At 37.5% G+C, this 257,963-nt stretch overlaps 5 protein-coding genes across 7 annotated transcripts; 1 reads left to right on the plus strand and 4 right to left on the minus strand.

The window, feature by feature from the left end:
• Positions 1 to 2,571: 2,571 nt before the first annotated feature.
• On the plus strand, positions 2,572 to 44,081 carry LOC134530825 (prostatic acid phosphatase-like). Its single transcript, XM_063366069.1, has 8 exons — positions 2,572 to 2,754; positions 3,543 to 3,638; positions 15,663 to 15,899; positions 20,895 to 21,065; positions 36,609 to 36,735; positions 39,239 to 39,450; positions 40,363 to 40,543; positions 43,809 to 44,081. The coding sequence occupies exons 1-8, from the start codon at positions 2,647 to 2,649 to the stop codon at positions 43,847 to 43,849; spliced, it is 1,173 nt and encodes a 390-aa protein (XP_063222139.1). The 5' UTR covers positions 2,572 to 2,646; the 3' UTR covers positions 43,850 to 44,081.
• On the minus strand, positions 13,578 to 15,607 carry LOC134529985 (dynein heavy chain-like; the record flags this gene model as incomplete). Its single annotated transcript, XM_063364511.1, has 2 exons — positions 13,578 to 15,453; positions 15,495 to 15,607. Coding segments are annotated over 2 exons (1,989 nt in total), but the record flags the coding sequence as incomplete, so codon positions are not given.
• Positions 44,082 to 46,476: 2,395 nt separating the features above from the next.
• Positions 46,477 to 139,836, minus strand: LOC134530826 (anoctamin-8). Its single transcript, XM_063366070.1, has 17 exons — positions 139,516 to 139,836; positions 129,259 to 129,344; positions 122,315 to 122,475; positions 119,417 to 119,652; positions 115,867 to 115,983; positions 111,340 to 111,446; positions 107,212 to 107,397; positions 104,271 to 104,423; positions 102,046 to 102,181; positions 98,440 to 98,495; positions 81,756 to 81,830; positions 75,637 to 75,882; positions 70,615 to 70,812; positions 60,045 to 60,176; positions 55,666 to 55,847; positions 53,597 to 53,879; positions 46,477 to 48,357 (listed from the first exon to the last, which is right to left on the minus strand). The coding sequence occupies exons 1-17, from the start codon at positions 139,619 to 139,621 to the stop codon at positions 47,773 to 47,775; spliced, it is 3,045 nt and encodes a 1,014-aa protein (XP_063222140.1). The 5' UTR covers positions 139,622 to 139,836; the 3' UTR covers positions 46,477 to 47,772.
• A 7,820-nt stretch (positions 139,837 to 147,656) lies between these two features.
• LOC134531308 (uncharacterized) lies at positions 147,657 to 149,959 on the minus strand. The gene is made up of 2 exons (XM_063367002.1): positions 149,535 to 149,959; positions 147,657 to 147,856 (listed from the first exon to the last, which is right to left on the minus strand). The coding sequence occupies exons 1-2, from the start codon at positions 149,957 to 149,959 to the stop codon at positions 147,733 to 147,735; spliced, it is 549 nt and encodes a 182-aa protein (XP_063223072.1). The 3' UTR covers positions 147,657 to 147,732.
• Positions 149,960 to 175,278: 25,319 nt separating this feature from the next.
• LOC134530827 (MICAL-like protein 1) lies at positions 175,279 to 246,555 on the minus strand. Of its 3 annotated transcripts, XM_063366073.1 has the most exons (13): positions 246,388 to 246,549; positions 242,875 to 243,010; positions 239,759 to 239,917; positions 233,287 to 233,477; positions 227,828 to 227,919; positions 211,267 to 212,780; positions 206,447 to 206,672; positions 204,214 to 204,358; positions 192,895 to 193,161; positions 186,937 to 187,039; positions 180,625 to 180,863; positions 178,284 to 178,490; positions 175,279 to 177,572 (listed from the first exon to the last, which is right to left on the minus strand). In XM_063366073.1, exons 3-13 carry the CDS (start codon positions 239,908 to 239,910, stop codon positions 177,544 to 177,546), a joined length of 3,165 nt encoding a protein of 1,054 aa, XP_063222143.1. In that variant the 5' UTR covers positions 239,911 to 239,917; positions 242,875 to 243,010; positions 246,388 to 246,549; the 3' UTR covers positions 175,279 to 177,543. The 3 variants fall into 3 exon arrangements, with proteins under 3 accessions (XP_063222143.1, XP_063222142.1, XP_063222144.1); XM_063366072.1 differs by lacking the exon at positions 242,875 to 243,010 and having other exon boundaries at positions 246,388 to 246,555; XM_063366074.1 differs by lacking the exons at positions 233,287 to 233,477; positions 239,759 to 239,917; positions 242,875 to 243,010; positions 246,388 to 246,549 and adding an exon at positions 229,835 to 233,234.
• Between the last annotated feature and the right edge of the window lie 11,408 nt (positions 246,556 to 257,963).

The following is a 257,963-nucleotide window of genomic DNA, read 5'->3' on the forward strand; positions in this document are numbered from 1 at the left end:
AAAGTATGACATGTGGCTGGACTCTATATAAAAAGTCATATATGTTCGATGACAAAGTGAAGAAGTGTGCATTCAAGACATCGGCTGCAGTAATTTACAGTTCTGACGTCGTGAAGCAGACTGTTAAACATGGTGTCCAGAAACTCTGTCAAGAAGAGGAGGACTATGTCAGTAAAGGTTTGGGCTGGTCTCTGTCTAGTATAAACCGATTGGAGCTAAGAATTATACATTTCACGGGTATGTAGACCTAAATGTTTATAAGATTGCTAACCTTCGCAGGGTGATCTTATAGTAGAATATAAATTAAGTAATAAATATTATGTTTGTAAAAGAAATTGCTGTGTTTTATTCCTCGAACCTGCCACGATTAAGCTAAATTTTAGTTATATTACATTAATTTTATATCGTCCAGGTATCGAACCAGGTTTCGAACCAGGTTTCGAATCAATCATTACTTTAATGAGTTAATTTTTGTATGAATTTTGGATTTTTCCCGAATCGCTAGCTAAATAATAATTACACGATTCCAAGATGGTGCCCAAATATCCCGATGGTGGACACCTCAGTAATAATAAATTATTACTGCACTCTAACGGGTTAGAATAAAACTAGCATGATGGTAATGCACTCTATAAGACGAGTACACACACAAGATGGTGTCCTCCAGCAGACGAAAACAAGATGGTGGCAATGTCCTCTAGCAGGTGGTAGCTACTGGTAGCATGTACTGAACACAAAATGTCGAATCCATTATGGTCGTCAAGTTCAAGGTTAAATTTCAAGACCAAGTTCAAATTTCAAGGTCAATGTCAAAGTTCAAGGTCAATATACCAATATACCAAAAGTCGAGGTCAAAGGTATGGTGAACAGAAAATAATACTAACATGGCATCAGCACACTCTAGCAGACGAAAACAAGATGGTGGCCTCCAGCAGACGAAGGCAAGATGTCGGACATGACATTATACCAGCTGACGATATATATCTTGTTATTGGTGGTGAGAGGTCAGTCTAGGCGGCTTCCGTGGAGGTAGGTTCTGTCGTCTTTTATTTTTTGCTCTTACCGGTTTAGAACCAAGGATGGGAATCGATCTAATCAATCAGTATTCTAATAAGTTATTTTTTGATGAATTTTGAACTTTTATTCATTAAAATCGGATAGTAAATAGAGATTTTCAAGATGGCGCCCTTAACGATAGTGATACAGTGGTGACATAATTCAAAAAGTCGGGTGTGCCATAAAACGTTTTTATAACTTTTTATTGAGAATTTTCTAAATACATTAATTAATTACTGGTGAACTGTCGCTGGAAATCGAACCGAGGACCGAAATCGTTTAAATAACTAAATATTTGAAGTAGGCAATTTTTTTAATAATTTTTGGAATTTTTCCCGAATTTCTAGCATTGAAATTATGGATTTTCAAAATGGCGGTCGTAACGAAACATGCAACGGTTTTTAAAGATTTTTTATTAAAAAATTATTTATTTATTTTATAAATTTCAAAACTTTTTTCATTAAAATCGGATAATAAATAAATATTTCCAAGATGGCGAACATGACATCATACTCTCTGATGATAAATATATATATATATATATATATATATATATATATATATATATATATATACCTTGACATAAGTGGTGGGAGGTCAGTCTGCCAACGGCTTCCGTGGAGGAAGGATCGTTCTTTTTTTTTTTCTACCTAACCGGGTTTGAACCGAGGACTCCGAGCTCCATGGCGTAAGTGTACATTTAATTTTAAAAATAATTTTTATTAACTTTTTATTATTCAATTCGATTATTTTTATGTTTTTTAAAAAAATTCCCAATTTTCTAACATAAAAACTACGGATTTTCAAGATGACGGCCGTAACGAAAATTGCAACGGTGATGTAATAATTCAAAATGGCCGTCATGGTATCCTAATTCCTAGAAATGGCTTATCGAAGGCTTTAGAAATGGATGCTTCAGCCGTTTTTAGGAATTTGGGTTCTTTGTAAGGCAAAAAGTAATTTGAGGTTTTCGAAATCCTAATTTTTGAATTGTGGAATTTTTTGAGAAATTTTGGTGGGATTTTTTTTTTCCAAAAAAAAATGGAACTTTTGGTGATTTTCGGCGATTTTTAACTAATTTTGGCGTTTTTTGGCTAAAATTGGCTAATTTTGAAGGTCACAATCCAAGATGGCGGTTGGCACCATAGGCACCATCCCAGAACCCAGTGCCAGGAGCCCCCAAAACATACTACTACTGTTCCTTGTCGATGAATTTAGTTTTTGGCCAACTTGATAGGGTGCCGGCGCAGGGTTAAGACACTCGTTTCCCTCATTCCTATTTCTATGATTCATGAACTCCAAAAATTATTCCAGGCAAATTACCGATTTATTCCCAAGTATCATTGAACTGCGACGTTGAATGTATCCGCCTCTAACTACCACACTGTGAAATAAAAGTAAAACCAAAAGAAAAGACGCTGTCAGTAGAAACCAGGATTACAATGGGGAAACGTAATTACGGAGACGCAGCAAAAAATCGAGGCGCGGCATTGTTCGCGTAAATGGCGCGCGATACGGAGCACCCGCCACCGACGGACATCTGCGGTCGTGCCGACACAAGCGTGTGTCCGGGGACAGGCAGTCGCAGAGATGAGCGTCGAGAGGCTGGTGCCCGCGGTCCTGGTGCTCTCTGCAGTCGCGTGCTCTATGGCGCACGACGAGCTCGCCTTCCTCGGCACGCTGCAGCTGGCCCACGTGGTGAGTCCTGCAAGACATAGAGTAGGCGTCACACAGACAGAAATTATAGTGGACAATAAAAACATCGTGGTCATCTGTCGAAAGATTGTTGTTAACTGCCACACATAGAGTAGGCATTACATATAGAATAGTTTCAGTCTGCAAGATAAAGATTGTGGTTAACTGTCACACATAGAGTAGGCATTACATATAGAATAGTTTCAGTCTGCAAGATAAAGATTGTGGTTAACTGTCACACATAGAACAGGCATCACACACAGAGTAATCACAGTTGACGAGATATATATTGTGCTTACCTTGTCACACATAGAGTAGGCATTAACCTGAAAGTAATTGTATTTGACAAGATAAAGATTGTAGTTATATTGTTATACATAGAGTAGGCACTACACAGACAGCACTTGTAGTTTACAGGACCAATATTTGTAGTTATCTTGTCCTAACAGATTATGCATAGCACAGATAGGAATAGTAGTCGAAAATATAATAATTTTGGTTATCTTGTCACACATAGCATCACAAAGACAGCCATTTAAGTTGAAAATAAATATTTTGATGATATTGTTACAAATAAAGTAAAAATTACACAGGTAGCATTTCCAATTAACCAAATTTTGATTATGTTTACCTTGTCCCACACAGAGAATGGATCACAAAATAAATACACGGCGTTTTCACACACCTTGACAGCGAAATTCCACTCTTTATGAAAATTTAGAAGTAACTGCCAGCGAGGTGTATTACTTGAAGAGGTACAGGCCAAACAAATGCCGCTCTGCTGTGCGCAGGTGTTCCGACACGGTGCCAGGTCGCCGGTCGTCTCCTACCCCAGCGACACCCTCACCGAGGACCAGTGGGGAGTCAAGTGGGGCCAGCTGTCCCAGGTGAGTCCAGCGGCAGAGCCGAGCACGTAGTGTGCGCTTTTGTACACGCGCGTCGACACGTCACACGTCCGAGAACTTTGCAAGACGACAGTTCGAAGTGAAACTGCTTTGCTGAGGGGGTTACAATTTTTTGAGCGTTACGAAAATTCTGATCGCATGAGGAGAATAGTTAGGTACGTGGTTGGGGACCCGGGATAGCAGAAGAGTGCGTCAGCGGCGATGCCCCTCCAACGCTTGCACAAGCGATCGAATGGGAAGACAGAAAAAAAAAGGGGGGGGAGATATGTACGTAGCGGAGCATGCTATATGCCAGTTGTAACGGCCGGAAGGGGAGGCGGCAGGGGAGAGGGTAGAAATGACGCAGCAGTGATGCTACGGAAGTCTCGTAACGCTGCTTGTGTTTCTTTATTTCTTCGTCACGACTAACGATTGTCGCTGCTATAAATCTTTTATTTGATTTGAAATATCTTCAGTTTATTTATTAGCTTGGTAAAGAGTTATTGATTTGTGCCATTAGTTTTAGCCTATATGTGTCATTTATTTTTATGTGGATAGTGTAATTTATTTTTAGTTTGTGAACACTGTGATTTGAAATGTCTAAAGGACTTGCAGACTAATAAGATAGACTTTATAAGTGCAATTAGTGTTCGAATTAAGTGTTTTTTTTTTTCATTTCAATTACCTGGAAATCGTGATTAAACATCATCCATAATAATAATAATAATACAGAAGCAGATAAGAGGTTTTATCAAAGGCAACGTGAGAATAAACCGTCAAAAGTAGCGCCAAAAAATGCCAATGAACGGATGCGATAGTACAGAGCGCGGTTAAAGGCATTTTTTCATTTAAAATAGTACTCGCATCCTTACTATTATCAATTATTAAGTATCTCTTAATGATTAAAAAATTCTAATAATTTATATTTCTACCTAATAAGAAAGAAGTTTCACTTATGTTGCGCGTAGATTCCACGCACAATTTTTTTTTAATTTTATTATTATAATTATCATTTCCGTCAGTTTCAATACACAAGTTTTATCACACAGCGGTATTGGACACGTCAAAACATCAGATATTTGTTACAAATACCAATGGGGCAATGGCAATACTAGTGGCACATAAAGGTTAAATAGTAACGGAATTAAAATATAGCCTTCACAAAACAAAAATTATTATGCACCGATAAAGGTAAAAAGTAATACAGTTATTATAGCTATTTTACAAGAAGTGTGTTCCCGATTAATGCATAAGTTTGCGTGCTTTATTTTTGGAATTCATCGTTTGAATAGCCTTTCAAAAGAAAATTTAAGATGTGAATCATCAGTGTTAAAAGTTATTGATACATATATATTGTAAATTAATTCGCGTGCTGGCCACTTCTACTGCTGACCAAGCCAGGTGGTGCAATGAGCCGGCCTACGTAGCGCTGCTGGTTGAAAGTCAACTCTATGTGCGAGGGGTAATGGGTTTGAGTCTCGTCTAAATTGGTCAGAAAAATGTCAAAGCCAGTGAAACATTCAGTACAAACTGTCAAATTGTCACTAATATATCAGTAAATTGAGGTTGGTTCGCTAGTTGGGGAGGAAAATTACCAATGAATAAGGCTTTTTGTAGAAATAACTTTAAAAATAAATATGTTAGAACGTTTTACTCGCAGTCAGATTTGAATCCTGGTCTAGCCATCCAAATATATTTATGTGTAAACATCTTAGCTCTCGGTATACGGCATTTGGTAGAAGTCATTTCGTGAAAATGGAAAAGAATTCGATGAACAGAAATGTGTCACAAAGATGGCGGACCCACGTGTAGCAACATTAACCCTTATGTCACTTTCGAAAATATTAGGGGACATACCAAACGTATTGGTGTGCCAAAGGAACTTTATGATAGTGAAACTACCCTGGAATATATTGGTAAACTAAAAGAGTCATACAAAATATTAATCCCAGATTTTTAAATATCTAAGGAAAATGGCATTACACCGTAGTTAATGTATAGTCTCTTTCCTAGACCCTATTTGTTCTGATAGCGCAATGATATAACGTACGATTGACAAACTCAATGTGTAATTTTTGACGTGGTTCAAACCTCGTAACTGAAAAAACCTTTCTTACTATTTTAATAACAAATTAATGTATTATACAAATTGAGTCTTAAGCCTATATATATATAAATTTTATTTGTTTACCTCATTGCTATAATATTATTAAATACACAGGTCAGTCCATTTGATTTATTATTTCATACTAGGCAGTACTACATCATTTATTTTTACATAAAATTAAATTAATTACGTTTATTAGGAAATAAATGTCAATGACTTTGCATAGTCATTAAAAAACTTTATAATAGTACAACTATATTTAATACGTTTTTATAGTTTATAGTCATCTAACATGTACGGAAATTTTATAGCATTACCTGTTTTAATGAATGTTAACAACATGGGCAGTATTTTAATCAAATTCCTGGTCGAATATCAAGTCTAAATCCGGGGTTTAGTAACTTTTTTAAGTATTATTTTCTATCACAGCAGCCTATTCTAATAGTTTAAAATTTCGTGCTTTTTCGTGCTGCTATCAGCGCGTGAATGTGGCAATCAACGTTGACGACTGAGTCAGCGAATTCCAGTGGTGGGTGGAGTAAGTATGTACTTGAAAAGCGAATATTTATCACGCTCGGTATTAAACAGCTCAACGCATTGCCATGTGGTTTTTCTAAGGCCGGGTACATAACCTACGCAAGAAACGCAATAACGCAAGTAACGCAAATTATAAGTTTATTTGCAACATGAGAACATGTGAATTTGCTCGTTACTGGGGTTAGATGTTTGCACATCACTGACGAGTACTGAAAGACTCACTCACAATATTTTTTTCCCCCGTGGTTTCTCTAAATATTTGCAATCAAACATGGTACATGCCTTCATATTTTTCCTGCAAATTTTTCGTTCGTTAGTTCGTCTCGCTATTGCTTAGGCGCAAGTTGCCTTGATTAATTAAATAAATGGTTATATTTCTGCCTTGCTCTCACCTCTTCACAGTCCCTCTTTGTCAATGAAGTTACGCGATATGGCCATATCCGTTGAAATTATACGATATCAGCGGGTCGCCGCTTGGAATGGCTGCATATCTCAGTCCACTCTTTGTGCGTGACTATTTACTATAGAAGGAACTCATTTCCTCACACGTTTGGAGATCTCGCACATGAAAATTTGTAAGTATTACTTTAATACGTAAAATCAACTTAATTTCGTACAGAATATGCACTTTAGAGTTCGGAAAGAACGTCCAATGAGTTCACCTTGATATATCAGAGAACAAATTTTGCGATAAGCGATACTAAAAGCAATGACTTCGTTGGATGTTACAGCAAAAGAAACTAGGTAGTTTTTAACAAAAAGTCATTAGTCTCAACCTTTTTTTTTTCTTTTCAGTCTTCAATTACTCTTAGGAGTAATACCAAACACTTTCGTCTAAAAATATTTTTGATACGACCAGATTACTGAAAGGGGTGGAAAAAACAAGGGCCGGAGTAATAACTCCCTTAGTAGGCACACAATCGAATCAATTCAAATAGTTTGTAAATCTAATTAATTTTAGTTAAAACTTTTGTCTGAAACAATTTTTATAAGACAAACCATTGCTGAAAGGGTTTGAACAAACAAAGGTAAAATGGAAAAATAATCATATTTTTCGTACCATGTACATTATTAAATTCGTTTTTATTTACTGTTAAACCTTAAAATATTATCTACAACTTCCATATGAAATAATTTTTATACAACCATTACTGCACTGGGTTAATATAACAAGGATGGAAAGACAAAAATAATCTTTACTTTTTTAGTAGGAACACTATCAATTCCGTTATAATTTATTGTAAAAAAATTCTAAATATTAACTAAAACTTTTGGCTGAAACACTTTTTGATGAAACGAACTATTAACATAAAACAGAGGTTGAAATAAAAAAATCATACTTCTTTACTGCTTAATTCCTTTCAATATATTTCAAACCATCTTAATATTGTCTTAAACCTTGGTCCAAAACTTTTTTATACGACTATGTATTAGTGCAACGGATAAAATAGTATTTGAAGATTAAAAAACTGTTATTACTGCCCTAGTAGGCATAGTATGGAATTCATTCTAAGCTATTCAATGCTGGATGCATTGAGTTAAAAACATTCGGAACATTTTCGCTGCATTGAATATGAGAAAATGTTTTATCAGTCATTTTGGAACATTGGGCAACATATGGGATTGAATGTACATTAAGTTCTTAAATTGTTCCAGAAGTTTATACAAGTCTCCAGGATATTTCCAGAAGAAATATATATTTCGAAATCTACTTACGCCTGTAGGCTATGCCAAAAGTGATTTTTTTCATTATGTTGCTTACGCTTGTTTTACTCTGTGCCATGTAATCTTGCCTCGAGTTAGTCATTTCTAAAAAGAATAACCAGTGGTACTCATTTTCTGTCATTTTTCAAAGCATCGCGTGATGTTTCTTTACAAAATATTGAAATCACATAAAGTTTTTTACAAACATAATTGACAAAACAATATTGAAAGAAGATATAGACCATTGCTCCTATTTTGTGAACTGTCAATTTTGATACAATGTAAATGACACAGATAATATATTTATATCTAATCAAATCACTCTCAGCTGTTGGATGCAAATACTACATTATAAAAGTGTAAATCTACAGATTCAGTGATAGTTAATGTTTACATTGTTCGATGTGTAATTCTAAAAAAAACTCACATATAGTTTGTATATTCTTACACATTCCTTGTGTAATTTTACACCAAATGTAGGTTTATAATTTATAAATTAAATAAAAGTTTCTTCTGATAGTTTTACACCCACAATGTCCTTCTAAAATTACATTTATATTAAGTAAAATAACACATTGTGTGGTGAATACACCAACACAACATGTTTTGTGAAAATTTACACAAACAGAGCGTATTTAAAAACTATCAACAAGTGTTAATCCAATGAATTTTATTCCGGTGTGCCTGTCAGACAACATTCTTGTGTAATTTTCCCATCACATTATGTAATTTTACACCTAATAGAGATACTATTCTTAAAAACAAAGATAAGAAATATGAAATGCAGTATAAATCAACGACTCTTCTAATGGTTTTATATCCAAAATTTTATATTAAAATTACGTTAAAATGAAGTGAAATAATACTTTATGTTGTGATAATAATACATCAACCTGTTGTAGTTTTACACAAGCAGTAGGTCTATGCATTTTAAACACTATTAACAAGTGTAAATTTACTCACTTGTATCCCCATGTGCCTGCACTGTAAAAAGTTTTTTGTTACCTTCGAAGTAAGTATATTTTGACACGTAATTATGGTTAAGTTATGAATACTCATTTGGTGTAATTTTATAGGCAGTGTAGCCAAGACTGTAAAATATAATACAAACCATAACTTAAAAAACATTGACTTTCTGTATTTTAAGTGTAGGTGTGAAATTATAACTTTGTTGTTATGTACAAAAAATATATATAAAATATATTTACACGGGCCTTTGTTAAAAATTAATTGCAATATAGTTGTTTCATTACATTTTTATCGTGAAAAATACATAATAGTTAGTGCTAAATTGCAACTCCTGAATTAAAATCAAATGACACTGACCCTAGTGAAAAATTACTTTGATATAAGATGTAGTAGCTGAGCATGTGACGCTAGCGCCCCTGGCAGCTGATTATGTAGATTAAAATATTGTTAATTGAACAAAAGTGATTAAAAAATCAGCAGTCAACAAACAACCCCCCCCCCCCCCCCCTTCCTTCGCCAAGGAACAAATGGATTCTTAGGGACCTATCCATAATTTAGACAAATATTCTTAGTTTATTCTTAGTTTACATTTTTTCAGTGTATGTAACTTAATTATATTTTCTTGATGTTGCCCACAAAACAGCGTTGTTGGCAGCATAGAGAAGGTATGCGGGTTGTATGATATAAACTGTAGTAAAGACCGCAGGTTTTCGCGGCCATTTCTGGACTTGCTTGGCTTCTGGGTTGCAGTCGCGTCGAAGGCGAAGATATCACCGACGTTTCAGTCAACGCTGCAGTCGCCATCATCTAGAAGCAGTAGTAGGTAACTGCTCCCTGATGATGGCGACTGCAACGTCTACCGAAACGCCGGTGATATCTTCGCCTTCGACGCGACTGCAACACAGAAGCCAAGTAACTCCTAATATCATATGTTTTTTTATTAAATTTAGGTTTGATTAATCGTGCCTCTTATTTATGTATGGTACCGGCCAGAAGTCTTAGAGTTATGATTAGGAGCGTGAGAGGTAAGTGCACTATAGAAAAATTTGTGGAGTACAATATGTATCTGTGGGTGGCGTTACTCTATACGAGTTCAAGTTTCGAGTTTCTTACTTTTTTGTAATGAAAATAGTGCTTAGCGCAAGCGTAGTAAAATCAAACAAATGACTCGCAGTAAATAATGGAGTTTAATTAGCAATGACGAAAGAGAAATAATGGAAGAAATCAAAACAAAAAAATTTCATACATGCACAAAATGGTTGATTGTATTTTTTTTGGGGGGATTATTAGCATACAGTTATGGAACTGAATCATTGATATCGCATTATTTTTTTTCTTTAAAGAAGCAGTTGCCATTTAGCATAAATTGTAAAAATTAGACTGAGAGAAATAGGACTGGTATGTTTGTTGGTTTGAAGAAAAGTCGGACTTTGAATGAAGTTCACAAAACGGGATTGGAGGTCGAAATTTTACACAGAAGTAAGCATGGAGAACCACAATGAAGATTTTTTATGGAAATGTTACAACAAACGGTGACTGCTTAAAATCGAGGGGAGTTGCCTGCGATGAAACTATGTATGAATATCTTTTGAGTAGAACTCATTGAAGCTCACTGAACAAAAGAGAAGTTTTCCGGGTTATAATTTTTTTTTATAAATACCCGTTGCGTTGTCTTTGCAATTGTATACTTTTTTTAACAATTGATGTGCAACGGAGCCGTGCCGAATCGTATTGCTTCATCCGCTGTTCCGCTTCAACCAGCCGATCCAGCAACTCGTGTGAGCAGAAAATTGGGTCACAGCTCGCAAGACTTCTGGCCCGCACTATACTTTTGCTGTTTCCGCATACATACCTCCTTAAAAGACCCTTTAGGCTCAATTATCCTTAAAAAGTTCATCTGAAAGTATATCAGCCCATTTTTGAGGTGTAAACATCTTAGCTCTCGGTATGCGGCATTTGGTAGGAGTAATTTCGTTAATGAAACAGAATTAGATTGGAACTGAAATGTGTAAACAAAGTGCTGCCATCCGTGGAAGTCTGAGAAATCTCAAACAAATTCGCAGACCCGCGTGTTCATCCGTTTGTATTGATTTTGTAAACAACACAGAATTTACACGTATTAAAAAATAAAACTTTTTATTAGTACAATTATCATTGAATTCATTAAGTTATAATTTACAATCATAAAAATAAATAATGACAACTTTAATAATATGGTAAATTGCTGGAATTGCAATTTTGACTAACATTGAGTTAACAGTGAAATGTAGAGATAGTGAAGCGTCCGTCATATTGTGGACATACAGCAAATTGTAAGCCTTCATATATTCGACACCATGTTAATAGAATATTTTCGTGATGAAATTTTTTCTGTTAAATCTTAAATTTTCAATCAGCTCAATAAGGTTACGGTTTGTTTGAAGAAAGTATTAACAGACTGATTACTGCCTTTTATGCAAAAACAAATAATCACATATATATATATATATATATATATATATATATAAATACTTAATGTGTTTTAAACTGTTTCAGGTTGTGTTTTCAAATGTATTTCTTGGACTGCAACTATTTATTTTGAAAAAATACTTCAAAGATAGCGCCACGTTTAAAATTATTTATATAACCAAAAAAATGTAAATATCTTTGACGCCATGGTTGTTCCAACACAATTTTCCTGGTTTATAAATTATAGGTATTTTTAAGTTGCGATTCTATATTGTTATGACTATTCAAGTTTTTGTAAATGTATTCTAGGATAGTTTCACTTCCATAAAGGTTACTTTAGCACACCAATACACTTAGTACATCCTTCGATGTTCGCGAAAGTATATATACGGGTGCATGTTGTCACATTCGGGTCCACAATCTTCACGACTTCGACTTGTGACTATAGCAGTTTCTGCACGCATGCGCATTGGACTTTCAACCTGTAAACTTTCCGTAGTGTAATGCGCGCTTATTTAATTGCATTTATGGTGCTTACTAAAATTTCACACTCGACGAGCAAAGAAGTATAATTAAAAACACAGGCAGTGATTATTCCGGTATAGGAGGAAATGTCATAGGTTCAGCGTTGAGGCATTTACAAGCGACGCGTTTGGTACTCCTGTTGTTCGGCTAGCCCTGAGAAATCAAGAGTATCTTCTTGTTAAACAGATTTATAGTAAGGTTTTAAAAAAGGAAAACATTTACCGTTTTTTCCCTAAAATGAATTATTTTGGTATACTTATCATGCTCAGCATTTTTTTATAGCATTCTGCGTAAAATTTCGTGCCGAAGTTACTTCTTGTAAGCTTATTTGCAATGTGAGAACACATGAATTTAACCGTTACCGAGATTAGATGTTGACACATAAGAGGCGAGTACTGAAAGACTATCTGACTTTTCTTTTGTTTATTCGAATAGTTCGAGAATTCTTACAGAATCGCTGATTCAGCCTTACGTGAAAGGACGAGTCCCTTGCATCTTTTTTATGCATCCTGATGCCTTTGAAGGAACTGTGGTGTTCTATTTTAGGAAAAAAGTCGAAATAGTCTGTTGCTTAGACAACTGCTGTCTATGTCCTTTTGTGTTTATTATTGATGTGAAATTATAAAATTTAACGTTCTGAATTAAACATTACAGGAAAAATGACCGTGAAACATTTGTGAACACAAAAAAAAAGATTGCCGAAAAAGCATAAATTTTTCTAGTACATTAGGTTTATTTAGCTTCTAAGGAATTTTGATATCCTCTCACGGCCAGTTCTCACCTAATGCCGCCTTGAAGTTTAAGGATGTTTGGTTAAGGGGGCAACCTGGACCACCAAATGACGTGCAAAGCTCCGGGCATCAACTTGCCATTTGCAAACCGTACATGATTTCTTGAAAGTGGCTGATTACGAATATCATTTAAGTGTCATTGCACGTGCCCATACAAGTTTCGTTTCATGGTTTTCTCTTAAACATTTTTTTTTTAACTGTGAAAAATGCTGATGCGGGTGTTTTGTCCAACGATATTAGGTATGAAACATTCTAAACCTAGTATTGTAAGTGGCATAGAGAATTTCAAAATGAAATAATAGCCTATAGGGTCACCTTTAAAATTCCCATGTAGGTGTGCGTTACCGACGCCAGCCAGGCAGCCCGGTGAATGATGAAGAACAAATTCTTACTACAGAAGAGTCCCGCGGCAACCTCCGATAAGCAAAATCTCTGCTAGTCTAGAGGTGTAATTCTTCAAGGCACTGGTGGATTCATAGAGGAGGGGAGGGTCATAGCAGCATGCCTCTCTCTTTTCACCCCCCCCCCCCCCTCCCAACGCCGCAGGAACATTGATAATTTTCATATTTTCCCCTGATTCGTAATTATAGTTTACCAAACTTACTAAAGTATTATAATACTGCAGTGATATAGATAATAGGACGTTTTTTGAACCATAAATAAAATTTACTAAATATTAAATTTCCAAATGTACTAAAATAGTATTAAAAAATTTAATTTGGCCCTACCTTATTCATCATTTAGTCTCCACCCTTGCTTCAAGAAGATGAATTTTTTTTCAACTTTTCACGTCATTCTAGGATTCGCCCAAAGAGTAAATTACAAGTTTGAGATTATTTTGCTTTCGGTTTTCTGCAACGGTTAGGTGTTGAAAAGAGCTTGCCGGCCAGGGCGCTCGGATGGTTCGGAAGCCGGTGTGGTGGAAAGTGTGGACGGTGTGGTGGACGGTGTGGACGGTGTGGTGGAGGGTGTGGACGGTGTGGTGGAGGGTGTGGACGGTGTGGTGGAGGGTGTGGACGGTGTGGTGGAGGGTGTTGACGCTGTGGTGGAGGGTGTTGACGCTGTGGTGGAGGGTGTGAACGGTTTGGTGGAGGGTGTGGACGGTGTGGTGGAGGGTTTTGACGCTGTTGTGGAGCGTGTTGACGCTGTGTTGTAGGGTGTTGACGCTGTGGTGGAGGGTGTGGACGGTGTGGTGGAGGGTGTGGACGGTGTGGTGGACGGTGTGGTGGATGGTGTGGACGGTGTGGTGGAGGGTGTTGACGCTGTGGTGGATGGTGTTGACGCTGTGGTGGAGGGTGTGGACGGTGTGGTGGAGGGTGTGGACGGTGTGGTGGAGAGTGTGGACGGTGTGGTGGAGGGTGTGGACGGTGTGGTGGAGGGTGTGGACAGTGTGGTGGAGAGGGTGGACGGTGTGGTGTAGGGTGTGGACGGTGTGGTGGAGGGTGTGGACGGTGTGGTGGAGGGTGTGAACGGTGTGGTGGAGGGTGCGACGGTGTGGTGGAGGGTGTGGACGGTGTGGTGGAGGGTGTTGACGCTGTGGTGTAGAGTGTGGACAGTGTGGTGGAGGGTGTTGACGGTGTGGTGGAGGGTGTTGACGCTGTGGTGGAGGGTGTGTACGGTGTGGTGGAGGGTGTGGACGGTGTGGTGGAGAGTGTGGACGGTGTGGTGGAGGGTGTGGACGGTGTGGTGGAGGGTGTGGTGGACGGTGTGGTGGAGGGTGTTGACGCTGTGGTGGAGGGTGTTGACGCTGTGGTGTAGGGTGTGGACGGTGTGGTGGAGGGTGTTGACGGTGTGGTGGAGGGTGTGGACGGTGTGGTGGAGGGTGTGGACGGTGTGGTGGAGGGTGTTGACGCTGTGGTGTAGAGTGTGGACGGTGTGGTGGAGGGTGCTGACGGTGTGGTGGAGGGTGTTGACGCTGTGGTGGAGGGTGTGTACGGTGTGGTGGAGGGTGTGGACGGTGTGGTGGAGGGTGTTGACGCTGTGGTGGAGGGTGTGGACGGTGTGGTGGAGAGTGTTGACGGTGTGGTGGAGGGTGTTGACGCTGTGGTGGAGGGTGTGGACGGTGTGGTGGAGGGTGTGGACGGTGTGGTGGAGAGTGTGGACGGTGTGGTGGAGGGTGTTGACGGTGTGGTGGAGGGTGTTGACGCTGTGGTGGAAGGTGTGTACGGTGTGGTGGAGGGTGTGGACGGTGTGGTGGAGGGTGTTGACGCTGTGGTGGAGGGTGTGGACGGTGTGGTGGATGGTGTGGACGGTGTGGTGGGGAGTGTGGACGGTGTGGTGGAGGGTGTTGACGGTGTGGTGGAGGGTGTTGACGCTGTGGTGGAGGGTGTGGACGGTGTGGTGGAGGGTGTGGACGGTGTGGTGGAGTGTGTTGACGGTGTGGTGGAGGGTGTTGACGCTGTGGTGGAGGGTGTGGACGGTGTGGTGGAGGGTGTGAACGGTGTGGTGGAGGGTGTGGACGGTGTGGTGGAGGGTGTGAACGGTGTGGTGGAGGGTGTGGACGGTGTGGTGGAGGGTTTTGACGCTGTGGTGGAGGGTGTTGACGCTGTGGTGTAGGGTGTGGACGGTGTGGTGGAGGGTGTTGACGGTGTGGTGGAGGGTGTTGACGCTGTGGTGGAGGGTTTGGACGGTTTGGTGGAGGGTGTGGACGGTGTGGTGGAGAGTGTGGACGGTGTGGTGGAGGGTGTGGACGGTGTGGTGGAGGGTGTGGTGGACGGTGTGGTGGAGGGTGTTGACGCTGTGGTGGAGGGTGTTGACGGTGTGGTGGAGGGTGTGGACGGTGTGGTGGAGGGTGTGGACGGTGTGGTGGAGAGTGTGGACGGTGTGGTGGAGTGTGTGGACGGTGTGGTGGAGGGTGTGGTGGACGGTGTGGTGGAGGGTGTTGATGCTGTGGTGGAGGGTGTTTACGGTGTGGTGGAGGGTGTAGACGGTGTGGTTGCCGACCAGCTGGGCGAGGAGCAGCAGCTGGAGCTGGGCGCCTACCTGCGGAGGCGCTACGCCAACTTCCTGCCCGCCAAGCACAGCAGCGAGGACGTGCTGGTGAGGAGCTGCGACGTGGACCGCGCGCTCGTCAGCTCGGCGATCCTCGCGCGCGGCCTGTACCCGCCGCCGCCGGACCGGCAGCTCAGCGCCGTCTACTGGCAGAGCGTCCCCGTGCACGCGGTGCCCGAGGAGGGCGACCAGGTGCGTCTCGCCAGCTTCCACGCCAGGCAACCTCTCCCCGACGGCTATTTATTACTTACATATCAACAATACCTACTTTGAATAGAATGTTTTTACCGATAGCAAGGCTCCGTGCTGGCCCCATGCTGTTGAAACTGGCATGGCATTGTCGTGCCACTTCCCTCCAAGCTTCACTCCTTTTGATTTTATCTCTGTATTCCCTTCACCTCGTATCCCATATCGCAGGACTTCTATGAACTGCTCCACGTTGAAACCGACAGTTTGAATACCCTCGGCGACTGGTGGGAAGGCCGAATGTTGTTGAGTCTTCTCGTGGGGATGAGAAAACGAGAGGCACAGGAGCCTATTGGTCACCCGCCAGAGCCAACACCGACGGTGTTTCCAGAGCGGACGAGTTGACACCGCCCGTTCGACTAGTGGAATCAACTAGTCGCCTCGTCTGAAAGGGATATTAGATGATTCCACTCTGGCTTTGCATTGCCTTCCGTGTGATAAAGGGGAAAGAGACATATCAAACACCCAGACCTGAACCCGGGGAGAAGGTTTGAAAAATCCCCTCCTATGCTGGGAATCGAACCCGGACCACCTGGCTCGCCAGCCTGACGCGCTAGCCACTAAACCAATTGCACAAATTCAGGCGCCTGACTCGAAGCCAATGAATCTTAGGATTCTCATCCCCACTATTTCAGGGGTGAACAGAGCAGCTGAATTGCATCGCTCAGTTCAATATTTAAAAGATAATTATTTCTGGAAACTATTTACTATTGAAATTTTATTTTTGTGGTTAGTTTAAGGATTTTCGCCAACATAGTGCGATTACAACAGAGACATATACGTATGGTTTATAAAGCAAGCATGCTTATTTGATTACTTTTCTGCGACAGTCATGCTAAGAGGCAAATATGCTGTTGAGTCTCTTGCAATTGAGTGGGGCAGGGTGGTCATGCATGCATTACAACACGGATGTTGTGTGAATTTTCCGCAATGTTTTGGGTGTTGCAATATTGCGATGGTGCTGTATAAAGTTAATTCGACTACGTCACAGCATGTCATCTCCTGATAGTTGTATCTTCGTGGAGATTGCATTATCGTTGCCAGTTTAAGGATTGCTGCCAAAGTAACACAGTTACATTAGACAAGATATATGTGTATGTTTTGTATAGTAATCATGCCCATTTGATTATTGTTGCTCAGCACTTTTAAATGCTAAGAGGCATTATTCTGCTAAACCTTTGAGTGGGAGGCTTAGTAAAGCATAAACTATTTTCAGGCTATTTAAGCATGCATTTTACAAATAAAAGAGTTTTGAATTGCAGTTTAAAACAATTGGCCACTAAAAGTTCATGCGTATTATTTTACTAACTGATTTACCTATGTTTCGGTACGAGAGTCTAAAGACATAACACACTTGCACTTCTCATTATACATGCCCCTCCCCATGGATACGCCACTGACTGCAGTAAAGAAAGTAATAAAATTTAAATGTAAAATACGTCGCAAATTAAATTTCATAGTTGTAATAAACACGATGACGAAAACCTGCAAATAGTTCAAATGATCTAACTAATTACTTTATTTGTTACAATGTTTAGCCAACTTATTATTTGCACAGGATATCCAAAGGTATAAATATTGCAAAACAATAAAAATAAAATAAAATATATGGAAATAAGGTAGGTACACTTGAACTACACTTGAACTACACTGAAGAATCGAAGTACCAAATTTCGCGATTCTATGCCTGATACTGTTCACAGTGATGAAATCCACATCGATTTTTTTTTCCTAACCTAACTAAAAACTAAGTATATATGTAGGTGGGGTCCGAGTTAGGGGGGGACCTAGGTGCGTCTCAGGCCGAAGCCTATACGCCTGGTCATGCAGGGAGCAGCCTTGCAGGGAAGGGTCGCATGCATCGTGTGCTAGGAGAGGATTGGCCAGTCATGGCAGCTCTTGGCGCCTTGACTGACTCCACTATCCTAAAACTACATAGCTTAAAACTATGCTAAGTTGAGCCTATGTAAAATCTGCATAGACACAGGGAAAACCCTCGGCACAGACATGCGGGATTCAAGGGCATGCGTTAATAGCCTAGGAGTGTACAGTACACAGAGGATGCTATGGATGCAGAGCTGGACAGAGTAGTTAAGAGTCTACCATGTCGGGGGTTTGGAACTTGGACGCGTAGTCCGCTTTAATTTTTTAATCCATTGTTGGATTCATGACCAGGGGCGCTCGCGCCCTGGCGGTGAGTGGCTGCACTGGCCACTCACTCCGCTGCCTGTCAGCACCTAGAACCTGAGAAGAAAGAAAACTTACACTCGACACTTGATTAATTACTTTCTATGATACGCACAGCTCACTTCGAGGCGTGAGCGCACATTTTTTTTTGACGTGACGTCTAATAAATCGATGAAAGCCGGCTGCACGCACGAAAAAGTGTCCCGTTGCGCACATTGTCCCGTTACGCTGTGTCCCGTTACGCTCATTGTACACTTGCGCTGCATCTATCTTTCTTCCACTCAATTGGAACAACCATCGATTTGACTTTTTCGAGGCACATTAAACTTGAAACACTCCCATTCATTTCCTAATTTTCCTATCATCGTCCTATCCTTAACAGAATAACATAGATTGGAAGAAGTTAAATAGCAAACATGTATAAAAGTTATAGTTATAATAATCTGTTCGTTAAAGTAATAAACATATTTGAATTAATGAGAGCAAATAAAAGTAAATTTATCAATTAAATTGTAGATTTCATTTCACTCCTTCTTTGTATCCATACAAAATAGTGACAATTAAATAAAAATGATTCAATTTTATTCATAAAAGTATGCAATCATTTCATCAATGTTTTGTTATGACGTTGTCACGTTAAACTATCGTCCGTAAACCGACTGTACAGACAACCAAATTTTTTTTTTTTTTTGAGATTAGATGTAATCTATACTAATATTATAACGCTGAAGAGTTTGTTTGTTTGTTTGAACGTGCTAATCTCAGGAACCACTGGTCCGATTTGAAAAATTATTTCGGTGTTGGATAGTACATTTATCGAGGAAGGCTATAGGCTATATTATATTATCAATAACATTAGGGATCCTTACTAAAAGTCCAATTTAGAATCAAATGCGTTCGAGGGGGTTAGATGCAACATGCAGTACAGTACGAAGTGTGTGTTGACAATGACGCAGGCGCTAGAAGTTTATTTCCTATTGCCTATTAACATTGTTGCCACGCACTACATGCCTTATCATTCTTAATTTTCCCATACAAGTAAAAAACACCCGTGTGATATTAACAACAAAGCAATCAGTACCCTCATAAGAGTTCAATTAGTCTTTAAATACTTTTTATTACTTTAAATCGCAAACCTAAACTATTGTTTTTTTTTCCTCTCTCTGTGTTTAATTTGATTTTTTTTCTTTTACTAGAATTATTTTTATTATTTTTAATTAATTTTCATTTTTCGGAACATCAATAATTTTCCTCTCCCGTTACAATTCTGACAAGGACTTGTGTGTGTGTGTGTGTGTGTGTGTGTGTGTGTGTGTGTGTGTGTGTATATATATATATATATATATATATATATATATATATATATAAAAGCGAAATACCACTCACTGACTCACTCATCACGAGATCTCTAAAACTATACACCCGATTGACTTGAAATTTAGCATAGTTACTCATTTTGTGATGTAGACGCTCACTAAGAACGGATTCTGCAGAAATCCGATCCCAAGGGGAGTTTCGGGGGCGTAATATATCAAAATTTCCAGTTTTTGGTAGGAAATCACCATGGCAACGGCTGTTGCTTTGTTGATGCTTCATTCGTCTCTATGGCAACGACTATTTCATTGTTAGTGCAGTCCTCATCACCGTTGATATTTTGCAGGTACTTTAAATATCAAAAATTGCCCTTTTTTTCAAGTGTATATATTTTACAGACTTGAAACTTCACAGTAATGTTCCTTATGTTACGCAGGATGACATTTTCCGAAAATTATTTCCCATGGGTGGTTAAAACCAGGCAACAGTGGGTACTTTGTCTGCATGAGAACAGGATTTTGCATTGTTCATGCCTTCTGCGTCTCCATGGCAACGGGCATCGCGCAGCAGTGGCGTACCCACAAGGAGGGGCATGTATAATGAGCGGCGCAAGTGATCTGCCTGTAGACTGCCGTAGCGAAGTACGGGTACATCAGTTGTACGTTGCGTGCACGAGTCGGGAAACGATCAGTGCTATTCATTTTCTCTCCGGTACATTATACAGCATTGTAATAAATTTTCACTGAATTTTTTTTATTTACCATTACTGTAAATGGGAGATGTGGCTTAATTTTTTTTCCATTAGTATAGCCGTGCGAAGCCGGGTCGGGCAGCTAGTATATTATACTACAACTGAATTTATTATTTTGGTATTTTTGTTTTGTATTTTTGTTTTTTTATAATTTTATAACTTTATTCCTTAAGACTATTACTTTGTAACTAGGGCTTAGATACTAATATACATTACTCAAATTGCTACTATAATGATAATAGTTATAGAGGAACTGTCGGCGTATGGAAGTCACAGGCAAATGGGTAAACAAGCATTCATTCTTAATTTATAAGATTTTTTTTTTTGCCTTTCAGAAACAGAAATCCACAACCACGAACCGAACAGTTCCGAAGTTTATCGAAGTAAAATGTTAGGTTAAGATAGATCAAGTTTGGTCAGTATAATGAATAATTGTTTTTTTTTTTCGGGAGGGTAGGTTAGGTTGCTTTTTTTTTCACGAGCGATCGGCAAACTTTGAAGAACTTCGGAACTGTTCGGGTGTGGCTTTCATCCCTGTGAACTATAATAGGCTTCCCCTCTAGGCTTGCCGTATCTTCGCTACGCGAACCACAGACAGACAAACTCTCTTATTTGTTGTCATCATAGACAGATACGGGTGGTGACACTTCCCAGTCTAAGTTTCCAAGACATGAATGCTTGTGTTGCAGTTGCTCCCGGTTTTCGCTTCTTCGTGCCCCGCCTTCCAACTGGAGGTGGAACGAGTGAACCGCTCCCTCGAGTACCAGTGCTTCAAGAACCGCACCTCGTACTTGGAGGAGTTCTCCACCAGAGCGAGCGGAGCGACGGCCATGGTGCTCCACGACAGCCTCAAGAGCAAGGTTCTCGCGTCCTTCCCTCGCCTCACCTCGTGTCCGGCCCGGCCGAGACGTGTCGAGAACCCAACAGTCTGTGTCACGATATTGCTTGCGTAGTGAGTCTGGATAGGACGGACAAACATCGCTTGCAGGTCCGTAACGATAAAATAAGTTTGAAAAACTCTATACGACTCAAGGCTGGTACTCGTCTTTGAATTTGGGGCTGAACACCATTTCATTGAAAAAAATGGACAAAGTATTTGAGATGGGATACTGAGCGTCTAGATTATGTTTAATTTGTGCCGTTAATTAGTAATTTCGACACGATATATTTTAAATTTTTATTATGATTTTAAATTTTTTTGTGTGGAAATTTTATTTGCTCTACTATAGTGTGATTTTACTTTGTTAGTCTGGTGTACTCCTCTGAGTTAAACTTTGTCTCAGTGCTCTGAAGCCCCTTTCCCATCGGCGTATCGGATATTTTGCTGGCCTAATCCCTGACTGGCAGACAGCTTACCATTTCCCCCGCCTTCAGTCACGCCTCAAGCCTGTAATATCATTTCTCTTCGTGACCCTAACTGCATAGACAAGCCTGTAGCTTGCAGGCGACCAGTTCTCAGAGACGAGCTGAGATTGGCCTTTTTCATCACGTATTAGTGTTAAGTTCGCTCCTCTGCAGCCACGACGGGACGTAGATTCCCAGCAGCGTTGCATTTTACCCTCACCCCCACCCCTTCTCAGTTCCAAGTAAGACCAATGACCGGTCGTAACCCCCTGGGCAACAGTGACCGTCCTCAAGGTCTCCTCGCAAAAAACGAGTGCGCCAAAACTGATCGCAAGCGCTACCTAGCGACCAAGTCGCGAACTTCTCCGCTAGCCTACCCTCTAGGGCGCCAGAGAGCAGCACCTGCTTTCCCTTGAGTTATATGGACGCCGTGGGCGAGTCGATTGTTTTCAACTCAGACCCCTCCGACAGAGTTCTCTACTGTCGCCTAGTGATGCCAACTTCAAAACTCCTGCCAGAGTTTTTTTTCCGCCCGCATTCGGGCAAGTTCGGAATCTTTCGGCGGCCCAGACCCCCTCCACCTGTAAGAGCCGGCGCCCCTTTTTAATTACGAGATGCGGTTTGCCGCGACACAGATCAGCGCGCGTCACGTTTGCAGACAGATCTCCGGCGAGCTCAGAAGACTCTGGAAGACTTCATCCGACCGCTAGCGACTATGTAATCGTCCTAAATAAGGGATGCTATCCCTCAACTAAATTCAAGTAGATTAGTCTGTCTGCATAGTGTTAGTAATTTTTTTGTTTTGAAATTTTCCCTTTTAATTTTTTTAACTATGAAGAAATCATCCGCGCCCAGCCGCGCAAATCGCGAGCTACGGACCATGGCTGACTCCGCGATGGCAGCTTGAAGGCAACTCCCCTGTTTTGGTGAGTGATAATTCGCGACCTCCCCTACCTCCCCTTAGATTTTTTCGGGCATTTCTTGCCCCATGTACTGTCTGTATTCAAGTCCTAATCAGTCTTGATTTGGCTTGTTACAGTCAGGGGTTCGACCTCCCAGCGATGCACATATTCAGCTAGATTCGAGATCCAGCAACTACTGGTGGACGAATTGTCCATCAGTATGTTTTTCGGCAGTCCAAGATCCACCCATTAGAAGAAGCAGCTTCCTTCCATTCTACAGTTCGGCATTTTTAACTCTACACCTGGAAGACTCGGGTGATATGGTTTCTATTTCTATTTCCCCCCTTTTTAAAGACAAACCAGCGATAAGTGACTATCCACTTAATCCACTGATATGGTAAACTAATCAGCGACAAATTTAATGTAGTAGAACATTGCAAGTTGTAATAATGTATCAATACAATGTACTTTGTTTTAAATAATCGCGGGCCGGCCCCTTTTCGTTTTTCTTTTGTTTTTTTTTTTTAAATCTTTGAAACTTGTTAAAACCTTTTGTATGTAAAGTAATGGAAACAAGATAATTCATCAGGGCAAATAAAACAGGGAAACTATAGATCAAGATAATCGTGTAGTTTTTATTTATTGATTTTAACGATCCACCAACTTCCTCCTTGCTTGTTACAGGAAGTTCCTAAATTTTGTTTGTTCCCCACCTCGTGCCGCCTCTGGTAAATCAATTTATTTAACTTATTTTTTTTATCCAGCAAGTTTCCAAGGCTCTTTTTAATTAATTCAAAATAATTTAATTTTGAGGCACGAGGGGTGTAACAACTTGGTAGCAGAGCGTGGTTTCCGGTTTTATATGCATACCTGAATAATATAAGCAAAAAAAAAATTTAAATTAATTTTTTTTGATGATAGCAATTTTGTAATAATATTGTAAACTCATCGCTGGTACACCCTGTAGTTATATTGAGTTAAAATTTTAAAATTTATCTTGAGTTAAATTTCCGTGTGGACTTAGGCTAGCGCGTAGTGCGCGAGACGTCCTTCAGCCAGCCAGCTGTCCTCTCTCCACCGCGCGTCCCCGGACGTGCTGTTGACAAGGCCGTAGACATCCCCTCCTCCCCTGCACCCCGGGCGACCGGCGGTGTTATCATATCTCGTTCGTGTCTGAGGCTCGCGCGGACACACACACACACACACACACCTTGTTCCCGCAAGTCCCGGAGGTCGCTTACCTCTGAGAGAGACGCCAACAGACGTACCAACTCATTCGTCTGCCGGCAGCAATAGTTAGTTTTTTTATTAGTGTTATGTACTGTCAGCTCGGTTGGTAAGGCTGAGAGTGTGGTGTTGTCTATGGTTCGTCAGTCAACAGTAGCATCATGGCTGATAGCTCGTCAGATAACCTGTGTAACATGTAATGTAACCAATGTATCATGTAATGCAGACACAGTGCGTGTAACGGGTACATAAAAGTGGCGACGAGGAATTCCGGATCGGTTCGTGCGCGTGAAGTGGTGTGCGGGCGATGATGGCGGCGATTGGGGTTATGGGAGAGTTTGTGCCGGGTCGGGACACGTGGAAGAGTTACCGCGAAAGGGTGCAGTTTTATTTTATAGCTAATAAAATTGAAAACGACGAAGCAAAACGCGCTGTATTTTTCACTGTCTGCGGGGCGGAACTCTACAACTTAATTTCATCATTGTTAGCTCCACAGGCTACCGATGAGATACCCATCGCCGAGGTATTCAGCAAGCTGTCCGCACATTTCGAACCGAAACCCAGCGAGATTGTTGAGACATAAAAATTTTTGAAACGTGACCAGCTAGCGGATGAAACGATAGCAGTCTATCTGGCGGAACTCCGGCGATTGAGCACGCATTGTAACTTCCCCAATTTGGAGAGGATGTTGAGAGACAGACTGGTGTGTGGTGTGCGGGATAGATCGGTTCAGCACGCGTTGCTGTCTAAGGATCCACTGAGCTTCAAAGATGCAGTGGATATTGCTATGGCGGCTGAGGCAACAGGGAAGAACATATTGGACTTACGTGGAAAAGGTGACGAGATAAGTACAACGCGTGTTGACGAACATCCGGTGCATGCGGTGGCAGGCAGAAGCCATACCGGCAGACGTCCGGCTGGTATTCAGGCAAACATGGACACGGGAATACGTAAACAAATGATGGGCCCCCAGGAGAACAAACGGAAACAACAGTGTTGGCGATGTACAGGGAATCATGTTGCGGAAGAGTGTCGGCATGTGACAACTGTGTGCCGGTTTTGTTCCAAACAGGGCCACATAGAGAAAGCCTGTATTACAAAACAAAAACAAGGTAGGCCTGTTGGTGGGGCCCGACAGGGAAATGTGGGGAATAAGTCTAACTCTGGACTTACTCACATGTTGTCAGATACAGTAAGGGAGCAAGAGGGAGAACAAAATGAAGCAATGTACAGTTTGAATAACCTGCGTGCGTTGAAAAGTAAGGCACCCTTTGTCATGGATGTTGGGTTGGATGGCAACAAACACTGCATGGAAATAGATACAGGTGCAAGCTTTTCTGTTATTAGTGAGGAAACATACAAGGCCCTGTGGCCCGAACAGCCACCATTGGACATGTGTAACATCGCATTGCGTACGTGGTCCCAGGAACAGTTGCGAGTTAAGGGAGTTAAAACAGTCTTGGTAAAAACAAGGGGACATGAGGCAGTACTGCTTCCGGTGTTAGTGGCGGCTGGGAAAGGGCCGAGTTTGATGGGGAAGAACTGGTTGGAGCCCCTTGGGATTTCTGTGGAGGGCGTTTTCATGGTAGAGAGTTGCAAGGAACCTAGTGTTGTGCAGAAGAGTCAATGGGTGGAGGAACTGGTAGCCAAGTATCCAAAGGTATTTGACAGCAGTTGTTTAGGACAGTACAAAGGTCCACCGGTATCCCTCGTGCTTAAAGAGGGAGCCACACCAGTATTTAGGAAATGCAGACCAGTGCCGTTTGCAATAAGGGACAAGGTAGGGGATGCAATCGACAAGCTGGTGATGCGAGGAGCTTACGAGGCAGTGCCGTATTCATCGTGGGCGACACCTGTCGTGCCTATTATGAAATCGGATGGGTCCATTCGCATATGTGCTGACTACAAGGGCACAATCAATCCAGCATGTAAGACAGAGTGTTATCCGTTGCCGACCATCAACGAAGCTCTGGCATCGCTGGCAGGGGGGAAATATTTCACGAAGCTGGACTTGGAGGATGCCTACATGCAGGTTGGAGTCGACGAGGGAACGGCAGATTTGTTGACTGTCAATACCATCAAGGGACTTTTCAAGGTCCGCCGATTACAGTTTGGAGTGAGCAGTGGCCCTGCCGTGTTCCAGAGGCTCATGGAAACACTCTTAGCAGGTATAGAAGGAGTGGTAGTGCTACTGGACGATGTGTTAATAGCGGGCCCAAATGAAGAAGAGCACTGGACACGTGTAGCGGAGGTAGTGGCAAGGATAGACAAGGCTGGGTTACGGTTGAAGAAGTCCAAGTGTGTTTTTGCATCCGCAGTGGTGAATTTTCTAGGTTATAGGATAGATGCGGAAGGGATACATCCCACACACGACAAAGTGGAAGCAATCCGTAGGGTACCAGTGCCCCAAAACAAGAAGGACCTGCAGTCTTTTTTGGGCTTGCTCAATTTCTATGAGAGGTTCTTGAAAGATAAAGCTAGTGTGTTGGAGCCTCTACACCGACTGCTTGATGGAAACGCTGCCTGGAAATGGGAGACACAGCATGCAGCTGCATTTACCAAGGCCAAGGAATTGCTACAAACAGACTGTGTGCTGGTCCATTATGACACCACAAGACCTCTGGTGCTAACATGCGATGCCTCAGAGTATGGTGTGGGTGCAGTGTTGGCACACGTCATGGACGATGGTGAAGAGAGACCGGTGGCGTTTGGGTCGCGGACACTGCAAAAATGTGAGCGGAACTATGCGCAGATCGACAAGGAAGCCCTCGCAGTGATATTTGGGGTGACTAAATTTCATCAATATTTGGCAGGCCGATCATTTACAGTGGTGACGGACCACAAGCCACTATTACGACTTTTGGATCCCAAGCGCCCAACCCCGGACATACTGTCACCTCGCATGTTACGGTGGAGTCTGTTGCTGGGCATGTATGACTACACCATCATGCATAAGCCAGGGGTTCGGATTGGACATGCAGACTCCTTGAGCAGGTTGCCACAGCCGACATCACCTAGGGAAGTTCCGGCAGTGGCAGATATCCTGATGTTTGAAGCAATGCCGGACGCCCCCTTGGACGCCCAGTCCATGGCACGATGCGTGAGCGAGGATCCAGTGTTGAAGAGGGTGAAGCATTTTGTGTTGCATGGATGGCCACAAGAACTACCAAGTGAGGAGATTCGACCCTATTGGAACCGCCGGTTAGAACTGTCAGTCTACCGTGATTGTGTGCTGTGGGGAACTCGGGTGGTAGTTCCGCAGCAGCTGCGAAGTAGCCTCCTAGGAATGTTACATGCATCACATGATGGAATGGTGCGCTCAAAGGCCATAGCTCGAAGCTACATCTGGTGGCCAAAACTGGACGAAGACATTGAGGAGATTGTAAGCCATTGCCAGATATGTCAGGCTGAACGCAGGGCACCAGCAAAGACCCAGGTGCCATGGAGCACGCCCCAGAGACCATGGTCCCGTCTGCATGTTGATTTTGCGGGGCCCTTCCAAGGGAAAATATTTCTGGTTGTCATTGATGCCTTATCGAAATGGCCAGAGGTACGGTTGGTGCCGTCAATGTCATCTGCTGTAGTGGTGCAGGAGCTGAGGAGTATTTTTAGTAACCATGGTATTCCGGACGTTGTGGTGTCTGATAATGGGACTGCCTTTGCTTCAAGTGAAATGAAGACCTTTCTAGAGAAGAATGAAGTCATCTACAAGTATACGCCCCCATACCACCCAGCCAGTAATGGACAAGCCGAGCGAACGGTGCAAACTGTCAAGGACAAGTTGAAGAGGTTGAAAGCAGGCGACTGGAATACGAGATTACACAGACTGCTCTTTTCGTTGCGCACAACTCCCAGTACGGTCACGCAGAAGACGCCTGCCGAACTCTTGATGGGTCGGAAGCTGCAGACGGTTTTCGACAAGCTGCACCCGCGATCGCTGTCGGGTGCGGGAAAAGGGTTAGTGGAGGACGGGTGTGGTGGAAAAATAAGACAGTTTAGTGAAAAGGACCCAGTGTTAATACGCAACTATGGAGCTGGACCCAAGTGGGTCCCTGGAGTGGTGGCACGTAAGGAGGGTCCAGTTACATACCAAGTTCAGGCTGAAGGTCACATGGCACGGAGACATGTTGATCAGATGGTGCGACGCAATATCGCTACACGACTCCAGGGAAGCTCGAGGTTACCGGTGGGAGGAGCATCTGGGACGCAGCCCCGAGAGCAGGAAGAATCGCTCCAGCAAGCTGTCCATCGGGGGATAGCAGAGCTTCAGCAGCAACCACAAAGGCCTCCAAGCAGTACAGCGACACAACCAGGATCATCTGGTACGAGGATGAGTGGCAGCGAGATGCCCCTTCAGCGAGCGGCCGGTTCCCTAGTGTTGGGGGACTCCGAGCTACCATTTTTGGGGTTTCCTAGTGACTGCGGTTCGGCAGCTGCAGTCAATCATGTTCGTCCAGGGCAGCAAACATCTGAGGAGCTTGCTGGAACCTTGGAGTTCTCACTGCAGGAGACCCAGGGACAGCCCCAGGAGCTGAGTAACTTGCCAACGAGGGTGAGGGAGCGATCCACACGAGTCAAGAAAACACCAAGAAACTTGAGTGACTACGTTCTCCATTGTGTATAACAATATGTACAAGTGCTTAGGGTAAAAAATCACTTGGAGGGAAGGACTGTTATGTACTGTCAGCTCGGTTGGTAAGGCTGAGAGTGTGGTGTTGTCTATGGTTCGTCAGTCAACAGTAGCATCATGGCTGATAGCTCGTCAGATAACCTGTGTAACATGTAATGTAACCAATGTATCGTGTAATGCAGACACAGTGCGTGTAACGGGTACATAAAAATTAGCTAATCGTGTGTTTAGAAGTTAAATATTTAAAAAAAAAAAAAAACTTTTGTATTCTGGGCACATACTTCCGACCCGTCGGAGCAACTACGATATTATCAAGCTAAGTTAAATTAAGAGAGTCTTGTGTAGAATTTAAGATACTTTAATTGTTAATTTTTACATACGTAAGTTCAGTCTTTAGCAAACTGATTAACGTAAATAGTTTTAATTTTTTTTAATTTTTTTTACTCTGTAATACTTCTCTAATGCCTTTTGAATTTTCATGAATTTTGTCCGGCGATATTTTTGTCTAGTGAATTTTTGATAACATTCAATTTTTTTTAATAAATAATAATAATCTGTAAAGTAAGCAAGAATAATTTTTTGTAGTAATTTTTTTAACTGACTTTTGATTTAACAAAGTTTATATTTTTTATTTTCCTTGTACGTAAATGTGATGTACAGCGACGTATATAGAGTCTGAGCACAGAAGCTGTCACATGTAGTCATTTTTTATTTTATCTTTTGCATTCTACCCCTAAAGTCGTATTTGTTCTACACCCTTAATGATCGCATTGTTTATTTAAGTAAGAGCTACGTGACTTCCAGACGGCAAACTGGTTTCTTTTATATGTGTTTTCAAAAGTAGGACTTAGGTCAAGCTAGCCACAGTGCAGCACAAAAATCAGTCCTCTGAGCCAACGAGCCAAGACTGGGTCCTCTGGGTGAAAAATCCCATGACCACTGGAGTGAACCCTGGGTCAAATCCCAGCACTCTACTTTGGACGACCTGTCCAAACCTCCCTTACTGGCAGTGTGAAATCTATCAGCAGTCATGGAAGGTCGAACCGCTCAATAATAATTCACCCCCTTTTTTAGACTTTTTTAATACATTTTTATTGCGATTTATATATATTTAAATAATTTAAATTTGAGTGCGAAGAGTAGTTAATTTATTTTTTTGCAGAAATCTTTTAAAAATAGATATTCAATTAATTATATTAAAAACATCAGAGTTGTTGAGGCTGAATCCCCTAAAAGCAAAATATACAAGGCAGTCATCACTCTATAAGATTAAATATTTAAAACGTACATTATATTTCTGACTCATTAAATTAACTTTAATTAGAGGTATAATCAAAGCTATTATTAATTATATTCCTAAATTCATTCAGAGTATTTTTACCTTTTCAAATTTATTAATGTGGTTGATCGTTTTGGGTCTCGAACCCAGTCTAGCTTGGGGAGAAAAAAAAACCTCGTAGGTCTCTCTGCTCCGGCCTGTTGGTCTGATCAACCATCAGTGCACGGACATACGGAGCCTACGTAGCTAAGATCCTTAGATTCCGGGACCGAGGCGTTGCTTCGCTTTTAGCAAGCATCAAGTCTTATCCATAGCCTGATTGAGCAGGGCTAAGTCCCAATGCCTTCGGCTTCTTGTGGAAAGATGTTTTGTACAGGGGTTTTAATTCCCATTCTAGTTTTAAGTTACAAGGAGTGTATAGTCTCCATTTTATACTGAGTGCAAGGACGCAGGTACCCTTTTCGCCTCAGTGGCCTTATGGCCTCCCTCACAGTGCCCAATAGATGGAATCTACAACTTGTCCAATCATCGTGATCAACCACGTCTAAATTCACGTCATTAATTTAGTACCTACTAAAGTTTATAATATAAACAGTATTTCAAGTTCACAGAGCCATGTTTTAAATCATGATACCCTACGAGGTCCAAATACCTCGGAAGACTGACTTTAAAAGTGACAGCGCCACGCGCGCGCGATAAAAGTTAGTAGTAGGATACAGGCGAACCAGGTTACTCGCTTAACTAGAAGTGTTTTTTTTTTTTTATGCTCCGCATTCAAGCGGCGGAGTATGTGCCGTTAATTAGTAATTTCGACACGATATATTTTAAATTTTTATTATGATTTTAAATTTTTTTGTGTGGAAATTTTATTTGCTCTACTATAGTGTGATTTTACTTTGTTAGTCTGGTGTACTCCTCTGAGTTAAACTTTGTCTCAGTGCTCTGAAGCCCCTTTCCCATCGGCGTATCGGATATTTTGCTGGCCTAATCCCTGACTGGCAGACAGCTTACCATTTCCCCCGCCTTCAGTCACGCCTCAAGCCTGTAATATCATTTCTCTTCGTGACCCTAACTGCATAGACAAGCCTGTAGCTTGCAGGCGACCAGTTCTCAGAGACGAGCTGAGATTGGCCTTTTTCATCACGTATTAGTGTTAAGTTCGCTCCTCTGCAGCCACGACGGGACGTAGATTCCCAGCAGCATTGCATTTTACCCTCACCCCCCCCCCCCCCCTTCTCAGTTCCAAGTAAGACCAATGACCGGTCGTAACCCCCTGGGCAACAGTGACCGTCCTCAAGGTCTCCTCGCAAAAAACGAGTGCGCCAAAACTGATCGCAAGCGCTACCTAGCGACCAAGTCGCGAACTTCTCCGCTAGCCTACCCTCTAGGGCGCCAGAGAGCAGCACCTGCTTTCCCTTGAGTTATATGGACGCCGTGGGCGAGTCGATTGTTTTCAACTCAGACCCCTCCGACAGAGTTCTCTACTGTCGCCTAGTGATGCCAACTTCAAAACTCCTGCCAGAGTTTTTTTTTCCGCCCGCATTCGGGCAAGTTCGGAATCTTTCGGCGGCCCAGACCCCCTCCACCTGTAAGAGCCGGCGCCCCTTTTTAATTACGAGACGCGGTTTGCCGCGACACAGATCAGCGCGCGTCACGTTTGCAGACAGATCTCCGGCGAGCTCAGAAGACTCTGGAAGACTTCATCCGACCGCTAGCGACTATGTAATCGTCCTAAATAAGGGATGCTATCCCTCAACTAAATTCAAGTAGATTAGTCTGTCTGCATAGTGTTAGTAATTTTTTTGTTTTGAAATTTTCCCTTTTAATTTTTTTAACTATGAAGAAATCATCCGCGCCCAGCCGCGCAAATCGCGAGCTACGGACCATGGCTGACTCCGCGATGGCAGCTTGAAGGCAACTCCCCTGTTTTGGTGAGTGATAATTCGCGACCTCCCCTACCTCCCCTTAGATTTTTCCGGGCATTTCTTGCCCCATGTACTGTCTGTATTCAAGTCCTAATCAGTCTTGATTTGGCTTGTTACAGTCAGGGGTTCGACCTCCCAGCGATGCACATATTCAGCTAGATTCCAGATCCAGCAACTACTGGTGGACGAATTGTCCATCAGTATGTTTTTCGGCAGTCCGAGATCCACCCATTAGAAGAAGCAGCTTCCTTCCATTCTACAGTTCGGCATTTTTAACTCCACACCTGGAAGACTCGGGTGATATGGTTTCTATTTCTGTTTCCCCCCTTTTTAAAGACAAACCAGCGATAAGTGACTATCCACTTAATCCACTGATATGGTAAACTAATCAGCGACAAATTTAATGTAGTAGAACATTGCAAGTTGTAATAATGTATCAATACAATGTACTTTGTTTTAAATAATCGCGGGCCGGCCCCTTTTCGTTTTTCTTTTTTTTTTTTTTTTTTAAATCTTTGAAACTTGTTAAAACCTTTTGTATGTAAAGTAATGGAAACAAGATAATTCATCAGGGCAAATAAAACAGGGAAACTATAGATCAAGATAATCGTGTAGTTTTTATTTATTAATTTTAACGATCCACCAACTTCCTCCTTGCTTGTTACAGGAAGTTCCTAAATTTTGTTTGTTCCCCACCTCGTGCCGCCTCTGGTAAATCAATTTATTTAACTTATTTTTTTTATCCAGCAAGTTTCCAAGGCTCTTTTTAATTAATTCAAAATAATTTAATTTTGAGGCACGAGGGATGTAACAAATTGAACGAAGTTCTACAACCACCGCGAATTTTATCTCTGCAGCAAAATTATTTCTTTGAAATGATTCGGGGGTAACGCATTTATTTTTCCACGAATTTTTATGGCTTGTTACTACACACAACTATTTATATGAGTAGTATGTAAATGGTGGAGCTGGGACAGGCTTCAGCTGTGGAGCCAGTGGAGCCAACCACCATCTTGGATTGTGAAGTCACGGCGGCCATCTTGTATGACCTTGACCTTTGACATTGAGCTTTGACCTTGAACTTTGACATTCAAAATTAGCCAAAATTTACCCAAAACCGTTAAAATTTTCATTTTTTGAAGGAAAAAATCCTCAAAAAATTCAACAATTCAAAAATTATGATTTCGAAAACCTCATAATACTTTTTGCCTTAGAAAGAATACAAATTCCTAAAAGATGCTTAAGCATTCATGTCTAAAGCCTCCGATAAGCCTCTGACGTCATCTAGGATTGTGACCGCCATCTTGGATTATGACATCACCATTGCAATTTGCGTTACGGCCGCCATCTTTAAAATCCGTAATTTTTATGTTAGAAGATCGGGAAAAAATAGACAAATTCATAAAAAATAACAAAATTTTAATAAAAATTTTATTTTAAAAATTTTAATGTACACTTATGCCGTGGAGCTCGGAGTCCTCGGTTCAAACCCGGCGAGATAAAAAAAATGAGGTCAAAGTCAAATTTCAAGGTCAAGGTCAAATTTCAAGGTCAAAGTCAAATTTCGAGGTCAAAGCCAAAGTTCAAGGTCTTGGTCAAATTTCCAGGTCAAAGGTCAAATTTCAATGTCAAGGTCAAAGGTATGGTGTACAGAAAATTACACTAACATGGCATCAGCACACTCTAGCAGACGAAAACAAGCTGGTGGCCTCCAGCAGACGAAGACAAGATAGCGGACATGATGTCATACCAGCTGACGCTATATACCTTGTTATTGGTGGTGGTAGATCAGTTGGAGGTGGCTTCAGTAGAGGAAGGATCTGTCTTTTTTTATTTTTTGCTCTTACCAGTTTTGAACCCAGGACGGGAATCGGTCTGATTAATAAGTAAATTAATAAGTTATTTTTTTGGTGAATTTTGAACTATTTTTCATTAAAATCGGATAATAAATAAAGATTTCCAGGATGGCGCCCGTAACGGTAATTGATACAAGTGGTGACATAATTTAACATGTCGGGTGTGTTGTAAGACGATTATATTACTTTTATTGAAATTTTTTTTAATATATTAATAAATTACTGGTTTACTCTCGCCAGGAATCGAACCGAGGAGCAAATCGTTTAAGTAACTAAACATTTGAAGTAGGCAATTTTTAAAATATTTTTTGGAATCTTTTCGGAATTTCTAGAATTAAAATTGTGGATTTTCCAGATGGTGGCCGTAACGAAACATGCAACATTAATATAATCCAATATGGCGGCCGTAACGAAAAGTGTAACGATGGCATAGTACTCAACCAAGGTGGTGGGCATAATGAAACATGCAACATTTATATAATCCAAGGTGGTGACCGTAACAATATGTGCAACAGTGGTTTTTAAGTAATATTTTATTAAATTTTAATTAATATATTTTTATAATTTTTAAAATTTTCCCTGGTTTTATAACATAAAAATTACGGATTTTCAAGATGGCGGACATGACATCATACTAGTTGACGATATATTTATCTTAGCATAAGTGGTGGGAGGTCAGTCTGCCGGGAGCTTTGTTGAGGAAGGACCTGACGTCATTTTTATTTTGATCTCGCCGGGTTTAAACCGAGGACTCCAAGCTCCATGGCGTAAGTGTACATTAAAAATTTTTAAAATAATGTTTTAATTAAATTATTTATTATTAAATTCGATTATTCATTTTTTATCAATTTTAATTTTTTTCCCGATTTTCTAACATAAAATTAACGGATTTTCAATATGGTGGCCGTAACGGAAATTGCAACGGTGACGTCATAATCCAATATGGCGGTCATAATCCTAGATGACGTCAAAGGCTTATCGGAGGCTTTAGACATGGATGCTTAAGCATCTTTTAGGAATTTGTATTCTTTCTAAGGCAAAAAGTATTATGAGATTTTCGAAATCCTAATTTTTGATTTGTGGAATTTTTTGAGAATTTTTTTTTTCCAAAAAAAATGGAATTTTTGGCGATTTTTGGGGATTTTGGGTAAATTTTGGCTCATTTTGAAGGTCAAAGTTCAAGGTCAAAGTGACGTCACAATCCAAGATGGCGGTCGGCTCCACTGGCTCCACAGCTGAAGCCTGTCCTAGCTCCGCCATTTGCATACTACTTCGATGAAATAATTTTCCCTCGGCGAGAAAAGTTCACGGTGGTTGTAGAACTTCGTTCATTTTAATTATAATCCTGACGATCGGTGTTCTATTTTAAATACTTTCTCATTATTTACAAACGTTTGTTCATTTCCAACTTCAAAGACGTATACCGGCCTTGGGAAGCACTTTGGACCATAATTATACGTATGTTTTCAACTTATTTTGTCGTGATGAACCTGCAGCCGAAGTTGGTTCGTCACTTTCAGGCTCATCCTGTATTGTGTGGACAGTATTGCTTATACTCAGTGGCGCCGCAGGAGGGGGAATAGGACGGGTTATAATACCCCCTTCCCCTCCTGAAGTAAAGAAAAAAATATGCAACATCTCGTTAAAGGCAGTATGTTTTTTTTGGGTGATACAAGGTGAGATCTTACGACACCTTTGATCACAAACCACAAAGACAGTGTTGCGTGTGGAAAATGATAACGTAACTGTCGAAACCACGCGTTGTTGAAGCAATTTTTTTTAAATATTCAATTTCTCATTTTATTTTTTTTAAATCTCCACCCGAAATAAATTATTGTATCCTCAACTGTTTATACTTGTATGACAATTTGTTTGCATGTCTTCGTCATCTCCATCACACCCCAACATCACCCCCCCCTTCCCCTCCACCCAATTGTCATCCCTTAGGTACCAAATTTCCTTTCGTATTGGTTCGGAACCCAACACTTTAATGTGGTTAAGTTTTCTTTGTTTCTCATAATTAGTTCTACTTAAGGCTAGTTCACAACGCTCATAATCAATTACACTCGACTACACAGTCTTATTTTAATGACATAACTAATCCTTAACTTTAATTCCGAAATACTCAATCTAAAGCTAGCCTTAATGGCTACACTAAATTTTTAAGTTGGTACAATACCTTAGGTCTGAATGAAAATTTCGATGATGTTGTTACCCTGGAAATAAAATCCAAAATATTTGTTTTGTGTGCATGCGATCGCCATATTGGAACGAGTTGACCGATTTCCAATAAAATATGGAATTTATGTTCTCAAAGACTTTGAGACGTCTTTTTTTGTCGTGTATGCGTTTTATAAATCGGAATGTAAATTTTAATAATGGAGTGTAGTTAAAATATGACAGAATTTTAAAAGTTATAACCCGGTTTAGTATACTCGTGTTATATATATATATATGCAACCTGATTATATATATATATATATATAAGTTTGGTAAGGTTTTATGCTTGTGCACCTATAAACAGTTTTTCTTGTTTAAAGATCTCTACGAGTAATAAGTAAGTATATAAAACGTTAACTATATAAAGTCACATCTAATTTGAGAGCAGATAATTTACACAAAGGTTAAACAATTTGAGTAAATTAAAATTAATTTTGTGCAGAAAAAAATCCACAATTTAAACCACGTGATAAATGGCGTGATAACTGTGAGACGGTGAAATTACGAAGAATGGAAAAAAATTACAATGTTAAGGCATTTGGTGAATTGATACAATTGTAATTGCAATAAACGACCATTAGATGGACGAACAGCTTGTGACAATTTCAAAAAGGTGGCACTCACCGGTAACGAACCGACTAGACTCAGGGAGGAGAGGAAGAAAGCTAAGATGGCGGACGTCACCCGACCTAGTACGAAATTTAAATTATTAACGGTGGATTACAAAAACTGTATATTTTTTTTACTTCACATTTACAATACGTAGGTACTCACGTTAAAAACCTGCGGCCGTGTCCAGACACAGATGCGGAATCCATTATTTTTCTATGATAAAAAAATGATTTTCCCACAATTCCAATTATGATAATGAGCTAGTACAATTCAGGTCGTGGGCCTTCTTGGCTAGAGTCGAAAATAATGCTTCATGGCTTCTGGGTCGAAGTCAGGTCCGTCTGGGCGTGCCGTGTGGTTGTCGCCTCCAGGGCCGCGGTACCTTGATGCTTGGCTCCGTGACCGCAGGCCTACCACGGCGAGAAGCTGCCCTTCTGGAGCCGCGGCGTGTTTCCGCAGCCCTTGTCCCAGTACAACGACTGGAACGTGTTCTTCGGCGTGGCCTGCACGGCGCCGCTTCGTCGGATGTTCGTCGGTGAGTGCCCGCGCCCCTGTTCCAGCCCTGCTTCCTGCTTCGACGCAACCCTCCTTCAGTGGTCACTGGCGATGAGGAGAGGAGCACGCAATAAAGACGACTCTCAACTATCTGACAGCAAAAAAAAAAAAAACAGACAGAGAAATTAATAGCCACAACCTCAAAGTGTATAATGCATGATATTAAGTTTAAAAATGAATTTTTACGCAATTGCTAGTTCGCACCGCACGCCATAGAGAAAACCCGAAGAACGGACAATAGAATATGAAAACAAAAAAACACAGACAAAAAGACAAAATCACTCTATGTAAATTATATATATATATATACACATATATATTGCATAGAGAATGTTGTGAACGAAAATAATTTTTTTAGCCAACAATTTAAAACATAGATATTTCTGTTAGTCACAAAGACCGGAAACAACTTTACTTGAGATACTGCTAACTTGACTTTGGCATATACTAGAGTGTGAACCACAGACTGAAGACTGATTTAGACTAAAATTATCTCCCTCTCGCATGACTGCAACATTTTTTTTTACTTAGTTGCCCTCATAACTGTCCAAAAAAGCTTATGCAAAACTAGACCATGAGCGTTTGTTTTAATAAAGGTTCTACAATAAGAAAGACTTATTATTTTGTTGGAATAACTAAACATAAACGTAATATTTTGATGTATGGCATAAATTTAAACACAATATTGATTAAATTTAAAAAAATTAGAACGCGCCAGTTATGAACGCGTTTCTGACAGTCGCATTGGCGGTAAAAAAAAAAAAAACGTTAAATTTTGAAGCCAAGACATTTTTCTTCAACGCAGCTTGCACGAGAGGACTAATAAGCCATCGGATAAGTTAGGCGCACACTGGTCGTGAAAGCAGGCACGAATCGGATTTCATAATTCTCTACACTGCATTAAATGAGACTGCGGTCACTTATCCTCATCGCACGTATCGGACGTCGGCGAGAGAGCAAGAAGAATAAATCCATATAGTCCGTGCGATGCGTATGAATAGACGGCACAGGTGATGGGGTATCCTTTAGGAAATTCCAGGGCTCCGAATGCACGGTGCGTACTACTTTTTTTTTTTTAATAAAACCATTTGCGCGATTCGTGCTGTGCCTGAGTAAACAGTAAACAACTAGGGTGTGGACACGTTCACGGACAGTGTAAGGAGCGAGGTGACGCAGTGGTGAGGCTTTGGAGAGAGTAATAGTACAACCCAGTTTCAACATAAAACTGGGTCCAATGTAACTACCCAGAGTTTATTTCAACACGGACAGGGTAAACAGTATAACTAACTGCTCAAGTAAGTTTGCAACCACTGAAAAATAAAACCTTAAAATATCATTGTTGTGTTTAGTTTTTTTTGTATTTATATCCACTAATGTCAAAAAGATTACAAGTAATTATTTTTATAATGAAATTTAAGCTGTTATGTAGTAATAATATAAATTCAATTCTTAATACTCCATTTCAGCATTCGCATTCCTGAGGATCTTGGTTTGGAACCTCAATCCGGCCATCGTAATTTTTAGTTTTCTAATAGTTTCTCAAAACCACCACAGACAAACGCCGTTTTTTTTTTTTTTTTATTTATTTCTGGACTCCTTTACCTATTCATTCCCCAATGTCCGTAGGCAGTGTTTAGGCACGTTCCCCGATTGTCAACGATACTTTTCAGGGTATATGACCCGTTTAAGGTCACTGGTTTATATTTACGTTCCACGCGGTTAAAATTGACGACTATTTGAGTGGCTGAACTTTCACAACATCAAAATATATCATATTTTTCGCATCGTTAGCTGGCAAAGATGCATTTGTAACGTTTTTGTGTAGTGTGGATGAGGAGAATGAAATGGAATTATACAACTGAAACTTTATAGGCTTGAAGTCAATCGTACTGGCTACTATTTGATATGATTTCATTTCTTCCATTTAAAAATATATATATTTAATTTTACTTGGCCTTTAGAAATCATTTGAATTTTAATGATTTTAAGAGACCAAATAAAATTAAATATTTTTGAAGCAATTTGAAATCATACCACGCACTACCCAGCAGCATTGTATTGTTTCAGTTATTTATTTCGTTTGATTCACCTTATCCATACTGCACAGAAATGTTAAAAATTCAACTTTGCCAGCTAATTATGCGAAAAAGTATGCATTATATATAGAGACCTGCAAAATTCGCGGATTCAATGACCTCCAGGATAGACTCTACTACACTCTACACACTCTACACACTCGGGCTGCTGACTTGTGAGTCGTCTCGACCGAGTGTCTGTGATTCGACACTTCTTTGAGCGAGGACCTCTAATTGGCCCTCATTACTCCAGATTAACAGCGAACCAATAAATTTGCAGCGCTAAGGTATAATTATTTGAATTGTAGCATATCACGAAATGAATCCGCGAATTTTGCAGGTCTCTAATTATATATATATTTGTTGTTGTGGAGGTTGGGCCAGTGAGAGTGTGCCGCCGGCCCGCAGGTCGCCTGGTGCACGAGATCCTGGAGCACACGCAGCTGAAGGCGGAGCGCGCGCTGCGGCCCGACAGGAAGCTGTTCCTGTACGGCGCCCACGACACCAACCTGCTGGCGCTGCTGTCCGTGCTGCGCGCCTGGAACGGCGAGCTTCCGCCCTTCTCGGCCTGCCTCATGGTCGAGCTGCGGCTCAACCAGCGCCAGGAGCACGTCGTCACGGTACTGTCGCACTGCGCGCCTTTCATACAGTGTAGTATTCCACCCAGGGGCCCGCCTGGTCTCGGGCGTGTGGCCATGTTGGAGCGACTCTCGCTGGTGCTTCTACCGCGGTGTCGCCTCCAAGCGCGCGGTCTTCTCGTCGTGAGATTCGGGCTGGACTGTTCGGTGTGCGGGTTCGGGCATATCAAGGACATAAATACTGAATACAACTGTCCCTAAAATTCTGCTTTGTGGGACTCCCGCGCTTCAATTTTTTTCGAATCAGACTATGCCATTTCTGCTGTGTCTCTAAACGATCTATTTGTAGGGGCATGCAGATTTCGCGAAAAGATTTCGAGACTAGATGAAAGTTAAAACACTATAACATCGTCTGTGTTTCGTGATTGGGTGAGTGTCTCCCAGGTACATATCAATTGTAACAACACCAATCATAGTGATTCAGTGCGGAAGTAAACGTGTCCTGAGTGGCTCGGTCAAATAAGGCAACGACTTCTCTTGCAGACGGTCGCCAATCACAAGGAAGAAACCACAGGTGCGGGTATACCTTTTTGCAGCCTAATAGGCGTTCAGATCTTTTCGCAAAAATGCCTGCCCCTATCTATTTGTCTTAAAACCAGGCCAGTTATTTAAAATAACAGTTTGGGAAGCCAGCTTTGCGAAGGGTACTTTCTTGTCATTGGCATCGAGTGACGTACACGTCCGAAAATGGCCAATGCTTACGAATTGGGAGTCACAGCTGAGCCAGCCACCAGAACGTAGTTCGAAAAGAAATAACGCATTCAGAAATCGGCTATTTTGCTTCAGTCCATATGAACGAGGTGAAATAGAGCGGTGTGTACGTGTGCATAACTGGTGGGGGGGGATGGTAGTAGTTTCCCCACGTGTTTGTTCCACGAGCTGGTGTGACCGCAGGTGTCGTACAAGAACGACACGGCGCGGCCTCCTCACGTGCTGAAGCTGCCGGGCTGCCGCTCCATCGCCTGCTCCATCCAGGAGTTCGCCGCCGTCGCGAGCCCCGAGGCGTTCGACGAGAGCGAGTGCGAGGACAGACCCGACCCGCAGCTGCCGCTCGTCTTCCACCTGCCCGCCAGACGTGAGTTCCCGCGCGCTTCCCCTCGCTCGCCCGCGTGCTCCTTACACAACATCTTCATAGTAGCGTGAATTTACCAAAGACCTCACTCTCTATAGAAACGCATTTATCCCTTAGAATATTTTTTCAATAATTTGTATCATTAAAACGAGGGAAATTCTATATAATTAGATTCTACAGTCATGATTACATTCATTCTCCAAAAGTTAAAAAATTATAACACGATTTTTTTTATAAAAATAAAATCATATCTTTACCTACATACACATTAAACTGTACCTTCATTGTCCAATGAAATTTCTGATGTTGGCCTATTCGCATCAAACAAAGAAGGAGAAAAAAAAAACCGAAACCTGATAAGTTCAAAGTGCGGTAATTTTCACGTCGCGATTATACGTATTTTACATATGTATTTTAATATGTGAATACTTAACTTTTTGCATGTTGCATTTTTTTTCTCAAATACTGTCTTAGACAAACTTATATATTTGTTTAATTTACTTTCCCGCGCCGTTAAATTGTTTACCTTATATTTGCGAGCGCTAGTTAAATATGATTTACAGTGATATTCGTAACTATACATCTATATTATTGATTTGACAGGTACTAAGCTTACCTACTTAAATATTAAGTCATAAGAATTTTCTTCACTTAATAGCAAAAATAAAACCATTTTAAAGGTAGTAGCCTTAAAAATTTTACTTTAATTACTAAATGTTTTACTCACGATTTTAAATAAATTCGTAATATAATAGTCGTGTATGGTTTAAATGGTTTTGCAGGTTATATTAGAATTTTTACTGGTTTTCAGAACCTTTAAGACTGATTTATATTTTAATCTAGCATTAACTGCGAAAATAAATTATTAAATGTAGTTTGTAAACAAAATTAAATGTATTTATTGTCATAAAATTCTTAATTTATAATTAAGAAATATGCTATTATTATGTTGTTTTTTAAACTGAATCTCAATTTTCTATGTATGATCTTTAGTAAAAAAAATTTTTGTTTATTTATAAGTGATGTATAAAATTAATCTTACGAAACAGGCTACAAACGAACGGTTAATTTAAAACTGTATACCATACTATTACGTGTACATTCTCCTTAGTTCATGCTATGGTTGAAATATAAATTTGCCTTTAGGTTTATTAAACTCAGTAAATAAACAATAAATTACTAAATAGAAAAAAATATTTTTTTAAATAAATACCGAGAGAAATATTATGAATTAATTTTAATTTATAAGCATCAAATCGAAATAAAAAAAAAAAATAATCATGATACTACGCCGTTAAGTCTACAGAAAAATCACAATAAATGCATCATTTCAAGTGCATATTTTCATTGGAGCAAAGAACTCTGATGTAGAGATCCAACGTACTTTCTATGAAATTCGAAGTTATCTGGAGCTGAAGCTACGAAAAAATTCTTCTTTAATCGACACACATTTTTATCTGAAAAGTTCGTAAAATTATTGTTATTTATAAAAATAATAACATTTCTTTGTATTCAACAAGAATCATAGTGGTGAGTCGCACCTTAAACTAAGATTGGTCGTTTTTAAGTTTATCAATTGGAGTAATACCATTGAATATATTATATATTCAATGGTAATAATACTTTCCTATTTGCAAGCGTTACTAAGAGAGTGTATTAAAAACACGAGCATTAAGGGTTGGAAAGTTATCAGTACTTGTATTTAATTGTTGAGCTTAATATGCTAATATTTTCTTAGTTAACAAACACTTGTGCCTAATATGTATCACCATCTGACACGCAGAATAAATTTAATGTATTGCAAATTATTATAACCTGCCAACTAAATTCACACAATTATTTGTATGCATGGCAGGATGCTTATCATGGTACACCTAACTGGCATTATTTATTGGTAGGGCCATGTGATTTAGGCGAAAAGATATCGACGCTAGCTGAGAGTTAAAACACCGTAGCACCATTTTTGTTTTTGACGTGATAACGTCTTATAAATCGATGAACGCCGGCTGCACGCACGAAAAAGCATGACTTATTGCCACGTTCCGCCTGAGCCGAGCGTGCAAGCGAGAACGCGGAACAAGCGATAGAGAGGCACGATCGGCTTGTGACGCATCTATCTCTCTTCCACTCCATCGGCCGATGCGTCCGAGTAGAAGAGAGACAGCGGCAGCACACAACCTACACGTGAACTGTTTTGACAACTGTTTATAAAGTGAAGTGAAAAGTTAATGTGGTTTCCATTGTTTATTACAACAACAATTGCAGCAAAAAAGGTAATTAATTCTCGCATTTTAAGAATTTGATTAGTGATATAATCTCATACATTTGTTCTTATGACGTTATCACATAAAATTATCGTCCGTAAACCGACTTTACATACAAACTATTTTTTTTATTTGTCAAGTTCTTTCAGGTGCATGTATACTGTCAGCAAACCAATCACAATAATTCTGTGCGGAAGCAAACCCGTCATGAATGGCACTGCCAAATAAGCCAATTACTAGGAAGAAACAACTGGCGCCGGCATAGCTCATTGCAGTCTAATGGGCGTACAGATATTTTTCGCGAAATATGCTTGCCCCTATTTATGGGTAGAGACCGGAAATATTTGCGGATTTATTTCGCGATATGGTAAAATTTAAACAAATATACCTTAAAGCTGCTTTTTATATTAGCTCACTGTTTATTTGGGCGCCTCTGAATCGACCAGAAACCCTCAACCAAAGAAATAACGAATCACAGGCAAAGCATTTGAGACGCAGTTTTTGCCGATTATACAGAGGACTGTGTAGTCTATTCTTAAAGTGATCCAAACCTCGAATATTTTGAGGCCCTATTTATTGGTTAGTGGTAGTTTTACGCGCCCCGAATGACAAGAAACAAGTTGGAAAACACAGCAATTAACTTTAAACAACGATTAGCATTCCGGACAGATAATAAAAAATAAAATCAAATAATACAATACATTTGACGATTTGTGTACAAGAGTGTGGAGTCTAGCCTAGTAACAGAAAATAAACGCGAATTTTTCAGGTCTCTGCACACGATAGAACGTATTCATGCTCTAATTGATATTACTGAGAAACTTACGTAGATTTGAACGAGTAAAGTTTTCAATTTGGGGGGGGGGAATCAAATGAACAATAAACGATATTGGTGACCGTGCAGTACGAAATTAAATTGAAGATTTTAATGTAGACGTTCAAAACGTGCTTGAATTTCAAGTTGTGTAAACTATAGTGGAAATTGTTTTCTATTTGTTCTCTAGATCTTCGTGATGAATGGAAACAGTGCTTCGATGTTAAGTGACACGTTCATCATCGTGCAACCTCGTGTAAGTGTAAGAGAAGATATCATCATTGCAAACTGTAGAAGACTGAATATATTTAAAAAGAAGATTTGTGTTACACAGTTATTTTACAGATCGTGAATAAAAATACCGTTCACAACAAAATAGAGTGCATTACTAATGAGACATTTATTTCTTGTTACGAACATGGTGTACAAAGTTATGAAATAAAACAATATGTTTCTCCACTTACTAGTAGTATTTCTTGATTTTCTCCCAATTTTTATTCCAAAGAAACTTAAAATCTGTCTATGTTCATAAAACGATTCTGTGAATCTATTCAAAAAATTAATCCGAGTTGAATACATTTATTGTTATTATTATTTCTCAGTTTTTTCATCATTACACCTTCTTTGACACTAAATATGAAAGACCGAAAAAATAGTAGAGCGGCATGTCTTTAGAATTAATCATATAATGATAGTTTTAATGAGTCAGGCCTATTGGTCTGTGGTTATAGCTTCTGGCTGGTGAACCCAAGGTGCTTAGTTCTCTGCTCTGCTGAGTCGGAAATCGTTCACACTGGATACTTCCCTTCCCGGGTTCAGGGGTGAGTGTTGTGTTCGTACTGTGGAAGAAAATGACATATCACTGTATAATCATCTCTTGTATTCCCCTCATCACTCCGTGCCCATGGCTCGGGTACAAACAAGCCACCTGGATGATCAAATTAATTGTCATTAATCTTTAAACAATTTCGAGTGAGTATTTTGATAACATTTTAAGTTTTTGCAGAGGTTATTTAAATGATTCTAAAATAATAATATAGAAACAAGGGTTTTGGGCCTGGTAATCGTTTCTATAAAAATTACATATGATTTTTTTTTTCATGGACATGCAATTTAATTTTATCGCCTTATTTAAACGAACCCGTGATAACAGCGCAATTATAAAGTCACTTCACATCATAGTACACACAATATTCTCAATGACAGCTTACTAACTGTTCCATGTGTTGAAGGAAAGGTTTAATGGTACCAAAACACATCACATAACTTTACCACTATTAACAGTTTACATCAGTTATCCACGATCCTAGGCCAAGAATGAGCTGGGAATCATTTTTAAAAAAAACGCATACCTGAGCACACATTTAGTACCATCTACAGAACTTCAGAAAAAAAACATACAATTAAAAATTGTTAAAAATATCCAGTGATGTCTGTTTACGAAGAGCATTTAAAAAACGCTAAGGACATATTAGTACTTCTGTATCTGTATTTCGATTTTAAACTGTATTTTTAGAAGATTGCAAATTATGGAAACGCATGTTTTGATAATAATACTTTTATATGAAAATTCCAGCGAAGATACTTGAAAACACTCATTTCTAGGCCATTAACTATTACGTACGGTTACCACAGAAATCTCATAATTGGCATAAGCACGACGTAAAGACTGTGCGCTAAATCAGAGTCTTGCGATTAGAGGCGATACCGCGCTAGAAGCCCCAGCGAGTGTCATACTTATCATTCCACCTCGCTAACACACACACAACCATGAGTAAGCAGGCACCTTGACGTTAGGCATTTCTCTAAACGTTTGCCATCACATGCTGGGAATATTGTCAAAAAGAGGTTGAAAAAATTAACATCAGTCATATACAACACTAATTTTATTTTGACAACAGAACATGTAACTAAACTGGAAATAGGCACTTCACAAATAATACTAGCATATAACAAAACTAACAAATGTTTTCAACATGTTTGGTAACAACTTTAGCGATTCTGTCAAAAAGCAGCTCGACACTAAAATGGACAGCAAATAACATAGCCACAAAAATATTACGTGATTTAGCTAACTAGTGCGTACGGACAGTGGGACATGGAACTATTTGAGTGTGTTGTTTGGGAAGGCATCGTAGCTCCGGCCACCTCATGGAAACCGAGATACAGCATACACATGACTAAGGCAAATCTGAAAAATGTTCACATGGGATGCAGCAACATTCAACAAATATTAAAGCTATTCCTCAACTCACAAGTGTGACATTTTTAAAATGTGGTCAGAATTTTCTTTGTTTTATAAAGGTCATAAATGCAATACAGCTTCCAAAATTCAGACGTATACAATACACATTTAGACAATTACATAGAATAGTTTTCGAAATTTTTGAGGTTTAAAATTAATACTAGCATAAAATGTGTACGTATCATCAATGACTTTAAAAACCACAACCAGACAGTCACTACACAATAAGTACTTCAATACTTTACCCAAACAGAAATCAATAATGAATAATAATAAAACAGAACAGAAGACTTGGTAGTAAAAGAAAAAGAGGAAAAAATTTCTAGAAGCTGACAGAAAAAATATACTGAAATAACCATAAGGTAGCAAAACAACAAGTGGGGGTGGGAGGTAGAACAGGAACAGAGATAATATGTACATGTATGTTACCACTTTGAAGGAAAAATACCAATTCACTAAAAATATATATATATATATATATATATATATATATATATATATATATATATATATATATATATATATATATATATATATATATATATATATATATATATATATATATATATATATTAAAATTCTACATGTTAACACTAAATAAAAAATGCTACCATGGAAGAGATTACAAAATAATTTAAGAAATTGGTTGAAAAAACAGATAATAAAACAAACATCTAACTAGAGACAGAATAAGAAAGCACCATGTTTAAGATCATGATGACCAGCAGACATTGTATGCTAATAAATGGGTTATAAATTTCCTACGAGTAACATTGATAAAGTGCACACATATAACTACAACAAAAACTGTTTTTGATTATATTAACTGTAGCAAGGAAATAAGATCTTTATATTTCATTATAAAATATCTTGGGGAGATGTAACAGAACATATCTGCATTTTGTAGAAATAAAAGCTATAAGCTATTCGTTGTCCACATATAATATAAAACATAATTCAAAATATATTCTAAGCAATAATAATATTTTTCCAAACCACTATGAATTGTTTAAATTTGTTAGTTTAAAAATATGTAACATAATGTTCTGTTACATTGGAAATAAAATTAGAATAGGTAAAACTGTCACTGTAAAAGGTAAAACTGAGACACAACATCCATACCTCTATTAAAAATAACTTGGGTATTTTCTTTCATCAGCATTCCCTAACTCCTTCAATAAAGCTAGAGAAAGATGCTAATATTGAGTGATGCTATACATAACTGGACTTGCTCTTATTTGTACATTTTGTGAAAAATTTTAAGTTGGTCGGGTACTAACAAGCCTACCTATACCTCTTGATACCTTACCTACCAGCAGGTGTAGAGAGATAGTAGATTTATGTGTGCAAAATCCTTGGTTGTGTTCGTTCCATAAAAAAATCACCAGAAATTTAACTTGAAGCTTTAAAACGTACTACTACAGTACACTTAAACTGTGTAAAAACCAACAAAATATTTTATAAAAACATACAACCACTTCTTAAATGTTATTTTATTATCATTAAAATAGCTTTTAACTAGGCATTACCCATATAGCAATGCAATAAAAATGCCAAAAATTAATTTAAAATGTTTTACAAAACATTTTCTAAACAGTGGTTGGCTTCATGTTTAATCCGACCAATATGCAAGTGCACGAGGCGGCCATCAGAAAGTATTGTAACGAGAACACTACGTATGTGCCTATTACACTATACGCTCCTGATGGCCCTATTCTCAGCCAATCAGCGAGCCTCCTAGCTATAAACAAGCAACCACTGCTTGAACTATTACATACTCTCCAAACAAGAGCTCATACCCCTCCACACCCGTGACAACTGAACACCCACAGACAGTGATCCTAGGCTCGCTACGCTACGGCACTAGCAGAACGACTACGACAGGGGACGGAGGGGGGGACGAGGGGAGCTACAAGTTCGCACCACCGTGCTGCGGGGGTTTCCGGCGCTGCAGCCCCACTGGGGGGCCCCGGGCGACGTCATCCACCGCAATCAGCTTCTCGATGGGGATGCACGATAGCTCACCACCCACGTTCGCCGGCTGCATCCACTTCTCCTTGGCCTTGTTCTCGGCCTCGCGAGCCAACGCGTCGCGAGCCCTCCTCTCCTTCAGCTTCAACGAGAAGATGGCCACGCTGCGGGCACGCTTCATCAGGCTCTGCTTGACGCGCGTCTTCTTGGCGGCCAGCTCGTCGCTCTTCGAGGTGGCGGCCGCCTCGTCCCCCTCCTGGCTGGACACGGTGCGGCTACTGTCCGAGAGTGAGCCCTCCTTCTCGGGCGAGAACCGGAACTTGGGCTTGGCGTGCGAGAGGGAGCCCCAAGGCGGGGCGGAGCGCAGCAGGTCCGAGTCCGAGGACGCGGCCAGGTCCTTGGGGGCCACGATGCAGTCGGTGCTGCGCCTCAGGGTCGGGTCCTCGCGGCCGGCGGCGCCCCCCATCTCGGGCTCGCTCGTCTTGCGGGCACCGTCCAAGCCGAGCCGGCGGACCCAGTCCACCTGCGGCCCACAGCATGCCACACGCACCTCATCACTGCCAGCACAACCCTTACCACCTTGGGCTTGCTAAATAAATAATCAGGCCACTCAAGAGAAACCAAAGGCCCTGGGACAAACAATATTGTCGTGAATCTTCTCATTCCTTAATCTTAATGTACAACCTTTCAAAACCCCCAGTTTTAAAATACATATATCTAAAGACTGTCAAAGTCTGTTAAATGTGGTCCGTGCATATTGCATTACTTGTAAGGTTTCCTATTAATCACAGTACAACAGACTGGAAATATTTTTGTTTTAGTTACACCCGAGCATAAAAAAAAACTCTCAAAACTTAACTGGGCTCCGGGAATTTTGCCCCCCTTCCCCTTTCTCTTGACAGCCTTTTAAATTATCAGTCCCAGTGTTTTCATGTTATCACCTGTTATTAATAAACAAAAACCATTCAACATGTAAATGTCTGAAGGAAATCTCTGATATTTTACATAAGCCGCTTCAGTTGAGACACGATAGCTCCACTTGACCATGAATGTTTACTTAAGCAAAGGTTGTGGTTTTACGAGCCACAAAATAAAAGACTACATTTGGATGCTGCAAACTGTGGAAAATTGTTATAAATTCAAGCTGGAAGGGCTAAGACATTTTTCTGAAGAGAAAGTTTAAAAATATATATCGCATGATCCATAGAAACATATAATTTGACCCTTTCTATAGGTTACCGTAGTCAACACAAAGGAATATCATATTTTCCACTGTTTAATATACTTAACATTTTCATAATTCTTGATGTGTAAACATCTTAGCTCTCGGTATACAGCATTTGGTAGGAGTAATTTTGTGAAAATGGAAAGGAAGTTGATGAACGGAAATGTGATGCAAAGATGGGTGGACCCACGTGTATCAACCTAAAACAGTATCTAGTCACATTCGTAAACATTAGAGTACATACCAAGCACATTGGTGTGCCAAATGAAACTTTATGATAGTGAAAATCTACCCTAGAATATATTTGGTAAACTAAAATAGTCACAGTAAAAAAGTAATCACAAGTTTTAAATTCCTACGAAAACTGGCATTGCAATGATTGTTATAAATATTCTCCTTGCAATATGTAAATGGGCTCGATAGCACAGCAGTAGAGCACGCGGTTGGTAACCTCAAGGGACCTGGTTAAAATATTTAACTAGAAAATGTTTTACTTTTTTAATAATATTATAATAATATATATTAATAATGTTGAATAAGCTCAATAAGTTTAAGGTTTGTTTGTAGTAATTATTTACAAACTGATTTCAGTTGTTTAAGCAAAAACAAATATATAATTTATACTTAGTGTTATAATATTTGTTTTAAAATGTTTCAAGTTACCTAATATTTTAGTAATGTCATAGAAGTAACTTTTCTAATGTGTGCAGAAACTTTATAGGTTTAACTGCTTAGTAAATTTAACAAGTTGGGCAGTATTTTAATTAAATACCTTGTCGAAAATCAGGTCCAAAGCCAGGGTTAAGGTTTTTTCAAGGTTATTTTTTTTTATTACAGGCGTTTTAATAGTTTAATATGTCGTTTATTTCATACTGCCATCTGCGGTTGATGATAGCAAGCAACAATTACATTTCAGGCAGCGAATTATAGCGACAGATGCTGAAAGTAAGAGTGTGATTAACGTCTAGAAATTTTGGTATGTAATTTAAATTACTGATCAATAAACTGTTCGCTTTTAAAGAATTCTGCAGGTTATGTATAAATAAAAATAAGGGAATAATGGGAGCTGGTGTGGTGTTTGCTAGAGCACTGCTTAAGTCTTTGAAGGCGAGGTTCGCTTTGTTTGAAAGAAGTGAACCATATTACACTGCCATGCTAGTAGATCCACGATTCAAGCACATTGTTGTACCCAAGGATGAAAAAATGATGGCAGTTGAGCATTTGAAGTGAAAAGTGGAACAAATTTCACCTTCACAAACAAACAAACCAGGTAAGCTCAAGTGTTGAATTAAAAAATTTTTAAGGCTTCAAATATTGATCAATATTAAATACATATATTATGAGTAACATGTATGTTTCAGGACACTAACTTCAACATTACCTACATTAACGTTAAAAAAAAAAAAAAAAAAAAAACATATTTGTCATACTTACATAATTTTTGAATGCCTACTATATTATTTTTTTAACAATGTGTACAGCTGTTTAAAGTTTGTATATCTACAAAGTGTGTATTTATTGAGGTTGTCAAAATGTTATATTTAAAGCAAATTATATACTCTCTGATTCAGAAAAACCTGAAGCTCAAGAAAATAAATCATCTCTCTGGAATGCTTTCGATGAAATGGCACAACAGGCTGAAAATAATGGCAACCTGGAAGTGTCAGACTATCTTTCTTTGCCTACTATTCCAAGAGTGGATGACCCCTTAAAATGGTGGAAAGAGAAGGGCAGTAGTCTTTACCCCCAATTGTGCAAAATTGCAATGCAGTTTCTCGGGATTCCTGCGACTGAGGCAGCCAGTGAACGAGTGTTCTCAGGAGCTGGGAACATTGTGAGCTGCAAGAGACAATTTTTTGCTACAGAACATGTGCAAGAACTTGTTTTTCTCCATGAAAATAAAAAAAGGATGTAAAAATAGTGTGTTTAATAATTCAAGGTGTTTTCATCATAATTTGTTATTTTTATTGATAAAATTATTATTATTATTACAGGTTATTTTTATTTCTTCTTAGATGATTTCTTGTTGATGCTTATCATCACAATTAACATGTTAGCTACTAGACTTTTACCTAAGTGAGTGAATGTTTATTTATAATTTAGTGTAGGCCTACATAACGTGTGGTGCATGTCAGTTGTGCACAGGCAACTAAATTGTCATTCTATATGATAAACAACAGTTTTATGTACAGAACAATATATTTTGAAAGTGATATCTACAGTAAATCTTGATTATTTAAAAATTTCTCATTCTCGTCTTGTTTCTCGCGAGAAAAATATTTTCTTTCTCGAAAATTTCTCGAGGCCTAAATCTCATTCTTGCACAACCCTAGCTATTATTAACATAGAGGTTTGGAAAAAATTCCAAAAATCATTTTAAAAATTTACCTATAAAGGATTGATTGATTCGATCAATTCCTGCCCTCAGTCTGATCCTTGATCACCACTAAAAAGTACTTAAGGCTCAAAACTAATTATTTATATATTATTTATTAAAATCGCATTGTTTAACGTTTCACATTAAAAGTATAAGTTTTTTAGGTGCAAGAAATTAAACAAAACTTTTAAATATTATTTATTATGTAAATTCTATTCTACAAGAACACTTGCAAAAATTTGCAATCTAATCAGCATTTAGTTCTGGATTGGCTTGAAGTAACTAACTCTAAACTCTAATCTGTTTACTGAAGACAGAGACCAGCAAGATCCTTTCCCTACATGTCTCTTTCTTCCTGACAGTGTTTCTTGATGCTGTTTCACTTCGTTGGAATAATAAATGTCTTGAAAGCACACTCCTTCACTTGGTCTTTGAATGAATATGGTTTATCATATACGCTGTACAACCACAAGTTATATTATAAAGATCCATGCGTTGCTACTGCTGATTTTTATGTTCTGAAAAGTACAAATGTCATTTGACTCACGTAAGGTATTTAAATAATAATCAGTTTTCGCCAAGTGTAAAACCATTATCATTTATCTGTAATGCACCAAGCACAGTCTTAGGTTTAGATACATGACCAAGTAATGATGAGATTGGTTGCTAATCATATGTTTGTGTGCTTGTAAGCACATGAGTCTTCAACCTTAACTGAGAAGTTGAAATGTCCACTGGTAGTTCCACAGTAGGCAAACAAATTTCACCTTTACAGTTAATTGCATGTCTTTTCAAACTGTCAAAATGTGTAAACCATACACAACACTTATCGCAGCGACACTTCATACACGAACAGTTCTTTACGCATTTGTGTATAATAGAAAAGTTGCGATTACGAGACAAAAAATGTTTGCTTTTACTAATAAGCAAACAACTTTGACAGCTGCAAAATGTACAGATGTCAACGAATTCTCTATTAAGAGTATTCTCAGATCAAACAAAAAATTCTAAATATTTTCTCACCATGCAACCATGAATTACCTTCACCTTGCGAAATTACCTTCACGAAGCTCTTAACAACTCAATTACAACAAATATAACTAGCTAATATATATATATATATATATATATATATATATATATATATATATATATATATATATATATATATATATATATATATATATATATATATATATATATATATATATATATATATATATATATATATATATATATATATATATATATATATATATATATGCTAACTATTTTATTCTACCAAAAATATTTTGCACAAAAAATATATTTTGAGTGTCTTATTTTTTAGAAATATTTTAAAATAAGATTTTAACATTGAATCTGTCACACAAATCAATAGAAGTGTTCTGAACCTAATACATTTTTTAATGTTTTTATGTGATTTAGTTAGATTATCACAAATATTTTTTTTATTTACATTGTATAGCAAAGACTTAATTTAGTGAAACTTTTATTAAATTTTATTACACTATAGTATTTATTAAAGTGAAGAATATATAATGGTATTTGTTATCTTTACTCAATCAATTTTCTACCATAAATACCTGAAAATTATTTAATCAAAATTAAAATTTGAATCTGGTTTAAATTAGTCATTGTAGATCACTTGAACAGACTTTATTTAAGTTAGTAGTTGCCAACAAAATGTTTGCAGGATGGCTGATATCCTGCTAGAATGTTATCGTGAAGGGGAATGGTTTGACCAACAGGATGTTTCATCATGCCTTGCAAGAAGAGAGGAAGAAAGACAAGCACTACGCAGGTGATCCTTCACGACATTTAGCAATAACAGTATTCAACTGTCACATTAGGATAAAATGCTAAAAACCACAGGCTCGCTACTGTATACGCTAGGTCTGTTTATTTCAGTAAGTCAACGGGCACTTTACATGTCAGAGTTTATCATCTTTTCATTTGAGATTGAAGCAGCCATATAAATGCAATGTCAAATACGTACCTAAATGTGTTATTTAATGAAGTGCATCTTATAATTGTAGATAAAAATTTTCTTTTAGAGAAAAATGAGTAACAAAAAAGTGCGTTTTAGAATCTATGGCAGCTTAGATTCAAGATAAAATATGGTATGCTCCAATCAGAAAGACGCCACACAAAACTCACGCCATGGGGGCCAATGGTAAGGTGGTAGCCCAGCGACTCTCCTTCCGGGCCCAGCCAGTCACGGGACTTCTTGGCTGCTGCTGCGGCCTTGGCTGCGTTTGCAGTCGGAGTGTTGACCTCCTCGGGTGTGGAGGCCGGCTCCTGGAGGGGTGCTGCCGGGACCAGCTCTGGTACAGGCTCCTCCGGCTGGCCACTGCCACCGCCCTCCCCCACCCCCATGCCTGCCTCCTGCTGCTGTTCTTGCGCCTCTGGTGACCCCTCTTGTGCCGGGGACACCACGAACCTACCCACATAACTCTTTCTACACACAGTTCCACGTTAGTACAAGCACACACACTTTAATCTACTTCTCTGTCGTTTCAAAGAACTTCAAAACATTTACCGTATTTACCCGAAAATAACCCAACTCCGAATATAATGCAAACAGCAACTTTTTCATTATGAGTTTATGAAAATGACTTTATGGAGTATAAATCGCAATTGAAGTACATAGCACTTGAAAATTAATTAAATAAGTAAATTTATTCCATATTTACTAAACACTTTACTGGTGCCATTTTTGTCAGTAGAGTGATTTACATGGCTTTTTTTTGAAACACCAAGCAGCAGTTAGAAAAAAAAAATTGTGTTTTATGACAGTTCTGGTAGTTAAAAAGCAGTAATTCAGAGAGCAAAGAATGCCATGGTTGCCTGGGAGGGTGAAAGAGGAGGGGGAAGGGGTTCTTTCGCCAGCAACCACAGAGACGAGAAGTGGAAGGAACCCTGAAACCAACTCCATTTCTACCCTCTCCCTCATCCACATTCTAAATGTTATACTATCTCATCCGTCATGCCTGTGCAGTGGTTCAGAAAGTCCTGGTCTAAAGTGGCATAAGTGACACAGTTTACAGGCAGAGCATGTAGTTTTTATTTACTCTAAGCTGTTCCCAATGGCAAGGTAGAAGTTTTACGATAATGCAACCCCCACTTTTAGTTTCAACAGTTTTGATCACAATCATACAAGTAAATAGAGTAATTTAATTGTTCCAGAGGTGAAATATGTAGCTAACTCAAAACTGCAAATATTTTGACTTAACACCACTATGTTTGGAACCCCCTCATATAGCACTCTTAAGAAAAATTCCATGCCCGAGGAGATTTTTCAACCTTGGCTCACAGGTATGTATTCCAGTGTCCACACAAATATGTAGAAAAATTCCCTGTCTTTTTCATGACTTTCCATTACCAAAATTACAAATTTCCATGGCTTAGTTTTTTTTAAATCATTTACCTATTTTAAAATTTTCTGAGAGAAACAAAGTTAATTCAGCCTCCACTATCTCTATAGCTGTGCTAGTTCAAAAATTAACATTGCATAAGCCATTTTACAGTGTATGCGACTATGCACTAAAACACTATCCGAAAAAAAAATTGATAAGTGTGAGTGATGGCACACCGGAGTATGACATTTCCTCTTTAATTATTATCACTGAGAAATTTCAACGACTTTTTCACATTTTAAAGTAAATTCCCCGACTTTCCCTGATCAATGTATACTCTCCTGACTTTCCCTTATTTTCCAGAATTTGGAAACCCTGTATTCCCTTCCCTCTCGTGCTCGTGCTCCTCACCACCGTGCTGATGGCCCTTACTATGTGCCAAGCAGTTGGCTGTCTAGAGCAGTGGTTCCCAAACTTTTTTCATCTGGCGACCCACCTTTCCTTATAGGAATACCTCCACGGTCTATCGGTCCATGGTGTAGTAAAAAACATTACTTGTATTGTATCTCTTCCTTATGTTTATATAATTTACCATCAAATATTGCAAATATATGTGCTTTTTTAAGATACCGATTATTGATGAACAATTTGTGTTCTGATTTGAAAATGGTTCACAAAACATAAGCACTTTGTAGCAAAACATTTAACAATGGATATGTGTTTGCACACAATTCGATTTGTTTCGATTTTCCTTATCTTTCCTGATGATTTATTCTATGGTTTCCGATAGTTTTAGGATCGAGTCGCGACCCACCTGTAACCCTTCCGCAACCCACCGTTTGGGAACCGCTGCTCTAGGGGACTGCTCACCTGCCGATGACGACGCCCGCGGAGGAAGGAGCCGGCTCCGGGGGCGGGGAGGTGGCGGTGGAAGACAGCCGGCGGCAAGCCTCCCGGCGGGAGAACTCCACCTTGGCCATCTCAGTGGCCACCCACTCGGGCAGGTCCGGGATGGCGCACGAGATGGCGAAGCGCAGGATCAGCATGATGTGCTGATTGCACACACACACACTTAATGTATTCCAGCACCAATCACCGTTCCTCAGACTACCCTGGATGAACCGATCAATTCACGTTCACCATGTTTCCAAGTATGCACTGTTCAAGGCTCCCAACATCACAAAACATGAGTTTATGTATTTCTCAACACTATTTTTTTTTTGAGACAAGTACTCGGGATATTTCAGTACACAAACAAAGCAAATAATGGTTCTTCTGATAAATGTATCAAGCATGTACTTTTTAACTTTTAGCTTCCATCGTAGTTACTTACTAGAAGTTTTTTTTCTTCTGTTTATTCAAAAAGCTAGGCAATCCTCACAACATAGTTCTAAAGCACAGAAGAAAAAGAAAATACAAGGTGGGCTGTACGTCAAGTTAAAACTGGCAGCAGCATAGCAAATTTGTTAACGTGCTTCTATCAAGTGAAACTGTGAAAATGTTAGTAACATGAAAAATGAAAATATTAAGTTGATTTTGTTATGGTTTGAATCTATGTATATATAAAAAAAAAAACATTTTGGTGGAAACAAATGCAAGCACTGCACTTCTACTCTGGCATTAACACATGTTAAGAGACCATGGTAAATTGCAATAAAACTGAAATAACACTGTAAAGCCTATCAATACATAATATAACACTAAAATACAAGTTAATACACCATTTAGCTCCGAAAAGCAAGTTATATGATGGAATTAAACAGCATTTAACCAAAACTTTATTCAAATCACAAAGAAGGTTATATTTTGAATTTTGGAATTCAAGGAATGTCATTATTTCCAGACTCAATTTTAGTGTATAGATCAAAAAATAATAATTTTATTTGTTTGAATGTGCACTTCTTATTGTACCCTTTTTTTAACTGCAAATGCTCACTAATTTATTTTTATTTGTTCGGACTGTATTTGTTTTAGACAAAATCATTAAAAATTATTTTATCGTAAAACTGCAGTATAAAAACATAACACTATTTTTGTAGAGTAAGTATTGCAAAACATAATTTATAAAAATAAAATAATAACACTGAAATTTTGTTTTAACAATGAAATTGAACTAAAAATGAAACAATAAAATATTGTCTCTACACATGGCACTACTTTACCCAACTTGCTGCCAGCAAACATACACTACCTACTAAGTTTATTTATTTCAATAACAGCACGTGATATTTAAAAGGTTGATTTTCAAAGTTAGTTAGTTGTTTATATGTTTTACAGATAAATTTTAGTTTTCCATTTCCCACACATTAAAACCTATTAAGACTCGTTGGATATTCGCAACAAACTGCTTTATTGAAAAGAACGATTGTCATACATTCTTAAGTTAGTTACAAATTTACTCCTTAGATGACTTAAACAGGTTACTATTATTTTATTTTGATATAATTACTAACAAAACCACAGAAGAAAAATACCATATTAATGTTAGTACGTATTTATTATTATTTTTTATTTTAGTAGTTGGACCTTTAACCTGTTTCAGTCCTTACACAGATGTCTTTCACTCAAAAGATGCTCCTATAGCTTTGCAGCTTTTAGAGTTTTACCAAATAAGTAATCAGGTTATTCTGACTAGAGGAAGAAGTCTGACCAAAAAGCTAGAATTCCCCATGGAGCACCAGATAGAATAAATGCTTCTAGGAGGTGGCAAAAGTGCAGTGGAGCACCAAATACTCACCATGTACCATTGCTTTGCACAGATTAAAGACCTTATGTTACAACAAATAACATGAAGAAATAATAAATAAAGATACGTACTACCCAAATATTAATGGAATATATTGCAGCGTATTAAAATAAATCGTCAAAATGGAGATATCAACATGTATAAACTCTTCAACACAACAGTGTTTGCAACCAAGTTTCCAATTTGATATTTAAAATTTTAATTTTCCCTCATAAAAATTCTCACCATGCTTTAGAGCAATGCTTGGACATGTCGTCATAAATTCTTTTTTTATCCAGAGTTAACAAATATTGTTGGACATCCTCGCAGGTAGTAGTAAAGATAAGTGGTTGTTATTTGCAGCTTCAAATTCCTTTGCAAATTCCTTTGACCTGTGAAGGCTCTAGGACAGGGAAAGACGGCAGATGCAAGGGAGGGTTGTGTGTTTCTGCTTGGACAAATGACTGACACACCAGCACTGCTGTTTATGAAACTGCTGCTTGACTATTTCTAGATGTCAAGCCACAACCACAGAGAAGTGGCGTATAACAGCCAATGAGTAGAGACAAGATTATATGGTTTTATTTCAAGTTTAATTATGCTTTCAAAACATAAGAGTTCTGTGGTATTATTTCTAATTTTAAAAATATATTTTATTTAAGGAAGACAATGCAATATTAAACATACATTATGTAAAAATATTACTTAATACTTTTCCCAACAAAATAGTGTCATTATGATACTAGTACAATTTTAACAAAAATTAATTGAAAATATGTAGTTTTTTTATGTTATATTATTACTATTCATCATCATTATCATTATTATTATTTTTAATATTAATGTGTTTTTTTAATACCATAAACTGTAAGGTAAAAATGACAAAAAAAGAGAGGCATTATCAATTAGGTAATTTAATTATGCTTTACAATACCTGTTTTGTTGTTTACCATGTTGGTTAAAATAATAATATTCATTAGATTTAGGATTTTAATTAAAACAAAGTTAGCAATTTTGTTAAAAATTCTTAAAGTTCAATTTCATTTAACAATATGACCAGCATTTTGGTATAAAATGTTGTAATAACTTCCTTTATAAAATCTTGTTCTTACCAATGAGTCGACAACTGTACACATTTTTCATACAATGTTATCTCTATTGAAAAATTTTTGCCGCCTACTTTTTTTCCCCTTAAAAATTTTGGTTACAGTGAAAGGCTTATGCTGTAAATTTGTGTCATAACGTTTTCATAAATGTTTAATTGTTACCTTTATAACGGTTCGTTATATACAAAAATAAAAAGATGTTGCGCCAATTGTAATTTTTGTTTTATTTTTCCAAAATAGAATGTTGAACAGATGAATCACTTTCCAAATCTTTTTCACTCATTCCATTCGTACCTCCGCCTGTCGAGAAATGCTCGCAGCTCGGGCGATGAAAATTAAAGAAAACAAACGTAGATTGAGTCTTTCAGTAAAATCTTACTGTAAGTAACAGAAATCAGTGCGACCTCAAACAGGGCCGCACAAGCCAAACGCCGACGAAGGTGATCAGAATTTCTAATTTGAATGGCCGAATGAAAATATAAAAACAATTAGGTTAACTTAAAGCTCGACATGACTCTGACCACCAACGTTAAATTTTCTATACCGCAATTCCCCTACATTTTTGGCGAGAAGCCACCGAACGCGCCCTCCTGGTGCAGCGATCGACGGACAACTGATGATGATGAAGTCATGCCACCGTTTTCTCCACGCAGGGAGGAGAAGTCACATGACCTCACCGACCAATCACACGCACGCTTCATTTGCACTACACATCACAAGCCAATAAGAATACACGACATACATTGAAAACAGTTTTCTATCCATAGAGCCAGGGACTTTACATTTTCCTTCTCTTTCCCATACCGTGAGACAGCAATTATCACACAGTTCCCACGACCAGTGGTGAATCCCAGCTTTTATCTCTGTTGGCAGGGAATCACTGTTTCGTTCTCACTCGCACTTACAGTCCTCTTATGCCTCTCTCTTTCTACACATTACCCCAGACACAGTCCCGTGTTCTATAACTATTATGCAACACGTTTATGAAAATTAAGAACAGCAATTATAATACAAATTACTTTACAAAATTAACTTATTTAGAAAAACCCTGAAAAAGTAGGCCAAAACAGGCAAAAATCTAGTACAGCGACTTATTTGTGAATAATTACTTACCTAAAAAATAGTAATGATTGAAAATGTCTGTTAAAATACCAGGGACATTCTTAAAACACATAGCAAGTGCAAATAACATATATTAATATCCATAACATCTGATTATACTGTTTCATAACATATACACCACTCAAAAAACATCGACTTATTAATACTTACATATACAAAAAAGAAGTTTAAAAGAAAAATATTTAGCTAGGAGGGCAGGGGTCTTGCAACGTTACACCTTCCTTTCTCACTACTACGACCAAGATCACAAGTTTATAATGCATTTTAGAATTGTAACACATGCAGAAACCACTCACTTCTAAAGCCACGATGAGAAGAATGGTTTGTGTTGTGGACATTTCCGGGAACATGCGGTGCACCTGCCCAGACAGGCCAATCAGGGCGCAGTTTACCAGCACCGCAATCAGGTTCATCACTTCCATCGCATTCTGGATTCAGGGAGAAAGAAGTACATCAATACTGAGCAATTCAAGATGGCTCAAAGCCAGGAGTTAGTGCAGAAGAAAGTCCAATTTATATAATTGTTTTTTTTAGTAATTTTTTTTTTGCAATTGAATTTCAAAAGAAAATTGACTGTCACACTAAAATTTCAGGGAACAGACTTTTAGAACACCAATGTTTACACATAAATATTTACGAAAAGAATTTGCTTGAGAAAAGGAAACTTAACATTATATATCTTGGTTTATAATTAATTTTTTTAATACTTTGTTCCTAAGTCAATTTTTGATGATTTCATTAAAACAGGTTACAAATACAAATACTATATTAATGTTATTAAATACATGAAACACAAAAGTATACACCCTTGGGTATGGATGGCATCTATAATTCTATAATTTTGGGCATAAAATCTAACATTTTCACCCTAAGGGTTCCACTAGAATATGGATCACACCCTATATCTGTCTCCAGTGGAATAAAAGTGAAGTATTTATGGTCCATATCTCAGCTTATTGCAGAGTTAAATTGCTAAGTTGCGTCACAAAACACCTGTCGAGATAGACACTAATGATTTCTACGGTGCCAATTCACCGACATTTATGATGAGAAAGATAGAACCATAACGACTGCAGCATGGCCACATGCACTCAAACACACATGCACAACCACCCCCTTCCCCTCTTTTTCATTCTCCACTGGTTTATTTTTAGATTTTCCCCTCTTGCCTAACGCCAGCACGGCGGCAGACAGCCATGTCACCTACTGGCGGCAGCAGACAATGTCACTTACTGGCGGCGGCCAGGTAGTCGCTCGACAGGCGGCACACACAACATAACGGCGCATTTCTTGATGCTTTACACGCACTGCCGAAATATTTCAATTAAACAATTTATTCTTACCCGTAATGTATTTATTCAAAAACAAACACACGCTAGTTATTTAAGCACATCTTCAACCATGCAGTGCAATGTGAAGTTTTTAAACCCAAAATTAAAAACTCGCATAACGATCACACTACATGTTATTAAACAAAAAATTGGCATAAAATGTGCTATCCATAAGCGGATAAATACAGTGCTCTGGGTTCGCTCTTTTTTCTTTTATATCCTAGAAGGGAGGGGTCCGGACTTCTCCCCTGGCAACGTTCCTGCTCAAACGGTACAGTCACAATAAGAAGACATTTATTACAAAAGTTATTTTAATCTGAGCTATTAAAGATAAACTGTAACCCTGTTAATTTAAATAATAACATAATTTGCTGACAAACTGTAACACATCTAGAGTAGTTTGATACACGATAGGGTGAGATAACTAGCTACTAATTTGCAAATTCTATGTACTGCGACTAAACATGCTCAATGTAATAATGCTGACTAGCAAACTCAATGCTCAATTTTCTCCAGCAAGTTAAACTGAAGTCTAGGCTAATTTTCTTGATATTCACTTGAAAGTTCAGTCACTGATTTAATTAGTGACACTTCTGTGTGTTAAGTGGTAATTTAAACTTGCAGGCACTAAACAAATAATACAAAAAGTTCAGAGACAATCACAATAATGAACGTAGAACACCACAAACATTAAATATCATAAGGACAAACACATGACAAAAACAACAAAATTAAAAAATTAAAAAAAGAAACAGAAAAATAAACATTATCATTTTTTAAATAATTTTAACTCATTAAATAAAAATAATAAAATATATCCATAAAATAGTTATTTAACTAAACTAAAAATAAGAATTCAAAAAGATTATTCATTGAAATTTTTGATTTTAAAAATGGGTCCAAATCTTTTAACACATTCGGGTCCATGCTCGAGCTCAGCTCGAGCATAGTATTTTAATACAATGAACGGCGCTCGAGCCTCACTCGAGCGCACGTTTTCATGGACTAATATGTGCTTGCTCGAGCGATAAACGGGCTTGGATTGCCGGGCGTTCTTTCCACAGTCGTCGTAGTACTATCGGTTGCCGCTAGATGGCATCTGCTGTACTGTTTTACGTTTGAAGCTACTTCGGGTGTGTTTCATCGTGCCAGGGGAATTACCGCGGTTTCGTTGCAGTAGAAATGGCAAAGAGATCGCGCGAGAGTGACGAATTTTTCGAACATGAAGAATTTTATGCTTCTTCTGGTTCAGAAGCTGATAACTGCAGTTCTGATTCTTTGTATGAACCATCGTCTGAATATTCTGACACATCAGGTTTGTATGCAATTATTCAAAACCTGCCGAATGAGCTTGAAACTTGTTTTACCTATGTATAAAAATTATTATTTTTGTACATATCTTACCCAGGATGTTTTTTTTATTACAGATGAAGATTTTGCAAAAATAAGGAAACAGAAGAGCAGTTTTACACAGAAAACGGGACTTTCACAAGCTCGTCCATCACAGACACTTGATACAGGTACTGATAGTGGTTCGTATTTTTTTCCCTTGTGTATTGTAGATATTTTACATTAGCTCTTGGACCCTTACATGTAAATGTGAATGTCACATTATTATTTTTTAGATGAAGACGATGTTCCGCTAGTCCACATTGCGCAGCTGAGCAATGCGAATAGACAAGACCACTCGGATAAACCTAGCACAAGTAACGTTTCTGGTAAGTTACCCAGCTTTCATAAATATTACATTTTTGTGCCTTTGAATTTCTTTATAAGCTGGTAATCGGGTTTTTTTCACATTTACGTAAAAGTAAAAAAATTACGCAAACAATGTAAAATACATATGATTTTCGTTTCAGATTCCAATACAAGAACACGATTACTAGCAAATGAAAAACCTGGAGTCAATCGCTGGGTATCAATGGACAACCAACCACAGCTGCCTGTTTTTGAGGAAGCATCTGGCATTCTTATCGACATTGATGAAACTTCCGATGAACTTACCCGTTTCTCTAAATTTTTTGGCACAGACGTCATAAAAAATATAAAGACTGAAACAAATCGATATGCAGGTACCATGATTGACAAAATGAAACGAGCAAAAAAATTGAAACCAAATTCAATGTGGCAGCGTTGGACTACGGTCAAGCTTCAAGAAATATATTACTTCTTTGCAGTGATCATTCACATGTGCTTGGTCAGGAAACCCAAGATAACAGATTATTGGTCAAATGACAACATAATGCACACTCCATTTCCTGGGCGTCTCCTTAGCAGAGACAGATTCCGGTCAATATTATTCATGTTACACATAAATGTCAATGCTACTTACGTACCAAGAGGACAAGAAAATCACGACCCTCTACATAAAGTCAGGCCGTTTTTCAATCATTTTGTCCGTCAATGTAAGACCTGTCTTTATCCATCAGAAAACCTGACAATTGATGAAGGAATGTGTCCTTTTCGAGGACGTTTACACTTCCGCATTTATATAAAAAATAAACCTCATAAGTATGGTATAAAGTTATATATTCTTTGTGACACCAATACAGGATATGTCCTAAACTGTGAGGTTTATACTGGTGGTGCTGGAAGTGTGGAAAACTCTATTGAGAGTCTTGTCCGGAGATTGTGTCATGATTATTTTCATAAGGCGCACACAATTTACATGGACAGATTTTATTCAAGTCCTACATTATTCTATAAGTTATGGGATGAAAAAACCCTGGCTGTGGGTACGGTACAAAAAAACCGCAAAGGCTTGCCACCTGAACTGAAATGCAAAGAACTTGCAAGAGGTGAAGCAATTTTTCGCAGGTGCGGTCCTTTGTTGGCTGTAAAGTGGAAGGACACACGTGATGTGTACTGCCTCTCCACAAAGCACTAAGCCACATGCAGTGAAGTCACTGTAAGAGGTAGAGGTGGCTTAGTTGCTAAAACCAAACCCGATGTTGTACTTGACTACAATATAAACAAAACTGGTGTTGATCATGTTGATCAATTACTCAGTTACTACCCCTTTCAAAGAAAATCAATGAAATGGTGGAAAAAAAATTTTTTCCACCTTTTTTTGATGTCAATCATAAATTCATTCATTTTGTTCAAAAAATCCAGGGCTGATGGCAACAAAACAAGTTTGGAAAACTTCATGAGAGCTCTCGGGAACCAGCTGGCTTCATATGGTGCTACCGATACAGACGTTCAATCATCATCATCCTCATCCACAGATCGATTGTCTGCTCGACATTTTCCGAAGAAAATTCCACCAACCGAAAAAAAACTCAACCCTACCAGATACTGTAAAGTATGTTCCGATGTAGGCAAAGCCAACAGTGGAAAATGGCTGAGGAAGGAAACTCGTTGGTGGTGCGAAGACTGTGGCTTTGCTCTGTGCGTGCCAGGGTGCTTCCAAAAGTTCCATACTAAATCAAAATTTTCATAAACATAACCAAATAAAAATTATTTACGTATTCATATATTGGTATTAATTTGGAAATGTGAAATAAATGTTAACTTAACTGGATTTAAATAAAAATCATAGCAATGAATAGTATGAAGTGTGTATGAGAAATTTTTTTATTTATGTAAAACATAGTTTATTATAAAAAAAAATTATCAGTAACTAAAAGAGATAAAATCATGTTTTAAATTGTATTAAAAATTGTAAAATCTAAAGTTTTTTATCATGTAAAAAGTATTTTAAGTACCATATATGTTATTTAAATAAAAAAATATGGAAAACCATAAAAACCCCTAGTATTCAGTGATTTAAACCAGTCATAAGCAACAGACTCGAATGTGTTAAGCAATCATTACATCTATCAGTGATACATTTAGACAACCCATTGTTTCTGAAAGTTGTTCGGAATAATTGTGATGTTGTGTCTTTAAAAACAGTCCAATTTTGTTTAATATTTCTGTGCTGAGATACACATTTGTACAACAACTTATCACAAAAACAGTATCTGCCACTGTTCATCTGAGCTGCAATGTATGTGTATTCAAGGTTTATAGGGTTAGGACATAAATAAATTGCTCTGGATAATCATTTACTTAATGTTTGTTAAAAATGTATTCAAATAACTATTTTTGTATATTTTCAAGTCTATTTGAATCAGTAGTAGTTATTGAGTTCCAGATGACTGAGCTATACTCTAATCTAGACCTTACTAAAGTAAAATAAAGACTAAGCACAGAATCAGGAGATGTAGCCAAATGAGTTAAATATTTTATAAGCCCTAACATTTAATTTGCATTTGCAGCTATAATATCAACATGGTGATGATAGTAAAGTTTTGAATTTAAATAATACCTAGATCATGCATATATTGAGTTTTATGTATCATGTTGTTATTTATTACATAGCTTAAATTTTCCATAACTCATTTCATTATTTTGGCACCATTTAATTACATTATTTATACCTTCTTGCATCAATATGAAATTATTTGGTGTTCTAATAGTTAAGTAGATTTTTAGGTCATCTTCATGGAGTAAAGCTATGATATGCTGAAGTACGTTAACTATGTCAATTATTAAAATTACAAATAAAATGGTAATAAGAGTTCCACCTTGAGGCATTGCATTGAAAGAAGATGAAAAAGTATTTCCAATTTGTACAAGATCTTTCACTTAGATAGCTACGAACCCAATTAGTGTAACAGGCATTCAAATCAAAACTAGTTGATTTATCTACAATTACAGAGTGATTACATATAGGCTGCGTTATCTACATTACTTTAAAATTATTGGAATACTTTGTTAGGTTCATATAGCTACATTAAAATACTGAGAAAATGTTTGAATGGTTAGCTATTGTAAAATTGAATAAAATAGTAATAGGTGAGGTTTAAATAGCTACCTAATAAATTCATGTGTCATATTATTCTTAATGTAGCTATCCCAATCTAACCACTTGTTCTCAGAATTTCACACAATTTTTCATGTACTTACCACACCTAACCTCTCATTAAACTGTGAACTACTGATAAACTAATTTAAGTATTACATTAAATTACGTGTAAAATATGTTGTTAACAAAAAAAAATTAAGTCCCCCAATTGATAGAGGTTAGGCATTCGCCATTTTACTTGATAGTCAAAGATATGAAGATACATGGTATAACACTATCGAGTTTGTGCCAAACAACGATAGTATTGATTGCTGCTGTAGTAGAAAAAACGTAAATTCGAGACATTAATATATTTTCTTTTTTATAGTTTGTTTGCTGTGTCACAAATCTCTGTCATACACAACGACCTGGATCTCTATGTCGTCTGTCATACAGCTAGTCATTCCAAAATGGTGACTTTTCTGTTTTGAAACGTAAATAGCAGAAGAAAAGATTTACATTTTTCGGGCATTGTAATTATGTAAAATTAACTATGCTTAGACAACACTGTGGAAATATAAATATGAGATTACATTGGCATGGTTGCTACAGAAATAGAATCTTAGAATTCCCTGACTTTTCCCTGTTTTCCAGAAATGTAAGAGAAAAATTCCCTGACTTTATTTTGAAGTACATACCGTAAATATTAACGTGCATATGATTAAATGTAATATAAAAATTTCAACATGAGGTAAAATAAATTTTTTTTGTGTTATTTTGACGGCAGAATTGCGAATGTGTTTTTTTCCTTCGACCCATATGGCTGAGTTGAATACTTTTGTAACACAAAGTGCAGTACGCAGAATTTATGTTTTTAGCAGAAGGTTTGATATGCTGAAACTGTGGCTCCTTGAGCCATTTCTCCTTAAAAGTAGTTTTCTTCGACATCTCTAAGCTATTTATTTTTTATTTATTTATTTATTTATTTATTTGTATTCCATTGAGCCTTCTTTTGGTAGAAGCAATAAGTCTATGGAACATGTCATTTACATATTTACAGTTATATGTATACATACAGTTTTACATGACACAGTTTTAAATACACATACATATTTAGTTTTACATACATATAACTTTGAAGTAAAACAAATTGTGATAAAATTTTTCCAGATAATCTGAATTACAAATATAACATTATTTCTTTTATACATACCCATAGACATGATATGTCAAGCAATTTCTTATATTTATTAAGGGGAAAAAAAATTAAGCAGGATTTAGGGTATTAGGATGTTGTTAGGCATTGTAGCTAAACAAGGGAGTCTGGCTGTAACCAGAATGCTTCCCCTCTTTCAGCAGTATACTCCATAAATTCTTTTAAATTGTAAAATGGATTGCATACAAGTGTATTTTTATGGAAGCTTTATATTTGTCTATGTTGCTGATTTCCATTTATTTGTAAGGTAAGCTATTAAATAGTATTCTGCCAATGTGCTCTATTCCTATTTCAAATTGAGTAGTGGTGTGTTGTATGGGTCTCAATTTATTGTAGCCTCGAGTATTCTGATGATGGATATTTTTGTTTCTTTTAAATTTAGTTTGGTGTCTATAGCAAAAAATTAATGTTCTGTATATGAATTCATTTGTAAATGTTAGTATTCCTAATTTTTTAAATTTTTTTCTGCAACTAGATGTTTTTTTTATCTTTAGTTATTATGCGAATGTTTTTTTTTGCAATTTTTGTATACTTCCGTTTAGTTTATTTTTTAAAAAAAAGTACATTTTAATATTTTCAGGTTAGGTTAAAACATTATTGTTTATGAATTCTTAAAAAAAATATATAACTACACAAATACAAAAACTATTACAAATTCACACCTCGCAATATAAAGGGCCTACTTAGAGAATTACAATAGCAGCATCACAACATGCAATACTCTTACAATCTTACAATGTTAACTAACAATTCTGGGGGAATTTTTTTTATTCACAATGTAAGTGTCACGCAACAGAACTCGCGGGTTATAACGGTTGGGACAAAAAGTAATTTAAAAAAATAGGTAGAAAAAATGCAAAAACCTAACCGCACACAAAAGCCACGTGTTTTCGTATCAGTTTGGTAGTTTTCAAAATGAGAATTGGTATTGCCTCTTTATCAAAATGCACTTTATTTTCTTATGATCGCATCAAAAAGTATCTTCACCTGAAACAACGCCTTTCAATTCACGTAATAAGCTTTTAACTCACCTTATACCACGTGAAAATAGCCTTCAAAAAGATAAACGACGCCATGCCCGTTCTGTAGTTCACTGCATGAAACGGAGGAACATAATACAAAGTAGAGGTGGGTCGAAAAGTATGTCGAAAAGTATCAACCTGAAACTTTGTCACTGATATGCGCCTGTATCAGGAACGGCAAACGAGTACACTTGAAAAGTATCAAGTACTTTAGTATCAGTTCAGAATTCGCCTGGAACAACACCACGGCCAATGTGTGCAGAACCCGATCGCAGATGACGGTCACTTGGGCGGAGCTTGTGAAAGGGGAGGGAGCAGGAACGACGAATAAGGGATAAAGAAGGGAAATAATGTAGGGGAGGAAGCGCAGGGGAAGGCGTTGAAGGAGAGGCGCAAAGCGAAATTGTTACGAGTCGTTTGGTTATTGTCCCACATCAAAGTACGCTCAGTGCGCAGTGCGTGCACAGTCTCGTTAAATAATAAAACTAATGAAATTTTAATATTAAAAAGTACATTAATACAAGATATAATATTTATATTTGTGCACCTAACAGCTATGAAAATGCAAATAAATTCTCAGTTGACACTAATAACAGATGTAATCAACATATGGACTTTTTTTTCCGAAAACAATTAGTAACTAGTGTTTTCATACATTAAAAGATTAGGATTTTATCAAAAATTAAAAATAAAAAAAAACAGATACGTATATAAGCATACTATATCAATGTTTACGTTTCAAATGTTTCTTCAGATTAGTCAATGATGATTTATAACTCAGTTTTTGTTTACACAAATTACAATTAGCAAACTCATTATTTTCCATAAAAAAATTCCACACAAATGAAGTCTTTTTCCTGCACTTATCCATTCCTTATATCACTATAAAGATACTAACTACAAAGCATGACAGCCCGCAACAATGTACATGGTGGTAATTAATACACGGCCAGGACGAACTGCAGTGAATGTTGAACTGATTGATACTGGCTGTATCAGGCGGTCATGAGAGTAACAGAGTTAGAGAATTACTGGGAGTGATAAATAATGTATCAGAGACAACGATACCTTTTTACGCTGGTGATGACGGCACGGAGGATGTGTACCCTGTAACGAGAATGCTGATACCTTGTCGCTTCCTGGGAACGCTACTGCTCTGATACAAAAGTATCAGATACTTGTAACTAGGTACATTACTGTATCAGTATCAGGTTGAAACAGATACCGAAAATTGCTGTAACAACCCACCTCTAATACAAAGTCTCAAGGGCAAATTAAAAAGGAGCAAAACACGAACAAATGAAGGCCTGGGTTCGCTAGTGAACAAACGAGTGCCTGGATTGGTCAGAAGTTTTGGTGGGTGGTTGTAACAGCCTATTGCAACGGACAATCGTAGACCAAGTAAAAAAAAAGTTGCAGTTACCGTGTGCCTTAAGCAGCAGCCTTCTAGCGGAGTCGTTCGGTACAGGTACGAGCGCATCAAAACAAAGCTTTGTTTGAATTATACGCAACTTTAATATTTCCAGAATTCATAGAATTTTCCCTGACATTTCCCGGAATTCCCTGACCATTTTAATTTCCCTGACATTTCCCGGTTTTCCCGGTTTTCTAGTCCTGTAGCAACCATGATTGGAAACTGTTTGCAAGATAATGGTACGTGATTTTATGCTCAATGGAATTGTCAAATATGTAACGAGTTATAAAAAAACATAGTCTCTCCCTGTTTAGTATAAAGAACTTGACTTTTGAGTTGAGTCAGGCTTTAGCTACTCGCTCAAATCAGCTCAATTTTTTCAGTCTCGGCCCATCCCTACACAATACTTAAGATAACTAAATTTTTTAGTATTATTTACTAAAAAAATAATACTGTGAACAAAAAAAATTAATTAAAAAGTAAATTATTTTTGCGTGATTAAAAGTTAAATAATTAAGGTTTTTTTATTTATCGCATTATTTTTATTTATCCTTTGACATCATTTTTAAAAACAATGTGCATATGTGGTTGGAAGAGATCTTGGAAGCTATTTGTAAGAATTTGTTAATTATTTTATTATCATTACTGTTAATAAATGAATTTATTAAGAAAGCTCTCTTACAGTTGTTGTTTTTGTTGTTTTTGTTGTTGTTGAGTCACAGATTTTCTCATGAGCTATTAATAAAACTTATTTCCAAGCTTTAAGAGGTCACACAAGTAATCATGATTTTGAACATTTACAATATGTGTTACCACTATAAGATAAAATTAAGTCAATATTTGTTAAGAAAATTTGTGCATTTAACAAAAAATACAAGTGCACTTTCATGATAAATTTACAAGAAAACCCTGAAATAACAGAAGTGACAAAACTAAATAATCAAATAAGCATGCAAGACCAAGCCTTAAGGATGATTTTCCAAATATTAGATACAGCCTGCAGTATGGCTTGACAAAACAGAGGCCCTAGTGCACACGCAGCACGCAGTCACCTGCCAAGTGCCAATGCTGGAAACACGTTGACCAAACGGCCGCTGGAAAATGAAGCACAGTTTGAACGCATCGCTGCGGATCTCTATCAGGTTGTTCACGAGGGCGCAGAAGGCAGCCATGGGGAAGGCGGATGAGAACAACACGACGTAACCCATTTGGATGAATATCTCCAAGTGGTCCTCGAACGTCCCATCATACTGTCACAAACACAACTCATGAAAGTCTTATAATCATAAATAACTAATAAAGTGATTAATAAAATCAAAAAAGCAAAATATCATATTTATTTTTAACAGACGAGAGTAACCATAATCACATAATTTTTCATAAGTACTGGAATGTTCTCTGTACATCTTACTTTTAACCAACCATTAAATAACATCTGCCCATTGAGTAGAAGCCTTTTGAAAAGTTTTTTTCTTTGTAATGTATCATCTATAATAAATCTGCATATGGTGATCAGTAAATAGATGATTTTTACCTTTACTGAACAGTATTTATTTTACTGGATTTTCAAACAAATAAAATACCTGGGATTGAATTTTGCATTACCTATTTTACAATTAAAGGTTTCCATGTGCATGAGAAATAAGGTAAATATTTTGTTAACATAATAATTTTGTTAAGAATATAAGAATATAATCATTAAAAAAATTGCAATTTTATGGAGATTGATGATCATCAGTTCAATAAAGAAATGTCCTCTCGATGTAATAAAAAATATAGTCCATTTGTTAAACTTACAACTATTTCAATTAAAGTTTGTATCATTTTGACTTGTACTTGCTTCAGAAGGTTCCCACTTAAGAATGATTTTTGTAAAGAAGATTGAGAAATATTATCACATAGCAGTTTCCACAAACTTATGTATTATGGAAATGTTATCACACTACTGTATGATTGTTTACTATACTGTCATTAGCTGCTACTGAGAACCAATTCTACACAAGTCCCTCATTATACAACAAACTTAATTAAATCCTATCAGCTGTGTAAAGTACAGAGCACCCAATTTTTAATTGTAAACATTTCTTAACTGCATAATCATTTTTATAACCAGTATCTTTTTATCAATTATACTTGGGTTTCATAGCTCATTTGTGATTTACTTATTCCTCAATATATGTATAGTGTTTGATTTTAACATATTTAAGTATTTTACCTTTATCACTGATAGCAACTTGGGATTAATTGGAAAATATTAAAGACTAATACTATAAAATGTCTGTAATTCAGTATTTTATAGTTTGGCACATTCAGACTCCAAAAAAGCAACTCGCGTTCAGATTTTTTGGGGTGAATTCCTGCTATTGACCTTAGCAGCGAGGTTTGCATTACTTTCCTGCCGGCGTTCGTAGAACGCTCAGAATTTATAGTTATGGTCAGTTTTCATTTCATTACAGTGTTTTCTGTTTTCTTGTGAAATACATTTCCATAATGATTTTTTTTAAATAAGAGATTTGAATTATGGATGCAATATTATATCAGGAACATTTTTAAACAGTAACACTCATTTGTTTATTTATACAGCAACTTATTGCATCTTCTTTTAAATACCATTCTAGTGTATATTAATTGTTCTATGGTATTCCCATTAGAACTACATTAGCGTTAGATAGGGACAAGATTTTATGGTTTTATTTTTAGGTCAATTTCATTTTTAAAAAGAGAGATGTTGTAATTGCTATTATTTTATACATTGTTTCTATCCATACAACTTGCATTTTATTTGAAGATTTGAACATGCGTATAGAACTGAATATCTACAACAGAACTACTCAGAAACATAAATCTACAAATTTTTGTAAGGTTTAAAAAGGTGCCAACATCATTAGCTAATGTAAAAAATGTGTTACCAATAAGAGATGCAAGATCAAATATGTAAAATTAATTTTTTTCCAATCCATTTAGTTCATACATTTTGGTACCAAATCAAGGCTAAATATAATACGTTCAATGGATTTAACATAATTAAGGATAAGACAATAACAGTTTTGTAATTTAAGTTTAGATTTGTCAAATTGGCTAGTTGATTTAATGTTTTTAGTTACATTTCAGTGCTAAGTGGTGTATTATTGCATTCAGTGTTATATGTTATACTGACATGCCTTGCAGTACTGATTAAGTTTTATCATGATGAATAACAATCTTGTCCCTGTTGTTAGATAATCTGGCAAATTTTCTATTCTGGTTTGGCCATAGTCCCGAATGTGCCAGATTAAAGATCTATAACTGTAATTACTAACAGCATAATCTGTGTGAGTAACCCTCAACAAAAGAGATATGCCTCTCGGTTCACCTTGAACAACATAAGCCTCTCTGTTCACCTTGATCAAGGTTTGCCTCTCGGTTCACCTTGAACAAGGTATGCCTCTCGGTCCACCTTGAACAAGGTATGCCTCTCGGTCCACCTTGAACAAGGTATGCCTCTCGGTTTACCTTGAACAAGGTATGCCTCTCGGTCCACCTTGAACAAGGTATGCATCTCTGTTCACCTTGAACAACATAAGCCTCTCAGTTCACCTTCATCAAGCTATGCCTCTCGGTTCACCTTGAACAACATAAGCTTCTCAGTTCACCTTGATCAAGGTATGCCTCTCTGTACACCTTGAACAAAGTATGCCTCTCGGTCCACCTTGAACAAGGTAAGCCTCTCGGTCCACCTTGAACAAGGTATGCCTCTCAGTTCACCTTGAACAACATAAGCCTCTCAGTTCACCTTGATCAAGGTATGCCTCTCGGTCCACCTTGAACAAGGTATGCCTCTCGGTCCACCTTGAACAAGGTATGCCTCTCGGTCCACCTTGAACAAGGTATGCCTCTCGGTCCACCTTGAACAAGGTATGCCTCTCGGTCCACCTTGAACAAGGTATGCCTCTCTGTTCACCTTGAACAAGGTATGCCTCTCGGTTCACCTTGATCAAGGTATGCCTCTCGGTCCACCTTGAACAAGGTATGCCTCTCGGTTTACCTTGAACAAGGTATGCCTCTCGGTCCACCTTGAACAAGGTATGCCTCTCTGTTCACCTTGAACAAGGTATGCCTCTCGGTCCACCTTGAACAAGGTATGCATCTCTGTTCACCTTGAACAACATAAGCCTCTCAGTTCACCTTCATCAAGCTATGCCTCTCGGTTCACCTTGAACAACATAAGCTTCTCAGTTCACCTTGATCAAGGTATGCCTCTCTGTACACCTTGAACAAAGTATGCCTCTCGGTCCACCTTGAACAAGGTAAGCCTCTCGGTCCACCTTGAACAAGGTATGCCTCTCAGTTCACCTTGAACAACATAAGCCTCTCAGTTCACCTTGATCAAGGTATGCCTCTCGGTCCACCTTGAACAAGGTATGCCTCTCGGTCCACCTTGAACAAGGTATGCCTCTCGGTCCACCTTGAACAAGGTATGCCTCTCGGTCCACCTTGAACAAGGTATGCCTCTCGGTCCACCTTGAACATAGGCGTGCGCACGGTAGGTGCCACAGGTGCCTTGGCACCACCATTAGGGTTAACGTTATTTTGTTTTTTACAAGCAGAAATAATACATACTTACAAAAATCCGTATTATTTCCAAAAAAAAAAAAATATATGTTTTACAATCGTGTCGAGTTACAGATATGTGCTCTTAACACTATCAGTATATCAATTATCAATCGAACCAACTATACACACGGAAACAAGCCAGGTACAATTACTTGAGTTGTACACGCGGGCCGCGTAAATACTTCTCCTAGTTATCCTCGAATTACATACTGTTCACTCCACTCGGCAGGCGCACGGAATAATAGCCACCGTCCGCCAGGGTTTATTTTAAAAAATTGAGAGAGTTTAGTTAGTTAAAAGGATAGGCTTACTCGATGACTTATATGCAGTCGCCGACAAAACATTTTTGTTGTATTCCAAAAGTTAAAACTTTTGCCCACTCTTATTTGTGTATTTTTATTATTTTAATATTTTACATATTTGAGGTATGTTACAAAAACTCCCTTGATTTGTTGATTTTAAAACTTAACATTTGAGAATGTTTTTTCTAGCATTTATTTGGCGTCTTCAGAAAACATGTAAGTACGGTTTTTCAAAGCCACCAGCATGAATTCCGTGTAAACAATTTGTACAATTTACTTTATGGCTCAACAAAGCTTAAAACTGTAAATAGTTATAGTAGTTTTCCTGGCGATTAAAACGTTCAAAGCCATAATTTGTCATAAAAAGTGTTAAAATTTTTACATCTGTGTATTTAATGTTTTTGTTCGGAAACACCTTAAATAGCACCATTTTGCGCTTTCAAATCCAAATTTTTCCGGGGGAGGACCCCCGGAACCCCCGCTTTAGGCTCGGGGTCCGTGAATGACAGAGCTGTTGTGTAATCTGGCACCACCACTACAGAAGTCCTGCGCACGCCTATGACCTTGAACAAGGTGTGCCTCTCGGTCCACCTTGAACAAGGTATGCCTCTCGGTCCACCTTGAACAAGGTATGCCTCTCGGTTCACCTTGAACAAGGTATGCATCTCTGTTCACCTTGAACAACATAAGCCTCTCAGTTCACCTTCATCAAGCTATGCCTCTCGGTTCACCTTGAACAACATAAGCTTCTCAGTTCACCTTGATCAAGGTATGCCTCTCTGTCCACCTTGAACAAAGTATGCCTCTCAGTCCACCTTGAACAAGGTATGTCTCTCGGTCCACCTTGAACAAGGTATGCCTCTCGGTCCACCTTGAACAAGGTATGTCTCTCGGTCCACCTTGAACAAGGTATGCCTCTCGGTCCACCTTGAACAAGGTATGTCTCTCGGTCCACCTTGAACAAGGTATGCCTCTCGGTCCACCTTGAACAAGGTATGTCTCTCGGTCCACCTTGAACAAGGTATGCCTCTCGGTCCACCTTGAACAAGGTATGCCTCTCGGTCCACCTTGAACAAGGTATGCCTCTCGGTCCACCTTGAACAAGGTATGCCTCTCGGTCCACCTTGAACAAGGTATGCCTCTCAGTCCACCTTGAACAAGGTATGCATCTCTGTTCACCTTGAACAAGGAGCTCTCCAGCTCAGCCTGGTTGACGATGCGGCTCCCTGCCGGCTTGGGTTCCCCCGCCGAGTGGTCGGCCTCGGGCCCCGCCCCTGGCGGCTCCTTCTTGGCCTCCGAGGGGCTCAGGGCCCCGAACAGGTCGAAGCTGAGCTTGGCCAGACGCAGCTGCTCCGCGACGTACGGCAACGCCGACTCCTTCAGGTTGCCTATCACCTGCCTCACGATCAGCAGCACCGCCAACTGCTGCTCGACAGAACCCGCCGACAACCGTGCGGCCAGGGCCATAGCCAACATTTTGTGAATTTCTTAAGGATAACCACCACACAATTTATTTATGAGTAAGTTTTCTTTTTTAAAGAATTTTAAAAGAATGTTACTGTCACACTAAAATGGCAGGGGATAGCAGATTTTAAGAATTCTAAAGTTTACACATAGAAATTAAAGTAACGATTTTTCTTGTGAAAAGATAACAGAACATTTAATATATTAATTGCTATTTAATTTTTTTAATGCTTGGTTCTTAAGTATCATTAAAAATAGTCATAAATTGATATTTATTAATGTTATTAAATACCATATAAATGTTATTAAATATATGAAACACACTTTATATCTATTACATACAATAACTAATTTGCAACGCAGCATTAGTAATTATAGGCTACTTGCAGAAACACAATTCCTGTATCTTCTCTATATAAGGCTATAATGCGGAGGAAATACGTACATTGTTGTAACCCACTAAGAATCACAATAATCCTAAAAAAGGTCTCTTCTGAAACATATATAGCATAATTGTTATAATTTTCTTATTCAGTCTTTACATGTGTTTTTTTTTTGTTTTAAATCCTGGTAGGGAGGGGTTCAGACCCCGAGGACCTCCCCCTCACAATTCTGGAGGTAACACATTTCACCAACTCTGAGGAAAACAAAAATGTTTATTTTATGCTTCCTGTATGGTTAGTACTTATAACCTACAGTTAAGCCTCTGTTCACTGTCAAATAGGCTAATTTCATTTCCATCTATTAATTTTTATCTAGAACAACCTTTACGGATGCTCCACTATTTAAGCATTGTAGTTTTGGTTTGTGACAAAATATAAACAAATAGAAACTAATACAACATACATATTTTACTATCTAAATAGTCCCATAATAGTCCCTAATTGTTAAGATTAAACTCGTAATCAGAAAGTAAGCCCAGAGAACTTAGGTAGTTAAGCAGTATCTTTGAAAGCTGAAGGTTATTGATTAAGACCCTGAGCCAATCAAAGGAATTGTGCACCCTCCTTACAAAGTAGCATTACGGAGCATGTTAAAAAAACATGGAGATCGTTTGAGGTTTTCAGCACAAAAATATATCTTTAAATGTTCGGTTTTACTATACAAAAGTGTTTCAGGTGTATTTCTGAAAGCCACTAAGGATTAATTGGATGATATAAGAGACTAATAAATAAAAATAATCACAAAAGTACTGACAGTGATAGTGTATGCTTTACTACTCCTAAAGCAATCAATTATATCCACATGGTGAAAGACACAGCCACCTAAACCCCACTACATAACACAAAAGCCAGAATCATTCTTTCAATACTACTACCCATAAGCAAAACTAAAAACTATATTTTTACCAATCCTCATTTACATAACTAACTCTAGCACCTGAAGAAATTCAACTAAAAGTATAATTTAAAAGCCTGCTCTTTGATATTCTTACGTAGCAGTACAAATTTATGTCCCATAGGATTTCCCCCAGCTTAATTAAAATTTGCTGTCTGTTCAAAGCAAAGAACTTAAGGATCCTGCTTACCCGAGCACACACATGGTGTGTACAAATGCAGAAAAAGCAACACAGTTTGAAAACCGCTCAAGATATCCCAATGGTGTCTGTTTATGAAAAGCACTTAAGAATATGCTGAAGGCGGATGAGTATTTCTGTTTCCGGATTCCGTTTTTAAACTGAATTTTTAGAAGCGGGGAAATGGCTTGAAGTTAAAACATGCATTTTCAGAATAATTTTTAGGCATGAAACACCCAGTACAGATTCTTGAAAGCACTCAAGGGACTTGCATTTCACCTTTATCTCCATTTATCCAACATATAATGTTATGGTTATCACTCAAACCATTGACATAGCATATCTCCTCTGCTAATAATATTTGGAAACATTTTTTTTTGTTCATAATTAATTTGTAATCATGTTTCTTATATTTTACATAGGCCTTTCAAGTATTTTGATTGTGCTAAAATAAATATTAATTAATGATTATTAATTTTGGTTAGGTTTTACATACAGTTTGAAGCATTTTCTTTATTTTATTGTTCTATAGTTTTATTCTCGTGCTTTAAAACACAAATTGCATTTGGACAAACTTCAAAGTTCCAGAAGGTTTAAAAAGAAAGGACAGCAATGGGACAATCTGGCACCCTGAAGTAATTTTTTTTGTATCTAAGAAATATGTAGCTGGAAAACCCATCACTTAGGCGCATGACTATGGAGAAACATTCCACAAGGTTCGCTGGGCACTTTTCAGACAACAAATTAGGAAGAACCATGATGGCAGACTTTCAGAGAACCATTTGCAGCAACACACCTTTCCTAAATGGTCATGTATCTGGTTTTGTTTTGTGATTTGCCAGGGTCACCATGGGGTTACCTCCCTTTGTTTCTAACTTTGTAAAGGAAGGTAACTGCAAGTTGCAAGCCAACTGTTGCAGCGTGCCTCATGTCATCAACAACTCATGAACATATCATGAGAACTCCGTGAAGGGACAAAGTAACACCTATTGGTTGGGGCCAGGTCAAAGAGTAACTTTTTTTTTATATATATTTTCGAACTTTTTTCAACTCAAAATTTGACCCCAGACATTGGCATTGACCCAGGGTGACAACCCCACCCCCCACCCTCCCCCAGGGATGATTCCGCAGGATAACGTTCCTAGTTAAGTAATCTTAATTAATGGACTTAATTTTTTTTATATTGAACAACATGAAGCTATGATAAACAACTGGAACTGTGATACTGAGAAATTGTTTTGTCAGAAAGTAACCAGACAATTTTAAGAAATCTATTACTTTGAAAAAATAAAAACTTTTCCAAATAATTAATTTTGATCAGAAGACTAAACTGTGATCGGTACCGTATGTAAATTGTGAATATTTTTTTTTTTGACGTGACAACGTCTAATAAATCGATGAACGCTGGCTGCACGCACGAAAAATTGTCCCACTACGGATGTCCCACTATGGATGTGTCCTGTTTACGCATGCGTGGCATCTCTCTGGTACGTTGCGGACGGCACAGAGAACTCGGTCGGCACGTGGCGGCGTACTCGATGTTATTGTTGTGCACCGCGCCACGGGAGTATATTCGCAAGGAAATGGCGTTCTTACAAGTACGTATTATTTTAATTACTAGTGTAAATCAGTATATTTAAACAGTGTTGTGTGAGTATTGTTTTAACTGTGTAACTCAATATTTATTGCTGGTATGATACTTTTCACGCTTTAGTTTGACATTGGTAATTATTTGTCATGAGTTATTATTTGATTAACTAAATCACACACCGTATTATAGTTATGAGCCCACGAGCGTGTAAATATTTCAAGTCCAACAGAGAATATGGTAGTTAAAAGAAATTCAAACAAATATTGTGTGTGGAATGTTATTAATTTATAACATCTGAAACAATTGTTTCCAATATGGCCTTGTGGCTGTGCGGTTAGCAACGCTGACTACCAATCAATAGATTGACGGTTCAAATCCCGGCGGCTGAAATTTTTTTTTGTACTTGTAAAAATAAAGAATATAATATTTTTAATGCCTAAATGGTTTGGTTGCAAAAAACATATTATGGCTCAGTCTCAGGCCGAAAATGATATTTCATTTTCTTGTGGATCAATCATTTCATCAATGTTTTGTTATGACGTTGTCACAAACTATTGTCCGTAAACAGACTTTACAGACAACCAATTTTTTGTCAAATATTTATTAATTAATTTATATATATTAATACGGGTGGGAAAAACGGGTTTGTAAGGATAGCCCAATTATTGTATACAGTTTTATTTGCTATTAATATTTTCATTACTAATTAAAGCACCACACTTAATATCTGTCCACAAATCACTAAATATCTGTCCAGTCCACAGTTCGCACTCCTTGCTGGAGCTAGGCTCAACAGTGGTTCGCCCCGTGCCTACACACACAGTCTCGCGCCACTTGGTCACACACGCAAGGGCCCGTCTCATCGAGTTGCTCGCAAAGGAGGGTCTCTCGTCTTCCTCGCCGAACTCACACTTCACTCAACTCGCCTGTTGGAACTCTCGGAACTCTTGCGGAGGCCGGCGTCACCGTTTTTTTTTAAGAAAGTAATAACCAAAAGAAGTTTAAAAAAACTCTGTTAATTTTCAAACTAAAAACTTTTCCAAGTAAGTTATTTTGTGTGAGAGATATAATGTCAAAAACACATTAAAGTTATTGCATACAAACATAAAGTACTTGATTTGTTACTATTTAGTGTTGCTTTGCCAGGCCAACCAGGAATTTAACAAATCTCATAGTTGCCCTATGCATGACAAGCAGACTGTACAACAGTTCTGAGCCTTGTGCATAGAGGCTAGACCGCAATAGAAGCAACTGCAAGCATCTAACTTATCATCCCATCTCCCTAAAACACGAACAGACAGCTGACTAGGCAGACCCCTTAAATACAAATCACATTAAGGTAACACTATATATATGTATATACATTCTCTCCCATACATTGTTGTTCTCAATGCTTTCACATTCATTATGGAAATAATGATAAGTTAGATACATGTATATTATAAATATGTTATAAAAAGTTTTTAGCATTGATTAAATTAATTAAGAGCTAACTACTGTTTGAATATCAAGCCAGTATATATAGTTATTCAATTCAGTCCTTTTACCTTTCTCAAAAATGATTATAATAATTAATCTTATTTTCTCATTTCATGAAAAAACCACCAAACTTTACTGAAAATCATGGCCAAGATATGCTGTCTCCTCAATGACAAGAACCTATAAAAAATTTTATGACAGCTAATCTCTGTAATTATAAAACATTTTCTTGTGACCAAAAAAATAAAATACTGTTTGGAGAAACAACCACATTATGTTAACATAACCCCATAACCATTAATATTAGAAGATCAATATTTTTGCAAACTCAAATTTGAATCCAGGTATTAATTATTATGAATAATAATTGCTAACCAACTTCAGTCATCAGCACTCTTAAATCCCTCCTTTGTTTCGTCAGCAGATTCTGTAATATGGCACTGGCGCCAATGGCGGTTGGATTTTTTTCAGGTAGATTCAGGTGCTTATTTACAGTTTACCAGTACAATGTAATATTGGAGACATTTATAAACACAACCGCTTATGTGTATTTTTTCTTGCCATAAAGCAGTTTATTAAAACTTATTTTAAATATCATTGTACTGAATATTAATTGTTCTCTTGTATTCCCATTTAAAATATATTGAAATTTGATAATCCAGCAAAAATTGCTAATCTGCATGGCCATGGTCCATAATGTTCCAAATTAAAAAACCTTAACTGTATTAAGATTTTCTTCATTACTGAGTGACTGTTGTCACCGTAAATTACAGTTTGCCATGTAAAGTCATGCTTCAAACTTTCATTTATATATGGCAGATTAAAATACCGGTACATGTATTGGACGGATATAGTTAGATAAGCATTCAAAAGTATTTAATTAACCGTAAAATTAACATTTAGTCTTCTCTCACTAATAGGCATGTACAATGTAATTACATTGCATCAGTTTCTTCTAGGTAAAATGTTTCAACAACAACTTTATCATATCTTGGAAACCACAAACAACTAAAGGCTCATACAGTCCGAACCGAACATCAGCATCTAACTTCATTATGTGCCACCTCATTGGTCCTTGGAATGGCACATATTGTCTCAGTAGCAAACATGATGATTCTGCATTGTGTATAGACTGTAAAGAAAATAATGACTGAAGGCCATCTTGAAAATTTCCTGCCGTGATATGCGCCCTTCATCACAAACTTTCACTCGTCAAGACGTTTGATTAAAAAAGTACTTGGTACTTACCTCTTTAAGCTTTTCTTGGTCCTGGAGGTAAAAAGCAATGTAGAACAGCGAGAGGAACGAGTTGACAAACTGAAACTGTCACAAGTCTCGAGTCAGACAACTAACAAAAACACACAAGTTCACAGATACCTTACAATCATGCCGAACCACAAGCTGTCTAAAAAATACAGCACAGAAACCACAAAGCTAGGATTCAAAAATATGCTACCAAGAAAAATACAAACTTAAGGGCTACAAATCAATGAAGGGTTCATCATGAAAAAATATGCTTAAAATAAACCCAACTCTAAACATCAAACACAGCAGATAATCACAAAAGCCTGCAAATGCAACAAAATAAGGACCACACAGCTTAATGAAACCATACTCCATGCAAATCAACAGAGCACATTAAGCTGGCAGAAAATATGCATTATGCTTCTACCACAATCCTTGAACTACCTCATTATAAAGAAACCCACAATATCACAAAGCTTAGTAAATTCTTATTACTAATGTGTGAAACAATCTTTTAAAATTGATGTGGTAGGGAGATTCAGCATCAGATATTTATGCGTACTAATGGGCGCCACCATGTGTAGGAGGCACAGACCCGGTGGAGACACTGGACGTGCCGTCGCCCATGTGGAAGCGTTACTCGTATTCCCCTTAGCACAATTACCATTAACTCCAGAACCTGACCCATTCTCAGCATCGGGCATGCTATATTTGTTGCTACAATGGGCTCTTATGGCATCCCACACACTGGTCTGCAGTAACTGGTACGCATGTGGGTAGATGCAGATAAAAACACAAGTAGTATGTATTGAGATTTAATTCACACCACTGCATCAAATGCCTCTCGTACACAATTACAATTAGAAAGTACAACTACAAAAACACCTAACAGCATGACTAGCGGATTAATACTTAATTAATAAAACAGTCAAACCCCGAGGTACGCTCCGAGAAAGGCGAAAGTGATTAGAAAGAATTAAGTGATGGGATGAATAGTTCAGTTAAATATATGAAGTTCTCGGAAGTGCTGAATGCATCTAACATTGGGTGGTGATGAGAAGCGACTGGGGGGAGAGATGGCCACCGAGGTAGCTGAACAGCGCATCTGACACCCAGTTGAAAAACCTGTTAGGTTGTTCACATTCGTACCATTAACATCTTTATGTTAAAAAAAAAATATTACTCTTAAAATTATACATAATTACTCCAGCCTCATAACATGTAGTCAATTACATATTAAAATTACAACTCCAAATTATTAAATATCTAATGGCCTTTGGCATGATCAGATCCATTTCTGCAGAGTTGTAATTAAAATATAATGAACTTATAAAATGTTTTCAGAATCCTGAAATACACATACACTTTGTGAATAAAAATGTTTACAATATTATTTACTATTTATTAAGGGAACGAAGCTCTGGCTCTTGCGGTAGTTTGTGGCATTTGTAGCGTGCTATTCAAACCTGTCACATGCATGGCGCTGGCGGGAAATTTGAATGACATCAGGGCGATAGAGGGTGTTCATGGAAGGAGCAGGGGCCTGAAGCGGGGCAAGGCACATCGGACTTGAAGGACGTTTTCCCGGTCGACGTCAAAGCCTGGTATAGTTGAAAAAAATTCAGAATTTTATGCAGTAGAGAAGCGTAATCATTACCAAGCATTGGTGCTAAAGCACCAACCAAATTTGTACATATTATTTTATCAATTACTATCCATACAATGTTGCTAAGTTTGAGGGTTGTTAATTAATACCAAAAAGAATTTTTCAATAGACTAAGAATGATTTGTATCATACATAAGAGGAATTTGTACTAGTTTTTGAATATAAATGCAGTTATTCTAACGCAAATATTGTCAGTTTGTGAAACATTTTTTCTTTACATAAATGTATTCAAGCTTCAATAAAAAAATCTCAGTTCTGTTTTGCATGGCTGTAAAAACAAAGCACACAAGTATATAATCACTCAAAGTAAGTGTGTAATATTTTACAGAACAAATCAAACATATTAAATGTCACTAGGCAGAATTAGTAAGTAAAACTTGCTAAAAACATAGAATATTATAAATCTTTAAGTACACAGTTTACTAATTGAAACCCTAATAATAAACCAAAATCTATTCTTTGATAAACAAATACTAATTTTATTTTACTGTGTTTCTGGTGGATTGGTTTATGTAACAGTATAGATATAAAAGGAAATGTTTTCACATATTTATGACAAAAATTTATTGCACAAATGAAACTGCAATCCTGTAATTTTCAAGTAATGTTAGAAAATAAAATATTGGCATTGTGAAAATAATCTCTGTAACTTCAACAGACGACTCAACATGTGGCATAACATTGTAATTTTGACGTGACAACGTCTAATAAATCAATGAACGCCAGCTGCACGCACAAAAAAGTGTCCCATTACACACATTGTTCCATTGCGCTGTGTCCCGTTACGCTCACTGTACGCTTGCGCCGCATCTATCTCTCTTCCATTTGACTGTTTATAAAGTGAAGTGAAAAGTTATTGTGGTTTTCATTGCTTATTACAACAACAATTTTGGCAATAAAGGTTAATTATTCTTGCATTTTAAAAATCTGATTACTAGTATAATTTCAAGTATTTATTCTTTTATTATTAAAATTAAAATGATTCAATTTTATTCATAAAGTATGCAATCATTTCATCAACGTTTTGTTATGACGTCACGTTAAACTATCATCCGTAAACCGACTTTACAGACAACCAATTTTTTTTTTGGAGAGAGTTTATGATCCAAAACATGAAAACTACAAAATAATGCACTTGTGTTTTATTGGCATGCACATCCTCCCTCATAACACGTAACACGTAGAAACTTACAATATCTGATGTGCAGAGTACCATGTGTGCCTTGCATCGTGTGCATAGATTGCACAACCAAGAGGCTACAACTTAACTATATTTTATGAATACGGCATAAAATTAATGGTGTAAAGAGGTTATATGACAGTGGTTTAAACTTTTTGAAAACATAAAAAATTATGACTGCAGAACAAAAAAAAATTTTGATAAAGATAAAAGAACCAAAAACAAAATGGCAGACATCATAAAAAAGAATAACAAAGAGAGAACCATGATAATTAAAGGAGTATGCAGTAAATGTGATTTTAACACTGTTTCAAAACAGTTTTCAGAAATAGTTTCCCCATGAAAAACCATTTTATCTAATAGTTATTGGAAACTGGCATAAAATGATTACACCAAATTTTCATCTAGGAGAAAATAAATGGCAACAGTTTGAGGTGAAAAAGTGATATAAGGAATGGGTCAGACTTTTCCCACAGATAAAAATGCAACATTCAAAGTGTTAAAAACCCTGACCAAGCTGGTACCTAAATTGCACTAACAGTTTCATATTTCCATAACCAACACACAAAACTGTACTTAAACTCTTGTTTCATCATATCAATATCAATATTCAGTCTTTTCTAGCACTGAAAACTAGTAGACTTGCCCAGAAACCAGTTAGTACAATATTTTATTAAATAATATTACATAAAACATCTACACTACTTACAAATGTTTCTCATTCTGCTATTAACATGGTAATTCACTAGCTACAACATGGCACAAAATAAATACTTCTTTTATTATTAACAAAACCTGTATTGATCTTATTGTTTCAGCACCGAAACAAATGAACACAAAATTTATTTGCAGCATGTACTGTACCATAATTATGCCTCTAAAAAAATTAAAACAGTCTTAACTGAAATTACACATAAAGATCACATTTCCGATGCTTTGCAATCAATTTGACAGTGGAAAATATTGAAAGTATGCAAAAATAGACTTACTAACACAAAACTCTCATGCAATGTGTTTAAACTGCACCGTATGACTGTAAAGTGTTTCTAATCAAAACAAAGCAATAACACGATTTTCAACACATACTAGCACAAAAGCAAGTAAATAAAGTGGTTACTGTATATGTAGGATATTGGACAGGCCATGTTGCCTTGCCTGCGGGAGGACAGAGCTTTAAACAGGAAAGCTATTATTGGTAAAAATGGCTTGTATTAAAACACTAAAATGTAGCAGGTATTTCGACCCATTTTCCAGCTTTAACAAAAGCACTATGTTAACGAATTACTAATTTGGGATGGATGACATTTAATCTCCCATAGACTTTATACTAGTTGGTCAAAGGTATAGTGATAAATGGCGACGGTACCAACTTGGTCTTCACAATGGCGAATGTGGCGCAGTTTCAAATAATGCCACCAGAAAAGTTCGTTTTCGCACACCATTAGATTGGAATAAGTGGATACATCCATTTGAAAGGTTCCCGCAACACATCAGATATACATGGAAAATCAGAAGAAGCACAAGGTCAACATGTTGCTTTATTACAAGGCACCGGAGGAGGATGATATGCTGGAATTGTTTGCTTTGAAAGATGAGCAAAAAAAAAAAATAAGCAACTTAAAAAGGTAGGTTTGACTCCTTATATGTCAATAAACCCCTTGATTACGAACAAGCAGAGTTTTTTAAAAACAGACAGCAAAAAGGAGAAGGAGCTGATGCATTCATTACTGATGTCTCTAAGCTAGCTGAGACATGCTGACGTCGACCGGGGCTACGCCCTCCCTGAGCCCGATGTGCCTCACGCCGTCGCCGCCCCTCTCCTCCCACCACCACCCTCTATTTCAAACCTCCCGCCCCGTGTGCAGGTGTGTGTGTGTGTGTGTGTGTGAGCCTTGGCCCTGAAGGAGGCAGTAGCTTCAGTGCCACGTTCCCATAAAAACTTAATTAAAATAATAAGTAATTGTAATGTAAACCTTTTATTTTCAATTTTTTTTTTTAAATTCCTAAGTGTTTAAGTTTTAAGTTTTAGTAAGGACGGTGCAGCGCCCCAGGCGGGCAACCCCGGAACTACCCGCAACTACTTTTTTAAAACTTTAACGAATGTTATTAAAAATAAGTTAAATTTGGTAATAAGTTTTTGCTTAATGTTTAAGAGGGTTTTTCATGTTAATATATTACCAGGTGGATACCTGGTAACATTACGATAACTTAACGCTTCCCGGCGGCCATGATGCCCTGGCCTCTGCAGTCAGCTTCCGTTCGCCGCCCGGGGTAGAAGGCCTGCGCGCACCTCGTCGACTTCAATATTTTAGTTTCTCTGATCTGTTAACATCCGTCGCTCCGTAATTATTTTTTAAACCTTTTTTCTTTTCCTCGAGGTCTACCCCGGGAGGATGGCTCTTTAACATAATTATTTAAATCCAGTTGGATATTTTATTTCTTAATACGTAACGAACTTTCGAGGCCAGGCCACGAGGTGACCTGGTCAGCCTTTAAGCCGGTGTAATACTCCTGTTGCCATGTTATTTCAGTGTATCAGTGAATAACTCTTTTCACGTAATTACTTATGTAACATTTTATTTCCTTGTGCCGCTCGACATCAATAAAGAGCTTTCCCTAGACTTCTGTTAGTTTCACTGAGCAGCCGCGTGCGGAATCTTCCGAGTCCCGAGGCGTGTGGAACGCCTTAAGAGCCCACTAGTGCTACTGCGCAAAGGGGGGAGTCGAGCCAAGTCCCCACACGAGTCACTCCACAGTGAGGAGTCTACGGCCGGGTCCACGTGCTCCTACACGTGGTGGCGCCCAAGTTACGCAGTTTCAGTCTATCTGAAAAGCCCCCCCCCCCCCCCACCAACGACAATGCAAACTGCAAAACCTGAAAGGAGAACTTGTCACAACTGTATTGGTTACTGGAATGGCGGACGCCAGATTGCAACAACAACAAGCGGCAATCATCCGAGATTTCCACTGAAGCTGTTCGGAACAGTAAAATGGATTTTCATCGGCAACCGGGAGAAATTGCAAGACAAAATAACAGACCGCAATTCATGAAAACAAAGAGTGGACCTCGTCGTCAACAATCAGGACCAGTAGACAGCAGGTGCAAAAAATGTGGCATTACAACATCTCATCCATGGTTTTAGTACCTGGCAGAGAAGGTCAGGTACCAGAAAAGTGTGATATCATCGGCTTGGACATAAGCGCCAAGGAAGAGCGGCAGTGAAGGAGGAATGTACGAGTGGCCTCGGCAGCAGGTGGATGGCGGTTTCCGTGCACTGCTGCGAAGATATGCAGCCAGCCTGAAAATGGACTCTGCCAACACCATCGTGGCTTATGTGCTCAGCGCGGGGGCCCAGAACATCTGCATTGCAGAACAAGGTAAAAAGAGCCCTACCTGCAGATTGATCACTGAATCCGGCGTATACTTTGTGGTGCAAATTTAACAAGCAAATTTGAGTTTGACAGAATTAGACTTGAACCTGTTAGAGTTTATGCAACAGTTTTGTAATTTACCACGTGTAGCTAAATGTGGCATTTACATTACGTTAAAGAGTGACTCCGTAAAATTTGTACCCAGCTTTTATAGTGCAGTAATTTTTTAACATTCTGTTGGTGTGGTGATAAAGGAATTTCTCTACAAAATTCTACATTTTGTTACCATGGTTGTGAACTTGCTGGGTGTTTAAATTTCTGTAAGTCATGTTTACTTTTAAGCCCGTGCATGAAACATGAGTACAGAACCAGAAAAGTAAAAATGCTTTTTTTTTTGCTATACATTTTCCCTTTACAAATTGGAAATATTGTGCACCTTGTATTACTTTGATTTATTTTCAGTTACCTTTCTGCCTGGCACTCTTTTGGTATTCCTTTTAAGTAGTTGCTTTTGGTTATTTGAGAGAAAAATTTTGGTTAGCTATTTTTCATATATTGCAATTTATTGAGATCAGAGACCAACTGCCGTAAGTGTGCTTTAAGGCTTTTTGTGAAGGAGTCTAAGTCACAATATGTGTTAAGTTGGCAACGAAAAAAGACTCCAGAAACTTTGAGAACAATCATCATAAATGAATCAATTGTATCTAGTTTTTAGTAAATAGTTCTAAGTGATTGTAAATAGTTTTACGTGTTATTTTTATAATTATAATTTATTATAATGGCTATTTAGGCTATGTGGCTATTATATAGGTATTTATTTTAGTGTATTTTTGAATTCTCTTTTTACACGTGGCTTTGGCAGGTACCATTTAGTGACATGTTTGGGCGCGGCGCTAAAACGCACGTGACTGTGTGCTAGCCACCAAAGGGTGTGCATCGTGCGGCACAGGCCAGTTTTCAAGAGCTTGCTAAGGCTGTGAAAGTGTGTGATGCATGTTTTTCGCACATTTGTCTGAAATGGGTGAATTGACTGTTTCAACATTTTCGCTGTTGGGTGCTACGGTGTGATGTGGATGACATCGCCAGTGTGGTTTGCATTAATGCGAGCACGAGCCACTGCTGTTCAGCTGCATGGAATAATGTGGGCTGTGCGAAAGTATTTACACGCCATCTTTGCCTCGGACGTGACAAGTAAGCAAGGCCCCTTACATTACTTAAGTAGGCTCCCAGCCTGAAGATTTTAACAATTTTTTGGAAAATGTGCAAACTGAATAGCGATTCCCAACTGTTGTTTTTGTTGAATTAACATAAGATTCACAGGAGAGAGCAATATTAACAGATGTGGCAATTTAGTAAATTGCTGAAATTGGTTTCATATTTGGCTACGATTTTAAGGAATTGTACCAAAGTTGTTAAACTGTAGAATTTTATGTAAAGCCTGTACAATGTGTCACAAGAGCACGTGTGTTTGAAGCGCCCCATCCCACACGGACTATAAACTGGTATTCTAGGAATAATAGCATTTATGTGAAGCATGGGTTAGTAATATGGTAGAACTTTAGTAGCCATTTAATATGTTTAACTTCTTTTCTCTTTATATATGGTTCTAATTTTTATAGTATTTTAATGCTAATTTAAGGTGTCAGAAAGTTTTACATTTATTATAAGAATTGTATTGGTAATTCTAGTTGGCATATTAATGTATGCAAATAATTTAACTCACGAGTCTGTATTTTGCGGTAATGTATGGAACACCGTTTCTGATTGTAATTTATTTTGATAGTAAAATTGCAGTAAACGTATTTGAGAGTTGTCACTACTATCCCTATCTGGACTCCTATATTTTTAGTACCTCCGATAAAATCTTTAGTTTTTCTTTGGTTTAGTAAATTTATCTTCACCCTTGTTGGAGTGAGAGCACGTCACGGAAAGTTAGCAGAATTAGTGAATAACATGATTTTTTCTTCATGTTTCTGCCACGTACATTGGACGCAGCTCTCAGTGGGGTTCGGGAATTGTGGACACTCGCTCTGGGTAAGGTAAGTGCTCGCAAGGAAAATAGAACACTTGCAGAAATGATGGAACAAGGGGCGAGTACAGCTGTTAATGGATTCCCACATTTACAGGATTGGGAAATCTTAGAATAGAATATGAAATAAGTTTAGAGGAGAGTCATAAGCCCTATGCAATTGCTGCACCAAGACCAGTTGCCTTAGCCCTGAGAGAAAAGCTTAGGAAAAGGGAACTAAGTAAAATGGTTGAAGAAGTGGAAACAACACCCACTGAGAAAAACTAAATATTGATTTGCACCTATGGTGGTGCCAAAAACAAATGGCTGAATTGAATAGGTCTGTATTTCGAGAAGGGCTTCAGCTTCTTGGAGTGGATGAATCATTGTCTCAGAAGTCGGTGTTCACAAAGCTGGATGTACAAAATGATTTTGGCAAGTACCTTTGGTAAATAATAAAGTGCATTCAAAACAACATTTTAATACCATTTGGAAGATTCTATTTCAAACACATGCAATTTGGTATCAATTCAGAGCCACAACACTACCAAAACAGAATGCAAGAAATACTACATGGAATGGAGGGCATTGTCAATCATACAGATGATGTTATTGTCTGTGGAACTACACCAGAAGAACACAATCAGCTGTTAAGAGTTAGTACTCAGAAAGTTACAAGAAGAGGGTGTTACCCTCAATTAATCTAAGTGTCAGTTTAAGTTTAATGTAACATCAGTCAAATTTCTCGGTCAAGTTTTTGGTGAACGGGCAGTGGAACCTGATCTAGACAAAACAAAAGCTTCATAATAATGCTAGACCCTGAAAATGTAGCTAGGCTAAGGCGAATTCTGGGCATAAGAAATTACCTTAGTAAGTTTATCCCTAACTTGTCAGAGAAAATTCATCCACTGAGTTTTTTCTGCAGAAAGGCAATGAATGGATATAGGACAAGGTTCAGAAAAAGGCCATGGAAACATTAAAGCAAGCACTGACACAGCAACCAACACCTGCCCTTGGTAGACATAATGTTCCAGTAAGAATTTAAGCTGATGCATCACCATATGGACTAAGGGCAGTCCTCAAACAGCAACAGGAAAACCAGTGGAAGCCAATTATAAACACCTCAAGAAACTTAAGTTAAACAGAAACTAAATGTATTCCCAAATTGAAAAGGAAGGTGGTGAAAAATTTAAGAAAAATATATTCTCATGGACTATAAACCTATGGTAAATATATTGGAATCTAAACCACTGGGAGAGTTGACAGCCAGGCTGCAAAGGTTACAGAAGTGGTTGATGTGTTTCATATATCAGTACAACATGTATCCAGAAGAGTTCTACATACCAGATGCACTATTTTGGGCTCCTATTGAGAAACCTGGTAATGCGGGTAAAGATATCCAGGGAGAAGCTCTATTTATACAACATGTGATAGCATAATTACCACTTTTTGGATATTCGTTTGGTTTTTTTTTTTTTTTTTTTTATTTTAAAGTTGCCCAAGGCAGAAATGCAGAATGACAGCAACCGATGGAAAATATCCTTTATGGTTTCAGTCACAAGAACTCTATGTGCTGTCCAATGGGAGAACTGACCGTGAACAAAGGGCTGATCATGAAAGGAACTACGGTTTTCATCGCCAGGCTGATATGCTGCAAAAGAATACATGAAGGTCACATGGGAATAGACAAAGACCGGCAACCGTGTAAACGAGTTAGTGTAATGGCCTAACATATTTACTGATGTAAAGCAGCTGGTCAAACACTGTTATCAATGCGTAGAAAGTATGAAGCAAAGAGCCGAAACATTGCAGGTTACACCACTTCCTGATAGACCCTGGCAATTATTGGGAATGGATATCATGGAGTTCAAACATATGCAATATGTAGTAATTCAAGTCAACTTTACTAGGTTTCTAGAAGTAGTGAGTTTAAACAACACATCAGAAGCTATAATGACTAGGAAAAAAAAAAAAAACATTTTTGTCAGACGGCATCCAGGAAATTTTTAGAACAGATGGAATGACTCAGTTTACGTCAAGTGTGAGTTCAAGAAGTTCGCTACAGAGTATAGCTTCAGTATTAGAACATCAAGTTCAAGATTCCCATAGTCAAACAGTGAAGCAGAGAGGGCAGTTAGTTGATGTTGCTAAATGTATTTTGTCAAAGTCATAAGACTGAATGTTGGTCTTCTTTCTTACAGACGCATGCTACCGTGATCAGGCTTTTTGATTGTCAGGTCAGGAAAAAATTACGAGGCAAGGAATATTAAACATGCAATTTCTTAGCTTCTGGGTGTAGACCGTGTCAGGTAATTGTCTTACGACGTCTCGGCAGTCATTGCAGCTGCCATCATCAAGTAGACTAAGTCTGACTGACTGGTGCCGCCGCCGATCCATCATATTGCCATCCGGGGCAGTTAGTGTGTGCGAGAGAAGAAACCGAAGTTTCTATAACTCGCTTAGTGCATTGTAAATCAGGTGCACCCCACACTTTTGTAAAATCACTTGGATCAACGGGCGGGGCGCGTGTCTTGTTGGATAAGTTTGGCACACGGGCCCTGACTGGTGCATAGGATGCAGGTCCTTTTATACCCTGGTGTCTGGGTGGCTGTTTTTTGGTTGGCTGGGCTGGTCGGTTAATGACAGGCTTGCTGGCTCCTGATTGGCTGATGTGGTTAGCTAATGAAAGGGTTCTTGGTGGTTGTTTTCTGGTTGGCTGGGCTGGTCAGCCAATGACAGGCTTGCTGGCTCCGATTGGCTGAGGTGGTTAGCCAATGGAAGGGTTCTAGGTTTGGTGGGCTGGCTGGCCTCTTCTAGTGGAACTGCCTATATTTCCCCCTGGTCTCCAGTTTTCGAGTTATCCACAAACAGATGTGCCCATATTTTGCTAAGCTGGTAGCCATCTTCCCTGTTGATGTTGTTAGGGTGTTTCATAATCTCTATTGCTTCTCTTACTGTTCTCAGGCGATAGTTTGGGATGATAATTATTATGAAGGACCTGTCAAAATCGATGCTGTATTTGGTTTACATGGAATATTCTGCTATGGCTGACTGATGGTTCTCGTATTTGTAGGCTCTGATATGTTTTTTTATTCTGGTTGTAATTCTTCTGCCTGTTTGCCCTATGTATACTTTCCCACACAAGCAAGATACTTTGTATTTTCCTGCCTGTTCTTTCAGCTGGTGTTTTGCCTTTAGCCAATCCCAGAATACTTTCTATCTTGTTGATGGGTTTTGAGATAGTATATATGTCGTACTTTTTGAGCAGTCTAGCCAGTTGTTAGGTTGTGCCTTTGACACAAGGCAAGATTGCTATGTTCTTCGGGAGTTCTTTTTATTTTTCGGACTTTTTGGGTCGGCTTATGATGCTCTGCTGGATTTCGCGGCGTGAGTAACCATTTGCTTCTAGAGCTGCAGTGAGGTGTTTTATTTCTGCTTCCAGGTGTTGTTCTTCACATATCGTTTTGCTCTGTGGGTCAGCGAGGATATGACTTATTTTCTGCGATGGATGGTGATTAGAGGCTGCTTGCAGTAATCTGTCAGTATGAGTAGGATTCCTGTAGACTTTGAGGCCTAGTGTGGAATTCTGTTTCTTGTACACCAGGACATCCAAAAAGGGTAGCTGACCATCCTTTCTGTTTCCATGGAGAACTGTATACTGGGGTGGAGACAGTTGAGGTGGTCTAGGAAAATTATGTAGTCTCTCCATTCCATGGCTCCATATTACAAATGTGTCATCAACATATTTGTACCAGAATGTAGGTTGGTGGGGGGGGGAGGAATTGATTTCTCTCTCTTTAAATTTGGCCATGAAGATATTGGCCAGTAATGGCAAAAGGGGGGAACCCATCGCCATGCCTTCATTTTGTTTCTACACCTTCCCCTGGTATGAGAAGAATGTTGAGGTGGCACAATGCTTAGCAAGCTTGTCAAATTCTCTGCTAGAGTTGTCCTCTCCTAGTTGTTCGAGCAGAGTCTGAAGGGCTTCTTGTACAAGTACTCTGGTGAAGAGGGAAACAACATCAAAACTTACTAGGATGTCTCCAGGTTTGAGCAAGATTTTCTTCAGAAGATCCACAAAATGGGCAGAGTTCTGGATGTGAGAGGCTGGTGTGGGTAAGGCTTGTTGCAACAAATTGTTGAGGTATTTAGCCAGGAGGTGGGTTGGTGAGCCAATAGCACTGACTATTGGTCGAAGAGGCAATTCTGGTTTGTGAATCTTAGGAAGACTATAAATGGCTGGTGTCCCAGGAGCCTTGACTATTAGGCGTTTCTTGGTCTCATTATCGATGGATGACTCTGCTATGAGTTTCTTGGTTGATGACTCGATTTTGTTTACAGGGTTACGACTGACTTGCAAGTAAGCAGCATCAGACAGAAGGTCTGTGATTTTGGCTTTATAATCCTAGGTGTTCATGATGACTGTAGCATTGCCTTTATCAGCTTTCAGGATTTTTACTTCTTTGTTACATCTCAATTCTCTTAGGGCTTTTCTTTCCTCTCTGCTGATTTGAGGAGTTGGTGTTTTGGCCTTGCGTAGGTTTCTGGATGTCTCTGCCCGAATCTCAACATTTGCAATCACAGGTAGGTGGAGGAAAGCTGATTCAATGGCACATACAAAATCCTCAGTTCGAATAGTGGCTGATGAGACTGCGAATTTCATTCCTTTGGCAAGAACAGTTGAACTGGCAGCATCAAGTTATTGGTTTGAGAGGTTAATGACCACTCTGTTGCTGTCTAGGATGGGCTGAAAAGTTTCTTTATGGATGTTGTGGAACTTCTTCTTATGTACCTCAGTTGTTTAGGTTGTGACTGAGACTGCTTGCACTGTAGTAACTCTGTCAATAATGTTCCATATATATGGAGACACTTCATTAGACAGATGCAGGTGTAGGTCCAGAAGGATTTTTGCATTGAAGTCCAAGTCAAAGTGTGTCTGGTGAATCCTCTCTCTCAAAAGAGCTAGGCTCATACGGTGGTAAATGCAACTGACAGCAGTAGATGTGAAGTTCTGCTTGATTCTTGTAAACTTCGGAAGTACTTTGTGGTCACTGCATCTCTTAATGAAAGCCAAAGAACAAAGTAGTTTGGCTTTCTTCTGTCTCAGTCGGTCGAATTTCTTCACTTAGATGGTTACTTCCTCCCCATAGAGGTTGGTTAATAAAGATCGCAAGCTTTCACGGCCATTGTCTGCATTTTCTTGGCTTATGGGTGTAGGCCGTGACAGGTAATTGTCTTGCAATGTTTCGGCAGTCATTGCAGCTGCCATCATCAAATAGACTAATTATGACTGACTGGTGCAGAGGATGCAGGTCCTTTTATACCCTGGTGTCCGGGTGGCTGTTTTCTGGTTGGCTGGGCTGGTCGGCCAATGACAGGCTTCCTGGCTCCTGATTAGCTGGGGTAGTTAGCCAATGGAAGGGTTCTTGGTGGTTGTTTTCCGGTTGGCTGGGCTGGTCGGCCAATGACAGACTTGCTGGCTCCTGATTAGCATGTAGGATAGGTGTATCTTGAATCCTGCCTTTTCTATCATGTGACCTTCTGTTTAGCTTTATGTTCTAGATCTTTGCTCTTGAATTGTGTAAAGGCATCTTCATTTACCATGCCAATAAAATGCAGACAATGGCCGTGAAAGCCTGTGATCTTTATAAATATTAGATGTGCTTGCCTAGCAGGGAAAAGACTGAGCACTGGAAGTTTAACCGAAGATAATCCATTTCATAGATTTCCAGAAGACAGCAAGAGACCAAGCATCAATAAGGACCAGAAGAGATCCCAGGAAACAAGTTATCATAACTTGCAGAGGGAGAACTGTGAAAAGATTTCAGCAAAAAAAACCTATACAGAATAAACTGTAAAGTAGGACAGAGTGACTGCAGTGATGTGTTGTGTTTCAGTATTGTTCAGTGTCATGACATATTGAAGTGAGAGAAGGAGATGTAGTATAGGGATATTGAACAGGCCAGGTTGCTCAATCCGCAGTGAACTAAGCAGTAAACAGAACCACTATGATGTTGGGAAATGGCATGTATTAAACACTACAGCATAGAAATAGAAGGCCAAATTAAAGTAATAGTCAGGATTTCAGAGGAACTGACAATGGAAAAAAAATCTGGTGATTATTATAGGTCATGATAAATACATAGCCTAATTTCAAATCACTTAAGAGATGTCTTGCCTTATTCAAATTTTGTCTGCTCAGATACTTGATTACGTATCATCCTGAAGTTATATTATTGGCCAACTCATACTAAAACTAATACTCTACCTTAATTATAATAAGGTGATAATTACACACAAAATTCTCTTAAGACCTATTTGGAAGGATAAAAACTATTTTTGCTTTCTACTTTTCTAAACTCCTTGGAAAATTGATAATATTGATGTGCATGAAGGTTAAGTGAATGATTGTTTTATAACAATATTGAGAATTACTTCTTGTCTGACAATGCTTAAAAATGTTTTAAAGTAAATGTGTTTAAGAGTTTTAGTGAAAAAGATTAATTATCAACTTTAAATTTACAAATACACTAAAATAGGTAGTTATTTCTGAAAATTATTTAATTCCTCTGAAACAAATACTCTACACATATTAAAATACATAAAAAATTAAACCATGCTTTACAAGAGCAAGAACTCAAGATGCAAACATATTGATAAGCAATTCAACTTATATTATTACTGCTAAATTACAAGGAATTACATATCTACCGAAGCATGAAGGATGCACTTTGAATTCAAGTTGCAAAATATAAAACCATCTAAACTCTTAATTTAATGTTTGCTTGGTGTTAACACCAAATATACTTGTTGCATGCAAAAATTTTTAATTATAATCATGTTTTAATACCTTACCTACAACTATTTAGTTAAAGCTCCAGGTTTATTATTTTGTACTGAAGAGTGCAATTCTGAACTAAAGCCTCTAATTATGTACTTGTACATCTCAGTATAATAAAAATAAAACTACTTGGTATCAAAGTAGGACATTAAGGGCCCGCCTAGTGACATGGTGCAACACTCGCTAGTGCTTCTAGCATGTTATCACCTCTAAGCGCAATGCTGTGGACTGGTGCATATTCTTCTCGTTGTGCATACGGCACATGTGACGTTTGAGTGGTAACGATAACATTATATGGCGGACAAATAAATATGAACGTGTACTGCAAGTCCCTTGAGTGCTTTCAAGAATCTGAACCCGGTGTTTCATTACTCTGAAAAAACAATTTAAAAACAAAACCGAAATCATGACTACTCATCCACCCTCAGCGTATTCTTAAATGCTTTTCGTAAACAGACGCCACTCTAACATCTTGAGCAATTTTCAAATTGTGTGGTTTCTTCTGAAGCTTTGCACAACATGTGTGCCCAGGCTGGCGGGGCCCTTAAGTTATTACTTACAAATCCCAAGTTTAGTGGACGCTCTTTAATACAGCATTCTTAAGTTTGGCACACGCTGTAATATTGAAGCACCCATCAAGCTGCTCGTGTTCAAATTTTTTTGGGTGGATTTTGGCGTTTGTTGACCTTGATCGCAAGAGTCATGCCACTGTGCTGCACCCATTTTTACTTCACTCTGTTTTTATAGTATTTTTCTTGCCATGGAGCAGCTCATTGAAATTTGTTTGGATATAATTTTACTGTGAATTAATTCTTCTTTGGTATTTCTGTTAAAGCTATACTGTCATTTGACAATCCAGCATAAATGCTTATCCAGCACAATAACCAGGAGTGTATGTATACAGAATTTCATTTACAGGAGGAAGGGAAGGATAGAACCACTTTTCCCACTGTTTTCTTTCAAATTATTTCCATTTGTTGGTGGAAATAATATATTTTTAAGATTTCAGGAAGGGGGGAAATCCCCCCTAATCACTCTCCCCCCCCCCCCCCCCCCCAACCATGCATACACCCCTCGGCATGAAAATATATTTTTTTGTAAATACATGTAAAGCAATCTTATGCTGAATCTAAAGTGAAAGGAAATAAGTGTCACTGTAGAAAATTACAAACTTTTTTATACTTAAGTGTGATTGTTTTGTGTGTGTGTGTATAAAAAGAAAAATTTTAACAGTACATAATTTGTTTGTTACTGTTGTAGTTCTCGTTGGTAATACATACTTATGATTTAGCTCTCATTTAAACTTTACAGGTCGGTCTTCATAATTATTGATAATATTTTTATTCTTTGCAAATTTTGTTCTTGTTAGATTAAAGGAATATAAAAATGATGTGCCGTATTAAAGAGCCTTTGCTTACATCTGGAACAATTATAAATTCATCACCAACTCTTGCTCTCACAACTACTGAGGCATGCGCCCTCCGCTGTGCCACAAACACTACGACGGTGACTCGTCTCCCTCCTGCGAAGGGAGATTAAACCTCCAGTGCACGCTATAACTGTGAAGCTACAACAACAACCACAACAACAACAACAGCAGGCAGGCAAGCTGATACAAACCAATGCTACTTTGACGATTAGATGGTTTTCATACTTGGTGTCAAGCCTGTAGTTTTCTGGACGAGACAGGGAGGGAAAAAGAGAAAACAACTGCCTGTAGATAAAAGTGCCAAGAAACATCAACATTGAAAACTGATTTCAAATAACTATTACACACAACCCGTGAGACAGCGTGCACGGCTGATCTGCAAATCGCATACAAAACTGCACTGATGCCTGATTGGTATTTTGAGAATGGTTGATGCATAATTAATTTATTAATATTCCTTTACTTTTCAATTTTCCTGCATACAATCACAGAGAATCTTAAGTTTTATTACTTATGATACTCAGTTTATTACCATAACACAAGGTATTGAGGTATTAATATTAAAAAACTAACGATTACTTGAAACTAAACCTGAAATTTGATTACTTTTAAATGAAAATTTTTTTTCAAAATTTTGTTGCCTAGATTATGGTGATGACTGTTGAAATACATGTAATTCCAAATATAAATAACAAAATTAAATAGCAATTAGCATATCTGAATGGTTAGATTTTTATGATTTTATGTACTTTTTATTATAAACCATGAATAAAATTAAAATATTGTGTATCATCTATCTCAATTTTGCATCTCCATGGTTTCCCTACATCACTCCAAGCGATTTCCAGGATGGTTCTTTAATATTAAGTAATAAACAATTTATTTCCTAATAACTACGATTTGTGTCGAGTGTTTCCACTTACAATCTCCTTTTTGAGATGTAGTCTAAACAAAAAACTTATTTAATGAAATGTTTATTAAATTATTTGAGAACAACTCAATTTGGCACATTATTTGTATTATAACTTTATCTTTAATTTTTTGTAAGTGTTATTGAACTATAATTACTTGAATAAAGATTACGTGTTACTTCTATAAATGTGTTTCGTCATATTTCCATGAAATAAATAAGTAAAAATGTGAAATATATGGGTATTTTTTTACACAAAGTACTCAGAATGATATCACAAAATATAGGGGGAAAATTGGCAACTGTAATGGAACACAGCAGTAGGTGAAAAATCACTAAACCAAAACGCACAAGACCGAAAGTCATTTACCAACTTCTGAAACCTTTTGTAATTAACCCAGTTGCTCTTGCAGTCAATATTTCGTAACTTAAGTTCTGACACCACTACTGTTAAACTGGACTAAAAGGGGATGAGGGAAGAGGGTTGCTGGATAGGGATAAAAGGAGAGGGGATGTAAAGGAGAGGGTGCTGGGTTCATTATATTCACACTTGTTGCCTGCCTATAAGGTTTTTCACTGACCAGTATTTCCAAGGATCTTCCTATTTATTTGTCATCTCTGCATGCTCAGCCCTGTACAAGAAGTGTAATTGCTGTAGACTCTACCCAGGACCTCACTTGTGAGCATCCGCTGCTGAGGCTTGCGACACCTTACAGACTCGACTCTGCTACTTAGTTGCTTCACGTTCACACATTTCTAGTACTCTCAGTAAACTAGCAATACTGCACTGGCCTGACACAGGCTCTCTCAACCCAACCATCTCTCTAGCTTAATGCCATCTCCCTTGAACTCTCTTCAACTCTGCCACGCCGCCAAGCGACATGTCAGCATTCTCAAACACAATGCACGTGTAACAAACAGAATCTTTAGGGCAGTGAGTCTCAGCATGCGGTCTACGTACAAAGACTTGCTGAATCAACAAATGCAAAATGTTGGTGACCACACAGAGTTAAAACTAAATGAATCCTCAAAAATTATAATCCCTTACAGATACTAATTTTTAAGACTTATAAACTCTCCTATTAGTACCATCAAATGCTTACTAATGTTGCCTACAAAATAGGTATTGTCAAACTATAATATTGAATTAAAATGCTATGACTAGATGCTGACATGAAATATTTAGCATAATTTGAACAACATTGGTCTTTACTGCACTTTCTATCTCAGAAAGTGTTAACGGTCTACTGACTAACCATTAGGTAGTAAATCACTAGTAAATAGTGAACAAATAAAAACAAGATAAGAACCACATAAAAACCACTAATTAATGAACATACTGCATACATCTGTTTGTATTATTAGTATTATTACATATTGTTTTAACATTACTATCAATATTTTATAATTTTACTAAAAAATTTTATCACTTCACTTCAATACATACTAGGTTAAGAAACTATGGCATCTTAGGTACGGGAACAGAGTCAATACAAAACTGAATGATCAGGTTATTGAAATAGGAGATAGAATCAGGGAAATAGAAACATCCAGAATACAGTTCTCCTCTTTGGAGTATACTGTTCTAACATGAATACTGCAGATGCCAATTCTCAAAATACACAATTATGCAACAGTAAATACAAAGCAGACAATCAGTTATGTATGTGCCAAGTGAGTTTACGTACTGACAAAGTATTAGGAATGAAACAACATGCTTAATCTAAAGCCTAGTGACACATAAAATCACTGCACACACGCAGATCTAAGTTAACACCACTAAAATTTCAACCTGACAGTATCATTTATGATATGCACAAAATATGTGGGGAAAAAATTTCTACTGGCAATTAAGCTACGAATAAAGAGTTACGTGTAGTTACTTTCACTATCTATGTCTATTTCTAAAATGATTAACACAATAAAAAAACATGGCCCAATTTATGACAAACTATCATCTAAGTGCAACTAAGTTCTTTGTCTTAATAAAACAAATAAGCTGTAAAAAAAAAAAAGTAGAGGTCAGATAGTTTAGAAACCTCTTCTGGTATTAGAAAAATCCAATAATATTACTGTAGCATTAGCAAAATTAGCAATCATACAGCACACATTTTGAACACTATGGGTATAAATGTAACTTCACAATATCTTAATAAATAAATCTAACATAAAATTACTGAGCTCACTTAATATTTCAACAATAGAATTTTTTACAAAAAAAAAGTATTACTGCACATAATTAATTATGGCCTACATCATTAAATTATCTTCCTAATTACATGTGATTTGACCATCATTTTCTCTCACACACTCAATATCACACATTCCTGACCCTCTTTTGGGTCACAAAGGATTCTATTATTTAGTTATGTTTGCTGCACTACTTGTCCAGATTAAGATTTTAATTCATTCCAAAACTTATGTACATACATAATTTTACAACAAACTAACATATTTATTTTGGCTTACTTTATAAAACTTTTCACCCTAAATATGGTAAAAACTATATACAAAATGTGAAATAATCAAAACTTGCCTTCACTTAATTATTTTTGTTAACAGCAGAGATATTTTATTTCTAATTGGTTATTTAAAACTGAAAAATTGTAATGTAGCATTAGGTTTGAAAATGAAATTTAAACTGAAAAAGAAAAAAAGAAAAATGCCATGTTGTTCTATTGTGTAACATGACCATTTGTCACATCAAAATCATATTCGTATAATCAAAAGCTAGGGAACTCAATTTAAATTAACACTTAGCATTGAAAGTACTAGTATATAAAAAATTTAAGGTAGCAGAAAAAATTCTAGCTAGCATTACTTCATTAAATCTATGTTAGTCAAATCAACAACAATATAAAATTTGTGACTAAGCTTTCAAACTTACCTTTGTCGTTGAGCCAACAAGCAACTTTGTAATAAGCTTCATCAAGTATTGTTATGACGACTGCCAAAAGAATTTTTGGTAGGTACGTAAGGTAGAAAGGATAGCCCCTTTCTGCAATTTGTTTGTCCCACCAGGCCTGGAAAGACCAATACATATCTAGAGTAATACAATATAACTTACAAACTCACATTTCACAACAGCAAACAATCATTCAAACTATTTTACTCTCAATACCCTCTTTTACCGCATAATCGTCGCACCTATATTTTAGGGCGTCAAAATTTGGATAAAAAAAAACTTCACGCGTAAACGTCGCATGATGTTTTTGGTCCCGCTAATAGATTCCGAGCGCTTTGTGTGGGTATTTTTTCCATATAAAACAATGTATTTTAAAGTAGAAATCTAATATTTATTAAGATATTACCACTTACTTATTTAATTAATGGAAATATGAAGTTGTCTAATGTGTAAATTTTCTTTTAAAGACTTTTTAAACGTTATAACCTTTATCTGTTCATCTGCGTTGCCGCGGTGTACCGCTTATACAAATGTAGCCAGCGCTAGTTGGCATCATTTATGTTTCGTTATGTCGCTTCCTGTATAGCGCGCACACGTAGTCGAATATCGATATCTCACCGATTGCATGCAATGCGCGCTTTCTGTCGAGTGCCGAGTTAACTACATTTGAGCCCACACTCTTTCGTGGTGTGTACTACGACAATAGTAACATGTTCGTTAAGGCTCGTATTCGGATCACAGATTTTGTTTTTCTATTTAAAGTTGCAGAAAGGTTTTTGTTGCATGACATTAATTTAAATTGTTTAGCATGCTCTTTTATACTTCACTTTTTAAATAAATGTACTTTCCATGAATGGGTGTTGTTTTTATGAATAACTTTACCTAACAATAAATTTTTTTCACATAAACGTCTCACCCCTAATTTTCAAACTTGATTTTAGTATAAAATGTGCAACGATTATGCGATAAAACACAATATTTGTAACTAATAAAAACCAAGGCAGAGAAAAAACTGTTAACAGGGTTTAAAGTATGGACTTCAGCATTTCAGATGTTCAAGATATTTATAATACTAATATCAACATTTACTGGTAATTACTAAGAAATTATTTAAATAGTTGCACAAAAAGCACAAAGTGCTTATATCATTTCCAATTGAAACAAAATTTTCGGTTCAATATATACTATCTTCTATATATATAAAAAAAAGCATAAATGTCAAAGAATTTCCTATATGATGTTAACTACAGCAAAATTATCTCTAAAACACCACAGAATCTACTTAAGCAGCAAAATACCAGTAACATGTTAAACCGACACTTGAAACGTTCCTGATCTGCTTAGTGTAAGATCGTCTCTAAGTCTCTAATACCTTTATTGTTGGCAAGACTTTTGACATGTATACTAAATACATACATACTACAAATCTCATAGATGAATGTTGGACTGTAGCCATTTAAATACAATAGTGTCAGTCCAACAATCATCTAAGAGTCAAAATCCTATTGCAAAATTTTTCGAAAACCAATACAGCAAATAAAAATAACAAATCACATAAATTCAAAATATGCATGTACTCTAAAATGTAAAAAAAAAAAGTATGTACATATCTCCACAGTTAAAAATAGTTATTAGTTTACTTGTTGGGATAAACTCCACTATTTGTGGGTATAGGCATCACTGGAAAGGTGAAGAAAGAAAAGGAGGGGAGAAAGTATAAATAAAGATTTAAAAAAGTTTGGTTTTTCATCACCAATACAATGAACCTTAAAGCTCTGAAGATCTGTCTCACATACATTTTAAGGAATATTTCTAAAATTTTAACTCAATACCTCCCTTACTTTTGTTGTTCTGCCACAAATATTTACAACAGATATTCACTTGGTGTAACATCATTGGTGTAAGAAGTTGTGCAAGGTGGTGATAATTACGAAGACTTGCACACCCTTTTTACATCCATTATATATTACTGTAAGTGAATATCTGTTAATATTTCTGACAGAACAAATGCAAGGGAGGTATCATGTTGAAATTTTATAAATAACCTTTAAATTGAAGTAATGATAAAAAAATAAATAAAATCAACATCACGCAAGAGAGCGAGCCATAAGGTAAAATAAATTACTGATCATGACGAGTACTGTTGATTCTAGTTTCTGAAGCATTGGGAGTCGGAGCGTTCGGAAAACAAAACGAGATGCACAGACCTGCAGCTGGAGGTTGGAGATCATGACGGCGAAGACCACCAGCAGACAGGTGACAATCACGGGCACGCTGACCAGGTAGCGGAACAGGTTCCTCCTCCAGGCCGGGTAGGTGTGTTCCAGGCGCCCCGTCACAGGGCTCACCTCCAGGGTGCCCTGCCCGGCGGCACACCACACTCACTACACCCCATCTCAACACTCTTCTAATCAACCCTTGGGAAAAGCCCAGCGGTCAGGCACATGACTCGCCTTACCAGCCATCCCGATTTTGGTCTTTGATGAACTTACTAAATTGCTCTGGGTAAACTCCTAACAAGAGGCAGTGGTTGATTCTGCCCCTAATATCCCTGCTAGTGATGAGTCAGTACTGGTTCTCGATTAAAAGTTTTTTCGTGCCGAGATTCCAACCCTTCTTTTTGTCTCTTTACACAAGGAGACATTTCAATTAAACATAGACTATGGACAAAAAAAAAGGCTCAATATAATTTTAAAACTTAGGTTTCTTACAAATACATTACTCATGCCAAAACTTTTGCAGCTCTATATCATTTACTCAACTCAATCAACAAATCATGTGTAGTTAATAAACTCTTATTAGACCTCTGTTAACTTGGGAGTTAGTACATCCTTCCACCCATTACAATATATATTGACGTCAACCGGGCCTGCGACCCAGAAGCCTGGTCAGCCTCCGCCACCTTTCCCCCTGTCCAAATTCTCGTACTGGCAACCGCTACGTCACGAGTACGTAGACGTGTGTTTGTGTTTGAATAGCGCACCACGAACTACCTCAAGAGGGTGCTGTAGCGGCAGTGCGACGTCCCCCTAAATTTGTAATAATAATATTGTATAGCTTTTTATTTTTTCTCCATTCATTTGTGTCACCACTGACGGGCGGGAGGGTTTTTGTTTTGTTTATAATATAAGTTTTAGTATGTAAGTTAAATACATTGCCAGGAGGACCTGAGCGAACCAGAACACGAACGAAGTTGACATGTGTATATAATTTAATTAATTAATAACTCTAGGTTAAATAGTAATAGAGCCTTGGGAGAATGTGTATTAATTTAAGGAGTGTTTTTGTATTTATATAAAATTACAAGGCACTTAATCGGAAAGGCGTAACGGTAAACTGGCAAGGCGGGAAGGTGCCATGTTGCTTTGAGGGCGCCCAGCGCTCGGTCAGTTATCCGCCGCCAACGACCGAGGTAAGACGCTGCCTTCCGCACCCGGGGACTTCACTCTTTGTTTACTGACTATTAATTCCGTTTTCTGCTTAATTCTTTCAAATCGCTTTCACGTATCCCCGGGGCCTGCCTCGGTCGGGGCACAGTTTAAGCCACATGCGTGGACCTTAACCCTGCATTCCGATTAGGTGCCTGGGATCTTGGAGACGCACCTCATGAGACTGTGTACGGGAGTACGTGCCAGTATTAAACGTATTAATTCTAATTATCTCCTTGTATTTTTTTTTCACCGACCACGTGGCGACCTATACCTCGTGAGCAGGTGTGTGGGACGCCTGGAGAGCCCACTATTACTTGTTATACCATAAGCGTGCCCGGAGAGCGGGTCAGGTCTGAGTGTACTACGAGCAGGGTCTCCACAAGGAAAAAATATTTTGTACCAACTTAGGCGAGAAAAAAGTACTAGATTAGAAAAAAAAGTACTAAATTATAATTTGTTATGGTTTTTAACAATTTAGGAAGTTATTATGACATTGCAATGCTCAAACTTAAATATCACACCACACACACATACATTCCATAGTTTTTTAAAAATAATTACGCTTAATAATAAAACATATTGGAGTTACAATAATATTATTATATTAAAGAAAAATGTACTAGATCTGTACTAAACCACTAATAAAGTTATAAAAGTACTAGATCTAGTACGAAAGTACTAACTGTGGAGACCCTGACTACGGGAGTTAACCGAGGGTCCAGTCTCGCCTCACACGGGCGACGTCACGCCCTGAGACGGATGATAGCTGGGTCCACGTGCCCTTCCACGTGGTGGCGCCCATTACCAAACAACACCGTAGCGACCCTCTCAAAACTCGAACCCCGACAATATATAATAAATGGGGTCGTAACAACAATGTTTTACTGTAGTTATAAATGCATTTTGTATCAAAGAAAAGTATGGTTTTTACCTGAATATAATGTTAAGATTTTTACCAAAACTGTGAAAATTAAAAGTGAGGGTTGCATTATAATTGCAAACTTGTATCTTGCCATTGGAAACAGCTCAGTTGAAAAACTACACACTCTGCGTATAAACTGTATCACTTATGCCACGCTAGTCCAGGGCTTCCTGAACCTCTACACAGGTGAGAATGCAGGATGAAGGCGAGGGTGGAAATGGAGTTTGTCACTAGGTTCTTTCTGCTTCTCTTCCCCGTAACTGCTGAGGAAGGCATCCCCTCTCCCCTTCTCTTTCACCCACCCAGACGACCACATCACCACGTATCATCACATTCTTTGCTTTCTTAACAGCCTCCTCCTCCCCCCCCCCCCCCCCCCCCCGAAAACTACACCCTTTTTTTACTAGCTGCGGCTTGGTGTTTCAAAAGAGACCATGTAAATCACTCTATTGACGAAAGTGGCCAAAAGGGTCTAGTAATTATAGAATAAATATAATAATTTAAATAATTTTCAAACACTAAGTACTTTAATTGTATTTACAATCCACAAAGTCTTTTTCATAAACTCATAATCAAAAGTTTTGGGTTCGCATTATCTTCAGAGTCGCATTATTTTTGGGTAAATACAGTACATGGTAATATTATTGCATTTAGCATTTAGCACAGAGGCTATGTGGTGTTCTGTGCGTACGGCCGTATAGGGGATAATTCGTAAAGAGACATTTTGAAGTTATCAATTAAGATTATTTTTTTTCATTGAAGAACATATCGTTCGTACATTATGCCCCTGCTCACCGTGAAAAGAGGGCGGGGCTCGACGAGCAGCTCATCGCGCTGGTCCAGGGTGCCCCAGCGGTAGGCCAGCTCCGCACTGCGCCTCTTCCACGCCTCCACGTACACGCTCGCCCACAGCACGTTGAAGAAGGAGAACAGCACGAAGCCCACATCCTCCACCGCCTGGTCCCGACCGCACAGGCCGACCTGCACGCATCGCCACCCGCACACCGACAGCCTTACACTCCCGACGAACTGGAGTTGTTTCACTTGGGCACCACTGCGCGTGGACCATAAACTGCTAGCACTAGAAACTAAATATTTATAGTCAGGAGTGTGCGCAGAATTTCAATGAGAAGGAGGGAGGGAATAGAACCCCTTTGCCACTGTTCGCTCTTTCAAATTCTTTCCTTAGGTGGAAATTATGGTCGTAAATCCCAGGGGTACCTCCTCGCTGAAAGCCTCTTGCGCTTGCCAAATCTTAACTGTGAAATTTAATTCCTCCACCCTCCCCTCGAATCAAACAGAGATAAATATCTTTTTTTAGGATTTCAGAAGTAGAGGGAAGATATCACCCCCATTCCTTCCCCTGTTTACATTTGCTTTGAAGTGTTATGTGTTTGTAACTTAATTAGTTCAGTTTTCACAACTATAACTTAACCTAACCAGTTAGTTTTCTGTTTTCTGTAGGAAATAGGGATGGGGCGACCGAATCCAATATCCGCCGAATCCGCCGAATCCTAGGGATTCTAAGGTTCGGCGGGTCTGATATAGGATTTGTCAAAGGATTCGGTTTTTTACTATTTACGGGGAAAAAATACAGTAAAACTCGCTTACGAGGTCCCGCATGGTAGGTTTTTCCGTATAAAGCGTTTAAATTGCCCGAGGTCTCATTTACGCCATTGAATGTGTGATATAAGGTTTGTTTGACTCGAGGTCTCTCGTGCTCCTTGGGAGTTGAAAGAGTTGGGAGCAAGTTGACCTGAGGGCAAAAAGAGTCAGTAACTTTTAATACACGAAGAAAACGCTATTTGTTGTTGATGGCGGAAAATATAGCAGACATCGTGAGAAATTTGTTTGGAAATGAAGATTCATATGAAGATGAAGTTGTTATTGATTTACCATATATTGGACTACAAATTATGAGAGAGCTTGAAGAAGGTAAAAATATATAAATATTGCTTTTTCACTTTAAACCGCTTGTGGTATGCATAAGCTAACCTGTACTAGGAAACGATTGCAAATCTTGTGATTTTTAAATAAAGGACGCCAAATAAGTTATATTGAAATGTTTTTCCGCTTCAATGTCGTCATCTAATTAAAATATTACCGTCATCACCAAATGTAGCTTTATAACATATTGACTCCATCGTCAAAGTCGCGCCAAAACAACCAGCAGACGACTTGCCCTCCCAACTCTTCCTCGAGAGGAGGAGCATCGAGAGCATGACCTGAGTGACCTGAGAGCAACTTGCCCCCGCGAGTAAAACGACCATCCGCCATACTGCTTCCGGAAAAGGGCGCCCCGAGAGTTGACAGGTCAAAAAGAGACCTCGAGTCAAACAAACTTATTATGTCCGTTAAAATTTTTTCTGAAACTTCCTGTCTCAAATAATGGCCCACGTAAATATGAAGAAAAGACAAATGAACAACAACATACGAAGAAATATGGATGATGTACCATAACTACAGTACAAACCCAATAGTTATTTTAAGATAATTACCATAAAAAGAACTAAAGATTCTTTGTAGAATACCATAATTACTACAGAAGCATGATAGCTACCATATTTGCACTATAGTTACCGTAACAACTGAGATGTATATTTGCCGTGATAGTAATGTATTATTTATTTATGACATATTAAATTAAAGAACATTGTTGGAAAAAAAAAAAAAAGGATTTTAAACTTTGATATGTACGGTTGGCACATGTTGCTAAGAAATAATGCGATCTGAAAGAATGCAGTACTACTACGAAAAGTGAAAATGGTACTTGTGGATTTTTAGGTTATGGCAGTCTCTTTCGTTTTTCAGTAATATCGGCCTAAAATTAACGAGCGTACTGTATCGGAAGTTGGCAGAAATGCCGATTCAACTAAATATTGGCAAAATCGGCTTCTTCAATACAGCTCTACATTTAATGACATGAGTAAACATATTTCAGACTTCGGGATATTGAAAAAGACTTTAATTTCCATGTAGGGTTATTGTGTGTATGTTTTTTTGCAAGTGTAAATTGAATGAAGTAAAATGCTTTTATTTTTATTACTTTCAATTGATTAAACTTTAATGACCAGTTACAGATATTTATGACACTAATTTTGAGGTTAAGCAATTTTACTAAAGCATTCCAGCCAAGCAGGTTGCCAGCGAGAGACGCTTCTCTTTTGCTGGAAACACTATCTCCAATCGTAGAGCTAATTTAACTCCTGAACGTGCAGAACAAATTATTGTTCTGCATGATAGATTAAAGAACAGAATTTAATACTCTGTGACAATCTCTCTCAGAATTGTTGTGCTGAAAAGTGGAAATGTTGAAACATGATTTTTGGTGCTAAGTTTGTTGAAGCTCAGTAAGGACTCCAGAAAAATTGACAAAGATGAAATTTTTCCAAAGATATGTTACATTTACACAAACACATACTTGGTTATGTTAGTTGGATGATATCAGTTACTAATGAACCAATGGAAACAGGTAAGATTCAATGGAAAAAAATGTTATTTTTTTATAGCAGTGCAAAATGTAAACACACTCTGTAAATAGTTACCCAAAATTAATAAGCCCACTTCATTTTAATACTTTATTCAAACATTATACTAAGTTTAAGATAAAAATAATTTCCCAAAAGTGTAACTGTACACAAAAGCTCGAGCTAGGCTCGAAGTAAAATTCTTAGGCTCGCAGACCTCTAGCTTATTTATAGAAAAAATCCTAACCGCTAATCTGTACTAAAACTGAAATTTCTCAAGAAAAAATTTTTGTCTTTATATACACTTATACCAGAAATGTACCAAACTACATGTGATAAAGTCAAGGGACTTTTAGTGCAAGCAGAATACATCTCACTTACATTAGATATGTGGACATCATCTATTAAAAGATTCGGGTTTTGGTTCGAGATTCGGCAATTCCAGTCGAGGATTTGAGTTAAGATTCGGATTCGAGGAAATCAGGATTCGCCCCATCCCTAGTAGGAAAATAACTCAAGTGTTCTGTAGGAGAGTAACTTATTTTTTGTACGTTAAACATACGTTTTAACAATCAAAAACACTTCATTGTTTACATTTAATTTTTTTTAAGTGACATTTTCATACCCTGCAGTTTCATGTAGGCCTTATGGTAAGATATTGATTCGATGAACCAATCTAACATAGTTCAGCATCAATAAATGTTTTCAGGCACCTACTTGTTAGATTTTTGAAATTTTAAAACAAGTTGTCCATGCATTAGTAAACAATTTTAACATTTCATTAACTGTTTAAGATAGGCTACCAAATTAATTTTGTCTTTTGACCGAATCCAATTATAACAAGCGTGGAAGAAGAAGAAGGATTTAAAGATGCCAGAATGTGACTGGCCTTTTTACACAAAAGTACTGGTAATCAGTAAAATTTATGAACATATTCATACTTTTGAGAACAAAAAAAATATGCATCTCTACTACGGAAAAAAAAAGTATTATTATTACATAAAAAAGTTAGGAAAAATTAAGGTGGCAGTTAAAATTTACTTAACATACATCAACTAAAAAATTTCATTTAAAAGCAGTACTAAGAGTAGTAAGTGCTCATTCATAACTGTAGGGCTTAAAGCAAGTACTAGCAAGCAGATCATCACAATTAAAAGTTATGCAACTGGAATTCCAAAAATTAATCATATATAAAAAATTTTAAATTACATTCAACCCAGAAACTATAGTACAACGGTTGAATTATTACACTGTTACTGATTAAGTGTTGATAGTTTTTCTTTGAAATCACTTTAGAAAAAGTTACAGGACTATAATTATAAGCATCCTGACTCAATTATCACATACCTAAGTAGTGTATCATATTTACTATGTATTCTAACATATATATTAATCATCTTCTGCTGGGACAGCAACATAACTAATACAACAGCTGCTCTTACGAAAGACAACATACCCAAAAGACCACACCTACGACAGCAGGAACTATCAGGGCCTTGGTGTAGTGGTCCAGCCACGCGAAGTACATGGCAATCTTCACCCCAAAGTATGCACAGACATCATCTACAGCAAATCAACAACCACACACAAACCATTTCAAAGAAATAATCATCCAGAATTTTAATATATTGCTACTATCAAAACACCTTGCTTGCTTCGAACTACCAGCTAAACATTTGGTTAGCCATAATTAAATTCAAAACAGCTTTAAATACATGCTTTAGTGATAATTTAACTTTTACCATCCAGCCAAAATTTCGATATTGCATACCGCAGAGCCACAATATATCTGTCACTCAAAAACAAACATGTAACTTACTTTTAAAGCTTACGTATTTAGCACTTAAAACTTTTTGATCAACTAAATAGATTATTCATAACATTTGAGAAGGTTTTGCACTGCACTATTACACACAGAGGCTTGAGGCAATAGGACCTCAAGATTATTGTGAGTTCTCACCAATTTGAAACCCAACTAAGTGCTCTTAAGGGGCCAGCTTAGTGTTTGTTAAGCAGGATGATAAGTGCAACATTCGCTGGTGCTTCTGGCACTGTAACGCCTCTAAGCGCAAGACTGTGGACTGGCGTGCAGTCTTTTCCTCGTGTATGGAGCAACTATGAGATATGAATGGTGACATTAACATTATAACTCAGAGAAATGAAGATAAAGGTGTAATGGAAGTTCCTTGAGTGCTTTCAAGAATCTTTACAGGATGTTTCATGCTTAAAAATTATTCTGAAAACGTGTTTTTTAAGCTTTTTTCACTCATAAAAATACAGTTTTAAAATGAAATATGGAAACAGAATATCTCATCTGCCTTCTGAATATTTTAATTTTTTTTCGTGAACAGACCGCACTCCTGTATATAAAGTAGTTTTTTTAAATTGTGTGTTTTTTTCTGGAACATCTGTGCACTAAGTGTGTGCCCAGGTAGACGAACATCGTAAGTGTGAATCATGTTGGGTGTGTTGGATCAATCTCACGACCCTCGCCACATAAGCGAAACAGGTTAGTAATCACGGCCACAGCAGCCACAAAATAATGCACACAAGTGTACCCTATGTTGCTTTCAAAAAATGCCAATATGAAGCCATGAAACAGAAATGTTATTCAGTTAATATTAAAATTTATTTATGTTATTTATGTTAGTAAATCAAAATTTTTTTTTAAATTTATATTAAAGGAAAAAGCTTTTTAAAAAATAAAAGGCCAAGTTACATACACTATTGAAAGTAGTAAAACAGTTCCACATTTTTACTCTAATTTTTGGTTACTTTCTTCCCAAATGTTTAACTAGATCATTAGCCAATTGATAAATACAAAGGTCCAATCTATATAACTTTTGAACCAATACACACATCAAAATCTGTATACTACTTCTAATGCCTAGTATTGACTTAGTGATTCATGTATTTGAAACTTAATATTTAGATTATGTATCATTCTTAAAGAACAATTAAATAAAAACACAACATAGAGAGTTTAATACCTTTCAGGACGTGTTACATTAAACCACAGCTGAACATTAAAACTCAACAACAATAAAAATGTGAGCTAGCACAATCAGATATACTGAGGTAAATGCTTACTATACACAGGTCCCATAATTAAAATTTACAGCTTTTTATGAAATAAGGAATATCAGGATACCAGTGCCATGTGGTCCCAACACAGTTGATAATAACTGCTGCTACATTACGCAGCATTGAGAGGAAGTGATTTTGGATGTTCACCTGGGGTACCTTGATGCATGCTCAAAATTTATCAATTGTGGCCGTGCGTGTCCTGTGGAAGGCCAGTCACCATCCAATCATGGACCATACGTAAATGGATGAGAGATCCATTGAACACCCAGAACAAGGAAGCTGTGTGACAGGTTATGTCATCCAGGAAACATCTGACAATAAGTGCCACATGTGATCGAGCATTATCCTGTTGGTACAGGGCCCCAGGCAAGGCCTAAAGCTAGAGGACACGAGGAGGCTCCAACCCCTCCGAGGGTTGCTGTTCAGCATACCAGCGATACAGACTAATCATGAGAGGAACTGGAACCCTGTACCATTGCCCCAGATGCTGGGCCAGTGCGATGGTGCATCATGCATGTCTTGGCCAGATGTGCGCCACAGTGCTAGACATGGATGCAACCATTGTGGTGCTGCAAGCAATAGCAGGATTTGTCTAAGAACATGATGGCATGCTATTCTACCTCCAAGGACGACATTCCATGCACCTTTGCAGTCGTGGTCCTTGACGCAACATGCTCACTCAGTCTGGCAATGCCGCTAACTCTCGGCAACTTCCACTATACGGAGTGTTCACAAATTATGAGGCATAAATTAAATGGGTGGCAGGGGATGCCAAAACAGGAAATTTTGACGTGACAACGTCTAATAAATCGATGAACGCTGGCTGCACGCATGAAAAAGTGTCCCGTTACACACATTGTCCCGTTTCTCTGTGTCCCGTTACACTCATTTTATATTGCTCTTTGCTAACCTGAACCTCCTAGCATTGCGACCGAGTCCGTGGCGTAATTCTGTTTTCATGCATTTCAATGTAACATTTTCATTGCTCTTTGCTAACCCGTTCCTCCTAGCATTGCTGCAGAGTCCGTGGTGCAAATATATTATTTTTGACTGCATCTTGGTGTTGGGTAAGCCATTTTCCTTCACATCATCCTTGAAACACTCCCATTAGTTTCCTACTTTTCCTATCATCGTCCTATCCTTAACCGAATAACACAGATTGGAAGAAGTTAAATAGCAAACATGTATAAAAGTTATAGTTAAAATAATCTCTTCGTTAAAGTAATAAACATATTTGAATAAATTAATGAGTGCAAATAAAAGTAAATTTATCAATTAAATTGTAGTTTTCATTTCACTCCTTTGTATCCATACAAAATAGTGATAATTCAATAAAAATGATTCAATTTTATTCATAAAAGTATTCAATCATTTCATCAATGTTTTGTTATGACGTCACGTTAAACTATCGTCCGTAAACCGACTTTACAGACAACCCATTTTTTTTAAAGGAACATATGTCCGAAAACTCTACAAAGTTATAAGCACGAAAGGAGCATGCAAATTTGAATTGGCAGGCTTTAGGATACCATTGCACTGGTTACGGGGCCCGTCTAGTTGGAGACAGGGTGATAAATGCAATGCTCGCTGGTGTTTCTAGAATGGCATCGCCTCTAAGCGCAAGACTATGAACTGGAGCGGTCTTTTTGTCGTGCATGGGACGCCTATGAAATTTGGGCGGTAACGGTAACATTATATGGTGGAGAGATGAAGATAAAGGTGTAATGCAAGTACCTTAAGTGTTTTCAAGAATCTGTACCGGTTGTTTTATGTCTAAAAATTACTTTGGAAACTCGCCTTTTAGCCATTTTAAATCTTCTAAAAATACACTTTATAAACTTAATCCAGAAACAAAACTACTTATCAACCCTCAACTTATCAACCCTTTTCGTTAACAGACCCCACTCAGATATCTTGAGTAGTTTTCAAATTGCATGGTTTTTTCTGAAGCTCTGTACACTGTATGTGTGCCCGAGTAGGTGAGGCCCTTAAGAGGGTGTAAGATCGCAGCACATTGATTTTCAAACACTCCACAGAAAGAAGGCGAAAGAGATGTTTAGAGTTAAATGTTTTAAATTTGGCTTGAATCACCCTTCACTGAATGAAACTCCCAGATTCAGACAATAACTGGTTAAGCCTTATAAAGTGGAAAGTGCCCTTGGTAAATACGCACTGCTCCTGCTGCAATGGTGTTCCACCAGCCTGAACACCATTAACATATCGGCCATCTGCGAATGTAATGCCTGCCATGATATTGCCATTTGTCAAATCTGTAGTTGCACCACCGCACTGTAACTGTCAACACTAAGCTAATCCCATAAAGTCAAAACTGAAAATGCACCATGACCAATCATTGACTGTACTTTACACCAGACTGCTGGTTGCTAGTGTATGTGAATAATTTGAACATTCTTGCCTGGCTTATCGCCTCCTTCCCATGGAGCATTTGAATGCCACATGCTGCAATCATGCATCCTCTCATCAGTGGAACAGCTCCCTAAAACCCACCAAATTAAAATAAGCGCTCTTCTGTTCATGCTTGTAACTTTGCAGGGTTTTGTTTCTCGACATATGTTCCTGGACAAAACATCCTTGATTTGCATTCCCTGCGGCCCATTAAATTTATGCCTCACAAATTGTGAACAACCTATACATGTATCAGTGTCACCCATGGCACACATGATGTTCCTTTCGAACAAATCACAAAACTGCCCTACCCCACTCTATGTATTTCCCAAAAGTTGGGTCCTTTCAGTGCATCCTTTTTATTGCAATTTTAATGGCCAGCAGTGTTCTTGTTGCATAAAGCAGGCTAGGAAAAAATTAAAAGTGTCCTCGCGGTGAAGCAAAGCTATAAAAAAAGAACAACTGCCAGGAGTGCGTGCGAGTGGCTCACCCAGAGGCTGCTTCCTGCCAAGGGTCATGACCCAGGACCTCTGCAGGTGCTGCAGCGCTGGCCGGTCGTGGAGGGGGAACACCTGGGCCACCACGCCCGCCGCCAGGCACTTGGGCACTGCAAGCACAGGGTCCCATGGTTCCATGTTCACACAACATCACAGCCATCGAGGGGGAGGGGAATGAGGGGGCGAAATCCTCAGGGCCCGGGGTCCAAGGGGCCCCTGGTTGATTTGATTATTAGGTATTAATGTTTGGGTTTACCTGATAGGAAAAATATCACAAGTGTACTGTAAATATAATTAATAAGAACCATACAAGTAATGTAATATGCACAGATAAAATTTATAATGGAAATATTAACAGTAGGAATGGGCCAATCAATGCCTCAAATACCATAAAAACCATAGTATTCTAGGAAAAATATTTGACGAAAAATAAGAGAAGAAATAAAGTAAATTAAAAAATTAAACACTGATAATCTCTAAAGTTTACTAGGTCAATTTTTTTCTTTATACTGTTACGAACGCAGACAGGACCAAGATGCACGCCAGGTTCGCAGCTGGCTGGCGGCCCCACACGGCCACTGACATCATGCCCTGCGTGCCTGGCTGGATTACAAGGGTCTTCGCTAACTTCCTCCCCTTCCGCTCCCCGTGCACCGTCTCGCCTCGGGCTATTGTCACCTTCAGTGGCCTGGGAATTCCACGCTTACAGAGGCCGTCGTGAGGAGTGGCGTGAATAAGCATCGCTGTTCTGGGTGTTTCGGGCATCGGGTCGGCCCGGAATGACGCGACACGTCACAGCCGCTCTCGTCCCTTCGAGGACACCACGAGTATATAAGCGACGACGCCAGCCTACATGAGAGTTCCCAGAGTTCAGAGAGTTCTGCGAATGAAGGGAATTGCGACATCGGCGAAGAGGGTGAGAGACTTCCTCGAGAGCGGCGCGATGAGGAGCGACGGGAATGTGAGAGTGCGACCGAGTTAAATGAGGCTGTGTGTGTAAGGACAGGCGCGAGATAAGGGGAGAATCACTGTCCAGCCTAGCTCCAGTGAGGAGTGCGAACTATAGAACTTGACAGACATTGAGTTACTTGCCAATAAACATTTTTAAGTGCAAATGATTGGTGATCATACATTTTTAAGTACAATCATTTATTAGTAATGAAAATATAAGTAATTAATAAACTGTAATAAAATATAAATGGGCTATGTATCCCTTACAAACCCAGTTCCCCATATTATAATCGTAACAATACCTATCTTGTTACTCTTCGCCAAGACATAAAATAACAAAATTAATTGATGTTGGAAAATTAATTTGTGAAACTAACATTTAAAGAGTTGAATGTTTTAACACCATAGTAAATATTTTTAATTCCTTGAACATTATTTTACTTCTAACCCTTGACACCTAGATTCGGATTCAAGGGGTATACTAGAAGTGCTCTTTGGGATATGAATTCTAGAAACGAATTGGAGAAAATTGAGAACCGACCCATCACTAGTTAACAGTCTTTAGACTATTTTTAACTGTGATGTTTTAAAAGTTGTAAAATAAATACATACTGAGGGGGCCAGATAAAATAATTTGGCCCTGGGCCCTTGGTTTCTCTGGCTGACCCTGCCCACACCACAGGCTAGGGAAGTGTGAAGGTGGCACAAGAGCTGGCTGGAGTGAAGCCGCTTCCATCTGTTATGCAGGCATTTGTTTTAATCTGTTATCGGCTGTTCTTGTCGGTTTTCATTAACAACTATGGTTTATTCTTTACCTAAGTAAATTTAAACATCATCTTATCAAAACATTATTTTCATCACTACAGTAAATACCTATCCAATAGTCCAGCCCAAAATACAGAGGTGTTATTACTGCTGTCAAGAACAACAGGTACAAAACCAAAACAAAAATGGATGTTACATCCATATGTGAATTAAACTGCTCCCCCGCTCACCCCTTCATCTTTTGGCTTTATCCTCCTCACCCAGAAACAGACCCTATGCTCCATCTGTACGCTTTTCAAACCGCTAGTTTTTTTACCTCCCCATGGTCGGACAAAGTTTTGATTTAAGTCACGCAGCTCATTTAGCCTACAGATACCGCAACATTGTCATCCCAACAGGCTTGTTCTACATAGTAGTAGCAAACAAAACTGCCACTGCAATCTCTTTTGATAGATTTTAGCAGACATAAAAAATTAATTGGTTTTGAACTCATAAAAATTCTAGCCATCACCTTTAAAGTTTTAACTTTAGAAAACCATAATCAAATATTTAAGTAATGCAAAATGAACCAAAAAATATATGTACAGTTAGACAGAAAAGACCTACACAACATTTAACTTTAATATAAATTGGCAACAAACACATTACTTTCTTCACCCAGGAAACATTACAAGCTTTAATAAAAAGTGGCAATGGAATCCATGCCAGGTATAAATATTTAATGCAAATGTTTATTTGTATCATTGTCATTATATCACTTGCAGTGTCTTGCCTTTGTCAGTTACTAACCTTTGAGAAAGAGATTACCAGTCAATTATCTTCAGGTTGGATTTTAATTCTTGGTGATACACATTTTGGCATTTTTATTGATGATTTTATAATTAAGTATTTCAATTTCAAAGCTCCTACCTATATTGCTTAGTAACCAGGTGATAGACATTAAATAAAAAATATAAGTTATTGTAAGTCCAAAATTTTACTGGAATCAGCCCTTTGAAATATATGAAACTCAAACAAAGTTTACCATGATATATTTGTTTGTTAAGAAAAAAAGCATGTTTTTTTTTATTAAATTTATAATTGAAGTATTTTTTTATTTTTTTCTAAATTGCAATACGTAGGTATTTTATGTTTTTTTTTTTTTTTTTAACATTCCAAACATGTGATCCTCCTCACCTGTACAAAGTTGCACTAGAAATCCTATAGCTTTTAAGGGGGCAGCCTGGCTGGGCACACAGGCTCAGAAAGGTCAGGAGCGCACCAAGAGTGACAATGGCTCATGCGTCACCTGCCTCTACGCGCTACACATTAAACTGCCAGGCAGTTTTCACATTGATAACTTGCATCTATGGGACTTTTAATATAATTTTATGATAGAATATTAAAATTAAGACTACCTGCACGTATCTATCCTATTTACTACTGTGTACCAAATTTTTCATGTGGTTGTGAAAACTCATTTTCATCATTATCTTTTTGCTGTCCAAGAATATATGTTAAAAATAACACCATTAAACAAAACTACCATATGAAAATGCAATGGATATTAAAAGCAATTTTTAAATTGACACCTTTAAGAATCTTGAGCAGTTTGTAAATGACATGTTAACATCACTGCGTATTTTATGTAATTATTTTTTAGTTTTATTAAAAGAAAAAAATATTAATTTTAGTCTGTTTGAAATCAATAACAATTTGCTGTTGGGTACAAATAAATAAATGTGTACACCAAAAACATTATTTTAATTTATCAGCTGTTGTAAAACTAAGAGAGAGAGAGAGAGACTGATACAGACATGAGGTACAGGAGACTAAGACACTACTTACCAATGGCTTGACCTTCGATGAGCTTCACTCCGGCCAGCTGGTCTTCAGGGCCAGCACGAAGCGTCTGCAGCAAGTGGAGGACCAGCAACTGTCGCTCCTGGGTGGAGAAGAACTCTCGCTCGTTCTCTATCCCCTCGAAGTACATCTTCTCCTGCTGCACAAACTCCTTCAGGCCGCCGCCGACATCGCGGCACAGCGACTTCGGCAGGTGTACCTCTTCTGCCGCCTTCAGCAGCCTTACACCACAGAATACACACTCACACACAAACACCTATCCACAGCCGGTCCATTTGCAGTGAGCATTCAAACAACTACATTTACTATCTGAACATTACCAATGCCATAAATGTCTCCTTGGTTTTATCTGTCAGAAAATCAATATTGCTACAAAACTTTACAGTCAAATTTTATTGACTTTCAGAAGTTTGGATGATTTTAAGTCTGTCTGAAATCAACACCAATTTGCTTTTCAGTAAAACTAAATTTGCACACCAAAAACATTAATTACTCAGCGGTTTTTGATCATTAAAAGGTAATATAACTAAATTTAAAATATCAAATATGATCTAAATTCTTACGGGGCAGTGGTGTACGCTTCAGTTTCTATAGTATTATTTTGTATTATTTAGATAGAACATTTTATATACTCATAACCCTAATAATTTAACTGACACCCAAATGGATAGGCTTCATGTTTTCACAGGTGATATTATTTCAATATAGCTCCAAAGAAAACCAAACCTTACCCAACATTGCCTGATCATTTTAATGATTTTCCAGACAGTCCCTAGGTTTTTTCACAGTGATTATTTTATAATGGGCTGATTTCTTCCACTTAATTGTAATTCTCTTTATGTATAAAATTATCTTCATAAAGAGAGAAATTGCTACTGTAAAAAAAATGTTATTCTCACTCTAGTTTAATAAGGGGAGGGTCCGAGTCGGGACTCAACAATTTGGCTTAAACTGTGTTGAGTAGAAGCAGGTAGTGCCCCTTTCAACATCCTACAATATCTCGCCTGAGTGGCCCCTAGAAAGCGGGAAAAAGCTCTTTGAAGATTTTAGGGTAAAATTCGAGGGATATTTTTTCATGGATTTTCAAGTCAGTGGCGTAGTGCAGTGGACAAAGCGCATTGTCTGGCAATCTGCCGGCTCGGATTCAATACCCACTGGTAACATTTATTTCCTTTTTCCATTTTAATTTTTTTTTATTTCTCATAATGTATAACTATATAATGCAGAATTTAAATATATTCAAACAGTTAAATTACATAATTTGGTAAGGTTTTGAATAAAATAAACATTTACAAAAATTCTAGTAAGTAATTATCTACACTGCTTTTTTACTTATGATCAGAAGAAACATAAAGTTTTTTTTTCTTCTTCTTCTTCTTCTTCTTCTTCAAAAAAGGATCAAATGGAGATATAATGAAAACAAAACGTTGCCATTAAAGGACAAAGGTTAAAATTGCAAGCCACACTCTATAGTAAATATAATTCAAAAATGTATAATTTAAAACAATTCCTGACTTGATGTAAGTTTTTAGACATACGCCATTGCTTAGCACATGTATGTCTGTAGAAGAAAACTACAAAAAAACACAAATGACAAAAAACACAAATTAAGCAAAAAATTGCTATAGTCAGGATTTAATGCCACACAATACTCCACAACAGGAATATGGTCAACAAACAAAGAAAAAAGTCGCACCTGTGTTTCTGTACCATGTGCGTCTCTGCCTGAGGACGGGAGCAGGTAGCAGTTCCCGAAACGTCGCTTGTTTCTGTTTTAGAAAACAGTTGTGTTTTGTTTTGTCTTTTCGTTTGGTCGTGTTTTGTCTCATTTTGACTGTTGTGCTGAATTTTTTTCGGTTCAATATTTTTGTGCTGTCATCATTTGTGGGGGTTTTTCCGTTTCTGTTTTGTTCTTTTATTTTTTGGAAAACTATTGTGTTTGTTTCGTCTTTTCGTTTTGCTGTGTTTTTGACTCGTTTCAACTGTTGTGCTGAATTTTTTTTGGGTTTGGTATTTTTGTGCTGTCATCATTTGTGGGGGTTTTTTCATTCTTGTTAGTCCATTTTTCTTTGTTTTTTCTTTGTTTGTTGACCATATTCCTGTTGTGGAGTATTGTGTGGCGTTAAATCCTGACTACAGCAATTTTTTGCTTAATTTGTGTTTTTTGGTCATTTGTGTTTTTTTGTAGTTTTCTTCTACAGACATACATGTGCTAAGCAATGGCGTACGTCCAAAAACTTACATCAAGTCATGCACTCCCATTGCACAAATCTCTCAAAGATAATATTAAAACAATTCCTATTTAAATATATTAACTAAATTAAAATAAACTTTACTAAATTATATTTATTTATCTTAAATATATCCATTTAACTGTCTCAATATATTTAAATTCTGTAATTAATAGTTGCAATTTGTGAGAAATTAAAAAAAATTAAAATGAAAAAAGAAAAAAATTCTACCAGTGGGTATTGAATCAGAGCCGGCAGATTGCCAGACAATGCGCTTGACCACTGCACAACGCCACTGACTTGAAAATTCATCAAAAAAATATCCTAAAAAATCTACTTTAAAATATTTTAAGTTCTTTTTCTCGCTTCCTAGGGCCCATATTTTAGAACATTGACAGGGGCACCTACCTGCTTCTACTCACAGTTTAAGCCAAATAGGTGAGCACCTAAGTGGAACCTCCCCTTGTAGGTAACGAAATTTAATTTTAAAAGATTTTAATGGTAGAAAATTGCATTAGAAGTTACCATTTATTCATAAAAACCAATGGATTTTGACTTTTTATTTCCAGACACAGTAAAGGAATTGTTAAGTTCAAAAATTGTAATAAAACCTAGCATGACTAACTGTAACAACCTACAAAATTTGACTCACACATTGAAAGGCGCTGTGAGGTAGAAGCCGTAACTGTCGGAGGAAGCATGGTGCCGGACGTGAACGACCAGGCCTGGGGTGCCTGCCCTCAATCGAGACAGGAGCCACATCAGAGTGATGTCCTGGGCCCCCGGTGGGAACATCAGCACCACATCACATTCCTGGGGACATTGCACACCACCCACTGTGCCCTAGACATGTCTCCTCACTTAACAGTATCAGTCTTCAGATAATTCACGTTACTTGATCAGAACCCCATCCATCACTTGAAAACCCCCTACCCGTTTCTCACCATGATCAACTGCTTCCAGTCTGCATCCCGGTGAGCAAGTAACATGCCTTTATCTTCCTCTGGCACTCCAACATTCCTCCTCGTTCACTGTGTTCCAGTCTTCTCCTCTCTCTTGCATTCCTTTAAAAATCTGCTCTTCCCACCTCCTCCTTCATCCTTCCTTGGGGCCTTACTCTGATGAACTTCCACTACATCATTTTCCTGGTCAGCCTTTCTTTTCCCATTCTCTGGACATATGTTTCTAACTTTCACAAATTATCGAACTTTCCAGTTTTTAAATTTCTTTCACAAATATGGTGCATACACAAAAATTGCTGTAAACAACAGTTTCCCATGGCACCTAGAAAATATGATCAAAACTAGATGTGCAAGTATTACTACCGAGAAAAGTAAAAACTGTTAAAATTCATAATGGTATCTGCTTACGACGATTAGAATCCATGGCCGAGGTACAGCCTACTAACAAGGCTGTAATTAAGATGCTTCCCTCTCTTAACAAAAAATAATTTTGGATGGAACAAATATGACCCTGGCCCACAATGGACAAATTTTCCAATACAACACTAAAACAAACAACTGAATGAACATCTAATCTCGTTAATAAGCAAATTCATGTTTTCCATTGTTGCAAATACACTTATAATATGTAACTTGGACACAAATTTTAACATAGAATTCTTTAAAATAATGCAATGCATGATAAATATAAGCAAATTGTTTTCCAACTACATTTATGAACACGAATCACACATAGTTTCTGTACCAGCCACTAGAAATTGCTGCCACAGCAGCTATATCAACTATACAATCATTCTATTTACAAATCCAAATTGTTAACTATATAATGAAGCAGCTCCGATAAAAGAGAAAAAGACCTTAATAAAAATTTCTAAACCCCGGCTTTGGACCTGATTTTCGACAAGAAATTTTATTAAAATATGTACTGCCCATCTTGTTAAAATTCATTAAACCACATACTATAAAGTTTCCCTTTGTATTTGTGAACTTTGGTTCTCGCCATCCACCACTGATGGCAACAACATGGTTGTTACACATTTCCGTTCCTCGACTTCCATCGCATTTAAGTAATTACTCCCATCAAATGCCGTACATGAGAGCTAAGATGTTACACATCCAAAAAAATCTCCAATAACACCACCACTAGTTGTCGGTAATGTCAGCCTAGGTTTCTACTGGTAAAACAAAAATGTTATTCTTAGACTTGCCCCATACCAAATCCACTGAGAGACTAAAAAAACTTTAGAGCCATTCCATTTCAATTCAGGCAGGAGCGTGTCAGGTCACCATCTCGGATTTGCTTTAAAAAATTACAGCAGTTACAACCAGTGCAGACAAGAAGTATGCCAAAAGGATTTTGTCCCAAAAAATTTTTTCCCCATGTTATAGCCTTTTGAAGTTGGTTCGAAATCAAAAAAGGTGGAAAAAGGGGTGTTATTTAAATGAGCGGCATTTCAAAACTATTATACTGATTTTGTTGATTTTTTTTTATTTTGTACCTATTATAGTGAACTACAGAGTGGAATAGTTCCAATGAGCCCAACGACAATATCTTTAAGGGGGGGAAACTAAAGAATTTGGCAAAAAATTTGAATTTTTTTGAATTTTCAAAAAAAAATTTTTATGTGGAATAATCAATTTTCATAAAACGTAATTCTGGTAATATGTGGACCTATTACAGTAGTTTTACAGGAAAAATTGTTTTTAATTCTATGATGCATGGAATTATTAAAATTTAACTTTAAAATTTTCAAAATTTGACAAAAGTGCCATTTTTGATTGAAAATTACTCAAAAATCCCATATTTTAAAAATCTGAAAATTTGTAACTTTGTAGTCCTCACCTTTAGTAATAGCATGCACTTTGTTGGATAGTGTGTTTTTGCCTGTAAACATTTCTAGAATTTTTTGAAAATGTAATTTTCTTACATTTTCTAAGGTCTGCACACTCAATTAACAAATGTTTTGTTAGTTTCCAAAAAGTGAGATGTAATTTGTAAATTGGGGAAACCTTGGGAATTACAAAAGGAGAGTCTGTGTATACATTATCACATTAACATAATATGCACAATACATATACACACATATAATACATATGCATACTCTTTAACTTGCATGAAAACCAAAATTTCAAAGTAAAATTGAAACGAACAATATGTACCTATAATTAATTATATGTAGACTGCTTACCCTTCCTCAACTATATGTAACATATATTGACAAACTTCCTAAAATATTATTTGGCTGATTAAAGACAGTAGATCTGCTGGATCTTCATCAACTCAGCTTTGTCGAAAGTGTGGAGTCTTGCTGATTGTCCAAGTGGAGTAGGATTGCTTACTGCTAACAAAACATTTTGTAGTGGCACCGGACATTCATCCTTCTTCTTTCCAGATTCCTGTGGCCACTGAAACCCTTTAGCTGGACCATGGGGATGCATAAAAGACACTGTCATGTCGTTCAACTCTTTAGATATACCAGTGATCTGTCCCATCCACCAATTCTGATCGTATACACAAGCAACGAACTGGCCTACTTGGAAATCATTTATTGAATAATGTGTTTTAATCTGGTTAGATTGTACAACTATTTCTATTTTATCTTTAATTGTGCGTCCCATGTATGTATCATTTTTAATCAGCCAGTAATGTTTAGATTGTATTCCAACAACTGGTTTTACAGTAGCCCATTCTTTTTCCTTAGATGACCTATACGTTTGAATTGTTTTACTTTCAAGAGCCAATAGAGTTATCTTTGGTACAAGGTTACCTACTTCAGCAACAAATGAAGCAGAATCTCTAATGGCATTAACACACTCTGCCCGAAGATTGAACTTAGTTGCAAAGTGTTTACACAAACCACCTATTGCATCACATGCACTTTTGCCATGCCCTGTAGCAGAAAAAATCCATTTTTTTTCAACAGTTTGAGTATTTTTACATAGTTCATACAGCTGAAACCTATTTTTGAAATGTCCAGCTGCCCCATCTGTAATGTACACTATTGAACTCAAAAGTTCTAACTGACAAAATTTTGAAATTTCCAGTTTTATAACCTCTAAAGCACAGAGAACGTGAGCAGAGTCGTGAGCTATATCATCAGATACTATAACAAAACTTCTTATTTCCGCACCAAAGTATGCAACACAGGTAAACAGTGAAAGCTGATCAGTTTGCCAGTGGTAAGTTTGGATTTCATCAGGCAATACAACTGACCAGTTCTCAGCAAAATCAAAATGTAAAACAAGAGCATTATTTTGTTGGACAGAACTTCTTGCTTCAGCTATTCCTTCCCTTTCTATTTTCCTAATGTAACTGTGAGGAATAGCTTTTTTAACCCAATGCCTTACATGTTCCAGAAAATTATTTACAGATACAGTTTTTTTTATGAGGTCACCATGTTCCCAAATCGCAAATGTAACTTCTTCCCCTTCATCCAAGCCAAAGTTTTCAACAGTTAATGTTTCTGTGCCAGGACAGTCACCACACTCCTCAAGCCAGCAATCTTCATTCCTTGTTTCGTCACACAAACACTTCAGTAGAAGATAGTCTTCATCAATTTGGTTATTTGTTACTTTTCGAAGAGCTACACAGATAAGTTGCATGTTACTGCAGTAAATACAAGAACACACAGTCTGTTCTGGCTGAATTTTCACCCATCTTGGTCGTAAGGCATAAAACTTTGAAAGACTAATTTCTATAAGAGGATTATCTTTTTTGAATGCTTTGTATGCCTCTTTGATGGACCTTGTCATGAATCTTTTAACCTTTTTTACTTTCTCGCCATTACCATCCTTAATGCAAATAACATATTTTTTGTTTGGACTTTCCCTTGAACAGTCTTTACTATCTTCTAGGTAATATGATAATGCTAGATCTTGTACCTGTGTAGGTAAAGGATGTCCACTATAGGGGTCAGGTTGAGCATAAATTCCCTTATTTTTTATAACTGTGCGACATTTATCAATGAGGTACTTTGACACTGAAGGTAATTTTTCCTTCAATACAGTTTTACTAAATGTTTGTGGTACCAATGTTAGTAGCTGTACTTTTAGTAGCTGTACTTTTCCATTGTAGTTACAAGTATGAAGAGCTGAGTCAATATTCGAAAACCATAGACTACAATTGACACACACAGGCATTTCATCATCAGACTCACTTGAAAGATGCACGTGATATATGTCTTGTAATTTGTTCACAGCAGAAGCTTTTAACTCATCAACTAATTTTATCTTCTTTTTCCTCGCATAACCTTCTCTCCTATCCAATCTCACCTCTGAAGGGGATTTCAATGGTGATACTTCTACATTTAATGTTTTAATGAGACTGCTATTTAAAACACTTACTAGTTCATCCTCCGGAATAAAATTCTCTGATGTGGATGTTTCTTCTGCATCTTCAGCAAGTTCCAGAAATTTCTTTTTATAAAAAGTAACACAGTTGCTACACAAAATATCATTTTTATTTACTGAAACAGATACACCCACAAACTTTTGAATATCATCTGCTAAATCATTCACCTTACACATCCTCACACATTTACTTTTATACACACTTTTTTTGTGCCTTTTAATGTAGTCCACACATTTAATTCTCTCCGTACTATGAAAGTCAGACATGATTTAGTTCACTAGCTGAACATCACCCATGAACACACACAACACAACTGTAACAGCAAAAGTTTGGGAATTCCCTTGTAGTCTTGTAGTTGATTCCCCCTATGGTCACCAGGGATTTCCCTCAAGCTACCAGGGATTCCCCTTACAGCAAGCGCCTGGGAATATTCAGATAGGGACTCCCCCTTCATATTTCCCAAGGTTTCCCCTCATACAAAACCAGTTACAAATTATCACATACTATTTAGATACCAACAAAACATTTATTAATTGAGCATGCACAACATACAAAAGGTAATGACATTACATTTTCAAAAAATTCTAGAAATGTTTACAGGCAAAAACACACTATCCAACAAAGTGCATGCTATTACTAAAGGTGAGGACTACAAAGTTACAAATTTTCAGATTTTTAAAATATGGGATTTTTGAGTAATTTTCAATCAAAAATGGCACTTTTGTCAAATTTTGAAAATTTTAAAGTTAAATTTTAATAATTCCATGCATCATAGAATTAAAAACAATTATTCCTGTAAAACTACTGTAATAGGTCCACATATTACCAGAATTACGTTTTATGAAAATTGATTATTCCACATAAAATTTTTTTTTTTGAAAATTCAAAAAAATTCAAATTTTTTGCCAAATTCTTTAGTTTCCCCCCCTTAAAGATATTGTCGTTGGGCTCATTGGAACTATTCCACTCTGTAGTTCACTATAATAGGTACAAAATAAAAAAAAATCAACAAAATCAGTATAATAGTTTTGAAATGCCGCTCATTTAAAAAACACCCCTTTTTCCACCTTTTTTGATTTCGAACCAACTTCAAAAGGCTATAACATGGGGAAAAAATTTTTTGGGACAAAATCCTTTTGGCATACTTCTTGTCTGCACTGGTTGTAACTGCTGTAATTTTTTAAAGCAAATCTGAGATGGTGACCTGACACATTATCTTGCTAACTGCCTGAATTGAGGTAGAATGGCTCTTTAGCATGCTAGCCACCACACCAATAAAATTACTAAGCAGTTGAACAAATTTTTTGAAACCAATGTTATCCAACAATTACTAGCAAACCAAAGCTTATTTTCCATTATGGAAAAGCTTGGGCTAAGTGACCACCAGACGCGGAGTAGAAAGAGAGTTGAGCAGCCCCTACTGGAGAGGGGCAACTGCTTGTGGAAATCTACCAGTTGTGTTGATGCCTTCAATAATGTTGGATGTTGTAAATGTTGAAAAAAATTGAGAATCTGATACAGAGTTCAGAATCAGATGATTCAGAAAAAAAAAATTTGTAATCTGATATAGTCTGTTAGTTTCAAATAGCAGTAAAGAGTGGCAAAGTCTCGACCTGAAGCGAAGAAACAGCTGTGAAGAATTTTACACCCTTTTTTAACAATCTGACCTCTGAAGCTAGACACAAAACTGCATGTTGCTTGTGCACGGGGGCACGGTTAGTGTGTTTGGCAACGCCACTCCACTACACTAAACAACACTTCCAGTCACCTCCCTCTCTTTTAGAAGCATTGTTCCCATTTAAAAAGCATGAAACTGGGCATTTTGTACCAAAAAGCGTGATGTACACCTGACAGCTGACTGCTAGTGCATGTGGCTAACACTACATCTGGGCTCTGCTCTTCACCTGCTTCTCGTGGAGCATTTTAACACCAACGAGCTGTATTACTGCCAAGTAGGTGTGATATTCAAATTTGCATGCCACTGTTGGCGCCTGTGAATTTGCAGGGGTGTATTTCCACATGTTAGCTCATTTACGAAAAAGAATGCTTTTTAACAAGGTTTGCTTCCCATTACATTTATGCCCGGCAAATTCCGAACATCCTGTTTATATTATATCAGTTCTTCACCACAAAGTCAAGTCCAATTTTTATATGCATTTGTTCTGTTACTAAACAGAAGAAGAAATGAGCAATGAGTACGATTTTTACCAGTATTTATAATTTGACAACGTTAGCATTATTCAGCAATCTGAGGAAACTACTAGGGTGAGGCTGGTCTCGTACCTGTGTAGGGACGGTCTGCATCCACAACCTTCGAGGAGTCATCAAGTGTCCTGTGCATGGGATCTTCCTCCGCAGCAGCAGGAATGCTGCAACAGAAGTGACTTGCCCTCAGTAATAATTCCTTCGCTTGTCGCTGTCAATGGCACCCCCTAGTCCACAGCAGGTACGGTTCTCAGAGAAGCCGGTCTTCGAACAAGTTCACCCCACAATGCATGCGCAAGCATTTGACAGCGCCCAAGTCCACGGTAAACACTCCCACCCCCAATCCCCAGATGTCTGCAGATGCTCTGATTGATGTTCATCCAACAAAGGCAAAAACATTATCCAAAGTATCACAAATGTCAATTACTTCTTAACACACTGAGGGTATATACAGTTGTGAAAAAATAGTTCAAAATGGTATTCAAACTTGTATTTCATATTTAAAAGATTTTCCAAATGTATTTTGCATATATTCACGCAACCATCAGCAACATTCTGTACATATGTCATCTATACTGCAATAACTTTTAATCATACAAATTATTTTCATTTACCACTAACACTTTTACCACTACCTACGTATGTTAGAGCAAACAAAGTGATTTCCCCACTTGTTCCTTGGCAAGGTTATTACATTACTGCATACTACTGTACCGAGTACTACCAAACACGTGTTGTAAAAAAAAGTGCTCACACATATTTCTCATGCACACCAGCATTGCTATAAAATAGTTGTATGGATTCTTTGGGTAAATAAAGACTGTAAAAATCATTTGAATATGTATCAACATAATGTTTATGCAAATCTAATATGGTTATGTTCTTTGTTCACTTTAAAATAAATAAAATGCTTGTACTGTGTAGGTGATGTTTTCAGTAAGTAGGTAAGGGTATAGCATCATAACCCCTTATTAAAGTAGTTATTTTTCACTAATAGGTCAGTAAATTCTGTAAAATTTTAAATAGGTAGGTTGTGGGCCACAGAGAGTACATATGTGTTTAATGTCTTTCAGCTTATGCTTCCAGTACATCACAAATTCAAAAATGTACATATTTTAACCATGAGCATACAGTAATGGTGTTGAATGGTTGATTACATTGCAAATGTTCACCATTAAGGTTACAATATAGGTACACTATCAGGAGCATTGTACAACTAAGTGAACACATTGCCTACATATGCAATGAAACACCTGTTACTAAAATTGCTATAAAACAACTTTAGGAAGTACAGTAGTTGCTGATTACTTAGATCAAAAAGACTCAAAATTTTCTGCATCAAAATTCAAATTTTTTCTTATTTCAAAACAGCAAGCTTGACCCTTGCCATTACCTTATTATGAGTAGCACCTTCTGATGAATAGATCTCATCAAATTAAAAAGCTATTTTATCAGTGGTTCATCAATATGAAAAAAAATCTTGTTAGTAATCGAAACACTTAATTTTTGTATGTAAATTTCTGAGTGCCAGTTTTGAAACAAATAAAATGTATATACTAAGATTTTTTTTCCAAATCAATGGATAATAGACTTTGATATACTGTTACGAATGAGAGCAAGGCCACGACATGCGCAGGTACAGAGCTGGCTGGCGGCTGCCGTAACATGAGATGAGCTGTGCGCACCTTGGTCGCCGCTTTATCTCCCTCCAGCCCTCCGCTCCCCCCCGCGCGGCACTGTTAGTTTGATATCCGAAACCTGCCAGCTGCGGAGTTACGCGAGTCGTCAACAAGTGTTTTCGAGAGATTTCTGCCATCGGGACGGCTCGCGATGACACGACTGGCCCCGGCCGCTCTCGTGAGTTCTGGAATTGCGCCGGGGCCTATATATATGCCCGAGGACGTCAGGGAGAGTCAGTTTGGAGTGTTCAGTCGGAGTTTCCCGCAGCGGAGTTTCCGGGCGATAGTGCCGCGGGTGCGGCAGAGTGGCGAAGTCCTTGGACGAAGGTTCCAGGGCAGGGAGTGAGTGAGTTCAGTGGAGTCGGGAGTTTTCCCGCGGCGGAGATTCCGGGTGATAGAGTCGCGGGCGCGGCGGAGTCAGTGAAGTTCCGAGTGAGGTGTCGAGTGGGATCTCGACGAAGGGTGTGACGGCGGCGGCGGCGGCGGCGGCGGCGGCGGAGTCCCACGGCAGAGACCCACGAGGGGTGCTGCGGCGAGAGTTGCGCCAGAGGTGCGGCCCAGCGAGGTGTGTGGAACAAGTGACTGGGGAATAGACCTTTCTTTAAGTGTAATTAATTATCTGCCATTTTAGAAGATTTTTGTAAGTGACAAAAGTAGTGGAAATAAATAAAACTGTGTGTGATAAAAATCTTTAATTGGGCTATCCTTTACGAACCCGCGGTAAAGCGTAACAATACATAGATATTAAGAATATTGGCTCCATATTAAGTAATGACACAAATCTAGTTAAGATAATAATTATTAACGCACAACTTTTTTACACTCATATTATGAAACTACCAGTTTCAAATATTTTTGACAGAAAAAATGTTAAATTTACATAAATAGCCCTCCCCTTGGTGTGAAATCCAACCTTCAGAAAGAATGGCAAAGCATCTTAAGAAATTAGGTTCATGTTACTTGGGGCATAAAAATATCATATACTACTCCAATGCAAAACAAGCAACCAAAATCAAATACACATTAAAAGTTGAAGTTATATAGCAAAAAAATTTGTTCTATTACATAATAACCTAGCATGAATCTGTCAAGAATGTTGAACAAAATTCATGTTTAGATAAACAGCCAATCTGCCTACATCAGGTAAACTCATTTCATACCCACATTTTCAGAAGCAGTGGGAAAAGCTAAGATGACTGTCTCCTTTCAGCGACTATTGCCACATATTTATAGCATTGGAGTCCTGCCAGAAATAGACTCGGATCAATGCGCTAGGCAGGGTAATTTACTGGTTGGCATGCTATCATGCTAATCATCTTAAAGGGACGGGCAACCAAACATCAATTACCATTCATTTACAGATGTTTATGAATTGATTATGAATTTAATTTATGGGAATACTTATTCTTTATGGCATGGATTATCAATAGCTTTTTTCGCTACCATTTGTGAAACTTCACATCTGTATGTGACCAGACTCTGGCGCAGTAAACACAAAATTTTTACAGGTACATAGACACTAGAGTGAAGTCAATATGTACCCCAACATTTACACTATCAGCATCAAATAACATAAAAGGTTGCATATGACAAATGCTCTTAAAATACATAAATAACAAAAATTTCAGAAAAAATTTTGTTACACACAAACTATATAGCAGTTAAAAACTGTGAATGCATAATTTAGCTGTTAAGTTAAACAAGATAAATGATACAGAGCAAAAAGGAGCCAACAGGATAATCCACGAAGATAAACATTTGGCTTGAAAGTCTGTTAAAATATTTTACTCAACCCTGAGTCAGGGTTGCCCCAGTTTTTTTTAAGGAAGTTGAAAGTGTGAGACTCATTGTGCTCAATGCCACACACATTTTTTAAACTTTATTCGTAGGGTAATATTAAGTGATAAAAGAAAAGAAATTTTAAGTAATTTTATTAAATTACTAATCAACTAATATGTAAAAAAAATTTTAAGTATTAGCTTTTGAGTATTAATATTTTTTTTTTTTAGCTAGATATTAAAAATTACTGCAGAGCAAAAATTAACCCTTTTAAAAAAGCTTCTTCATCGCATTCAGCACATCAAGTTTGAGACATGCCTTCCAATGACTTTAATGCTGAAAGTACGGCATTGGCCACGGACAGCCGAATGAATCCACACTGCAAAATCAACACAATCATTTCCAAAGTCATTCTAATTCTCTCTTGTTTTTTCACGGTAAACTTACTATATCTAAAAGATTGATGGCCAAACTTTACAAAGTATAAAGTTCATCAGAAAAGTAATATTTATAAAACTCTCATGCCTATCCTATTTAATATTATTTCACTGAACATTTGTCACTTGCTTTGAGGCAGTCTGTAGCAGACAATTAAATAGCACTAAGCAATCTTTTGCACAGATTAACTATGGTATTCCTACCTCAAGGTAACCAACCCTCAAACTATCTAAAAAAAAGTGAAGTTTTCAGCACCAATCCAAGTATGTACAACACATGTTACCACATGAACAAAAAAAAATCACCCAAACAGCAAGTCGCAAAAACTTAAATTTCAGTTACAAATTTTGCCTCTAGCTAATTCAACAAGAGACAAGTCACCCAATATTGCCTCCCAGTTCCAAAATGCTGGCCGCCTATTGTTCTTTCTTCCATTACTTTATGAAAGTAAAACATCTATCTCTCAGAGCACAGTTGTCATAAAACAAAAATTTTTATTAATCCAGCACCAGAAAATGACTGATAACATAAATGATTTTCACATCAAAAAATTGCAAGCAAATTAAATAATCACATGATAAAAGTACCCATTAAAAAAATTAAGCAATCAAACAATGGATTGTTATTTGTTGATTGATCAATAAATGATTACCAAAAAAAAATTTCTAATTGATACACCAGGGTCTGTAAATGTTGAAAGACTTTGAATGTCCTTTCACTACTAATAGCTCAATGCGAACAGCCTTGACTAAAGCAGCCTTAAATTAAGGCTTCTCCAGATAAGGATATATCCATATTATTTGCAAACAGCCCAGGACATTATACTTGTCTACCCCTTCATTTAGAAACTCATGAATGAGAATGGATTGCGACTGAAGCTTAAACACTGAAGAATAATTTTCACTGTGGTACATAATACAGACTCTATCCAACATTAATAGCATTTAACTTGTCCATAATCTTTAAAACAATATATCATCATCATCATCATCATCATCATCATCATCATAATCATCATCATCATCATCATCATTGTCGTCGTCATCATTGTTGTTGGTGTTGTTGTTGTTGTTGTTGTTGTTGTTGTTATTGTTGTTGTTATTGTTGTTGTTATTGTTGTTGTTGACAAAGATTTGCTGGATGCTCTAACAAAACCTACACTAAACCACACCAAACATGACTATTCTCAAAAGAAATCACACTAATATTATAAATGTGAAAGTTTGTGTGTGAGTGTGTGTGTTTATTACTCAATTACACCCAAACTGCTGAACAGATTTGGATGAGATTTGGCACACAGTTGGCTCATAACCTGGATTAACACATAGGCCACATATTACTATGAAATTCCATCCCTAATGGAGTGAAAAAGGGGTAAATTTATTTTTATAACAGAAAATCATAGGTCATAGACATACAAACAGTGAGTGTGTGACATTTCTCTATGTCTGCCACACAGTCATATAGTAAGTTCTGACAAATTCCTATTCTTCTCCATGGTGAGACCCGTCTATTTATTGGAGTTCATGGTGGCTAGCGAACTAAAGGTGCTAATAACAGTTTAGTTTTGAACTTCGTCAATACATGGCATTGCCTTGAATTGTAACGCGCTATCATTTGGTGTATTAAAATGTGACTTCTAATCATTTGATGTAGAGGTATATTCTAACCCATGTTCAAAAAACTAAATACCTTCATCCAGGGAAAAAAGAAGGTTCCTGAAGATAGTATTATCACTAATAAAATATCACTCTTAAAATAAAAAATCTCTACATATACATAGAAAACAACAAGTCTCAAAACATTATTTACAGAGATGTATTAAAGTAATTTTTTGTCTAAACACCCCAAAACTATTCAGTCTTTTTACACTGTGTAGAGGCCCCCTGTCTCAAAGTAAAATTAACATCTCTTGAAAATGTGTGAGAAATGTCTTCCCATAAAGCGGTTTTGATAACTGAATTTTTTCAACTGTTTTGTTTTAGCTCTATGGTAAAAACTGCAATACATACAATAGTCAAACTTAGTATAGGCCTAACTATAGTCCAAACTCTAAAGTATAACAAATACATAATAAAATATGGCCAAGTGCGAGTTGGACTCAAGCTAAGCGTTGTTTAGTGTGGTGGTACAAACCCTTGGTGCGCAAATCCAAATCGCACTTGACCGGTTTTTTTTTTGTAAAATTTAACTGTTAAACCTTGGGTGAAAACACGGGGAGTATTTAGTACAACATAATGGTAGGCCTTTAGGGCCTACCTAGATTTATATAACAATTTGCCGAGACAGATCATGTTAACAGTTGAAATATCAGATAGCTTAATAAATAAATTGTATTGTCCTTTTAAAAAAAATTATTTGCTGAAATGTTATAACTTTTTTAGTATGACATAGGAATCTATTTGGCTAAAGTTTACAAACAAACTATTTCTTATGGTTCATAACTTTCCATGTTTTTTAGGTACCAAATAAAATGTTAAGTGGAAAAACATTTGTGGGAGACTAGCAACAAATTATGCTAGCATGAACTAATCATACTGTTATAAATTGCAGAAAGATGTGAATATAACCAATTCAATTATAATTCAAATTTACATACCACAACAGTGAGCTCAAATGGTGGGTAAATTAAACTTAAAATACAATATGGACATAAATTTCCTGAAAATTAGTATGAATTGTTTTCTGGCCTCTCATTATCTGAATATAAAACTAATGTTATCAAAAATTTATGTTGAAGCAGTTCAACTGTAAAATGCTTAGCTGCACATCTCACACTGCGCAGTTTCAAATACTCATAATTCCATGAGCATCCTTGGACCTACTTGACTAAAAATTCACGTAAGTCATTTAAGCATTTAGGCCTAAGGTAATTTGTTACTTAAGGGAGTTACAGTAAAAAAAGATATTTCCGAAAAAATTGTATTTTTCAGCTAAAATTCCTTGGTTGCCCCACAAAATTGCATTTATTAATTTTAATGTTGCCATCCGTTCACAAAAATTCACACTATTTTTAATGTAGTTAACCTACCATAACAAACACTGTCGAAATTATTTTACAGTTTTTTTTTTAAATGTAACTAACCTAATCTAAATAATAATACACATTATTTTACATTGTTTTAAATTCAGCAGAACTAAACTAATTAATCATCCATGCAATTTTACACACAGCTAACTTAACCTAACCAAATGGTAAACTACTGGAAAAATGCTTGAAATACCTCACACAATGGTGTTTTGCAGAAATATTAAGGATTATTGGAGGAACTCAAAATACCATTTTCTGATTAATTTTTTACGGATCAGTCGCGCATATAAAAAATTACCAAAAAATGCCTGGACTAAGGATGAAGTTAGGAGGCACAGTGATGACTTGGATTTCAGAGGACACAGAAGGAATCCCAACACTGCTGACGTCGACCCAGAGGCCACCCTAGCTCCTGCAGGCCGTTATGACGCGTCACCGCCTTCTTCTGTGCGCGGGCGTGTGCGGGAGCCAGTGGTGCCACCTTCAATAAACCAGTGTCCCTCCGACGTAGTTTTTTATGTATATTTTCTTTTCTTTCAGCAGGACATAATTTTTATTGTAAAAACTATAATATCGTCCATCATGTATAATTTAAATTAGAAGGGTATATAACATGTATTTTATTATGCACGGGGTGAACAAGTCGCGGGTTCCCGTCCACGAGGACGTGAGGTGCGGGACGAGACGCGCGCGGGGAGGGGGTCGGCGCGAGGAGAGTCGGCAGTCGTGTCTGGAGAACCGCGGTGCAGAGACGTGACGGCCGCGAGCTCTCGCGAAGACGAGTGAAACGGGTGGGCATAGAGACCTCCGGGCTTAACCAGAGTGACGCGGGGAATAGATCAGCAACAGTCTTCGAGTCGTGTCAGGCAGTTCGGAACTATGGAGATTAGTATGCCAACTATTGCCAAGGGGTCGCCTTATCGTAGATAGTTTAGTTTTTTTTTTATTAGCGTTTCTTAATTTTTTCCTTTCCTCTCGTATGTATGTATATATATATATTTATTCGCTTGTATAGTCGTGCATTGCCTAGGATAAAATAGTACCTTTGTGTCATGGACGAGACCTCGCCATATTAATGGGACAATTCAGAAACTGTGTCCGCAGGTAGTGCTTGCCTGAAGTCGCTATAGGACAGGAAATCAAAGCCTTGCCGGTTTGGGACAAACGCCATCGGTTAGCGCCGCGACGCCGTCACCTACTACTTCCCACATAGGCGGCCGTGTAAGGGGAAATTCTCGTGTAGTCAGGCCTCACCTAAGAACGGTCGTAGGCGGGAACTGCGATAGCCCCGTGCCAGTGCAAATAGTGGCCAATAAAAAGAGTGAGTGCCACGAAACCCTATGTAGTTTCATTATTAGCCGGCTAGATCCTCTTAACTGCCACGCGGCCCGAAACCCACCCCCAACTGAGCTAGCCCAAGAACCTACACAACCAATAAGGGGATCAGCCCGCTCGACGACACTGCTATCCTGATTTTGTTTTTCATTGTTTCCCAAAATCAATCCAGGCAATTTCGGCTGAAATATACTTTACGATACCTGACAAATTTAAATCATAGTCAAAAATTAAAAAAAAGTTAAATTATACAAATGTGGTATCACAAATATGCTAAACCAAGTGGGACTGAAGAATAGAATAAAATACTGTAAATATAAGAACAGTATCATGTTATACACTGGAATAGGTATCGCAAAATAGACTAAACTAGGAATGATTGTAGTATGTAATGTGATACTGTGGAAAACATATATTCTGTAGTAAAATAGGTACTTATAGCTGTAGTAAATAATATAATACCCAAAAGTTAGTTTCATAAATAATCTATTTAGTGAAAATCAAGCATTTGAATGTTCCCAGATCAAAACCCCCAAATTTCTGCATTTGTCTTGTAAGAATGTAGGAATGGTTAAGATCTCATTACCACAATGTTGGTGACATTTCATTGAAATGTGGTGTCTCTCATGACCTCGCTGTTACGAGATGTCAAGACCAAAGTCTCACAACAAAGTTTCAATTGTGACTCATCCTATCATATAGTGGTGGCTGGTGATATTTACTCGTCTCACATATTATTACCCTAAGCCCATTCATAGCAACTTAAATTCATTATTTACTTTAATACTTTTTGAGTGGTACTGACTGGTGGATTTGTGACTGCTTGCGGGTGCGCCCATCTTCATGGCTTGTTTCATATGGTGGTGACCACCTTTGCGTAGTGCAAACCTTCTTGCAGTGTCTGGCCGCATGCAGTGACCATATCTCTTATGTATGTGTCCTTCTGGTTTTGTTTAAGCTTTCTTCCCCATTTTCTGTATGTTGTATTTTAGTTTTTTCTTTCCCACCATTTAAGTGTCACAGCTGTCTGTGTGCATGTCACAAATCCAAAATAAATAAATAAGTCAATAACACAACCATGACAGGTTGTAACAAAATTAAGCATCAGCATTCCCTAAAATGCCTATCATCACCAACAAAGCCCAAGATCATATTGTTGAAACCCAAAACACATTGTCATTTAACCAACACCTGTGATTCTGTATGCATAATCAATTTTGGTTCAACAATACAACTTACCAACAACCACTGATAATAATTTACCACACTCATATATGTTTTTAGTGAATTCAGAAGGCTGTAGCTAATTAGTTAACTAAACTGTTCTGTGAAGCTCATATTGAAATTTAATTTTAAATTACATTTAATGTTCAGCAAAACATTTTTAAAGTTATAATACTAAATTACTTATTAAGATATAATTATTTAATATTCATATAAGTTATGTGGATAAGTGCTAATTGCGATTCCCTCTGTTTATCGACTCTTCATATGGAATGACCACACCCCATTGACTAACATGGCAAGGAATTTCTTATTTAAAAGACTGTTAATTTGTTTACAAAAACTTTTTGAGTGAAAGAAAATAGTGCTTTGCAAATGTAACAGCTTAATTTTTTTTTTTTTTTTTTTTTTTTTTTACACTTTCTGGTCAGATATTTCATTACAATGTGATAGTAAATTAATGTTATGACTATTCATGCTGTACTAAGTTGCACAACCAATTGTTATAAGTTCGATCAAAAAACTGTCTTAAAATAATTATGCAGTTAGTACTAAAAGTTTACTGCCCCCATTTGACTGCCATCTCTAAATGGCCCATTTAACCATTCGTTTGTTTTGCAGTACATTACGACACTTATTTAAATATATTGTTATTCCTTAATTATTTTCGACATATTTCAATACTTCCTATTCTTGCTTATATCGTTAAATCCTAACCTCAAAAGCATTTATGAATTAGCCTTAATTGATTAGTACGTGCTTTGACACGTAACTTGACACACGTTAAAAATATCACAGTTTTGCTGAAGTTTAAATCTATGCTATTTATTCTTAAACTATACTACGTACCACTTTCTAAAGTCTTCTTTGCACATGTCAAAATATGAGAACCAAAATCTGGTTTCTCGTCTGTCTTCTCCGTTTGATCGTTCACATCATCTTCTGTAGCATCCATGATGCAGCTGAAAAATAGACAGCTTTTCTTACTCTAAAAGAACTTACAAATTGTATTCGTTTGTGCTCCTTACAGTCACATCCCCCATTTCATGTTTTCGTTCGTGATCGCAAACGCAGTCGAAACGCACGGGCAATGCACACAGATTTTCTAATTGGACAATGCACGACATCCCTACCAACGAGGAATTTTCTGCGTTGATGGTTGATGCTTGTGATTTTGTTTGTATAATGACAGTAACCGGTACCACCACTTAAAATTTAAACATATTTCCCAAAAATTGTGTGGATTCCACTCAGCTGCAAATTGTAAATAAGAAAATTCTCAACACTTACACGTTACAATACGCAAATATTAATTAGTTTATGTTAAATTTTGACTTTTTTTCATTTGTGGAAATTGGCAACAGTTTTCATCCTTTATGGAAACCCATGGACGTAGAGATGGGTTGGGACAGCAATTTTCGGTATCAGTCCCAACCTGATACTGATACAGTAATGTACCTAGGTACAAGTCTCTGATACTTCTGTATCAGACGGTCCCAGGAGGCAACAAAGCTCCGCGTACGCAGACCGTGCGACCGGAAGGAGAATCTGATACATTATTTATCACGCCCGGTAATTCTCTACCTCTGATACTCTCATGACCGCCTGATACAACCAGTATCAATCAGTTCAACATCACTGCAGTTCGTCCTGGCCGTGTATCACCATGTTGCGGGCTGTCATGCTTTGTAGTTAGTATCATTATAGTGAAATAAGGAATTGATAAGTGCACGAAAAAGACTTCATTTGTGTGGAATTTTTTCACGGAAAATAATGAGTTTGCTAATTGTAATTTGTGTAAACAAAAACTGAGTTATAAATCATCGACTAATCTGAAGAAACATTTGAAACGTAAACATTGATATGCTCACTAATGTACCTATCTGTTTTTTATTTTTTATTTTTGATAAAATCGTGCATTTTTAATGTATAAAAACACTAGTTACTAATTGTTTTCGAAAAAAGAAAGTCCATATGTTGATTACATCTGTTATTAGTGTCAACTGAGAATTTATTTGCATTTTCATAGCTGTTAGGTGCACAAATATAAATATTATATCTTGTATTAATGTACTTTTTAATATTAAATTTTCATTAGTTTTATTATTGAACGAGACGGTGCACGCACTGCGCACTGAGCGTACTTTGAAGTAGGAGAATAAACAAAACGACTTGTAACCAGGGCTGCCACTCTGATATTCATGAAAAACCTAGATAACCTACAAAAAAACCCAGACACATGGGTAAAAAACCCAGATGCGTCTAAAATGCTATCGTTGAAAATGTTTGCGTACTAATTCAAAAATATAAACATAACTGGTTTTAATATAAAACAATTAATTACCTTACAAGACTGAAAACGGTTAAATACAACCAATACAAGAAAATTACACTGCAGCAAAATGGCTGTATAAGTAATTCTTGGACCAGTACATATCATAAAAAAACCTACAAATATATACATGACAAAACAAACACCATCACTGCATCCTTTAAACCAGTATTGTTTTTATAAAACTGCATCATGTACGTTAGTCTTTATTCAGAGTCTGATTCTACAAGATTGGTTTGAAGGTTAATTGTAGCATTCGTTTTGTTCTGCAAGCCTCTTTGAAGAATGTGTCTAATTTAATATTCGACTTAGCTTCTTGAAAACTAGTTTTGTGTTTATATGTATTTTTGTGTGTGAAACACATAGACTTGTTTGCATTTATCAAACAGATACAGTAGCTACTACCTTTATTATTGTTTTAGGTATAAAAATAATTAAAATTATAAAAAACCTAGAATTGTTGGAATTCATTATTTAAAAACCCAGAAACCCAAACACCATTGGAAAAACCCAGATCTGGGTGGAAAAACCCATGAGTGGCAGCCCTGCTTGTAACAATATCGCTTTGCGCCTCTCCTTCAAGGCATCAACGCCTTCCCCTGCGCTTCCTCCCCTACATTCTTTCCCTTCTTTATCCCTTATTCGTCGTTCCTGCTCCCTCCCCTTTCACAAGCTCCGCCCAAGTGACCGTCATCTGCGATCGGGTACTGTATTCATTGGCCGTGGTGTTGTTCCAGCTGAATTCTGAACTGATACTAAAGTCTCTGATACTTTTCAAGTGTACTCGTTTGCCGTTCCTGATACAGGCGCGTATCAGTGCCAAAGTATCAGGTTGATACTTTTCGACCCACCTCTTACCATGGAGTGAAATCCTATTATTATTAATGATTATGATAGCTAAAATGCATTAAATGTTCCTTTTCTGAAATAGTCAAGTACGGGGAAGGAAAATCGGAATTATCCTTAAAAAATACCATTCCCGCCACAAAAAATAATAATAATTTGAAAGTAAACAGTGGTCAAAGTGGTTTTGTTCCCCCCTCCAGACCTCAACTGTAACATTTTCTTTCACAAACTTTCCGCCATATAACTAAGAAGCAGTGCCATGAACTTAGTAAATAATATTCTCTACTTAAAATTCATATAAAATAAACTATAATAGTAAAAATTATATTTAAATTAATTAGTCTTTTTTTCTCACAAATTATAAAACTCTCTGCAAGGAGAAGTAGCATTGCATCGTAGATATTAATGACAGCGACGCCGATAACTTGGAGAACATTAAGGTATAAGTAACTTCAACACCGCCTCTTGTCTTAACAGTATGCACTACTTCAACGTGTGTAAAGTCACCTACATATAGGAGACCTCAATTCTTAAAATGACATACACTTCGGTGAATACTTCGAAAATGACCGATAAAAATTTAACTAACGTTTTCGATGTCAACAATGCGTTGTCTCAGGGCCGGTGCAAGGTAAATTGGCGCCCTAGGCGAAAAACCTTAATACTCAAAAAAAAATTTCCTTGCCTCAAAATACATCACGTAAGCCTAAGATTTAGTCAACAATCAAATGTAAGCAGGCTTGTGTTTTTTTTTTTACTTTTTACTTATTACAAATCATAAACAGGTCACCGTGGACTTTAAATAATTGCTTATATCAATATAAACGTTACAAACTGTTACAAAAATCCATTTTCATCTAGTTTCAATAATCGTTAAACATATTATATCAGCTGTTATGTGTCGTGCTGCGCCGCCCCCAGCTACTTGGCGCCCTAGGCGGTTACCTAGTTCGCCTATATGGATGCGCCGGCCCTGCGTTGTCTGACAACATGAGAAGATAAAATGTGCGAAGAATCCTCTTTGCAAGAAGTTTGGCTGTGAGAAATGTCGCAAGCAATTTGCAAGAAGTTATAAGTTGCGAAAACACTTGAAGACATGCAAAGATCCTGCTGTGTGGCAAAAAGTAAAGAATTTAGCTCAACAACGTTGCATTGATGTGATTACGTATACACCGAGAACTGGTACCATAACAGCAACATCTTCATGTTCGTTGTCGTCTACTAGACATCCTTGCAGCTACTGCGTAATGTCGTAGACACGAAGACACGAGAGGAGTAAATGCGTGCAGAATCCTTCTCGTATGAAGTTTCGCTGCGATAAGAGTTGGAAACTCGTATGCGTACAAGTTTGAGTAGGAAAACAGATGTGTAGCAACCGATTGCATCGCTACCTGGGCATGTATCTAAACTTTGGAATGTGCTAGGCCTATTACAGGTAATAATGGGTTCTACTTAGCGAAATCTGGATTGGTGGAATTTTGAAAGAATACTATATCGAAATACCCTTAGTGAGTCAAAAGACATTTGTTATTTTCCTGGTAATATCAAGCTTGGTAATATCAGCTTCAATATGAAGTAGCAAATCTGAATCTTTAAAAACTAACTCAAAAATAAATGAATATTAGATGTATAATGTAGGTGAGTAAAATATTTTACTGAGCACCAGGTTTAGTAAATGTAACTTTATAAACATTGAGTATACAAGATATTGGTTCTGCACTATTTAATATATTATTATCCAGAATTTTTAGAAAACCATAGCAGATCGCTGAACTAAAATGTGATAAAGAATGCAATGATTTTCAATTGAAAATTATTTTTCAAGTACACTAGTAGTGAGATAATATTATTCACTATTCAAAATTTCATATCAATAGAATCGTTCGTGGGTGGTTCAAGCAGGACTGAAATACATATACCACTCCGAACTGCAACTCTTCGCATTGCTTCAACATTACAGTACAAGTCCGATAATGCGGCAAGTTCGCATATGTTGGATTATAGATAGTGTCGGAAAATCGGGCGGTAACTCCCACGATTGCTATACGCTAAGTTGTAGAGCAAATAATTTCTCAGATGGTCTTTGAAATAAAATGTTATTGTTAGACTTTTTTTAATGTCTTTATAGAATCAGATATTAAATACATTGACTTCATATAATTTCTAAAAATACTGTAGTAACGTTTTTGCTCATCATACACAGAAGTTTTTTCTATATCAGAAATTCTAAATTGTACTTTGAGGAGGATATCATTGTTCATTGATAGAAGACAAAATAGTATAAAAGAGTGAAGCGATTGCTGTATTTATTGATTGGTGATTCTTGTTATGTTAGCCTGCTACAGGTAGACCGTTCCTTACGCCCCAAGTTGTTTTAAGTGTTGTGAACACTTCTAACAAATGATTCTAGCGTGACTTGGTTTGTCATATCCTACACTGTACTAACAGAGACACCGTTGTTGGTATCGATGATATGATAAAAAAATTGTTTTTTGTCTGTAAAGTCGGTTTACGGACGATAGTTTAACGTGACAACGTCATAACAAAACATTGATGAAATGATTGCATACTTTTATGAATAAAATTGAATCATTTTTATTTTAATAATAAAAGAATAAATACTTGAAATTATACTAGTAATCAGATTTTTAAAATGCAATAATAATTAACCTTTATTGCTGAAATTGTTGTTGTAATAAGCAGTGAAAACCACATTAACTTTTCACTTCACTTTATAAACAGTTGACGAAACAGTTCACGTGTAGATGAAAGTTGTGTGTTACCGCTGTCTTTCTTCTCCTCGGACGCATAGGCCAATCGAGTGGAAGAGAGATAGATGCGGCGCAAGCGTACAATGAGCGTAACGGGACACAGCGTAACGGAACAATGTGCGTAACGGGACACAGCGTAACGGAACAATATGCGTAACGGGACACTTTTTCGTGCGTGCAGCCGGCGTTCATCGATTTATTAGACGTTGTCACGTCAAAAAAAAAAATTAAAATATCGAGAAAACTAGGTGTTTCTAGCGCCTCTACGGGATGGCAATCCGGGACGCAAGAGTGAGGCGCGTGATGCCTACACTCCACTTCGCCCCATTTAGCTAGCATCAACTGGGTGGGCGGGTTCACATAGAATGAAGCACGACACGACACGACATTTTGTCTGACGGTTGATTACTTCCATGTATTCATATGGAAGCAATGCACACAGAATCAGACGCTGTAAGATATGATATACCAACAAAAAAAATAATCTGTGATTGAAGACGAATGCTACATACGAACGGCTTATAAAAAACTGTATACCATATGATTTAATGCTTTCAGTGCATACTAGCAATGACAAATTTTACCTTTAAATTCATTTAAAATAACATCAGATTAGACTTATTTAGTAGCAAAAAGTAACTTTCTACAACAGCACGCAGATGGAGAGACATCCGTACGGATCAGCTTGGCGATGCTGAACTCTTCCGTTTACGTCACTCCGTGCGGCCAATAGAAGCCGAGTACTTGGCTGCGGTGGTAGTAGTCTTATAGTTTATGTTCTAATTTTAAGTACAAACATATATGGTTTTCTATTTTGACACTGTGATTTATTTTTATTAGATACGTAAATTCTGCCTAATATTATTATTTTTTCATTAAATTAATATTTCGTAATATTGTAAGGCTCTCTCATTGGTTGAAATTTGTTACGTTTCCGTGTATTGTGGAAGCAGCAGACGCGATGATGAAATGTTCCGTGAGATCCGTCTCTGTTTATGTGATCCGTCTCCGTTTCTGAGCCATTGTAGAATGGGCCTAACAGTCGCGATGCATGCGACATTTTTTACAGTAAATGCCCTGACCTACAGTAACTTAAATTATGTTACGGTTTAATTTATTAATGTACAAGGACCACAAATACTAGTCCAGGTTGGAATTGTCTGCATAAAATTTACAAAAATATTAAAGCAATTAAAAAATAAATATTTGTAAATTAAAATATGACACCTTGATCTAATTCTATGATGGTTCCATAGTTAGTAAATTTTCAGAAATACTATTCTTACTGTGAGGCTTGCCCTGAGATGACTGCAACCTCCAACTGCACCTAGCTACTACAGCGCATCTCATCCTTAGATTGCAGTATGCATTTAAATGGGCATTTACTTTATCTTCCCGATGCACTATTTAAGCTATTAGCGCTGTTCCCTTTTCGGTGTGTTCTATTGCCAGATTCGCTCTAAAGAGTGCAAAGGTTTCCGACACGTCATTGTAATGTAATTAATATTTGTTCAATGTATCGGAAAAATGTTTTTTTTAAGGTAAAATTTGGAATAATAATTGTGGTGTATTTCATCAAGCGCATCAGCTCATGATTTCCATTTTTTTTATTTCTAAGGATATGTTATTGAAAGACGCCATTTTGGTTTCAACCGTTTTTTGTTAACATTTTGTTTATATCATTTAATTTTAAGAAGTTTGGCTCTTTTCGGAAATGAACGTACTTTCATGGAAAACCTTGTTATTAATTGTGACTGACTGTTAAATAGTTACTCTTGTGAAATAATAATTTTGCGTTTGGTATTTAATTTTTTTTTGTCAGAGTGACTACAACTGTAATAATACTATCGATAGACACTATTTTATGTTCTTAGAAAAAAATTAAGAAAAAATAGTATAATTAAAAATAATTTAAAACTTATTCTGATTAACGATGGCATACAAAAAATATTATCATTTTTAACATGCCGGGTGGTATCAATCTGGCAACAGTGCTCGCCAGTTACTCTATACTGCGTGAAACAGACTGTATCATGCATTTCGAAGGGTCACAGAACTGAGAAGTCTCTCGCGCTGGCGTAGAAGAATGTGAGGGTTAGTCAGAAAAAAGAACACGAAAGAAATTCACTCGATTCACACGCGCGCACACTTATTACATGACTATATAAAGCGCATGACCAAATAAGAGATTATTTTATTTTATTTTTTTACTAATGTGAAATTAAAATGGGTAAATACGAGTCCGTCTCTTTCACCAAAGGTTCCGTAAGTAAGCACACATTTTTGTTTTAACTTAACTTGCAAACTTTATCATATGGGAGAATTTTTACAATTTTGTAATTTAACTTGGGTAATATATGGAAGTTTACTTCAATTTCAAATATGGTACTTTGCTCTCACCCTTCCCCATTTACAATCTTAAACAAAACTGCTGAAAAACATCGATTTAGACGAAATATATCGTAATAATTTATCGAAAAACATTTTTTATATTTAATATTCAAGATGTTTCGGACTCTCTAAATTATTATTGTTCCGTTGCCTTAAAATTGTGTTCATAAGCGTGCGTAGAAACTTCTAACTTTGTCTTTAAGGTCCAAAAATACCTAACTAATGACATAGGCAATTGTAAGAAAATAACAATTACACACTCAAATATACTACAAATTAGTTTCTTAAACAAAGAATAATAGAACTTAAAATTTTAAATAGATCAGAATTTGTATATGCATATATACTTAGAGGTATTTCTCTGTTTCTTATACCTACAGAACTGTAGTACTGAACAAACATTTTTCAAACCTTAATGAACTTAAAAAGAGATTACCTACTTAGTTTCATTTACAGATTTAAAGAAAATACAAACTCTATACGTTTAAGATTCGTACTACGTTATGGTGTACGAAGTTTTGAAATTTTTGGGCACACTGTTTAAATAGAATCAAATGCACCTGGTAATAATATAATATTTTTATTATATTATATTCATATAAATAAATATAAATTACAATAAATATCAATAAATATGTATGTACAGTATATACATGTAATGGCACTTTGTTCATGTGGTTAACCCATGTAGAGAGTATCTGCAGGTGTTGGCAAAACTTATGTTTTTCACTGCTTCTTGGCGTTGTTATTCTTCTGCTTCTTCGCGTTATTTTTCTTCCCTTTTTTCACTTTTCGCCGCTTTGTTTTCTGAGCCTTATTTTTCTTCTTGTTGTTAACAGCTTTTTTACCACTGTAACAAAACAAGAACATCGTGAATTGACACAAAGATAAATTATTTATTCAGCTTGACATAACAATTTTCCGAATAAATTCGTAAGAATTTAAGGCACTTTAAATACGGTGACTTAAAACATATGAAAATATGTTTTATAAATATACAACCAGACAGTAACAAATTAAGTTACGAGTGAAAACAACAAAACCGGAATACTATTCTGAGTTAATATTGTTGACCTCTCTGTCAGCTTATCTCGGAACTATTTTCGCTACACATTATACCATTGGATATTCAATTATTATACTGCTTACGTAGCAAAAAGGAATTTTTGTACTATGATAAATACAGGCGTGCAAAAATTCTTGTTTGCAAGAAGGGCACGTGCAAATTTAACGGAAGGTACATGGTTAGGCTACATATAGAAAGAGTGATGGATGAAGAAAAATGTTATTGGGTGGAAATAAAATATTATTATCGCGTATCTAAAATTTATTTTGACTTTGCATAAATACTGCAGTTGTGACTAGTGAAGCAGTAAAAGTAGCAGTATGTAAGGAATATAGTGTGTTTTGTTTTCTATTCAGTTCATTCGTGCTATTTTTACAATTTCTTAATTTTTTACTTTAAGAAGAACTTTATGCAAACAGCCGTGAGAATTACTTGAATAGAGTTGCTTCTATTCTCTTTACTTTGCATAAAAACACTTATTCGTATCCATTTGTCAGCATGAATAAAAAATTTTAAAAGATTCAAAACTGCATGTGATATTCGAACAATAATTCCGCTGACGGCCGATGTATGCGCAACCGTGAATTTAAATTGAACCCTCGCATTATAAACTGACCACAGGAGACTACGCGTAGCTTAAGTTTAAAAAAGATTCTAATTAAAATATGATTCCAAACAATTGGTGATTGACGGCGCACGCTCCAAATCAAGTAATTTGTAATTTTGCAACGGTCACGAGCAGTGGCGGATCCAGGATTTTGGTTTGGGAGGGGCTTGACCCAGCTGAGGCTAGGCTTTATCAAGGCAAACACTAAAACAATAGTGAACCCAGATGCTTTTGGAGGAGGCTTGAGCCCCTTAGCCCCCCCCCCCCCCCCTCTGGATCCGCTACTGGTCACGAGGAGTTGGTACAGGAAACTAAAATGTCGTACACACAGTCCTAAGAGACACTCGTATTCAGACACAGAGTGATATTATGACACGGCTAATTCTGTCTGTTCAATCTTAAGTACTCAATCGTAAAATTGTCTTTAACTTATGGTCAGTAATAAGCTGGGTGGAGGAATGTACCATGCTTATTATTTGTTTGTGCAACACACATAATTGTTCTCAAGTACAGATTATTATATTGCTGCTACTGAAGTTTGGCTACATCTTTCGCCGAACAAAGATGGAAAATTGTTTCTGGAAATCCCTTTGTAACTTCACAACTACTGTTTTGCTTTAATTATACATTAGAAATCGTGTTTGTGCACAGCAACAAAACAAAGATCTAACTGACTGTGATGTAAGATTGGAATACATGAACCGTTTTATTTTGGATCCTAGCAATAATGACTCTGGGTGATAGAGCCTTCGTTGGTTCAGAATATTTCGGAAGGGGTCAAAGCTCGTCTAGACACGTTGCAACAGAGCTGGCTGTGGTTCTTCCTCTGCTCGTGTATCTCAGTAGCGAACTCACCTGGGGCCGGACTGCTTCTTCTTCTTCTTGGCCTTGCTGCCGGCGGCTCCGAGCTCGGCTCGGCACCGGCCCTTGGCGTCCTTCTTCTGGCCGACGGGGCAGCTGCTCACGTGCTCGGGCGTCACCAGGATCTTGTCCGCGCAGAGCGGGCCCGGCGGGAAGCACGGTTTGGCCGAGGTGGGAGCACCGGTAGTTGTGGTCGTCGACGTGGTGGTCGTCGTCGCTGCCGCCGTCGACGAGTTGTCGGCGGGGTCCCGCAGGACGAGCCAGCCTCGGAAGGACACCTCCCTCCAGGTCACCTCCCACACGCCGGAGTCCGGCGGCGCCCGGAGGACGTCGAGCGGCCATCGCAGCGACGCCGAGGACGCCCCGCCGAAGAGGCTCGCGGCCGCCAGCAGCAGCGTCGCCTGGAGACTGGAGCTCATCTTGCGGGTGGGCGCTGAGTCTCGGGATGGAGTCGTGTCCGGGTTTTTATAACTCTCGTCGCGGCGGATGTTCGCTGGAGGGGAGGCGTCCAGGCGCGACGCTTATCGGCCAGGTTCCGCGGATAACGGGCGCCAGGATAGGATTATCTCCTTCCCGTCGGCGGCGCGGCGTGACGGAGGTGAGAACTGACGTCGCCGAATGGGGTTCCTTGTATCTGTCGCGACGGCCTTTTCTGCCCGCCGGCTAAATCCGTCACAAGTGACGCAGCCCTAGTATCTCGGCACACTCCTGCGTTTTACCATCGCCCCGTCTAGGCTTCCAGTTCAAGGACATTGTCCCTTACTCCTCGTTCCTACTCCAAGACTTTCCCATCCTCGCCATTTTTGCCTTGGCGGTGAAAAAATTAATTTTGAAGTAGCAGTTAGACATTCTTCAGAAGTTATTTTAGAGAAGAAATACTTATTTATCTTGTTCATAATTTAAACAAGATGTTAACATAAATTTCGTCCGGATATTTACATCGCTGGTGCATTAACCCCTAGCTAATTCGCCTCAATAACAACAAACTGTCGTCTACATATGTAGGGTAATGATTATCTCGTGGATTCATTTCAATATAGGCTAGACTTGACTGTACATAATAAAAACTTTCAAGTATGCTAATTGGTCGATAACAAGTTCACATCCTTTTACGGATAGCCACCTATTCTCTTTGTTTGTAACAGGCTACAGGGTCTTCAAGAGCACTGTAGTCCAGTCATCAGTGTAAAGCAGATGTATATGTACTTCAAGTCTACTTTGCTACCCAATGAATCCGCGAAAATTTCGCGGGTCTGTCCAGTGGCGGATAGAGGAATTTATTTCGGGAGGGGGATTTCAAATTTAAAAAAAAAAGTATTTTATTACTTGCCAGAGATGTGTAACATCTAAACTCGGTAACGAGCAAATTCGTGTGTTCTCATGTTGCAAATACTCTTATAACAAGAAACTCGGACACGAAATTTAACGTAGAATTCTTTAAAATAATGCTGACGTGATAAATATATACGCCAATTTTGTTTTCAATTACATTTCTGGACGCGAATCACACGTAGTTTTCGCACCCGCCGCGAGAATACGCTGCCGGGGCAGTTACGTTGACTATTGAATCATTTGATTAGCAGACCGAAATTTTAAACTATATATAACAAAACGACTCAGATAAAAGATAAAAATACTTGAAAAAAATACTAAACACTGGCTTTTGATCTGATTTACAACAAGGTGTTTTATATAAACATTGCTATTATTGTTAAAATGCATTAAACAGTTGATATTAAATGTTTCATGTTGTGTTTGTGAACTTCGGTTCGCGCCATCCACCACAGATGACAGCACCGTGGTTACGCATTTCCGTTTTACGTGACTTACATTCCATCCATGAAATTACTCATACCAAATGCCGTGTACCGAGAGCTAAGCTGACACATGTTAAAAAGATATATTATAATAATTTTTGTATTCGGGAAAAAAAAACTTATGTCAACAGCAAGGGATTGGAACAGTTACGTTATGAATCTCAACATGCATCACAGCCTTCCGCCACTGACTCTATCCACATGCCACGCGTCTATTTGGGGAGGGCTGACAATTTTTTTTATAACCTAACTAAAAACTAAGTGTATTGGGAGGGATCTGGATTAAGGAAGACTCTAAATGCGATACAAGATGAAGCCTATAGCGTATAGCCTAATCGTACGGTGTTTCAACCATGCACGAAGAGTAGTATGCATCATGTGCTAGGTAAGGGTTGGCCCCATCTCCCATTCTCGCTTAGCTCTAGTCTAGACTATACAAGTTAGGTTTGGCCCAAGTAAAACCTGCACATACACAGGGAAAACCCTGAGCTTGCTCGTGCGGGGTGTAAGAAGTCATGCAATAAGCAAGCGGGTTGAGCACAACAGAGGCGTAATTTCAGCTCTTTAACTGCGGTGATAAGGCGTACCGGAGGTCTGGAGGTTTGGAATGCCCCCACGTGTAAGAAGAGTTCGGAAGTTCTCCCCCGGGAAATTAAAAAAAAGTTAGCATTACATTGTTAGTTTTTTAAACCTTTTTCAGACTATTTTCACCTCAAATCACATAATAACTTCTAACACTCTCTGTTTACACATAAAGATTCATTGTTAATTACTTTAATTAATATCCAGACAATTTGTAAAGTAGACATCATTTACACACAACTCAATAGTATGCCTATTTTTAATTGATTGAGTGTTCTGACTGATCTTCTATCATGCAAGTAAAAATGAAGTAAATATCATACAAAAAAAAACCAAAGTTTTATTCAGCTTTTACTCAATGCCATCATCACAAGTTATTTTTATACAAAATGAAGTATTCTCTTTTGGCTTTAATTAAAGTCGTCAATTACTTTAGAAATATCTGTATCAACACTCCTTTCGATATGCTGGGGTGGATAACTGTGGGGTGACAACCGCCACCCCTTTGCCACCCCCGAATTACGCCAATGAATTCAGGACAAAGGATGGGTCCAGGAAGAAGACTCGGTGGGAGCAGAAAAGAGACCACCACGCAAGGCTGGGGGAACTTGGACATTGGTGTCCGCTACAGCTTTAGGCCTTACACCACTTAAAACTAGGAGAGATAATGAGCAGACGTATGTTAAATTTAACTAGCCTGACTAATGCCGCCGGCACTGCCCAGTAACAGCATGCCACTCGCTGGTACGAGCAGGGGCGGCTACAGGGAAAGCCAAGCGAACGCCCATGGCCCAGCGCCGGCCCTTGTACAGGTGTGTCCATAAAATAATGTCGCAGTTGCAAATTTTAATAGTAGCAACTGTAAGCGTTGTGGAGTTTTGGTTCAAGGTCACAATTAAAGAGTAACGCAGACCGTTTCAGACAATCGCACGCGCGAGTACTGCTTTGTTGTTTCCTCACTTGCAGCGCCACCTACGCAAAATGGCGATTAGTAGAGGGTGAACCCGTAAACTTTATTTGGCAACAGGGATGGAGCCCCTCTCCATTGGAATCTCTTTGTACGAGAGTGGTTGAACGTCGAAGTCCCTGACCGTTGTATTGGTCGTTAAATGGTCCAGGCGACAGAGCTCTTTTTCGCTGGCCTCCGCGTTCGCCTTACATAACGCCATGTGACTTTTTTTTTTTTTTTTTGGAGCTTTATAAAAAATCGTGTTACGTTTCGCTGCTACCTAATGATTTTCCAGAGTTGAGACACAGAATTGAAAAGGCTATTGCTTCCATTACTCCGGACGTGTTAACCGAATTGTGGAAAGAATTGGGCTTTAGGTTGGATGTGTGCCATATATCTAAAGGTGCACATATTGAACACATGTAAGAAAAACTAGGTTAGTTTACCTTCAATTAGACGTACGATTTGTTGTAAATAGTCTAAATTAAACTGTTATAATATAACATTAAAACATTATTTTATTCTGTATTACCGAAGCATCTGTGATATCAACATGCCTTAAGATAAATGAGCAAAACAGTCGTCAAAATTTACGTAAAACGTTAGCTTAGAAAAGTAGTTTTAAGTTAGTTCCTTTTTTTTTTTCGAAGGAGGGCGTAAGAAATGAGGTTTTTTTTATGGGGCTATTCCATGGACACCCCTCCCTCCCGGGACCATCAAAATATTAGAGCCTCGCAAATTTAAATTGGCCATAGCCCCGCTATTTCGAGGGCCGCCTCAGGGTACGCGCAACTCAACGGTGTGTGTCTGCGGCGGGGCTGTCCGGATGACTGGGCGCACCAGACGTGACGTCAGCTCGAAAGGGCGGGTCGGAACCGCGTGACGCGGCAGAAACACGGGGACCGACAGGAAAGAGTGGCCGTCGCTGTTTCAAGGGAATTCCTGCCGTCTCTTGTTCTCCGTCACCTCAGCCTATGTGCTCGAGGCAGCTCGCCAACGAGTAGGTCGTAGCGGGACGCGGCACAGTGGGCTTCTGTTTGGACACTGCATGACTTGCCCACCTGCTTGCTTAGTGCATACCCGTATTTGCACATCGCGTGAATGATCCCAGGGTTCTCCATGTAGCCATGTGGATTTTACCAGGAACCGCCTGGCTAGATATGTCTACAGTTGGGATAACGAAGTTAAAGACATGGCTAGACAACCCCAAACAAAGCACACGATGCAACGATGCATGCAACCCTTTCTAACATCGATGGAATCCAGCATGATTAGGTCTTCGGCCTGAGACGCATTAGGTCCATTGTTGGGAGCGTGGAAAAGGGGTAGGGGAATATGGGTGATTTATGTATCCCTCCTGAAGTTATGAAAAAAAAAAAAAAAAAAAAGAATTGCGATATCTCGGTAAAGGCCATACGTTATTTTTGATGATGCGAGGTGAGATGTTTTAAACCTGTTATCACTAACAAAAATAAGGCAGTGATGTATGTTACCAATTATGATGAAACTGACCCAACCCCATTGTTGTTGACGTAAGTTTTTTTTAATATAAAAATATTAATTTATTTTTCCTTAAATCACCTCCAGAAAAACTTCCTGCAGCCGCCACTGATTAGATCACTACCTACCTGATCCGGAATCACATACGTCATTACAATGATGATTTAAGTTTAAAATAGGGAAGCCAGTTTTGTGTGATTGCAAATATGAAATTATATTAATAATGCGTGTGCATAAACAGGGCGCAAATCTGTGATAATTTTTTTCTGATTTTTCACTGACAAAAGTTTCAAATTTCCTTCACTTTTTTTAATGATTTAACTATTTTGCAATTTTCTGAAGGAAATAATGAAATTCCAGTCCTCACCATCCCTATAGTTAACCTAGTTCTCACTCCAATTTCTTTATTCAAAATATAACCTTGTTTACGCGATTGTATAGCATGTATGATTTTGTACTTAAAACAACATGTGTGATGGTAGTTTGAAGCATGACATATTCCCCTAAAATTATCATCAGAAGGGAATTTCCATGACTTGCCCAGGATTTCAGATAAAATACCTTGATTTCCCTGACCGATCCCAACTTCCCTGACTTTCCCTCTCATTTTCCCGAATGTGGACACCCTGGTAAACATTTAACCATGGCATACTTGAGTTACGTGCAGAGCGGAGACGGATACCGACCCAGGATCTCGCAAGTAGTGACGTAGCGACCCCGTCCCCCTGGAGCTCGGTCTGCAGGCGTGACGCAACATGGCGGTGACTTTCGCTCGCGGCCAGTGGTTCCGAGAAGCCCCACGGCGGGCCGTCGGCGCCGCACAGAAAGGCCCGTCCATCCCACTCAGCAAGGAAGATAAAATAGTTGCAACTCAATGATTTAACTAACGCTCGTATTTTCTTTGGAAACCAGCAAACTGTGAGGTATTCATAAGCAACCTAACAACCCTGAAATCTCGAAAGTAAAATGTTGCTAGAAATATTCATCACGTATGTTCAAGATTATCTATTTTTCAATACAGTACAACCAAAACACTATGTTAAAATGCTTTTATCTTTTGTATAAAAAAAAATTAAAAACTGCATAGCTGCAAAGTTAAGTTTTGAAAATCATAACCTCAGTTACAATTGGGGGGGGGGGGGGGGGAAATACACGTGAGCGCACGTCTGCACATGTGCACATGGCAGCTATGCATATTTCATTGCTGCCAAGATAATTCAACATTGTCAAGAATTATTACAAATTATAATATTTTGGAACAATACTCAATACGCCACTCCGTCAATACAGCATTCCATAAATTTTCTATTTCTATTTTTTTCTTTATATTTAAAACTTAATTTTTGATGTTGGTGTTTCTCGGTCGCACAGCTTTTTAGTGGCCTTATTCCGCCTATACAGTCGTACGCCGCTGGTCCATCCAGCCCAATATCTCACGCTCCTTGCAGCTCGCAACTTCTGCATGTCACCATACAGCTCCACCTCACCGCAAACAAAGCCTGTAAAAATAATACACTGTCCCTTGCTGTTACCTGACAGCGAGGACGTAATGGTGAAGTTTGAAGGGGGAACGGGAAAAGGAGGGGGGGGGGGGCGATATTCCTCGGGGCCCTTATCTTCAAAGGGAGCACGTTTTGAGTTCCGAAATTATTTTTATGCTTGGACCTAACTTACAATTATATTGCTAACAGAATCCATTGGAAACCTTACAGGTTATGCAATATTTTCAGATCAAGTTTACAGTCCCTTATCGCCTCAGTAACTTTTAATTTGTGGTGTTTTTGAAAGTAGTACATAAATTAACGGTTTCCTCTCGGCGGCCTTGCCCGACAGCCCCGAGCACACGGAAAACGATTTAATTCCATTAAATATGCTTAACATAACCTAAATCTATGGTATTTGTGCAGGGTTTGAGTCAGGTAGGGACCAAAGTGCACTAAGGCCTAATCATGCGGGTTTTCAACCAGGGGGCGGACCCTGTATTTACCATCCTGGTATTGCAGTATGTGTCTAAATCGTTGAGCCACCACCCGCATGATCAGTTTATAATCAGCGTTTAGCAGCGTTATTGGCCCATTTTTGGCGTGCGAACTGGTGCCTGCGAATGTTCTCAGGCGTATACAACTGTGTGTAGTATTCTACAGAAGCACTGGCTGCCGAATGTTGATCTGTACATTTGGCTCCATGCATGTCACATATTTTAGCAATACCTAACTGTTTCACTTCTTCGCCGCGGCGCTCGTGTGCAGTGTTCCTTTCGCGCTCTCGCCGGACTGGCTTCGACGACATTCCACTCCTGCAGACCTTCATCTTCTCCTCGGTAGGGGTGGCTTTATCTGCAGTCTTTCGTGTGTAAACATCTTAGCTCTCCGTGTACGGGCATTTGGTAGGAGTAACTTCGCGAAAATACAACGGAAGTCGAAGAACGGAAATGTGACACAAAGAAAGCGGACACACGTGCAGAAACATAAACCCGTATATAAACACTTTCGTAAACATTAGGGTACATGCCAAACAGATTGGTGTGCCAAATGAAACTTGATTATAGTGAAAATACCCTGGTAAACTGAAATATACATAGTTAAAAGTAATCCCAAGTTTGAAGGAAAAAAAACGTAAGATAACTGGCATTAGAATGTAATAATACCTATTCTTCATCTAAATTCACAACAGGCTGAGTAGCATAGCGGTAGAGCGCGCGCCTGTTAATCACACATGCCGAAGGTTTTTTTAGATTTTTTCCTTCATGTTTATACTTAGCGCCTTGTAAATATTCTTTATATTGTAGGTTTTTTTGTTGATCACGTAAAGCGTCTTGTATTTTGTTTCTACTGACAAAAGAGCACTGTGTGCTGGAGTGCCACTTTCCCAATGTATGTAATGTACATAATGTGATGCAATAAAGACTTTTGAATTGTGAAAAAATTGTTAATCACAAGGGACGTGGTTCAAAACGCATCACCGTAATTTACTCCTTTTTTAAACTTTTTAATAACATTAAAGTATTAAATGATAAAGTTGAATCCACTCTATAAGGTTAAGGTTTGTTTGTAGAAAGAATTTATAGACTGAATATAATTGTTTAAGCAAAAACAAATATACAAACATATACTTAGTGTTATAATATGTGTTTTCAAATGTTTTATGTTAATATGTTTGTAATTCCTTAGAATTATAACTTATAACATGTGTTCAAAATTTATAGTACTAAGTGTTTAGTGAATTTCAACAAGAAAGGAAGTATTTTGTTGAAAATCAGGTCCAAAGCCGGGGTTTTATCGGAGCCTTTTCTAATAGTTCAAAATATCCGGTTGTTTCGTGCTGTGTTTGACGATGACAAGCAATGTTTACGAGTCAGACAGGGAATTCTAGCGGCGGCTGCAGAAAGTACGTAAGTGATCCGCAGCTAGAAATTTTGGTATTTGAAAAGCGAATATTTTATTTATCAGTTTATTTATCACGCTCAGCATTATCTTTAAGAATTATACTTTAAATTGCGTGTCCGAGCTTCGTATTTTAATTTATTTGCAACATGAACAACATGAAAACACATGAATTTACTTGTTACTTGTAAATTTCAGGTAATTTTATAATTGTAAAAATATAAACTAAACGATCTGATTCGTCGACAGTCGCCTATTGCTAAAGAAAGTTCGACAGAATTTAAATTTGGAACGTTCAGTCATGAGCCAGCCAACGTAGTAACGTATGTATGTTGATTTCACTCTCGAAATTTGGAATCTTTTCGTCGAAGAAACTGGAAACTATTTAAGCAATATAAACAGGGACCTTATTTGTCCAGTAATTGATGGTGGATATAAATTTATACGTTGAAATTGAATTACCTTTGGGCTTCGAATCTAATTGAGATAATATTCAACGGAATATCTGCAAACAGTCTACATGACAGTTGGAATATGTCTTTGCTATAGAAATAGAAGATTGGCAAACATTATTATCTAAGGAAATTTAAAATACTTCAGACTGAATTTGTGGCTACGAATTCAAGAATATCTACGAGAATTCGAATGAAGACGTAATCCTGGCTTCGATTCCCAAGTTCCGAAGTGCAAAGACGAACTCATAAATGGTAACTTGAATTCTGCGAGAGGCTGTAACCTGCCTTCGATCGTCAATTCTTCAATGAAGAATAATTGCATTCTTCACGGCTAAGAACACTGCGAGTGAAGTGTGACCCATTGCTACCAACGGCAGACATCATCTAGACGACCACGTTGGGACCTCGTATCAATCAGATGACAGGACGTTCCTGAATAAAGTATAGTATTGGTGTGTAATAGTTCTTCAAAACGGTATGTATTTAATTTGACGACACTCTTTAGTGCTCCCTCTGCTCGCACAGGTCGTTATGGCCGGTCGTCGCCTCCCGGGGCGTGTGCACTTGTAAGTGAACCACTAACGTACATAGTGCGCGAGAGTGCAACGAAGTGCGGCGAGAGGACGGACGCCACCACGGAGTCGATTGTCGCCCGCGCGACAATCGATTAGGTGCGCGGGTCTCTTCTTGGGAAGAGGCCCCTGGTGGCCGAGACCGTTCCGAGTGAGAGCGGTGCCATTGACCCCATCATCGCCGGGACTGGACGTGTTTGTGTGAGTCGTGATATTAAAGTTGCATTCAGTGAAAGAGGTCTCTATTTTTTTTACTATAATAGTGTCCTGGGGGGCTTCAACACCCTGGAGTAATTTTACCAGTGTCTCCGCTAACCGGCTTGCAGCCACAGGTGACGTGACGTCCGAGAGCCCGGAGTCTCCATGCAGTGCTAGCCGGTGCCCACACCATATAATCTCGGCAAGGTGGCTAGGTTTCAAATAGTATAAAAAAAGGGCTACTGGCACAATTATAAGGCTCAGGTGCCAAAGGTGCCGATCGCCATCTTGAATTTTGATGTTGCGGCGGCCATCTTGTATGACCTTGACCTTTTACCTTTAAAATTTGCCGAAGTTCTGCAAAAAAATTGTTAAAAATTGGCCAAAATTTCCTGTTTTAAGGGGGGGGGGGGGGTAAATCCTCCGGAAAAAAAAAATATTTACCTATATATAGGGAAAAATTCCCATTTAGAGGGAAAATTTCCCATTTTAATCCTAAAAATATGCCGTTGGCTTGAAATGTCCTGAAAGCGGCTTAAAAATCATTGAAAATCAAAAATGCAAGCCACTACGCCAGAATCGTGACCACGTCATCGATGTAATTTTCATTACGGCCGCCATCTTGAATCCGCTATCTTGGCACCAAATGCCCTTCTCCCTAAAGTTGCATTTTTCGTTATATATACCATCTTTAAAATCCGTTTATCGGGAAATTTTTCAAAATGTACAAAAAATTATTTAAATACGATTTTAATAAAATTTTAATAAAAATGCAGTCACATCTGAGAGTCCTCGGTTCCAACCCTGTGAGAGAAAAAATAGCGATGGATACGTTCGTACTACACGGAAGCCACCGGCAGACTGACCTCCCATCACTAATGCTAATCATTCGATTAGCGACAAAGATTTTAAACTATATAATGAAACGGCTCCAATGTAAGCGAAAAAGACTTAAAATAAATAAATAAATAAATAAACAAACCCCGGCTTTGGACATGATTATCGACGAGAAATTTTATTATACTGCTCATCTTGTTAAAACTCATTAAAAATTTAATACCTTAACGTTTCCTTTATCTCTATGAACTTGGTTCGCGCCTTCCACTTCAGATGGCAGCACCGTAGTTACACATTTACGTCCCATTCACGAAATTACTTCTACCAAATGCCGTACGCCGAGAGCTAAGATGTTATTCACACATAAAAAAACAAATAGTTTCTGAGAAATGGTTAGAAATGTTATAATTCTCTACAACTTCTTGTTTATATTCTTTCTTTCAACTTCGGAAGGGGAGGCGGCTGCCTTGTCAAAACTCCTGAGCTCCCTTGTGATCAAATGGATTGAAGTAATCGGAGGAACCGTGGCAGCATTCGCTTGAAGCGAGTTCGTGGCACACCTGTTGGTAACTCCGGCAGAGCAGAAGAACGAACCCAGGTGCTCTAGGATGCATTTGAGCACGAACGTACGCAGAATTTTAATTTCTCGTTGGATTGTTGGGGTGGGAAGGGGGAGAAGATATAGAACCACTTTGTTCGCTGCTTGTTTTCAAATTCTTTCTTTTTTTTTGTTGATGGGAATTATTATTGTCTTTAGATTTGGGGGGGGGGGGGGGGGGGGGGGGAGGTAAATATATCCCTCGCCCATCCACCCGCCCTGCGTACGACCTTGATCTTGAGTGCATCGTTCCACCAACGGTCCCGTCTCGCCACATCCAGCCACGCCAGCGCAGCACTCCAGTGCTCCAGAGGCGACCCGGTCCCTGGCGTCTGACGTCACGTCGACGACGGGCGGTCTTGTTTGCTCTGGCCCGCCCGTGCGTACGCGCGCGCGCCCCCTACTCGTGACGTCACGGTCGCAGCGTCACGTATGCGCGCGCAGCTGCCGCTCGGCTGACGTCCACGTCGCTTCCACGTGCACGGCGCTCCTGACCACATCTCACGGCTCGAATCTCACTCCCCACGTTCGTGTTCTGTTTAATTATCGTTACTACCGTCATAGGTGTGCCCAGACATTTCCATTAAGGGGGGGGGGGGGCTGCTAAATTTTTAAATCAGAAGTTGAATTTAGAATGTTAAATAGCCTAAATACATTCACTCATTGACTTGTTTATATTTTTGTGCAGTATCAACGAGATATGTTTACTAGTTAATATTTATATCAGTATAATTTTAACAATCTTGAAAATATGTTTTTTTTTTCAATAGACAATGTTTAAAGAGTACTTACACATTTCCCCCCCCCCCCCCCTCTAATTTCCAATAGCTAGGTACAGATCCACCTTGAAAATGAACTTCTTTTTAGTGAATGCAAACACAGCAATTCAGTTAACAGAACTTTAACAAACTTCTTAAATATTTTTTTTTTGCTTGGCCATTTTAAGAGACCTCATGTTTTAAATAAACTAAGGCGGCTGTATTTCCAGAACGATAACATGTTTAAAAATATTGTTAATTAGCATGCTGAAACACAGTTTGAGTGTCACAGTGCCAGGAATATACGAATATTAACGAACGCATTAGAGAAAATGCCGATCTGAAAGATTACATTAGGGGGGGCCATGGCCCACCTGCCCCCCTGTAGGCACGCCTATGACTACCGTTTCCTGTAAATATATCACGATTATACCCCTTCAGCATTTTGTTGTTTGGTCACAAAAATTGTAACCACATATTTACCAAACCAAATTGCGAGCTGTAAAATGTCACGCAAGTGATCACAATTATATACAGCTACGTGCGTTTTCACCGCTATTAGATGACAAACGTGAGGAAATATAAAAATACAAGATCACACTACCGCGACAAATTAACAAAGAAGCCCTTAAATTATAGTAATGACAAGAAAACAAAAAATCCCTTTCCAACACAGCCTACAGACGTGAGTAGGCTAGATTTAGAAATACCTATTTCTTCTGGAAATGTTCTAGAAACTTGTATCATCTTTAAGAACATAATGTAGCCCACATGACATTATGTTCTTCAAAATAAAAAAATAAAAAATAAAAATCTGTAAAACATTTTTTTATTTTTTATATTCCATGCAGGGAATATGTTTCGTATGTTTCTAACTCAAAATATCCAGCATTTTTAATAGCTTAGGGGTCGTCCATTATTCACGTGATGTTTTTTTTAGCAAATTTTTAACCCCCCCTCCCCCCTAGTGATTTGTGGTGAGGTTTCAGACAAACTCCCCCCCCCCCCCCCCCCCCCCCAATAAATCACGTGTATTTTTTGGTGCAACATATTTTTAAAGATTTTCGGAATATTATCTTTAAATATAGGTATAATCTAATTTAATTCTGGAAAATTAAGCACAGTGATAAAAATGTCCAGACACACATTTAGGTTGCAGGTTTATTCTCACTGGCATAAAAATAATAAAGGAAAGGCTTATATGTGATTTACGCATGTATTCGGCGCCAAAATCACAGTCTTACTAGCGACTGGCAAGCCGAGCCGGGTGGTTCATGTTGCGGCGGGCGGGGATATTGTTGCCTGGCTACGGCGAGTCAAGGTCACGCATCGCTTTTCGGTTTAGTAGAAATCGGGCGAAAAAAAAATACACGTGATATCTCTCTACACCCCCCCCCCCCCTCCCCCCCTTGTGATATTTCGTGATTTTTCCGGACCCCCTCCCCCCCCCCCCTTTCGAGCCTCACGTGATTAATGGACGATCCCTTAGAACGAATGAAATATTATGCCTCAAAACACTATTTTTCATTCATTTCACTAATACGTTGTCGTATGAAAATTTGTTTTGGATCAGGCTGCAAGATAATATTAAAAGGGTTTAAAATAAATTCGAACAAATTTGATACTGAAGTTTCGATTAAAAAAATAAAAAAAACCTGTTTTGACGGTAAAAGTCGTTTCATCAAAAATTGATTTAGCCAAAGGTTTTAGATAATGTTCAGAATTTTTACAATAAATTATAACGGATTTGATAGTGTACCTACTAAAAAAGTTACGATAATTTTTTGTCTTGCAGCCCTTGTTATTTCCACCCCTTGCAGTACATTTAGACAATATATAAAAAGTTTTAAAATAAATAAGAAAGGATTATATAGTGTACATGGTAAATAAGTTTTATTTTTTTATTCCAACCCCTGGTTTTTTCAATCCCTTGGAGTAATGGTTTGTCTTATCAAAAATTGTTTCAGACAAAAGTTGTAGATAGAAATTATAATATTTAAAAACAATTTAAACGGAGTCGATGGTTTGTTTATACTAAAGGGAGATATGTATGAATATTTTATTTCCTCTAACCATTGTTATTTTCCACCCTTTGCTGTATCAAATATTTATTTAACAGAATTTTTTTTTGTATTACTCCTACGAGTATTTTACGTTCAAACAGATGGCATATTTGTCATATTATGGGAGTTATAGAGATTTGTCTGTCTTTCAAAAAAACATTCGACCAAGATTTTCTATTTCTATATTTTATGTATCAGTTTGGAAGTGATTTGTACAAACGTACAGCAGTTATCGTGTTCATAAAAATGTGACACACACACACGTTTGAGTTGACGATAGTTTTGGAGTCTATGGACCATAAAACGAAAAAAGCCATTATCATTCGAGTAGAACACACACACACACACTCACAATCATTCACACACACACACTCCAAATTACACATCAAGCAGCAAGCCAAATCCTCTCACAGGGATCACAACCAATACACAAAAGGTCAAAACAAACAAAACAAAGGCCAAAGACAGGCACTCGGGCCGGCGGCTCGCCATCAGCAATGATGACAGTATCAGTTCCGCGACGCACATGTCGCTGACTGTGTTGTCAGCATTAGCAACTGATCTGAGATAGGAAGTCGCAACACGGTAACGGCTACAATAGATAGTCTTTCTTCGAAATCTACCTAATAAGCAACACGGAGAGTGAGATTGAGTTCCTAAATTATTTTGCATCTAACACTCCGTGATTTTGTAGATTTTTAAAAAATCATAATATAATCACAATAAATTTTAAAAATGGGGTTTTCTTCCAAGCAAGTCCTTAATTAATGGTTTTTGTGAACTTAAAGGCAAATGTTTGTCATTTCTAGCATGTACTGTTAGCATGAAACCATGTGGACATGTGGTTACAGAGTTGGATTAACGTTTCATGTGTAGTCTTCGTCGCAACACACTTAATTTTCAGTACATTATTCACTAAATCAATAAAATAACATGTTTTCATATGTCCACAGAAACACGAGTTTTTCAGGGTTTTTGGGAAAAAACGAATTTTTATTCATTTATGAATGTATACTAACAATGTGTTTTAAGATGAAGGCTACATACGAACGGTTAATCCAATGTACATACATACCACATGATTACATGCTTGTAGTACATGCTAGGACTGACATAAATAATTGCCTTTTAAGTACATGAAAACCGTTAAGTAAGGACTTGTTAAGTAGAAAAACCTTTTATAAACAATTAATTATGGTTATATTATGAAATATTTTTAACTCGTGTGCAAAAACACGAAATATTATTAGTTAAACAATTTAGAACACTACCGCCTTAAGTAAGGATCGATGTGAAAAGTGTGAATTTAACCACCTATGATGTGTCCGTCTCATGTACTGGGATTGCGTACGAATTTTTTAAATCCACATTTGCACGTTATGTTACGTAGCCCACTAATCAGCTCTTGCGGAAGCCGGACTTTCTTTGAAAATAATTTTCTGTATAATGGTATGCTTCCCATGTATCAACTTTTTTTGAGTTCAATGTCTTATCTAGGTGAGATCTTAAGAAACCCTAAACAATAGGTACTTATGTAAGTCAACAGAGTTGTATGAAGGAAAAAAAGGACATCTGAAATCAGGATGGCCTGGTCGTGATTCGATCCCAGGTTTTTCGGTATGTGAGTAGTTGCTACGGCGTCAACCTCCTCCCCCTCTCCTTATCCTAATCCTTTAGTAGCTAGCAGCAATTTATACTTAATCAAAAATGAACTTTAATTGTTAGGCTGGGTTTATAAATTTTGCAGGAAACTCGAGACCAAGGACGCAATACGCAAGAAAACTACGGTTGTTATAAAACGCGTGTCGAAAAACACCACGTACCCTACAACTTGAAACTAAAAAAAAATTATAGAAAATTATTTCGAGATAGAAAAAAAATTACCATGAAAACGTGTGAAATTCTAAATAATTCCATTTTCTTTAGTTGTTTGGTCGTTTTATAATTTTTTCTTTCCTCCCCTACGCTGGTTTAATGAAGTTTCACGTCATTACTCCTTATTTAACGCCAATCCCTACTGATGTTCCACTATTCAATAGAGATCGACACCCTCGAATTGCTTGCGTTTTTGCCATACGTTGCCGATTTATTGATGTTTATGACCCAATATACAAAAAAAAACCTCGTGACGCAACCGCCTAAACGCGCGGTGATTGTAGGCTATTTAACTGCAAAAGATTCAGCTAGCATTAGATACAACGCCTGGTAGTAGGCAATGGGTACTCCTCAACGCCATTACCTTGTGGTAAACAACCGTTCCCGACAGTTACAACTGAAATTTGCCACGTCAGTTGGAGGTCGCTGACCTTACCCGTGTGTTACGTGGCTGTGGAAATCATTCCGAAGTTCACTTGGGAGGAATTCGCCGGAATGCATTCCGGCTGCATTTATGAGAGCTCGCCAAGTGTCCCGACAAGGTTGTAATAGGGCGTACGCCCGTTACGAGCTGTTCATACACCGTTAAAAATGTTTACCTTCAATTTACGAAGGACACTGTTTACAAATTATCCTGAGATCTTCGTAAATTTACGGCTTTCGTCATACAATTATGGACACAGTTCTTCCTTTGAACATGCATCCAAAAGAATATCAAAATAATATTATTGGTATACAGTTGTCCCTCGATAATCCGACAGGTAAGGGACCAGGGACGTGTCGGATTACCGAAAATGTCGGATTATCAAAGATGTTTTTTTTTTTCTCAATGCTTTTGAACACAATGAAGTTAACAAATAGTACCAAACAGTATAAGTACATGTCATTTATTAAAACTAGGCTACGAAATGACGGTATATATAAGTTTTTAAAAGAAATACGGAAAGAAAGTAAAGTGAAATGTACAGTACATATGTAAAAAAAAAGTACATACTACATAAAACATACCTAAACGTTAAAAAAGTCTGTGATTTTCTTCTGCTTCTTCTTACGCAGGCAGTCCGTCATTGCTTGTTCTTGAATCCCTTTTAACATCAAAATGTTTGAAAAATCTAACTCTCTCTCTCCTCGCACCAACGAAGCAAAGTTTTGGTTGCATATAACGCTTCATCACAGCTGATAGTGAAGTTTTTCTCCGGCACTGCCTCCTCGATAACTTCGTCATCTACTGTCGTTACAAATTTCAAGTGCAGCATCCAAAACAGATTCAGAATCATTGGATGCAGAGTTGCATGTTGCAAGATGTTGGTTATTAGGCCAAATATTCTTCCAAGATTTTATCAAGGGTGTGCTTTTTAGTTGCTGCCAAGCAAATGCGACATTCAAAATTGCATCCTTAATGTTGAAGGATTTCAAAATTGTTGCAATGTCATCATTAGGTTGACTGACAACATCCATTAAAAGGCGCTTTTTGTAATGTGTCTTGAGAGTCTTTATGACGTTTTGGTCCATTGGCTGGATCAAAGCGGTCGTGATTTTTGGTAAGTACATTACCTCAATGTACCCATTGGCAGTTTTAACTTTTAATTAATCCTTGTCAGGGTGTCCGGGTGCGTTGTCAAGCAACAGAAGGGCTTTCACTGGTAACTTCTTATTTTTAAAATCTTGCTTAACTTGTGGGACAAAGCTGTGTACCAACTACCAATCATGAAAAACTTCTTTGGTGACCCATGCTCGACTTTGAGCCATGTAGGTTACTGGTAGAGATTCGACCTTTACATTTTTCAACGCATGTGGGTTCTTTTGATTTACCAACAACAAGCAGTTTTAACTTATGAGTTCCTGACGCATTCGCACATACTATCAGGGTGATTCGTTCTTTTTGTAATTTTTTCCTCTTCAGTAACAAATGTTTTTTGTTATTTCTTGGTAAAAAAAACTGGGCTTTTTGTTTTAAACTGTCTCCTGAAATAGGTGCATTCCGGTTCCGTTGCTGTTTGAACCAAATAAAAAGAGCGTCTTCGATATCAGTAAATCGCTAGTTCTAAGAGTTTTTCTGTTCATGGGTTCATCTTCAACAGACTTCATGAATTTTTCAATTTTTTCCATATTTTTCACAATATCGTAGACAGTAGGTCGTCCGATGTCATACACTTTAGATATTGCACTCGGTGTTTCTCCACGGTCTATTCGTTTAATAATTTCCCATTTTTCAGATAAATAAATAAATTAAATGTTTTATGTTTACAGCGCAGTGTAACTTGGGCGGTGGCCCAGTTAGCTGACAGCTACCGCGCGGCAAATAATTCGGCGCGTGACGTCTGCCCCGCCAGTCGAGTATGAATAATACATGGCGTGTGTGACAACGGTAGAGTCGACTACCAGACGAGACTACTCGGAGACGAGCTCCCGCGGACTCGCTCCGAGCCAGCACGATGTGCAACAGGTCGTCATCCCAAGCGTGTGCAGAGGCAGCGGTGTGGTGGACGGCGACGGGCCCTGAGAGCGAGTGTAGGTCTACTCGCTGGGCGGACGGCAGCGAGCCGGAGGCATTGCCCGCGCCCAGGGACGTCGGAACGTTTTCATGAGTGGGGGGGGGGGGGGCGAAAAGATGTATCACAATTACCTCAGTCCTAGAGCGGGGGGCTCCCCCGGAAAAATTTGGAATTTTAAATGCAAAATTGTGCTATTTAATGAGTTTCCGAACCAAAATATTAAATATACCATTCCAAGAATTTGATGACGTAGTATGTATTGACGTCGTACCGACGCTACCTTCAGCCGGTTCTCACCCGATCAGTGACCCTCCCGTTCGGAGCGCGCCCCAGCCACGTCCGGAATGAGTCATGTGAGGGATTCGCCACCTGACCTACGTAACAATTAAAACATAAGATTCTATTTACAAGGATATTTGTCAGTGCCATTAAATGAAATCCAGGATCTCATCAGTGTTAATGCTTGTAAACAACAGTCTTCCATGTGACTATATTTTCAAACAGTTAATTATTAGTGATAGAAATATTAAGCCCTCAGCAAACAGTTTCCAGGTACTAATTTTTAATTAAGTACCTGGAAGGATGTATTATATAAAATTATAACTTTAAGATAAAATAAAGGTGTTGGCGCGCGGCACGGGGGGGGGGGGGGGGATGAGTCCTCCCGCCCCCGCGTGGCGGCCATCTTCGGCAGTCTTCGAACACTCGCGGCCGGGGTGGACGTGTGTCCCGTGAGTAGCTTACATTTTAAGTGCACCGATAAGTCTATGTTCAGTAAGTAAATATATCACAACCTCGCTTTACCGCTGCTCACGTGTCCCCGGACCATTTTTGGCAGAGCCGGGCCTATCCCGACCGCCTTAACAAACACCCCGCGCAACCACGTCACGGGTTAACTCACGGTACTGGCCGCCTCCGGTAACCATACCGACCCGCGAGACTGCCGCGGAGATTAGGGTAGTTTGAGTAACGTAATCATGTAGTGCTATATAGTGATATGTCATAAACGTGTACCAGTGCTGTGTGTCAATCGTGCATAACGGCGCATTATTAAAATAATTCAGTCCAACTCGTGTGTAATTTCAGTGTCACATGTATAGGTATGCAGTCTCCTACACTGCCTCGGGCGCATCCTGTATCCACTCAGTAAGCCAATCACCACCGTAAGCCGACGTACCTAGCGGGGCACGCTGGGGCAGCGAACCCACGAACCTCCTCACGGTCTAGTTCTTCCAAGCTAGCCTGGCGCCCACCGGACAACGAATCTAAAGCTACGCCCTTAGCCCGCTAGGCATTCCCCGTAACTATTCCATAGGGACGGGTGGGGGCAGTATTAAATACTATTCTGACAGTAGATGTAGTACAATTTAACTAAAAAACAATCTAGGAATTTGCAATCATTTTACAGTATATTGACAATCATAAATTTGATTTTCTAATCAATGTGATCAATGAAACGTTTGTAAATACTGGTTGAGAAAAATACTACTAGGACCAAACATTTATTCTGGGAAAATGAGGGGGGTTAAATACTACTCTCCCCCCCCCCATGCATAACATCACGGGGGCGACTCGCCCCTGTCCCCCCCCCCCCCTGTTCAGACGTCCCTGCCCGCCCCACAGCGAGTCATCCACGACGGAGGAGCATCGGGGACCGACGCGACGGTACGGAGGCGGAGCAAGCCATGGACTTGGGTGCCCTGGAGCGTCACCAACGTCATTCACTGCTGCTGCGAGTGCACGAGGAACACAGGGGGACGAGTCGCGAGTCAGGAGCCGAATGAGCTCGGGTATGTCATATATTTTTTAAATAATTCTTTAAAAAGGTTTTTCAGCGAGCTACATTTTGATTTTCAAATAATTTTCTAATGTCTGAACATTAATTACTTATCACTCATACTATAATTTTAAATAAATTAAATATATATTAATGACGATATATTTATGTATGAATTTTAACAGCACATTTTTAATTCTTATAGTAGTTTTAATAAGATTATATTAGTAGTGTGTAAATGCCGGTACTGGCTCTGGCGCTGGCCGGGCCCCCATATTGGATTGTGACGTCACGGCGGCCATCTCGGATGGGTGTTACCTTGACCCCGACGGCCATTTTGGATCCGCCATTTTGGATGACGTCATTTTGTTTTCTCGAACATTCCGGCATTTTATTTTCCGCCATTTTGAATTACGACATCACCGTTGCAATTTCCGTTACGTCCACCATCTTTAAAATCTTTATTTATTATCTGATTTTAATGAAAAAAATTAAATTTATAAAAAAAATTAAATAAAAGAATTCAATTAATAAAATTAAAAAAATAAAATTATAAAAAACATACTTTTCTGACATGGAGCTCGCAGTCCTCGGTTCGAACCCTGTGAGGGCAAAAAAAAAATAGCGACCAATCCTTCCCTCATGGTGGCTGCAGGCAGACTGACCCCCACTAATTTTTTTTTCAAAGTATATATTTTGTCACCTAGTATGACGCCATGTCCGCCATCTTGAAAATCCGTAATTTTTATGTTAGAAAATCAAGAAAAATGAAAAAAATCATTAAAAAATTAATCAATCGAATTAAATAAAAATTTAATAAAGTATTACTTAAAAACCACTGTTGCACTTATCGTTATGGTCGCCATCTTGGATTTTATAAATGTTGCATGTTTCGTTACACCCACCATCTTGGTTGAGTACGATGCCATTGTTACACTTTACATTACGACCGCCATATTGGATCCTGTTAATGTTGCTTGTTTCGTTATGGCTGCCATCTTGAAAATCCATAATTTCAATGCTAGAAATTCCTAAAAAATCACAAAAAAATATTTTAAAAATTGCCTACTTCAAATGTTTAGCTACTTAATTGTTTTCGGTCCTCGGTTCGATTTCCGGCGAGAGTAAACCAGTAATTTATTAATATATTTAAAAAATTCTCAATAAAAAGTAATAAAAATGTCTTACACCACACTCGACATTTTGAATTGTCACCACTGTATCAATTATCATTACGGATGCCATCTTGCAAATCTTTATTTATTACCCGATTTTAATGAAAAAAGTTCTAAATTCATAAAAAAATTAACTTATCAGAATACTGATTTATAGATCGATTCTCATCCTTGGTTCGAAACCGAAAAGAGCCAAAAAATTAAAAACAACAGATCCTTCCTCCACAGAAGCCACCTACAGACTGACCTCCCTCCACCAGTACCAAGGTATATATCAACTGGTATGGCGTCATGTCCGCCATATGGTTTTCGTCTGCTGGATGCCACCATCCTGTTTTCAGCTACTAAGAGCATGCCACCATCATGTTAGTGTAATTTTTACATACTAGAGTTCAGTAATCAATTATTATTACTGAAGTGCCCGCCATCTTGAAATTTGGGCGCCATATTGGAATCGTGTAATTATTTAGCTAGAAATGCGGGAAAAATTCAAAAATTCACCAAAAAAATTTACAATTAATTTACAAATTGATTTGATCAGTTCCTGTCCTTGGTAAAAAAAAACATAACCCGATTCTGCTAGCTTGTGAACTTCTCATTGTTGAGGAAACAGAGTTCTTAGTACAAGCCAGAATTTCTTTTTCAATTTTAAATTTTTTATTAATTAATTTTTATTTATTAAATATTTTTTATTTTATGATAACAAAGAAAAGTGTGATGGTTTTCTCTGTGTGCTCCCGATTATTCTTGTCAATACATTTGCTCCTGATTATTCTTGTGAATATGAAGGTTTTCTCCGTGTGCTCCTGATTATTCCTGTGGTTTCTTCAAGTGCTTCCGTCTATTCTAAGAAACGGCTCTCTGCATGAAGGATTTTTTACCTAATGAGTCATGACATTTTATTTGGAGTTACATTTAATTCGTGAATTTCTGCTAGTAAATCAGCACCTGCAATTACCAGGTGGAATTAAAAAATAAACAACCATTACTCAGTCAAATAATATACCATGAGACATCTGTGAAGCACTAACATGCAAGACGAACTTCCTTCTCCTTGGTGTCTAGCGAAGCCATCCTTCTTTTGCAATCGTTAGTAGTCACACCCATCCAAGATGGCCGCCGTGACGTCACAATCCAAGATGGGGGCCCGGCTCAAGCTCCACGCGCCAGGGCCAGGGCCAGTACTGGCATTTACACACTACTTATATTTTATCGTATTTTTATAGTTCCAATATTTTAATGAAAAATGTACGTTTCTCTGCTGAGAACTCTAGTGGAATAATCACAAACTTATTGATCCTACTCTGCTATGTTCTGTTGTAATTTAGTGAATTCTATTGGATTCAGATGGTTTCTGTTGTTTCACATTACAATCTGTCGTCCACCTGGCATCAGCCCGTGTCCTGGGGAGGACGTGCCAAGCAAGAGTGTCGTACCAGACCAATAAGCGACCAGCGCGAGTGTATGCTCCCTGCCACGACCAGAAGACAGGCTAGCAACGAGCCGAGCGGGGACGGCGATTTGCGGTCCCAGGCCGCGCCGATCAGCCCACGAATAGCGAGTCGCCGCCCAGAAGACACAGCACCACGACGTATAAAGCGAGTGTAAAACTACGATTCAACCCATGGAGTCTGTGGGTGGTTCATTCTCGTCCATCGCATGAAAGCTTGAATAGGAATAATTAACGGAAACAGGTATTTGTGTCAGTGGCAAGTTTGATAACCTGCATGATATCTCTGTTAAGACTGTTTACGTTTTTGGCAAGAAAACCAGAGAATTAATGGTTGGTGTACTAATTCATCATTCAGTGAGTTTCAATGGTAGGTACTTGCCGTGCTGTTTGCTACCTTTTGACAACGTACCGCAGTATGGCTTTTGGCAATTTTTTATGAAAGCCTCTTAATAGTAATTATAATTTGTATTGCTAAGATAGTGTGTTTGAGAGGCTCATTGCAATTTTTATATATTAATTTATGACAATGGGGCCAGCTTAATATGTTGCAAGTACGTTGTAAACTTTACGCCGAGTTATGAATTTAATCCACTGTATATTCTTGTAATAAATTTGTCAGCTAAAATAATGCCGTTGAACTATGTACCCTCTGCTCGTTATTCCCAAAAGTTGGTAATTAATCCAAGGAACCAAAATCGCGTGACCTCTAATGTGCATGAAAGAAACAAGCAACACAAAAATACGTGATTTTTAAATTCCCTTTTTTTCCCCCTAGGACAATCTTATTAGTGAGAAATTCCATGCCGTAAATATTGTGCCTACGTCTGCATGCATAGAATATTGCCTACTTCCAGGTGTATCAATCGCTGGCTGAAACTTTCGCATGTGTTACACATAAAAACCGGTGCGTCGTAGGCAGTTGAAACAACACAAACCTCAATGAAAAGTCACCAAAAGCCCATTTATTTTGTTGAGCCAAATCTTAAAATACTTCATATAAATCTGTTTGCAGCAAAAAATAATTAAAAACAACTCCAAAATGACGGATGAAGCCGCGATCGGGATCAATGGATCAAAGCAGTCAGATAATTCAGCTAAAGGTGCAGCCACACAGCAGCCCTGGAGATGATCATACCCTCTTGGGACTTCCACTTACTCAGCACACTCCTGCCTGCAGCACTGCCACCAGCGTGACAGTTACTGGCAGCAGAACCCACATTCTGCCTTTTCTCCTCCTCAAAATTATTAAGAGACCAATGCACATTTGTCACCTGAAGGATCTGTTATCACTTCGCATTACAGTGGTGAGACAACTGGGGTATGGTGCAGCTCTTAATCTCCTGGGTTGTTCTGGTTACAGGTAACTGGCCTCTCACACTCAGCACCCCCAGTAACTGTCAGCAAAGGTAGAATTAACAATAGCCCATCGTCTCCATCGGTCCACCCGTCAACGCCACATATCTAGCCAAGCAATTTACTATTAGTCTTCATCCGTAAGAAAAAAGAAAAAAAAATCCATGTTTTTCACTCCAAGATTTATATAGATGTATGCTTTTTATGCCGTGTCAATGTACATAAATATTGTATTAGCATTTCCACGGAAATATTCGGAGTCGTGATGAAATTGTTTGGACATGAGTTTTACGAATCAAAAATGGTTCATTTTACTTATTCCCTAAATGCTGTACTGATGCTAGAATTCAAAAGCATGTTGCAATAGCAAAACATTGCATTATTGGTAACATTACATTTACACCAACACAATAAAATTGGACACATGTACAATGTTTCTTGCCATTTCATATGCACCAAACATACAACAGGTTATCAATGATTACACATTCTTTAATCATTACGTATGTTAGACAGAAATATGTTTATTTAAAATTTAAAATTCACTGGGAAAAATTCCCACGAGATAAAAAAAAATACAGAATATTGCACCAGTCTAACCATCTTTCGATATCCAACATTTCAGTAGCCAAGCTCGTAAGGTAATTGAAATGGAAATTAACTGATATGTCTGTTGCATCAGCCATTTTGTTGTGTTGAATGTGATAGCCAAATGATAATAAAAATATTTTACTCATATTATGTTCATTACATTGTGCCGGTTGTGCTATTGTAATTCTAGCAAGCTGCATGGGCTTTGATAATCACCTGTCACAGGAACACACCCGGTGGAGAAAAATTATAACATATATTAATCCTGTATCTCCCCCTACCCCCCTAAATTATGGAAAAATATGTGTTTTCAGTGAAGGCTGTATGTTATTTTGGATGATGCAAAGTGAACTGTCACAATACCTGAAGCTACAAACCACACAAAAAAATGATGCATGTTTAGAATCTCCAAACCTCTTGATCAAAGTTTTTCAAATACACAAATAAATTATCATTTTATTTTTAAATTCTCCCTACAAAAAAAAATTCCTACATCCACCTCTGGTACTCATCAACCTGTAGAACTTGGAAGGAACATGCCTAGTCAAAATTACAATTACAGTTAATTTCACTATTTATTAAATTTATTACAGAAGATAAATATACTTCATGAAATATGTAGTGAATCCAAAAATTTTTTGGGTGGGGCAAGGAAATTGATCTTTTATGCCCAATACTGATGATGATCTACCAATTACTGGGCGTTGTGAGCACAAGCAACACCACGGTGGTGACAGCTGTAATGTCCCTATACTTGCCGAGGCAGGATGATTCTGCTCTGGTTTACCACTGCCTTTCGCAATCAAGGTGAAGGTGACATCACAACACAAGTCCTGAACTGAGGGAGAAGGTTTGAAAAATCCCCTTCCCGGCTGACCAACAGGCATGCTAGCCATTAGACCAAGTGGATGGACATCCCCAATAGTACTAGGTAAAATAAATCAATTTGATATTGGACAAATCTGAATACTTTTTATCACATGACAATCTACTGACAGATTAAAAGGTAATGATTATGCCAGTGCAATAAAGTTACTGGCTCTGAACTGCTCAAATACACATTGTTTTCATGTTATTGGAAATTCATTTGCAAAAATATGAATTTGCATTTGTTAGTGTTTGCACACTCCAATCAGCATATATAAAGTAGGAATCTTGTGTAACCAAATTCACATTTTACAATTCAAAAATTTTGACACACCACTTTTGATACTGGCAAATTCATATGCTTACAAAGAGCCTAAGTTCAATTAAATAGGTGCTTTATAAATATTTAGGACAGGTACAAAATGAAAAATAAAACCCAATTTAATGTTCCAACAGGACTTGCATTATCATAAAATACATCACTTTTATCTAGCAGTATTATGCACAAGAAAAATAAAGGTGCTCAACAACCATCTCTTTGTGCCAACATTGCAAGTCTAGAAACAAAAAATAAAAGTACGTACTGTCTATTTGCTTTTAAAAATCCACAAAATACAATTACCACAATATAACACAAAACAAATCTTCTAAGTGTGAAACATTTAACTATCAGTTGGTTAATGCCACAGCTAATTACATAACTCTAAAGGCACTTCCACCTTCTGTGAATTTTACATTGACAATGTATTCCTCCTGCCTATTAGCAACAATGCAGGATACATAAACGAAAATTAATATTAAATGTCTTTTTTGTATCAGAATAGAAAATTGATGTCACTGAGTAGACAGGATTTCATACTGCCTGCGCCAAACTTCTTGGAAGCCAAAAATTTGCTAAGTCGATAAAGAGCAAGGCCATCATAAACGTCAAATAAAATTAGTTCACCACTAAGAGAATAAATTGGCAGGCAACAAGGGAGGCTAGCTGCCAGAACGTTTGGCAAACAGAACACCAGTAGGATTGTTCCGATAATTACTACGTAGTATTATCATTGACCATAATATCACAGTTATAAGCAGTGACAATGTGTCCAAAAAGCTATCAGAATTACACGTGTTCATATGATCATATCTTTAGATAATTTAGATAATTTATCTTTAGATAATTTATGACAATAGCAAAATGTCATAAATGTGTCCTTTAGAGATCAAAAACTTACCAATCCATCCCAGTAGCCCTAGTTTTAAATTTTTCTGAAAACAGTTTTTGTATTTTTAGTGTTATGTTGCTAATGATAATTTTAGTTTTCTCAGTTATGTTGTTTCCTCAAGAATTAATTTATTAATGATAATGAAAGTTTTGAGTCCTACTGCTATCCTTAATTCATTTTCAGACTTAAGATAAAAGGTTTCATTTTATCTCGAGACAAATTAAGATATTTCTCTTTTAACTGACAAGTCCAGGAAAAATTACATTTACTAGATAAGAAGAATTATGTATTTTAAAAATAAGAAAGTGAGTTTATGGCAATGGCACATGTAAACAGATTTTGAGAATCAGCAGGCCCTTGTAATTAAAACTTGAATGTACAAGTTATAAAATATCCAACATATATTTATTTAAGTAAATACAGTATTTTTTAAGAGCCCAAATAATTTATTCAAGTGTTCATGATTGTACATTCTAGATCGAATGTTTAAGCTAGCTGTGATGTCTGGGATGTGACATGTAAATTATTTTAACAAAGCCAAAGAGTTTAATTTAATTTTTAAAATTATAATAAAAATTGGTATCTTATAACATAAGGGTCTGTTTCAAAAAAATATAACATTTCAATGTTAAAATACATTAGTTTTGTAGTACTAACTACTTATCGGTCTTATTGTTATCTTTAAAAGATTTGTGCAATGGGAGTGCATGACTTGATGTAAGTTTTTGGACATACGCCATTGCTATAGCGTATGTCCAAAAACTTACATCAAGTTATCGGTCTTATTATTATTATTATATTCTTAATTTCATCTCAAACTCAAATACTAATCTCATCTCAGATTTGTCTCAAATTACAGAAAATTCTTATTATAGCACATCTATAATATTTGTGGTATTTGTATGGCAATTCAACTGATAAACCTAGTGAGTAAAAGGCACAATAATAAAAGCTGCCTTTCAAAAATTAATTTCAGACACTACCACTCCATACCACAAAACATAACTATGGTCTACAACAACTTAATGTATACAATCTTTTTTTTTAAAAAAAAAAAAATTAAAAAATGCTTAAGACTAAAAAAATAAGATTAAAAATACAAAATAACAAGTTTCGTAAAAAGAGCATTGTAACCAAATTGAAGAAGTTTTTTAAAATTATTTTACTAAACTCTAAAAAAATTTATTGGCTTCTAGGATAAAAATTAAAAAAACTAATTTTTTTTCCATTTAAAACAAAATTCTTAAGTACAAAATGCAATTACATATAAATTACACATATTAACAAAAATGTGTATGTAAATAAATGTAAAACAGAATTATTTAAAGACAATTAGGGAATTCAGTAACCTAGTCCAAATATAGCACAATAACATGACAAATTATTACACTAAAAGCGCTTTTTAAATAAGCAAACAGTCAAACAGATTTAAATACAAATCAAACAGATATTTTAATTAATTTACCTGTAAGCATCTCCTCAGTTAAATTCAAATCACAGAAGAATCCTCTTTATCATGGATACTGAAAGAGGAATGTAATGCATTTATCAGAATTATTAATACATAACAGAGTGCTTCATGTGTAAAAATATACAGAAAGATAAATAAATAATGGTGTAAAAGGATAAATGAAAAAAAAAATATATATATATTATCAAACTACAAATAATCAACATGAGTACATGTTCACACTTCTTTTCTTTTCATACGTTCAAATTTGCAAAGACAAGATGTTGGGTAAAAATTATTATTCTAACATAAATTTTTTTTTTTATTTAATTCAAAATTCAGCAATGATGCTGAATTTATAAACTGTAGTAATGCAATTACATTATCAGCTCACTATTATTGGCACATAAATTAAACCAAATCACAAGATCTTGATATGTATATATCCACATTTTAAGTACCCTATTATTTTTATACTCTTATCCATAACAATCAATTCTCCCTTTTATGGTATAAAAATATTAAATAAATATTTGCATAAATAACAGCTCCAAAATAAAATAAAAACTGTTTGTGCAAACACAAACCATATTATGTACCAACATGACAAATCCTTCAACTACATATGGGCATATTTCATGACCCTTTTGCACCCATTTTTTGTAGATGGGAAGACGATTGTAGGTCAAACAAAGAAATCTTGTGGAAGCTTAGTTAACTAGCTGATCTATAAAGTATCATGATTGAATCATTGAATATTATCAGTGAAACCATTTCTTCTTACCTTTCTTCTCTTTGTTCTGCCTGGACAGAGACTGCTCTACCTCATCAATGTCTTTGTCTACATCTACCTTCTCTTGAAGTTTCTTCTTGGCAAGCTTCTCCTTAATCTTCTTGTGTTTCTTTTTCTCTTCTTTTCCCTTCTGACCAGAGGACTTGTCTTGCTCCTTGCTGGGGACTAGTACCACTTCTTCCCCAACTTTCTTCTTAGCTGTATAAATTACAATAAAATTAAAATACAGTAAGCCCCATACTAACTAAAGGTTACCTTTTCTGACACATTCAAGACAATATTAAAATAATTCTTGACAATTTGACTACAAAATGTGAAAAATTTCTGTTTATTAACTCAAGTGCATAGTAGTAATTTTTAAGTCACCTGTAAAGAAACATTTGATTTTCTATCAAAGAAATAAAATCTATTAAATAAATATTACTTTACATAATGTTATGATTAGGGCTGGGCCGATCACTAAATTTGCCGATCATTCCGATACTGATCATTTGCGTCGATGACCGGCGCCGATCATTGCCGATCACTGATCAGACAAACTAAGAATTATATAGCTTGTTTGATGTTAATAATAAAAATCTAAAAAAAATTTTTAATGAAAAAGTTACCTTATGATAACTTACAATTTATTTAACACTTCTGACAGAAGACATTTTGTTCATTGGTTTTTAAAAATGAACAATAATATAATGTAAGCTAAGTATTTCCTATTTCTACTATTTCTATACCTTCCCACCTGTAAAATAATGGTTTGGCATGGTTTAAAAATACCCATATGCAAATTAATACAGTAGAACCCTTGTCATACACTTTACAACGGAGGGCACAAAAATGCTGTATGATGCGGGAAAGTATATGAAAAGGGAATGGCGATAAGAAATTTTTTGTTTCAATCTAGCATACCAGCACAGTATCAGATTAAACATAAATAGTACATACATTTGTGTAATTTAATTAATTGCATTATATTAATGAAAGGTATGAATTAATCATTTCATTATATATATATACATACAATAAAACGACCAGAAATGTAAAATACAGTACATAATCAAGTAAAACTGAATGAGAAACAGTGGCCTACAAATAATTATAAAGTCATTATTTCTGGGGGGGGGGGGGGGGGGGGGGACAATTAACCAAGCCTAAATTAGAAATAAAGAAAAAAAATAGGCTATTTATTGGAAAAAAATATCACAAATGTTTGTTTGTTTTTACAAACAACTTTATGCAACAGAACAATTTTCAATAAAATTTTAACTTTAGAAACTTACAATACAAAACAATCAGATTGTAAGGAAACAATAACAAACGTGTATATTAGTTCAAAGATTAATGAATGCACAAAATATGAGATCCATGCCTTGGTAAAGAGCGTGCACCGTTTTCATAATCATTGCTAGTTTGCGCCACTAGTCTCGCTTCGGTGCTGGCCATAGATGCTACTAGCGAAGTGCACTATCCATATCTATGTCGCAGTAAAGTTATTTTCTTACATTTGCAAAGGTAAACAATGGACGTTTTTCAAAATAAAAGCACTTAAAAAAAAAAACATTTGTGAATTTTGGGACTTTCCCGCTTCATAAAACCGTATGAAACGGGAAATTAAATACTTTATTAGTGTATGTTCCGGGAAAATAAACCATTGTAAATATATTACTTTCGGCGGGACCAAAATTAATCGGCGTATGACACGGGAAAATGTATGAAACAGGAACGTATCATTGAGGTTCTACTGTAAATTCGTGTTTTTGTTGATACGTGATTGCAGGCCTACCTTATTTAGTTATTTTGTAAGTAAATTTTAAAAGTACAACTTTGCATTTTTAAGCTTAATTCAGTATTTATTGATTTTGATTTAGTATGTAATGATCGGCGTTTGGTGATCGGTATATAATTTGCAGATCGGTACCGATGCCGATGTGTTAAAATCGGCCGATTATTGTGATCGGTGATCGGCATCGGCCCAGCCCTAGTTATGATCAGTAAAATCTTGACCTGCTACAGAAAAAGCTATAAAAACAATCATACTATGGTTCAAGAAGTTCATTGATTATACTTAGTGTAAAATTATTTCCATAATCAATTAAAAACTCAGTTTTGGAGAGTGCATCAGTGTTTAAAACTATTATAAAATATGTGATCAGCTTTCCAATCTAGTAGTGAGAGGCGAGGATTAAGTTTTTTTTTTTGGAACTTGCGAGCCAGATTCTGAATGGACAGAATTTGTAATTTTTTATATAATCAATACAACTATTAATAACTATTCAATGCATGAAACACGAAACAACACAACACAGTCTAGCAACGAGCCACACGTGAAGCCACCCGCCTGCGAAGATGCCCAGCTGGTGGTGGATGCTGCGGTCCTCCTCGACCTCGCGGCGACGGTCCATCTCCAGGCACTCGACTATCTCGTTGCGTCGCTCCACCACCTCGACCAGGCGCTGGATGAGCTCCTCCTCGCGGGCCTTGTCGCTGTCCGTCTTGGCGTGGTCCGGCCGCTCCAGCAGGCAGCGGATCTGGTACTCCAGGTCAGCGTGCTCCTCCTCCAGGCGCTGCTGCCTGCGACTGGACAGCGCGGCAGCGCGGCGGCTTGCCGACAGTGCTCCTCCACAGCGTGCCACACCCTCTTCTCCTTTCCCACAGCATGATAACTTTTTTTTTTTCATTTTATCATCATTAATTACAGTTAAGGGGCTATCTCTGTAAATTTAAGGTCTGTGCCGTCTAGTTTTCGCGTTACAGAGCGGCGAACATGTTGTTAACATGCCAAGTTGGCATGGCAATACAACCCAGAAAAATAACAAATACATTTAAACACATTAAAAAATTTGTTAATACAAATATGTGATGATTTTTTAAGATTTTTTAACGTTACATCTATTTTTAACTCCAATTTTTTTCTAGCGAGCTGCCGACGACGTAGCCGCACATTGCGACGATCGAGCGACAACTAACTCGCACTGCGCGGTTACCTTACTTTTAAAAAGCTAAAACAAAGGGAGGCAACCACCCAATCACAACACAGAATCTAGCACCTGACTAAATAGGGAAAAATACTGGGGGAATAGAAAAAAAAAATGTTTTTAAAAGTCTGGAACGACACATCACACCTCAAGGCTCGCTCTGATTGGCGTGGGGCAAAACCGTGCCCAGCAAAAGTTCCAGTCTATTGCTGTGCAGTCATGGTTCACGTGCTGGGTTTTCCAACGAAGCACTAATTTAAGGCGTGAAAAACAACTTGTCGGCGACAACGTGTCGCACCAGTGTCTTCATTTCTTTCAAAACCTTCTAGAAAGTTCTCAAATGTTACAATCTTACTACCCAGAATATGCCTTAAAATTTTGACAAAATGTAATTAATACACATGTTAATTGTAAGTGATAAAGTAAACAAATAATAAAACACTACATTCAGCTTTATACAAAACATAACCAAAATTAATAATAATCAGTCACTATTAAAACACAAACAAAATACTTTAAATGCCTCATGCATAATAAAAGAATATTTAATAAAAATAATTATAAAATATTCAAACAACTTTAACATAAAAAATTCTTAGTCAAAGTGTTATTGGTAGTAGGGGGCACGAATTTTGCAATGTTACAATGTTACTCATTGTTCAATCATTCGAAGGCAGAACATTTCCAATGCCTATCAATGCATTGCAGTATGTCTATGTAGCCTACTGACATAATCTGTTTCACTATAACTCAATAATGTGATACTTGCAGAACTACAAAATCAGTCTATGAGCTTTTGATATTTACTACACAAAGTTTATTTATGGTGTATTTCAACAGTGAGTAATATTTATTTTTAAATTTTAACTAATCAATATTCATTGATGAATAATTATTGATTTCCTGAGCTGTTATTTTGAAGTATTTTGAATTTTGTTGGTTCATGTTTATTAATTTATTTCTATTTTAATCAAATTTCTAATACAAACAAAAAAGTTAGGATTCTCAAATATTTGGAAGAAAAAAAAAGCCCAAAAACACCACACTGTTTTATCTTTTTATTAAATTGTATAAGTGATTTTTCTGAGTAATATTATAAATGTGGTCGAAAATAAAATTTAACGAAGTTGATTAACTTTCTAAAACGTGTATAAATTGTAGTTAGAATTGTTTTCATGCTACAGTAGGGGTCTTGAAGATCTTAACATTTTATGGTGTTAATATTTCAACAGTGTTAATTAATCATTATTGATTGATCAATTATTATTTATATCCTAAACAGTTATTTTGAAGTGTGTAATAATTTTGTTAATTTATGTTTATTTAGAAAATTTCTCACTCTCTCTCTGTCACTCTCTCTCTCTGTCACTCTCTCTCTCTCTCTCTGTCACTCTCTCTCTCTGTCACTCTCTCTCTCTCTGTCACTCTCTCTCACACTTTCACTCTCTCTCTCACACTCTCTCACTCTCTCACTCTCTCTCTCACACTCTCACTCTCTCTCTCACACTCTCACTCTCTCTCTCACACTCTCACTCTCTCGTTCTCTCTCTTTTTCTCTCTCTCTCACAGAAAATTATTGGTTATTTATTTTAAAAAATTACCTAAATTAATAATAAGCCTGTAGTGAAACTATGCAGAGGAATAGCATTATTTCGTAGTAAAATTTTTTTATTGTAATAATACAAAATTTTAATTTATATGCATGATTCAAATGACAACTTTCCAGTTCACAAAGTATTTTGGTTAAGTATTTTTACATGTTGATCACTATTGAGTTAAATTTTTTCAATAATAAAGCATCATTCAATAACAAAGAATGTTTCTAAATTATAAAACTGCTGATAAATCGTATTTGAAATAGGTGAATAGATAGACACAGGTGATAAACACTACGTTTTTGTGTTTTTACCATAAATACGGCTCTGTACGTGCTGTGATCTATGGAACGCATTGAACTACTTGTAGCGGACGTCGAGCTTGTAGTAGATGTCTCTCTGCGGCTGCACCAGTGGCGGGTATTGTTTACTGAAGGCACGCAATTAAGGGAAAGCAATATTAGTTTTCCAAAGGTCTTCGCTCGCAGGTGGTGATGTGCAATTTTATTTATTATTGCATGACAAGACCCACATAACTGCTCAGCCCTTCACTTCTTAGCCCATAAATTCAGCACAAACTATGTATATACTGGGAGAAGTTATTCTTCTACGAAAGCTGCAATATTTACAATTTATGTTTTTTTTTTTTTAAGTGTAAAGGTTTGGGTGATATATATAACAAATGTTGATTATATAGGTAATTGTACTTTGTTAGTACAGCGAAATCCCTTATTTACCTTACCGTAATTTACATTTTCCCGTTATTTACACTATATTCTTCAGGTCCCATTTGGTTCCCATTTAGTCCAATACAATACTTTCATGCGAATTACGTCTCAAAAATCGAATCCATCTAGCTATTTACGTCAGGTAACAACCATAGTAGGCCTAAAAATTGTGAAAAACGTAACGTTTATAGTCGGTAATGAACATTTTAAATCGCAAAATATACATATTTTATAACATGAAAGGTTGCTTTTATTTCTAAACATATAATAATTTAAGCCTAGGTGTGTAAAAGTCCGAGTAATTATAGCAGGAGACAATCTAAAATGTACTAGGGAAAAATGTAAACTCACAAATGTATTAACGTACCGGGAATGTCGGGAATATTATGACTTTACGAGGCTGCTTGCAAGTTGTGATACTATATTTATGTCACAACTTAGCCGAAATACTGGTACGAGACATAAACTTCACAAGATAAAATGAGCGGAGTCTTTGTAACTGTTTTATACGTATTTTATAATTTCGGAAATATTGTACAGTTGACACATATTTTTTAAACTAACCATTCATTTCTGGGGATCATAAATAATTCATTATTGGTATCAAGACATCAAGATGAACGTAAACTTGAACATGTCACTGCAACGAGAAAACTGGTGCATATACCAATAAACTGGTATTAGAACTGGACAAAATTGGCACACGGGAGGTGGAGCTTATATTTTTTTCCGCTAAGCTCGCATCCATTGGCTGGCTGCTGATGTCAGGTCATGAGTCTGGGCGGAGCGTTGAGTGAGATACTGCGCATGCGCAGCTCAGAGAAAAGAGAGACAGCAGGCGCGCCGTAACAGCAGCTGATTGAGTACAGTGACCTTTCTCCGCATACAGCACGCTATTGACGGTAAATTTCCAATTTGCGGCCCTTTTTTTACATTTTTTTACTGTGGTGCAATGCGTATGTGTAGGGGTAGTCAAATTTCGTTAATGGCGAAATCGCGAAATTTTAAAAAAATCACTTGCACATGATGTGTAATACAAATAACCTTACTTGGTAGTGATAAGACGTTAATATACTGCATTTCGTTTTAACGAAATTTGCTGTGATGCGCGAAATCCGTGGTTTGTCACGAAATATGACAAAATCACGATATTTGCGCGAAATTAACCTTTTTTATCGTGAAAAATCACGTTGAATCATTCTGGAACCTGCACACAACATTTATTATTCCAAGAGGTTATTATGTGAGACGCCATCTTTGCTTTTGTTTTTCTCTAGCACCCATAGAGTAGAGAGTGGCAATAAACATCATCACTTTAGCTACTGGTGGACAAATCACAGATAGCGTTGGTAGTTACGAGTGTCGAAATGTTCTATGACTTATTTTCACGAGTGCGTGTCTGTCGAGTTTAAGTTCTTTATTTTCGAGTGGATGCAATATGTATATCTTCCGCATTCTATGATCGTTTTCCGTTAAAGTTTTTGTGGCATGTAGATCATATTACCGTGGTCAACTGTGGATAAATGTATAAAATGCCGAAAGTTGTGTTTTCGAAAGAGCTAAAGAATTTGACGACGAAGGATTTTACGGGTTCAGTAAAGAAAAATGCATCATGATGTGCAAGTTCTGTGATGGCAAGTCAACTGGAAAAGAAAAGACACGTGCAAAACACGGAAATAATGCTAGCAATGTTTTTTGGTGGGGACTAGTTTGCAGGAAATATATAATAGCTTATTTTCAGAGATAGTCGAAATGGACTTGAGCCACTAACGTTTCTGATCAGTTTCCGATTTTTTTGACGTGACGTCTAATAAATTCATGAACGCCGGCTACACGCACGAAAAAGTGTCCCGTTATGCACATTGTCCCGTTACGCTCATTGTACGCTTGCGTTGCATCTATCTCTCTTCCACTCGATTGGAACAACCACCGATTTGACTTTTTCCAGGCACATTAAACTTGAAACACTCCCATTCATTTCCTACTTTTCCTATCATCGTCATATCCTTAACAGAATAACACAGATTGGAAGAAGTTAAATAGCAAACATGTATAAAAGTTATAGTTAAAATAATCTCTTCGTTAAAGTAATAAACATATTTGAATTAATGAGTACAAATAAAAGTAAATTTAACAATTAAATTGTAGATTTCATTTCACTCCTTCTTTGTATCCATACAAAATAGTGATAATTCAATAAAAATTATTCAATTTTATTCATAAAAGTATGCAATCATTTCATCAATGTTTTGTTATGACGTCTCATTAAACTATCGTCCGTAAACCAACCTTACAGACAACCAATTTTTTTGTATGTATTCTTGAGAATTTTAATTAAAAATGCAGAGTGCTAAATTTAGATGTACATGTACTTTAAAGATTGTTTTTGATAAATTTTGACCAAATAAAACAATAATTACATCAAAAATATATATGTGTATAAAATTATGACGAAATATTTATTTTTCTAACTAAACAATTTTTTTTTCACCGAAATTTTGCACTGAAATAACTCTTTTTATTCACCGAAATGGGTCTTTTTTATTTACCATTTTTCATTGGCCCTACGTATGTGTAATGTAGCCCGTATTTCTTACTTTTCCCTTTATTTACACTTTCCCGCTTTTTACACTTTTTTACTTTGTCCCCATGAAAAGTGCAAATAAGGGGTTTTGCTGTAACTAAGTTGCTATAAAATGGTTAGAAGTGCAAAACAATCTTTATTACATATATAAATACAAGAATATTTTTGTTAAAACTGTAACTCACTCCAAGTATCAAAATAACCTCTTACAGAATGATTGGAAAAAATTTCAGGAAGTTATAAAAAAGCATTTTAGAATTTTCAAAAAGTTTTTCTGGTTAAGCCTTTCCTTCAGAATTACCAAATATTCTTATGATTCATTTCATGGGTTACAGGATAAAATTTTTTAAAGAAATGAAAAAAAAAAAAAAAAAAAAATTTGGTTTCTAATTTAGTAATTTTTAGAACTAACAAATTTTTTCACAAACTTTTTGCATAGTTTTTGGCTCGTTTTAACATCACTTTTGGTCCATTTTATTTTATGTTTTTTTTTGTGTCCACAAGTGTGTGCGCGCGCGCGTGTAAATATATTATATATATATATATGCATTTAAGTAGAAAATGGTGGTGAAAGTAACAGAAAAACATTAATGGATGAAAATAATAAAATACATTTTGGTCTGCTTTGTTACTGCATTTATAAGATATTTCATTATTCTCTGAAATTTTTCTTGAAGAAATTAAATCAGCAAAAGTACCAAAAATCTATCTATAAAGTGAATTATTTTCCTTAAACTAATTAAGAATATGCATGCCAAGCCAACTTACAGGTACATCAGTTCTGCCTGCCTTCTGAACAACTCGTTCTTTTCGTTGACCAACTCAAACAGTTGCAGAACAAGATCCTCAACATCTGGAATGATATTTGGGTCTGCAACAAGTCACAACAAATTGTCAAGCACATACAAAAAAAAGAGAGAAATTAAGTCAATAAACAACCAAACACTGAAATGGAAGTCGATACACTGCCAAATACCGAAATGGAAGTCAATAACAATGTATAAGTTTAGAGACATGCAAAAGGTGTGTTTATTTTGTGATGAAAAGTGGTGTTATTTTCCCTTAAAATCAGTTTTATTTTTACCTTAAATTGGGTTTATATATATTTTTTTATTTTTTCAATTTCAAGTGTAAGAAATATGAAGAGAACATTGTAATATAATTGCACCATCAATTGAAACATTATAAATTAAAATTACACAAATATAGGTTAAAAAGACACAAGTTTAAGAACTCAGATTCTAAATTAAGTCAACCCAATAATTTCAGAACCAAAGTACTTTGGCACAACATTAAACCCTTTTAAAAAAAAAAAAAAAAAAAAAAAAAAAAAAAAAAAAAACACACACCCACATTGTAGTTAATTTTTCTTGTTTCAAATTAGTTCTCTTGTCAGTGAGAACATTATTGTATTGTGACAAGAAGCGTTCTGAATCAACGTTTGCACACAACACCCGTACTGCTTCCAGGCACTTGTCAGAAAATTCAGGTTGTGAAAGTTTTAAAACTTGAAGTGCGTTCACTACATCCACACTGCTTTCTTCATTTGCTTCTCAACTATCATTTTAACTCTCCAAAACCGGTGATCAGCTCCTGGCGGTCCATTTCTTTCAGAGTAGAAACTTTACACATCTTAGCAAGCAAAATAGGGCTCATGTCTGTAAAAAAAATTTTTTTTTGGATCAGAGACAGTCAGAGTTTCAAAGTCAAATCTGCTTGGATCTGTAGCCATCAAGCTGGTAAGCTTCACCAGAGATTTTGTAGCCACTTGCACTACACTTCTTTTTACAGCAGCTGCTTACGTGGTGTTCATGTGGTCCAACACTTGTTTTGTTTCATCAAAAAAAATGCACTGCTTCATGTTTTCAAAGTTGCGCTGCACCTTGGCAAGTTCACCATGCAAAATATGAGCGTTTGGGTAGATCCAGCCTTCTAGCCTCGTTATTAAATCAACAAGACACTTTCCATGATCTTTCACAACAACCGCCAGGCACTGAATCACACTTATTTCACTGTAACTTAAAGATGACAAGAACAGCACAGCAGCATTTTGGGTAGCCTTCATTTCATCTGACTTGCAAAACTACACAACCAAATGAAAGTAGTCAGCAACCAGTCAAACCAGGAATTCCACCTTGGTATTGGAAACAACTGGCAGTTTTCACCTTTATTCTCTCTTCGTGTTTAGAAACACATTCTTTGTTTTGACAACTACTTCATTGAGATCTTTTTAACTCCTGAGCCCAAATGTTGCCAACCAGACTTAGCTTGTGTGCCCAATATGGCACATGTTGAACAATGTGTGACATTGGCGCTTTCGAGAAAGTGAACACTACCAACAAGAAGTTCAGGACTAGAATCTGTCAAAATCCTAAAAAGCACAAAAAACACGCACCTCCCCATTTTGTCTGTTGTCTCGTCACAAAGAATGCCAATCTGCTTTCCTAGTAACTTTGCCTTGACCTCTTCAAGATGTGAACTAGCAAGCTCAGGAACATATTTTTCTCTAAGGGTTCTTGAGTGTGGTAAATTGCCCGCTTCTTCAATATATGTATCCATCCAACTCCGAGTGTTGGGATCATCAAGATTTTCAGTGGTATATTTGCTTTAACAAAAGCTTCCACCGTGTCTTTCGGCATTTCGTTTGCTGAATCTTTTTTTCTTTTTTGCAGTTTGCAACACAGCTGAGAGAGACATTTGTCTTTTCTTTTCAATATTGTTAGCAGCCAGCCTCTTGTGTTTAACACTTTCCACATTTTTCTGCAGGTGTCCTTTCTATCCCATTGCAGTGTCGACACATTAATGTTCTTTAATCACTCGCATATAACCCACGATCACGAAATTCGCGCTCTCAAAGTTTGGTGGTTGCTTGAGGTTTAGGCATATTTTACACTTTCACACTTCTGCTGAGAAATATGAAGACTTTTCTATCACAAACTACAGTTTTTATAAAATAGCCACTGTATAGGTAAAACATTTTTAAACAAAAATTATAATTCTTAAACAGAAAACGTAATTGTTAAGTTTGTTTACAGTACGAGAACAAAATAAAACAGTTTGCACAGTACATAGTAGATGCAAGATGAACAGTTGTGCATAAATTATAATTTGCTTTGCGACACAAACGCTGTAACGCACAAAATATCCAACAAAATGGCTGTACATTACTTTTTTACTCTGTAAACGTGCCTTCGAGAGTACGTAACGTATTATTGCACGAGTGCAGTTCGCCAAGAACGTGTCGTATCAAATAAATAATAAAACGTTAACATTAGCAAGTGTAGTCTTTACGTTGATGATGTTATCAATGGTGACAACGGCTGTTTATTCACTTTTTTTAAAGTTACCAAATGGCGATATGTGCGGAATTCGTGGTAAACAGACGTATTTCGCAAAAAAATTCGCGGTATCGGAAATGATGTAAAAGTGAGGAAGAAAAAAAGGCTGAATACCTCGGCAAACGAGTAATGGAAACTTTCCTGAAAGCAAATATTCCGCTAAAAAAACTTGAAAATCCGCATCTGAAATATTTCCTGAACGAGTTTGTTGAAGGTGCTGGTGATATTCCTTGTCTAAGAGAACTAAAAGAAAAGCATCTTCCATCAATGCAGCAAGAGAGAGATGATGTAGTAAGAGAAAAGGTGAAAAAGAAACTGTTAGTAATTCTGTGTGATGAAACTATGGACTCAAGAGGAAGCTGTGTATTTGTTGTGCTATTTAAAGTAATTGATAGCAGTGACAAAATTTATACTGTTGTTGGTGATGTCCATACTCTGGAAACAGCCAATGCCAAAAATTGCTCCAGGGCTATTTTGGATTCCCCAAAGAAGTACAATATTGACTTTGACAACGTGTTAGCGCTTGTTTCGGACTCGGCCAGATACATGGCAAAGTGTTTTGACACACTAAAAGACATCATGGCCGACCATGTGCTTATTGTGAAGTGCTGGGCTCACAAGCTCAATTTAGTCGTAAATGAACTTGAAAAAAACCTCCCTGAGCTTCAGAAGGCTCTTGACAAAGTAAAGTCAGCATTTTTAAACACACGCAAGAGAAAACATTTGTTTAAGAAGTTCCTGGATGAAAAGTTTCCAGGTGAGGACATTCCCCCGTTTCCAATGCCAGTGTTGACAAGGTGGTCTTCCTGGTACGACTCCGCTTCCTACCTCGCCGACAATCTTGAGGCCATTGTTGAATTTTTGACCAGTGATGAAATTTCCTGTATCAACAACACTGGAGTAGAGTACTTCTCGACTGCATCAAGGGATGATGTTAAGTGTGTGAAAATCCAGGCAGTTTTTGTAAAAGAAGTGTGTGAGGCTACTGTACACCTTATCAAGATACTGGAAGGGTCATCATATCCTTGCAGTCACACACTCAGTGGTGAAATCCGCAAAATAGAGCAGGTTTTGCAGCTTGCTAAAAGTGGAAACTTTGGGCAGAAAGTAAATGAGCTCTTGATTGCTTGTGAAAAAACGGTCTTCAAAGGGAAAATCACATCTGCCTTGGTGACAGCAGCATCACATGCATCAACAAAACTCCTGTCATTAAAGGCAGGTGGTCCTTCTCAGAAATTTTATCAAAATGTTGCTGTATTTGATCCCTCAGAAATTGTGCTCGAAAGCATCTCTCCCGAACTCGGCAAAAAGTTGAAAAAGCTGTTCTTGCTCTCCAAGCTCTGCGAAGACAATTTACTTCAGGGGTACAAGGAACTGCAGTTCCTTGTGCAAACAAAGTTGAGTGAAAACCAAACTGTTGACATTGTTTCACTCCTTATGGCGGTTTCAGTGAACCATCTTGACTTTGCTCGTGCTCGTCTGTCTGGGTACCATGTGCTAACGTTGACTGTGAAAAGTTTTTTTTCTAACTACAAAAACATTCGAAGTGATAAGCTTCATCGTTTGAAACAAGAAAATGTTGAAATGTTCACTGCAATTTATTTTGAAAGTTAAACTTCGCTGTTTCCTCAGACATAGACATTATGTTAAAGATAAAATATTATTCGCCAAGTGTTTCAGTGAATTACGTTGTTTTTACAAGTATTTGCTAAGGGTTGTCTGTGTATTTTTTAAACTTTTTTTTTTTAGTAATTATTTGCAATAACTGAAATGTTACTGTATTTGCTAAGTTTTCATATGTACAGCGAAACCCCTTATTTACGTTACCGTTATTTACGTTTTCCCGTTATTTGCACTATATTCTTCAGGTCCCGTTTGGTTCCCATATAGTCCAATACAATACTTTCCCGCGAATTACGTCTCAAAAATCGAATCAATCCCGCTATTTACGTCACGTAACAACCATAAACAACCAGAAAATACCGTGGAGCTAGTAGGCAATGAACATTTTAAATAACAAAATATACATATTTTATAACATGAAAAGTTGCTTTTATTTCTAAACATGTAATAATTTAAGCCTAGGCGTGTAAAAGTACGAGTAATTATAGCAGGAGACAATCTAAAATGCACGAGGGAAAAACGTAAACTCATGAATGTACAAACATGGCTGCTTTTAAGTTCTGATACTGTATTTATGTCACAACTTAGCCGAAATACTGGTACGAGACATAAACTTCACAAGATAAAATGAGCGGTGTCTTGGTAACTGTTTTATACGTCTTTTATAATTTGGGAAGTATTGTACAGTTGACGCCATATTTTTTAAACTAACCATTTATTTCTGGGGATCGTAAATAATTAATTATTGGTATCAAGACATCATGATAAACGTAAACTTGAACATGTCACGGCAGCGAGAAAACTGGTGCGTATACCAATAAATTGGTATTAGAACTGGATAAAATTGGTACACGGGAGGTGGAGCTTATATTTTTTTCCGCTAAGCTCGCATCTATTGGTTGGCGGCTGATGGCGTCATGAGTCTGGGCGGAGCATAGAGTGCGCATGCGCCGCCGCGTCGTTACAGCAGCTGACCAAGTACAATGACCTTTCTCCGCGTTTGGCGCGCTATTGACGGTAAATATTCATCAATTTGCGGCCTTTTCTTAAAAATTTTTTTACTGTAAGCAATGTGTATGTAGCCCGTATTTGTTATAAACCCTGCCGGTTGCAACTGTATTTATAATTTGGAGAGGCAAATAATCTCCTTGAACAGCTAAAAAAGCAAGCAGAAGAAAATTTCAAATTTATTTTTTAGGAAGTAATCAGAAAAACATTTTGGCTTTCATTCTTTTTTTATTTTTGTCAAATGTGGTAAATTAATAATTGATTAAATACTAAAGTAAAATTTGTTGTTAGTGTGTTTGTACCTGCATTGTAGTATGTGCTATTAAACAAAAGGAAAAAAATTCTAAATAAGGTAAACTGTACTCCTTTTTATACTTTTCCCTTTATTTACACTTTCCCGCTTTTTACACTTTTTTACTTTGTCCCCATGAAAAGTGCAAATAAGGGGTTTTGCTGTATTATGTTGTTTCCTTAGTTAAAAAAACCACTTCTCCATTTATTAATTCACTTAATTGGAACATCAGAAGGTTAAAATTGTTTATACATCACGAGAAAATTATTGCGGAATCATTAAAACACTTAATATGAAAACACTGATTTTCCCTTCCTGAAAGTACCGCTTTCTGGGTTTGAAAATACTGCTTTATGCCACTGGAAAGTACCGAAAAATTCCCTATATATTGAATACTCAGTGCCCTCTTCTTTAAAATACGATTCTACACTATGTCTTGTCAGTCAGGATGGGACGAGGACCGACCTGCGACATCGACAGAGGGTAGGGGGTCGGGGTCCTGGTCCTGGTTGTTGTCTAGGAGGGCGCGGATGGTCTGCTCCAGTTTCACGCCCTGCCGCTCCAACCCCAGCTGCTGCACCTCGATGTCTTCCAGCTCCTGCCGCACCTCCTTCATGGGCATGGCGCGGATCTGCCGTCGCTGGGGCACCGGTCGCGGCGGGGCAGGGCCCTTCTTGCGCTTCCACTGCCCCGCCACGCTCTTGTTGGGCGCCACCACCGGCCTGGCCTCCTCTGCAACCAGCAGGCAGCCGTGAGCTTTCCTAGGGACGCCTCCAGTACAGCTACGATAGAACTCTACGTACTTATACGGCATCGTTGTGCTGTCATCATAGCAGGCTTCAAACTAATGTATTTTTCAGCGCATGTGATCAGCTAATGAATGAACTAAGGCTAAACGTCTCTTTAACATCAGGTCTGAAACTAACGGGAATAAAAATTGGGATTGTCTCAATGGAAGGAAATTCACTCATAAAATGTATTTGAATATTGCATATCACAAGTGGATAAGCAAAGTTGTGCTACTCTTACCCCAAGACCACATAGCCTCACATCTACTATGACACAGAAAATTTATTTTTCAATTGCCATTAACAAAAAACTGATCTTGTTTTACATGCATGCTGTCTTGTATACTGATGAACTACATTATACACTATTAGACAATAATTACGTGTCAATAAATTAAATGAGTTTTGGCCAGAGTTGGGAGTAAACATTCACCGATTCATTTTCTTCTCCACAGAAGCTTCATGCCTTGGCAATCAAGTGCACATACACTAAGAATAATTTTGAGTCTCTAAAAATTAATGTATATACATACCCAAAAATACTACAGTTAAAACACTCAAAAACAAAAAATCAATTAAATTGACGTCTGCCCGCCCTTCCTATATTAAATATCACGTTACTTTACGTCATAAACCCAAAACAAGTTTTAATAAGTTCAGAAGCAATTCAGGGAAAAAGGTATTTCGGCAGTAGGCCTACTCACGTAATATGCGGCGACGAATTTGTGCGACGTCGTAGGTTATAAACAAAGCGACGAACAATAGAATAATTCATTAAAGCAACCAACCATTTTCGCCCTTTATTTTTTACGTCGCTATTGTCATAGGATAGGTGACAGAATCAGTGTGTGTTGGGCTCCACTCTTCTGTGGTGTGATTGGCCACTCGTAGTGGAACCACTTTTCTGTAGTGGTACTACTGCTGCTATGCTAAATACACAGATAGCGGGTAGTATTGTTAAGTAACAACAATATATACTTGTCATTTACTTACTGAAGTTTAAATAATAAATAATTTATCCATGGATGGTTATGGCTCTGGCGAAACTAAATATATTCTTTAATTAATTTTAAAAAAATTCAAATATGGGCGCCACCCTTATGCACTACGTAAATTACTTAATAGTTTAGAGATCATGTAGTATTACACACAAGGGAAATATTAAATATTCTCTCACTATAAATAAAAAAAACCTTCACAAGATATGGAAATAAACAACAAACCAATTAAAATTATAAAGGACACACACACATGCACTGTAAAATAACGACATATAGACTTACGATTAATATAAATATTCTTTAATCAAATAAAAGTATGTTTTGTCTCTAATCAATCCAGTGGTATGTTGTTTTATATTTGATAAAATTACAGGAGTTAGGTTGCACACATGGTAACATGAAACAAAAGTTCATATGGTCCAAAATAAAAAAATGTTTTGTTGCAAATCTCGATTAATAATAAATTATTTACGTGAGAAAATAATATTTATTTAAAATGTTCGTTATTAAAATTAGTTTTTATTTACCGCGGCTGAAACTCATTGAATATTTGCGGTAGAGCATCTCGAGACATCTGTCTCAGTTCACCTCTGGGTGATCGAACAAAAGTCAAGTATGTAAAACAGGATGCGTGATTGTTTTAATAAAAAATGTTTATCTCCATATGATTTTATAATAGCTCAACAATGAAACGTAATATTTGAAAGTCCGTCGGCAAAAATCACGATGTATGTATGTAGTGAACATTCAAATTAGCATGGCATCATGAGTCGCTGGTTACTCACGGTAAAACACACCTCAGTACACGTCATTTAGGACGTGCCCTAGTCAAATAACATATACTTAAGATGTAAACGACGTTTCAAAACATCCTGATCGTCGGATGACCTATCCAGCTATTCATCTTCATTAGTTTTTAAGGGAATTTCAACCCGGCCTATGCAGCCATCATCGCCGTTAATTTCAGACTCTTTTTCGTTAATTCTGTAGTGACGCTTATCTTAAGTAACCACGTCGCTGATTGGCTGAATCACTAAGATTGTTGACTTAATTACACGTTCAAAATCACTCACAGACAATTAACAAAACAAATTAATACATCACAATTCCTTAAATTTAAAATAGGATTTTACAACAATGGAAAATCTCTTATGTAATTATTAAATAAAAAGTTCAATTTGCCGTTTTAGGTCCAATGTTCCCTAGAGGGGTCTTGTTAATTGAGCTTCGGCGTCACTTATATTACACCATAGAGAATGGTAGTTGCAGATACGTCCAAAGACGTGAACACAGAACAAAAACATAAAATGTCAATAAATAATAATAATTAAAAAGTGTTATTTAAGTAAAAGAAAACACTTTCTGTGCGTATGACAGTCATGTTTCAGCACAGAATTGCCGCCCTTGATAAGCATAATGTGTTGCAGTTTTCAAATTTTTAAACAAGACACGATGTGCTTTTCAGTTGAACACTCGCTGCTCGAGTTAAATAAAAAAGTTAGTTGCCAAGCAACGACTCGCGCAACACCCCAAAACGATGAAAGAAAGAGGGGGAATAAAAAAACTTTGGCGCGAGAAAGGACACCTGTCCCGCACCCCTCTCCTGATTCGTGGACTAGCACCTCAGTACGCGGCACTCCGTCACAGAGTTCAGACCTGCGCTGGTCTTCGGTGTATTTTCGCGGGAAAACTTGCAATCTTGTTGAAGTTCTCAGCATCATCAGTCCTGGAAATAAGTTGGGTTGCAGTGGCACTCGGAGGATAATACTTACAGTAAGTATTCGTCGCAATCACAAGGGAAATGTGTGAGAAAAATGTACATGTGGCATAACAATGGAACTTTATCCAGGTCATCACTGTAGCAGTGGATCGGCCTCCATCCGTGGTGCTGGCAGCATCCTGTGGAAGGCGAACCTGGGACCATACATCACCGGGTGGTGATTCAGCTGCCCTTGGACATCCCTGCCGACCAAATCAGCGCGAGACGTCGGCTGACGTCACAGGCGCGCGGCGGCGACGAAATAGCAGGCGGGATCACAGCCACCTGCTCCTGCTGGGGTAGTGTCTCGGCGCGACACCTGCCGCCCTGGTACTGGCCCAGTGCGTGACGCGACGGAGCACCGCGGCGCCAGCGCATCGTTCGCAGCACACGTCATTGTTAGGTACACTTCCGAAGGAATTCGCGTCTCTGTTCGCTCCTATTGTTGAGTGTAATCACTACACTCACTTAACTTAAACCTCTCATTCGTAAATCAAAGTTTATCAATTATAACATGTGTGATCGTGCACTTGCAAGCACGAGTGTCTGCAGGCCTATCAACTTCTTATCTTGCTGCTATCATACCACTGGATTAATAAAGATACTAAAATATTAATGCGTAAATGTAAACAAAATCATTTAGATAGATCTCGGTTTGTAACCTAATAACAAGAACAATATATTAGCTTAATTAACAATAAGCTCATTAACCATGAATAACATATCTCTTGAAAGTTTTAAATTCAAGTTACCATAACTTTGCAGTAATTAACTAGAAAAATTAATACATTTCTCATATTGTAAAAATGTGATTTTCACAATGTTCAATTGCATGCAGCCTAAACCTAGTGCTGCCTGTATGTTTCACAATACCATTACACATATCAACTTCATGTAATCTTACATCTACATTTCATTAACAATTCATAAAAAAAATTACAATTCACAATTTCATATCATAACATTTACATTACATTTATGTACAATGTTACAGGCTGTTATTATGATAGCCTGATTTTAATAACATTTTAAAAGAGTTTTTTTTTTAAATTCTTTAAACAAAATTTGTTTTTAGCTAAACAAAGTAACTTTTAGCTAGGTAACAAGACTGTGTGAAAGAAATCACACCATATGTTCTTTTTCTTGCTTAATGTTCATTCGCCTCCTTTTCTTACAGGAACAGACGAATTCTCTTGTATTTTTTTTTTCTTTTCTTATCTTATAACAGTCGTCTCGGCGAGTGAGTAACTTGAACATTTTTTTATCTGACTGGTGGTTTCCAATTGCACTCTGGCGACTATCGGAGCAGATCAGCTGTTCAGTGCTCTTTCATTTCATTTTCATTTTCACGGTGTTTTATCGACCCGCAGCGGGCTTCGCTGGGTCGGAAATTCACGTTCATTTTTCACAATTATATTCCTTACAGGAATTGAGCATTGTAATGTATCTGAGGCTCCTAGCCTCAGTGTAAATAGCAACATGCTATATTATCAATTGTAAACACAACATCATATGTTTCGCAGGATAGCTTGCAACAGCTCCTGTTAAGTAGTACATTTTTCATTTTCTATTTTCTCAGAGCTGAATTTATATTTTGAAAATAATTTATATTTTCTTGAATTTCCGATTTTTGCTTGGAGGAATGTTTATCTTGAAGTTGATTTATCTTGAGGCTTGTGGACACTCACTGCAAGAGCGTGTTATCTCGCGACATAGGATTCTACACAGTGTTTTTCAGGTCAGCCTATACCAAGATTTTTTTTTTTTTCTTCAAAGAAACTAAAATACATAAACAAACTTCGAAAAATCGAGTGATTCATATAATGAAAATTTATAAATTTTCTGTATAGGGTCCTTTTCAAAATAAAACTTCATATAGATGTTTTCTGCAAATTTTCTTGTTATCATTTCATAGCAGATCAGCATACCCCCTTTTTTTTTTTTTCTTTTAACCACAAACATAGGAATAACACCTAATTAAATTCAACACTACTAACAGATTGGTTTTGTATGCGAAATGGATGCATACTTTTCTAATCAGTATCCTCAAGTGATACCAACCTAAAACATCAGAACAAAAAAAAAATACTAATTCCAATTTCATTAGTATTCTCATATCAAACCAAAAATAATATATCTATTTTCATCTTAAATTGTGGTGATCTCTGCAAGAAAAGTGTTACAGTGCAACGAAATATCAACTGGAATAACCTATAACAAGGTAACCTAGAATAATTTTGCTTGTAGTTGCAAAGTGTTTTGTGCTTGTAGAACTGCTTTGCATGCCAGTGTTTACACATGTGTACACAGCTAGGTGAAATAACATCTCACATGTATTTTGTCGAGCACCGTTACACTCATGTCTTCTTGCTAGATAATTACATAGCTCTTCACAGTAAATAGGGCGAGTCTAGTGCTTCCCAATATGTGTTAGTGTTAGTGGGTCAGTACCCAAATCGAAGAATACATTAGCCGTAAAATACTCAAATAATTTATACCCATAATAGCTTCACTGGCTACTCAAAATCCCAGTGCGGGTGGCATGTCACTTCACCTCGTCACAGGACACTGGCGGGAATTACACTTCCGCTCTTACGCAAGGGTATACTCAACTGCTATATTACGCCTCTCCTGGCGTACCATATACGTAACAACATAACACATCATAAACACGGGGATTACATGGCTCTTGTGCTAGCCATCACATACAGACTGCTCTCAGCTGTTACTCCAGCTTACTCGCTCACATGACAATGAGGTAAACATTAATTAGTGCTTCGACCAACATTTAATTTGCAGTGGTAGGGTTCTTATATTCCCTCAGCTGTGCAATGTTGTAACGGCCTATTGACTGGCCTGTTGATGGCTCGGCTAAAGCATAGCAATTCTCATGAGTGGATCCCGTAATAACATATGGACCATCAAATAATAAAAACAATTTCTTAGTTACATTTTCCCAAGCTCTGCTCACTGGATTAGTTTTCTTGAGCACTAGGTCACCAATTTTGAAGATTGCTAATTTAGATGCGGGGTGCCTTCTCTTGCGGACTGCAGCTTCTGCTGTAAGCTTCTTTCTTATAAATTTTTCCACCTCTTCACCAGTGGGTAACACTTCCTCCTCTTGCTCTTGACTCAGTCGGGGCAGGTAGATAGGGTCGATCGCCTCAGACCTATCCAGTTAGTACAATGTGCTGGCTGATACTCGCGCATCCTGCGGGTCTGGCACATTTCTGTTATTATTGTACCATGTACTGGTACCAGCTGCTTCCTGTACTGCGGACTTAAACTCTGCTGCAACAGGGTTTTCCAGCAGATAGCGTGGACGTGCTCCATGCTGATTAGTCACTTCAGGTTGTTGGCTCTGGCGAAACGTCCTGTTGGGCGACGCCGGTTGCTCAGATGGGTGGCTGTAGTGGGGCTTGCCTCCACCGCTGTCTGTCGTCTTGGGGCTTCGGTAGTATGGCAGGCGGGAATCTTCACGCTGGTCGTGGTACTGTCTCTCCTTCATCCTACGGTGTTGGTTGTAATAATTCTCCCTCTCGTCATCGGATGAGGCACGACGACCGTAGTTGCGGGACTCCCTGGGTGGCCGTTGCTCCGGCGAGTATGACCGCCTTCTCTCTTCATACCGGGCACTCTTCCTGGCTCGTTCTGCCCCTTCTTCCCCACTGTGGTATCCCTTGTTGCTGGGCCACCAGGTACGCTTCCTGTTGTAGTGTGCCCCTTTGTATCTATTGTGGTAGGGCCCACCGTTACCACGAGGTGCTTCCCCCCTGGCTTGCCAGCTCATGTAGTTTACTGCGGCCTGGCGTTCTGGTTTCTGTTTACCCTCGCGTCCTTGCCAGTAAGGGTTGACCTGGTGCTGCTTCTGGTGAGGTAGTGCTCGTTCTGCCTCCTCTGTCCTGGGTGCTACTCGATCCAGTTTCTCGAGCTTATCGTAGTTTAGCAGTCGATCACGATAGTGTAGGCCAGACAACTGCTTCTGGTATTTCAGTGGCAGCTGTGTCAACATGGCAGCCACAAACTCCTCATCGGTCATAGGGAGATCCAAATACCTTGTTTTGTCATACATGTTAGACAAATGTGCCTCCAGAGATGTGCCCTTCCTTGGGTCGTATTTCTCTGTATGGAGTTGTGCCCTCAGATTACTCTGGATCCTGATGTTCCAGAATTGCAGTTTGAACAGTTCCTTAAATTGAATGAAACTATGTGTATTGGTGCTGGTCAGCTCCCACCAATAGAATGCCTGACCTTTCAATGCGTTGTGCAAACATTTCAAAACCTCTCCATCGGTGAGGTTAAACATAGTCACATATTCCTCGAATTTTCTGAGGAATCTCATAGGGCTCTCATTTGCCCTGCCTGCGAAAGTAGGCATGGCCTCTGCCCACAGTTTTGCTGGATGGTGCATCAGAGCTACCGGGTCCAGATGGCGCTCTGTTGATGTGGTAGTTGCCCTAGGTCCAACTGCTGCCCTAGTCTCTACAGTCTGCCTGGGTAGTGATTCTGTAGGATATGTGCTGTAACTGCACCCAGGTGTGGTGTCCAGTGGTCTACAGGTACTAGTAGGAGGTACTTCAGTTGCTTCTCGCTGTGTCCTACCAGTTGCGTCAGGTGTAGGGCTCTGACTTACAGTCAGATTCTGCAAACAATCTCGCAGGCTAGAGGTCGCCACCTCTATGTCCTCCAGCCTGACCTCGAGTTGTCGAGTCTGTCCATGCAGCTCGTCCCTCATACTGACTTGACTGCGCTGACAAAATTCCCTCAGACCTTGTTGCTCTAGGGTCACATTTTCACGGATGGCTAGTAGTTGTGTTTCCAATTCACCTACTCGTTCAACTGTCTGAGACACCCTCTCCACTACCTGGTTGATTTCCCTCTGTTGCTGCACTAACTTTTCCTCTATGCTCCGTTCCAGACTTTGTACACTGGAACACGTGAGGTCTAGTTTTGTCTCCATCTGCTCTGCCTGTGTTGTGAGTTGCGACATTATCCTATTTTCAGACTGTTTAGTGAGCTGTGCAGTGTGTTCAGCTTGTTTGGCGAGCTGTTGTAACACCTGCTGTAGCATCTGTGTCATGTCAGGACTTGACGTGGACATGCCTGGCGTAGTCGTTGTTTTGTCCTGTTCTAGTGTTACACTTCCTGTGAGAAGAGGTGACATTGGCCGCCCTAACCTCTCACTATGCTGCGTGTGTGAGTGTGGGGGTACATCCATTATTCTTGTCTCTGGCGAACTACATTCCTCCATGGCCGATGATGTGTCGCTGTCAGAGCTGTGATTCTTAGGACACTCTTCACATATGCTATTGGCCCTACTCCTTAAATTATATGTTTGCTGAGCCATTGTGTTTGACCTCCAACAAATTAAAATTTTCAATCACAACAAATACCCTGCTTACTTGACAGTTCAATGAAATACTTGTTTGTATGTAAACAAACCTATTAGCTTTGATATAAACAAATCTGGCCCCACTAGTTGGGTTGCCAATCTTCTGTCATAGGATAGGTGACAGAATCAGTGTGTGTTGGGCTCCACTCTTCTGTGGTGTGATTGGCCACTCGTAGTGGAACCACTTTTCTGTAGTGGTACTACTGCTGCTATGCTAAATACACAGATAGCGGGTAGTATTGTTAAGTAACAACAATATATACTTGTCATTTACTTACTGAAGTTTAAATAATAAATAATTTATCCATGGATGGTTATGGCTCTGGCGAAACTAAATATATTCTTTAATTAATTTTAAAAAAATTCAAATATGGGCGCCACCCTTATGCACTACGTAAATTACTTAATAGTTTAGAGATCATGTAGTATTACACACAAGGGAAATATTAAATATTCTCTCACTATAAATAAAAAAAACCTTCACAAGATATGGAAATAAACAACAAACCAATTAAAATTATAAAGGACACACACACATGCACTGTAAAATAACGACATATAGACTTACGATTAATATAAATATTCTTTAATCAAATAAAAGTATGTTTTGTCTCTAATCAATCCAGTGGTATGTTGTTTTATATTTGATAAAATTACAGGAGTTAGGTTGCACACATGGTAACATGAAACAAAAGTTCATATGGTCCAAAATAAAAAAATGTTTTGTTGCAAATCTCGATTAATAATAAATTATTTACGTGAGAAAATAATATTTATTTAAAATGTTCGTTATTAAAATTAGTTTTTATTTACCGCGGCTGAAACTCATTGAATATTTGCGGTAGAGCATCTCGAGACATCTGTCTCAGTTCACCTCTGGGTGATCGAACAAAAGTCAAGTATGTAAAACAGGATGCGTGATTGTTTTAATAAAAAATGTTTATCTCCATATGATTTTATAATAGCTCAACAATGAAACGTAATATTTGAAAGTCCGTCGGCAAAAATCACGATGTATGTATGTAGTGAACATTCAAATTAGCATGGCATCATGAGTCGCTGGTTACTCACGGTAAAACACACCTCAGTACACGTCATTTAGGACGTGCCCTAGTCAAATAACATATACTTAAGATGTAAACGACGTTTCAAAACATCCTGATCGTCGGATGACCTATCCAGCTATTCATCTTCATTAGTTTTTAAGGGAATTTCAACCCGGCCTATGCAGCCATCATCGCCGTTAATTTCAGACTCTTTTTCGTTAATTCTGTAGTGACGCTTATCTTAAGTAACCACGTCGCTGATTGGCTGAATCACTAAGATTGTTGACTTAATTACACGTTCAAAATCACTCACAGACAATTAACAAAACAAATTAATACATCACAATTCCTTAAATTTAAAATAGGATTTTACAACAATGGAAAATCTCTTATGTAATTATTAAATAAAAAGTTCAATTTGCCGTTTTAGGTCCAATGTTCCCTAGAGGGGTCTTGTTAATTGAGCTTCGGCGTCACTTATATTACACCATAGAGAATGGTAGTTGCAGATACGTCCAAAGACGTGAACACAGAACAAAAACATAAAATGTCAATAAATAATAATAATTAAAAAGTGTTATTTAAGTAAAAGAAAACACTTTCTGTGCGTATGACAGTCATGTTTCAGCACACTATAACCACACATATTAATGTACTGCAGAATATAATAGTAAATATGGACGAGTTATGTAAACAAATGTATATTTTTCTCTTGCCACAACTAAACATGTACATTGTGACGCCATCTTGTGACCGGTGATCTACCAACTGTATTAATATTTTATAATAGTATAAATTTAACTAATTAGTTGTGAAAGCAAGTTTAAATACTTTTTAATACATAGGATTAAATATATATGTATTTACATATAATTATTTATGTCAAGTTTATCTTTTCTTTCTAATTATTAATATCTAGTTTATACTTCCACCACCAGGGCAGGGAAATTTCTGCGAGATTCATGCGCGCGCATCTCATCCCTTCCAAAGAGGAGTTAGTTCGCCCCTCCCTTCTTTTTCTTCGTTCCCACGCATTTCTCCCTATATAAAGGCGAGGTCATCCACCTGAAAGTCAGTTGATCGGCCCGACGGCCAGTGAGGCTGGAATCCGCCCACTGGCCATAGGACGATCATAGGGGGGAGCAGCAGAACGACTGGCTATCCGTTTTCTGCTGCTCGCACCCCTCCTTCGCGAGTCAGGCCATCCGAGGACCTATCTCGGCCTAGGGAATTTGTCTCCCTTCCCCCTCCCCTTTCTTGACGATAGGGTGTACCGTGTATCAATCCAGTGTATGTTGTAAAAGCCGACGCAGGCGACAAATTGAACTGTTTGGACAGTTCAGGTCAATAAAAGTTCCGTGTAAAATACCGACATTTTTCAATGAATAGTTTAGCCCCATCCCTCACCCCACTTGCTATTCGCCTGCAAACCAGCCGAGTGTGAATCCTGCCGCAAGATCAGCAGCTCGAACTTCTCCACCCGATACCTGGCTCTCACCCAAGAGGGCTCGGTGCGAGAGAAGAGAGGAGGAGGATCATCATTCTGGCGCCCAACGAGAGAAGAGGAGACGGGACCACCACATCTTTCTGGCGCCCAACGTGGGGCCAGACCAGCAGTTCGACCTCCTCCACCCCTGCTGGCTCTCTGTCAAGAGGGCTCGGTGCGATAGAAGAGAGGAGACAACCACAACATACAAAACCAAAAGAAGCATCAAAACTAACAACAAATATATTCTCATAACACTGAAGTTCCTTAACACCTTAAAACCATAACTCTGTTCCTTAAGACATTGCTCACCATTGCCTTCAACCCCATTTTGTTTGATTCGGTTTGCGGCATTCTTGTCATCTTTGTTGTGGTTCCACTGGGGTGCGTTGCTCGACGGCGGTAGAGGGGCTTGCCGAGACTTGCGATGTCGCCTCACCACCTGGGGAGACTGCAACTACACACAGGAATACATAACTGTCAAGTCAAACGAAATTATGAGGTACAGTAAGTCCTCGGTTTACGTCGGGGTTACGTTCCTGAAAACCGCGACGTAAATAGAAACGACGCAAAATGAGCCATGTTTCATGCCACCGGCCGACCACGGCCCAAGGTCGGCCGGAAGCGCTGGCATACAGACGTGACAACGGGCAATTTTATCAGCAAATGACAACCGACAGCGTGGGAAACAAGTCCAACTAGTACTTCTCAGCTTTATAGAATGGTTATTTAACCAGCTGCTTTATTACCTTTATTGATTGAAATATAAAAACAGATAGATAGTCGTTTGGAAGATATCTTATGAAGAAAAAATCATAAATTGCAGTGAGCTGATACTGTAGGCCTACTACAAACGCATTTAATCACGATAAAGTTAACAACGGCACGTTTAAAACTCCGGCCAACTCAATGATATCATAACGACTGAAGTGTAGAGCTGTAGCAAACCGTACGTATTCGTTACTGAGTAACGGGTGCGGCATCTAGTAACGAGTAACGAAACGTTACACACGAATGCATTTCGTTACTCGCATTTTTCGTATGTTTTACGCATGCGCGCGCTTATTCGTTACAAAGAACGATGTTTGTTTATTAAGAAAAGTATAATTTGGAAATTCGTCGTCCAAGTTTTTTACTGTTTATTAAAGGTATTGTGTGTGTAGACAAAGTTTGAGATTGGAACAGAAACAACGTAAGAAAGTATTTTTTACAAATTATAAATATGTATTTTTTGTATTTTATTATCGCGTATTTTCACGTTTTTTGTTCTTATCTTAAAAGAGATATTATAATAAAGCTGCTCTAATGAGATTTTATTGTTTCTTGGTTAACAAAAGCTGTTAATTATCAAATACTTTTAATTGTTTATATTCGATTTATTATTATTTACGCGACATACTGTACGCGTACGAAATACGACTCGATTCGTTGCTGTTACATAACATAGCATGTTATGCGGTATCAGAAGTAACGAGTAACGATACGAAAGTAACGAGTACTAATTGTTATAGTAACGAATACATACGGGTACACTTTTTTTAGTTACTTTTACACCTCTACTGAAGTGCCAAGGAGTTGGACGAAAAGGGGTAGGAAAAAATGCTGTGTCGTTGCGGGAAGTAGATAACACTTCTACGTGCGAGATACGTGGGTGTCCGAGCGGGCGGGCTGGTAGTATTGCATCACCGCGCGGAGAGCAGCGGAGAGCAGGAAGCGTCCCTCATGATGTATGATAAGATAAGGCGGTGAACGTGTAGCTTACGCTACATAGAATAAATTAACTACCGAAGGAAACAAAGAATTATAAACGAATTATATACGGTGTTTTGGTTAAAATAAAGATTTACGGTCATTGTAAACGACGTTATTGTGAATCGGCGACAACTTAAATTGAAACATGAGTACTCAAACATTAGCGACGTTAATCCGAAACGACGTAAATCGGTACGACGTAAATAGAGGACTTACTGTATGTCGTATGTGGTAAGCTAATTAAGATTCTAAAAGTGTTATTCTTATTGGCATGCATTCCTGCCTAGGAACGAGCCAGATGCATCAGCATTAGATCGGAATAGGGCCATTTTAAACGATTTTGAAATTTACAAAATTGAGAACCTTGAGAAATAATTTTAGTTCTAATTTCTGTATTAGTTTGTTTAAAATTTAACATGTTAACATTACAGGTAGTCCCTCGCCAACTGGAGGGTATATGATTGTTTTTAAATACTGAATTTGATCTATCACTTCCAGAATTATGCATTAAACCAAATATGTAATAAATGTAAAAACAGCAATGTAAATGGTAGCAATGTTGACAGCATTACAGGGCAATAAATGCTCCCTTTTCTTTAGCCCCTTTATCATTTGTGGAACTTAAATATGTCAATTTATATGTTTTGAAAACTTATATTTAAAATAATTTAATTAACTTCCACCAATTTTGAATACGCAATTCCAAATGGAATTGGTGTCTAGGTAAATCGGCAAATCCCTACTATGACCACACAATGTATTCACAATTGTAGCACTTAAACCATCAACATACACTGCTGGGAGTAGGGGAGGATGTTCTAGAGGACTCCGCAGACTTCGAGAAGAGCTCCCGGGCACTGGGAGGGGGCGGGGCCAGCTTCTTCTTCCTCTGCGCAGTCCCGAAAGGCGTGCTACTGGCAGAGGAGCCGATGCTCGAGAGCGAAGTGATGGAGCCAACCTTCACGCCAATGCTCCGAGGCAGGGGACTAGGCTCCCGCTGTACCTCCGTTGCAACAGTCCTGACAACCAAACAAGAGTGTCATAATACACACAGGGAGAAAGTTAATTCAGGATTTATTTGTCAATTTTCTGGTTACCAATGATGTCTCCCAATTCGAAATTATTACACAACTAAGACATTTCCAAATGTCACGTATCGTATTCACTCAAAAATAAGTCAACCTTGAGTGTACTTCGACCCCCACAACATACAAGTCAGTTCCAAGAAAAGCAAAATTATTACCTCACCGTTTTGCTTTCCTTGCTTAGTAGGAAGACACTGTAAAGAATAATAAAAAAATTATGTGAGAAAAATCGATGAGAGAAAAATATATGTAAGATATTGTTACGAACGTTAGCGGGGCCGAGCCACGAGCAGGTGCAGAGCTAGCTGAGCTGGCAGCTTCCGTAACATGAGATGTGCCGTGCGCACCTGGGTCGCCGCTGTATCTCCCTCCAGCCCTCCGCTCCCCACGCGCGGCACTGTTAGTTTGACATCCGAAACCTGCCAGCTGCGGAGTTATGCGAGTCGCCGACACGTGTTTTCGAGAGATTTCTGCCGTCGGGACGGCTCGCGATGACGCGACTGGCCCCGGCCGCTCTCGAGAGTTCTGGAATTGCGCCAAGGCCTATATATAGGCCCAAGGACATCAGTGGAGAGTCAGTCAGTTCGGAGTGTTCAGTCGGGAGTTCTCCCGCGGCGGAGTTTCCGGGCGATAGTGCCGCGGGTGCGGCGGAGTGGCAAAGTCCTTGGACGAAGGTTCCAGGGCAGGGAGTGAGTGAGTTCAGTGGAGTCGGGAGTTTTCCTGCGGCGGAGTTTCCGGGCGATAGAGTCGCGGGAGCGACGAAGTCCCCAGCGAAGTTGCGAGCGAGGAGTCGAGCGGATCCTCGGCGAAGGGGAAGTGCGTCGGCGGTGGCGGAGTGCGGCGACGGAGACGCACGAGGGGGTGCTGCGGCGAGAGTTGCGCCAGAGGTGCGGCCCAGCGAGGTGTGTGGAACGAGTGACTAGGGAATAGACCTTTCTTTAAGTGTAATTAATTATTTGCCATTTTAGAAGATTATTTGTAAGTGACATAAGTAGTGGTAATAAATAAAACTGTGTGTGTGATAAAAAATTTAATTGGGCTATCCTTTACGAACCCACGGTAAATCGTAACAATATAAATAAAAAAAACTGCAGATTTAAACAATTTTTTCAACATTTTTCGCAGTACAACTGCTAATCATTTTCCCCACACTATCACTGAAGATCAGCACTCTCACTGCTGACATTCTCTGTATCACACCACAGTATGTCCGCTTCAGTACCATTTATGACATGTGTTTTGCAGTAATGTAAACAGAGTACCACACCTAAATGGTTAATGAAATTATTTTTTGCCAGTTACATGGTAACCCCAATTTTTTTGGGCAGTCTTTCAACGAAAAACTCTCGTTTCATCTTCAGGTGAATATGGAATTGTATTTTTTAAAAATAATATGCTTTAACTAGATGGAAAATGTAAAATACTATTATAAACAAAAATAAAGCCATGTGATATTTTGAATAGACAAAGAAATATGTAAAGAGACCTGTACAAGACGAGTCACTTTTTGTTTTACTACGTTCATGGTGTTCATGCCAAACACTGATACTTTTGTTGATGCTGTAGTAAAAATAAAGGTACATGGAAAAAACTAAAATATTTTCTTATAGACTACTGATTAAAGCTGTAGTGGAAAAAAAAAAAAAACATGGAGGATAATAAAGATAATCTTCTAGAAGTTAATTTGTTCTGTTATAAATCTAAGGTGTCCTGCTGATTTTTCATTTCAATATGGGATTGATTTATAATGTTTTGCGACATAAATAGTTGTAATGTGTTGGTTGTACTTTATTCCCGGTTCTCGGTTCATTACCAGTTCTCAAAAATTGATTCTCAATACTCAGCTCTTATTTACTGCCATACAATTTCCCAACACACCAAGGAACAAGGATATAATTATGTCCTGATAGATGGCGTCCTATTTGTTCAATATGACATATCAGCACTTCACTTTACCTAAATCTGTCTACAATATCTCACCTAGCACCTAGGTAGTATAGTACTTTCATAACATTACATAGCTGCAGCAGCATCCTGCGGTACTGCAGTATATAGTAAATTAATAAATATTAAACCAAGTATCTATTCATTGGTGGCTAGAAAGACAGTTAAAAATACATGTCCGTGTTGTCTGACAACATCATTGGGATTTTACCCGCATTTAACCAAGAATATTCTTGGCTGTAAATATTTCCATGGTACCGATATAACATTTAAGTTATTGGTGCCGGTTATATTGCCAAGAACCGGTTGAATCGAGACCTACACATCACTAATAGATGTCTTAGGAATAAAATCATTTAACAAACTACATATCATACTAAGATCTCCATAGATGTACAAAAATAAGCATAAACCTAGCTCTGCCCGTGCAACAATGTATTTTGAGTGTGCCTCATGCTATCTGCAACTCGAGTAGTAATGCCAGCCAGCCAGACATGTCACTCGCCAGGCCAGCCGGTGGAAACAAACAAAGGGAGACGGGAAGAAGAAGTCAGGACATCCCCCTCAAGTGGTTAAAGAGTGACAAATGTGACAGCTGAAAGGGGGCGACACAAAGGGTCGGTACAAACAGTGTTGCAGAGTTTGGCGCCCACACGATGGCTTGCAGTGTTTGCCGGCCTCCGTTGTTTTAACTTTTGTTTGTTGGGTGAATATTTAATTTACACATAGGCCTACCTATAAAAAATTTACAAAGGAAAGGGGATGCTTGTTCACAATAAATAATATAAATAATTGAAAATAATAATTGGGACCCGCCGATGCCCGGATAATTGAAATCCTATAAAAAAATTAATAAACCCGGATAATACGTTCACGGTAAGGGCCGGCCGTCTCGAATTAGTGTTAAGAAGTATTTTGAACGTCTGACAGACAGTAAATCCCTGGCAAAGTGTGTCTCGTGTGAAAAATTTTTTGAGATGCGAGCATGGTAGCACGTCTGGCTATAAAAAAAGAATTTGAGGATGCTAAAACATATGAAGTCGCCGCTGAAAAAAGGGCAAGTGAAGCAGACAAAAGAAATAGCAGCAAAAAAAAAAAACTAACTTTGCAAGAAACGTTTAAATGGCCATCTTTTCATATTATAATTAAAAATTTGCTTTTTTTTTTAATTTTCCCGATCCCGTCCCGTTTCCCGCGGGAATAATTTATTTTTCCCGAAAATTTCCCGCAGTACAAAAACCTATTCCCGCACACCCCTAGTTATAACGTTTAAAAACGTCGTTAAAAGAAAATTTACACATCAGACAACTTCGCATTTACGTTAATTAAATGAGTAAGAGGTAATGTCCGAATAAATATTAGATTCCTACATTAAAATACATTGTTTTATACGGAAAAAAATACCTACACAAAGAGCTCGGAATCTAATAGTGGGACCAAAAACATCATGCAATGATTAGGCAAGAGGTTTTTTTATTCAAATTTTGACGCCCTAAAATATAGGTGCGACGATTATGCGTGTGCAATGATTACATTATGCGATAAAGAGGATACTTCAAAACCACGCTAATCGAACAGCGTTACTTCGAGGAGCGGGTGTACTTTGAAATACATATTTTAAAAGTAGCTAATTTAACCTGACCAATCTAGCTAAGGTTTTAAAATAGCTAATCCAACCTAAAAAACCCTTCACACAATAAAAAGTATTTTTAATTAATCTAACCTTCACTTACCACAATCCACATGATTATTAAGTATTTTACATGTAGTTACCTTAATCCCACTGACCATTCTACCATTAATAATCACTCTTAGAAAAAAAAAAAAAAAAACATAGCTAAAAGTAAAGTAAGGTAAAAAAAAAACCAGGAACCAGGAACATAAAATTATCCTCTAAAATTAATTTCTGCAATCACTTGAACTGAACTCAATTTTTAAGGATTAAACTAAAACATTATAAATGCGGACTCAACTCGAAGGTATGATTACTTTACTCAATTATGCTCAATTCAAAAATTTGTACTCATCCATTTCCAGTAAATTGCAACCCCAAAAAAATGAAACATTGATAGGAATTTTTCTATAACAAAAAATACAATGATATGAAAACACAAAAAAACATGATACGTAAGCCCCAGCCTTACGCTTAATAAGCCTTAAATTTACCAGAGTAAAAACAATTCATATATATTTATAGATAAAGAAGAAAGATGTGCGACTGAATAAGACTAAGTGAGTAATAACCATTTATATAATAATTATAATAAAAAAGGTTATAAACATATCCCTACTTGATTCATTAAGATATTACCTATTTAATATCCCTACTTGATATTGTTAAGATATTATCTAATAAATAATGTGTATTTTGTCAAGTGAATTACTGTTAGACTGTCTACTAGTTTCTCATTACTGCAACTGTTTTTTTTTTTAAATTGTATTATTTCTGTGTATTAAAGTTTTTGTATGGTGTCAACCACGTAAGGGATTTTAGCTGTTGGTAGCCATGCAACCAATTGAAACATATATAAAAATACACACACACATTTATAGAGAGAAATACACACCAAACAGCGAGACATACTTGCTCTTTCGAGGACAGGGCACTGGAGTCTTCCTGTGCTCCAGCTCTTCGTCACTGTCTGGCTCTTCCCCGTCGCTCCAGAAAGGGTTGAGACTCTGCTTGGGGGCCTCCACCACCCGGCGGGTGGCTGGCAGCGGTGGCTTGCCGGCCATCTTCAATCCTGGATTCACAGCCTCCGTTACCACCACCTCTGGGTTGCCCCCACCCACGTCACCATCATCATCTTCCCCAAACGGATTCAACTCCACCGGGTACAAACTCTTCCCTGCATCTTCAATCTTTAATTGTCCAGACTCCGTGCATATCACACTGGGACCTTTCACATGATCTAAAGTAACATTTTCCTGAGCATGCTTTTCATCAACATTTGTTTGAAGACTACACAACTCTTTTTCAACAGATGTATCATGCAAATTATCATCTGTAGCATCAACATAAGAGTGGGGTGATTTTGAAATATTGTACCTATCATCATTTCCAACTGGTTTTTCAATCTTGGGATCAAGTAAAGTAGCTTTGACCGAGTCAATAACTATTTTATCATGTTCAGGCAAAGTAATTTCACTAGTCTGATCAAAGTTAGTAGGAAGTTCATCTGATGGAGAGTCAGTATTTACAGTATCATCCTTTGTAGAAACTTTTTCTGGAACTATATTTTTGATGACCTTGGGTGACTGCCTGTTGGAAGAGATGGTTGTTTCCTTGAATTCTTTTTGTGGCTCGATAACACTAGATTTTTCAAACATTTTCAACCTCATTTGTACGATAGACAGTGAAGAAGGAGAAGAAACAGATTCTTTGGCATGCATCACTGGTGGTGAAAGCTCACCACTGGCAGTGTTCTTGTCTACGCTATCACTAGATCTAACACTAACGCTACTGGTAAGTGAAGTTGCAGAGGCATCCGTGTCCGCATACGTCGGTGCTAGCATGCCAACAGCATCATCATGTCTTTCATCCTGGTCCGTTTGCAAGTTCGCTACACTTTCATCACCAACACGCACTGCTTCCGTAGCACCAGGCTTCTTACTGACCAAATTACGTGAATAAGAAGATAGAGATTCGTCCAATGAGCTCACGTCAGGCTCCGACAAAAGTAGCTGGCTGTTCATGAAATTTGATCGGGCCAGGGACGAAGAGGAGACCTGCTCGACTCTCGAGGAAGCATCAGGGGTCGTAGGAGCCTCCATGGCCAAGTCAAAGGTTGCGCTGTACTCGTCATTCTCAGAGCCGACGCTGAGGGCATCGCCCCCGAGAACGGGAGAGTCGACGGCTTCCTTAGCGAACTGCACGGAGCTTCCCACCTCGTCGGGGCAGGTCTCGCAGCAGTAGCGGCCGTCCTCCGTCTCGTAGCAGTTGGCCAGACTGAGCTGGTGCTGGCAGCGTGCGCAGCGGAAGCAGGAGTGGTGGTAGAGAGTGCGGCCGCCCACGATTAACCGCTCTGCGATGAATACGGGCAGACCACAGCTTGCGCATGGCTCGCGACGTGCTGGCGGCAGTGCGTGTGGTGACTTCTGCAAACATTAACATTTCAAGTCCTCAAACAAAGCTCACATTCTACTCTTGAAAAAACTTAGTTGCAATGAGTCTTAGCAATAATAAGATAGGTTACTAGTGGTTACTACACATGACATTACCACGGCCACCTTTGCCCAAGACTGTAGTTATTTTTCAATGGTTACCTGGAAATTTAAGAGCTGGCAGTTCACTCAAACTGTAATAGAAATTTTAAAAAAATTTTGGAACTAAAATTGATCAAATAAAATCTTGCCAGAAGTGTTCACTACAATCACTAAAAATGTGTCCCTAATTACTACGGAAGGAGCCAGTTTAAAAAATTAAACAGAGAAGAACAATAATACCATTAGCAAACCTATATAACGTTCAGAAATGATCCTAAACCCCACTCGAGTTTGAAAAGTAATACTCTATCCAGATTCCCAGACAAAATATTAAATTTAAAAAAAAAAGAAGAAACAAATAAAAGGTTATCCACTTTTTTTTAACAGACAGACATGATGTATTGTAAAACTGAAGACATAAAAAGCTGACTAAGTGTTATACATAAATTGTAGGAATTAATTAGTGCAAATTTAATTTGTAGAAAATTACACACAATAAAACAATACATGTGTAAATTCATCAATAAAGTCTTCAAAGTGATTTTTATGCAAAAATTAAGTTGTCCTGAAAATCAAGTGCATATGAAAACTCCTCATAACACATACAATGAATGCAATGCTTAAAAGCTATGTAAAATATAAACAATAAAAAACATGTGTTGTGTTAACATTGCAATAAAAAGTATCACTATCAAAAGCCACTGGAACAAATACCATTAAATAAATTATTACATTTTAGACATCTGATGGCACACAACACTATCTGAAAAATCTTCACCACTTCACAGTACTTCACATTAACAAATTAATAAACTTAATAGATATTCATCACTTACCTGCCAAGGAAAAAGAAAATTGTTTTTGTATATTTAAAGCCAGCATCTAAAAGATGTCTAAAAGAGTTATATCATTAAAAAAGCTAAAATATAAGCAAGATGAAATGTGATCCCAGATTAGAGTAAAAAAAAAGAATTTTTAACTCCTAACTTTGAGATTAAAGTAGGATAAATTGAATGAATTCATCATAATCAAACCTATGATCACATTTTCAGCTTACAAGAGGTTAGTTCGCAAATTTCAAGCAATCCTTGATAAATGAGCAAGCAAAAAGAAAAAAAAAAACCAACATAACCTCCAAATTTTGCAAGCAACAAAATAAAGCAAACTTTACCTTCTAGCAGAATATTTCAGGCTTAAACTGGCCCATAATGTCCAAGCTTTCCTCCTGGGGGAAACAGAAAATAATAAAAATTACAGGGCAACATAAGAAGCAGCACTCAGCTCTTGTGTTAACGTGATTTTGCTAGCAACATAGCAACAACAGTGTTAACACAAGGCACATCCACAAGGAAAACAGCAAAACAAGGTTTCAAAGCTCAAGCCAATGAGACATCACATACGTCAACTGAACAACATCCACACTCCACAAGTCACAATTTCTTTGGCACCCATCTTTATTTGGTGCTAAATAAAAAAAAAGCATATAAAGCATATAAATGCATACTCCATTCTCTAAACAGTATTATTTTCATTATTTTAAAAATAAAAAAACCAAAAACTTTTTATAAATTTGAATTACCCAGAACAACAAAAACTTATCATGACAACCTGTAAAAAAATTGAATCTGATTTCAAAGTGATGAATGCAAAGCTTGAATTTTGGAATTCAACTAAGTCTGACAACCACCCATAAATTAGCTTAGCTCTGAAAAAAAAAATTCGAGTTTATTAATTTTATTTATGTGAAATTTTTGATATACTGTACACAATATTTTTTTTTATTATTGAATCATTAATAAAATTTTCCTTCCAATAAAGAAATAGTAATAGAACCACCCCCATCGATCATATCAGCTAAGTGCTCTCACCATGCGCCACCCCCGTATCAAATGAGACTCAATTTTCATGCTGCATTTCTGAGCCACATTAAGAAAAAAAAGATCAGAGAAAAACCCACATCAAGAAAGTCATGCTCATGCACACAAAACATGGTAGTGCAGAATCTAATCACAGGGTCAACAGGGTCCAGATTACTGTCTCAGATCTGCAGACGGAACCCAAATTTATTTTTTTTGTACTATTTTGTACACTATATTTATGTTAACCCAAATATGTAAATTGAATGTGTAAATATGTAAATATGTAAATATGCAAATTCATTTGTTAAACTTTTCTTTCATCACAAATTGTATGCAACTATTTAAAGTTCAGTATTTGAGACCATAAATTTGTAAATATTCATAGCCTATCTCTGACTTATTTAACATCATGTTATGCAACTGCATCCTTTGCACAACAGTGCGATACCAAAATGTCTTCATTGAAGCATCCCAGCGGGGAAAGAAGGGGGAGATGGGAAGAGTAACCCATCTGCTGGAGTCTGTACTCCGCACTGCTGGGGAATTCTCGCCATCTCGGCACGGTATGTAGACAGTACGTGCTCTGAGAACAATGATTTTTCCAGAGCCAGAGGGTCTTTCCTGGGTTGGAGTGTACAGACACTTGTGGATACTGTAGAGAAAGTAGTCCCGGACAGACCCCAAAAACATGGCTGTTATAAAATGTTAGGGTCAAATTTCCCTAACTTTTCCAGGTTTTTTTAGACAAAAAAACTAAACATGAAAAGTAGACCAATTCCTCACTTTGCACGTCTTCAAATTACATGAATTCATTTAGCGCTATGTTAACTTTAGTGACCCATTCTTGAATAGCGGATTTGTAAATTCCAGTTAGCATGAAATTTCACAGGCAAAAATAGGTCGGGCATGACGCCACGAAGTCTGTTTAGACTCGGTAAACATCAGATGTACCGTGGCATACAGTTAGCAATATGAGGGGGAAAGAGATGCACGCGCGGGTCTGACTACGCTATTGGCTGTTGCACAAACATCAGCTACTGCAAATTCAGTTAAGGTTATGAATAGTAAGGGACCAAATGTTTTTATATCTGCGCGTACGCCGCAGAGCTGTACCGTTGTCACCTGGCTACAGACTGGACCATGATGAACTTCAGTCTAGCAAGTGACAGGGAACTCGCACGCACAAAAACAAAGCAATGTCTGCCCATTTGCCTGTCAGTAACTTTACGTGCGCAAGCAACTGCAGTGGAAATCATATTGAAATCATGACTTCCAAATGAGTGTTCAAGTATTTGAGACAAAACTGCCAGTAAATGATGGTTTAAAATTTTGTGGAAAGGTACGCGACGTTGAGTTGAGGGTCACTTCCGGGCGGGCAAGCCAACCAGCCGACTGACGATAGTACATAACCACCTATCTCCCGTAACAAGGTATCGTATTGTCATACAAAGTATTTGATGGTAGCTTATGTAGCTTTATAAAAATAAATGGTGTGACAAATTTATCATTGAGTGTTATTCTACGCATTTATATTACGTTTATATTTATATTTCACATTTTGGAACACATTAAGTAAATTAACCTTGCATTTATAGAGACTAAAGCTTCAGAATACACGATTTTGAATAACAAACATTTTTAGAAACACATTAGTCGTGGTAAGTGAGGGAATGGTGTACAACTTTTCAGTTCAAATAGTTGACCTACAATAGTCTGCCATTCAACGGTCTGGAATGCCAGATGATTAGGCATCAGAAAGGAATGTACAGACTTTAGCGAACTAAGTGAACGCAAGCTGAAATCCTATAATTTTTAGCTAATGTCGAAAATGCACTTAAGTTGTAGTAGGAAGCATTCGGAGTGATTCAGAATAGCTCGGAAGTGATCGGCGCACTTCTCGTTTATTTAGTCTTGTCTCTTTAGCTCAGTGGTAAAATGTGTCGTGGTATATCATTTCAAATCTCGTTTCTTAAGCAGAACTCAGCAGTAGTTTAAAGAAAATTTAGTTTTAGGCTTATTTGTGTTGAAATGTTTATTCTTGTGTCCCTTCTGACACCATCTTCCAGATACATATGCTCAACCACTTAGCGTTCACCGCTCGTGGGAAATACTGCACGATAAGCCATAATTTTCAGTAATCTGGCTCCTGCAAAGTTCCGAACGTGCCGAAATATTTGAAGTTTACTGTATTTGCTATTATATGCACACACAAAAAAATTTTCCACTGTTCAAAACCAAAATGGTTGTAATTTTAGTTTACCCTTCCTATTGTGAGACATTTATTTAATATCAATTTCTCTCATACCACAAATTATTTTATTTTTACTCCAGGGGTACGGTACAATGTGGTAAATCTGTTTTTTCTTTATATCATACTAATACCTCAATAAACTTTGCCTGCTATAAAAATGTTTATTACAGGAAAGTACATTAGTGTACCAAACTAAAATGTTTCTGCAATGGAAAAAAGTTCTAATCACAAAGTTTAAAATAAAAATTCCCTCCTTGTGACTCCAAAACTTAATTGACTATATTGATTCATGCTAAAAAGCTGCTGTAAATTGGTGCTAAAATAACATCAAAAACTTTATATAAAACCTATTTGCACTGAAATAATTAATGAAAATATTTTATAGTAAAACCATAAATTGAAATTTCAATTTAGAATTTTAAAAAAATTGGAAACCAACTTTTTCTGTTAATTTTATAGAGATATTTGAACCAAAACAACATTATGAAATATATAAAAATAATCTAAACAATATAAAAATATGAAAAACAAAATTTTGAAATTTTACCTCTGATTCACCTCGCCACTGATTTACTCCACCTTACCATTTTGTTTACATAATTAGTTACATATTCGTAAAAACAAATACTGTTTTAGATACAAATTAATAACTTAATTGTTTTTCCCGACATTTCCTAATTTTTTCAGACTATTCCAGGTTTTCCATGTCTTCAATATCTGTAGTGACCTTGAGTACACTACAATGAGGATCAAACCACTTAAACAGCAGTAAAAAAGCCCGGGACCCTATCTCCAAATTTAAGTATAAGTTACTAGAAGGGAAGCTAAGTGCGTATTACTTTTTCAAAAACTTCGAAAAGCCAAGTGATGCAAGGGAGCTTCCGCAGCAACCACAACATCTGGCGCAGAGTTGGCAAAAGAGTTGGGGGGAAAGGGGGGTAATTCTAACAGCAGACATGACTGGACCTCTTGAATATAACTGCCAACAGTCCAAGCTCTTCACTTGTCATAGTTAGTTTGTGACCTATGAGTGATGCCGAGCATTGAGATGGAACAATCATTTATTTAGCTTCCTATACTGTCAAACACTTCTGTAGATGAAAAGTAATATCTTTACTCCCTGCATTTCTTAAACTCTTCCTCAGAGCTGTTATAACAGGGGGAAAAAAGTATCAGGTTGGGCTCCAAAGCAAACTGAAAGCACAATGTACTCGGATCACCAACCTGGGCACATAACAAGTGCCACAACTCTAAATGAACTGGGGAAGAAAAACCGTTCCGTAGTTTGGTCGATGGCAGACTGGACCCTTCAAATTATTTATTACTGAGGAAATCCTGTGACTTTCTCAGGATTTTAAGCAAATTTTGCTGACCATTTCCAACTTTCCTGACCTTTCCCTTACTTTCCAAAATGTGTGACACCCTGGTTTTTGATGTACAGGTAAAAATCAAGCACACCAGCACATAACAGCATCTCAAGACAGACTATGCTCCGGTACACATTAGCTACAGTGTCTCCCCCAGGAAAGCAAAGCTTGGAAGAGGCATTTGCAAATAAAACAACACACAAAGTTCCACAGCAAATCATGCAGTTGTACTACACAAACATATATCTTTTTTCTTCTTCTTCTGGGTTTAATGAGTTGATTGTGTAAAGTGAATTAGCAAACATTTTGAGCAAATTTATTGAAATTCCAAAAATTTGTCCACAGCAAAATGATTAACAATTATATTGTTCCATAGTGTATCTTTAATGTCAATTTTAATTTCTGAAGTAATGTGACTTTTTTCTTCTTTGGTAAAAGAAATCTTTCACATTTAAAAACTTATTAAATACTTCATAGCTCATTAAAATGAAGGGGGTTTTTACTATGAAAAATGCATATTAAAATAATTAAACCAGTTCTTAGAAATTTAAAAAGCTGTTATCAATACACTATAATTCATTTTTTATTTATGTAAAATTGTATACTTTGTATTAAAAAAACAAAAAGATAAAGGTATAAACACTTAATAATAAAAACACAAAAAGCAAAATATTTAATAACAAAGTGCAAAACAAACCCAAACAAAAGCACAGAAAAAGGAGAAATGAGAAACTTAGAAAAAAATATTCATGCCATGCTGTACATACCTGTTGTAATTTACCTTGAGACAAAATTCTATTATGTCAAACCTTTTTAAAAAATAAGGTTGATATTTCAGCTTTGTGGAGTTGTGCCACAATGTAAAAGCAAATAAAAAAACTGGCAAAACCTTTTATGAACGTACACTGCCGTAACACTACTAATGTAGTACGTTTAAGTTAATGGACAGTGGTTCTCTAGGCATGAATTCCACACAGTGTGCAAGAAAGAGACCTAGCTTTATTTTCTTTGATAGGCTGCCTTTTTAAAACATGTATATACAGTAGTTATTCAAAAATTCCACAACGATGAATAATTACCAAACTCAATATTTGCAGTGTAATTGTTCATACATCTCACGTTTCTAACATTTATAACTAGGAGTTTCATTGAAATTTTGGTAATACACAGAAACAAGAAAAAATGATAATTAGTGTACATTCCACTTCAAACTTGCCAATCCTTATCCTGATAGTAAAGTGGTTGTGAGAATTGCAGTTTGATGAATGTAGCCTTAAATCCTAGAAATTCCAGTGAAAATACAGTACAGTTTCCAAACACATTCAAAGCAACTCCCAAACTTCAAATTAACTTTCCTTGCTTCAATTTCTGGGAACGAACACCAACTGATAACCTTGGAAATTTTTATATCAAAGTAGGATGACAAGCTGCCAACTACTCCCTGTGCCGGCATGCAGAAAAAAAAACAACAATAGCTGAAATGAAAGTTTTCATTAGTAAATAACTGAATATGGGCCTCGTAAAAAAATGTCCCTTCGCTAAAAATTCTCAGTTTCAGGTACTGTTTTCTTGCACTAAGTCCCTCCCCTCTTCTACTGAAGGATTTTCAGAAATGTAATAGAATTCAAAAACTGATGTTCCTGGTAAACCAAACTATGTTCCAAAAGCTAAATCCAAAACTATTTTCAACCACATAAATTATTTTGCCAGCATCATTTTTAATTCAAACATAACAGGGTGGCCACAGAAATGTAGAAATGAAATTCCCTGACTTTTCCAGGTTTTCCCTGACTGTGCAAAAAAAATTCCTGACTACAATTTTTTTTAATTTACACAACCATGATTGCGATTTTATAAATATATTTTAAAACGAGAAATATAGGATCTCTGTTCTTAGCAGTTTTGTTACGATTCTTTGGCATAAAAATTTCAACAATAATAAAAACAATAAAAAATTAATAAGACATGCATTATCTAAAAGAATTAAACATTTGAAAAGTAAAAATTGTTACAACCAAGCAATGCAAATATTTAGGCCTGATATCACACACTCATTGTCTTCTGAAAGACTGTATTTCCTCATCAAGAAGAGCAGTTTCTGTTCTTGCACTCTGCATAAGTAGGCATTTTTTCCTCTCCAATTCTTGTATTTGTAATGCCAATTTTTTCTTCTCACTTTTTGCTGTCTTCTGCATCTTCTCTTGTTTTTTTTTCTTTCTGCAGCTTCTTGGTACCGAGTTCTGGAGTTACGGACAGAGTGTATCAATGCCTTTGTAATTGTTACCTTCTCAACTCCACCAATGTTTACAACAGCATCATACACCTGTCTCTGTGCTACGAGAGATTCTACAGTTTGATTTTCGACAATACATTCCTTATTGATAGAAAATCCTCTTTCTAGTGGTGCATTTCCATGCGAGAGAATAAGAACTTTCTTCACAAATGCTTTGAGTTCCTCCGTTTTTTCTTTACAAGCTGATAACACTTTCATCCATAGGTTATCTAAACTGTGTTCTCTTGAAAATTTCTTCATAGTTTCTTTAAAAGAGTCATTTTCACAAACAGATTTAAAATGCCTCTGAATGCAGTCTGCTTCTAAGCCTGTGAAATGCCTTTTTTGAACCAGCTGTTGGAGAGCCATTCCCATTGCCAATCGTTTGTCCCGGATGTTTGGACGCAGTGCTACTTCAGGATCCAGACAAGAAATTTCTCTGGTAGGGATGTGGACAAGAGGAGACCTTTCCAAAATTTTCAGGCACATTTTCTGAAGACATGTTCTACACTGTTGACGAAACACAACAATTTCAACTTCTTTAACTTTGTCATTGATTTTTCGCAGAGCTTCCAGTGTTTCAAAGCCTAGATTGACATCTTTGGCAGTAAGTAAATTTTTGTCATCTGAAATCATCATTCTAGTTACAGACTTTGTTCCATTTACAATTCCATCTTTAACAAACCTTGACAGTACATTTTTCAAAATTTTGCTCAACAATTCATATAGAAAGGGTGCCAAAGGAGTGTTTGTCTGGAATTCTGTAAGAAATTGTTCTACAGATACAAAGAGAGCCAGCTTGCAAGTCAGAAGATTGTCTTTCAATGCTGAAGATACAGTGTTAAAGCTCTTGCACTTTGGTGTCAATTTGGAATCTCTGGAAACAGCATCAACATATTTTTGAACCATCGGAAGAATCTGAATAACCCTTTTTGCCACACTACAGTTTTCTATCCAGCGAATACTACAAAACTTGAGAGAAAAATCTTTGAACCTGAGAAATGAGTGAAATCCCCTCGCCGAGCTGATACATCCCTGAAAAGTGTATAGAGTGACCGGAAAAAATCGACTATGTCCCAGTCAGTGGCTTTAATCCCTGTTTTGAAAGCCCCATGAATTCTGTGAAGGCCACAGGTACCAATGTCAGGCAATTGACGAGCCTCTGGATCTGACAACAATGAAGCACAAAGATCACGGTGAAACTTTAGGTTGACACTGGGACCATCCATAGAGATTTGCAGAATTTTACACAAATCTATTTCTCACAGTGTCTCAGTGAATGCTTTCAGCAGATCTTCAGCTGTGGCATGATTCAAAAATGCTGAGTTGAAGTACCTAGTTGAAATCTGGCAGCTCTGTTCTCTCCAAAATCTCACCACTATATCCATTTGTCCAAGTTGGGAAGTCTTATTTAGTGATTCATCAAACCCCACAACTACGTATTTCAGTACACTGGAATATGTATTTCACTAATTCATTATGGAAATAAGGGGCTATGCCATGTAATATAATGTACCCAATTTTTGTTCTTTGCAGTTGCATTTTTTTGGCAACTGATGAGTCTGGGAACATCATTTGCATCACAGTCACATCACTTGCTGCACAACGCAAAGACTTATGTGATAAAACTGTTTGCATGCACCACAAAACTTCAACCCTAGTCACCACCTCATTTAAAACAAACGTTTTTATCCCAGATAGTGGCATTATGCAAAGAGCTGCAGATTCCACAACTGACTGTTCACAATTTTTCTCAGGTTGCATTTTACTGACAACCCCCGACTGGTTACCAAGAACAGTACCATCAGAAACAATAGTAGTAGTATACAACATGGAGGATGACTGTGAATCAGAATTACCACTGGCACTAGTAGAAGGCTTTGGCTTACAAGAAAAGTTCATACCCAAGTTACAACTGCTACGTTTGGAATATTCTTCTGCTTGTCTGTGTTTTTCACCATTCATGTGACGTGTGAGTGCACGTTTTCCCATGTTGCTGAGGGAGAATGTTTTCTGACACAGCGAACAACGAGCATGATTAATTGCGGTTATAGGTCGTTCGACCGCAAACAAAATATCTCATCTTGAAGCCAATCATCTTGAAATTTGAAGTCTTTCTTGGAAATATCATGTTCAGGGTCTCAAATTATTCGCAACTTACCATGAAACTGTTAACGAACTTTCCTTAAATTGTCATTTCTAAACTATGAAAATTTCGTCACACTTTAAATACTGAAACACTAAATTTTATGCAATCTTTTCACGTGTAAACAAACAAATCGAACGTCTGTCACGTCTGTAAAAAAAATAGGTTAGCTAACTCTCTGAACAGCTAGCCAGCCATGTTAGACGATTCATAATCCCCATTAACGATTCCTAAGAAGTAGCTCACTGCAGTAATAATCATTTCAAACACTACATCTAACGAACACTACCCCTACAACTCCGTCGTAATAATTTCCGCAACACCAGCAATAGGTACTTTACAAGTGTACACAAAGGCAAATAAGCCAATATGGCGATCCCAGCCGAAACCGAAAGAAATAACGTCAAATTTACCCCACCACCGGCTTTTCATTTGCTTTTGATTTTCATTGCAATGTTTTAACACGTCAATTATAAAACCTTTTATTTTAGAAAAATCCCTACGAAATAATATGCATGATATAAGCGAAAATAAGAACTGAAAATTTGCTGCCAAACAAAGTAGCCATTTAATTTTGTAGATTTCTTAGAACGTGCTCAAAAACAAGTACATTTGTTGACAAAACCGAGAGCAGAAAAACCATACAGACCAAATTAATATGGTACTGGTGTGCGACATTTAGCATGTAAAAAGAGATCTACGATAGTTATTCATGTTGCACGCAAGCCATTGTTTTCATACTGTCGAACGAGAACAGCACTGTGTACTGGTTTACGGTACACATTCTAACATAACATGGAATATTTAAAGTTAATAATGCACGGTAGAAGAGAAAATTTTCCCTGACCTCTCAGGCGATTCCCTGACTTTTCCCGGTTTTCTCGGTCTGTGGCCACCCTGCATAATGATGAGTATTAATGAAAATCTTGCAATAGCCAAGAACTATGCATTACCTACCAAGCACCATCACAGATGGGTTCGTAATGGCATTGATCTCTAACGGGTCATGTTCATGTGGTGAGGGTCATGAGTTTGATCTTAATATCACAGCATGACTACAGTTTACGAGCACTCTAATATCCCAAGTAGGTAAAACCCACCATAATCTTGGAGATCCTGTAACCTAAGTATCAGTGCATTACCATGAGATTAAAAATCCTATCAAACTAACAAACCATCACAAATTGGTAGGGGTCAGTGAATGTTCAAAAAATATTTATTCAATTTCCAATTTAATATTTTTTTATTTAAATTATTTGTTACCAATGGACATTCCAACACCATGATGGACTCATTACCAAAACGATTATTGGAAGAAAAAAAACAATGTAACATGTATGAGGCTAAGATGATTTATTGAGAAATTTAGATTTGTTTTCTGTAATAATCAGTGACTATTATTTAAAACTATTAATACTACTCTATTTTATGCATATAATCAGATCACGAAAACAACTTTCAAACTTAAAATTTAGTGATTTATGAAAATGCATTGCCAATTTTTTTTTATTTTACACCTTTTAATTATGGTTTAATGCACATTCCTCTCTTTTTTATTTTACTGTGTTTTGGATTATTTTTTTCTTGAACTGCTGTGAATTGTGAACAAATAAAATCACACCACGTTAAAATTACATTTTAAACAATATTCTATATTCGTGATTATCTTATTATTTGATTCAAATAAAAAAAAAACAGTATTCGCAACGGGTATGTGTAATACCTATTATGTGGGTGAGTGAGAGCTGAGAGGCTTGTACAAGTTAGCTTACCTTTGCCTTTTGATGATTCCATTGCCCTACACCACTCATCGAAGAAAAAAGTCAAGTCTACAAGTAGCCGTGAACAAGGTATAACTGTGCCATTCTTTTCCCCCCAAACCCTCACTGAATTGAATAATTCCACACTGCAAACTACTACATACAGTGAGAAGTCTTTCAACCAGCACATTTGAGACAACAGCTAGGCTGGATTATCTAATCCAAACATAGTTTTAACTGGAATACCAAAGAAAAATTAATATGCAGTACAGTGGTATTTAAAACAAGTTGTAATAAGCTGTTCTCTATAAAGAATCATTACAGATTATCATTACAGTCTAAAATGTATAATATCTTGTTAAATCCAAGATTCAGATTTCTTCATAGAAAAATCATGACCGACATCTACCCGTAAATTTGAAGTGAAATCCACTATAAAACAGGAAACACAGTACAAGGTTCATACCCTCTCTTGCAATCAAAAATTAAGTGCTTTTTAAGCACCTGTACCACCATCATGAGGTAGAAAACTATTTGTGAAATCACAACATCCCTCAAGAAAAAAAAACAATGTTAAACAGTTAGTGCAAAAATAATAATTTCCTTGGTTAGTTCCATTCTTTCAGTTACGTCCCTATTGTTCATATTATCTCTGGAACACACATCTAACCCAAGCCTAGTATCTATCTGAAATTTGAAGCCTTGACATTGGATTTGATCACATTTACATTAACTTTATAAGTTCAAAGAAAGCCAGTAATAAACATATTTTCAATTTAATGGTAAAATAAAAAATAAAAATTAAATTAACTTTTTTTTATTTATAAAATCTACCAAATGGCTTGAAATTTGCTAATTGTACTACACATAAACAAAGTGTTGTTTTCTGCCAAGTCAAAAACAAAAGAACATTAAAATTCCTGCTTTTATCCATTACTCGCAAGCTATCAGTTTTATTAATGAGTTTTTAAAGATTCTTGGTGAATATTAAGGACTTTTAAGGACCCTTATTCAATAAAAACCAATTAAGCACTTATTAATGATATTAAGGTGTATGCAACCTTACTGTACTTAAATCAAGACAGATAGTAAAAATTAGGGATGGGCCGGTCGAATCCTCGAATCTTCCAATCCCACCGAATCTCTAGTATTCAAAAGATTTGAAATTCGAGGGAAAAGATTCAGGATTCGAGGAAAAATATTGATGTAAATGTAGTACTTTAAAAACTTAAATGCTTACAATTTACTTGGCCTGTTCACGTTTTCCTTGGAACACATTCTATTGAGGTACAGTAGAACCTCGTTAATACGTGATGGTCGGGACCGAGATAATCACGGATTACTGAATTTCACGGACTAGCGATTAAAAGCCCGGAAGGTCTTGTCAAGCTTCTCAGACACCGGCGTGCAGCTGAGTTAAGGCCGTTCACGGTAATGGCCGGCTGTCTTCGAATTAGTGTCTCGGCTTAAAAAAATACAGCACTGCCTAGCCATTAGTTCACGGTGATTTACAACAGCCAAAGAGAGAAAGATAAGATCGTGCTGACCTTTCACCCTCCCCCCTCCCACTCGTACAGCCGAATGCCAGCCAGACACGTCACTCGCCAGGCGCCTGCCGTGCGTGCGTTGGCGGGTGGAAACAAAGGGATACGGGAAGCAGAAGTCAGGACATCCCCCTCAAGTTTAAAGAGTGACAAATGTGACAGCTGAAAGGGGGGCGACACAAAGGGTCGGTACAAACAGCGTTGCAGAGTTTGGCGGCCCACACGATGGCTTGTAGTGTTTGCCGGCCGGCCCGCGTGACGTTAATTTTAAGCGCTGACAATTTTTACTTCTCTTTTTTTTCTTCTCTTTTAAATCGTCCCGGATTATCCGATTCCCGAATTAGCGCATCACGGATTAACGAGGTTCTACTGTATTGTACTTTTAATTCATTATTATATAAAAAAAAACATGAAGCATGTAACTTACTGATTTGGGAAACTTACTTTATATTCATGAACATGGATGCATTTGTATTTGTATTTGTACACATGTATTTTAATTGCAATTCAATTTTAAATATTCTGATACACGTTCTAATTATGTATTTTTTTAGGACCAAGTTTGGTTTGTGTAGACTACCAACGTTAAAATATGTATTAGCTGAGAATTCCATGATGGCCAACCAATGAATTTGTTAGCCAATCATTTTGAGCAACATAAAAAATAACTAATATTAACATTAAAAATTTTAATGGGTAAACTAGAGAAAACACCCCGTCACTTTTAACTTCGGGCATATTAATCACTATGCTTTAGTGAGGCTTAATTTTAAGACGCACGACAATATTTCTTATGGCCTAAAACCATTGAAGACAAGATGGCGCCTTCCAGTTTCCATTAAATATTTCAGGAAAGCGTTTACCTTCATTTGGGACTTTAAACAAATGTCAAGTTGGTAACTACAAAATATTGTTCCGTCGGATGTTGAATTTCGTTTTCCGATTTCCGTGGATACATGAATCACTGTACTCACAGATAATGCCTGAATGCCTTAAATCCACCATGTCGGATTCTACAGCAATTGATCAAGTGACCAGATCATTACGTGATCCTACAGTTAACCCAGAAATAAACATTCTCGAATACTGGAAAACTCAGTCTGCGTGTTCACCCAGGCTATATAAACTGTCCAAAAAATATTTGTGTTCACCACCTGCGACAGTGTTCTCTGAAAGTTTGTTCAGCACTGCAGGAAACATATGTGACCAAAAACGGAATCGTCTTGATCCAGACCGTGTCAAAATCCTTGTTTTTTTTAAATAAAAATCTAAAGGGTTAAATAATTCTGCATAATGTTTAATTTTTTCTCTTAACTTATAAATTATTTTATAATTAACCCTTGAGAACTGGATTCAGATTCGAGGGGTGGATTCGAGGTACTGTTTGGGATTCGGATTCGAGAAAAATGGGATTCGAACCATCATTAGTAAAAATAAAACTCCGAGCGAACTTAAAACACTGACAGCATTGTAATGCGACCTAGCGGCCAGAGTTAATCAGAATTCACTCGAAAAAATCTGAATGCAAGAGATACGATTGACATCGGATTTCATTACATGCCAAACTATTGAATGCTGGATTAAAGACCTTTCAATGTATGACATTCTGTTCTAATACTGTATGCATGCACATTCACGCATCCTTTTGATAATCTTAAGACTCATCATCTAAAATATTTACATAGAACACTCACAAAGGCAAAAGCCAGCAAAATTCTAGCAAACACAAGCATTCCTTACCTTGGTAGGAGGACTCTCGCTGACAGGCGACACTATACTCCGGTCTGCAAGTGTTGCAGGCCGTTTGGGAACAGTCCGCGAGGGAGATGAGTCTGGGGAAATGCAAACAGACCCACGCTACCTTCACTACTTTGCATTTTACAGCACAAATGCTAAATCACAAATGCTGCATCACTAAAATGAATCATTAAAATGTATGCATTAAAAATATAGATCACGATCACATAAAGTAGATTTTTCAAACTCTTATACATACTTTATTCATCATTAAAACTTTAAATACTAAGGGATACTCTACATACAAGGAGAAAATGTAAAACACATCCATAAAACATCACAACGAAAAGTTTAAAAAATAATGCCTAAACAGTTCTCAATTATTTTGACTATTTCATTCAATAAGTATTTTGCTTTCTCTCTCATGTATAAAATATATACTTATATGTAAAAACAATAAACACTCAGCCATTCTTGGTTACAAAATCTACAAACTACGACTAGATGCAAAATGCATTTAAAAATTTATGACTTTTTAATGAATTAAACTGTCAAAATTAGTAATCTTACGAAATTGAAAACCAGTTTTAAACCACACAGGAATGATTCTAACTGTGCATCACGCAATTTTTTTTTGTTTAGGACACATAAAAGTGACAATAATAATATTTATTTTGATTTTCAGGTCTACTAGACTCACAATTTTAATATGCCTTTACCAAAAAAATAAATAAAGAAATTCATATGTTTCAGTAGGGTAAACACACAATAATGGCAATAACACATTTTCAATAGGTATATTGGTAAATATAAATCAACTATACAAAAACCACCACATAATCACCCCTTTGCTAAATGTAGGACAGTTGAGTAATTGTGACAAGGTTCTGAGAACTTAGGTAATCAGTGGCCATGTGTGGTAGTACATCACACACACTTTGCATGACAAGAAGTCATTAGTGGTGCCCACTCCAGTATGTGCTATAATTCATGGGCAATTAGAACAGATTCTCGAAAAATATAGCTTTTAAAGCCTTCCTGTGTTCAGACATCAGATGCAAAACCCTATCTAGAACTTTTTTTAACAATATTATTTTAACTTATCAATTTGTATTTTTTCCTAAATCAGTCTGGATCTTTTATTAATATAAAGCTAAACACAAAAAAAAAATAAACACAATTATTACCAGGGCACTTGAACTTACACAACCACTGTCTGAATTGGTTTCAAGTTGGGTTTTAGCCATGTCAAGTTTGAATAAATTATCTAAAATGAAACGTGTGAGATAATTTCTTCAAACTTGACAGCTAAAGTAATCCAGCTAAGCCCACTGCCTTTAAAATTATCTAAAACATTACTTCTGCAGCTCCATGGGATAAAATTAGATTTGTTGAAGTAAAAACTTAAGAAAACTTTCTGCAATTCCAAATGATTACATTGAAAATTTTTTTTTAGGTAGTTATATTAATTTTTTAATGAACATCTGATTATGATAAAAACATATCAGTCTTAATAGAGCAACATGTGTGTTCAAAAAAAACCTATATAATTTTAAAATAAAATAATACAGTACCCTCAGCACATCACGTAAAAATATTTAAATTTGAATGTTATAAATTAATTCTAATATCTGATTTTAATTAAAATATTAATTTTTAGTACCTAAATAATTGTCTAAATATCTGAAAATATTGTAAAACATAAACCTGAACAAATTAACAATAAACATTAGAAAACTGACAACATGGAGCAGACTGTACCAATATTTATTATGCACACAAAACTCTCTTCATACTGGTGTAAAGGGCATAACTGAAAAACTGACATTTCTGGATCTTTGCTAATATCTATTCATAGGGACATAGTAGTCACATATACTTATACAGTAACATACTTTATATCGCTAAAACTATAGTGTCACCGTCTCTTAAATAATAATTTAAAAAAAAAGAAATCTAGGTCCCCGGTACCCTCCCTCTTAACTTCTCAAGACTGTCAAGGAGACCCACCAACCAAGTGTTCAGCGAGACAGAAGGTTCGTTGCCTTGACGGCGGCGGCGTTACACAAGCGACCCACTTCCCATGGCCGGCTGGGCGACTACCCAGCGACACTTTCTCTCCCGCAGTGGCCTGCCGCTGGTCAGACAGGAAGCCAGGCAGGAAGCTCCTGCCTCCTTCCCACACGCCCACATCCATTTCCTGTCCCCGGTGCTTCCGCTCGACAGAGCGCTGCTATCCACAATGCACTACACCTCCCTCTATTGTGTCATGTTGTTACACTGCTCTCCTCAGCATTTGCTCATTCATTTATTTCAGCAATCAATTTTTGTTGGTGCCATTCAAGAGGATTATGCAATTTTATTAATTTACTATCATGCTTCAGTCTTTTCTTTCATGTAACTCCCACAACAATGAGAGATCTGAAAATTTAATATATATTTTTTTTAATTCTTGACCCTTTTTTACAGAATTTTCAATGTATCTCCTCTGGCTCTTCCGGGACCTTCATTTTCTCTAACATGTAAATTCAACAAATTATCTTTACTCACCCATTCCACATGATTTATGCTGCTTCTAATGTTGTAATTAGGACATAAACTGAAAATCATTTTTAAAAAGCTAATTCCCGTTTACAAAATAATCATCTCTTAACCTCTGTTTTCATACTTCTCATAAATTAAATTAAATTATCCAGACATAAATATCACAAATATTCATTCTTGATTTTTATTTTAGGGTCAGTTTTACCACATGCTCAATGTTTCCCTGTTGGAATACCAAAAAAGTGAAACTCCTTGATGCAGCTGTTGCACACCTTAACTCCAGCAATTAAGAATACCATGAGAAAGAAAACCTGTTGCTCGAGTTTACCAGTGGGTTCCACTACACTTAAGAGCCCCGCCTACCTGGACACACATACTGTGTGCAGAACTTCAGCAAGAAACCACGCAATTTGAAATATGCTCTAGAAAAAGCATTTAGGAACATGCTGAGGGTGGATAAGAAGTTCTGTTTCTGGAGGTTGTTCCTAAAATCTGTTTTTTTTTTACAAGTGAATAATGGCTAAGATAAAGTGTTTTGAGAATAATTCTTGGATATGAAATGTCCGGTACAGATTCTTGAAAGCACTCGAGGGCTTTGCAATAAAACTTTATATTCCCTTCTCTGCCATGTAATATTATGGTTACCACTCAAATCTCATAGTTGTCCTATGCATGACGAGAAGACAGCACATAATTTCAGAGCCTTGTGCTTATAGATGATAATTAGCTGGCAAAACCAGCGGGGCATCACTCTTATCATCCCACCTCACTAACACAGATACAACCTCGACTAGGCAGGTCCCCTAAGAACTCATGGGTCATATTTTTCTCATTATTCCCTGCAATATCCAGAAATCAGCAAGGCACTCATGGAAGCCAAGCCCCTCTCATAAAATACCTACTGTTTTTTGCTGCACACTTCTCAATCACCTTCAAATGTTGGTTTCAAGGTCTTTTACATACTTATTAAGTGCATCTCCAGCTTATGGATATATATTGTAAATCTCTTTAAATTTTCTTTAAAATAAATTACAATTAAAGAGTAAAAACACTCAGGGCAGTAGACAGTGCATTTCTTTGATCCACACTAATTTTTTTACTACTCTTACTTAAACTCACATTGTTTGTTGTGCATTAAGCATCTCAGTAAATTTAAAAAAAATTTTTTAAAAAAAGTAAATAAGACTTACAAATCAGCATTCAAATTTCAAGTACTATCAGCAAAGAAACCTTTGACATGGAAGCATCTGCGAGGCTATTACCAACATTTTTTTAAATGGCAGCATTGCCAAACATATTACAATACTAACTCAAAATTGTATAGATTTGGAAGCCTAAGTATGTGTACAAAAACCAATCTTACATTCTTGGAATGTCCTCATTTTCCAACATAAAAAACCCACAATAACTATAACAAGTTTAAGGACCATCAAAATTAACTTTAATGTAAAGATAACCCCTTTTACTTACCTGAATTATATAGAGAATATTTTAAAACAAATATTACATTACATTCCAAAAATTAAAAAAACAAGCAGCTGAAATTAAGTTTCAGAAAGTTACGATGTGGTAACAAAAACCTAAGATTAAATAGAAAGTACAGAATAAATCCAATGCCAAGGAGAGAAAGGAGAAAGCTAAAATGGCAAATCTCAAAAAAACATGGATATGATAATGACACCAAACTTAATAAAAAATTTGAATACATATTGAAAGGTAACTACTGAGCAAAATACTTTTAGAAATACATCTTAAGATGGTTTAAAAATAAGCAATAAAAAAATTTAAATCATTGGGAGATGTCTATGTATGTACACCATTGGCTAAATTAGTAAGGTTTACACCCTCCAATCTAGACAAATGTTGGTGTGGTAACAAACAGTTGAGCAGCCACCTGACAGTCTGTGTAACATTCACCCAATCAGTCTCCTTAAAAAAATGTGGAAACAACCCTCTTCTTTTCAGCACAGATTAAAGATTTCAATTCTACTCAATCGCAATAAGGAATAATAATAGGCACTAATTAAATTCTCTGCTTACATGACACAAATGCAAACATGCATCCACAGACAAACATTCACCTAAAACACTCTGACTTAATGTGAATAGGACCCTTCCATTTACGATTTGTACATATTTCGTCATAACGTTGTTCTACAGTCAATTTTTAAAAAGCAGCTGGTGTTTCAAACATCTGTCATATTTAGCTGCCGTAGTCAGTCTTGTCAAATCTAAAATCCTAATCAAAAGTAGGTAATTGACTATTTTTATATTTATTTTTACAAGAGTAATAATGGTTGTTACTGGATCAGTATTAATAAAACCTATTATAAGAAATCACATTTGTCATGATCATTTTGCTTTTTTTTAATACATGGTGTCAGATACTTTCGAGAAACAATTTCGGGACTTTGTAAGGAGAGTTAATAAATTTTCTTGTATCTATTTTTATATCACGTGGTCATATGTTTAAATATAATTATCAAAATAAAACATTATACAAAACAAATCTTCTATTTACGGAAACAAGCTAATTTTTACACTAAATAACTAAATTTTTTCAGTAATTTCCTCATGATTTTGGTAGGCAGTCTCCAACTATTTGTTATAGTGTTCAACTATACAATGAAGCAAGGCCTAAGGTGTCAAAAAACAAAACGTTATTTAGCAAAGGGCAACTGGAAATTAAAATTTCATGACATCCAGCACAGTTACTATTCCGGGACTTTTTCGTGACTTCCGTGACCAGACCTTCAGTTTTGTTACTTTTTCATGCCTTTTATAGCCTGTACAATTATCTGTAAAATAATTTACGAAATGATACAAAAATAGCCAAGATGGAGAGGATCTCTCTAACTTTACTGGTACTCTAGCCCAAAAATTCAAACTTCACATTCACGCTGGCAGGTCAAGGGTACCTCGGTGGCTGCCGACAAACGCCCTGTAGAACTGCGACATGTACGTGAGGATGGACAGCCGGTCTGGGACGGCATACTCCACCATGTCCTCTGCGTCGAGCAGAGCCGGGATGCCGAGGTACTGCTCCGCCACCCGGAATGCCAGCTCATTGTTGCCGAACACATCATCCTTGTTCAGGCTCTCAAAGTCTCTGCAACAGGGTGATCAATAACACATTGCTGTCACTGCACGTTGTGAAACACCAGTTTGACAAGAAGGCTACGCTTGTGGAAGTTTGAATAGACTTTGAACACAAATATTAAAAAAATCCTGAAATACGAACATCGGATTCATATAGAAAAGGTGATATTTTTTATACAATAGTTTAAATGTCTGTTTTGACTCTCAAACGTGATTTTGTAGATGGCAACAGTTATTTATCACAATTGTTACAAATATCTCTAAAAAAAATATGTTTAAATTTTTTGACTTTTTTTGCGGAGGTAGTAAATGCTAATTGTTAACTTGCTTTTTCAAATTATAAAAAAATTTCATAGTACAGACTGTCCTACAGTCTGAACTTTAGTCATTGCATAGTTCACTGCAGGGCATGTAGAAATAAAGTAAAGTTAGTAACAAGCCCAGTAATAGATTAAAATTGTGTATGAACACATTTTTATCATCCAACCTAAATGTTGATAGGTATGAGAGGTCTTATACAGAAACTCACTAAACTTTCAATACAACTTATTTTTTTTATATTTTGAATTGTATTTTAAATACAATTTAATATAAATAATATATCATTCATTTTGATATTTCAGTGTTTGAATATTGCTCAGACGTATCAACAAGGTGGACCTGCAGCTCAGTCGCTTAAACAAAGAGCCTGTGATCAAATAATACAAAAAGGTCTATATGGTGGATTGTGCTAGTACTGGAGCTTATGCCAACAATTCTCCAGTTCAAACCAATAGCTATCAATTCTTCCTCCCTTATGATGCCCGACGTGTCTAACGGTTCGAGCATGTTTATGGCTGTACAAACAGTGTGAGCTGTCAAAATAGTGTGCTTAGCCCATAATAATACCATAATAAAGTTTTTGACACACAGGATTTTTTTTCCCACTATAAATATAATAATAATGATGATGATAATAATACACAAGTATGATCAACAAATTTAACTGGTGCCAGATGGGAAGTAAGATTGAAATTTGTTTGTGTGTTTCGTAATGTAATACTTTGCCTGAGTTGCAGGTTATCTTTTCTTATCAACTGAGCAAATTATTCTATTTAAGAATAAATCAGTGTTAATGTTAATTTTATTTTGCTAGTGTGGACTCTCTTGTACTAACAATCACTAGGTCTGGGTGGAAGACTCTCGTATCTGATATGAGATTCTATTTGCATGTCTGAAACAAAATTGCTTAAAAAGGTATTAATCCTGCTTTAGAAGAAAAAGCAGAAGAAAGAAACTTGAATAGTACCCAAAAACCTCACTTATGTAAGTGCATAGTCTCATTTTAATATTGAAGGCCTAATTCTGTAAGGCCATACTATTGCTTTAACTGTACAACATAATAAGGGTGTCTATGAATAACTGGAGAAACAATATCAGAAATTTTTCAGGACTTTCAAATAAAATTTTCTTACATCCCAGGACACAGGGTCAAATTATATATGAGAAAAACTATACATAATGTGAAAAAAAAAAAAATTTGAAATTTTTTATATGTGGACACCCTCTTAGCTGGCCTCCACTTTGACCAGCCGCCACAAGTTTAGGTTGATGATGATTCACAAACCTGTCTCAACCTATGTCTTCTGCTAGCCTGTTCAGTTGATCTGCTGATTTACTGTGGTGTTCAACAGGTAGAAGGTAGCTAGTTAAATGAAAGTCCACTGCATTAGAAAGCCAAGACCTTTCCAAAGATAATTTTTACATGATTTAAGTGGACAATCACCAACTGTTTATATTTAATGTACGACTATAAACTGAAGTGAAGTGTCAAAAATAAAATGCAAGTTAATAAAAGGTTGTTAGAAATAAAAGTGTTGTGACTTCCAGGCACTTTTTTGACACCTTTGTGACCAGTCCTTCATTTCAGTTACTTTCATGACCTGTGCTGTCAAAAGCTGTATGTCCTGTTTCAGGTCATTATTTTATATTTATATTAAACATGGTTAAACCTTTCAAATTTTTGAGAACTTTCACAAAATGAATATATATATATATATATATATATATATATATATATATATATATATATATATATATATATAGATAGATAGAGAGAGAGAGAGAGAGAGAGAGAGAGAGAGAATATGTTTTGCATAATTAGCTGGCACAGTTGCATTTTTAATGTTTTCTTGCAGTATGGATAAGGGGAATGAAATGGAATATAAAACTGGAATGTTTTAGGTTTAAAAAAATTTTACTGGCTACTATGTGACATGGTTTAATTTCTTTCCGAAAATTTGTTCCGAGGCTTTTAAAATCATCAAAATTTTTACTATTATAAACGACTAGAAAAAAATTTAAAAAAAAACCACCCCTGAAAGAACTTTAAACCATACCACGAAGTAGCAACTGGTATTGCCTTTAAACCTGAAAATTTTCAATTATTTAATCAAATTGGTTCTCATCCATACTGTCCAAAAAAGTTAAAAATTCAACTTTGCCAACTAATCACTGTATATATTTTTTTTCTTTTTGCTGAAGTTCAGCCACTCAAAAGTCTACAAGTTTAACTGTGTTAAACATACATATAAAATAATGACCTGGAACAGGGTATACACCCTTAAGCCAGTAACTTTGTAACTTACCAGAAATTAACAAGCATGCTTTACCTCTACACTAAAATATAATCTGTAATACAACCTGGCTTGACAGATGCAGACAAGAAGAACGTGAACATGCACTCTGCACACTTCAAGACACGTGTCGTGGCAAGTGTACGGACAAGTGAGAAAGGCAAGGTCACGTTGGGCTGCCGGCAACAAACGCAAGACACGAACAAGCGTCAAGTGATGCGAAGACAAGTGGATGATGCCCTGCCTTTCACTTTGTGAAGGCTGAGAGCACAGGTCGCTAGGGGTCAGTAATAACCATGTTCACGTTATATCAAACCACCTTGCGTAAGCACCCAAGACAGTATCTGCAGATAAAAACTATGCACTGGCCTGAAGCAAAAAAAAAAAAACCTACAAAGATGTAGGCTTGGTAATAATGAAAAAAAAAAAAAAAAAAAAATTGAAGAAAAAATCAAAGAAAACAACAGCTGTAAAAAAAATTGTTACAATGATAATAATCAGGAGAAAAATATTTGAATGAAAAAAAAAACATTAGAATACAAAATATATTCATCAAAAACGAAAATGGTGAAAAATATGAATAGCTGTAAAAAGAAGAAAAATAAATGAAAGCTCAGTAAAAAAGCATACAGGGAAAAAATAATAAAATTAATGTAAACCAAAAAGGAGGAAATGTGAAGCATATTTCTTAAATCTTGTGACAATGTTTTCATGGCAAGTACAAGGTCAATGGCCAAACATCGCTGTGGTCTCCTCAAGGCACTCCCAAGTTTGGAACTGACGAGCTGGAGTGACCTCTCTGGCCACTGGGAGAAAAAAAGCTCAAGGTGAGCCACCACATGGCCCGAGCTGCGTTCCCAGCACGACCAGTCTTACACAACACAGGAATAAAAAAAAACTATTGAGACTGCATGATTCATCTGGCGTTACCTTTCACTTCCAGCCACCGCCCGAGACTCCCAGCTAGCCGGGGCATCCACACGTTGGCCAGCAACGAGCAATGGTTACATCACTTCAGAAATAACGGCAGTGCGGGCTAACTTATGGGCACGCTCATCAGTAGTTACATTTATGGATACAATAAAACATGGGTAAAACAAACACAATTAAGATTACTTTAGTCCATCCATTAAATGGAATGGTCCATGGTCTGCAAACTACTCAATATTTAAAAACTCCATATATTAAAAAATTTATATAGGTTTGCAAAGTACTCAATATTTAAAAACTAAAACAAGTATTAGAATTAATATTTATTTTATGTAAGTTTAGGTTTACCTTCTTATTACATGAGTTAGATGAGCAAGATTAATCATACAAAAGCATCCGTTCCAGTAACAAATTAATAAAACACCTTGATTCCGCAAGTGGACGTCTAAATCTGTAATAACTATGGAAAACCTAAATGCTTAGCAGTGCTGAAAACACTTTTGAAACCATAGGTTATCCATCAAAGAGGAAAGACTAATTTGAAGTTAATCCAAGATCATTATCCTGCAAGTTAAATATTTCTTCCAATTTAATTAACACAAGCCTATCTACAAAACATGTCATTTCCAACCCCAAAGAAGATAAATAGGTATGCAGGAACTTCTATGATATTAAGTTAATTGAAAAATACTGTTTATAATACAAATACTTACTGTAAGTAAATTTTCTTGGGATTGATAAATGTAATTGTAAATTTTTGAATTACTATTTGAACTCATAAAAAAAGATCACATACTTGTACCATATTATTTTAGCTGGTAACTATGCATGTGTTTGTAGTATTATTAGTATTTATCGTACATATTTTATGTAGTACTATATTTAACTTGAACAAAGTCCCATACCATATATACTTATAACAAATCTGTAATTAAATCATGTCTCTATATTGATTTTTTTTTTTTAATGTAGATTTAGTGATAAGAGGTGCTACAGTGGCCAAAACCAAAATTTTTAACATTTTTGTCTGTCCGTTTGTCTGTCAACATGTTAAATCATAATGCTAAAACTGTTCAAATGGATTTTGATAAAATTAAGAACCCAGGCAGCACATGTACATTAATATATATATATATATACTAATAAGAGGTTTTATAACAAGATATATCTCCAAATCAAATTAAGCTGGAGGTATGATATGGGTAGAAGTAATTAAAATATTATGTATAATAAATACCAGATCCATTTTACCATTTTCTGAAATTTCACAACATATGGGAAGAAAAAGGGTGAAGGTGGTTTTATAATAAATATATCCCTCAAACTAATCAAGTGAGAAGCAAAATATTAGGTATGAATAATAATAATTTATCTTTTTCTGGATATTCCGAATGAAAATGGGGTAGGTTTGGGTTTAAAAAGAATATTTAATGTCATTGAATATAATAAAGAGAAAGGTATGAAACTGATCTTGAATGACAGATATAAAAAGTTAGATATTTTGTCAAACTTTTTTTTTTCCAATTTGGCTTTAAAGAGGTTAAAAGGGGGTAAAGTTATAATAATAATAATATAAATAATAATAATAATAATATAATATTCCTAAGCTAATAAAACAGGAGGCAAGATATAAGATATTAATACTAAACACAAAAATATAACCAAACTTTTTTTTACGACTATCTGAAATTCCATTTGTAAGGGAATGAAAAATGGGATTAGTTTTGGTTTAATAGCAAAAAAAAATCATTATTTCCAAGTAAAAATTTGTACATGGGATATAGCTAACAAATATGCAAAACCTACCAAATCCATTTTTAACACCATTTCAAAACTTGCAAAGCTTCTTGTCAAGGGTAGACAGACAATAGCATGGCTTAAAGTAAACACACATTAGGTTTATAAAAACTCATATACAATGTATTTCTGATGGCTCCCAAACTTTTCTCTACATATTAATGCATACAATTTCCACACAACTGCACGTGATCCAGAAGTTGGGACTTTATTGAGATCTGAGTGAAGATTGCAAAATATGCATCCTGCTCAAAACCCACCACATTCTAATGATCCCAGCAACTGTGGACAACAAAACTGCGTTGAAAGCATACCATGGCTACCATGCCATGACTACAAATTCTTTGCCTCACAGCTATTCAATGATAATTTACTAGCCTTAAAGAGATTTTGTGTAATTCAGTGTATCATCCAAAAATCTGTTTTAACCGTTAACATTTGCAAAAAAAAATTTGTAGAGGGGGATAACATGAGAGGGGTGAAAATGTGAAGTGCAGCCATATATAATATATATAAACACAAAAATTAAATAATGGTGAAAACGTACTCTATTATATGTGCTTTATGTTTCTTGAAATTATCACCATTATGTATCAGATCGGATTGGGAGCCACATTTTCTTTGTACAAAACGTAGACGTCTGCAATTATCTCAAGCTGGTTTGGCCGTCTGGAGATCGCAACAACCTCCGGTGCTCAAGGGACAAAAGGGAATAAAGGGGACAGGGAATGAATCAAGGCGCAATGCTTCATCAACAGCGAGTTCGTTAAAGACAATGAGGGGTGATGAGATGAATAGTTTTGATGGATGTACCCCAAAAAAATCCACTAGCTCACTGCAACGTCAGCCACATTACCCACCTTGGAAAAATTTGGGTTCAAACCCACCGGGTCTTGGTGCTAGGTAGGAGGAGGGGAGGAGGGGGCAACACACAGCTATAGAAACTCACATGAGGTCTGGCCGGAAGTGGTGGATGAGGGCACAGAAGGCCAGCCCGTCCCTCCAGGATGTGGTCATGTTGTCGACCTTAACCCCCGGGTAGCCGCTCGTGACCCGCTTGCACCAAGCCTCCAGCCCCTTCATACCGCGCTTCTCCCCCATCTCCGATCTGCAACCCAAATTTTCAGCTCACAGTTCCAGTCTCCGTTCCAAACAATATTCAACTGTGTTAGTTAAAATCTCCAGTCTTAAAATAGGACATAAAAAATGGTTACATTTCTTGGGAACCACATATGGACACCAAAAGTTTATTTATAACCACATAAAAATGCATGTTTCCATTCAGATACTAAGCTTAACAAAGGGAATTGCACACTGAAAAATATAAAAATTATTATTTTGTTAACTTGTAACTATGTGTTTGTATGTTAATACAAAATTTATATTATAAATTTAGATTAATGAAAAAAATTTATAAACTATACTAACCCACTAAATGCCATCAAAAACTATCAATGTATTAATATAATGGTAAGTTTGTAGGTACTGAAACATTGTTTCAGTAAGTTTCAGTACAAATATTGAGTGTCAACTAAAAAAAATACAAACAAATTTAGCAGATACAAAATAAAAGAAACCAAACTATTTCCCTAGATCACTGTTGTGAAATATTGTGCATGCTTTGAAATAATTTTTGTTCCATTACCAAAAAAATCTGCCTATCTGTAAGATATCAGAATTTTTTTATTTCAGTTTTGAATTTCCTATCTCAAATAATGATTCTGCAGTAAAACAAAACTTTTTATCTTAGATAATCACAACCAAAAACCTTATGAACATACCTACATATTATATTTCTTTCTAGGTCAGCACTAAATTTCGAAAGCATATAATTATGACCCTGCTGAATAATATACACCCATTGAAAAAATATACTCATCTAGTATCAACAAAAAAAAAAGCAGATATTTAATGTTCAAATAACTAAATTTATCATTTTTAAGGATTATAATATTGTATACAAGTTTTTTAATTGGTAACTAATGTCAATAACAAACAGATTTTAAATAAGGCAAGTTAGCAGTCCAATCACAAGAGGTTTTAAGACGCATGATGTGCATGATATTTCCCACTACTACTTACCTACACTAACTTCTGCAGCAATTGATTGAAAACATATTATTTTATAAGAATTAGAAACACTAGCTTCAAAACAAAATCAATGTCTGTAGACACCACTCACTGCAAGTTCTCCGTCAACTTGGAAGAAGGCAAGATACCTACACCGTTTATAACCAGGACTAGCCAAGGCTGAATACCATATGTGACCACTTACACTTCTCCGGTAGTAACCTTGATCCACCAGTTCTATACGGAAAAATATCAACTTCTGACCAACAACAGTAACACTGCAACATTTTAACTGCTTCACCTCCCTCACAGGTTCGCAGGAAATGAGCAATGTGTGTGTTCTCTGTGAAAGAGCTTGATTTAACATATCTTCTTGGACATAACACCATTGCTGGTTTATGCTGATTATCAGACAAAAAAACTCAGGAATGGACAACATTTGTCATAGAAAGTGTCTGTCTGTGCTGTCTTCGTTTTGTCTGATGCAGATTATCGGTTTAGTTTCATTACTGGTTTCATCTGTTTTGTCCAAAGTTGTTGATTATTTTTCAGCATTTAAAGTTTTTGTTGCAACTATCTCATTGTCTGCCTACTGTGCTGTCATTTTTATGACTAAATTCCTTTCATGGAATTCTCTGATTTGTCTACACATTTAACATTTGAAATCAGCTGATAGTGGCTTTCTCTCCAAGTGTTTGTGAAACAGGGTTTGTCCGTAAAGTAATGAGACTGGCCGCTCCAAGGAGCTCCAGTCGCCCCGAAAGCAGACCCCGGCAGGGGGATTAGTGGTGGAGGGTTTAAACTAAGCACCGGACCTGGTCGCAGTCACGTCCAAACTCTGACACAGTGGGGATCACGAGTTCAAGAATGGACAGGAGACAGTTGAAGACACGAGCGATCTGGGCACCCTTCATCGAGTGGTTACGATGAAAATGTGGCCAAGGTAAAAAAATCTCCTGGATGCTGATCATCATTTGAGTGTAAGATTAATCGCTGAAGACCTAAACATGTGCAAAACAACAGTTCACAAAATAATTTCTAAAAATTTGAACATGCAGAAGGTTTGTGCAAAATTGGTGCAAAAAGTGTTGGGTCATGAACAAAAATTTCGAGTTGATGTTTCTCTAAAATGTTGGAGCAGTCTACACAAATCACCCATTGATGTTCACAATACCTTATCTTCTCTAAGATGTAGCAAAACACATCCGGATGATTCACACAACTTCTTCTACTGGAACTCATTTTTTATCAACTTTGATCTATCCTGCATGGCTAAAACTCACAAACTGACCTCAAATTTAGTTGAAGCATTGAAATGAAGGATGGGATTCCCATCCTGGGGTATCCCAGTGACAAAGTGGGGATTCCCAGCCCGGGGTATCCCTGTTACGAAGTGGCTTGAATCAAGCAGGCGGTTTTACTTTTTTTTCACACTTATCTCAAACAGTTGAGCTGATAGAAAAAAAATTTCATATTTAGATTTAGCACACCGAATATAGCTAAAATCAGTTCCAAAATCCTGGGCACCAAAATTGTTTTTTTCTTGTTGGTCTGAGTAATACATAAAAGATAAGTTGATAAGTATTAACATTTTCAGAAATATTCTTTTTCTATTTTTTTTTTCTTTTATGAGTGTGTTTTAGCATATATATATGGGAGATTGTAAGAAATGTGAATAGTTCAGTTATGTTAGGTCGGTGGCATTTAAAATACTTTAAAGTCTTGGAAATGTATGAATTCCTGCAAAAAGTCATTTTTTTCATAATGGATTCCAGAAAACTTGGGTGGTTGTGAAGGGCCTTGAGTTAGAGAAATAGTGGTTTAGCAAGTTAAAAAAAAAAAAAAAATTGAAAAATAATTTGAACACTCTAATATTATTTTTACAGTAAATCTTTAGTTGCTGTTTCTCCATTAAAAAATTAAAAATGTAGTATTTACCCTAAAAACACAATTTAATAATTCCTAATAGATTCATAGAAAAACATTGATACTTACGTATTAACGCCACCGCACCAGATGTTGCGCTAATGTGCCAAAAAAGAGTAATCTTGTTGTTCGCACGCGCACGCAGTTATCTTTTGGATTCCTTGTTGCCTTGTTGTTTGCTGATTTTTGACGCCATTTTTTAGTGCTGCGAAAATGTGTATTTGGGATTTGCCAAAAACAGAACAAGATGCAATTTTAATTTTTTCAGGAGCGAAATATATTACCAAAAAAAACTAAATGTACCAATACCCATGACATGAAACTTTTTTTTGGTAAACATAAGTTTTAGAAATGTAATTTAAGACAGTGTGATCAGCGTAGGACTTAAAAGACAACTGGTTTGAGGGAAGCAGAATTTTGTTCTGTTCAGCTTTGAGAATCATATACTGCTGGTGCGAGGAGTTGACGTCGATTAAATTTTGTGAAAAGCAACTAGATTTATCGGATAAAACTGTTATAGATTGGAACAATTACATGCGTGAATTATGTGTCTTGGATATGGAGAATAAACCAAACAAGAAGGTAGGTGGACCAAATTGAATTGTGGAAATTGATGAAAGGGTAAATATGTAGTTGGGCTGTATTTGCGAAAAAAAAATTTAAAATTCCAAAAACTTTTATTATATGCTCTTTAACTTCCTCTTTTTATTAAACCTGGCGGAGATAAGAAATTACAAATACTTTAGGAGATATTGAATTTTTTAATTTTCATAGTTGGGCGATTTTTGTTAAAAAAAATTTCAAAATTCCGAAAATACTTTTATTCTATGCTCTTTAACTTCCTCTTTTCATTAAACCCGGCGGAGATAAGAAATTCCAAATACTTAAGAGATATCGAATTTTTTAATTTCCATCACAATACCTGTGCATTCATGCGGCACGTACCATTGTTTCTTGTTTACTAGTTTGAATGGTTTTTTTTTTCCGCGACATAAGTAAACCACATCATTTTCTACTAATGGCAAAGGAATCGTACCCGCCTTTAACATAGGTGAGTATATAACGTTTCAATTTTTAATGTTTTATTTGTTATTTGGATATTGTTGCGCAAGTAATAAGTAAAAAAAAAAAATTATGTGAGTTCCTACTGTTCATCCTTTGTCCCGGTTTGTTTGGTCAGGTCAGTTACATTATATATACTTTAAAACTAAACAAACATTAAAATGAATTCACATTATTTTTAATGTCCGATTAGTTTGAAAGTATTTATAATGTAACTGACCTGACCTAATTGACCATTTTAATTAATTAGGCATTTACGAACCCACTGCAAAATAAAAAAATTTCAACGGTCGAATGATTGCACAGGTCTTTTATTGCAAAATAAGAACGGCGATATTTCCTAAAGTATTTGTAATTTCTTATCTCCGCCGGGTTTAATGAAAAGAGGAAGTTAAAGAGCATAGAATAAAAGTATTTTCGGATTTTTAACATTTTTTTTCGCAAATACCGCCCAACTACATATTTACCGATAAAAGTTTGTTTACTAAACGTAAAAATAATTGTGGTCAAGTATTACCCGAACAGTGGGTGTTTGGTGGTATATGTAGAGAAACAAAAGATTTGTTTGTTGTCACTGTTGTTAATAGAACTGGCTCTACCCTTCTTGATAAAATTATTGAAAACATTGCAAATGGTAGCACAATTTATTCTGACAGTTGGAAAGGTTACCAAACAAATAGAATAGAAATATAAGGATTCCTACATGCTAAAGTTAATCATAAATCCAATTTTATTGATCTTGATACAGGAGTTCATACATAAACAGTTGAGAGAATGTGGGGCAGTGCTAAATGGAGGAACAAGAGACATCATTTGAAATATTATTTATCAGAGTTCATATGGCGACAGCATCAGGTGAAAGAAAATGGAAACTGTTTTTAATCTACGTTAAACTCTATATCAGCCCATTTTCCACCAAAATCTGATTGACTACTTTGTTTATAAATAAAGTGTTTTGAATATTGAAAGTGTTTTGATTTTAAATAAAGTGTTTTATTTTATGATTTGTCACAAAAATTTCAGGTGTAGATTGGCAGCACTTAAAAACCTCCAAATCTGTAGCTGCGGTGGTGTTAATACGTAAGTACAAAACATTTATATATTAATATATCATTACAAATGTTCACTTAAAAAATCATGTTTTCAGTTCTACCTACCTTTGTGGTGGTTATTTTGAGACTTGAGCCAAGTTACTTACACAAAGGCTTGAGTAATTACTGTGCTTGTGCTTGCTAACAGCTTGCCTCATCAATGACAAGGACCTTAAAATATGTCCCTTATACTGATGGCATAATACTGTACATTTTGATCCTGTGGTATATCATGCTTTCTGTTTAAATTTAGTAGTAGTTGTTGAAAGATCCTACTCATAAAAACTTGTGATATAACAATGAATAATCATACATACATTGAATACAAAATATATTTTCCTTTTTATTCAATTATAGATCATAATTCATTGTTGTGTCACAATTTTTTGTTAAGTGCAGGATCATTCAACATACTAAATTAGAACAGGCATCATGTACCACAGGATCAATATTTACAAGATCACGCCATCAGGATCAAAGGATAAAATTTAATATGTGATTTGGAACCATTATTTTAACTTAGTTTACCCCACAAAACCATTTTAATCACTGGTTATGAATTACAAGTATAAATGTAGCTAACTTAACCTAACCAACCATTCTTAATAATTTAAAGTATTTTTAATGTAGCAAACCAACCCTTCACACGATTTAAAAGTATATCTAATATAGGTAACCTAACCTAACCAATACATTCACACATTCTTTCCAAGTACTTTAAATGTCACCAAACCTAACCAATCATCCACGCTATTATAAAGTATTTTTTAATGTACCTAAACTAACATAACCAATCCATAAGATTACTGCTAACCTACTAGAAATATTACAACTCTTAGGTACTTAATGATTGGAAAATATTTATGTATCTACCCCCCCACCCCCTTTTTTTCCAACATAGTATTTCAGTATCCAGTAGGAATTTGATATGGGAGAAACTGAAGAAACACAATTAAAGATCAAGCATTTATGTAGAAATTTTTTCCACACAAAACTGCAATTTTACACATTTACCACATAAAGCTTCCCATGAGCACCACTTACATAAGTCGTCGTCAACGTTTTGGTTAACTCACTTTACTGAGAATGTTTTCAATACCAGCTTTTACTTATATTCAAAAACGTAACGAAATACACTGTTTTTCGAATTTGTATACTATAAACATGATACTGATGACCGTTCTAATTCCACCGCAATTTACATTCCTTAAAATGAAAGCCAAACATGGTTTCAAAACTTATAATCTTCTGGAATCAAACCATACTGTCGTAAATAAAAAAATAAATAAACAATGGTCTACCCATGGACTGTGTTATTTCAGCAATCCACCTGCTTGCTACCTGACAGGTCAAAGCGAACGATTCAAAGATAGGTCACGAATACATCATATAAACTTGAATACATAATGCTTTAAAACATATTTCTTACCTTAAAACATTTGCTTACGACCTATTAGGCATACCAAATAAAGCTAACTTCTTCACTTTGAATTCCTAAAGCCGACAAACAAATATAATATTACACCACGTACATTATCACTCATCAACACTTATTTACGCACAATTCGTGGCTCGCTACTAGCATCCGTTACTCCTGTGAAACTGTTTTTTTTCTTCTTTAAAGTACACTGTTGCCATCTATAATGTTTAAGATAAACCATTAGCGTATTAGTTCCACGTAAATTCAAGAGATCACGCTACAAGTATCGCCATAGAGTAAATATTGATAAAGAAAGCAAAATTAATATATGATTTTAAAATTATTTTGTCATATAATTTTGCCCCAAAAAAATTAAAAAGTAAAGTCCATGACATGGAGAGATTAGAGACTCTCTAATCTCTGATGACATGTAACAGTCTCGTCTATCTGGTCTATCAATGCTAATGGTACAATTTAGAATATGTCTTTTGATTGGTTCATGTAACCCATGAATAAAGTGGTAGTGGTGTAACCTAGTAGAACCGTATGCTATAATATTCTCATCTGGGGGCATATTTTGACACTGTTGGAGTAATACCTTTTAAAGGGATGACCATAATACAATAGAAATTACCTTCACCCTATTCATAAACATTAGCTAGCGGAAATAAGTATCAGATCGAATTCACAAACTGTTGAAATTATTGCACCCCTTACTTTGCTGGCAGAATCGCAATTCCTCTTAAGAGTTTAGAGTTTTTTTAAATTAGATTTGTTGAAAATGAAGTCTCCATTTTGGTTCTGAAATATTTCAAAATCGTGGGGATAGGGTTAATTTAGGTAAGCTACATTTTACAAAATGTAAAATACAGTGAATGCCTCAGTTATAATAGGTTAGCTACATTTAAAACCACCATTAAAATGTATTCACATTGTTATATTATGTGATCAATGTTCAAATAAAAATACACGACGATGTACTCTGTAAATAATCCTATCGCCGAGTCGTAGGTTATATTAAAAAAAAAAAATTTAATTGTTTTTTTTTGTAATTGGCATAGTCAACCAATTTTATAAATAGTTATATTTAAAAGTTTCCGTCACCCGACCTATGTGAAAGGCCCGGGGGGTACCTGACGGGCGCTACGGGCGTCGCGATGCATTTGTTGTCCGGAGGGGCGCCAGGCTAGCGGGCTGCTAGGCCATTGGTGTGGGGTCGTGGGTACTCTGCCCCCGCGTGCCCCGCCAGGTACACGGCTTGAATGTAACCTGAATGGTTCTACGCTTGACTGTGAAGGCCGCTCGGCCGTGTGGAGGACGGGGAATTACGGAAAATGATATACGAGTTGGCGAGAATACATTTAATTTGTGAGTTTCACCGGGGGTCCATGTGGGTACACGGTACACTTTACAAGTCCGCTCCGCGGTTCAGTCCCGCTACAAAAATTCTCACCAACACTAAACACAACACTACGTGACAATAGTTACCGCGGCAGACTCGCGGGACGTGGGTCGATGCTCGCTGGAGACGGCCAGCGCCGAAAGTTAACGGGTGCAGGGGGGGCTCTATGAGCGGGCTCCTAAATAAGGCGAAACACTTACGTGTGTGCAGCCGGCAGGCATATGCACGGCGTCCTTAAATATAAATACTTTCGCTGGAGTCGGCCAGTGGCGTACGTTCTGTGATACAATACGTCGCGGTATCACGATGAAGACGGTCGGGATAGGCCCGGTTCCGTAAAATACACGCCGAGTCGACGTGGGCAGCGATGAATTAATAAGAGGTTTTAAATTTAAAGATTTAGTATAGAATAAAATAATCAAAGAAAGAAAACTTGAATACTGCCCACGGACACACGTCTGTTCCCGGCGCGGAGTGGTTCGAGACTGCCTAACATGGCTGCCTCGCAAGGAAGAGAAACTTTCTCTTCTTTGTGAGTCGGCGTCAAAAAACTTATATTAATTGAATTTACTCTATTACCAGTTAAAAAATGTTCCAGGTGCCCAATTAAAATGTAGCACCTGGTAATTGGGTGCATAAGGCTTAGCAATGGTTTTAATGTATTTAATTATTTAAATTGTGACATCAAGTTGGCGACTGTAAATTTACTAACATGTTGTCCCACTGCGAATTGTTTTAGAAGGATTTCTCCTATTCTGACTTGATCACAGTCATGGGCATTTTAATTAAGGCCAGTGGCCGCAGTGACTGTTAATGAGGTTAGTTGTCTGCTCCGTGCGTGGTGTACTCGCCCGGAGTGTCTACGACGCACTTATTACATGTCGGCTAATTAGTAATTTTGTACTAATTGATTTTCTTTTAATTGAATTATGGGTTCGAGTCTCCGGGGTTCCGTACCTTTAACTTTAATTATGTCTATTAGGGCGGTATTCCAAAACATTCAGGTAAGGTAGCGAATAAGCACTACCTTGTTGGGATACAACTGTAACCTATCTCGCAGACTGTATTCCAGATCGCGTCCAAATCCAATTCCTGTTAGGAAACGAAAAAGCAACTGTTTTAATAAACTGTGCCCTGTACGAGGCTAGAAACTAATTTCAATGCATTCTAGCGGATGTTTGGCAACCATCGATGGATTTGCTACGCCAAAATCCTACAGATAGCAGCACTATCGTGCGAATTAATTGGCGTAATTTTAATTTTCTCAGGTAATTTTAAAGTTGTTGATTATTTGTTTTTATGACCATTAAACTATTCAAATATATTCCAGAATAGTTTTTGCTATTATAAAGTTTTATTTGACACACTAGGTAATTTTAAAGTTGTTGATTATTTGTTTTTATGACCATTAAAGTAATCAAATATATTTCAGAATAGTTTTTGCTATTATAAAGTTTTTTTGACACACTAAAACACATTATACATCCCCAGATTATAATTAAAATGACTATGTATGAGTTAATGGCGCCAGATGCGATTCAGCCATATGGGAGAAATCAACGAAAAAGTGAGCTCTGCGCATGCGCGTGATTTTGGCAACGAAACGGCAACAGATAGGACACCAAAAATCAGTGCCCTAAAAATAAGGTACTGGCCGTGTCCTATCGTGCACTTGGAATATGGTTAGGGTACAGGTATCGCATATTCATCACCTAAACCCTTATTTTTGTGTCTTGGAATACGGCCCTTAGGGTCACGCCCGAGGCGCTCTCCTGACTCAATCCGGCTAGCAAAGGGCGCGCTCCGAAAACAGTATACGGTACTGGCAGTGCGGAGCACGGGCTCAAAGGCCATGGTCGGTACGACGTCAAAGTTATATTTGCAATTTTTTTATTCATAAAAACTTTGGTACATGGAAACTATGAAAATTTTCCCTCTGGAAATTTGAGATATATTTGATAATTTATTTTGTGATAAGTATTATTAAACCCTACGCCACTCCCATTGCCTTATTAAGTTTTGAATAATTATTAAACTGAAAATGATATCAGGGGGCAAAAAGGGGGGTTCGACCTCTTGGCTTCAGGCAGGAGTGCGTCGTGATTTTAAACTACCTGAGCTGTTCAGGCCACCCAAGACGCCTTGAAATAAACGGGAAACTGATTGAAAAGACACTGCACTTTATTAAGTATACACCTGCTTGTCCAATGCCTGGCCGTGTCTGTTGTCAGACCTTCGCTTCACGATTGGTTCAAACATCGATGTTGCGCGCGAACAGGATAGGCTGCAAACTCGTGTATAATGTTCTATCCTGTGACCGTTACTAACCACACGAAAGCTGTGGCAAATTATCGTAGAGCTGATAGATTGCAACTGTTTATATGGTAAATGAAGCTAAACATACAATGACAGCCGTATATTATTAAACGTTCCTAAAGGTGATTGCAATCTAACCCACTGCAATGCGAATGTTTCGGATTGTGCGTAGGCCCGGCTAGATAAAAAACATAAGAGAGTCACAGCAGCTTACAGGTTAACAAAGTTATACTTGGTTAGATTGCAAATACATATAATTCAGTGGCGTCTCGTCAGGGCAAGCAAGGCAAGCAGTGCTTGCCCAGGCAATTTCCAGACATTGTATTTTTTAAATAAATAAATAAATATTTTATTCAGAATAGTATTTTACTTTCGCTCGTGCAGTTAGGTGTATGTATTTTTTACATTATCTTCTTGGGACCCAATATTGTGCGCTGTGTGCTGTAAGAAAATAACTCGTTGACACACAAAACATTCTATTTTAGAAGCGTTGCTAGGTTTAGATGCGCTGGTAGGACCGCTTTCAACAGGAAGGCTGGCGCAGTAGTTTCCTTTCGGAAGGGGGGTGGCATGGTACAAATTTTCGAGGAGGGGATTGGCTGTAAAACACGTGGTAGAAGCTACGAAGGGAACGCTTTCTTGCCGAACTGAAGCGAACATGGCCGAAGCAGACGGTGGAATTCTTCCGCCGACTGCTTCGGCTATGTCCGCTACAGTTCGGCACGGCAGGTGGCGAGGTGGCGTTTCAGGAATGGAATGATTGACGTGCCAGTTTCTTGGTACACGTACCAGTTAACAGAGTTTCTGATCATGTATGAAGATAATTTGTTTTGTGTTGGTATGAAAAATACCAAGATTTAAATTTTACTATTCTAGTACATGTTTATGAGGTTCTTCTCTTTATTTTAAGTACTTACTTTGCCATGTGTTGTCTGTTTATATATATTTTTACCAGATATCGACGATACTACACTCCCACTTGACGCTGTCATCGGTGCTCCCTCTGAGAGCACAGGCCGTTATGTGTCCTCAACACCTGATCAGTGCTGTGCCACGAACACGCCCGCGCGTGCAATGTAGTGAAGTGCCCCGAACAGCGTGACATCAGTCACGGCCTCCTACGTGTGCAAGGCGCCCGGCCGGGTGTGGCATTGCGTGACTAGGTAGTTTGTGTACATGCATTTGATAAAATAATCAAAAACTAAAACTTTTTAAAAAACAGCCAATAATTATTGTTAATTAACTAATCATTTTGTAAACCAATATCGTTCACAAAACTGGCCGGAATCACCTTCCCGCGCTCCGCAGTTTCCCGCGGATTTTTCCCCCTCCCTGGCCCGGTGGCCAGGGAGAGGAGTCAGTAGCGATCAAGCTCTCACCTGGGCCGGCAGCCCCGCGCACGGGAAGCATTCATCTTTCGCGTCAATCTCCACGTTAACATCAATAGGTAACTATCTTAAAATCTTCATCAACAGCTCCCCGGTCGGCCCCTAACCGGCCATACGATATCTTGTGCGGTCTTTCGTTAAAATGTGTGACTCGCCACCGAGTCTTTCCAGTGCTATGTAAGTGTAATATTGCTTTGTTAAGTGTACTCGTATAACCGGCCGTTAATGTACCCCGTGTTACGTCCCGCACAAACATCCACGTGTGCAGAAACGGGCGTGCTGCTCTCCCGAATATTCGTCTCGTAACTCGCCGTGTAACCTACCCCTCTTAAAGTACTAGCCGCCGGGCTACCGAGCGACCGTAAAGAGTACCGCCAATTGAGGGTGGTGTAGGCTGAGTGGAGGTCGACGATGATGCGGCCAGTCACGTGAGAGTGCCATATGTGATGTAGAGAAGTGTAACGTGTGCGACGTAATAAATCTGTTAAACGTACATGTGTTGTTTTCTCTAATATGGCATCCTGGGAGGCCATTACAGCCCGGGGGGCCCTTTGCCGTCGCGTCCCAGCCTGCAGCCACGAGGCCAGGAACCCCGCCCTTGAGATCAAAATTCTTTAAACCCCTTTTAATTCACGTAATTTCAAAACAGGCAGTGGGTACGGCATCACACTTAGTATATAAATAATGTAGAGTAGTTATTTTATTATCAGAATAACGTAAGTCAAACATTATTATTTTTAAAAAAATATATATAATTTTAAAAAAATTTCAATTTTTCTACCTGTGGAATAGTCAATGTTCAGTTAAGAAAGCTACTTAAATAGCGCCCTTTTTTACCTTAAAATCCATATTTTCCTGGGGGAGGCCTGCCCCCGGCATGTTTTAGGGTGAACGGAGTTGTTACTTCCCCTTATGTAAACCTCACGCCTCGCCACTGATATAATTACATACTCAAAAGTAGCTAAATTGAAGACATGTGTATTAAAGAGTTAGTACACCACGATAGTGAAGACTTGCTAGAGGCCCTTAACAAATAACGATTCACTGGTGTTGAAGCCTGGAAAATGCGTATGACTAAAGTCCACTGTCCGAATTCTTAGGACATGAAATTTACGTAGTATGTCGAAATATCCCTGTTGCGATTTAAATGATTATGCGAAAAGCCGCACGTAAGAACGTACGGCTGAGAGGGGTCGGGTGCAGAGCTAAATGAAAAGATTTGGTAAACTTACGACTGTTGCGGTGAACTGGACGTGGCGCGAAAACTGTAGGCTCTGCGTTCGCAGAGCGATCGACCCCTACGAGCTCCCGACAGCTACTGGCGCAAGGTCGCGCAGCAAACTCGCGCCAAGACGTGTGAAGCGGGAAAACAGCTCTGACGAGTTTTGGACTTAAATGATATATTTGATATTACGTGATTATTTAACAATTGCACATAATTTTCATATTATTTCAGTATATTTTAATTGTTATTAATTTGGTTGTTTTAAAAAGAATAACTGATTTAATTATACATTAGCGCATTGCCAGACCCGGCCAGGCACTGTAGTCGACTTGGGGCCGGTTGCACCATTGAAGATCGCTGGTCGATCCGAGATCATACGAGGTAATGAACCAGGATCGACACACAAACGGATTGCACCATTCGAGTTCACCTTCTGACATAGGATTGAGGTGAACCTCTGTTTGAACCACCGAAATTGATGGTTCAGAGCATTTGGATCCGAGATCTTGTGTATTTTTCGTTGGTTTGTTGTGTTTTGTAGTCGTGTTCGCATATATACTGGTTTGTTTACAATTGATATTTTGATGGGCTACAATATTTTACACGAAATTTAGGCCGATATATTTTTAGGTATGCCCGAAGTACTGTAATTGTAATCATAATGTTATTTAAAAAATTATGCCAATTCTTGCCAAGATTCTTCCTTCTGCTTACAAAACACGCCATCAGTTCTCTTACACTCTAAAATATCGTCTTTCTTGCAACATATCGACAAGGATGATTTTTTCTTTTTCAGATAAAAAACCTTTTTTAGGTACTGAAATTTTCTTTTCCATCGTCATGTGTACCCGCGTGTACCCTAGTCAACTCACAACCGACCACAAGTTTGAAATCAATAAACAAAAAATAGGCTTGTATGTAAATATCACGATGCCAACATTTACAGCAAGAACTTCAAACATACTAAAGAAAATTCTCTGTGACTAGACGGAATTCAGTAGCCAATAGAAAACTTGCTTTCATTTTACAATCGATATTTACCAACCTAAACCTAGATCGTGAGATCGAATGTCTGAACTCGTAAGTTCACTTTGGTGCAACACACATACACTGGATCTCAGATTCGACTTGAGATCACACTGAAACAAAGATCTTACGATCTCGGATCCGAACAGTTATTGGTGCAACCGGCACTTGGTGTTCGTCGCGGCGCACTTGCACTCACACGGCGGACATCATGCTCGGGCGTGTTCGTTGCACTTACGAGTAAGTGTTGTTGGGACGTAATGGCCTGTGCGAATCAGAGGGACCACCGGCGGTTGGCGTCAACCCTGTTTCCTTACAACATAAAATGTTTTTCACACTAAATATTGCAAAATGGTAGCTGGAGATCTAAATTTGCCAGGGGTGGTGTGGAAGCAGGGCCGGAGAAAACAGGAGCAAGGCAGCAAAGATGGGCATATCAATTGATAAATAGAGGACTGGAGCTTGTGGTGATGGAGAACACAAGAAAGATTAACAGTTTGGGGGGGAGGAAGGACATGGAACTCTGCTAGCTGTGGTGCTGGTGAGACCAGTGGAGGCAGTTGTAAGTAGTATGTTGATGGAGGGGATCAGTGGCCACAGGGTCTCAGTGGTGGAGATTGAAATGGGACGGTATAGGCCAGTCAATAAGAGGAAAAGTAAGCACTTTTTACCAGCAGACCTGAAAACTTGTTATAAGGGTAATTCGAGGACACTAAATCGAATAGAGTTTATTTTTTTTTTATATTGGACGTGAAATTTTTGGAGAAAAGGGTTAAAAATTTGTTTGACTCAGTTTTCTCAGAATCTAGGCGTTTAAGCGAAAAACATTTCAAACAAAAGTTGTGGAGGATCAAAAAATAGATTAAAAAGGTTCCCAGGTCCATCTTCGTATTTGTAAACATGAGCGAGAAATATTGGAGAGAAAGTAGTAAAGCGTAATATTGTAAAAGTGGGGCTAGTGTGTATACAAGCGTATGTATGAACTAAATACAAACGAAGGGTCTTCAGCAATTCTCGGTCCTCTCCGTCATGACTAGGGAGTGCGAGTGAGAGACGAAACCATTTGTTCTCTCTTTCTATTGTCTCACGCGTTAGCGAGTATTTTTCATCTTTGGCCGTCGAGTGTCGAGCGTTCTATATCCTTATCCTTACTAATTACCATAAAATGGGGTTACTTTGGCCTATTTTTTAAGATTTTTAATTTTACATTGCTGCCGAAACTTAATGAAAATCAATAAAAACTTTTGCTAGCAACCATTATATTCTCTAGGATTTTTGGATTGCGTGCATATGACATTAGGTATTACTGTGTTTCTTTTTAAAAGTTGAGCTTTGTTTTTATTTTGGCCCACAGTTGACCCTTTGTTAGGGTAACTTTAGCCCACCCTTGTAATTTCCTTAACAGAACCAAGAAAAACCTGTTTTGGGACAAAGTAGTACATGGATTTGAAAGAGAAAGTTAAATAGAAATGGTACATTTAAAACTATAATGTTCTGCCTTGATTTTTGTTGTTTAAGGCAAACTTCATACATGTAAAATGTAAATTGAGTAAGCAATACACTGTTATAAGAGTAACATAACAGTATTCCTGCCTAAACTTATAATTATTAATTGCAAAGACTTAGGCAACAATATCTCAAACTATATTATACTGCCGTCGCCCGGATTCTCGTGTTCGAGATCCGGCGTAGTTCCTAGCGAGAAGGCTGGTTTATTACATGAAACGTGTCCGGGAGGGCACCAGGCTAACTCGGTGGTTAACCACGAGGTGGGTCGTTGGGTACGAATGCCCCTGCGTGGCCCACTAGGAACGGCGGTGGTGGTCGTGGTGTTAGGGATCCCTAGTTACTGGTGCACTACTGGCCCTACACAGCATAGCATGCTGATCCCTAACTGGATTGGGGAGGTTCACAAATAACAAACACGAGTCTGATTTGCACTGTCGTATACACGTCGCGCACTGAGTATGCGGAGTGGACGTTTAATTAATGTTGGCAATGTCACTGGAAGTTACAGTTACACTATTTTACCTAAACAAATTACACTACGTTTACACTGGGTGCTCTGACACGCCGTCACTAAGATTAAGCCCTCCCGCCAGTCGAGGTCGAGGGGGAGAGTATGATTGGAGTCGGCCAATCCCATAAATTGCGAATGGCGACGCTCGGGCCCACCTGTGTGGACCGCGACTCGCTATGAAATTAGTTAAAAGTCTTTAACTAGATGTGGCCGGTGCCTGTGCACCTCGGCTATTAACCAAACGTCTGTTATGGCGGGAGTCAGCCCGCGCCGTATGCTGCACTGCCCCGCATAATCTCCTTCTTGTGGGTTCTCCCTCGGTCCACGTGGACCACAAGTGTTCTACTTCGTATATAATATAGGGTGGAACTGTTTGACCAGATGCATTCGCACAAAACATGACTGTTGTACTTGTTTTCGACGAGTTCATTATTCTTTCTGGGTATTTAGAGCCCCTTCTGTATATGATCTTCTTGCCCCAGGATCGTCGGTCAGGTTCGTCTCGTCAAAATTATAAATGTTATCAGGAGGAATATCTTTGACCAGTTCCTCTAAGTTGCTAATATATTGAGTTATGGTCTCTTCATTCACTGCAGCACGAATTCTTTTAATGCTCGAAGCAAATCTGACTGGAAGCTGACTATGTCTTCGCAAAAATAACTTTACCCAGTCGATCCCTGGCATGTTGTTTTGAAATATTGGCACAACTTTCCCTTGTCTTGTTAAATAAGCCTTGACAATGTATCTTAAATCTTGTTCGTCAACTGGGAACCCATATTCACAAAGCTTGTCTAAATGACTTGCAAATGCCAGCTCCTCTTCTGCAGTGAAAGACTTCGGGCGGCCTGTTTGTCCTGGAAACTTGTTCTTTAGCTTATTCTTTATTGTACTTCGGTAGATTTTGAAATGTTTTGCAGCCTGTCTTTGAGTCATTGCACATGATTGAATAGCTTCCAAGCACTTGTTCGTATTTTCTTGGCTGTAATCTGCATATCGCCTACTTCCAGGTTGCCTCTGATATCCCCTCGCCATATTCACCAATCTGTAAATGAAAAACCTTATCTTAATTTTTAGTTGTTTTTATATCCTACAAGAGCTATCATTTTTATGTAACTTTGCCCTTACAAATGTTTTACACAGTTCAAAATATTCCGCAAATATTCTACAGAAAGGTGCTGATAAAAAATTCCCCAGAAAACTCAGTTAATGATCCATAAATTAATGGAAGTTGTTAACAGTGTAGCTGTACCGCATCTCTGTTCTACTAATTAAATCACACATTCGTAAAACAAAACTGAAAGAAAGTTTTTAAGTCAGCTTATCACCCCAGGAGTTGACATTGAATTACAGTTTCTGAAACACAAACGTTCTTGAAAATGTTTACCAGTAGCTATATATATTCAGGTACTATTTTGAATATGAAATGTAGTACATTTGTGTTTGTCAAGTGCAACCTTATACTGCCGTCACCCGACCTCTGAGTAAGGCCCGGTAGGTACCTGACAGGCGCTACGGGCGTCGTGGTGCTGCTGATGTCCGGGGGGCGCCAGGCTAGTGCGATACTATGCCGTTGATGGTGGGTCGTGGGTACTCTTCCCCCGTGTGCCCCGCCAGGTACGCGGCTTGAAACCTATACTGAGTTGCGGCGCTTGGCCGTGTGGAGGACGGAAGGGTGCAGAATGACGGTAGACGACACAGTTTATATTAAACAGTGTTTAATTCACATACTTTCCTGTGGTACGCATGGGTACCTTGTACACCCTACACGTACACTACATGGTACAAAGTCGCTACACAAACCGTGCTAATGTGCTGTGCAGCATATATGCTGTATTACATTTACACTTTAAAACCAAACACAACACTACAACAACCCTTGGATTTTACTGCGGCAGTCTCGCTGGAACTTGATTAATGTTTGCTGGAAACGGCCAGCGCCAAGAGTTAACGAGTCTAGGAGGGCTCGACGAGCGTGACCCTAAATTAACTTTAACATTTATGTGACGTTGGAGCCGGCAGGCGTATGTGCGGCGAATTAACTAAAAAACACTGTGGCTGGAGTTGGCCAGTACCGTAAGTGGCGTGATCCGCAACGCGGTGTGGAATCACTAAAAAGACAGTCGGGATAGGCCCGGTTTCCTAGGAACACACACCGAGTCGACGTGAGCAGCATTGAATTAGAAGGTTACATGATTACATTACTTACAG

This window comes from Bacillus rossius, chromosome 3 (genome assembly GCF_032445375.1).
Source record: "Bacillus rossius redtenbacheri isolate Brsri chromosome 3, Brsri_v3, whole genome shotgun sequence".
NCBI lineage: Eukaryota > Metazoa > Arthropoda > Insecta > Phasmatodea > Bacillidae > Bacillus > Bacillus rossius.

What these genes read in the sequence shown, in the direction of transcription:
- LOC134530827 (XM_063366072.1), bottom strand. Translation starts at nt 239,910, where the DNA reads ATGGGGGAGAAGCGCGGTATGAAGGGGCTGGAGGCTTGGTGCAAGCGG. An exon ending in AAATGGGGTTGAAGGCAATG is followed by an intron (nt 193,162 to 204,213) that starts GTGAGCAATGTC and finishes TGCTGGTTGCAG; the next exon opens with AGGAGGCCAGGCCGGTGGTG. An exon ending in GCAGAACAAAGAGAAGAAAG is followed by an intron (nt 177,573 to 178,283) that starts GTAAGAAGAAAT and finishes TTCCTCTTTCAG; the next exon opens with TATCCATGATAAAGAGGATT.
- LOC134530825 (XM_063366069.1), top strand. Translation starts at nt 2,647, where the DNA reads ATGAGCGTCGAGAGGCTGGTGCCCGCGGTCCTGGTGCTCTCTGCAGTC. An exon ending in GCTTCGTCGGATGTTCGTCG is followed by an intron (nt 36,736 to 39,238) that starts GTGAGTGCCCGC and finishes GCCGGCCCGCAG; the next exon opens with GTCGCCTGGTGCACGAGATC. An exon ending in GCCAGGAGCACGTCGTCACG is followed by an intron (nt 39,451 to 40,362) that starts GTACTGTCGCAC and finishes GTGTGACCGCAG; the next exon opens with GTGTCGTACAAGAACGACAC.
- LOC134531308 (XM_063367002.1), bottom strand. Translation starts at nt 149,959, where the DNA reads ATGAGCTCCAGTCTCCAGGCGACGCTGCTGCTGGCGGCCGCGAGCCTC. An exon ending in AAGAAGCAGTCCGGCCCCAG is followed by an intron (nt 147,857 to 149,534) that starts GTGAGTTCGCTA and finishes GTTTTGTTACAG; the next exon opens with TGGTAAAAAAGCTGTTAACA.
- LOC134530826 (XM_063366070.1), bottom strand. Translation starts at nt 139,621, where the DNA reads ATGGATGCTACAGAAGATGATGTGAACGATCAAACGGAGAAGACAGAC. An exon ending in TGCAGACCGTCCCTACACAG is followed by an intron (nt 122,476 to 129,258) that starts GTACGAGACCAG and finishes CAATGTCCCCAG; the next exon opens with GAATGTGATGTGGTGCTGAT. An exon ending in CTCACAGCGCCTTTCAATGT is followed by an intron (nt 119,653 to 122,314) that starts GTGAGTCAAATT and finishes CTGTGGTGTAAG; the next exon opens with GCTGCTGAAGGCGGCAGAAG.